The 288,358-nt window shown below is 39.1% G+C and overlaps 3 protein-coding genes across 6 annotated transcripts in view; 1 reads left to right on the top strand and 2 right to left on the bottom strand.

The window, feature by feature from the left end:
* The first annotated feature begins 73,223 nt into the window (after nt 1-73,223).
* Nucleotides 73,224-163,814, top strand: RAP1GDS1 (Rap1 GTPase-GDP dissociation stimulator 1). Of its 4 annotated transcripts, none has more exons than XM_064711036.1 (15): nt 73,224-73,468; nt 105,057-105,167; nt 120,277-120,399; nt 125,118-125,243; nt 137,849-137,995; nt 145,787-145,915; nt 148,221-148,346; nt 150,912-151,055; nt 151,318-151,449; nt 151,855-151,989; nt 153,572-153,697; nt 154,691-154,830; nt 157,548-157,674; nt 158,954-159,082; nt 163,152-163,814. In XM_064711036.1, exons 1-15 carry the CDS (start codon nt 73,465-73,467, stop codon nt 163,277-163,279), a joined length of 1,827 nt encoding a protein of 608 aa, XP_064567106.1. In that variant the 5' UTR covers nt 73,224-73,464; the 3' UTR covers nt 163,280-163,814. The 4 variants fall into 4 exon arrangements, with proteins under 4 accessions (XP_064567106.1, XP_064567107.1, XP_064567109.1 ...); XM_064711037.1 differs by having other exon boundaries at nt 73,226-73,468; nt 105,060-105,167; XM_064711039.1 differs by lacking the exon at nt 137,849-137,995 and having other exon boundaries at nt 73,230-73,468; nt 105,060-105,167.
* Nucleotides 163,815-166,977: 3,163 nt separating this feature from the next.
* On the bottom strand, nt 166,978-249,441 carry TSPAN5 (tetraspanin 5). Its single transcript, XM_064711040.1, has 8 exons — nt 248,871-249,441; nt 191,352-191,402; nt 180,259-180,405; nt 178,263-178,433; nt 176,314-176,439; nt 173,242-173,289; nt 172,993-173,109; nt 166,978-172,441 (listed from the first exon to the last, which is right to left on the bottom strand). The coding sequence occupies exons 1-8, from the start codon at nt 248,949-248,951 to the stop codon at nt 172,376-172,378; spliced, it is 807 nt and encodes a 268-aa protein (XP_064567110.1). The 5' UTR covers nt 248,952-249,441; the 3' UTR covers nt 166,978-172,375.
* A 27,387-nt stretch (nt 249,442-276,828) lies between these two features.
* The window catches only part of EIF4E (eukaryotic translation initiation factor 4E), a 20,040-nt gene continuing 8,510 nt past the window's right edge, over nt 276,829-288,358 (bottom strand). Inside the window, exons 2-7 of the mRNA XM_064711035.1 lie at nt 287,707-287,813; nt 286,037-286,132; nt 284,010-284,073; nt 282,037-282,150; nt 279,420-279,559; nt 276,829-277,563 (exon numbers count right to left, since the gene is read on the bottom strand). Coding sequence (XP_064567105.1) covers nt 277,449-277,563; nt 279,420-279,559; nt 282,037-282,150; nt 284,010-284,073; nt 286,037-286,132; nt 287,707-287,813 — 636 coding nt within the window. The 3' untranslated portion in view covers nt 276,829-277,448. The remainder of the gene's footprint in view (nt 277,564-279,419; nt 279,560-282,036; nt 282,151-284,009; nt 284,074-286,036; nt 286,133-287,706; nt 287,814-288,358) is intronic.

Raw genomic sequence — 288,358 nt, 5'->3', positions numbered from 1 at the left:
TTTTATGAAACCAAACCAGAATTAATGAGCTGATTAAAATTTAAAATGTACAGTCCTTCACACAATCTTTCCCATAGTCCTTCATGCTTCCAAAAATTAATGATAACTACATCACAGATGAGAGTCAGAGGGCTGTGCTGGGACAGAGTAGAAGAGAAAAGAACTGGAGATTAAGACAACATAGAAAAGTAAGGGAAATATAGTTAATCAATGTTATTTTATGTACTTATTTTGGTAAGGAAAACCTCTGGCTGGATTAATTTTACAGCTGAAGGTTCTGTAAAGACCCATTGGTTGTAAGAGACCTCCATGAACCATCTGTTCCAGTTCAGTCCCAAACTCAGCAAAATTATCAGAGCAATTAACACAGCACCTGCAGGACCTGAGACCATTCTGGAGATCTGGCTGAAAGCATAGGACAGAATTTTTAAGAAATAAGACTCTCAGCATCGAAATCCAGAGGACCAGGAGAGTTTTGAGACTGGCTGGAATACATGACCAAACTACTGCTGAGCAGGAATTATGCACTGAAATGTAAAATACATTATACAAGAAACTGGACTTCCTGTGCTTAGGAAGTAAGCAGTACTTCATTATTTTTTTAATTACCTAGATTGTGTTGTGTGGAAGTATGGAAGTTTATGTTACTTCCAGGCGTCTCTCCTGGTCAAGGTCTGAGGTGCAGAAGTTTCAGTTTAGTTTAAAATTTCATTATTTGCTAGAGAAGGAACATCTAATTTAAAACTATGTTGTCTGTATATATTTTATACACAGATAGTTTAAATATTCAACTAAATCACCCTCCTCTACAGCCAGTATTTTTATTCGTTTAACCAGCAACAGGAGTTCCCAAACTTGAAAGGACTGAGAAGATGAGAGCACTGTATAGACACTGTGCCTTGAGCCCAAGAAGAATTGAAGTCTCTCCCAGTGGCCTAACAATATACTGAGACTTCAAAAGAAACCACAAACTCTACCTCTAAAATAGTTTCAAAAAATGCAGCCACCATTCTTTGTGCTTTTTTCTATTATATTCTGCAACCTCACTGGGAACCAAAAAGTGTAAAAATAATTAAGTTTTAGAAAGTCCCCAGCAGCTGACCCTATATTGAACTCCCTTGAAACTGCATAGCTCCTCAAGCACTGTAATAAATTCATTTAGGATTCTTGATCCTAAATGCAAAGACAAAAAAAAAAGTAAAAATATTTTTAAATTATTCATATTTGGTTAAGAATGTTTTCTAAGTCTAAAATATTGCTTTGTCTTATATCTGTGGAAACCAATAGACAACAACATTGACACAAAAATAGAAAGCATCTATTTTTCTCCTGCTCATCGAGTAGAATTCAGAAAAGTCCATTCAAATCAATAAATTTTCACAGTAGGCTGCAAATCAAATCATTACTTCCTGCTCAGAATGCCTCAGAGTAGCTCCACACTGACAATCATAATGAATAGGGAATAAAGGCACAAAATTGCTGTTTAGCAATTCTCAGTTCCTAGGCTTGGTGACAAGGAACTGAAACACAGGGGCACCCTCCAGAGGAGGAGGAATTGTGTGCAATTGTGCCTCAGATGAGGAATGCAGAGCTGCTAATGTAGTTTATTAGATGCTATTTTAATCTCTCACACCATGAAACACAAGAAGATGGTGAAAGAATCCAATAGGAACTGCCACAACATCATGCTGATTTTCATTAAATTTGTTGAAAGGGGACTCAGCATGGAATTATTAAACAGCTTTCAAAAGCAAATGACTAAAATGGCTCATCTATTTATAGCCATTCTTCTCAATCACTTTTTTTTTTATGGTGACACCTGCTAGCTCCTGTCATATTTAAGGTTCTGTCAGGCTTTCCTCAAAACCACAATTTTTTTAGCTTTATACATTGGTGATAAAATAAACTATTTTCCTTTAAAATTAGCAATAAAGCTACTTAGGAATGGTTTTTAAAACAAAAGATAAAGACAGTAAGTCTTGTCCTCTGATATTTAAAGATCTAAAACTATTATCATGAACTCACAAGTTCCAAAATTATCTTTGGTTTTTAACGACTTAGAAACAAAATTGGTTTTTCAGTTGCAACTTCATAGAACAGGAGTTTATATATAAATCAAATACATCCTTAATACATACATACACGCATGTAAATAAGTATTTTTATATATATAAAACATAGAATAATGTGCTTCTTGAAAGTATTTATAAATAAAAATATTTCTTTTTCAGTGAACTTAATGGTAAAAAGGAAATCCAGGTATGTTTTTTATTATAAATGTCTCTGTGTGCATGTGCTTAAGTGATAGTGAAGGCACCAGTATTGGGGCTCTTACTGGAAAAGGAAATGCTGCTGTAGCAATTTAATATATGCAAAAAAGTCTGACTGACAAGTCAAAGCCTCACAACACCAAACACACTCCTATTGCTCTACTATCAGATCATCTGCAGTGTGAAAATAGTTTTGAAAATACTCAAGGTTTTACAAGCACCCAAAGTTTAAAGTCATATCACAAATTTCATCCTCTTGTGAGGACCTACAGTTGTCTTTTCCTTCAAAGCATTATTGACATAATTTAGAATGAGTTACTTTTATAGAGACTTTAATCTACAAAGTCAGATAAATCATCAACATTTTAGTCCCTTTTCTCTGACCTGCACATTCTAAATATGGCCTTGGCTCATAAAAAAAATTGACTTATCAGGTGGCCATACAGATCCATCTGAGCTTCTTCAGATCTTGGGACACATCACATTATAAATAAAAAAAAAACCTTGCAAAGGGAAGAAAAAAGATTCAGGAGAAACCCTGCTTTTACGGGAAGGGTGTTGAAGGTCCAAATCCCCAAGATCATTAAAAAACTGGCAGAGGATGGCAGAGGCTGGATGTATCTAAAGAGCAGACAACTAAAATAATTTTCAAAGCATGAAAGCATCCAAAGAATGACTCTAGAAAAAACAATTTATTTCTTAATTTCATGTTGGAAACATATCTGAATAGCCAGCATTGTTCATCTAATCTGCTGAAATGTGTTTCAGTAATTAAAAAAACATTACGAATTTGCTTGGTGCATCTTTGATCAGATTTGAATTGTGACTAGCAGGAGCAGCCACGGTGACTTTCTAGTCCTAACAGTACTCAGGGACCGGAGCCCAGCCTAAGTAAATCTGTGTCATTTCACTGCACTACCTAGACAACACTTTTGGTCACTGATAATCATCCCTCATTAAGCCTCTTGGCTTAATTCAACCTCTTAAAGCCATTTGAGCATGAATGTAACTTTATTCCTTCCAGACATTGTCATCTTTTGATATTTAGATACCAAAATTGGATGTCATTTCTGAGGCTTCAAGTTACAAATTACCAAAATGAGTTTTAAAACAGTAATAGCAGATATAAAACCATTGAAGGCCCCGCAAGCCCTTGCTGCAAAGCAGTTCATGAAGACACATCCCTCAAATTCAAATAATAAAGAATACATTTACAGCAAGTTTTAGGCAACCCATTGTTTATAAGATTTTTGAAAATAATTCAAGATTAGGCCTACTTGTTGAATTCATCGCAGCATGTAGTAACAAAGGAGGATTAATAAGTAACATATTTCCTTCAAGATGCACCTTGGAAACAACAAAAAATTTAGATTAGGCTTGTGAAAATACTAATTAGATTTGTATCTACAGAAGACAACAGAAATACATCAATTTACCCTCACTACAGACCTTGTTCATCTAAAAATAAATAAATAATAGGAATAAATTGATTAAATTCAAAAGCTGTGTGCAGCCACCTGGAACATATATTATACCTGAGTTTTTAAGATGTATTCTTTTGATTTAACAGCATCACCCCACTCAGGGCCAGCACCTTGCACTTGGCTTTAGGGAGCCTCAACCCATTGACACAGACTCATTCCTGGAGCTTCAGCCCAGCCCTGAACTAAACACTCACCCAGGTGGTCCCATGTTCACACAGGGACTAGGGAGGAATGCAGCAGGCTTGGAAGTGATACCAACAAGAGGCAGAAAGCATTCCACAGGGATTTGGAGCTTTCATCTTAATGAATATTTCACCAAGGATATGCTTTTTAAGAGTTTTCCTGTTTTTTATCTTCAAACCTATTTAAACTCTAAAAGCAAAACTGTTGAAGTAATGCTCTTGTGGTTGAAGAAGACAATAAAAGATTTTTAGAAAGAGGTAACATCACATCTTTTCCTAGAGCACATGCTACAATCAAGGGAAAAGATCGTCAAGAGAAAAAAGGAAATAAAAATAAGGAAAAGTTTTGTTAGTTCACACTGTAAACAAACTGAAAAATTCTACTTATTCAAAGTGAAGTAACTAAAGTAAATATTAGTTGATGCCATAAATTTGTTCTATAGAATAGAATATATATAGAATTCTAGCTCTATGCTGATCTGCTGTTGAGTGGCAATAAATGTCAATATATAAATGCCAGAAAGATCCAAGTGCTAGAATTTTGCTTGTTTGATCAAAATAATTTACCTGGACTCACCTGCATTTGCACTTATCCTTGGGCCAATTACAGCAAAGAGGTAACAACTTCTCTCAGACTGTCTTGCCTTATCCTACACTGCTTTTACCTTGGCAACATTATTTGTTAATTTTCTGTATGGGATCATACATAAATATTCATATAGATCATGCCTTACTTTGATAACTAGCAATTTAAAAGTTGGAGCTTTCCATTTATCATGTTCTCTGGAATTCTTTCCTTGTGCTAACAAAATGCACAAGTATTTCATGTGCTAATTCCAGAATAGGTGTTAAATGCAGAAATATATAAGTATGTCCCAGTGACATCCCAAATATGAGACCATGCAGGTAGGAACTGGATGGACTTTCTGTGGATGATGGCAGCACAAACAAGAACCCAAAAAGCCACAAAATTTATCATTATTATTATCAAAGGATGAACATAAGTGAAAACACACTAAAGATCATGTCTTGGTCAAATTACCTTATTTTATTGCAACTTATTGCCCTATATTTCATATTAAACATACACACTAGCTACAAATCCAGAAATATCTTCTCAGTCAGATTTCAAAAACACAATAATGAGCTTGTGTTGAGGGGAAATCTTTAAAGAACTGTGAGATGCCTACCTGAGCAGGAATGCAAATTCTTACTGCCACATACAGAGTTCAAAACTTTTCTCCATATTAAAAATATCTTTAACATTTTATGAATCAGTGCTATCATGAGCTTTGCATTTAAATGTGTTTAAATGGCAATTAATAGCAGGCAACTGCTGAGCTGAAATTGATTACTATGTCTTATTTCATGATAGTCTCAAATTTATCTGTACAACATAAGTTCTGTAAAGAATAAATTGACTTCCTAAACAGCAAGATGTGAGGAACTTAAACAGCTGGATGCAAGAGTCACATGCCAGAATCTCAATGTTATAACGTTAAAGCAGATTTTTTTTCAGAAAGATTAGCATGTGTTTAAGTACAGAAATTGATCATTATTTTTTCACTTCCTCTTCATGTACTCATATTCAGATCAAAAGCTTCTTTATAAAGGCAGAGAGCAAAATCAGATCTCAGGGCAAGTATTGTCCAAAACCAAAAATATCATGCCTGAACGTTTTAAAAACACTGAAAAGGGTTATTTAATTGATTATTAATGTTTTCTCACAGTCCATTTGTAAAGAATAATCCAAATTTTGACAGCTACCATAACCAGTAATGAACATTTATTCCTTATAGCCCTCAATGAGTCCATGCTGCCAGCACTTGGCTTCCCAGCTTGACATGGAAAAAAGATGCTTTCAAGCTAACAGTTGCCACACTCAGGATCACTGATATGAGCATAAAGCATGGCGTGGGGCTTTTTAGTGTCCTTATTATTACAATAATGAAGATGGCTTTTTTAAATTTTCTCTTGAACCTGATTACAACCACCTAAATAAATTCTAATTTTATCCAAAAATCCATCCAATTTTTTTGTACATTGTCCTGGGGTGACGTTATGATGCTTGTATATCCCCATTCATCTGTTCTGTGCCTTTAAGACCGGCACTGAAGAGTGGAAGTTTTGTTTGGGTTTTCTCTTATCAGGACACAGAGACAAGCCGTAGACAGAGCTGTTTTTTTTTTTACTTCCAGCTTTGGGCTTGCTGCTTTTGCTTGCTGCTTTTGCTTGCTCTCTTTTTCTGCTCTTGCTTCTGCTCTGCTTTCTGCCTCTGCTTATTAGCTAGTTCTAGCTAAACAGTCCACATTGCTTCCTGGACTGTTACTCCTCTCCTGTTCCTGTGACCATCTCGAACCTGCTCCGGACTGGGACCCGGGAACACCGAAGGTTTGGCTGCAGCAGCTGGCCCAGCGCCGGAGGGACTGAGAACAGAGCAACCACCCCCGAAAGAGACTTTCTGATTTTGCCATCTTTCTCAGAGCAGTGTCATCGGGTATTGATCATTTTGTGTGCTGGGGGGTGCGGGGCCAGTCAAATAAACAGGTTCTTTCCACCTCTCTCTGAAGAATTTTTTTCCCGAACCGGTTGGGGGGAGGGGCCGTGTGGGTTTCGCTTTCTGGAGGGGCCCTCCTTTGCAGATTCTTTAACAAATTTGCCCTAAACCAGTACATACATGCAAGAATAATTGGCCAGTAGAAAGCTGCTGTATTACACTTTCTTCAGAATTTTTTGTCAGATAATACAGAAGGTGTGGAATTTCTGACTTCAGTGCAGTGATTCCATCAGTTGCTATCTTTCAATTAATCAGCATGACACAAAACATTTTATGCTACTAAAGTTACCCTTTGAACAGCAGGTATATATGAGACTCATAAAGCTGGCATTCATGGCTGGCCATCAAGACAGTAGGTTAATTTTCTGAGGGCTGCAACATAAAGACAGCAAGGGTCTTTGGGGACACTCTTGATGGAATGTGTCAGCCACAATAAAGTGTATTTATTACTAAAATAATACAGAAGGTTAAAAAAAAAAACATGTTTCAATAAGGATTACCTGTTCAAGTAAAAAAAATTAAAAGCCACATTCCAAATCTGACAAGTTAACTTCTACACCTCATAAGTAAACTTTGTAAGACAAAATTTCTCTTAAACAAACTGAAAAGGACCTTGGACATGAATTAATTTCATACAAATACTCACATCCAGAGCTTGTCTTTTTTAATCCTTAATGCATATAAAAACTGCATTTTTGCAGAGGAAGACGAAATAAGAAGCAACCTTCTATACTTGCTATCCTAAAGTAAGATATAAAAAAAATTAAGCCACCAATAGCCCTAAGAACATTCTTTGTTGATGGAACACTGGCTGCCTGGGAGAACAGACAATCTTTGCATTGCAGGGTTAACACATCCAATTTCCCAGACAAAAACTGAGCACAGATTTTTCAAAAACCAACTTTGGAAAGTAATGGCAATATCGAAATACCATCATAGTAGCTACGTAAAAAGCACTCCTTTCCAGAAATACAATTTACTACAAAATGACAAAAATAAATGTAAAGCATTTAGAGGCATACAGATCTCCACCACCATATGGTATCACAGCATTAGATGAGCATAAAATAATAGCTACCTATTGTAAAGTTAATGGAGTAATTTATCTCATCAAATGAATTTTAAAATCCCACATGAAATCATGCAAAAATTTGCTACAGCTAAACACCTTAGTAAGCAGAAAATCTCCATTGCACTTGGCTTTAGTATTGTTTCAGTTTTTATACACCATGTGTTTTCAACGCACTGCAGTATCAAGAAATTACTAGAGTCATAAATGCTAGACAATGGAAATTTTTATTAACCCTACCTAACAAAAATTATTAACTTCTAACACCCAGTTTAAAGGTTTCAATGGGACTCTTTCCCTTGAAGCAGGCAGAGATACAGTTCTAATACAAAATAAGAGAGGTAGAGTAGATGATGGAGTTGAACTGCTTGCTCCCGTGACGGCGACGCGCGCTGCAGTGAGCCCAGAACACTCCCCAAGGCGCAGCACACCAGCCTGCTGGAGTACGTGCTCTCAAGGGAAAAGTGATGGCTAAGAAGAGCAGAAGAAAGAAGAAAATAAGTAACCTACACACATAATTCAGCCTGAACTAGAGATATTTCTTTCCTGGAATATCATTTTTTCAGAAATGGAGGGGAAGAAAACTGAGGAAAATGCGTGAAAGGAGTGGCCTGTCTTTTGCATTTCAGTCCCTGCTCCATGTTCAGGTGGTAAACACACCACTTTTAGCACATCCTGTGATGTAGGTCAGTTTAACGCTGTATTTACCCAGTTCCAGCCTCTGGGTCATACTTCAGTTAGGGCAGTTCTTTTCCATTCTAGCTCTACCTGCAGCTGCTTCAACTGCAGACATCTGTATTAAAATTCTCTGTGTGAATTGACATCTCCAAGCAAATTTTCCTCATCTGTACATCCTAAACTCCTGCCCATCTCCAACTTTGTTTTCTTTAAGTAGCTGGTATTTCATTCAACACCTCTAGTTTCTCTGCACTTGTGACCTCCAGAGGAAATCAGACAACTGCTTTTCCTTAGCAGGCACTCTCTTCTCTGACTTCCCTAATTTACTACAACAAATCTACAAATCTCTCTGGACCAGAGAGAAAAAGCACTCCTCCTTTGCACATTCCAGAAACAAGTCCAAGAGCACTATGTCATGCCATATATAGGGTATGATACCTCAACTATTCTTTATGTTATATCCATTTCAGCTACCAACAGACTAGTTGCCTAAAACAACTTTCTTTAACCACTGTGCTGCCTTTTCTTTTAATATTCACCCTTGGAATTTCAATCCTTACTACTAAGTTGGTAGAAAGTATGCACACATTAAATGCTTATAAAAATGAGCAAACATTTACACTGTGTATTGATGTGAAACATGCATTATAATTGCTGCTTTTCAAACTGGTACTTAAATAATTATAAATTTATTCAGTTAAATTAAATCAGTTAATAGGTTATGGGTGTTTTCTCATCTTAGGCCTAAGCGTTGTGCTGTGTGTTTTTCAATAAATAAATTGTTCTGTAAAAACAGGAAATAGACTGCAAATTCAATATGCGCTAAGAAAATGCTTAAACAGATGCAAAAAATGGGTTCTTTGTTACTGTGAATGTAAGAAACTTATTACTTTTCACAGTATAACAGGTGTCTTGAAGAAATGCAGACATCCGTTACCTATTTTGAAACAGAGATGTCATAGAAAAGACTGAGCTGGGTCTCTGTATTATGGATCTACAGTCTAAATTCACAATTTCAGTTAGCAACCTGGAATTCCACACAATAACTCACCAAGTCTTGGCTCTCCCACCAACTGGGGCGCATGGTGTGCACTAGTTTAAATACAGCTCAAAGTGGTTCTCTTAGTGATTCAATATGAGGGCTATAATTCTGACAACACATTTAAAATGTTCTAGCTTTTGAATAGAAGCCACTTAACTGCCTGGGCAAGATATGTTTACAGAAAGAACAGAGCTAGAAGCAATCCAGTTACTAAATCACTCAAAATGCTATATATTTTCGGTTCTCTCTGTATACAGTCCTTCAGCTTTTTACTCACATTCACAACTTGATAATGTAATAAAGTTCTAGTTACTAAATGCCTATTTCTAATACAGCTAGGATATTACTAATTTGAAAAAAAAAATTAGTAACAATGCTAAAAAGACTTAGTCTTTTCAGAATCGTACTTGATTCCATTTGGCACATTTCGCACTCAGAATGGTACAAGTCTTCCCATACAAGGACAAAAATACCAAACCAATGTTTGGTATTCTATTTCTCCATTAGTAACAAAGTAAAAATCCCAAATGGAAAAAAAGAAAAAAATTGAACCATCCTTTAGATTCCACTTAATTGTAGAGAATGCCATCAGCACATTCCTACACTTGTCTTTTCCATTTGTGATTAAATATAAAACTGCTACTTAAACCACATAGCTTTTTGGGGGTTTTTTGATCCCTCATTTTCTTCCTGTTTTTCAGTAACTCAAGTCCAATTTTTTTTCCAGACTTCTTTTTGTGTCTTTTCCTCCAGTCTCAATTCATCACCATCACCCCGTTTTAGCTTTCTCTGCTGTGTCTCTAAGACTGAGACTCATATCAAGCCTGTTTACACATCCAGAATATTTCCTCACCGGAGAAACTTCTCTCCTGCTGCTTTAAAACTCAAAGTCAGCCTTTGCTTCCCTTCTGATAATTTCTTTTGACTTGTTTTAGTCCCTCATTTATCTGCCACAGGATTTAGAGTACCTGATTAAATCAAGAAGCATGCTAAAATCAGAATTCTGCCAATCTATGTTTTATATTTTCATGGACTTTAACTATGCTAGTAATTCAGAGAATACTCTCTAGAGCACTTCAGTTTCTACTGTTACCTAATTAAATAAAGCTTTGCTAGCTTCATAAAGTCATATCCAGAAAGTAATTTTTCCACTGCCTTAAAAAAGTGTGTTGACAGTACTTTCAAATACTAATTATATTTGTTGTTAAATCATTCACTTTCCCAACTAACCTTGTTGAGGTTTCTAACTAAAGTAATTCTAAGATAAAGATACCAGAAATCTTACAAAAGAATTTCTCAAAAAGAGAAAACAAAGCTTCAAGACACTTCTGAGCAGAGGCAATCCCAACTTCAATTATCTGGATTTAGAGTTGTCTTTCTCTGGAAAAGATCTTAGTGTTAAAGAAAGGCTCTTTTAGGACTGATGCACACATTTGATTGGGACCAATCTAACCATATCCCTCACAGTTAGATCATTTGGATGTTCATTTCACAGTTCTCTGAAGGCAGATGTCCAGCACTGAGAGATGTGACTCCTCATTACAATGAAATAAAGTTTTCAGTGTTGATGAAAATATAAAGTTGTGTGTTAATAAAGTATTAATATCATGCAAAGTATTTATTTTTAGGGGACAATACACCAAGTGGATTTTATCACTCAGTTTATAGGGCCTTCTAAAAATAAAGAGATATGAAAACAATTTTTACCCAGGTAGAACAGCTTCTAAATGATTTTAGTGTTTACTAATGTTACTATCTAAAACATATGTAAAACTTCACTATTAATTCTCTTGCTCTTTTTCCATTTCCTCTAAGTTCTAGACTATCAAGACAGAGGATAGATTTGAGTTTGAAATTTTTTCTGGTTGTTTTCAAAGAAAAGGAATCATGGAGAATACTATAAAAGATGAGTGAGAAGCATGTTCCCTACCTCCTAGAAATATGAAGCATCAGCTACTTCTAAAATACAAAAATATGTAAATTTATGTAAATCAGCTACTAATAGAGCCTCATACTGTGTTATGCATACTTGACAGACATTTAGACACATAAATAACAAAGTTTATTCCTGTCATTGGAACAAAAAAAAACTTCATGGAGGTACAACTTCAAACACTTCTTGAAGAATTTATTTTACTTCTTTTCTAATTCAAGCAAATCATGTTAACCAATCTCAGTGCCTTTCAGGTGATGGAAATGGAAAGAGCAGGTAAAGGGCAGAACCAGCAGTACACTGTCCTGGTGTGTTGGTGGCCATAAAAGACTATATTTAATAAAGTACTCTCTATAAGTCCTGCAGACTATGAACAGCTTAATGGCAGCCTACCAGCAGTTTGCAAGATCACAGCTTCAGAGGGGATTAAACCTGCCAACTTCTTTTTATAGCTCCTACTTCATAGAGACTTTCTTCTCTTCCATGGTAGATTTCAATAACTGGATTAATTTTTAGTTTGCTGAAAGCATTGTTTAGACAACTGTCCCTTCTAAACTGTTCCAAAATGGACACAGAGAGAATAAGCACTCATGTTGCCATGGACGCAGGTGTACGTTATGCATTAGTCCCAAATCCATTCTCTTCCTAAAAGTTACCTCCAGTTCTAAGCTAGACTGGAATTATCTAACTCATTCTTGTCAAATAGATGCAAGTATGCCCCTGACACAACCAGGAGTTGTGATTGTTCCACAAGGCAAAATCATTCACAAAAAAAAAAAAAAAAAAATTTCATTGATGAAAGTTAGAAATAGAGTATTGACAAGCATTCACATACATATTGTGAAGTCCTGGCCCCAGGAGGGCTTCCTTGTGCTTTGCTTTACTACTAATCCTATTCATTTCAACGCCCCATGTGCTCAGTTGGTTCAGCATCCTGTTGCAGCCACAAAACTCACACCAAGTGCCCCTTTTGCTGGAGAAATGAGGTGATTTTACAGGCACAAAAGCCCTTCCTAATCTGACCATCCCGGAAAAATATTACTTTAATCACCTGAAGAAGCAGTCAAGCTCCAAAAGCATTTGTTCCCCTCTCCCATAACTCCTCACACATGTACCAACTTTATACCCACTGTCCTAACAAAAATAATTTCTCTCTTCCAATATGGTCTCATGTGTAATCCCAGAGGAGCATAACTACCACAATGCAGATGCAAGGCCCTGAAACACAAATCCTAAAACTTGAACACTCAATCCCTGCAGTTTACGCTATTTAGCTGAAAATGAGAAATAGCCCAAAGAGGAGTCATCCCTGCAGTTTACGCTATTTAGCTGAAAATGAGAAATAGCCCAAAGAGGTGTCATCCTCAAAGGCTACCAGCACATAGAATGTTAAATATTTTCATAATTATATAAGAATGTGTAATGTAGGAGAGCACCTGATTTTAGGAGGTTTTTCTAATAAAATATAAGTATCATGGCTGAAGGAGATGTTCTGAATTAAAAAGGAGATTTCAGGAATATTTTGATATAACACGAAGCACATTGCTTATATTATTTAAAGCACATTTGGTGGCATTTGCTCCATTGACATTTCAACAGCACAACAATAATAATTTCATAATTTCTTCTTGTACATGCACACTAATAATGACCGAGTGAAACAGCCCTCTAAAATATAATTGCTCATTCTTTGTGTATCCATCCCTCCACAAAAATGTAATAAAGAATAATGTATCAATGAGAAGGGCTAACACACACCCATATTTTGGCCTGTGTAACTATGTTCTTGTTCCATATTTGAATCAAATTAGATATAAATATTAAAATAACAACAATGGTGAATGAGCATGATTCTCTTAGGGCAGAAGAAGTACCAATTTTAATTTATATATCTTTTAAAAAATAGGCTATTCATCTTTGAGTATAGACAGAAGATTATTTGCTCTCGGCAACATAAACATGGCAATAGAATGTTTAAATGCTTAAAATTAATCATGTTTTTAAATGCTTCCCTTCAGTAGAAGATGATTTATAAAGTAACAGGTTGCAATATATTATAAAACTCTATGACACCTGATGCAAGCAGGGAAGAACATATTTTAAATGTAACATAATTTTGAAGTAGAATGGAGGTTGTGACAGAGAAAAAAGAGTATGCAGCAAAAACATAAAAGCAAGAAATCTTCTAAAAGCCTAAGAATGTGCAATTTCAAAAAGAGCAAGTAACATCTCTGATTCATCACCATACTTTTGTCATTTCTTCTCTAGCATTACACAGCTTCATAATTATAAGTTGTCCTTTAAAGTTCACAGAAAAGCCTAGATTTCACACCACCACATATTTTCACTGAGTAAAATATGTTTTACTTTAAGTGACAAGAAGTGTCAAAACTGATTGGTTCTGCCTTTAAACTCATCAATTTTACAAAACAGGAAAAATAAATTTGTGAACAAATGCGTAGGCATGTATTACTGAGTCAGTACCTAGCTCTCCTCTCATTGGTTAGCTGTCCTTTTTCACTAAGTACAAACAATTCTTAAAACCATGCTACTCATTTGGGAAAACAACCTTCCAAATTATCTCACACTTTTTTTTGTCTTTTTATATTCTTTCCGAAGACCTATTTCTAAAGCACTTTGATAATCAGCAGAATCAGGACTACGAAAATCTTGCTTCTCAAAAAAGGGCAAACATTAAAGAGATGAAGATCCAAATACTGCTGTCCTGACATCACCAAATGTACTTTTTATCCAAGCTTTCATTTTCAATACTCTAGGGATTCATCATTAGGATACCACCACAAAGGAACAATCAGACTGAGTGAACAATCACTGTTAAAGGTATTGGCAAAAAAAAATAGGGTTTTATATACATTTGTTTTAGAGAATCATTCAACCACTTGCCACTTGGTGTGAGAAACAAACTGGCCAGTAGAAGGTATAATTCATAGTCATGTACTCACTTAAGCAAAAACATGTTCTGTGACCATTCTCTAAAGCAGATCACACCTTTGCCACAGGCAATATCATTCACAGCACCCAAAGGCTTTACACGTGTCACAGAGTAAACTCCTTTTTTATTTCAATATTTACAGATATAATCACAAACCACAATTGGACTTTCACTTATTACAGTTTTTCAGTTTGCAGTTTGAGTCCCCTGTTTGAAAATTACTGCAAGACCAAGGTTCAGTGGAAAGTTCTAAGGCTGTGTATAGTTCAAAACACTCAAATTATATTGCTTGTAGCACAGACAGAAACATACCACAAAATTCTAACTGGAAATTTCTGCCTATGCAAGATTTGTATCAAAGACTGTTTTACTTTCGAGAAAACTAGGTCCAAACCTGTGACACATGGTAGTCTTTCAGAAGGACTCTGCTTGTTTTGTTAGAATATAAATTGAAGAACATAAATTAACAATAGATCTCGGTATCTGAGCAGCATATAAAAGGATTATTTTTCTAAACACCTCATGCTACATGATATTACCAAGTCCTGCCATTCCAAGTTGTATGTTGTGAGGTAATATATAGGGAAAAAATGGCACAGTATGGGTAGAATAAATTAATCCAAAATTTTTTCACATTTAACCATCAGCATCTGTCTTGCACGCTTGTCAAAGTATTGGCACATTAAGACATTCCTGAAAAGTTGCTGTTATCATCTCTACTTCTTGAGTTTACTGCGACCATAATATCCTTCTCAGAGGTGTTTCTCCTCATAAGAATGTACCTTTCTCATGAGAGGAAACAATCAATTTTCATTAAGTGCAGTTTTAGAGAAATGTTGGTTATTTAAATTACTTCTGATATGAATCTTATACCAACTCAACATTTTCCTAAATTAGTAGAGTATTGTATGTTTAATAATAAGAAAGATTTATCTTAGAATACAACACTGTAATGGGGGTTTTTGTGACCTGTGACTGGTGAATGATTGCCTGATTCATAGTACATTCTTTTCAGCTTACACAGCTACAGGGATTTTACTTTTGCAGAACTTCTTCATGCAAATACCACATAAATTACATTAACCTGACTTACTGTGGATTTTGCTTTTTGGGAAAAAAGCTGTCCTACGTGGTCAAAACACAGCCCATTTTTTAAAATCAAAAATCCTTAGATCAAGCAGGTAAACTATAAAGATATCATGGCTAAAGAAGATAAGAAAACAACTGTGGAATTGACCTGAGATAGTGAAGTGAAAAATCATGTATCTGGATTAAAAGAGTTTAAAAAGGCCCATCAGAGCAATACTAAATCATAATTGTTTTATGAATTGCATGAGTGCATAGGAAAAGTTTTTATATCTAGGAAAGATAACCTTCAACCAAATGTTGTGAATTTGACTAGCAGCAAAAGATGTTCTTACTAAGTTTTTGCTCAATCTAGTAAGATCTGTTTATGCTACATTAGGTTTTTTTACAAAGAATACAGAAAAAATGCTGTGTACAAGTTCATCACAATAGCAAGCAATAATTAACTTGGTTCTGAGTAATTCTGCTATAAAAAGATAGTAGAATTAATTTTGATGATTAAAATCAGTCATTCCCATGTTTACCCTTTCATTAAACTGCTATCACTCCAATACAAGCTGTCCTATTGAAGCATTTCTGATGCAAGAGAATATTTATATTAACATCACATTATTCTGGAGCCAAGAGGGAGTGGCAACATATCAGACAAACAAATTTAGGGCTATTTAAGCACACAATTACACTTTCTATCAGCTGTAGACTTTGTGAGAGTTCAGAAACCACTTTTATTCTATGCTGTATGACAAGTAAAATATGCAGAACTGCAAATTTTACTTGTGAGTCACACATAACTATGAACAGAATTAGAACCAGTGGTGGAAATAGATCAGAGTGACATAAATGCTTTAACTTGAATGATTTTTTTTTCCCTGACAAAAAGGATCATTTAATATTTTGAAAGTATAAAAATACAGAACTATTCCAACCATTAATTAAAAAATATTTATTTTGTCTATCAGAAAAATCGGTTTTATATTTATACCCTCTTGAATATAAAAATATGGACTGCTGCACATGGATATTAAAGTCATTCCCTTTTCATCCCTATTTGACTGAAGAAAGAGGAGCCCTAACAGATTAGCATACAGCTACATCCTAAGCAAGACAACATACGACCACCATTTTTGGCTTCTTTTACCTACAATATCCTGAGCTTCAGTCTATTTGTCAGTAACCATGTACAGGGAACACAAGCCATGGGAACACAAACCATGTACAAGTCCCTCTGAGGATCTGCATGGAAGGAAGGCTCTTGGGCAGGAAACAGCACAGAATTAAATTGAACAGAACCACTCTTTCCCTTAACTCAGTTTTCTGGTTCAGCATTCTTTATGTACATAATTTTAAACTACTCCAAGAAAATTACTTATTTTTGTTAGCTGAACCTTTATTTTTGTTTAAAGGTAAAGAAGGAAACAAAGAAAAAGCTTTTAGATCAAGATTAACACAGGGAGGTTACTTAGCGATTACCACCATGGACAAAGCAGACTCATCTTAGAGAAAGTAAACTTCACTTTTGAGAAACAAGAAAATGTTAAATCACTTTTCCCTCTCTGCATTTCCCAGGCTGAATTTCACTCTATCATTCCAGACTCCTCTACCCATCCCAATGTGACACAATGGGATGGGATTTGCAGTCAGTACACATTGGTTCTTTTGTCCTCCACTCCTTCCTCCTCACAGTTCTACTCCACTCCAGCTGCCCCACAGGCTGCAATACTTCCGAGAACTCCCTCCAGCATGGGATCTCCACTCCTTACAGTTCCTGTCAAGGAAAAGCTGCTTCAGCATGGATTCTGCATGGGCTGCATTCCTTCTGGAATCCAGGCTTGGATTCTCCACACACTGCAAAGGAAAAACATGCCCTGATGCCTGGAGCACCTCTTCCTTCTCTGCTGTTTCTCATTCTTTTTTATTTCCTCCTTCATGGATCTGATTTTTTGTTTTTTGCATTTTCCTAAATAGATTTCCACAGAGGTAGCAGCCTGGCTGATGGGCCCAGCTCTGTGTGTGGTGGGTCCATTGCAGGCTGACAAGGAGGTTGTGTCCAGCAGCGGACAGTCCCTGACCCCTTCATGAGGAGGACACACCTGCAGCCTCCCCCACCCTGCTGCCAAAACCTTGCCGCAAATATCTGACCCAATTAACAGAAATACAGGGGCATAAAATCTCCCTCAGGAGTTCAGCCCCTGGATAAAAATCAGCTGACAACCTGAGTAAGACAGAAGCATACCCTTAAAAATAATAGATGGGGTAGATAATGGAGATTAAAAATCAGAATGCAATAGAGGATATCAGTTATATGAAACTCTGAGTTCAGGTATGAGCTGGGAGACTTCAATAATTCCTGAGATTTCTTGGTAAAACTAATTATTTCAATCAAAGCTTTTCCATTGTCACATAGTTTAGAAAGTTGCTGCCAGAGAACTTACTCCTGACTATTAGTCTTGGACTTAGCAATGCTTAAAAAGCCATGCTGTGGTATAACAAAAAAAAATACAACAACCCTACAAAAAAAAAAAAAAATCAGCCATACCAAAAGAATAGCAACAAAATATCCTCAAAAAAAAAAATCCAAAACCACACAACAATGACAAGCTTTTATCAACTTTCTCAAAAACCTCTTTTGAGCTGTGGGTAGAAACCAGGAATGTAAATTTTCAGCCAAGCAATAATTTAAAAAATTCAAATTATATAAAAACTACAGTCACACATATCCAAATTTATTTATAGCTACAATACACTTTTTTCAAAGTTAAGCTGAAAGATACTGAAATGGAAACAACAAAGTCACCTTAGAATGTTAATGGATCATATCAGATATAAATGACAATTTTCAGGATAACAATTCACTTTATCAGTACAAACAAATTCAGTGTTTATAGGTTAAGGAGTCCATAGAGTATTACAGCAGGAAGGTGTGGACTCAACTAGATAGTATTTCCTGAAATGCTTGTTACAGGGAATATGAAACAGTTTTGTAAAAGCTAGACGAAAAATAAAGTGATCAAGGTAAAGATGGAATCATGACATCCAAAGCTATAAAAGCACATGCTGAGATTCAGGGGCAAAAAAAAAAAAAAAAAATCTGAGCAGCCATGGAGATTTTAATAGGTTATTTTTACTTTTAAGACATGACGTGTTTATTCTGGCAACTAAAGCGCCTATTTTTTACAGCTGTAGGTTTAACAGGAGGCAATCATTTAAAAAAGAACATCGCTCAAGATGTAAATTATTACAAATGTCACACTATATTTTGAAAATTACTTTTCCCTCATGTGTAAATACTACCTAATGTAAAAATCATGCTTCACTCTATGATGATGTAAATTCCCTTTTTCGTACATCAGTAGCATTTTGTTGTGCTATAACTTTTTAAAGTTTTCTATCCAAACTGATAGTTCCCAAAATGACATAACAGAATCAGAGTTTGAATTTTTGCTGTAAGACCTTCCAGATGTCAGTTTTAGTATTAATGGATTTTGCAATACTCTGAGCCTTTAATATTTTTCTGTACTAGGAAATGTAAATCAGCTCAAGACAATGTCTTTGCCACATAAAGCTGAAGAATTGCTGAAAAGAGTAAAAATGCAAATGTAGACAAAAGGAAACTAGCTTAAGCTTACTTCAACAAGTCTGTTGGAGCTCTGCTGGCAGCAAAAGTGTTTTTGAAGGGCTAAAGTACAATTAAATTAATTGTCCTTAATTATTAGGAAATATACCAAAACAAAATCCTGATCCAAAACCCCCCTGTGTGAACTACTACAGATACACACCACATCCATTCGTGCTGGCCAAAAGGAGATTCACTGTGCACGGGATGGAGGGAACCTGCACAGCAGCTGGGAGCATAAAACTTACAGGTGGATGGAGCAGCCTTTATCACCATCTATCTTTTTGTTGTTTTTCATTTACTGCCTGATACAGCAAAGCACAGAGCCTGAAAGGGACAGCAGTTTTATATTTAGAAGTCCCAACACTTTCTAGCTCCTGGATACTTCACTCCACACAGCACACACAAAGTTTTTTTGCAAATCCTTATCCCCTTACATTTATTTTACACACTGAATAGGGAAACCTCAAGATCAAAGTGTCTTTATGCAATGCATTTTCGAAAACTGAAAACAGGGGATTGTCCCAGAGCTTTCTCTCATTCCATCTATATTTCTCTTTGAATGAGGCAGATTATCACCGACTTTTTTCTAGGTACTATGCTAATATCTATAAACCAAATGCTTACAAATGCACTTTGGAAGTCTACGCTGTTGAATATTCAAGTGGTTTGTTCTGTCTGTGGTTAAGACACACATTATTACCAAATAAAGACAAAGTAGTCTAAATTTCATTAAGTAATTAAATTCTTTCTACTGAATCAATAAGGATTGGATGAATATTTAGATTGCCTGTATGAATTCCAAATTCTAAACATCTCAGCAGTTTCTCAGGACCTTAAAAAACATAACGTAAACTGTCAAACTTTACACTCTGCAAACTTCCCATGTTTTTGCCATTTTAATGTAAGTGAAACCATTGCAACACTAAAATTACACTTTTAGAGCTGAAAGTGTAACTTCTCTCAGCTATCTGCCCTGCCCAAAACCAATACAAGTCATGTCTATGTTCGTTGGAAGGTCACTCCAGCAGCTGGTAAGTACTAAAAAGAGATAATGCTTAAAATGGTCAAAACCTCCCTGCCTCTCAAGCCAGACAAAGTTTAGAAGTGACAAAATTTGCCATGTTAGCATTACATAATCCAAATTTTCCTCAGCCTTTGATATTCCATTTTTTTTAGATTCGTTGACACAAATTACAAGATAGCTGTAGATATCAAAAGCTTCTTCTATTAAGATTACTCCATACAAAAAAACAATATTTTCTTGAGAAATAACATCCAATAATATTATACAAGTATTACCTTGTACCAATGCTGTCTCCATTAAATTAATTTAATCTCCAGAAAGCTCAACTAACTTGCATATTCTAATTAATATCATGCTGAAAATAGTTAATGATGCTAAATTACAGCAATCTTTTTAAAAGGGTCAAATTTGTCGATCTGCATTTAAGCTATAAACATCAGGCATGAAAATGAATTGGTTTTGAAGTAACACTAATTCTGAAAGGTCCCACTTAAGAAAATTATTTCCTTCCACAATTTTTCTAATGTTTAATCAAGTCAACCAGCAGAGGACCAGAACTGAATTGCAGTGTTGTACCTCTCTTCCTATTGTTCTGAGCAGAACTCCCCATTTTGCTCCCTGGAGTTTCAGAGAAATTCCTGTCTCCCCACCAGGATCTGTGTAGGCACACAACAGAGTACAGTTTTAGAACTGTTAACATCAGCTTGCTTACTCACATCTTAGAGATATTTTTATTAACGTGTAACTTGATGCCATCATATATCTGTGCCCACAATATAACAATCTCACACCGCACAGATCAGCACCAGTAATTGCCAAGTACCAATTCTCATAATGAGCTAACATGCTGTAGAATTCATGAGTGCTAGTTCACATGCCTTCACTTCCAATAAATAGCTGTCTTAACAAGTCACTCCACTACCTGTTGAAATTCTAAAACATAACCCATTGGAAAAAAGATGAAGCAGCCATAATGAACAATCTGCAAAGCAGCACTATTTAAAATCTGTGTGTGTCAAATACAGATAGAGATACACAATATTTCTTCCATTTCTTAAACACTGAAAGGTAACTCTGCATTGGTACAGCAATTATGAAGCCACTGAAATGTATCTATCACTCCTCTATTCCCTAACTATGAATTGCCATTCTAAATATAAAAGAGTTCATGTTGTCAACACAGTAGTAAAACAGTGCCATTTTTTCCAGCAATATTAACACATTGTAACAGTCAGCTGTTTAATCATGATAAAATTTCAAGAGACTATATTCCTTTGCACATATTCAAAATTTAACAGCTGAATGAAAATTATTCATGTAATTTCTAACTATTATCAGGAAAGTTGGCTGTTAGAGGGGTAAAAAATGTATATTTTAATGATGGGAGAGAGAATCAGAGATGCACAAAGGATGGGCATAAGAATGAAAGATCTGATGGTAGTTATCAAAAAAAGAACAGAGGACAGAAGCACTGAAAATTAACATGACTAGGAGTCATTGAAAGATGGCACATTTTATGCTTGTAAAGGAGGTTAAAAACCTCTACAGCAAGCAGCAGAGCAATACTAGAAAGGAAATTAATCACCTGCATTTCAGAACACAGTAAAGAGGATGTGCCATATATAGCATGAAGTTCACACAGATCAAGGAAGATAAAAAGGAAATAAAGCAAAAGCACTTCACTCAATGAACACTATCTATTCTGTATACCCTAAGGCAAGATTCTCTGGAAAACAGTGTCATCATGTAATTAAAGATTGTATCAGCAGCTACACGTACTCCACAGCCGTACGGAGGTTACCTGCATCATCTTAAATCAGAGCCTCTCCCATCGCTTTAATGGCTTCTGCAAACAGCATAAATACATGCAAATATTCCAGATGGATGCTCAATGTCATCTTTACTGCTGGGTAATCAGAGATCATAAACACAAAGAACATGCTAACATAGGGTGCTATTGCTCCAAATCTGAAAGGATGAATAAATTTTAGCATTTGCCTTAAGTTACAGCAACAAGCTTCTGCCACATTTTTATTGAGTGTAACATACACATGAAATAAACTTCATAGAAAACAGCTACAGCAGCAAGACATGGCACTCCTCACAAGCAGCTATTAATGCTCCCTTGCATGCATCAAGAGGAATCAATCATCTGTTCTGCAAGAAGAAAGCGTATCTTTGTTTGGTGTCCAATTCATCTGTTATACATTAAACTTCAAATAACGTTTTTTTATTCTAATCTATTACTGATGACAACCTCACTAATGGTATTTTTCGCTAAATACATAGCATCTATTTTATTTTAAAGTCTATTCAACAAAAATGGTTTCTAGTTTCTAACCATACAAGATGATCACATGATTTTTATTTTTTTATATAAACAAAATAGTCAATTCTTATTCTTGCATGAAATTTAACAGTAGGACAATTTCACACCTTCCTAAAGGGAATGGTCCCTGTTACAACAGGCATCAAAAATACTTTTGCCTTTAAATTCTATTTTAAGTGCCACAAAAGAAAGCAGAAACTCACACACAACAACATGGGATCAACATTTTCTTACAGGAACAACTTTTTCACAAAAATTTGGTAAGAAATATTATTTACAATAGAATATTCTTTTAACACAAAAAAAAACTGTACAAAACCAGTATCTATTCTAAACTACAAAGAGAAACAATATACTTATTTCATACAGCAAACATCTGCCCACCAGAAAACAACTTATTACAAAAAGCCAAAAAACAAAAGTGCTGTGGTAAGAATTAAAGTCACTTTATGGCAGATATAATTAAGTGGAGGATAAGGTTTGTCCATTAGAAGAGAGCATGACACCTTGGGTATTTCTTGTGATGAAGAAACACTTTCTTAAAGTGAGAAAGGGGCCTTTCTTCACCAGTAAAGGTAGTTCCTGTTTCATTTGGGAGAGCATCCCAGGTGAAAAGCTAGCGGCATGATCAGGCTTTCCAGCTCTAATCAGTTTGCCTCACATTTAAGAGTGTTTTACTTAAACACGATGACGTAAGTAATCTTGTCCAAAAGACACTGAAGTGGAATGTCAATCATAATGCTGCTAACACTGAAAATCCATGTTTAACTGCTCCAAAATTTTGAAAGAAGGCAACCCATAGTAAATAACTGACAGAGAGTGTGGATTTTTTTCAAAGATGTCTTTAACCATGGTGTTACAACAGGATTTAAGCTCATGCAGTGTAAACAGCATGAAGCAATAAGCAAACAAGGCTTTTACTTTCCTCTCCTGGCAACAGGATTATGAATGTATTTTATCTTCAGCCTTAGCTCATAGAATTTCTTCCAAAAAAAAGAAAAAATCATAATTTAGTCTGTACAGAAAATACTCCAGTTCTTGAAAAAGAAAATGAGATGCTGAAATCACACCTGGAGTCCAAATGAAAATACTGATTAACAGTTCAGCATCACTGTATGTTATACTCCATAATATTTGTTAAGAAATGGTCATGAATAATTCACATCTCTGTTTTAGCCCTTTCATGTTCTCAAAGCTGGTATCAGATAGAATAAATAATAATACAAACAACTCCACAAAATATAAGCTGGCTTGTCTGAAAAAGAGCCCTAATGGTGCTAGACTTATCACAAATTACTTGCCCTGTTCCTATGAAGAAAACATACATGTGTCCTGTACTGGATGACTTTGTCTGTCCTCCAGGTATGCCCAGAGGGCAATGTAGGCTGTAATGACCCATCTGCTCACTACTGGCAAGTGGCAAACTTCTAATGAAGACAGATGTGGGTCACCCTGTACAAGAAGGCTGCAGGGTGCTAATGAATCCACCTAATGGTCACTACCTGCCTCTGCTGACTGATTGATGAGCAAAAGGGTTAAGCTTCAAAAGCACAGACAAGTATTTCAGGTAATCATTAGTCTTACTAGGATATCTCTGTCACACTGCCTAATACACACACATACTTACTTTAACGTTGTCTTCTCCTGTTCAAAAAAAAATCTTATTATTTTACTTTAGACAACATGAAGCAACCTGAAAAGCTCAGCAAAAGATCTCATAAAAGATTCACTGCTGTTATTACCCAGAGAAATAAAAATTTCCAATATTCATAGGAATTTATAAACATGACCTCTGACACTAACAGTAAAACCAAAAATCTTAAAAGGAAATTGCTACTAGTTGCAAAACCCTACACCTATTCATCCTTTCTAAACACTACAATCCAACAGTAGTATATGCAAAAACTTCTTACAGTCAACTCTGCTGACACAGACCTCAAGTTAAAGGATTTTTATTTTTTTTAATAACAGTTACTACAGAAGCAAGTGAGGATTTGACTCATTCTGTCAATTTCTACATGAAGGTTATGGCACCACAAAAGCCAGATACTTGTGACAAAATATGGCTGGAGATTCAACCATTCATCAATTCAAGCAGTGAGCAAATGCCAGGAAGAGTTACGATGGGGAAACTCCAGAGAGTGAAGTTCTCTAGAGATAAAGGAAAGGGGGGTGGGTGAAGGAAAAACCCCACCACCAAGACAAACAAAAAATGCACACCAGACCAAAATCAGCCTGTAGTGAAAAATGTTATGACTTTGAGCTAGTGTGGGGTGAAACCTGCAGAGCACATTGCCATCTGCCAGGATTCACCAGGATTTTGTTAATAACAGGCTGCAACAAAGCAAAGTCACAGCACTAACCACAAGTCCAGAGAAGGAATAAAATGATTCCTGGAGATAAAACCAGAAGTATTTTTATGTAAGAGCTTTTGGGAAGAAGCAGCTGTCTTACTTTCAGAATCAATTAATTTCTATTCAAAACACCACACAAAAGTCTACTCATTTAATTTTGTATGTAACCCTTCTAACAGTACATAGGAAGTACAAATTTACCAAGGGCTGCAAATCGCTCAGAAAGATGGAATGACTGAGAAAGATTTCTTACCAGCTATACCAGGTAATTGTATATTAAAATACAATCCCATAGTAACAGTAAACCAAATAATACACTGCATCACTAGCTGCTCTTATCAAAAGGCAGAAGACATCCTTACTAGAAAATAACATTTTATTTCTTGCCATGCCCATCTGCTGAACACTCTTTAATAGATCCAGTAACCCCATTAGACACCCACACTCTTAACTGTAAATTGAACACCAACATTCCAGCACTTTTATTTTACATGGCCCAATACATTCTTAAGAAGAGGGGAGATTGGCATTTTAGAAAAAAAATTATTTCAGAAGTAAAGAGTATTGTTACATCCTTATCCTAAGCTAAAAATAAAAGTCAAGTTATGGCTTGATAGGAGTCATGTAATGTTTAAAATTTCTACTAGGTTATGGCCTAGATAAAGTTTCAATAAACAAAAGCTAGCAGTGAACAACCTTTAACTCCCAGAATAAAAGCAAAAAACAGCCATTGCAAATTTTTTAACAGAATTGGACATAGTTGTAAATCTGATCTGTGTGTTGAACTTGTTTTTACATCCATATAAAACTAACGAGTTGGTGACACTCAAAAACTTACCTTGCATATAAGCAATGATTTCTAGTAAATATAAGGAAATTTATGCCTACTCTGTGAGGGTATAAATTACAGTTTTGCCTAATATATGCCAAGAGTGACTCCAGTGTAAGTTACCTTTTCAAACAGATTTAAATTCACAGATGATTTACTGTTGTTCCCAGAAGATAAATGATTAAGCAGCCTCAGAATTTTGCCTGAGGCAACAGAAATGCAACAGAAACTCTTCAAGATCCAGTAACTCCAATATACATGAACCTGAGAATTCTGCTTTGCGAGAAGCTACTAATGTTACACACAAGATAAAACTAATTCTATATGATGAATTCATTTATGATGAGTTATTTCACTGGTTTATCCTATGAAAGAAAACTAAAAGTAGTCAGATAAAAGGGGGAAAAAAAACATCAAAACAAAAGAAACCTCTGGGAGCAAGGGGCATCAAACATAGGTGCACTATCACAAAAACAGCAATTATGTATTCATGGTCTTATTCACAATTTCACAGGCTGATAAAAGCTACCACAGTGTATAAAAATACCCTTTAACATTTAAAAAGAAACCCAAGTGTTAATATCACCATAATAGCATGTGTGCAGAATATTCTGAGGAGAACTGCTGTGCTTGTTGCTTAGTTCACATGCCATATGAAGACCTGTCATTTATTAATAAGAAAAACTTGCAATTCCAGTAAAATCTGGCTGTTAGGTACACATTAACCTGTGGTCTATTTTTCTCCATTATATCCACTTTGTCAATTGTAATTATACATTTAAAGGAAAGTATACAATAGCTTTAAAAAGGTACAGTTGACACAGAGAAGACATTCCTACATGCTTGGAACACAGGAATGAAACTGCAACTGAACTGACAAATTTTTATTATATACCACCCACCTTTTCTCAAAGATTAAAAGAATCTCTTCTAAAACCTTTCAGAAATTTGAGTAAAAAAAAAAAAAAAATCCAGCCAAAATCTTCACTGAGAAAGGAAGTTGATTAAATTTACAAGTCTTCAATGAGAACTCTTTCAAAAGGTGCATGAATCTGTGCTAGGCCAAAGCTTTTCTCTTCCAATCCTGATTATAGATAAATTTAGAAATCACATTATTATTTTCTGCCTCTTTTCAGAAAACTTTTATAAAGGTGAAAATGACTTTTAGTAAGATTACTACTAAGAAGTTCCCCTTTATTCTTTACAGTAATGAATGCAGCTCATCCATTTTTTCTGTCTGGGAACCTTCTCTAAGTGTCTCATTACTCTCATAATTCTCCTCTAAACTGGCCCTGATTGGCCTCCACATTTTATAATTGAAATGTGCTAGAGGTGACACCACTACAGGTGAAGTTTACTCTTTGTAGCACAGCTCACAAGAATTATTCCACATTCACGGCAGCCAGACTTCTCCATACACATCCTAACACAGCATCTGGCCATTTTCCCTCTTTCACAACACCACAATTTTTACACACAGACAGTTGTTTGTGCTTAAACAACTATTTTGTAAAAACAAACGTTGCTTTTACGCACACTGTGGTTCTTGGGCATTTTTCAAGGTATTTGAAGCAAAACTACCCATAAGGTCATCTGTATTAAGGAAGAAATGAGAAACTGGCAGCATTTCTCAGAGCTGCACACATTTGTCTTTTTACTGTTTCAGTTTCACTACCAACTGAAATCTGCATCTCCAATCCTTTCTCTGAAATTATTCAGCAAAAGTTGTTTCAAGAAGTGTCTTTAAAAGCCTAATTTCCTTAAGATAAATTATCATACTGCTACTATCATAAATGAAAAGGAACCCAATTCTATGAACTTTTCACCACAAATTTGTATGGCATCTTTTTTTTTTTAAATATCCAGGTGAACATTGCACTTTTTTTTAGCTCAACTCCCCTTTTTTCTTTTCTACTGCTTAGTAGGGGAGCAGCCTATACATGTTTTTTAATTTATAAGCCATTTCATTAATTCCAAGGTGATAGTCCTTTATATTAAGCACATATTTAACAACACAAAAAATTGGCTATAAATACTTTAGGACCAACAAACTATTTACAGACTGATTTACAATAACAACTCTCATTGCATAATGATTAGTTTCTCGTAATGCAATGTAATTATACCTCAGAAAATGCCAACATAAGTTATCTCTTGAAGTTTGATTTAGATTCTCTGTGCGTGTACATATGTATAAATATTTATATATATAAACATTTTTTTTGCCAAACTCTACATGGAAATTCACTGGCATGGCCAGGTTGGATGCCTCTGTTCTCTCACCTCTTCAACATAGTTTTAGTGCATATATTTTTAAAGCTGCAAAATACAATAATGCACATGCATAAACCATTCTTTAAAAATTCAAAATCTTTTTAGTTCTTAAAAAAGCTTTTTTTTTCCATTGTAGATATGTTAGAGAAAGTATCTCTTGCCTGTTCTTTTTAAACAGACCTGCTTTTCAGGATGTAGTTGTGAGCACAGAGAGCTAGACAAAGTAAGAAAATGAATGGACATAAGTCACTGTAAGGTGTTCTTTACTTTGAAAGTATAATAAAGTCAGGCAAACACACTTTAAAAATAAGCAAAATGAAATTTGAAAGTCTGTCCATAGTTTGAGAGATTTTTTTCCAGCACTTTCAGCGGGACTGTTGTACCTCCCCAACTGTATTACTATATTTTTCATCTGCTTTACCTAAAAGATATAGTTTCTTACAGAATTTTATCTTTTTTTTCCTTAAGAAACTTTCAAGAGTAGGGGAACAGGGGAGAGCAGCAGTTCACCATGAAACAAAGTTATCCACTATTATCCAAAGTCATCGACAAAGTTACAGCTGGCAGAAATCACATTCTAAAATCAGGGAAATCCTGTAAACTGCACTTCCTCCTTTTGGTTTTTAGTCATTAAGATGCTTTTAGAAATCTATACACCAAAAAAATAAGGCGAAATTCTATATTGAGCATATGAAAAAAAATGCAGCACCTAAAATTCACTATACAGACATTACAGCAAAACTAAACACTGCAATCCCTGAAATCCTAATTCAAGCTCAGTTTAAAGAAAAAACAGCAAATCCAAATATTTTAAGACATCAAAACCTCAATAAGGTAATTTGGGAAATCCTTGACTTTTCCAGATGGGACACTGACAAATGGACAGTTACAGCGGCACATTTAAACATTTGTGAACCCAAATTAGAATGAACTGATGATTAAAACACTGCAGTTTGCAGCCTAGTCTTCAGAGGAAAAAATGAACATGATTTCAGGTTCAGGAGTCCATTCATCCTTTCTTGATAATTTTTAGCCTATTAGTCAGTCTTAACCAATTTTGACTAAGAACTTGCGGACTTGTTGACATTAATTCAAAGTTTTGAGAAAAGATAGACTGAAAAGATATTGCTCTGATTAATGGGCTGCACTGTAAGCTCAAATCTTAGCATAAATCTGTGGATCTGCAGCAAATTACTGTGAATGCCTTTAGAATACAAAAAGTCTACATTAGCATGCAGCCCTTCCTGGGCACCAGCAAATCCAATCCCAAAGCTCAGGGTTAAGTTTGGTTCCAAGAATCAAGTTTCCAGTTCCTGCCTTCAATCCCAGAGCACCAGGCTGAGTTCATCTAAGTGTTCCCATGACTATTTCCCACACACTCATTTGAACTGTGGGTCTCATTCCAGCTGAGGACAAAAAGCTGGTTTTTACCTGGGCAGTTGTGCTTTCCAGATCATGAAGAACTGAGAGTTCTTTAAGCTAATTACATCACCCTGTTCATCAGCTTCAATTACTGGGATGTACTCTTGGCTTTAATTCTCACTTAACATGTCTTTTCCTCAATTTTTTTATAAGATATTTGTATGCCTTAGCACATAACAGAAACCTGGAAAGAATATGGTAATCATTCATTTTGTGTCATTTGAAAACATAAGGCAACACTTATTCATCAATTCTTTATTGAACTTTAAAGCAAAATGGGGGAAAAAACCCACATTGTCTTCCTCTCCTAGCATGCAGCAACAGACACCTGTTATTTTTAATAAATTCCTGCCTACAAAGACCAGTTTTCCCCTCCCTCCCATATCTATCTAGTTTCCTATTTTCTTCTTCCTTAGTAAGAGGAGTTCTAGGCTCTCTCATCTCTCTGTGTATTCCTTTACATCATTACTTGTTTTTCTATTATGTCACAGGCAGATTTTCACACCCAAGAAAGACTGAACTTTACCAGGAGTTAAAGAATGCAGCATGAAAGAATTAAGAGAGTAAAATCTTGCACTTAAATCCCTTAGCATGGCACACATCTGATCACATGCCAAGGGAACAGCTGCCTCCCACCAGTGCAGTTCCCCCATTCATGTCACTGTTCAGCCCTTCAGTGCCTTTTTTTAGTGAGACAAGGAAAAATCCTCATTAATTATCACCTGAGAATATTCTAAATAAGAAACTGCGGTTCACATTGCATATTTGAAAGACATCCTTGTTATTTCAAGAGATCTCAGACAGCTTTTGCAAGTTTACACCCTATTAATAAAAGTATTTTCAGGATTCTCTGTATAGCAATACGATAATCTTAGTTATATTGATGCCTTGCAAAGGCTGACCTAGAACAGAGGCTGGACAGACTTAAAGAATGAAGTAGGTGTTTATTAAAAGGCCTCAATGGATACACCTTGGGCAGTGCAAGAGCCCAGCCAGGGCTACACCCACGATGAACCCAAAATGGTCACAAAATGGACGACTGATCACAAGGTCTCACACTTTTATAAGTTCTGGTCCATTTGCATATTGGAGTAAATTGTCCAATTACAGCTTTAGGTTATGAAGTCCCAACCTTCTTATTTTTCTCTCTTCAGTCACTGCTGTTTATGCTCTTGGGCCTGATATTTGGATCATTTGTCCTTGGTCCCCAGCTAGAGACAGAATAGTTTTGTCTACCTACTCTGTGAGGAGAGTTTACCATCCCCTAATATGAAGCTCAGAACTACACACTAAAGCAGCACAGAATCTGAAAAATATAAAAGCTAAAACCTGAAGCACCAATATTAGCCTTCAGTTGGCAAGGTTTGTGTGCCAGAAACAGTGATCTTTCCCGAGTTTTGCATCCACATACACAGGTTTTCAAAACTCGTAAGTCCATAGATAAAGTTAATTGAATGATAAGAATTTTATCCATGAGAAAAGTCATTATCAGGCTTTTCTCAAAACTCTCAACATTTCTGTCTTTTGCACTAGTATTAACTGTTATTGTTTAATGAAACCCTGTTAGTTACTTCTAGTGCTCAGCTTTCAAAAACAATGCTTGGTGTTCTATCACCTCTCACTGTAAGCTGGTATTATCTGTCCAGTTTACCTTACAACTCTTTACAGTCACACTAGGTAAAAGTAAAAAAACTAAATGTACAATGACAAGAAGTTTTAACCCCAAAACACATTTTGCTGACAACATGGAAAATTAATTCAAAAGAGATAATACAGGTGAATGTAGTGAAGTATTGGTATTTTTTAGTTTTTCTAACTGCAACCTCTAAAACCATAAATATATAAAGAAAATTTCATAACTAAGTAGTATTTTTACATAAGAAAAAGTACAGAGAAGCTAAAGCAGTTGCCTGTAGCTCAAGTCTTCTCCCTGCATGCATGCCTAAAGGCTCCAAAATTCTGCCAAGCAAGGTAAACCCTCTGAAATATTTCATTTGTAGAGTTAAAAACAAAGCAAAACAACAGCACAGGCCATTTATTTTGAATACATTTTTCATGTACATTTAGCAAACCTTGATGGATTCTGATAGGAGTCACGAGTCATTTGATTACAACTTTGACATATTCCAGAGGAGTGTGAAAACACAGAATCACACACTGCGAAGGGTTGGAAGGGGCCACAGTGGGTGGGTGACGTTGGGTCACCTGTTCCAACCTCCCTGCTCAAGCAGGGTCACCCCAGGGCACATTGCACAGGATTGCATCCAGACTGTTCTTGGACATCCTGGAAACTTCACAACTGCTCTGGACAAACTGTTCCAGCCTCACCATTTTTAAATATGAAAAGCTTATGCTCTTAAATTATTTCACAGGATTTATACCAAAGCAGGAAAGAAGAGAGGAAAAAAGCTTATGGATTTTCATTCTTAACCAGTTGGAGTTTTTTTCATTTTCAATATGAATTGCAGGGGTTTTTTCATCCTCTTATAAAAGCCTTACACCTGAAATCTGGGTATAAATTAGTTTTCAAATAGTAGAAAAAAGCTGAAGTGCCATTGCCACCTTTTCTTCCTGTAATTCTATTACAGTGGGATGAAGAGGTCATATTTTTTCTTGCCTCAATTTTTCTTGCTGTTGACTTTTTCATAATGCAGTGTAGCTTCCCTTTAGAAAGTTAAAGGAAAGATTTATGGGTCTTCATTTTTAAATGCTTATCTAAATACATTTAGTGGGAGCCTATTCTATTACAAACAGCTGCTCTGCAATAACTAATGAAAGCCAAGATTACTCACTGAAGGGAGGGGCCCCACAATATTGTTGTACAAATATGCAGTAAACCCAAAGAAGCAACACAAGCCTTGTTCCAAAAATGGCAAAATCATGTAGTTATTATCACAGGATGATTCTAACAACCACCCAATGGAGAAAAATAAAGCTTAAAGAAAAGAAAGCATGCAATTTTTCAGCTGTTACTCTAATTCATGTCAAACAAAGCTTTGAGTTATGATTCTCTAACTCTAAATATGAGATTTAGCTCTGTAATTAGCTAAAACAGGTCTAGCTACATCACATTTTTAAAATTCTCTTGGTAGAAGCAATTCTCTAGAGAGCACTTCTATCACCAATTTTAGGGGGGAAAATCTTCAAAGGAAATCACTTGAAATACTCAAGTAATTTTTATGACCACTTCAAATGACATTCAAATAAATCTGGCCAAGACACCGGAAAGGATTTAAACCATGACAGATGCTTGCACAGCAAATTAAGACCAACCAGCCTACAGATAATGCAAACTGAAGTTTATTTTTAAAATTTCTCTTTCCAACTTCTAATGAATTTAGAGCAGCCTGAAAACTTATGCCAAATCAGCTGCTTGGTGATTAAATATACAGATATAATTAATCCTTCTTTTTAATTTTATTCAAAAGTTCCACAGACCCAGTCCTCTGAAATCTTTGCTCAGGCAAACATCAAGATTTAATTAACATTACATTTTTAAAAGCCAAAGTACCATTTATAATAAACACAGGGTCATTGCTTACCTGCAAACACAACCAACACCAGGCAGCATATTGATAATTGTGCTGCTTAAACCAACCAGCAGAGTCAATGAATGAGATTCTACAGTCTTGTTTGCCCCAACTTTTTGCACTAACTTCCTTTTTTACTTTTAGTTTGGAAGTAGGACGAACAATCTGAGACTTTTTCTGTCATTGCTGCTTTTAAAAGGAATTTGAGCTGATCGTTTTTACTTGTAGGACACACAGAGGAGGAAGCAATGGTCATACACTCATTTTCTAGTTTCTTAATGACCAGTCACACAGCAGTAGAAATATCTATAGTCTGGAAATATCTAAGTCTATATCTTAACAAGCATCTCCACGGGAAGTTACAGACATAAATGAGATGCCTTCTTCTTAACACAAGGCTATGAGCTCAATAAGGAAAAATACTTCCTTACATCCTATCTAACAATGACCCATTTGGCAGTCAAGAGAAGGGCCTAAATTAAGGATTAGTTAAATAAGGATTAATTTTACGATTTGCTTTCCCCGCTTCTCTCAGGATCTTAAATCCAACCATCACTTTGACCTTCACATTCCTTAAGAATTTGTCGTTTTCCACCAGTAACAAGCCCAGCAGGAGATCCCTCCCAGCTCTGACTCACTCAGGGATCTGTTTGACTCTGTCCCACAGGGCTGAATGGAGAGCTGAGCTGATTGATATTCAGCAACACTCTCCTCAGAGCACATTCCAACATGCAAAAAGCTATCAAGTGTGGCAGAAGACCAACCTAGATGAGTCCAAAGCTCAACTGAGTTACTGAAAGATCATATTTTTCACAAGCTGTCAAGTATAAAGTAAATTGGCTTTCAGTAAAGGAAACCTTTAAAAATGTGTTCACTGCTCTGAAACCACAGCAAAATTATTAACTGTAAGGATTAGATTTCCAGTGAAATAAGGAGAAAAGTCTGCAGATATGAAAAGAAGGTCTTCATGAAGTATAAGAGCTCAGGAGCAGCAAATGAGCCTGACTGCTGCAAACCCAAAGGCTAAATACCAGAAGACAATCAACATATATCAGTACAACACAAATAAAACCAAAAAAATAAATTGATCCTAAAGAATAGATACCTACCTCTTGAATAAAAATATTTTAAAAAATAAATACTCTGGGTTATTGTTATTTATTAAGTTACATTATACTGCCCAGACCTGGCCCATCTTGAGGTTTAAACACACACATTTTTCCAGTTAAGTGGGTGAAATACATCCCTTGTATTTAAGAGCAGAATAAGTAACAGAGAGAAATAGGAAGGAAATACTTAATTTGTCGAAGAATTTTGCAGTTTCTCAGACATGTTTGGGCTATCTTGGCCATTTCTCAGCCATCTGCAAAGCACAGCTGAAATATATGATAGCTGCCAGCCAAAATTATTGTATAAATATCACTTGAATGCTTGCAGTGGATCTTATTTATAGAGCTGTTTGTTAGGGCATTTCTTTGCTAGTTATACCATAATTACAACATAAACCACACTGTAGTTTAATTTTATTCCCTTCTGAAGGTCCTTCAAGCAGGTTTTCCCCAATTTTCACACTCACATCTCTACCCTTAATCCATCCTCACTCTCCCTATTCTCTGCAAACAAATAACAGCTGTTAAGCTAATAATTCTCTAATACTTACAAATACATTTCACTAGCAGCATCATGATGTGTAATGCTGAAATCACAGAGAACAGTAACTTCACTTACCAGCTAAGAGGGCTTTGAGGATTTACAGCTACAGTGGCTGTCCAGCAGGGAAAGCAACTTGTGATTCCAGACAGCACACTTGACTTTAGAAACAAAAGTTTTTAAAAAACATTTTCTTATTTAATCAAGTTAGAGTTCTCATCTTAATTATTATTCAGAGCTGCTTCTTAAGACATACACAACATATCAAGGACAGCACAGATACCTCTCCCAGAGATACAGCGGTGATTGTCATGGAAAAGTCAGTACTGATTAACAATTTAGCTTCAAACTAGATGGATCAGAATGCATAAAGATGGCAAGAGCAACAAAATTCAGGGTACCACTGTCCACATCAAGCAGTCAGACCTCAGCACTGCAAATCTGCTCAATGAATGGACCACTCATTAGTCCAATTACACTTTCTGCACACATCCACACTGCAGCATTTCCAGCTGTCAACCCCACATCCAGCTGTGGTGCACTCAACAGATGTTATGGAAGTTGGAGCAGCAGAAACAGTTCCTTGTGTGAGGTATATAAAAAAAAAACGCACAAATTTTATGTTCATGTAGCATCATTTTGTTCTGGGGCGCTTGTGCCATGCTTTCCCCTCCCCAAGTGGGACCCTAAATTTCTGGTTTCCACATGAATAAATTCAATAGTAGTCATGGGTTGGAAATAGCTGAAGAAGATGCACTAAGCTGGATAGAACACATCTACTTTGAACTCATCACCAAGATCTGTGCAAATATTTCCCTTCCCCTCATTAAAAGCTTTCCAGCTCCATGTTAAACTCTACAGACACATTTGGAATTCAGCGGCCTGTAGATAGTGTCTTTAAACACCAGAAAACAGCTAGTTCAGTAAATTCAATATGTATCTAAAATTTCACTCACTAATTCTAAATACATCTAAACGATTCACAGCAAGTTCTACATGATTTCTAAGGAAATATGATACATTGACTACAGAGAGAACATTCTCAGTTGCATGCTGGGAATGACTGGCTATCAAAGAATATAATCTTTCTGGTGTTTTTCAGGAGGGGAACCAAAAACACTTTGCTATCAGTAACAGAATTTGCACTCAGGATCAGCATGTACATTTCTATAATTGAATAATTTTAGCATTGAAGTCAGCTCCTCTTCAGAAAAGTAGTTCAGTCCTATTTTTCCTTCATTATGCATAACTGACTACAGGATCCTGAAAATAACAGCTAGCTCCTTCCTCAGTTTAGATTCTTTTTTACTGATATGTAGCAACTCTTTCCAGTGTATGCGTTCTCACAACACGAAAAAAAAAAAAACCACAGGCTTACATATTGCTTTCTTAACATGTCACCTTTTGCTAGTAAGAAAAAAGGAAGTGAAAAATAAAACCAAAAATCATTTCCTTGCTTATACAATTCCTGCTCCTTCACCCTTTAAAGAAATTTAAGATAATCATTATTACAAAGGAAGCATGAGAGCTAAACTGAATTTTCAGAGTAAAAGGGTGACAGCACCATCAAGTGGTTCTGTAAGGCACTATTTATTACTGGTTTAATGCATGGAAGAACAAAAAATATTGTTGTTCAGCTACATAAAAAGGTTCTTTTTTAAAGTAGCTCTAATTGTGACAGATTAGATCCTGTAGAAATGTAATTTATTTTGAAGTCTATAATGAGGATAAGTGTATTGAATTTTTTATATGGTTAATTCTGTGGAATTACTTACATCTGATTACAAAACTAATAAAGGAAGAGCACAATATTATTATAAATGGAACAGAACCTTTCTCATGGCAGGAAAAGTCTTGTAACTACTTCTAACCACACTGGTGGGGGTCTCCAAGGGTTGGAGGGCCCTGATCTCCAGCACCTCTTCTATGAGCAGGTAAGATGTTGGGCAGAGCAGCCTCACATCAGTTTGACCTAATTGCTCTGGCAGCTAAACAAGTGAAATTAAACCAACCTGACTCCCACCCAGAGGGGCACCAGCTCTGAAAAAAGAGAATTCATTTGCGTCTCTAAAGGAATGAGATGAAATTACTAACAAACTGTAAAAATACACAGCCCTCCTATGGGGATTAAAATGTGCAGTTTTCCATTTTAGTATGAGATTTGCTTATAGACCAACTGCATCTGAACTTTCTGCTTCTCTCTTCTGGGGGGGGGGGGGGGCAGCACTTGAAAAGTAAATGAACTTTACATAGAACAAAAGTAGTATATTTAGAAATATATCTTAAATATATTAAACATATCTAATATCACAGTATTTGCTTCCATAATAATGAAAAGTATTTCCATAAGGTATAAAGCCTTCTGTGTTTTGCAAATCTAAATTTAAAGAGATTAGAAAGAAAAGCAGTCATTCTCTCATTTTATGCATATGCTGCTTTTTTGTATATGTACCCTATTACAGAGCAGTAAGCCTTACATGACTGAAAAAAGAATTGGAAATTATGAGCAATTTCAAACATCACAGCTGACTGCACTGAAGAATAAGAATTTTTCTTATTAAAAACTGAAATGCTGAATATCAGAAGCCATGTCTGCTTTTTAAATGCTAGTCACACTTTGTATTCTTAAGGAAACTTATTTGAAGCCCTTGCTAATTCAAATGAGCATGTTTCCAAATATAAATACTTTGAAAGAAAACCTTGCCATATAAATATAACATCCAGTCAGGTGACAGACATTTCTAGCCATGTTCTAACAACCACAGAAGAATGTTCAGCACATTCTCACTCCACATTTACTCTACTTACTTATAATTGAATATATTTTAAAAGGCATTTTTAACAGAAAGATATAACCATGATTTATATGCTTAAGTTTATGTGTAGAGTTGAGTGACTTAAAGTGAAATCTGAGCTTGCTACTCCCTTGGAAGCCATACAAATACATACATACACATGTACAATCCATTATTTAACATTTAAACATTCAAAAGCTCCTAGACACCTCACAATCTCTAGATTGAACAGTCCTGTATGATATTTTATTAGGCATGATGCAGAAACTGCAAGCAGTTCCAGAGTTCAGTAAGAAACAGGTTGCAGCAATTAAATCATGTGATTTCTCAATTACAGTTTTGCACACAATGATGACTCCATTAAAGTAAAATATTATGAGGTAGTAAGTCAGTTCTTGAAAGTAAAACAAAAAGTTTATTCTTAAAAGATCTTGCTTGAAATAAGATGGAAGTTTGATCACTTCTTTTTAAATGACACACGTTAAATCATATTTTCGCATACAAAAGAATGTTCTTAACAAGTAAAACATCATCCAATTTAAATGCATCAAATCAGAACACAAAATTTATGATAGAGGATTTTTTAAAGTAATGACATTTTTTTTCTGAAGTCATCCAAGTTCTTTCCCCCCTCCTTGAAGATAGATATGATGCAATATGAAAATGTGAAGAACTAATGATAGCTCCCTGCAAATAATGGTCATGAACTGGTAGTGATTATGTATGCATCTGGGTTAAGAGAACATGCAGCCTCAGCTTCCAGAAGGACAAACATGCCAAAACCCAGGAAAGTGGTAAGTTCAGTGATACTTTTAGTGATAAAACAATTAATGTACTCATTTGTGCAAAATTCTGTTTGATCTAAAATATTCAAGCTAGTCCAATGTAAATCCCTTGTAAAGGCACACACATCATTTAATTGTAACTATGATGCTCTAAGCATTTCTAAACCATGTAAATGTAATTTTACTAGAGACTCATAAGCAGTCACCTTCATTTTAAATTGCCAAGAAGAATTCACAAAGAATATCTTACTCTGTTCCATGACAGAGTGAAATACTAGCAGTGAAATACTAGGGGTGATACTGCATTGATACAGTACTACTGATGTTACTACCGGTACTAGGATATCTCAGTGAAATAAATTTGACCATGTTAAAGTGTAGCTTCTGAAACCATGAAATTCGGTATCCAAATATGTGTAAATTTATTTATATAAGTGAATTATGGCCAACAGAAGTGTGACAGAGATAAACTGCATTTCTAGTCATTGAAGCTACTCTGTTTTAAAGCACACTCTTGCAAATTCAAAAACAATTGAAGTGTTGTTTTAAAATCTTTGGTAAAAACAATATCAATTGCCTATTACTTAACTTAATAACCTGTACATTATTCAGGTAAAGTATCCTATCTGTAATGGAATTAAAAATCTTCCTAAAAATACAAAGACTGAAGAATATATTGATGCACTTTTAATAACTGTAAATCATCCAGCCCTTTTTGCCAAGAAGTGTTGACAATACCAACTTCAAGGTCATTGTCAACTTGGTAAGTCATTAGCAAATAAAATATGGTTTAATTGGAGCAAACTCAGCAAGGAGCTGCATTATTTTAAGTGAACCCTGCAATATAACTTGAAGAAGAATTACTAATCTCCACTCCCGTTGACAATGAAATGGATGTAGAAGGTGCTTTGTAACTTTTTTCTCTGACTTTCCCGTAATTAAATATGGAAATAGATTCTGTGAAGAATGAGAAGTCCCTGAGTGCATTAATTCAGGCACTAATGGACTGCCTTCCAGCGTTACAGCACACAGGTAGTTCCCAGCATGTTGCCAGCATTCACCAATGTATCAGTGTCAGACTCCAGCAGCACCTTTTAGTTTCAATACCCAACCTTGGAAAGCAGATTCAGGCTGATTTGAAACATGTTTTTTTTAAAAGGGTGTATTTTTCACAGTCTTAAATACTACCTGGAACTTTAGGTTTATTGGTGAAACAGCTGGAGTAAGATCCCATTGCCTGAAGATGTGTGCAGCTGTATTACTAATATACAGTGATTATATAGCCTTTACAGCCACCTCAACAATCTCTAGCATAACAATTGTCACTGGTTTGGGTTTTAATACTTTTTTAATAAAACACCAGGCAAAACAATCTCATTTGCATGTTGTTCATCTTTCCCAGCACAATATATCACAAACTCCCTAACACAATCAAACCATCAAGGGTTATAACACTCAAACTAAGGCAGTTCCTTTCATCACAGACCTTTTAATGCTGCTGCTTTGCTCACACATTCTATTTTCTCACATTATGCCACAGAATTATTCTCTCCAGCCCTCCTTCCAAACCATCTTCTATGGGCAAGCAGCCCTGAATCTGCAGAGCTCCCTCGTCCCAGCCTGATACATCAGTCCTTCCATTTTTTCAAAGCAACTGCCAGTCTTATCAAAGCACAGTAATATTCCCCTAACAGCAAGTGAAAACAAACAGCTGTTTTGTTGGGGTTTTTTTAAGCTAATCCTGTGATATTTATAGAGTGCATATGTTGTAATGCAAATGTTTTACCTATTTAAAAATAGGATTTTAGTTTGGTTTTTTTATGTATGGTTTTTATAAGGCTTTGCAGATATTTCTCTGTACCAGAGTGCCTATCTCAGTAACAAAATGCAAAATTTTTGCTCTTCCTTAGCATTGCATGCGGGCACCAATCCACGAAGGCACTTCTGTATGTCTGAAGCTTAAAATATGTAAGCAGTCCTAGGGCAGTCAAAAGCACCAGCTAACTATTTAACTATTAACATCTAAGTGCTTTGCTGGACTTAGGCCTATATTTGTTTGGCAGTAAAATCGTGCTTTGGGTATTTGTGACTTATCAAAAAATATGCATTCACAGTAAGAAAAAAGCAGCAACTTGGGGACACTTAGGTTTGAAGGCACAAAGAAGGAGCTCTGGCCTAAAAGCAATGGTTATGTAAAAGAAAAGTAAGGATTCAACCCAACATCACGTGCTGTCACTCTTTACTTCTCAGGGAAAAGAGAAGCCCAAAACAGCTGTTGCAAGTGCTATAAAAACACTTAACATAGTTTATGATCCACTTACAAGCTTATTTATTGCTTCTGCTTTTCATGTTGTTTCTTGTAGTCCTGTTATATTTTAACTGTGAAAATTCCTTAAATTATCAAAGTTTATTTGCTGCTTTTATTTAAACAAATTTATAGTAAACAAAAATAGAAAATAGGGCATTTTGCTTACAAGAAATCACTGCCAAAACCCCCAGAAAACAGAACTGATTTCAGGCTATTTTAAAGCTCTTTCCTTAGGGTCATAACACTTTTCTTCTGTGTGTCTTGATACACTTGATGGCTATTATTGCTCATAAGCAGTTTCACAAAAAGTATTACGTGAGTCCATTGATTCTGTAATAATTTTTAAGAAAAAGATGCATCTGCAGCATGTTTTCTGCTGATAAACATAACCTTGCAAACAAGTCCTTGAAAATAATGAAAAACTGTCCAATTCTAAGAGAAACAGGAAGATGGCAAGACTCAGGCATGGTTAGCTCTACCCACAATAGAATCAGAAACATATGAAGAAAAATAAAATATCTTATTAAAAGCAGCAGATACAGGACAAAAGGTTGAATAGAATCCAATGAATCATTTAAATGTTTTCCCTTCTACACTTAGTTATGCCTCTTTAAAGTAAAATTGTTAACTAGACCAGCATTTCTACCTGAAATCTGACTAAAACAGGGCAATGAATCTGAAATACCAAAAAAATTATAAAATACAGAAACAGAAAAAAGTGGAACAGGACAAGAAACACAGTCGAATCAAAACTGTGCTGTAAAATTTCTATAACTTATTCATGAGAAAGGGCAATGACTGCTGAGATAATCTACAGTAAGGACTTCATTTAGAAAAGTAGTGACCCACTTAAACACTTTGGTCTGGTTATGAGTCAGTTCCATAAATAGAAACTAATAATTAGAGTCTTGAAATATTGACCATCTTTTCCCATGAAGGTGTTCATTATTTCCCTAGAGAGACAGAAACAGAACTCCTCTTTGTCCTCAAAAGGCTTATTAAAAAAAAGACAAATATTTTAGATAAATTAAAATCCAAATCCTTAAAAACATTATTCTTTTTTTATCCTTTCACGCTGAATAACTATCTCAGAAGTAGCCAAACTTCTTTAAATACCATCTTTCTAGAAAATAAATTAACTGAAAGCTGTCATGGTGAAAGATCAAGACTGAGAACCCTTATAGTCTGTAGGACCATAGATCCAACACAAGTTTCATGCTTTTGCAGTTTTTTTCAAGCTCCACTGTCCCAGTGTTGGGCAGTGTTTCTTCTATAACAATAATAATTACAAAGCAATTTGTATTCATACAGAATTCTGCACCAAAGAGTTCTGAAATTATTGTGCACTCACATACACCACAATACAGAAGATAATATTCCAGTTCTTAGATTTTCAACAGCAATTGAATGGTCAACATTGCTGTATTAATTCTCATGCCGAGCTGCCTTTCAATAACATCAGTTAAATCTAAATTTCAAAAAAACTTTTCTGAATAAATTATGCAAAAGAAACACAGTTCTGAAATTAAAAAATTCAGTTGCATATTCTATGAGTTTACATTTCATGTCTCCCTTCACGTTTCATATCTCCTTTCCTAAGAGTTGAAACATACAGGTAGCTAAAATACCACCTGAAAGCAACCTGATCTAGAAATGGAATGCTTACTGCAGATTGAAATTCTCACATTCCCATCCATTTTCAGTATTCCATTGTTTTAACCCCCCCTTGGCAAGCTGTCCCAGCTGTGTCCCCTCCCAATCCCTTGTGCCCCACATCCTCCTCTCCAACAGTGACAAGTGACTCAGAAAAGACCTTGACACTGTGCAAGCTCTGCTCAGCAATAATGAGAATTTCTCTGATTATACAATTCCTTTTGCTTGATTAGTATTGAGAAAACACAATGCCTTGTGTGTGGGCAACAGCATCCACAAAAAACACAATTCCTAACACAAATATGGAAGAGAGTTCTGACTTTGGTCTCCACATGGCTCTGCTGCCCCCTACTGCATCTCTTGGAAGAATAATTACAGGGGGAAACAGTAAAAAGAAGGATTTAATTATTTTATTTATATATATATATATATATACACACATAAATATATATTATTTCATATATACTCTATATTTCACTGTATGCAATCATTGCTACTCAAGCATCCCCTAAGCATTTATGACAATCTACAACTGACGTGGCTACTTCAGAATCATCTGTAATAAGGAACAGTGAACAGCAGCTCTTGAGAGCCTTCAAAGGGACCCTTAATCCGTAATTTGAGCAGATGAGACAAAAACACTAAAGAACATGGTTTATTACAGTGATGTAAAAGTCTGTCTTAGAACAGAACTCAAGGGTTATAAGAGTTATATACCCAGAAGTTGGAGAATTTCAATCTGTCATGTCTCAGAATGGTTTTAAAGTACAGCTCCTATTCTGTGAAAGTTCTCTTAATATGAGAATGTCTTTTTTTCTCCAGTGTAGATTTCACAGCAGATTTACAGCATACCAGCTCTAAAAGTGATTTAACAATCTAAGAATTTTAAAACTTTGAAAATTAGCTTTTGCCACAGATTGATATAGACCTGCCAACCACTCTACCAGCAGGAGTCACACAGTCAAACCCCAATATCTTTTGGAAAAAGACATTAATATATCACTACCCTGACCTACAAGGATACACTTTAACTAACGATGAAAATGTCAAGAATTAGAAGGTGATAAAGGTTTTACAGGAAATAGGCTTCTGATTGTGGTATTGACAACTCCACAAACAGATTTCTTTGCAAGATGCTTTACATTTGGAACTTGTATTTTTACTATTAAGGTTTCCAAGCATTAGTGTAATGTCTGACACTTTTGAGAATAATAAGAATTACTATAATATATTAGCATCCTGAAAACTCAACAGAACTATCAAAGGTCATTACTTTATAAGTCATTACTTTCTTGAATTATTTAAACATTTTTTCATAGTTTGATTATTTTAGGAATGTCTATGATTCAACAGGTCTCACATATTGAAATCTTACAAAAAATGCTAGAACTTCAAGAGTTTTCTGCAACAGTCCTCCTGTAGCTTAGAAAGCAGCATCAAAAGTCAACGTACTTCATGACTTTATTACGGACATGAAACAAAATCTTTCACATACATATTTTTTATCTATTACTCCCTTTCTTATTAAGGGATTAAAGGGAGGAAAAAACCTCATTAATTAAGGAGCTTTTTTTTTCTTTTTCCATCGTAATTTAAGGCTGAGGAGAATTCAGGAAAAAAAAGACAATATCTTCATTGCTCATGGTATGCTTATCATAAGTTATGACTGATTCTATCAGTCTAGCACAAAATTTAATGCAAACAGCTTTATCACCTTTTCCCTCTTGGGAATGTGGATAGCAGTCAGCTTGTCTTAAATGATTGTACAGTAAGAAAATACATTAAATACACAACTATAACATGGATTTTTCATTTCACTTAGCTCCATGCTTTAGACAGTCTAATTCTTTCTGTAGTTGCATTTTTTTATGCATTTTACAGCTGTGAGCACTGCTATTACTTCAGAGTCATGCTATGCTCTTGTTCTGTAATGTTTACCCTACATATTAAAGTTCCAAAAGCTGAATTTACAATTTCTTCTTGCCAGAAAAACAATTATACATCTAAAATGGGTTCCACTTCAAGTTATATGCATCACTCTTCTTTGAGAGTAATAAGATGTACTGCCTGAGGCAAAAGAGCATCCCTGCTCATCTCCCAAGAAACACTGCTCCCATACATTTATCTTTGCTAGCAGCTAGGGGGAAAAAAGGAGTCAAAAAACCTCCACACAATGCTTAGAAGTACTCAAGAAAGCATGAGGAAGATCAGACTTCTGCACCATCCCTAGAGATTCTTAAAAGATGTGTAGATGTGGCACTTAGGAACGTGATTTAGTGGTGGACTTGGCAGTGTGGGGTTAGAGGTTGGACTCCATAACCTTAAAGGTCTTTTCCAACATAAATTATTCTTGTTTTCCAAGAACAGAACAGCAATTGCAGCACTTTGTGGTGCAAGGATGAAGGAGGGAAAAGAACTTAAAATGCATCTCTTTCCACAGATTGCACAAGAGTCACATTCTGCTCTGATTTTTTTCACCTGATCCCCACTTGACACTTCCCAGCCAAAATACTCACAAGTCCATGTGGCATCAGCTTGGGACCTTTTTATAAAGGTTTACCTTTCCTTTATAATTCTTTTTAATAGTCTACTTGCCTTTTTTTTTTTGACTGCTACTGCGCTTTGAGCTAACATTTGTTTAGAACAGCATTAAAATTTTAAGTTTTTGAGCAAAATTCATTTCAGCATCACTGGTTTTAATGCAGAAAATTAAGTTTGGATACCAAGTGCATTTATCTGCACTAAATCTCACACACCATTTTATCACTCCCTCATGCATTATCATGAAGTCTTTCTACAGTTCTTTGCAACTACATTTCATTTTTGCTCCTTTGAATAAAACAGTGCAGAGAAGAGACTTTACAACCTTGGTCATCCCCTTTTTCCAAATTACTTATGGGAATATTAAATATCAGTGAACTTAAAACAAATTCTTTGAGACTCCCTTACACAGTAAAGTCAGGAAGTTTTTTCATATTGTTTTCTATTTTGTTGACAATTACTAAACCTTGATACATAGAACTTTAATTTCTTTAAACTCATTTAATGACATCAAAGTCTCTCAAAATGTTTATAGAATAGATGAATTAAATCAAAATTACTTCTTGTTTCTGTCAGAAAAATCTTCCAAAATGTGTCATGCACATTTTCATCTCATCTGTTACTAACCAAGTTGTAATAATTTGCATACCATAGTTACTCAGTAGTTTCATAAGTGAGTTTCACTAAAACTATTAGGTTTATGTTAATAAGCCTATTACTATTTCACTAAAATAAACCTACTACTAATTCACTAAAACTATCAGGTTATGTCTAGTATGTTCTTTTATTGTTAATATTATTTTTTAAGAGATATGTGCAAAATAAAGTGGTAAAAACCTGTGTACCTTGGAAAGGCCTCTCAGCATCACTTGAATTCACTTCTCTTTCAGAGACAAGGATTTCACAAATGCACAACTTTTTCTTTAGAAATTGTTCTCTTGTTACTTCATTGGGCTACAAGGACATTTTTAGCTACAGCAAAATCTAACTTTAGATAAGTAGCAAAAAATCATTTAGGAAATACAACAGCTATCAAAAACAAATGCAAAACTGATTTTTAAACATCAGATAACATTCACCTTCAGGAGCTGCATTATAAGAATCTTACTACAGAAAAATAAAAGGAGAAACTAAGGGAAACCAGATACATGATATATATAATAATTGTAAGAAATGGTTCCTTCCTACATCCTTTCCGTTGTTGGCCAACTTATTTGAAAGAAAAGGATATTCTAATCAAATCTGTTATAAGAGTGCTGATGACTGTTGCCATCCTAAGTACAAGGTTCAAACTTTAAGTCTCCAACTTCCTACTATTGTTTACCCCTGAAGTTGCAAGGGAACTTAAAGAGGTCAAAACTAGAATCACTATCATCACATATGGTACCATAAGTAGAAAGTGTTAGATCAACAAAAGTACTGAGAATAATTTTAAGATTGAACCCATTTCCCTTTGAGTAAAGCAATGCCTAACTGAAAATTTATTTTCGGCTGAGATTTTGCTGTGCTCGTGTTACTGCCCGGGGTAATGCTGAGAACTGCTGCAGTAGTGTCAAGTTGTCACTTGATTTCTAAACAGCAGTCAAAATGAAAGAGACCAAGAAAAGACTATATCTTTATTATAATTATCACTATTCAACAAGGCTCAAAAGAGGCTAAACTATCACCTGGAATGATTATTGATCATGGTCAAAAGTTATTATTACATATGCTGTTTCCATCTTTGTTTCCTAACAAGTCTGAAGCGACAAATGCTGACCACATGGTATTTTCTGCTCCCACACCACAGAGGCTGAGCTACACAGAAACTTCCAGGCCTGCCCAGCCCTGAGTCCCAGGCTGCTGACAGCTGCCTCAGTGCTTGCTCTCAAAATGCAGTGCTCTACTCAGACATGCCCTGCTTGCAGCCCAGGAACAGCAGGGTGAGCTGGTTCTTTGCACAAGGTCTGCCATTAAAGAGTACAGATTATTTCCTAAGGACACCCGAAACCACATCCAGGGAGATCTTTTCAAGCCACAGGGAAATAAGGGAAGATAAACAAAGGAACACATTTTGTCCTTTGACGCTCAAACTCAGAGGGATTTCATTCTCCATAGAATTATTTTTCCTTACCATCAGACTGGAGGGGTTTTTTTGGGGCGGAAAAAAAAGGCAACATACAAATGTTAAAAATTTTCACTTCCCTTCATCGGTATTTAGAGGTTGAATTTCTTGCCAAAGTTTTCGACAACGGATTTGCAGAGAAGGCTGAAGAAGCAGCACACAGCCGCAGGAGAAGTACTACAGAGGTGGCTATAGATGGCGCATTCCCCCAGTTTTTCTCAGGCCAGGTGGGTAAACTGAATTCTGCCCACTCCACCAGCAAACATGATGCAGCAGAAAAGAAAACTTTGCCCTTTCCAGTGCCTCCAGGAATTAAAAAAAAAAAAAAAAAAAAAAAAAAAGGGATTTATAAATAGTATCTTCAGGCTACTGCAATTCCAAGAATAAACAAATCCATACTGCACCCACATGAAGAAATCACACTATCAACATCAGTTCCAGAATTACACACAGTAAGGATCACTCCAGAAAGCTGCTGCAAGGGGAATTCAATAATGAAACTCTTCCTAACTGATATTCTCCCCGTTAAGGTGATACATTCATGACTTTTATTCAGGTTACACATGTGAAGCTTTCACATTACATGGAGCTCTCACATGACAAATGTCTCAAACATGGATCAGAGTTCACTCAGTGTGGGCCTGTGACCCAGGACAGCCAATAACTGCATTCAGGGCATGGAAATCTCTGCTCCTCTAATCATTTCTGGAGAAGGCTTTGTGCAACAGGAATTGCAGGCTTCTGCTCCTCTTTTTATTTGAGTTGAGCAGACACATCTATCTGAGGCTGGAAAGAAACTGCTGTGATATAAAAATCTCATGAGGACAGTAAGCCAGTAAAAAGAGAAGCTGGTTTTTTGTCTCTGGTGAAAATTTTACACAATTCACACAGACATCCCCATAGAAAACCAGCTTCATGGCATGAAAATAGCAGATATGTTTGCCAATATATCAGATTAAAATATTAAATAAAAAAAAACTTGTACTTTGTCTGGTTTGCATGAGAAGCCCCAGGCTTCAAATTCAGTATCAGAGACAGAGCCATTAGACATGCAGGAAAGTTTCCTAGTTGGGTGTGTTTTATGAAACTAGCAGAAATACAACCAGGTAAATAAATACTCTTAATAATAACAATTTAAAAAATAAAGCACTAAATATATTTTTAAAGGGTGCCCAAGCAGTGTGAAAAGATGTTTCAGTAATGCTGCGTCACTATTTCTGATGCACCTAAGGTCATGCAGACTTTGAATTTAACCTACTCTGAATTGCACTACACAAAGATGCTGATTAAAGAATGTAGCAGTGGGAGATGAGTGCATTTAAAGTTAAAAAAAAAAAAAAACAAACCCAGGGAGTAGGGAGACAGGAAAAATGGCTCATTACTAAAAGAACAGTGATCAGGGAAGCTGAAGATCATCAAATCACTCTGAGAATAAATTCTAAGTGTTTTAAGACGCTGTAGATGAAATAGTCCAGATTTCTAATCCTGGGCCAGATGTTTTTTTATTGTTGGGAATATTCCCAAGAGATTATTCTCCTTACTCTAGCATTTCTTTCTACGTCCTGCTGCAAATTCAGCATCTGTTTCATTTTTTCAAGCTTGTCATGTGAAAATATCTAGCCACAGCTTTCCACAGGAATTCTTCCTGCAGCTCAGAGTCACTCTACTCACATTATCTTCTTCCAACATGGTGTGAGATTTTTTGATTCATTTTCTTTTCCTATTGCAACTGAAAGCAATGTTATCTATTGAGTTATTGAATGGATAAATTGCATGAATAACATTTGTCTGGAGAAAAGGAAATGCTGGTCTGGTTGAGGACAGGTCTGGTATAAAGATATACTTGTTCCAATTGTTTTCCCTAGTTCCCATACAGTCTTCTAATTTTTTCATGCAACTTTTCTATTTATCATTATTTATATATGTATATCTCAGTTGCATCCAAAACATCAAACTCAGGATTAAAGTCTCCATTCAGTTAAGTACAGTTCACACACATGAAAAATACAAAGACTTCTGCAGATGGAGAAATGCCAATGCCATCACCAGAACAATTTTTAAAATCAGCAAGTTGCTTTGATGAGAGCAGTCCCAGATTTGCAGTTCATACTGCCACAGTAAGTCAATGACAATTGCACAACATCTAAGAGATGCTGTGGAGGGTGTGAAAGGCCCCATGTTGTGTTACTTGCTGAAGCTGAGTATTAAATTCCTAGAGTGGGGGAAAAAGCTAAAGAAGTGGGGTTTGAGTTTTCATTGTTTGCTTGATTTAAAGGTTGTTTTCCCAATCAATGATTCGGTGAAAGAAAAAAATGTTATAAACAGAAAGCATTATATCGTTTTTCAGCTGTGGTTCAGGAGATGTTCTCAGCTTTCACACAATGCAATATAAACACGTTACATATTGTAATTCTCTCCAAAGGGGTGATTATTACATATAAAATGCTTTGGAGGTTGCCTTTGACTGCTCAGTATTTTCCAATGACACATGTAATATGTGCATCTATGTATCTATGCCCTTTGCATTGAACCATGCATGTCAAAAAGAATTGCAGGGGGTTGCCCTTATCACATGAGCATTGCTAGAAATAAAAATCTATTACTGTGTCCCATAAGGGGTACTGAACATTGATTCCTATTAGGAAGAAAAAAATATATGCTTATTGGTATCCAAGACTGTCACAAGCCCACCCTTCTCAGCTGAAGCTGCTTAAACAGTATCATCTACACAGCTGGTTCAATTTAGTACATTCTATTGTTTTCATTAGGAACCAGACACTGACAATACAGATTTGTCACCAGAGTAATCTCACATGTAAACTTTCCTTTGTTAATAAATTGGTGGCAATTTTTTTCACCTGATAGCTGAGAAACTTCTCTTTGAAGTTAAGTTCCATGGTCTTACAAAACAGATAAAATATATTTTGATGTTGGGGTTTAATAACCACTGTATCCAGGATGCTGGAATTTTTCTTTATTATGTTAGAAGCATAGTAATTCCAAAAGAAAAATAAAACTATTCTGGGAAATACAGCTACTAATGAGTTTTATTAGGTTGAGTAAGAACCACTAAAGTATAGCATGGAGGCTACACAAATATGATGTTGAAGACTTTAGGAAGGTTGAATAGTACAGGGAGGAGGGGGAAGTCAGTCTTGTCTCATTCATAATACCACAAGGTGAACAGCAAGCATGATGAAACCAGTGTACAATTTCAGACTCCTAACTATGAATGAGACCAGGCACCAGCAGTGACAAAAAGCAGGTCATGGGATCCAAAGCCACTCCTGATTCTGCTGCAGTCACAAGTCTCAGTAGAAGCCAGCTGCCCCTTGACAGCTGCTCAGCAGCTGCTGGGAACTGAGAGCACAGTGTTCCTGCTCCAGTTGCCAGTGAACAGCTGCCTGGCTTGGAAAAAAAGCAGCATCACCCACTGTCAGCAAGACAAACCAGCAGACTCGGCAGTTCTGGCCTTATTTTGCAGGGGCCAAAGCCATGTGGCTGCAGCCTCACAACAGCCCTGAACTAACTAGCCCTCCTAAAGTCTCAGTGTCAGCCTTAGCCCAGGACCATAGAGGCACTGACACCTCACTTCTGGCCGGCTTTAAGAGCAAGCTGTGCTTGCCCATGGCTGCCTGTAACATACCTTGTGGATGTACATGGTGCATGTTGCCCCAGGACACCCTTCATCACATTCCATCAAGAAATCAGTCAAGTAACTAGAGCATTTTGTTCATTAAACCTTCTGCTAAATGGGCATCCACAAAATCCAGGACTAAATAAGGTAAATAACTAACTAAATCTGTCTCCTTCTAAATCCTGAAGTTACCAAATTGAGCCTTTAGTAAATCCAAAGTAGGCCTTCTCCCAGTAACTTCCTACCACTGGAGAAACAGGAACCCGAGAGCAAGACAAGAGACAGAAGGAAAATGACTCAAGCTCCCAGCTCCTCAGTGTTCTGGGCACACAGAGCCATTGCTTCAGTGCCACCCAAGATCCCACCCACACCCAGAAGCAGCACGGATTGCTGAGCCTGAGCTTGGATGTTTGAGTTGCTGTTACATTCCCCAGCTGCAGGTTTGCCAGGCTGCAGCTTCCCTCAGCCTGTCTTCCACTCACACATTATGTGATCACTCACTCCACCTCTATAAATCGCCTCCAGTGCAAAATACCTGTGCTCAGCTCTCACATCACCCACACCCTAAAGCTGCAGGACACTGCGGATCCCCCACTTTCAAAGAAAAAATTGGATTTTATCTCAGAACTGAAGCAAGCTGAATTCAATCTTTTTCACCAAGCCAAAAGAGACCTTTGCACACACCTGCACAAATGCAAAAGAGACCAAGACTTTCCCCTATTAAAATACCATCAAACTCTACTTTACAGCACCACTAGAATTCATGTTTGGCTCTGTATGTGTCCTTGACAATTAGAGTGATATTTGTTCTCAATCCTACACTTATTATTCTATTTTGGGAGCTAAAAGGCTTCTCCCTTCTTGCTTGTCTCATCAGTGGCTTTATGCAGCCTGTGCCCTGTTTCCATGGTAACCACAAAGCCAGGTGGAATGCACAGATGCCATGTGGAAGTGCACTTCCAGAAGCAGGCAGCAAGGGGTCAAGGTGAAAGGACTACATGGATATATATTTCTCAAAGCCTTTAGAAGTTAGACCAACATGTCAGGGCTGAAGGGAAAAGGGAGGGTCCAAAGCTAAGCAAAAAGTGATTACAAGGGAAAAAAGAAGAAAAAAAAAATCAAAAACTAAGACCACAAATGTGAAAAACTAATTGGAGTATAAGGTGGAGAGCTGTGACCCATCTCCAGAAGTAACATTTGCATCAGCAAAAACCAATCTTTGTTCTTTGTTCCGCAAAGACAAGGACATAACTGAAATAGGACTCACACAATTGGGGTTTTGTTAGGTTCTTCCCCTCTACTTAGTGTTGGACACATTTTTATTTTCAAAAAAGCACCAGTTATTTTACAGAGAGGCTTTTACTGAAATCCCACTGCTAATCCCCTTTGGGATATTTGATAGTATGCCAGCTGTATTGTGAGCTCAGAGGCAAGCAATGTAGGCATTTTACACAGCAAGCACTATAGGCTCTACAGCTGCATTCCATAACTCCCCCCTAATACCCAAACAGCACTTTAGGAGACTCTTTTTGCTGTGCATGAGCCCCCCTCCACCTCATCTGTAAATGAGCTTCTCACTCCCATTGGTGAATGCACAGCACCATTTAGTAATTGAGCCCTTAAGTACGGGCAAAAGTTATATTAGAAATTACTTTTCTGGAAAGGTAACAGAAAAGAAAGTCAGCACAACTTGCCTGGTCACTGTGGACCAGGCTTGTGAGGCTCAAACATCTTTCAGTGTGCTCCAGCCAGCAGCCACATGCACATGTAATGGCAAAAGAGTCTGTTAGAGCTGGCAGCAAAGGAGAAACAGCATTAGGGTGAATCCAGTGGAACGGCAAAAGGCTGACTTTGTCCTTCTGAGCTCCTAGGTTTTGCCCTGCCTGCAATTATTTGCTTCCATCTTTTTCCTTCATCTGGAAAATAAAGTGTAAATCCTCCTTTTATCTTTCCGTTTAAGTCAGATCTCCCCCAAGCAAATCTCAGTTCAATATTAATAAATATGGAAATAAAAGTAATGTACTGTAGACCTAACAGAACATTTGCCAAATAACATATGCTGTTATTCCACCAATGTATGTACAAAAAATATGTCGAAAGGAGGACACACCATATTAACCCCTCTAAAAATGTAAATTCTTCAGGGAATAAAAGACTGTAACTGAAGTCTATATATGCTGCTAAAATACCTACTTTGTAAACAAAGATAAAGACACAGCAGAGGCACAGAATTTAAGATCCAGCCTACACACATGAAGGTTACTGTCAAGATGAGAAATCAGTATTTCTTTTGTTTTAAACACACTTCTATAGACAGTTCAAGTATAAAATCTGAGTAGTGACTGATAAGTCCAATCCGCACTTTACAGAAGTAAAGATCATTTCCGAAAAGCTAAGCAACATTGCACCCTTCTACTGTTATAATTGGGAAAAGATACTATGTAAGTATTTCCTCCAACATCAGATCAAACTTTTGCAAATATTTTCTGAATTATTGATGTTTTTACAAAATACAGATGTTTTGCTAGGTGGCTGACTTCATATGACAAAAGCTTTTCTGGATACTTCCAGTTTTGATCTCAAGTCCTACCTTCAGCAGTTGGATTTGTTTCAGTTGTTTAGTTTCTAGCAAAGTATAGGAATTCTCTTCAGAAACATATCCAACTTAGTTCCACTTTATTATATATATTGTTAAAACCCCAAACTTATAAAAACTTTTCAAATTCAAGCATAAAATAGAGCAATTTTAAACATGGGAAGTAGATGAGAATCCCAGTGATTAAATATGCATTGATATTTAGTTATTCTCTGTTCTCATTCCCTTTTTCTGCTTTCTGGTTGCCTTCTGTGCTAACTTACCATGGACAAGCCCAGCTGCAGCTACCCTGTCCTGGAGCCTGTTTTCTTCTTCTCAAACTAAGTTTCTATTCCTCTCACATAAGCATTCATGACAGAGGATCCCAGGCTAAGACTTTTGAGGTTTTAGCCATCTTATTCAATAATGTGGACTGTCTCTTCCACTTAGCTTTTAGGGAGGATGTCCATGCACTTGAATTCATCTTAAATGAACTCCACAATTGCTTTCTAGGGCCTTCTCCCACATAATGCAGTTTTCTCCCCGGCTTTGCAATCCTAGCTCACAACTAACTCAGTTAGCAAAGTACATTCTGCTTAGATTCACTGGGCCTTTTGCAAGGCCTCTGGAAATGGAAAGGTTGGTGTATTAACCATGCATGTTGTGTCACAATTCATGAAATGTTACTGTGTGCCCTAAAACCACAGAAGCTGACAGGCACCCTATCAGCAGTGTACAATGATATCAACCCAGAACTTGCATGGGCAGTTTTAGCTGCTGAATTATCTCAAGGGCCCAAGGGCTATTTTGGCCTTGACATTACACAGTGAATCAGGGAGTCCTCACACTCTGCAATACCTTCCTGCTTCCTCCTCCACATGGTTCCTTCCCTCTCCAAATCACCAGAACAGACCAAGCTTCCAGCACTTCCTGCTGCAAGCTACCATCTCATCAGAGAACAGAAAGCAGCCTTCAGCCTGCTCCCAAATGCAAACTGAACTCCAGAGAAGGTGCTTTGCTGGGTTGGCATGCATTCAGCAGAACAATTATGGAATGAAAGCTCATACATCTGGCTCTTTCCACACTTATTTCTTACCATGTGCTTAAGTGGCCCATTTCTTGGGGCTCTATCCTGTATCAAAGGCTTCACATATCAGGTGCTGTACAAAAGCCTACAGTCACCTTAGATCCACTGCTGTAACCAAGCTAATCAAGTCTTTTTAAAAACCTGATTAATAGGAAAGTCATAATCATGCACCTCAGCTGCCTGGTGAGAAACCAAAGGAAATCTGGGCAAGGTTTCAATCTTTGGCTCTTGGCCAACTCTGCAAGGTTCTTCAGTCTGTGTTTCAACACCCAACACCTGAATTAGCCAGGGCTTTTTTTATTTGCAAAGTTACACTATTTCTTTGCTACTCCCAGAAGCTGAGAGCAGACTGTGCAAGAGATTATGCTCTGCCACACTGTTGACAGTTGAGCATGTCATCAATAGAAACAGTAGTTAACAGATTCACATCCTTTTATTTCTCTGCTGACTTGAGGAAAGAGCCAGGATGGCTGATATTTCAATGCTTTTTTATATCTACTTAGAATTAAATATTTGTATATCAGAATCTCAAGTGCAGTGAAAAACACCTGAGGTAGTGTTACAATATTTTTGACTCCTTATGGCAGAATTTCCAACTGTTTTATAAGATACTCTTCTAGCCCAGATATTAGTCTGAAAGTCAGTGTTCTCTTTCTCAAGCAAGACCATATCACATCAGTATTCATACAGACAAAACACTCTTTAGTATTCTCACTAGCATTTGCTTTGTCTTACACTGGGGCTTTTCATCTTTAGCCTTAAATTCCAATGAACAAGAAATTGGCCTGCTACCAATTTACTCCAGAATGCCTCATGGGGTTTTCGCTAGGTAAGGAGCAAATATCATTTCATACCTTTAACAGTTCAAATGAAATTTCTTTTTTCTAGTTCTCAACTGTCTCTTGGCCAACAATGATGGATGTGTAGTTCTAAGGCACGTATTACAGACTTGTTTGAGCTTTGGATAATGAGGTTTCTTTTCCTGCGGGTAAACTCTGCAGCATCCTCAGAGGTGGGTCACTTCAGCTGTCTACCAAAACTCCTCTTTTCATCCATTACAGTAAAATAATCATCACAAGGATTTCTCTCTTTAAAGCTAAAGTCATTTAAACTGAGGCAATCCAATTTCTTGGCTCTGCCTTCTGTGCGTAGGATATTTTCCCAGCCTGCTCTTATTTTACACCCTTGCTTACCTAAGCCCTTTGGATGTTCAGCACATCTTATGCAGAAGGCAGTCCAAAATCTTTTTCTTTGTTTGCAAGCTAATTATTTCGTTCCTGCACTACTTACAGCATCTTATCTCAGCATTTTCCAAGCTGACCAGCAGCTTCCATGTCTCCTTCATTTCCTGGAAAACTTTCTGGGACATGACAGCCAGGTCACTGAGCACCTCATCAATCTGTCCTGCTCTTACAGACAGAGAACTCTTTGATTTGGCTTCCACATTCACTCAGACACTTTAAATTACAGGGTCAACAGAGTTTTTATCTCCCCTGACAAAGCATTGGAAATACCCCAGAAGAGACTGGGAAAGAATATTTGAATTCATTTTTCAAAATCTCTAGTTTTCTGGCTCATTTCGTGAATGCCTTTTAGCATTTTTTGTTTTGGGGGGTTTTTTGGGTGCCTTTAAGAGCTTTCAGCATCTCTAACACTTCTGTTTGGAAATACCGCCTTACTGGAAATACCACCTCGGTAACTTTCTTCCTGGAAACTCTTACTTTGACAGCAGAGCACCAAAATTTAGCTTTCATCTAATAGAGAAAATTATAGGGTCTCTTAGGTAACATTTTCATTGTTTCATATGTAATGGCCCTTACAAGTTACTAAAGAACAGGGACAGGGTTAGCAAGGCCCACTACTGTCCAAGTGGACAAGTCCATCTGCCTGTCCAAATACCTGCCTTCTGTCTGTCACTACCACAGCATCCGAGCAGCAGGCTGGCTGTGGAGGGCATCAGCATGCAGAGCCAGCAGCCCAAAGTTTCTGGGACACATCCACACCTTCTCTAGCTGCCAATTCCCTCTCTGCTGGTAGCTGGAGAACATGGAAGTCATTCCATAAGCTCTGCATCCTGCCTGGGCTGTGATGCTGCTGCTAAGGCACCTGTAGGGCTGCCTCCTGTCTGGCACAGAGCAGAGACTGCTCATCTGCAGGGCAGCATTCCTGTTTGGTGTCAGATAAATCTTAAAGCAGACAATAACAAAACCCCACATACCACAACCACAAAACATCAAACTAAGCATGTCCAGACAGAAAGAAGAACTGCACTAGTCTAAGAACCAGCTCTTGTCTGGATCAGCTCCACAAGGTACCAGACATTGGAAGGAACTCATTGAATTCTAATTGCTCATCATTCCTGTAACGCTACAAACTCCAAATCACTCAAAAACTGAGTACCTCACCCTCCTATGTTGACAAATTAAGAGATGTGTTGGCCAATCTATTGATTGATAAAAATCTATTTACAACAGTGCAGGTTATACTCCACTTTTAATACAGAGACCCCACTCTCCTGTAAAGCAAATTTAAATTTGCCTTTCCTGAACATGGATGATCATTGTTATGTAGAGATCCTAAATAAGATCTAACCACAAAGAGACAATTTACAGCTCGAATTTTTGTGCTGGAAACAGATCAAGACATCAGTGAGATGCTAAAGAGGAGGTATTATTAAGGATCTGTATATTTGACATCCTAAGAGGAGATAAAGCCCTGGATTAATGCACATGTCCCTCTTAACTGAAGTCTCTTAAGCCCCATGTTATCCATTGCAAAAGAAAAAAGCAGGTCCTTGGTTAGAGGCTAGACTTAAAGAAGTGCAAAACACAGCCCATATTTATTCCCTTGTTTCACTAAAGTAGGAAGACTGAAAAGACTGAAACAGCTGGTTTTGCCACTTCCTGCGTGTTTAACCTTTTGCTGCCCATGGATCAGGTTAATGCAAGTAGGCTCAGGAAGAACACCAAGTAACATTTTGAAATAATTTTTTTTTGTTGACGTTTATTTATACTTATGTTTCGTTTCTGGCTTGTCCACACAGATTTTCATGCTGCTTTAACTAAGGACCAGATGCAGCAAAAGAGATACAAAAACACACATACAGAAGGATTCTATCTATGCCAGGGCAACATCCAGTTCTAATGACTGTAATCAAAATTAATGTTGGCAGAAAATTAACACTGAACTAGTAAATACTAAACTGTACTTGGTACTGACACAACTGAACTGTTAGACAACCTTACAACCATTGCTCCTACTAAAATAGTCGATTTCAGCAATTACTGTCCAAGTATTATGAAAATTGCCTCCATTATCATCAGTACCAGAGTGCTTGATATCTTTTAGATCCCTTTCCTTATCAGTCCAAGATGCAGCAGTTGAAGCATTTCCTCAGTGTTGTCTGAGAGCTGTAATTAGGCTCAGCCCGTGCTTAAAACCTCATGCCCAGTCCATTTAATTTCCCTGACAACCTCTCATGAGGCACAAGCCCGTTTCTCTCACCAAGCTCATTAGTATCTATTCCCACTACACCAGGTAGATCTCAGACTTCCAGGGTCTTTTACTTAAAAAGCTATTTTATTGACAACTGTATACAAAGAAAAGGATTATTATGAATAAAAGATTAGAGGAAATCAGTGGCTATCCACCATTCAATAAAAGTATCAACAGCTATGCCAGCAAAACTTTGTAGTGCAAATCTGACCTAAATGACTACTTGAACTAAGTTTGAAAAAGAAAAATGGGTTTACATCCTAACATGCAACTGATATAGTTAAACAACACCTATTTTACTGACACATTGATGTCTGCATAAAGGTGATAGCTACTGCTAATTTATATGTTTAAAGCATCTCTTCCTTATAAAACACACTGATGAAATCCTGAGTGCAGAAGCAATTTTATATTTTAAGGGAAAAAAAACATATCTTTATTTCTAAACTCATAGCACACCACAATATTTGGATCTGCTCTTTAAAGTTTTGGATAAAATATAACTTAAATGAAGTAATTAGAAAGACAAGGATAAACACCCTTTCCCACAGCTACAGAACACTTAACATTTTCCAAGGATTAGTCATGCTTTGATAGTTATTCTGTCTCTGCCCAGAAAAATAACAGATTTTCTTCCACTAGATATACTTGCATCCCAATATATGTCCCTAGTAACACTAAGACTTTAGTGGGGTTTTCTAAATAAAAAAAATTCTCTGTATGTCTTAAAAGTACGGCATATAAGTGTTTGTTTGGTAGTATAAAATATACAGCTATGTCTTTGAATTGCAAAAAATCATCTCAAGGTGGAATGGTAAATTCAGATTCTGGAAGAGGTACTAATTCATATAGGAAGAAGAATGACTCATCTTTTGTGAAAAATTATCTCAATGTATTCAGCCAACACCAGCCTCATATCTGTCAGGCTTAGAGAATTTCTGGGAATCTAAAGAGCCTGACATTCCTGTCAGCTCCAACAATGTGTACCCTTAATCAAGATACGCACACGTACATTGATGAGACCTCATCCCTGTCAACTGATCTGAGGGTTTGCCTGCCAAGAGCAGCTATCCCAGAACTCACAAGGGTGTGAATGCAGGCTGACCACACCAGGAGCTTGCATTGAACTGGTATCCTGTGGTACCTCTTTCATCCTCTTTAACAAAGGACAAATATGAAAGCCATCAGTATTTTTCTGGTTTTTATTAACTTTAAGTCATATTTGATGTCTTATTTATGTCCAACCCTGGATTTAATAGGGTGCTATATGTGGTACATTGGGGAAAAACACAGCACATGCATAAAAAGGAAAAAATAATATGTTTAGATTAAGACTTAATAGATTCAGAACACCAAAAGAAGTGAGAACACAAATACATCTAATTGAAACCTATTACCTATGGTGTTAAAGACGCTTGCAGCGGTACAGAAATCTTATTAAAATGAAAGACTAAAGTTTTACTGGGGATTACATGCAAAACCTTTACCATATCTGTTTCTGAATATATAGAATAGCTCACAGGCTGTAAGTATTTTCAAGGAGGCCATCCTTAGAACAGCTTGATGACTAGCTTCCTGTATATCTTTTGCAACCATTTATTTTAGATTATTTCAAATACAAATCACGTACAGAAAAAAAAATAAAAAAACAATCCAGCAAAACCAGAACAATTCTTGTGCTTTCTGGAGTATTTCTTTTTCAATAAACTCTGAGAAGTGGAACATGAAAGATGGTAATTCTATAACTCAAATCTAGAGGCCTGGATTTTTTTCCTCCAAAGAAAATTGAAAGGAGACAGGGCATTGCATACATCCCTCCCAGTCTGGATACTTCTATCTGTGGTGCACGTTCACCCTAAAATAGAGACAGACAGCATAAAACGCCTGGAACGCAGTCTGTCTGCTCTTTTCCCTTCCTAATTATTTTCTTGCACTATCTGTGATGAGACAAGTGACAGTCTCAGTTTCAGTCTGGAATTTCACTTTAGAAAGCCCAAGCATGACAAGTTAATTCTGCTACAGAGAACATCTGCTGAAGGCTGTGCAAAGCCCTCAAAGATAACACATCTTTGATGTGTGCCTTGGCAGGGCAGCAGGCAGCACCCACACCTTGCTGCCAGAACACAGCCAAGACCACAAGAGCCCTACAACTGACCAAATACATATACAGACATTACTTTGGTAAGTTTTACAAGGCAAAAATTAGAATAATAGACACGGGCCATCCTTCTTATTTTAATTTAGCTCCCCACTACACAGTGAAATAGCATAAGCTCCCTACATATTTCAGGAGTTAAGAATAAGTTTTTTCCTCAGACTTGTTCATCACCATTTTGCTCATTTAACATGCCTTACAGAAATTTAAGCCTACATGATGAAAGATTATCACAGCTCCTGCCCAACTGAACGAAACTACTATAATTCAGCAACGGCACTGAAGGGTAGAGAGTAAGATTAACTATTATTTTCAACACCAAAACACAACTCCAAAGGCATAGTAGTCACAAAAAACCAAGATAGGCGTACCACAATGCATGTAGACACTTGTGTCATTATAATGTTCCTCTCACTTAGCAATTATAAGTTTCAGTCAGCAGTAACTCCATTTAAAGAACTGCTACAAGATCCAACAGCAAATCTATGCATTCAGCCCTCCCTGAGTACATTGGTTAAATCACTTACAATAATACAGACCATCAATACCTGAAGAATATTTTTTAAAAATTCTTATATATATAACCAAGCTTATTTCTGGTACATGGTTTAAGTTCAGAGTGGAGAAAGAGTGGGAAGAAAAAGAAAAGCTGGAACTAATGATTCTGAACAGCATGGCAGCCAAATAAATTGCCATCTTTTCCTCAATCTCAAGATAACACCCTCCCACCTACAAGGCAGAGACAAGTTCCTCTTAAATAGGACTCAAAGGACATGTGCAACCTCTGGCTGCAGAGCTTGGCAAATGTGAACAGAGTAAAATGTCAGAGGCAAGGATCTTGCAGTGGGGCAAGACAAAAGAGAAGGTAGGGGAACCTACAAGAGTTGATAAAGCTGATAGAAAAACAGTCTGTATTCCAGTAATAAATGTCAAGTTTAATTTATCCACTTCTAGTTTTCTCCTAAGATTCAAAAAAAAAAAAAAAAAAAATCAACAAGATGCCATGAATGCTAACAAAAACAAATAATAATATTAATAAAGCCTCTTCTTTAAGTCTTAATAAAGCCTCATCTTTTTAAAGACCAGTCATGGAGGCTTTAAACACTACAAGTTAGATTATTGCATTCAGGCTTCTCAAAGAATAAAAAGGGATTTTTTTTCCTTCTTGTCCAAAAGCACCATATAAATATAGCCTCAGTGTAAATAAAAGGCAACCTCTTCAAAATTACAATATAAGCCAGCATGAAAAAAAGCTTTAAAAGCAAACTCCATTTTCTTCTTAGGCACATAAATATCTTTTCAGATGATCTCCTTTGATTTGATTGGAATTGTATCTTCTGCACTGAAATAAGAACATTGGAAAGCATGGTTAATTATCTTTTGATTTTTCTATATTTTTATGGAGATGTCTTGTAAATCCAAAAATCATGGCTGAAAACATGGAAAAGATTAAAGATTCCATTCTCCTTCCAGACAAGACAAACCTGAGTCAGCAAAAATGCATGGAAAGTTACAGTAGGTTATAAGGACTCCACAAAGGGGTTATTTGAGCTTATTCTCTATACAGAAAACAATCCTTTTTCACATCACTGGCCAATTAAAGGAGTTCAAACAAACCTCTCATATCCTGGGGCAATGCAGATTTGCAAGTAAAAGAATAGTACTCAATCTTAGAAATCCAAAGTAGGAGATCAAAGGAAAACACATAACAATACCATAATGCAAATGAGTTTTTGCCTGGGAAATAAAAAGCTCTGCTAAAAAGTCCACGACAGCAGAATTCCTAGAGCTCAGAGTTCTATAAAGCCAGTTAGCAGGGTTTGACTCATCTTTTTGAGAACAAAAGCCTGACCCTGTGGAAAAGAGCTGGACTGTTGGAAAGGCAGTTTCAGCTCCCCAAAGTCTGAAGGTTTGGAAATGCTTAACTTCCAATAAAACATTATCTTTATTTTTATTATTATTTTTTGTTCATATTGAAGTGATTGTATCCTATCTGTGCTGCACAACAACAACAAAAAAAATCCATTAAAATAAACAACCTCAGGAACAGCAGAATTTTACAGTCAGAATAAAGACCTAGGGGTCCAAAAGCCTACAACGAGCCACAGTACCTTATTCCCTTATTTTAGACTCTGACAACCATCTTAATAAATAATGCTTCTTATTTGGTAGAGTATGATACCAGGAGAAAGTAGATGAAATATTCCATTGAAACTGTGAGGCAGAAGTTACAGTTATTGAAGGCTCCAGTTATTTATGTTTGTTCCCTCCTGTAAAATGACCCAAGGACTTTTTACTTGCAAGCCTTCCAATTTCTCAGTGTAATAAGCTATCGCTACGCTATTCACTGGTCATTGTTTGCTCTCACTTCCAGATCCTTTATGCAGATAAGCCGTTTGTGATGCTGAATTTTGATAGCCTTGGATCCCACAGGAGTCTCAGTATGAGCCCAGGTGGGCTCTAGGAGGCTCAGCTTGGACTTGGGTGAGCATTGATGCTCTCAGAACACACAGCTGCCTCCATTAAGGCTCAGGTCTCACTGTTGGTCCCAGAGGAGACACAGAGGTCACCTGGAGGCAGACAAGCACAAGGAAGAGAAGAGGCTTCCCTGCACAACACACAGCCCTACAGTCCCTGCAGAGGAGGTGAACTAGCAAAACCACAATGTATACAAGGCAGTACAAGGGGCCAGGTGGGCAGGAGAAAAAAGATGAGGTTGTCTCTGTACAACGAGGCAGGCAACAGCTCTCCAACTACACAATTTTAAGGATTTTGCAACAGAGGAGACTTCAGTGTTTTCAGACCTACATTGCCATTAATTTGCAGGTGAGACTTGACCATTTTATTTATTCATACTTCACTTGAATGTACTTGTGAATTACACATCCAAGTCCACTCTTTTCACAATATTACCATAACACACAGGTGTACCCACAGGCCCAGCTCCAGCTAATCCCTGAACTATTCCTGGCACATCAGCAAGCAGCAGTGACTATAATGAACGACAACAGCAAACACACGATAGCCTTATCTTTCTGGCAGGAGCTCTGAAAGCCCCAGAAACTCATCATCTCTAATGCAAACCCAAGAAAGGAGGGAAATATGTTTTCACTAAGCAGCAGTCTCACTGGGGCCTCCATGGATGATAACATTCACAGGAGCTTAGAAAACTTCCTCTAATGAAAGTCAGTAAAGACTCATACAGGACAAACGCATCCAAGTAAACATAGAAGCAAATGACCATTTTAACTACACTGGTTCATGACTTCTTTTTCCTGCTAATTTTTCATTTATTATCTAGGTTTGTTGAAAAATAACTTGCTTTAAGGGTTGTTAATTAAGAGCTCTTAAAGCTAATTTAAAATTTAAACCTTGGGTAGTTACCAGCTTTATACACAAAGAAAAAGGACATAAGCTCAAACATAACATCAAAAAAATCCAAAATCCAGTAATACAAAGCAGATATACAAATACAAAACATTACTTGAAACTCCTTCTTTCACTTAGTCATTATTGCAGTTCTTGCCATCAAGAAGTGCAGCTGTAATCAGCCCTGCAGCAAGAAGTTTAGGATTTCAAAGCTAATTTTTCAAAGGTCTCTCAGTTTGTTGTTGACAACAGTATTTTTGTTTCAACTCCTTTTAACTAGAGTTCTTCATAACTAAAAATACTAAGATATAGGTACATAGAGGGTTGTCTCTGAATGCAGACTAGGATCAAATAAGAGGGTTTTTTTTAATACCATATCAACAGGTAAACCACAGTACCATTTGAGGTGATTGGGAGCTCCTGGCCGTAACACAGAGGTAAGAAAGGTAATAGTGGATAGCATTGGGAAACTGCCATTTAAATTAAAGTGTTCTTTGTACAGCTAAAATAAAACACACCTCTTATAAAACTTTTGTTTTTAAGTCTCCTTCTTCATAAGCTCTCCCTCCCATCCCCTCCCTTGCAGCACCAGTGCCCCCCTCCCCCGTTGCTGATGGGCTCTGTCCTCTCCCAGGTGGCAGCTCGTGTGCTGCTGCAGCTCTCTCTCCTCAGCATGCCAAAAACCACTGAGAGTGCACCGAGTCAGCACTGCTGACTCCTACCTCCCCCTTCTCCCCTGAGGGAAACCCCTCCCAGCCACAATCTCCCCTGCCTGAAGATGAAGATGTGTGGTAATTACCTTTGCTGCAACTTCCACCCCCACCTGCAGTGTTCAGGATAATGTTTTCAGGCATGACAAGTACCTGCATGGTCTTGCAGTGTGTCACAATGCCTGACAGGCTAAGTTAACACCAGTGGTGGGAAAAATATGCTATCAGATACATAGCACTAAAATAGGGCAGCTTCAAATCAGCTCCAAGCTTCAAAATTAGAAAGCCTGATGAGTAAAACCAGCACATTAATACCTGTTATTAGGAAGAGGATGTATCTATCTAGAAGTTTTCAGAAATAAAGCTGTGACTGTGAAGACAAATGTACCTGTACAATACATAGCCTACAACTACACTGTTAAAGAGTCATGCTCAGCATTGCCTAGGAGTGGTCCCAAGCACACCCACACAGTTCCTGGAAAACAAGGTCCAAGTTTCTGCACATGGAGTCAGAACACAAATCTGTCACAGTCCCACATCTGTCCCACAATATTCTCCTCAGTAACGACAAGAGCAATGAAACTTTCTATTCTTACACCTTCTTATATTATATCCATTTTAAAGCTTCCACATGAGTAACCCGGACTTTGGTCTACAACACTGATGAAAATAATATTTAAATGATTTGACTAAATTATAATTTATTTCTTGTCTATTTTGTTTGGGTAGCTTGTCCAAGAGACAATGCAGCAATGAATGGAAATATTGAAGAGTCTCTGCATTTCTAATTGCACTGGCATTCACTTTTGCCTATAATCTGATCCTCTCAATGCTGCTATAGCCTGGATGTCTTCTAATTAGCAGCTTTCCCTACATGTCAGAACACTACTGCTGACCACAAATCCTTTTCCATCTTGCTTTGTGTCAGATTCTTTTAGTATCTCTATTGCATTCTTTTCTCCTGATGCACCAGATCAGCTTTCTCGCACAAATTGGAGTATAATAGATAATCTTGTTTCTTGATCTCAGGTCTAAGTTTACACTACAATTGTGAACTCTTCATGGTATGTCTTACTCTCTAGTCCCTTCATAGTCCAACTGCTGCATCAGCTGTCAAGCCACAGTCATATACTCGGAATCATCATCCATCAAGCCCAACCATCCTCACAGACCTTTCAAATATCATCTTAAAGATTCTAGACTAAGCAACACCTCTTTCACACTCATCAGCAATCCTGTTGCCCTCTATTATTTGTCAGCTTGTTGTATTGAAGTTTTCTTTTTTCCCAATACAAAAGTCTTATATACAACCCAAGGAACTTAGAGGCAACTGAACCTGCTCCCATAGGGATGATTTTTAACAATAAAAAAAGTTTTGTATTTCTACTCCCACTAGGGAAAGTAAGAATATTTTTTGACACAGGAATATTCTTATGTTTAGTTTTTAACATGGACCAAACCTTAGAAAAGCAAACAAGAAGTGATAAACCTGGCTCAGCAAAGTTGGTTTGGCACACTTGAAAAATTTGAGAGGTCCTATCACTACATATGGATATGTAGATTAATGCCCTATTTGAGGAAAGTCAAAGGACATTAGGGAAGGAGAAACTGATACCAACATTTTGAGATATAAAATCCTCTGTGGATGTAAAGCCCAAGAAATCCACAGAATTAAGCATCTAGATTTAACTTTTCAAACAGTAACAAAGTGAAGGGCTTCAACATCTTGAGCAGCTCTTCTGGGCATTAGAGTGTCTCAGAACTGCTCTTCTGAAATTCTCAGCCTCAGTGAGCAGGCAAGCTTGCTAAGCACTTGCTAAAATATTCAGAGGAGATAATGGCCTCACTGCTGGTGCTTAGGTGCAGATTTTCCCTAATTCTAGTTTTGGAAGACACGGTCTTTCTTCAGAAATGCTACAGCTTATTCTTAACACTGTAATGGTTGGGGTTTTATCGGTAATATCCTCGTTGGTACATAGATTTCAACATTAAAAAGCAAATTCAAAATTTGCAATCTGAGGCGCTTGCCCCACCCTTCATGGAGACCAGCATCTTCATTGCCTACAGCAGCACTTGACAGCTATAGCTCCATCATGCTCATTTTAGACATACACAGAGACATCCCTGCCTTTGCTGATACACATTAATCACTTTCGCAGCATAATGTGCTTTCCCACCCCAACTTCTTCAGCTGTATAGTCTAAGGAAAGTAAAAAAACAAAAAGAAAACACTTGAGAGCAAGCAGCTCAGACCAGAACTCAACATCTATCTGAAAATTCAGTCTTCTCAGATTTGTCCAACTGCACGATTTCAGCTAGAGATAGGCCAGATGTCATTGCAGGCTATGTTTCTTGCAGTGCCTCAAATACATTATGAATTTTGAGAGCTTTCCCAGGAAAAATAGCAACTCAAAAAGTTACACCGATCACCAGGTTGTATCCAGTTGCCTGGTGGTAAAGGGGGCTCTACCTCCAAGACCCAGAACAAACAAGATGTAACTAATTATTTACATTCTGGAATTCAGTCAGAGAAATATGATTTGTGGCAGCTTAAGGCATAGAAAAGAAAAAAAAAAAGCCCACAAAACCCAGAAAGGACAAGGCATGCAGCTGCAGCAAAATGCTGTCTTCAACAGGAATGTGAAGACTGTAACTTCTATGGGAAAATGACTAATTCTGTAGCATAGAAAAATGTAAGCCTAAGGATTTCGGCTGTGGTATTCCAAGTTATTATTTCAGGCTCCCACAGATGCAAAAAAACCTTTTTTTTTCCCTTCATATGCCATTCATACTTTTAAGATATCCCAGAAATAATTATATATGAACATATATTTGTGTGCATGTAGATAGACATTACATTAAATATTTGTGAAGATAGGTAGATAGATGCATATATTGAAAGTTAGTTTTTATGAAATTCAATGACATTTATGGCCAGTTTCACAGTTAAGGAACCACTGAATGTACAGGGTCCTTCACACATAAACATGCTAAATAATTTTTGCTACCTTAAGATACAGCCTTGAACTCCTATACTAAGGAACCAACAGCAAAATAAACTACAGAGTTTCTATTTTATCTGCCTCAACAGAGGACAGGCTTTAAAAGGACACAGTCCAGGCGGAAGAAGATTGGTAGTGCTAATCTGGAGAAAGGAAAATCCAAATTAACACTACCAATAATGTTGTGGGCAATAACAAGGCAAGTCACTGCCTCAGAGTTGTAAATTCCTCTGAAGAGACTCATCTGACAAATACACTACTCATTTCATAACTTCAATCAGAATTAAATCAGTCATCACTTGTGGCAAAATTATTTCCTGACAGGGACAAAGCAAATGGAGTCAAAATAAAGAAAGAGCACAAAGGAAGCCCAAGCTCACTGAATTGCAGTGCTGGAAAATGGCAGAAAGATTTAAATATAAAAGGCTATAAAAAAATCTCTGTAATGTCTTATTTAAATTCTGAAAGCTTTGTGATATTATTAAAGCACTGCAGTATTTCATCTGGCACTGAGGGATAGTGGGATTTTTCTTGGACTTTTGGGGGTTTTGGCTTTTTTGTTCTAGCAAAATACAGGCAGTTAAAAACAGATCACTTGCTACCCATCAATTGTTGAATGAGTGTGCTCACGACCACACAATCACAGACCAAGGTAACGCGCCTATACCACCTAGGAAGTATGAAGGTGGTATTTCAAACCAGGTTTTTGTAACTCTACTTTAACATGTGATTTTCCTTGTACTGCAAGCTTATGGTTTAGGCATCACTAAGGGTTGAACACAGCGGCATTACCTAACAACAGCTTTGCTATTATAATTATTATTGCTCAGGTAGAATTCAAATTATTTCCACTGGTATTATCATCTCTAAAGTAGCTTTCACAAATTAGAAGTTACTTACAGAACTTACTTTTAATTGCCTTAAATTAGAGAAATTAATGGAAGCAGAGAAACAAATAGGGCATAATTACCCTAACAGAGGAGTATTATTTGTGCCGTACTAAAAAATATTTAAGTATAAAATGCTTCATACTACTTAAATAAAACTCAGCATAGCAAACTCTGCTGCAGATGTATTCCCTCCACTAGATTAAGCCTAAAACCATTTATCTGCAAATGCAGAAGTACTAAAGGTACACAATTAAAAATAAAGAGCACTGTATAATTGCTTTGTACATCTAGCAACCCCCAAAGAGTCCTTTACATAAGAACAGGATTGTGTGTTAGCACTTACTCATAAAGAGCACTGCAAATCAATAAAAGGGATTTTTGTAATGCATCTCACACACCTCTGATTTGATAAGAAAAAATATTAAAATTAGGAGATGATTGCCTGTATAGGGAAGAATACACTTACAGAAAATTCTGAGATTTCTGCAGACAAACCTGATTTTTGGTGAATATTTTAACCCCTCTCATTTTATGGTATTTAACTCTGTTGAGGGACATTGAGCTCTCGGCAACCTTGAGGGGGAATATAAACTCTCCAGAACTCTTCATCCTTTTCAGCTTTTTGTCTCACAGCTGTCGTGAATAACTTCCTTGAGCACAGTGCCAGCAGAAGCCAATGGGCCAACAATTTAATCTGGACATTTCATAATCAGTCTGACTTGATTCACCTGAACCCTACTGAGATTTAGTCAGATCCAGCTATCTGCCATCACTGAGAAACAGCAACCACGTTCCCAAGACACCTGCACACCTGGATGCTAGTTAGGTGAGATTTACAGAGAGAAGTCCAGCTGGCAAACCACCTCCATAGTGAAGGGAAAGGCAAATATTGGCAAGGCCCCTTCCAATCTCACCTGGAGGCAAAGTCCTTCCCTGTGGGATCTCAGCACCTCAGGACTGAGGTGCCGAGCCACCGAGACCACCCTTGGGGGGCTCGGGAGTCCTGGAATGTTGCCAGAAGTGTCTGGTGGCTGGACTTTGATCCTACACAGGAGACGACACCTGTATGAGGATAGGAGGGTTTCACCGGGGTGAATGGTGAAGGGATTAGTTAATTAGAGGGTGAGACACAGGGTTTAGGATTTATGTACAGGGGGGTTTAGAGAAGTAAGATGGAGGAATTGGGGCGTGTCCTGTCCTTCTTCTTCTTCTTCTTCTCCTCCATCTTCTGCAGTGATGGTGGCACTTTGGGATTGGTCATTACTAAAAGTGCACCGGGCAATAAGGGTGAAAGGTATTGGGGAAAAATGATAAATATTGTATACGCAACTTTGGGTATAAAGATAGGTGACCGCCCCGGAGGGGGGACAGTGTGCTCATGGCTGGCTGCTGAGCAGACCTCTGTTGGGCCGAAAGAAAATCTTTTAGATAAACAATTAATAAACACAGAGACCGAAAGAAGAACTGAAGCCTCTTCTCGTCCTTTGATACGCGGGCTGCCCCAAGGCCACTCCGGGCCTTTCCAGGCCCTCTAAACAGCCGAAACCGGACACTTCCCAAGCCCAGATCTTGTGACTAGGTCGCTCAAAGAGACTTCAAACAGACACAATAATCTTAGAACAGTTTTCCCCTCCAGTTGCTCTCCTAGTTCTTCTTAATGTTTGTAGAAAAGGCCATAACAAATATAAAACTCTAACAAGATAACAAAATACAATACACTATCCACTTTAATTTGAGAGCAAGGAAGAAGAAAGTCCTTTTTGACTATGCAGGAAATTTTTTTCAGCTCTAAAGCATGAGTCAAACCTACACCTACTGTAACTTTGTGAGTTACAAATGGCATTATGCCATTTTTACTGTCCCTAATACACATGGAAACAAAGTCATTGAAAAAAAGCCCCAAATTTTTAGGCCAAAAAGGATTACTGCAGTCTTGCAGCATAACACACAGTACATACAACTCATATACAGATTTTTTTTTCTTCAGACAGATTTAAGCATTGGGTTTTTTTGAAAGCTTGGCATTAAAAAAACCAATTCATTTCTCAAATTTCATTTTCCAAGGCCAGCCACTCTTGTATTTAAACTGCACTTAGAGATTGAAAACATACCTGTCACAGCATCTGGTACAGGTGAGACAGCCACAATACACAGAGCATCACCATACAATTCCAGAACGCTTCAACCCATAGACAGCAACATCATACCCCTTCAGAAGGCTGTAAGCATCTGCCTTTCTTGTCCTTCAGCCCAGCCTTTTATACCCTCATTGTCCATGCACTGCCCCTGTGTGCCCTCTGTTCCCTTTGGTGATGGGTCAGTGCCCCTGGGCACTCCATGGCTCATTGCTGTCAGTGCTGCTCACCTGCTGCTCACAGCTGTGCCCATGGGGATGAGGCTGGGCACAGCCCCACCCCAATCACCACAAACTGTGTGTACCTACAGGTACCTTTTCCAAATTTCAACTTACCAGAAAGTCTTCATCATGAATACTTACACAGTAGATATGGGAACATGAACGAGTTATCATAGAAAAAAGTTAAGGTGTTCACTTCTCAATCAATAACTGCTCCTATCCCATGGACCATGTGAGGCAGTTTACCTTCAGGGAGAAGGTTGCCAACCAGTTGCCAGTACTTTGGGAGTACTCTTCCTTCCCTCTGCACACTTTTATTGTCTCCCTATTCACATACCACAGGAAGCTCTCATGAAGTATTTTGGCCTATTTTCCATATGCAAGCTTACAGATAGCCCTGCACCATTTTGACCTCTAGTTTTACAAGAACTGAGATTTCTCAGGATGACAGGATTCAAAAGGTTGCCTGTGTCTCTAACAGGAGTAAAGTGCTACCCACACTTTTGCTTTCTTTGCCCTTCATTACTGAACAAGCTGCGACAGCCCATTCCCGTCAGATGATGGGACTTCCACTAAATTACAGTAGCATATCATATTTCCTTATGTATTTGAGTATCCCAGCATGCTCCTGTTGCTCACGTAGCCTTCTGGCATCCATACAGAAGCAGTTTAAAATATATTCCTTACATGCACCCTTGTGCCAAGTTAAATGATATAATGTATGCAAGAAGATTTTCAAGGAGATGTGTTGAGAATTCGAAATTGATGCAAGATCTGAGAAAGAGCATTCATGAAGTGGTAAGCACTGGAAGGTCACTTGCTCAAAGAAAATTTTCCATTTCCTTGCAGGACATCAGACATAGTCAATGTTTGGGAGTGCAGAGAAAGCACTTATTAATAACTTCCTAATTTCTGTAGTATACAACTCAATTTTCACAGCTGTGTTAGAAGTACAGAAAGAAAAGCAGTTATAAGCTGTTCTAAAGGATATTTTTATGAACCAATTTGTCAGTCAGTTTTCCCCCCGCTGCTGAAATTAAACAATTTTTGAAATCCACAGAATACAATTGTACAGGTTCCTTCTCAATTTCTACTGCAAACCTCACCAGTAACAAAATACATAGTCTCTAGTTGCCTGTTTTTCTCAAAAACCTGGGTTTTAATTGATTTTTTTCTTCATGAATACATCAGGAGCATCCTAATTTCATTGTTTTTTATGATATGTTCTCACAGGTACCACTGGACCACACTTTACAGGTGCTGATCACTTAAAAAAAAATCAGCAAACTGATTTTGTGTCTTATCTTTTATACATATGTTATCTAAGCCTAAGGGCCCAAAACTCTTCTATATAGTCTTTTGGGGATGGACATTCCTCTCATGAGGATTCCTCTCCCTTTTGAACTATTCCATGTGTAATCATACATGCAGGATCTTGTATTCAACTATAAGAATGGCAGGACTTGGAGGTTTTTTTAACAACACTCCTTTTTTCCTGTTGTAATCTTGTACCTAATTAAGGGATTGACAAAAATCGAGTCATCAGCTTGTTTGGAGCTTTCTCTTTCTGTTCTAGAATTAATAAGTATTCAGTCAAAAGAACAAAAGGTCTCCCTAGTTTTGCATGGCTCTTTTCGAACCACTGAAACTAATTATAATCAAAGACATTTTATAGTCTCTTTCTGGCAGTTTTTGAACGCAGAATTCTTTATAAGTCACTGCCCTCAAAATCCTTTCCTGAAGCAGGCAATAGTCCTACCTTTCTGGGTCTTGCAAAGGTATACGTGTGCATTTTAGGTAGGACATGTAAGTAAACTAGAGAAACCTGAGCATTTTAGTGTTTCTCCAATTTAGCTTACATGGGATTTATCCCATATGAAATAATATGTGGAATATGTCTTCCATGACCCCTCAAAGACAGATCATTAAGAAGAGAATTTCACTGCCTTTTTCCCCAGACAAGTAGAGGAGACATTTGGGACACAGTTATAAAGCCAAAGCAAATTTATTGCTGAGTGAAAGAAATATGGAGGTAAAAACATAGGACAAAGATGAATTTCGAACAGGGTTTGAAAATAGAGGAAAGCAGAGAAAAAAAAATACAGCTTTTCACCACTTAAACTCATTTAAGAAACCTGTGTTTTTTTAAAGTACTGAACTAGATAAACCCTGCAGTTAAAAACCCAACATGTTCTGGTTTGAATGTCCTGCAGTCTCAGTGCAAGGAAAACAGTAACAAAACTGGTTGTGTTGTCCAGCTTTATAAAACATACTAATTTTCAGTATCAGTTGATCATAAATTTACGTATCTTCAGCATCAAGTTCTGCATACTGGGACAGTGGTTAACCATGCTGAAGTCAATTACAAAATTCCGCTATGTCCTAAGGAAAGAGGTGGTGAATCATAGGGCTGCAGCAAAGTAAATGGATAAACCCCAACATGTTCAGTCTGGACTCTGCAGAAAGACTGATGAATTATTCTTTGTTTGTCACATCACACTGCCCTTTTACAGGCATGAAAGCTCCTGGGACGTGTTCCAGAGAGGAAATCCCTGGCAGCTGCTGACTGCTGGTGAGAGGGACTACTGGTGTCAGTGAAGCCACTGTGGGGCATGATTCAACTAAAACTTTTTGTTTGCATCACTCATCAGAATTGTCCCTGGCCTATCCATTTCTACACAGCAAGCAAACCCCTATTTTCATGCTCTGTGGTCCTACTCTATTTAACCATACTTAAGGATTTACTCAGGTAAGATCTGAATAATGAATACATGACCATGAAAAGATTTGGAAAATGACACAAAAGCTACTCAATTCAACATCTCCTTTCCCCTCAAATGTTTTCCATGAAAATGCAATGAGAACTGTAACAGCAAACAGTTCTTTATTGTTCCTTATTTTACAGATACTGAACTCGAGGGCAGAAAGGAATAGGGACCAACGAAAAAGACATGCATTTTCTTCTTAAAAATGCCTTCCACACAGATCTACCTCGTGCCCTTCAGTTTTGGGTGTAAAACCTGGCATGTTGGTTCAGCAAAACGTGCAGCACTAGGACATCACCTACAGCTTCCTCTGTTGATTCTTTTCCTCATAAAAACCACCTCAAAAAAATCCCCTTATACATCCAGCGTAATCTCCTCCTTCTTGGAAAACGCTCCTCCTTTGAGTCCGTATCATTAAATATGAACTTTAAAACGGCGGCGAGCGCCGTGTTTAAACCACCCCACGTTCCTCGCGGACCGAGGAACCGTGCACAGCGACGGCGGTGCGGGGACGTGCGGGATGCACCCCGGCGCGCCCGCTCTCCCTCCATCCCCGGCAGCCGCCCCCGGGACCCGGCGGCAGCCCCACCCCAGCCCCTGTAACAAAGGAGGCCCGAGGGGCGGCAGCCGCCGCTGGGAGCGGTCCCGCCCCGCCGCCGCCTCCTCCCCAGCCGGGGGCGCTGCCGCGGGCCCCGCGCCGCCTCCTCTCTCCCTGCGCGGCTCCCGCCCTTCCCCGGCGGCAGCGGCGGCTCGGTGCGGGCGGGCTGTCGGGCGGGGTGTCTCCCGGCCGTGCCCGGATGTGCTGCCCTGACTCATAGCCCGCCGCACGCAGGCTCCGCGCCGCGCCTCGCTCCGCGCACACGCCTCCCGCGCCTCCCTCCGCGCCGGCGGAGAGGCGGCGGCTGCAGGAGCGGCAGCAGCAGCAGCAGGAGGCGGAGGAGGCCGCGGCGGCACCATGGGTAAGTCGCCCCAGCCCCGCGCTGTGCAGCCCCTGCCGCCGCCCCTCTGCCCCTGGAGGCCGCCGCCCTCTCGTCTCCGGCGGGCGGGAAGAGGCGGCCGGTGCAACTTTGCCATCGGCCGCGTCCCTCGCAGCGCCGGGGAGGAGGCTCGGGGCTCTGCCGAGCCCCCTCGGTTCCCCCGGCGCTGCCGCGGCCGCTGCCCGGCCCCTGCGGCGCAAAGTTTCCGCGGCTGCCGCTGCGCTGCCGCCGCCCGCCGGCTGCGCCCAGCCCGGGCAGCTCCGCACGGCACTCGCGGAGCCGGGGCTGCGTTCGGGGTTAGGGGAAAGAGCAACTCCCCGGGTGCCAAGGGGGGCTCAGAGCAAGGAGTTATGTAAGGCACCCCCAGGACGCTTTCCCAGTTACTGTTTGCGTAATGGAGATAAGTTGGGGTAGTACGTTGAGATTGTTTTATAATCTCTGCTCATTGTTTGAGGAAGACAAGGGTCCTCCTATTTCTCCGTCTTTTAGAGCGTGAATCGTGTCTAGAAATGCAGCCATGTTACCTCTCCCTTTTTTGTCTTAAGATTATAAATTAAGTAGTTTCACGCTGATTGACACTTGTATGGAGTGCCCAACAAATGCTACACGAGACCGGGAAGCACGGTATTTGGGTTTTCGTAACAGATCTGCTGGTGAATTTCTCTTGCCTTCTCCACCTCATTCTCTTGCACAAAGCTACATCGCTGCCGGTATGAAACAGCTACCATAAAACAGATTTTCCAGAAATCTGGCTGTATGTAGATCCTAGGGATGGGTAGGAAGTGCCCACGTTGAGCTGCCAAAGACCCAGCCAGTCTGCCAAACGTGATGGTGGGATCAGGATGCAGGTCCGTAGGGCGAGGAACTATGGTTCACAACCAGGCTAAGGAGGTGGCAGTTCCTGAACTCGGCTCGAGGATTTGACATCAGCACTTCCTGTGGCCTTAGATATATCAGTAGTTTCTTTGCAGATCACATGCATCTTTCACTTTTAACTAGAAGTTTCCATGGAAGGAAGCTGTTGCTCTGCCTCGGTTTTTCTGGTTGCGAAATGAGGTTAAATACTTATTTAACTCCTGTAAAGCAGTAGAAAATCTTTGGAGAATCACTCAAACTAGAAGCTGCCAGGGTCAGATGTGAGGTATAACTGTCAGATTTCATCAGAGATGGGTTAAACTCTAACAATGTAGTGAAGATCTCTTTTTCATGAGGGTTCAAAAGGCAAAATACCAAAATTTAGTTTGCCTATGCTTCTGGTCTCCGTTCACAAAGACTATTAGTCTCCTCATTCTGGTCAAAGTCTAGCTATTTTGGCTTTTGAAAATAGTGACTTCAGGGCACCAGCTAAAACCTGCTCAGAAAAGCTGGTGCAGGATGAGCACATCACTCCTTTTTGGAGGAAACTACACTTCAGTTGCAGGCACGTTTGTAAACAGCTTGAGAATCTGCTACTAAATCTTGCTGCAAAAGTAAGAGTAGTTATAATTATTTTCAGGAAGACTGAAATAACTTGGCTGTTATTTCAGCACCTGTCCATAACTGCCCAGAGAGATTGCTTGTGAAAACACTGAGGAAGGGTTTTTTGGGGCTTTTTCTATTCTTCACATATCAGGGTCTGATTCTACTGTCTCTAAAATCAAAGCAAGCTGTAAGTAGCCTCTGCAGCAGCTCTTGTGAGCAGCAAAGACTGAAATCAGTTTCGCCTTGGCTGACAACTGTAGTGACTTTAAATGTCTAAGATCTATGTTTAAGCTTACACAGTCAAAGCAGTAGATTCCCTCCTTCAGGTTATAACTTTCTTTTTGGTACACATAGCATAAAAGCTGAAAATCCTTCGAATTAAATCAAGGATGAATTTGTTCTTTCAATGGCTTTTATATCTTCCAGAAATCATTCTCAACAAACAAGTGCTTGTGGCAAAGAGTGCAGTGATATCTTATATTTAAACATATAGTCTTTTCAGTATGTGTGCAGGTTGGCATAGTATTAACTGGTTTCTATACTAAGCTATAACATGGAAGCCCAAGCAAATTTCAAGTCAAATCAAAATATTTCTGTAGTTTAAAATACTTGTTATGCATACATGGATCTGCCCTTTCTTTACTCTATAAGTCTTCTGCTATACTGTTTCCATGTGTGTGTTCCTCTGAAGACATTACCATGGCAGTTGTTTCCTCCGGGAGGTTGCTCTTTCCTCTCAGTAACATGGGCTCTTTCCAGAATTGTAACTTCTGTTTCTTGCATTTATAGTTTGTAAAGCTGTATCTGAGTAGAGTTTGAACACTATTCAACTTCTGACTTTGAGAGGTAGGTGGCCTTAAGTAGACCTGGCAGTGGAGAACTTATAATACTTTAAGTGACATGTGCACCACCACTACTTTATTTCTGTTGTTACTAAAACACAAGGCTTTTACTTTTCAGTTACTAATGTAACTGCAGTTCACCATGAACGATCCCTTTCCTCAGTCAATTCTTGGTTTTAACCTCAAAAAACACAACTGGTAAACTCATACAATCACACTGTATCCAAGAAAATCTTTCCAATTTAGAGCAGTGACCTATGGTGGTTATTGTAAGCAGGCTGCAATTATTACTCAGATGTAAATTAATGAAATGAAAATTAGGAACTCTGTTACAATTTAACCACTCAGCAGTGATCCATTGAGCCCAGAAGATTGAAAAACACCACATATGAGAGTTTGTATGCAGAATACAAGTACAGGATACAGCTGTTTTCATGTCACTTATCACTTTGTTTGAAGTGTCAGTTACAGTCTCTAATAGTGAAAGCTCATAAAAATATTCTTCCATTTTGAGAGCCCTGGTCTTGTTAGCAGGAAATGGAAGGCAGGCTCTGCTCAGACATAGGTGTTCACTTGGGCTACAAACTGCATAAGCAGCCTGCTGGGCTCACTAACAAAACATGTAAGATTCCCAGTCTATAATGTAGATGGATTTGTTTGTCCACTTAGTTATCAGAACAAAGATTTATATTACTGCTCTCCTCCCAGATATACTCGATTTTCCCTCCCCCTTTCCCTGAAGAATTAGCACGTGCAGCCAGCCTCGTGGTTGTGAAACACTACATTGAAACTGAACCACAGAGCAGGGTGTAACAAACCATTGCCTATCTTCAGGGTGATGGTTCATGAAATAGAGGAGGCAGGAGGATGTAAAGCTTGAGGTGTGGCTGTGTCCAGTATTGCTTTTGGGAAGATAGAGTAGACCAACCTGGTTTTGGTCAAAAAAATGTAATCAGTAGCTTCAGATGAGACAAATGAAAATTAATGGGAAAAAGTCTTCCACCTTGGGCTCTTTTGCTAGTTTTCTTTTATGAAATGTGAATCTGACAAGAGTTATGTCAATTGCACAAAAAGATAATTTGTACTTCTTTTAAAGTTTTTGCTAAAACAATGAGACTTCTTAACACCACCACCAGCATATTAGTTCTAGCCAGCCAGAAAACACCAGTTTAAGCAAGTTTAAAGGGTTGTTAGAATTCTTGAAAAAAAATGAGGCTGCTTTTGGTAAAAGTCTTCTCTTTACAACATAAACAGAGAAGAAGCTGCTTTTAGACTGCATCTCTTGCTTCAGTAAGAGCACACCTTGCAGTGTGCTTTTAAAGCAGCCAGAAAGGTTAGGTTACTTCTGACTGACCTTCCTCAATGAATAACTGTTGCTGTGATCAGGCCAATATTTGTGTTCTTCTGTTACTGTGTGAGACTGAAACCAACCAATTTTGTCTTTAGCTTTAGGTTAAAGGCTTCATTCACAAGTATGTTTCCTGAGAACAGAAGATTCAGAATTAGTTTCAGAAGCCTGTGAGGACCGCCTGGCTTTCTGTAGCATCAAACTGAAAGAGGAAAGGGCAGAAGAACAGCTGAAACCTGAAGGAAACAAAAGCCGTAATAATGGAAATGAGAAAGCTACAAAGACAAGAATAGAAGAGAACAGAAATCCCTTAAGGGAAATACATGAAGGGAGAGAAATACTAGAACTAAAGATGGATGAATAGAGCAACAGAGGACAGAAATAGGAGGAAGAAAGAAGGAAGTCTACTCTATGTCCTTCCCCACAATATAAAGACAACAGCTAGGATAATGTAAATAAAATCAGATAACTATTACTTTCTTGGCTTTTTTTTTTAATAGTACCAATTGTATGCTGCTGACAGTACTTGAGAAGAGCCATTATAGTTTTCCATCATTCTCAAGTAAAGCTGAATTACTTCTGGAAGTTCTCAAAATTTACTTATATATAAATAGGTAAAACAAAAAGAAGAGACCAGCATAAACAAGTATTTGTTCAAAAGAGAGTGAAAATAATGTCATTACTGTTTGACAGGAGAGAAGGCTATGGAGATTGTTCTGTGGCATCTGTCAAGGAGGTTGGTTATTATTCCTTCTTAACTCTGTCACAGGATGAAGTTCATGTTTTAGGATAACAAAGGGACATTAGATGGTGACCTAGTTACTTATGTAAGAGAAAACCCACTTTTCACTGCTGACTGGTCCACCTGGGTCTGTTCACATGCTGTGCTGGAGAAAATGAGCATTCCTGCTGCCTTGATACTGTCGAAGGCATTAAGTTTTAGATGCTAACTTGTTTCCAGATTAAAATAGATTAGGAACTACATCTAAGCTTCTGGAAATTAGGTGTCTTGAAATGTTAATATGTGTTCTCCAGCTAATGGAGAAGTTTTTCTAATGGCAGTGTGAATTTTAATTAGACAAGGAGCTTTTCCTACAAAGGGATTTTAAAAGTAGCAGCTTTCACTGCAAGGACAATCTCCCAGGGCCACTTTTTGTTAAATATGGTATAGAAAGTTTTTTCTATTTACAGATTTTATTATAATGGCAACCAAATGAAATTTGTTTTGGTAGAGTAGAATGGTAGTTAAAAGCTGTGTATTTCTGAATAACTTAAGGTTCCTTTTAATGCAGAAACAGCTGATGTGTATTAGAATTTATGTGTGCTCCAGATATGCCTAATAGAATTTGTAAACCCTCTGGAGCAAGTGGCTGTGGTTCAAGGAGCCTCAAAGCTGTGCACAGAGCCTGGCGACGTTTGTTCAGCCTGAGAACGGCACAGCTCTGGCTTAGGGAGCTTTGAAGTTGTGCAGAAACCCTGGTGATCTCATATGGTTCTTAAGCTATAGTTCAAGTAGATTACAAAGTTGGCAGATGCCCAGAAGAATTTGTCAAATCTATAAACCAGATAACTGCTGTTCATTTTATCTCCAGGTAGAGGACAGAATTTAATGCATGAAGCTTTGGGACTTGCAAATAATTACAGCATGCCTTAACTGTACCAGTGTAAGTGTGCACAGGCAAGGCATGTGTCTTAGAAATATCTCTGATTTGAAGCACTTCCAGATACAGCTCCACAAATTATGATAAGAAATGTCAGGGAAAAAATGTGTGTATGTCTGAAGTAGTTGAAGTTAAGAGTATGCATAAACTGACAGCATGGATGAATGTATAAAGTTGTGTTAAACTTGGCAGTTTAAAATAAATGCTTTCATGATTTCTATTTCTAGGTCAGACAAATGTATTATAAAAATTGCACTTACACATTTAAAAATCAGGGGAAATAAATTTTTTTTTAAATCACACTCTTGCAAAGGAAATATTTTTAGTGGTCTACTTCAACAGTAGGTCCCATTTCCTTCACATTTAACAGCTCGTACAAACTTACTGCCTCCTAGTTGTGTATCATAGGCACATCTGAGGCATTTATCAGTTCTGAGCTTTTATCAAAATACTGAGCTATTCACTGTGTTAGCAATAACTCAGCGAGGTTCATGGAAGTTAATCAGTGTTTGAATTCATCAGTCAGTTCCATTCACTGATACTTACCAGTCTGCTGGACACAATGGTTTTGAACACATATACAAAATTTATGTATAATTTAAAAATTTTGTTGACCCTTCCTATCAGTTGACTTCGGTTTGACAAGTCTTTTCAGTATCTGATTAAATCCAGTTAATCAAGTACTTAAATTCACATGGTTAATAGCAGCCTTTCAGTTTTCCTGTGTGTGCTCTGCAAATGTATTTGGGAGTAAGACTGGACAGGGAGATGGAGCCTGGGAAGACTGGGATTGAAGGAGGAAAGCAGCTAAGCATTATAGGATGGATGATGTGATGAGGATTAAACAAAACCCTTTAGAAATTTGTCAGGGCTGCCATTGAGCCTGTGGGAAACAGACCTGTGCTTGGGAGACCTGGGGAGGTGACAGCTCAGCATCTCATGGTAGTCTTGAGTCCTTATTTCCACTGTCAGCTGCCTGTACATTTATGGTCTTTGTGATGTACTAGCATGGAGCATCAAGGCACAAAACCTGAAGGTGAAAATCCTGTCCTTATTGCCTTCTTTATCTTTCAGTAATTGCCTTTACCTCTAGAATACATCTGTGCAGAAAGAACACCATGTACAACGGGGTACTCACCTTCCTCTCATCCTGTCTTCTGTACATTAGAGGATTACACTTGGAAGAGAGCTCTCATACTCAGCACTTGACAAACTCTGTTTTACCCCTTTTGCCCTTAATTATACCCAGGCTGGGAACTAAAATTGTATGATATGGATTAATTCTGTGAATGGGAACTGAAAATGCTGCCAGTCTAGATCTTTTACATAAATAGCAAAATCAGACAAACATGAACCTCTTCAAGTCTTGGTAATCTCTAGGGTGAGTGAAATGTTTGGCTGGGGAGCTCTGCCTATTGCTGAGGGTGCCTTGCTCTCCAGCAGCTGGGATCTCCTCTTGGGAGCATATTTAGAAATGTTTCCTGTGCTTGATGTGGGATATGACAGTCCAGTGACTTTAATTAGACTATTTTAATTTTCCTAGCGTTAAATGCAACCTTACAAGTACATGCCACTATTTACAGGACCAGTAGCTTACCTTTTCCTTGCTTTAGCCTTGCTAAGTTCATTCCCACATCCCTTTCCTGTGGAGAAATTCCATCTTGTTCACTGTCAATAGCACCCAGTACCCTGCAGGCAAAGCTTGAGTTCAGTACTGCCAAATAGCTGCTTTTGCTACATGAAGGCTTTGGAATGATTCCTTAAATCAAAATGCTCTTTTATCTTGACAGCAGGAACAAAGCATGTGAAGAGAAAAGGGTTTTAAAACCAAAGCAGGATTGTACACATCTTTCTTATCTAAATCTTCCCTGTCCACAGAATGTTTAACTTACCCCTCCTGGGCCTTTGGAGGAACTGACTGAAGTCAGTCTTCTGAGCCTGCTCTGTTGGTGATAGCATCTTCTGTATCTGACCACTTCCTTCTGCAGTCCTTCATGTGCGCTCTGGGCATCACTGGATCGCTGGCCATGGTAGAACTCTGTTGTTTAAATGCCTGAGACACCCTGCCTGAACTGCCTGAGCAAGTTAAGAGGAAATGCAGTGTGTGACCCTCAAGAGGAGTAGCAGCAACAGTGTAACAGTTATGAGGCACTTTCATACTTACTGCTCTCTCTTTTTTTCCTTCTCCCTCAAGTGACTGGGAGCCACAATTTTTCCTCCTTCCTCTTCCTTGCTTGTGTTGAATGATTTTAGGATCAGGGTGTTGTTCTGTGGGAGGAAGAAATGGACAACCAGAACAGAGAAGCAGTCTGTGAACACATTTGTTGTAAAAATGTCTGGTACAGTCAAATTAATTTAGAAATCCACTAATACACTATAAAAATACAAATTTGCTCTCATCCTGCAAAACTTGTCAGGCTTTCTTACCCGTTTCTCTGCAAAGCTCAGGGAGAACATATAGACATGCTGGCTCCTGCCATATGGAGTTACAGAAAAAGCAGGGAAGCATTGGTGATTGAGAGAAAGGAGGAAATTGTATGTAAGGAGATGCTGGCAGGAATCAAGCAGGTTTTGGGGGCAAGAGAGTTGGCTTTTTTTTTTTTTAAGCTTTTGCAATGAAAATCCCATCACCCATTTACAGCAAGATTTACATTTACAGGCTCAGTCAAATCAAAGATAGTAATCAATTTATGTGCAGTAGTGCCTGAAATACAGTGTACACTTTCCAGGCAGAGCCCACCTATCTCTATCTGATGTTACAATGTATTTATTCAGTTCTTTTCTAGTTTGCCTAATACTCTTTTGGTTCTCTTTGTACTCTCTTTTCACAGCTTTCCTATTCTTTCAGACTTCTTTATTTCATTGCCCAATTTTCAATATTGTCTGCTCCCAGTTAGCTATTCTTTTCCATCTTCCCTTCCATCTCACATTCTCTCCTCACCAGGTTCTTTCTTTATCAGTTAAACCCATGACAGCTTCTTTTACCATATACCCTTTTCACCGTCTTTGTTAGGGAAAGAATTGAAAAACTGGTGCTCAGCTTTGTAATTTCAAGACTTTTGAAGTGGTTTGGGTTTGTTTTTTGGTTTTTTTTGTTGTTTTTTTTTTTTAAATTTTCTTTGCTTTGGTTAAATATCAAGTTATTTACAACCAGCTTAAAATCATGCTTCAGTTCTGCCTAACGTACAATAGGTACATTATATAAAAGAATGTATCTTGTAGGAAAGAAATTGTACAGAATTGAGCCCAATTTGTGTAAATGCTATTTCTACAGCATTCTTGTACCCCCACAAAGCCCACACTGAGCACCACTGAAGTCATTGGGCTCCTGCTTTTTTCACTTGCCTGTGCTACAGCTTCAACTCTCCTGTTTTGGTGAAAGTATGTAAAGTGGCAGGGTCACTCCACCCTTTCATGGCATATTGGCTCCCCAGCTGATGCAGCCGGGGGAGGAATACAGACATTGGACTGATTCTGACCATCAGAAGCACTTTTTTCTAGGAACTTTCTGTTCCTAGAAATACTGCTATACTAATACATAGCCTCTGAAGGAACTTAATGAAGAAAGAGCTATATTTGATGATAGAGAAAACTATTTGGTAAACTTGATTTTTCTTTCAAATGGATGGAATTATGTAGTTTATATAATTTGTTATATCAAAGAAGAACCAATTTAATGTGGAGATCATCATGTTAGAACATCCTTCTGTAAAAGGAACAGTAAGCACAGTGCCCTAAGCTATTAATTTACATACAGTGACCTTTGTTCTATCTTGTAGCAACATAGAGAAAATTCTGCACTTCCAGAATGAAATTCACTTTGTAGCCATTAGGTGATGGCTTCTGATGTTTTCTGATATTCCCAGAAAATGTTAGGAATTTCTCCTTGCAAGACGTTATGCTTCTAATCACACATACATTAGTCTGGACACTTGCTTCTCCAAAGGCAAGAATGGTGGAAACAAACAAAAAGCAATTCAGTCGAATTTTTGGAATGCAGCTTCATCCCAGACATCATCTGAAGTGTCTGCTTACCTTTATGAAGGTCATAACGTCTCCCTCTACAAGGTATCACAGTTCTTTTTTCTGCTGTTGAGAACAAGGTAGAATTTGAGACTTCTCCCACAGTCTCTGGAAGAAACTGGCAGAGTTCTCTTGTGAACATAAAATTTGAGTTCAGTGCATGCTCCCAGCTCAAAACAGATGGCTGGAGAGAGAAATGCCCTAGATAATGCAGCACTTCAGTTAAGCAAGGGGTGGCTTGTTTTATGTTTTCTTTTTTTTCTTTAAATTTATATTAAACAGGCTTTAAAAAGCAACAGCTGTGCACTACTGGATTGGTTTTAGCCTACTTTTAGCTCTTCCACTTCTGAACAGTTTTTTGTATTTCAGTGATCACAACAGTGAGATATCTCTTGGAAGTGAGCATACCTAGCAACTACTTAAACTACATTATTTCTAAAATCAGAAGTTGTTATCAACAAAACAGCATCTTTGGCTGTACATAAAGAACTTCTGGATTTTTGAAAGCTGATCAATAGGCACATTTAAAAAATGGCTTCGTTTTGGCAGGTTTTTTGAAACACAAGGCTTTTCTGCTTGACCCTTTCTAATTTTTAAAAAATATGTAGATGAGCCTATTGGTTTTTTCCCATCACCAGAAGTTTATTTTTTACAATCTGAAATGAGCTGAGGAGCCTGCTTCCAGAGTAAGATAAGACTGTCTTTGGGCAGACTTGTAAATCTGAGACCAAGGAGTACGTGTCAAAATTGAAAACTCAGAAATTCTTGCAAGCCCCTGATTTTTAAATTTCTTTTAGCTCTGTGACTTTGGCAAAAGCAGCTTTATAACAAAAACACCTCTTCTGAGCTGGGTCACAATTTGGAATGAAAATATTTATGTTTTAACAATATTTGTTTTAACACTCACTTGTCAGCATCTCCAAGAACAACCAGAGTAGGGCTTTGATGTCCACTGTGGTGTTGTGTTTATGTAACAGATTCTGTACCACTCAGGCTTTGATCGTGTAGCACGTGTTGGTGTTGGATTTTGGTTAAGTTCTAACATTCCAAGGCTCTGTTCAAGTTTAGATGCCCAGTTTTGCTTGTTTAGGTGAGCATACTATTCTGCTCTGTGTTTGAGGAACTAATTTGTTCCCAGAATTCAGCATATCATCTGAATCTTTTCATTCTAGATGCTTCTGCTGCTTCATCTAATGTAATCTAAGGGTAATACAAAACCATCAGGCAAAAAAACCTGTGGTTGCTTTGACATGAAAGATCTGCATGCTCAACACAGCTTATCAAGAGGCATTGAGGCATTAATTTAATGAAAGTAAAACTTACATTCAGTACTGAGACATGACTTCTTTGAATTGAATACAGAAAACTCTATCAAATGACAGGTTTACATGTGTGATGTGGGCTTAAGTGACGCTGTATTGCAGTGCCTTACATGACCTGGTTGCAGAGCATTTAGAAAAGGTAATCTGTTGAAACCAGCTTTGCTGCTGAAACCTCAGTGTAGTCAGATTATAGCCTCACTTCCCCATTGCCCTGTATTATGTATTCAGACTGCAGATTTGATTTAAGATGGTATTTGGGCCCAAATTATAGCTTTTGTATTCTGCTTGAGCATTTATGACTATAGGATAATGGGTAATTAAGTGATGCATAATAAAACTATGTCCATAGTGCCTTCATATTTGAGATGACTTGTCAAAGTTTCATGTTTAAATACTCATCATGGTTTAATAGAATTAATGACTTTATGATCTACAGACAGAGGGTTTTGGGGGTTTTTTTGCAGTGACTCACATGTGTGAAAGCCAGAAAAAGTTGGAGCTATTTAGTACCCTGGAGAATTTGTGGCACAGGGGAATTAGTTGTATTCTCAAATGACAAGACAGTTCAGGGTATCATGTTGTCAGATAAAGATGAGAAAATCTGACTTCTCATCTATTAAAGAGAAAATGTAGACATGCCAGCAAAGAGTGACAAACAGTTGCTGAAAAGATAAGAGAACTCAGCTCTGTCTTAAAATAATTCCTTTGAAGAGGTATCTATAAGCATGAATTCATCTAAATAACCTTTTACTTGCAAGAGTGTTTAATTGTGCAAAAAAATGAAGCAGGTAAATAAAACCAAGCTTAAATTTAGCCCACTCAAATCTGTTTCTATAAAAAAGGGGGAAACAACAAGACCAAGAGAGTGGATTGTAAAAAGTTCTCTTCCTTTCTACTCCCATTCTCATGCAGGATTTAAAGTTAACATATTACATAAGGTGGTGATTGACCCAGATGGGGAAATAGAAATTAAGTGAAAACTAGATTTTTACCTTGAACTCTGAAATGTGAAAGTAAACAAGTAACATAACAAAGGCAGGCCATGCAAAAGAAATATTAGTTTGATACATGTGAAAACATTTGTTCCTAAAATGTGGTTTTCTAATGGGACATTCCATCATGAATAGAGATTTCAAGGTGCAACATGTGCCACAATGACAGCTATAGGTTAACTCAGCATTTTCAAAGGCTTATGTTCAGACCAAAATTCCTTATTCACTTCAAAATATAAAGTTTCTAGATATTATTTCATTATATATGCATCGCCTCCTAACAGTTAATAAGCTGTGAGGTTCCAACTGCTTGCTTTAATAGGAAAATTGAGAGTTAATATTCTTTTGCAGCTCTACTAGTAAACAGTTCACAAAATAGTCTCTGTGGTACTTGTGTTCCATTTGTGTCATGTATACTGTCATCTCACAAATTCTGTGGGAATTTTTTAAAACCTAAATTCACATTTTTAATGCATTCTTTTTCTCTTCAAAGATATAAATAATTAATACTCTTTCCTCAATATTGAAATATTGTAACAGAAATCAAGCCTCATTCAAACTCCTTTTATTTTGCCTTTATAACTGGAGACCCCAGTAAAAGGGAGTCTGTCTTCCCTGTTCTTCACAGTTATGCTCACACCATGGAACAATACGAAGGACTTACCAAGTCAAGCTAATTTTATATCACAGTCACCAAGTTGCTTTTTCCTAGTAGTAAGACTTAGCTTGCATGGTATTTCACAATCACAGTCTATCTTCATATATATGAGAGTTCAAGAAGTACCAAAACTGCATACACTGTTGAGTAAATATCATAACACATGAATCATAATAAAAATATCATTCTAAAATTAACATATTGTTTGCAAGTGAAATGAAATAATTTTAGGTGTAAAAGGAGTAATTTTTACTTGTGTTTGAGATCTTTTCTTCATGAGCCCCAAACTGCTACCTGTTTTGTAAAGTAAAAGAGTACTTAACCTGTTTGGAAAGAAAAGGAAAAGATTTATTAAATGAAAGTTAGATAGCCGGACTAGTCAGATGATGAATTTTCCAATCAGTGCTCTGCTAATTTTTAGAAGGACTAAGCTGTTACATTTGTGACACAACAAGACTTAGGCATACCTGCATATCCTACCTGGAGACACTGTGGTAGGCACAGTGAAAGTGTTTTGAGATGAAATTTGAAACAGGTTCATGGAATCATAGAACAAATACCTAACCACAACTTGGGAGAATTTTGAGGTGGTTGAACCAGGTCACCTATGATTTTGTGCAGCTACTGCTTGAAACCTCTGTAGTTTCTGTAACATCCCTTCAGGTAGTTCCAAGCTTCCCCCTTAGCCTCCTCTTTGCCAGACTACAGAGGCCCACAAGCTGTTACACATCATGAGTTGTGAGAACATGACCATTTTGATAGTTCTGCCCAGTTTTGCAGTGTCCTTGATCTGGGACATACAGACCCAGACATAGAATTGTGGGAGACACAAATCCCTGCAGGCGTCAAGCAGAGCCTCAATGTGCTGGTCATGCTCCAGATGTAACATGTAACAGTTTGCTTTGTTTACTTGGGAACATGCTGCTGCCTCATGTTTTACTTGGCATCCCTGTAACCCCTGGGTCTTTACAGCAGTGTGTTCCCAGCCTGCCCTGGTGCTTGGTGCTATAGCTGCAGAACTTGGCACTTACTTGTGTTGAACTTCAGGAGACTTCGTTGATCCAGTCCCCAGGTTTTTGGACAGTGCCTCTGGACTCCTCTTGGGTGTGCCAGTTGTTTCTCCAAATTCAGTGTTGTTTGCAAAGATTACAAATGTGTATCTGCCTTTAGGCTATAGGGGTTTCAAGCACAAACTGCATACTCAAAATCTGCTGTTCAGCCAGTCTGAATAGGGCTGGCAGATTTATGTTTGACTTCTTGATAGTATGCAAAGCAATGACGAGCCCTTCATAACTGTGACTCCAGGAAAATTAAAGTTTATTTATTATTTATAAAATACAAACCCTATTTATTTATTAAGCATAGTTAAAGTCTGTATACTTGAAAAATTATCTAGGAGTATTTGTCAGTTACTACAAGTAACTGTGCCTTGTACTGACCGCCGTTACAATTAAGCACAAGTTAATGCAAGTGGATAGAGGATGGCAAACCTTTGTCTGTACACACCCACCAGGCTTAATTCTGCAAAATCACACTGGGGATGAACATGGAATATAAAGATGTAGCCTAAATAGGATTTCAGCTCTTTCTGTGCTACATTACTTATTTAGCTGATGAGAAATGCATTCAGATTGACTTGCAGCAGCAGTTAATGGGAAACCAATGGTTCCAGATCTCCCAGCCATTCTCATGAAAGCCCTACTGAGCTCCCACCCTGTCTACATGTTGTTGATGTTATCTTTTTGGATTTTAGTACAGCTTTCAGTGCTTTTCTTTGATTCTATGACATGACCATGTTCTTTTCCAGATAAGCAGAGGAGAGTGCATACCTTGAGCCTTCTTTGACATGAAATATGATGATCTAGAACATGTACTTACAAGCTCTCTTGAGCCCCACACTTCAGTCATATCCACACTCTCTCTGTTGAGGCCATATCTGTATTAATTAGAGAGATAAAAGGCTCTACACAAATTACGTTCATTTATTCCAACACATTGTGCTTTTACTTGTGTAATATTACTAATGTACTTTTTTAGCTTTGGTAATAAATTTTTGGCAACCTGGAGGAAAAGGAAGCTTTTCCAAGATAGATAAATCTATCCTTGCAAAGTTACTTGGTAGCATCCTCCAGTTTTTATCCTTCTAGAGCACCTATGGTGTTGACTGTAGGACAATCAAAAGTTCTGCTCAATTAGATCAGAGGATAGTTCCTTTTGACAGAATCATTTAATACTTCTCTAGTGGGAAATAACTGGACTATTTTTCAAGAAGACTTGAAACTTCAGTCTAAAAGGGTGATGCTGACCAGATGTGTTTCCTGGGATATTTTAAATTTTTCAGCACTACTAGTTTTTAGTTCCCTCTCTCTGGACTTTCCTGTACCCTTTTCTATGGAGGAATCTGGCCCTGGTTACATGTGACAGTGCTGATGTGGAGTGGGGGAGTGCTTAGTTTGAGAAGGTCTGATGCCTAGATAAGAGGTAGAGGGAGCTAAGCGTGTCCTTGTGTTGAATTCATAACAGATTTGAAATTATCAGCAGTGACCAAACTACTATTTGTTGCGCCCAGCTGCTTGGTTCAAAGGGACCTGAAGAAGGAGAAAGACTTTATATCTTGTTCTTATAGCTGAATGATCAACTTTTCTGATAAATGCTGCTTTAAGGATCAATTGCTTACTGTATTAATTAATAACATTCAGTAACATTCTATATTATGCTTTTATGTGTTAATAAAATGGAAAGTAAGAATATTTCACCTGCTGATATTCTTTTAAATTTTTATTCTTATATGCAGCTTCTGGGAGTAAATAGGATATGGCCAGCAACAAAGCTGCTTTGCTCTGTGCCTGCTGATACAGAAACATCCTTTTCGTTTATTCATTTCATTAAAATGTCAGCATATCTGCAGTAGTTAAAATTGACAACAGCTTTGGGTTTGAGCGTATTCTACACGTTTACTCCATGAAATGTCTCTAAGCTTTACCCTGTAAAGTGTGACACCTTCTGAACTATGGTTTTCTCTACTTCCCCTTTCTTCCTCTTTCAAAGGAATTATAATAGCAACCAAAAAGATGCAGGAGAAAGAAAACCACAAAACTTACTGGGAGAGAGATTCTTTTCTCAACTGTGGTCCCTTTGTGGCTGGCACCTGTGGGAGTTATAGATGCTGAACAAGAGGAATTTCCTTGGTGTAAACACTCTAAACAGAGGGTATATAAAGGACTGTGCTGTTCCTTAATGTCGGTGCAAGATGCAAGTGGAGGATGGCCTAGGGCACATTGGTGATGTTATTCAGACTACTGACCTACCATTGCAAAGATTTTTAGTGCCTCTTGACTATTTACTGGTCCATAAATAAGTGCACTCAGTTATGCCAAAGGCTGCCACATCCTTGTGACATGCTGTCAGGAATTGCCTCAAAAATCATGCTGGGTTTTGACTTCTGTTGTTTGTGTCTTCCTTCTGAAGTATCCCTGCTTCTTTCCTTCCTATTGGCAAAAGGACTAGCAGCTGATCAGTAGCTCAGTCCTCCTAAGAGTCTGTATAAAATAAATGCCATGAATATCCTGGAATACTGTAGTGGCAGTTTCTCCATAGATGCCTGGTTAGGGGCAGACTGCATTTCACATATGCTCTGAATTTTAGGTGCTGGTTTCCAATGTGGCATTTAGAAACCTGAGCCAAGAGTTCTGGCTGTGTAAATAAAAAGTGCTTGGAGAGTCCAGAAGAGGATGAACTTCCAAGCTCAGCAGGAAATCACCCTTAATTAATATGCATGCCATTTTCTGATCAGCATGATTTCTGCCTTAAGCCCAGGGCTTGAAATTATTTCTTAGAGCTGGATGCCTGCATGTTTTCTAAGGAAGTTTGAAACCTTTTTCTTTTCAAATGTGAATGGAGGAAGAGGCACAAGTGGGTTACCAACTTTGCCTTCTTTGGGACAGGCACATCTTTATGCAAGGAAGAGCTCCAAAAGTCAAAGCTTTTTTTCTGCGTGAAATTAAAGCTGTACCCTCAAACTGACCAGGATATAAGACCCAATAGCGATGTGTGTTCCTACTGTGTTAGATAAGGCATATTTTTTAAAGGTGAAGGGTTTTAGTTCAGGCACTTTTTTGTGTGACTACTAATTTTTTTATGCAATGGCAATGACTGTTTAATATACAATTATAGAATTGGTAGGGTTGGAAGGGACATCAAAGGTCATCTAGTCCCAAGCCCTCTGCAATGGGCAGGGACACTTTTCACTAGAACAGGTTTCTCAAGCCCCATCCAATATAAAATATGTCTCAACAGAAGAAATGAAAGGTATTTCAGTCCTCACATGAAAAATACAAAAATTTGATTTGAGTATGTTTTGGAGAAATTTTATTAAATCCCTTCAGGTAGAGGATAGCATTTGGTTTATTTTCATGTTCACACTAATGGGCAAAAGGTACTTTCAAATTGTTGCCATGTGCTTTGTGTTGGATTCTTTCTCCCAAGAATTCCTCTGTTGCCTGTGTTTACAGGACACATTGGAAGCAGGGCCTAGAAGAGCCATACCCTCAGAGATACCAGTAAGAGTAATATATGAATTTGGTTAATAAGCTGCCTGAGAGAACTAAGAGAGTTCTGGATCTGGGTATAAGCCAAATGCATTGGTACTTAAAAGGAAAAGTAATATTTCTCCAGAATCTGGTGTCTGATAAGAGTCCATGGGAGGTAGGCTTCCTCCAGTCATCTCTGCATATAAACTTGATGCTTTTTTCTTCCCCTGTGATTTAAGGATCAGTCAAGATCTTCATGGTCAGCAAAGGAATAAACGTTTCTAAGAGTACAGTGGGCATTCTTCATTTGGGGACATAGCATGTGCAACTGTATCAAGTTGTCACAGATCCTTGCATCCCTTGTGAAATGTATCCCAAGGACTTGTTTGTACTTCCCATCTGCCCTTCATCCTTGAGACCTGCAGACTGTGTGCAGAACCTGACTCCTTTCAGTTTCTGTCAATATGACTCTTTACCTAGTCTGAGAGCTGGTTATTAAGCAGAGAAAGCAAAGCACTCCTCCACTTTGCACACAGTCAGACCCTGCTTGTGGGGGAAGCAAATTACTTGCAATTTTATCTAGTGAATGGCATTTTGCAGAAATTTTTCATCTTTAAAAGTTACATTTCTTTTTGAAAAGAAGTCTCGCTTGCCTTTTCTTATTAGGCCTCCTGTAAATATGTATCTCTAGGGAGCTTTTCACTTGTTTTTGGGATGTTGCCCAAACACAGTTGATTGAATGGGGGATTAATAGCTTAATTAAGAGTCCTGAGATTTAAGACATAGGAAGTAGCCCTCTCTTTCTGAGATTTTTTCCCCCTGATTTGTGCTGTCAGATTTTCTCTCTCCAAAAGTATATTTTCAGTGCATACCTATTGCATCATCTCGCTCATTCAAATACTCATCACAGTTTTTTGAAGCAATACTTGAGAACCGTAAGAATTGGATTGTGATTTATCCAGCTGTGCCCATGTACTGTAATGTGCTGCATCAGAACATCAGTTTGCTGCATTGTCACTCTTGTATGAATTTTACTAAATAAAGCTCTTAAAGGCTGGGCAGAGGTTAATGATCACTTATAACTACAGCAGCCATGCAGAATACTAGTGGGTTTTGTGAAAATTTTTGTTTCAAACAGGGTTATATTGAGCAGTTTGTGCACCATTTTAATTTTGCCATCAGATTCCATAGTTTTGTGTCAGTCTTACATGAAGACTCAATTGAATCCTTTTCCTTTAGAGAGGATCTGAGCTGATCCCATCACTGCAGTGTTTTTATTGATGCTCTACATCCTATGCATTCCGAGGTGTAAATAAATAACTGCATTAATAGGCAGCTATTTATCACTAGAGGGATTAACCACAGATGCCTGCTAATCTTAATAAGACCAGGTTTAAAGCTATGCATGATATATATAAAAGCAAGCTAAAAACTCTAGAGTACACTTTGGCCCTAAAAGCTTATAGACAAATCATGCTGACAATGTAGCCTTCAATTTGTGATATGTGGGCACCACAGTCTGCCTGCAAAGTGCATATTGTTGATTTCAGGCCATTTTAGTAATTTTTACTAAACTGCTAAATTGGACGATTAGTGCCATTTCACCAGCCGAGAAGCAGGGATTTCCAAAACTGACTTAATTTCCTCTTTATTCTTCACTGACATTAGAGAATACTAAAAGCCGTTTTCTCCAAGGCATGAGAAGTCTGTCACATATCTATTGGCCCTTCTGTGGTCAAAGGGAATTTCTTAGTTACAGGTCTTAACAGTTGTGTGTTTAGGTGGAAAGGTGCATTTTTATTTGCTAGTCTTTCTCTCGGATTTTCTCCTTGGGACAAAAATGCTTTGATGAAAGTACATTAGGTAGGATAATACAGGTAAACAAGTACTTACAATCATAAGAGTGTTTGATTGTAAGACATTTGTAAATAAAAAGGTTTAGAGGCACTTATTAGATTTGTAACTAATCTGTTTCTAAGAAACTTTCACCAAAAACCTAACAATAACAACACAAATGACAAGCCACTTCAGTTAGGAACTTACTTGTACACACTCATCAAATTCAAACAGTGTATTTTCAGGATTAAAAGCTTTCATGCATGGTTTGTAATTATCATGCAGCTTGTAATTAAAAGTAAGGACTTTTGGGGTGATTTTGGGGAAAAATAAATAAAACCAAATTAAACACAAATTTTGAAGTCCTCTGAGTACACCATAAATCACCATTAAGACTTTGCATCGAAGGAATATGTACCCTTTGGAACATCATTGTGAAGTCTCCCAGTCTGACAATGCAGAGGCTGCAATTCAGCCTTCTGCTGGAATAGAGAACTGGGGGAAAACAGTATGTTTCCATAAAAAGATAGCTGCGGGGATGAGTGTAGTAGATCAGCTGGTTTAGGATATGTATCTTGTCAAGAAGGAAAATGGAACTTGTATGAGTGTTGTTGCATAACAAAATGCCTTATGTCTTTTTAATTAGGAACTGCTAAGCTAACTTAATTGCTACCTTTTAAAATTTGTTTTATTTAATATTTATATTTCTATGTTAAATGTAAAAGAATATAATACAAAATGACCTTTATAATTGTATCAGGGTAAATGCTTACTTACTTTCCTTGTTGAGATTTCACTGAACTGTTGTGTGAGCCCCCAGGCTTTTCAATATCTGGTATCTGTTCTGTGTCAGACGTCAGAGAGGTTTCTCACAGAGCTGACATGCAAAGGGGACTCTTTCAGCACCAGACACCGGTAGCAGCTGCCACAGAGAAACTCAGGTTGATAGATGGACCAGGAGAAAATGGGTTGCTAGAGTGTTCTGATCAACCTTGAATTTAAAATAAGCTGCTTGAAAACCCAACAAACAAGACAGTTTCTTTGCCTGGAAAAGGACTGGGAAATTCAAGTTATTAACTTATAAAAATGTAAGATCTCAGACCAAGAATACAAAAGCAGATTCCATAAATTATTTATTTCAATTACAACTTCATTTAAGGTGCCAAGATACCTTTAAAAACATAGCACAAAACAAAAATATAGCACACAGAATATGTGTAGAAAGACCATTATATTCTGTTATTAGATCTATAATGGTCTTTCCTTAAATCTTCACAGCTTTTCCTAGGTTAGTCTATTTTCCACTGCTCAGATACATTTTATGTTCTGTAGTGGATTGCTCTTTGTTTCTAATCTATAGCTTTGAATATTGGAGTAGCTAGTTTTAATTAAATCCAAAGTAAAAAATTTAAAGAGAACATCAAAGCCAAGAACTTTCTACTCAGATCCTTTCCAGAACTTCATTTGGTTGAATTGCCCACAATTTAATTAAAACAACAGTAAAAATACTTTATGTTTTTACAGGTTTATTCTCTTTATTATCTCAGTGTATGTCAGGACCTTAGAATGTATGCAGAAGTGTAAGACTACTCAGTTATCCATCTATAAATAGTGACAGAATCAGACCCTTACCTGCATAATGAGTGCTTATCCTACAGAAATTTAAGATACAAATTGATTTTCTTAACTAACAGATTTTATACTTGATTCAGTTAAAAGAAGTTGAGGGATATGAATGAGGAGAAAGCGTTACTAAACCACTTCAAGTGAAATAGCATTCTTGTCTGACTGGATTTCTTGAATCCCAGACAGCTGATCCTCAAGCTGAGAGCCTGGTGAACCATTCAGTGTTGTTTCACCTGTCCTTTTTGGCTCAGTATCATGCAGAAGTGGATGACCAACATTACCCCTGCAAGACTTGTAACATATTGAATCCTCCTGATAATTTGGTCATTATAATGATTGTAGAAGGCAATAGACCAGACCAAGCAAATTCACTGTTACGTGTTAGTGATTTACACAGCCTCATCACATGGACTAACAGCTTCACACAAAAAATGAAGTCATTGATGGCATCAGCTAATTCAGTCTCCTGTTCCAAGCTGGGTAACTTTGAAGCTGGATCAGGTCACTCAGAAATTATATTTTTTTAAATGGGGGGCTGGGGCATTTTTGGCAAACCAATTTTGATTTTCCAATACAAATTTGAATATAAATTGCAGTGTGAAAATTTTTTTTCTGTATTAAATACACATCTTTTATCACACTGTCAAGAGACTAAATCTAGAACTGATTTTGGCACTAAAAGATATACAGAAAATATACACTGAGAATAGTCTCCATCTGCTACTGAAGTCTCTCTCGTTGCCCAGAGTGGTTCTTGGGATTTCTTTCCCTTTGAAGATTTTTGTCAGTGAACATTTCTTTAACTTGCTGTCTACTGAGACTTCAGCTCCCTTTCCCCTACTCCTATTCCGTTGTTTTTGAGCAGGTTGAGCAGATTCTTACTATGTTTGCAGTTTCAGAAAAGCCAGGCACCAAGTTTTCACTTTCGCTTTCTATTTGCCTAATAAGGAACTTGGAGCAGCAGTAGACTGAACAATCCTAAATGTTAGGAAAAAACGTATAACCCAAGCAACACCCCAAAGCAAAACCTCAGCAGTTTACTTTCAAGGTTAGTTTCAAGACTGCATACAAGCAAACTTGTTAGAACCTAGCCATCTGTATAGTATTAGGTGCATATTTGACAAAAAAAAAAAAAGGTAAATAAAAAAGCTGTCAAATGACTCTTGAACATTCAAACAGCTTAAAAGCTCTTTGTGTGGTAATGTTGGCACACTTCCTAAGTGACCAGATGGAATTTTATTAACAGCCAACAGGACAAGGGCTGAGATTTTGTTTCTTAACTTACTATTTTTGAAACGCTTGTAGAGGATGTGTCAGAAAACTTGATGTACTTTCATACTACGCAAAATTACACATATACCTTCCCTTAATGCAAAGATGAAGGCTGCCTCAGAGGTTGTCATTTCTGTAAGGTAGATAAGATAGTTAGGAGATGTATGGTAATTCAGGTATCACTATTTTTTGAATTTCAGAAAGGTGAATTTCAGAAATGTGTTTTTATATACACTATTAGTGGTCATATTAAAAGCAGAGCTTAGAAACAGGCTTTTTAATGAACAAACTTAAATAATGTATTTTATAAAAAAGATTGAAAAATACTTCAATATTAAAGAGACTTAATTTCTGATATCAGTAACCACTGGTAATAGTGATGTCAAAATTCCATTTAAGGATTCTGGCAAAAATTAAGACCATGCAAATTTATGTGACTCCTCCTTTTCTGGCATCATCATGGATTTATTTATTGTCAGTAAGAAATACCTGAAAGCGGAGAATCTCCATTGTCTCCAGTAAATGACAGGATGATGATTAGCCCAGGAAGCAGCTGAGGACCTGAGGTTGTTCAATCTGGAGAAAAGAATGGTAAAACAAGTCCCTGAAAGATGTTTGGTCTTGGCCTCTTCTCCCAGGTAACTGGGACAAGAGGAAATGACCTCAAATTGTGCTGAGGAGGCTCAGGTCAGATATTAGGAAAAATTTCTTCACTGAAAGGAAAAAGCTCCCCAGAGAAATGGTAAAGTCACCATCCCTGGACGTGTTCAAAAAATGGGTGGGTGTGGCACTTCTCAATATGTTTTAGTGTGCATGGTGGTGTTTAGTCAAAGGGTAGAGTCAATGATCTTGGAGGTCTTTTCCAGCCTTAAAGAGCCCATGATTCTATGACCTTCAAACCAGGCAGCCTAAAAGAAAATAAACAAAATCTCTAACACTCTGTGGACTCATGGTTCACCCTATTCCTTTCAGGTACTTCCTTACAATATTTAAGGTTTTCAGGGGAGTCATGATAGCTAGAAAACAGCTGTCTAGTCAGAGATTAGTATTTCATAGCATCTGACGGAAGAACACTGATGTGACATACAATTAGAGCTAGCACTACCAATTTTAAACCTAGGTATCTTACCCAGACAAAGTTCTCACTGTTGCTGGTGAAAGATGTGCCTGAGGGCTTTATACAGAATCAAATCCTGTATTTGTTCAGTAACTCAAGCTGGTATAAGGATAGTTATGACAGATATTGCACCGTGTACTTGCACAGTTGGTATGGACTTAATTGCAGAGGGTAGGCCAAAGACCAGAACTGGAGCTTGTTGAAGTCAAAGAGAATTTTTCTTAGTTCTGGAACTTTGTATCCTCAGCTTTGTATGACCTGGTTTTTATTTATTTGGTTGGTTGATTGGTTTGTTTTTAGGCTCAGTAAGAAAAAGTAATTTAACTTGTTTATCTAAAAAGCTAACAGTAGAGTAAGCTGGTTAAATTGATTAGGATTTGAAGTCTAAATTGTTGTCCTGCATTATAACATCTACAGAAGTCCACTCAGACTAACTTGTAGCATTCTATATGTGTTATTTTGTTGGTTAATAAGTCATATTTTGTATAGAACTTGGAAAAAGTACAGAGGATTGGCAACCTCGTTAAATTACGCCACAGAGAAATCAGTGTTCTAATATAGTAAGGGAAATAATTTAACAAAAAATTAAAAAGCTCTTTAGGAAAGTGTTTTCCTCTTATTTGTTTGTGTAATGTCTAGGCTGGCATTTGTAATCAGCTAACTTGAGTCACATTAGGAGCAAGACTTTTAGAGCAGTTACAGTCAGAAAAAGTTGGACACAGTAGTGTAGGCAAAGATCATCTCAAAGAAAAGATAAAGCTGAAAAAGCTTGATACATTTAGTTTTAAATGTGCTGTTTCTAGACTGTACTGTCTCAGTAGTTTAATTTTCTTCTGTTTTCTAGCACCTGTTCTTGCTGTCGTGACTTGACAAAGTGACTCTTGCTTGCTAGATTAAAAGTGCTTCAGGCAGAAATCATCTGGAGGAGCAGAAAAGGAAAAGAAAGAAAACAATAGAACAGAATAAACAACCTAAAATAAATTTAAAAAGAGCCAGTAGAGTGATGCAAACCCTGCTAGCTCCTTGTGTGTGTGCATAGACACATGCAGACATGCAGCTTGTCTCTTATATGATTATATGGAGCAGTATATTCCCTACAGCATTGTAGGGAATGATAGATTTGATTAGCATTAAGGTTACTCCCTTTTTTCCAAGATCCTGTTTCAGTCATTTACTGATCCTTCAGGAAGAGCTATATTCTGTTCCAACTGTCTGCTTTAGGCTGTCCATTTTAATTTGCTTGATGAGTTCTTGCATGAGCAAGAAACAGGTCTGGACTGCTGTCTGAAGTAACATTAGTCATTTAAGGTACTATTTTGGTCCTCTCGTTTTTCCCCCACTATTTTTTTTTTTTCATTTTGTGCATAGGGTGGGCAGTAATCTGGAATAATCTGGTGGAGGAGACCTTCCCTTGCCTTTTATGTTGCAGTACTTTGAAGCCATGTCATAAACTAAGGAGAGGTGGGCATTAGGGAGAAGCATTTACAGTTGAATGTTCCCACAAAGAGCAGGATCCCCTTCTGCCCCATGTGATACCTGACACTCTCTTCATACCTGCTCAGGATGTGTTGTGCTCTGCTTTATAGAAGTGCTGGATGTCATCTGTACCTGCATCTGAAGACTACTGCAGAATCCAGAGTGTGCAGGAATTCTGGAACCTGAAAACCCCACTTCCCACATAAATACTTTTAACCCTAAATTTGCAGTTCTCCCATTCACTTACACAGTGCATTTCTTCCCTCATACTTCATAAATACCTTCTGAAAGCTAGCACATTCATATCTTTGAAGCATGATGACATAATGTAATGATAGTAACTTTATAATTGCCAGTGAGAAAGGAAATAATCCTTCATCTTTTAGTAGTACCTGGTAAATAAAAGGAGAACTGCTTGCCAAGAAGGAGGATATGAAAAGACATTCAGCTGTCCTTTGACAGAACATTTGTCCTGAAAGAGAGAGGTGTCCCTTAGATAAAACAGTATTCTTCATGTGTACATCTTGGCATGCACTGTATTGTATGGTAAATATTTTACATGGTGAAATATATGTGGGTTGATTTAATTCTGGAACTTTGTGTGTTTAAAACCATTTTGATAATATGACTCAGTGAAGATGAGGCACGTGGAGAAAAAAAGCTATATGAAAATAAAATATGCAAATACAAATGCAATCTTGTCAATTAAATTGTAATTCTTTACAAATTGGTTGCCATCTTGATAGTTTTTTCAACTACTGCTAGTAATAGAGTATCAGAAAGGATCTTTCCATAAACTGAGAACAAAAATATTTGGAATAGTTACTTTTTTTATCATTAGCTGATTTTTAAATAAAATTTATCCACTACAGACCCCCTTTAACAAGCAGTTTTCTATTAAGTGAGAAAAATCTATTTCATTCTTCTCCTAGGACTGGTTTTAAGCAAAATATTTTAAGGCTTTATGTAAAGCAGTAGAGTTAAGTTGATTTCACTGAATTTTGTTCTGTTTCTTTAGATCTTAAAATAATTCCAGATCTGCAGTCTTTAATTATGAAATATAAAGATACCTAAATCTGTACCATGTTTTCCTAGGAAAGAGGAAAAAAAAATTCCAAGGTTCTGCAAAATCTTCTGAAATGTCATTCTTATAGCCTTTGAAAGTCATGATTTAAGTAATAGAGGCTCATTAATGTGCAGGAACCAATTACAGGTGCATATACCTTGGCATAGTGTAAATGTTTTTTATATAAGAATCTGTGGTTTATCTGTGGCTACAGTAAAAACAATACATGAAATTATTTTCAAAGTTACCAAATGTCCTACAAGGGGCGGGGGTGGGGGGGGGGGAAGCAAACAAAAAATTTGCATTGGCAGAAGATTCCAAGTGTACTGACTGCTGGTTGATGCCATTTGCTTTAGGTTTCTATCCTAATTTTGAATACAGGTTGACTAAGTAGTTGTTAGTGTGTATAGGCTGACCTGATAATTACAAAATCTAATTAGGTAGCTTAGTGCTCAGGTAGCAGTGAGTCATGGCATGTCAGTACTTTCAGGTAATAAAAATGAAGCCCCATGTCAGAAGAACAGATGCAGAAGCAAGAGGATAAATGAAAGAGTAACAAGTCTCTAAGACCAGATGGCATATATCTAAGATTCAGAAAGTGTTTAAGAATGAAGCAGCTGAACTGCTGTCAAAAATAGACACTCTCATTAAAATTAGTTACTATGCTAGAAAAGTAGAGCAAATGTACCTAAGTAAAAAACAGGTTGCAGAAGGAGCCCTGCAGTTAATGATCCATCATTATATGCCTGGAACTAGAAAATTTCTTGGGAAAAAAGCATTAACCTGCCTCAATGAGCATGGTAAGACAGAAACTAACAGGGCTTCTGTTTAAAAAAAAAAAAATCTTTCCTGATTAAGATGTTGGTCTTGTATGTCTGTACAGGCCTTCTGGCATTACTAATAAAAATCTATTCTTCACTGCTGCCCTCTGACAGAATATAGATACCTCCTGATTAGAAGCCAGATTTAAAAATTTTGTGGATGGGCTAGGAGCAGAGAGTTGTCTCTAATTATGGGTTTGGGCAGTTTGGCAGAAAATATTGTACACTTGAGAGTGCTTGAGGCCAGCTGCTACAAAGACAGAAGAGGATAGAGTATTTTTTGGCAATGGGCTGAATGTGAGAAAAAGATTCTTCTGTCCTCAATAAACTCTGTATTTGAAGTATTTTGCCTGTCGATGTGTACATTTGTATGGGACTAGGTATCCTCTGAAAAATTACTACAGGGATTGGGCTCAGTTTATATAGGTTCAAAAAGGACTCAAGCTGTACATTTCTGCCACCTTATTCAATGTCCTGGGAGCTAAAAGGTTCTCATGATTTTGCACCAGTCTTCCATTTTCTTTGGGAAAGTGGCATCTGGGGTCATTAAAGACCAAAACTGTGCTACAGATCTCACCAGCTGCTGGGATTTCTGCTGCCAGAAGTCATTCAGGCCAAATATATAAATGTCACCCAAACAGATTATGTATCTGATCTTTGTGTCAGGTTCTCAAATAATATCACATCAGAATACACTTTTCATCAAAACCTGTGGTGAGCCTGGGTTGGATTCCCCCTATGGTTTAGTTTGGACTGAAAGTCTGGTACTAAAGTTCAAGTCTATACATAAAATGAAGTAATTTCTGCAGTTTAGCCCATGTGCATGTATGTACTTACATTTTTAAGGGATTTATGTCGTTATAACAAAAGGAGACCCAGAAAATGGCACCATTCCTTCTGCTCAATTTTGATGTCTCATTGTTTCCTGAGAGGCAGTGGAACACTCAAAAGACTCTGATGTTAATACAGCCACCATCCCTGTAATAGCAGGAATGCTGGAACTTGTTTTTTTATCTGATCAGCATGTTTCAGTATGTCCAATTTCAATATCTATTAAATTTTGAATTCCTTATCTGTTAAGTTGCATGTACAATGCAATAGTCTCTTTAATAACAACACATTCACATCTATGAAGTGTCAATGAAAAGATATAGTCAATATTAATGATATGTTCAAAATCCTTATTTTGTAGAGAAAATATCTATACTGGATAAAATGTTATAAGATATATGAAAAACAAACAGTCCAGACAAAAGCTGATCATCTAAGTACTCAGCCAAGGCATTCTACGTACTTTATTAACATCAGTCTTGGAATAGGGTTTTTCCTGTGATTTGGGTGAAGACGCCATGGACTCAGAGCAAAATTGGCAACTTGGTTCTTACCCTCAGAAGCTGCATTACTAGAAAGACTATTGGGAACCTTTTCAAACTTTTTGCAGTCTAACCAGCACTCCTGAGGCCCTGACCCTAAACAAAGTTGATGAACTATCAAATTTTTACTAGATGAAGGAACAGATCTTTTGTATAAAACAAGTTAGTGACTGCAAACAGGAGTGAGTCACAGAAAAGCTCTTAGAAAAAAGAGTACAGTGAAATGAAATGGAATATTAAAACATTCACTAATGTTACTTTCTGACTAATTTTCCCTGTAGAAATGCCTGCAGAAGAGATAGCAAAAGGTTGCAAGAGATAGTAGTAATAGTGTGCTACCAAAAAGCAATGTGGGTAATCAAAGAATTTAAACTACCTCATTTTTTATGAGTGTTTGTGCCGGAGTAATTATTGGGGAAAACAAAATGTAACCGTAGATGGAATGGGCCAGACAGGTCTGACAGCTCTTGGCAGACTCCACTTGTTAACTTATCAGTTTGTTACATTAGGATACACAGGATTAAGGTGTGTGGGATTCAGAGCTATCTTGTCCAGATAAGATAACTTATTTTCTGAAAGCAATACAGTAAGTCAGATATGAGAGACTCCCTGTGCTTAGGATCATCAACAAAATAGTTGATACTTGTATTAAATGTCAGACTTCATGCCACACATATTCACAACATGATACCACATTGTTGATCAGATGTGCCACAGGGAACATTACTGGCCAATTCTTACCTCAGCCATCCTAACCTTGCACCCTTAGATCTTCCAAATGTGAGCTTCACACAACTTGCATGTTGACACAATGTACCAAATCACATTTCTCTGATACTCAGCCAAAATGATTCCTTATATTGCTTTTATTTGATGGGGTTTTATTGCTGACAGTCTGATCAGCCTATGCAGCAGCAAGGTTAATGGAAACAGCTTCTATAGAAGGAGAGGAGGACACAAAAGTAAGCAGGAGATGATCCAAAGAAAACAACAGGGATTTTGTACCGGAAAAGAAGCATTTGCAGCTTCTTCCCCAAACAATGGGTTTGGGGCAACAGTGAAACAGCAGGGGTGGGAAGCCTTGTGTGAATATATAGTGAGAGCCCTCTGGAACACTACAGCACTTCTCTCTGAATATCCCTGTCAGTGTAATTTCAGACTATGAGGGTTTGTTCTTTTCAGAACAACAAAAGAAAAAAAATTATAAGATAACAAAACCTCTGAATCTATTGAAGATTCTTGGGTTTCAAAAGTAACTCTCTTTGAAGGTATCAATTCAGTTTAGAAAGGAGATGGACTAGGACAGAAAGAACCAAAGTAAATAAATAAGTTCTTTCTTGAAGGATGGTTTCTTCCCTCTGTGCTCTTGGCCTTGTGGCATTGGGTCAAGAGATCTGTTGTCTCTGCAGTACTCCTATTATATTTTCTTCTTTTGTACAGAGTGATTAAGTGTCAAGCTGCAAGAAGTTAAGAGCTGTAGGCTTATTAGAAAATCGAGGATTATTGTAATTTTTTTAGAAGCACACTTTATGCATATGGTTTCTAAATTAATCTCTCATGTTATTTTAAAAATACAACATCCAAGTATACCTAGTGGAAGGGTAATTTGGCACGCAGTGCAACATTGCTTCATAAGATATTCACAAGGGCCCATTGATACTTGAAGTTTGTCTAAAATTGCTGTTAAATGTCCATGTATATTAGTGGGATGTGCACATGCTTGGTACCATGAAAAATTGATTTTCTTGTCCTAGGGAATGAAATATTTGGGTAGTCACAATTTAACAATTTTGCCCAAAATACATAATTTTGCATATCATCTGTAATTATGTAGTATTAAAATTGTGGACTTTCCCCAGAAAAACTTTACATGGCACTGAGCAGAAGGGAGTGGTAGGAAAATAGAATGGGCAGACTTCTAACTCTATTGCAGGTTCTGAAGTGGAATGGAGTGAAAGAAATAGCAAGAATTTGTATAAAACACTCATCTCTGCACAGAAAAAATTAAATAATAAGTGGGATCTTCTGATTTATTGAGTGCAAGTGAAGTAGAAGAGGCTGTAAGAGACAAATAAAATCTGGGTGTGGTCTCTGACAATAGTCTGCAAAATCTGGTGTGACAGTGAATTTCTTACCTTTGCATTTTCTTCTTCCCTAGATTATAGGAACCCTTGCTTTTCATATATATAGTAGATCGAGTCTTCTTATTGTAAATGTTGCTATAGCTTCAAAGTTAAGTGTGTGAATATCCAAGGAGATGAGATGCCCGTAAGGAAGGAAGAGAATTATTTTATGTGCTATGTTAGCAGAAAACTGAAGAGAAGAATATGAGAAGGAGGCAGGTGAAGAAGGTATGACAGGAGGTGGAGTGCACAATGTAAAATTGTAGTGCTGGGGCTGGTCATTGATAAGTTTTGGCTTTTGACAAATTCTAGATGTATATCCTGAATAATGAGTATAAGCAATGAGACTTTGCAGTGCATGTTCAACTTTACTGTTGGCTAAAGGTGATTCAAGAAAAGTGCTGTGGTAAGACTGCTAGAGAGTAATGTGTGTAAAAGGGGAAATTAAATTTAGGGTTTTTTTCCCAGTTAGCTTGTTCCAGAAGGTGGGAGCTCAGCATAGTGAGGAGGTGGTAGGGAGGAAGGTTTTTAAGATCTTGAGGAGCCACAACCAAGTGTGGTTGCATTAAGGAGTACTGACACTCCTGGCTATAGTATTGCTAAGAACGTGTTCATTATGAATAGACAAAATAACTGCCTGATCATACAAACATATAAGCAATTTCATATATAAAGACTGAGCACTTTAGAAAGTTAAGAATCTCACCTTTATCTCTATGGAATATTGAACTACAAAAGCATATGCAAATAAAAATTGGAATTGGAACAAAAGCCACAGCTTTGGCTGAGAATCAAAGCAGCTCCATCAGTGAGATTCCACCCTTTTCATGGGATGCCTGCTGTGTCTTCACTCTTTTCCTTTGCACCATCCCATACATAGGCGAGTGAAGAGGAGGCAGAGCACAGCAGGTGCCAGCTCACCTGTCAAGGAGGCTTCCTACGCTGGTGGGAAGCTCTAAGCAGCACTGGCTGCTAGTCAGGCTCAGAAAATACCAGTGATGCTCTGAAAAGAAACTGCACCTGTGGCTGGGTTGGGCTTGGGTCAAGGCTCTTGATCAGCCGCTGGGACGAAGAGACAGTGAGACACTATTCAACATTATTTGTTTTGAGTAACACTTTCTGCTTGCTGTCAGAGTTGGCATGGAAACTGAATCAGCAATCAGCACTCATTTTGACAAGAATAGTCCATTCAGAGTGAGTTTAGTCATCAGTGGGCTTACCAGAGGCTCAGGCTGCAGCTGCAGCCTTAAACCTTGCTCATGAAAGGATAGAACCCTCAAAATGGTAACAGTCATACAACCCAATCTTTACTGGGCAAATAGGTGTCTTTTGAGAATGATATAGTCTCATTTGCATTTGGGCGGTGGTGGGTTTTTTTAAAGAGGGAAGAGTTAATTATCTGAAATCCACAATAGAACTTTCTTATTTCGAGAAGATGCCATCTGTTTTTATGGATCAGTTGAGTTTAAAGAGATAACACAATTCCTATAAACAATGATGCTTGTAACATTGTGATGGAAAGTGGCATAATTCTTAAACGGCTCTAAGCTTAGCACTAGGCATCTGTGAATAGTCAAGATGGAAGCCTACACAGCATGCAGAAATTGGCATTTTCAATTACTTTGCCTCTACTGAGGAAGAAGATCAAGATATGCTTATTTCTGTTCTATTTCATTCCCACACACAAGAGGAGAAGCAAAGAAACAGCTGCTGGTTTTCTGTACCAGCGAGGCTGAGAAAATACTGATAGATAAATTGCTGTTCAGTGGTATTTCATAAAGTCATGTCACCTGCTGTGACATCCTGTTCTCAGATGCAAAGTGATAAATGTATATATAAATCTGAAAAGTTTCATTTCATCTATAACCTTTGCCTCCTGGCTTTTTGTATCCTCAGAATACAGACTGTGCATGTCTTCTTCATTGATACAGGAACTGTTTACACTAACTATTTACATTCAAGACTATAGTGCTGGTAACAAATTGATGAGGACACTGATTTCTTTTTCCTTTGTGTTTATCAAGCAGATAATTTAAGTGAAGCCCTGAAAAAGCTGAAGATAACATCCACTGACAGCACAGCAGATAGCTTGGAGGGATGCTTGGACTGTCTGCTTCAAGCTCTGGCACAAAACAGTAAGTTGTATGGGCCTTTCAAATTTTAAATCATATGAGATCAGTGAATTAAAATGTGGCAGAAAGACTGGCTAAAGCAGTAGGCTGCTAGATTGGCTCTATGGAGTTTTGGGAGTTTTTAACCCATACGTCTGTAATGTTCTGGTAGCAACGAAGACAGTGACAGGTAAATACCTGAATATTTGGAACACTGTAGTCCATTCCTTTCTAAGCAGAGCACTTACTTTTTTAATTGATCATTCAAGAAAAAAAAGAACAGAGTTGGAGAAATAAGCCTCATAAGATGGGGAAAAGGATAAGGGAGCTGCTTGCTAATTCTGGTTGAAAGAGCATAGTTTCCTATTTGTAATGGAGTTTCAATTAGCAGAACTAGCCTGGATATCCAAAGACAGTCCAAGTTTGATATGTAGTATGTAACAAAAATAACATCGGAATGGAACAAGATGTCATTTTCACCAAAAAATTTAGAATGCTTGTCCCCACTCCTAGTAGACAGAAAGGGAAGGTAATGAAGATGACACTTTATAAGACTCTTCTGAATTTAACTTTCTTAGTGCTTCAGATTGTGGCAGAAGAAAAATATGTGTACAATTTCAGATTCAAAAACTTTTCAGGATCAGTACAAGCCACAATTAAAACGTTTTATTTAAAAAAATTAGTTAGTCCTCTGGAAATATCAATACACTCAAAAGTACAAACTATTGATAAGTCTTGGTTTTTTTCATATGATGGTATTTTACAAATGAAAGCCTCTTGGATTAGTTGGTGTAAAATACTTTATGAGGATTTTCACAACTGAATATAAGCACCATCCAGATCAAGTAAAAAATGGATTATAACAGCATCTGCATTTAATAGTAGTCCATTTGTAATTCTCACTATTTTAGAAGGAGATTATCAGCCAGAAAGTAATAAAATCTTAAAGGTTTAGATCAGTCATTTTTTGAAGGTTCTGGATTTTTTTATAAGGTATATCCAATACTTGAATCCAACCTCCAATTGGATTTACTTCCACTACTTTTAAGCCTAATACTTAATAAGTACTAAAGAGAAGATCATATGAAAAGTGACAACTTACTCGTGTAAATAACAGAGTTTGCTGTTTTGTCTATGAAGGTCACATAGCTGTGTCAGAGAACAAGTGTGGCAGATGCAAAATAATTTTACTCATGTACATTTACTCTTCTGTCTCAGTCAAGGGTTTTGCTCTTCTTTCCAAAATCTTTTCTCTTCTAGATTTGCAGCTGCCAGATCAGATAAACAGGTTATTAGGATTTTGACCTCTCTTTTTGGGGTAGTTCTAGAAAATTTATTCTCTCCATAATTTCCCATGCTCTTGTGTATACGTCAGTGACATGAATACAGCCCTGCTGAGCTGCCCTATGATACACATCTCCATGTATTTGCATTTGCCCAAGATTGAGGGCAACTGAAATAATGCACTGAAAATTAGATGGGTCAGATAGGAGAGGTTTTTCAAGCAGCTTGCACCTGGTAATTTAGGAACTAGTTTATCAATTCTGTTTCAAGGGAACTGGACACTTCCATACCTAAGTTTTTCCAAGTCTCACTGGACAATGGGCTTTAGTTATCAAGGTTGTCTGATGATTTGGGGAACAGATTTCTGGCTTGAGATAATTTTATGAGAACAGCAGTACATTCAAAAGACTTCAGAGACTGAGGTAAATTGCCCATAATAGATTGATTCAACAAATAGACAGAGAATCAGCTTTCTAAATGCTTTCTCACAGCTCTCATCCATCCAATTAACATCTTAATATGGATTTGGCTGATTGATTTCTAATGATAGTCTATATTATCATATATACAATACCTAGTTATGAGAGACACGCTGTACCTCTGTGTCTGTGTATAAATTATTACTTAATAATAATGAGAAATCAAATTGTTTATATAAAAGTACATTAATTGTTATGCAGAAATCATTTAAATAATATTTTGCAAAGTTATTCTGCTCTTGTTTAGTATATTTCCATGTGTATGATTAAAATAATGAAATATACATTTATGGTTCAGTAAATTATCATATTAATGTGAGATAAACAAGCCATTCATGGAATAGGAGGTTTTTTTTAAGATATTTTTATAGAACTGTGATTTTGTTGGGAGTTCATGGTAGTATTGTTAATCACAGAAGTTAAAGTTTTATTCACTGCTTTAAAACTTGGAGATAAAAATATTATTTTATCTTATATAAAATTTAGTACATTACTAATATGCTAATGCAACCCAATCCCATCTACTGCCAGCCAAAATCAGTCATTAAACCCAATGATACTACAACAAATTGAGATTTTCAGTAAAGGACAACTTCAGTTTTGTATAGTGCATGTACACATGAATGTTTTAGTGACCTTTACACTATCTATTGGTATCTGCATGCATATGTTTGAGGCTGCTGCAGAATGTTAAATTCCCTAGTCTGTAAGAGTACAGTGAAAATTATAGTTCCATTTATTTTGCACACAATCTTTATGTTTTCATTATGCTAAAACATTACCTTCTTCTCATATTTTCTACTGTCTACTATCTATCATTAACTACTTCTAAAATTCTCTACTTTCTATAGAAAGAGAAAAAAAGTTATGATGAATTTAGTAACTTTTCATTTCTTTCTATGTAATCTGCTATGTTTTCTTTTGTTTTTCACTCTCATTTCCAAAACTGATCTGGTCATAATCCTAGGCAGGTGTAATGCCCTGGAACATGATACCTCCTGCCTAACTTTAGGAGCTATTCTGTCATTTGTCACAGCAGTCAAATTAAGGTGCACACACACACATATGCTATACTACAGAAGGGTGAGTCAGCTACTCAGCTGAATGTGATAACTGCTGGTAAATATTTGGCAAGCCAAATTCAAATTGTTTTAACGACAGTTTGTCTAGGAGAAACTTGCATAGCTCTTCACATCTGAGACCTGGGTCTGAAAATCCTGCACAGATGGTTTCCTCAGGAGACATTGTTTTGAAATACATATATTCCTATTTATGCAGATATTTTAGTTCTTGTCTGTCACCAGCACTTCTTTCTGAGGCCAGTCATATATGGTCTAGCTTGTGGCACTAGAGAAAACTGAGGGGGTTTTTTGAAGATGAAAGAATGAAAGAGGCAACAGTGACAGAAGAATGAGACATAAATATGCATTAGAAATGCTTTAGAATAATGACATACCTCATTTTGTGTGGAGTTCCTTCAGCATTCCCAGTGAAGTTAATTAGCATTTCTGGGGACTTTGAAGCCATAAAGTTTCAGTAACATAAATCAAGATTCACAGGTAAGGTAAGCGTTGCTTTCACCTCTGTGGATCTACCTCATTTGCATAAACTGAGATTCTGTCCACCTAACTTCTGAAAGAAAAACACAAATATTTGATCTCTGTCCCCCTGCAAGCACTCACCATCTGCTAAACTTCCCATAGTTCAGATTTTTAAGGAAAGCCTGAGGTACATGATCCATAAGCATTATTAGCAGCAAAAAACCAGAGCCAGCCATGCACTAAATGAATTACTGGCTTATATTCAATCAAGAGGTGAAAGTCATGTATTACATGTGTTTTCTTTTAACAACTATCCATTAAAACAAGTTACTCCATTGTCTGCTCCATATAATCTGTATTAGTTCTATACAGACATGGATTGATGTGTTATTGTCTAGAAAGAATTTTGCTGATCTAGAAGCAGACTATTTACAGTGACATGGAGTGTAGAATGGTCATAACAAAAAAAAAAGGCACAAACCTCCTTAAAAGTATGAGTAAGACATGCACTGAAGAAAATCAATTTGAAAGATCATATACTTACATTCTGGAATGAAGTAAGTAAAGTATGATTGTTTTATTCTCTATCTTGCACCCAAGGAAAATATGGGTATGTACTACTATTGGATATTGGGAACAATTGGTTAATTGTCTTATGTAAGGAATTACAGGAGAAAACAATACTGGCCATTGTATTGAGCCAGCATATACAAATTTATACTTGTTAAGAGCCATTTCACAAATATTATGCCTATCAAAAAAGTGCATTTATCCTAAGATCTCTAAATAAATGTCCACAAGAAAGGACTGCCTGAGAGAAGGAAAGCAAAAAGGAAATAGAGGTTTTCTTTTAAACTGCAGGCTCTCTGGGACATAATTATTGCAGTAACAACAAAAAAAAAGTTACTGCTAGTCCAGACATGCTGTGTTTCAGATACAAGAAGTTACAGCAGACATAAATAACCCAGTTTGGATAAATGAGAAATCTGAAAAATCTGCTGAGAATGTTATTTTTGGCTCTGCTGTACTCAGCATAAGAGGCTGAAAATGCCCACTAATCCCAGCTTTCAGCACCTGGCTCTGATGTAGCTGAAGTGGAAAGGCTGGCACATGAATTTGAAATATTTTTTTACATACACTTTTTAGAAGATTAAGAACATGAGTTTGCATGTTTGTGTGAAAAAATGGTTAAAGCAAAATCACAGCAATAAAGGTAAGCTTACATGAGAGGGCAAGGCCTGAGTTTTGAAAAGGATTTAGAAAGATTGGAAATATTTGAAATAATGCACTTTACCTTAAAGATGTGGCTGACTAACATGCCTTATTTTCTACTTGTTTAGCTTTGCTGATGCCTGGTAACTCAAGGAACCATCACATGACAAATGAAAATTTTTAATTCATGCTTGAAACTGGAAATCTCAGCATTTTTCAAAGGCTACTTCTAATGGCTTAGAAGCTATTTTTCTTCCCATAACACACATAGTTTCATAACAGTATTTTGCTTTGCCCTAGAATGTATATGCTCGAGCCATGCTTTCATTAGAATATACTGGCTGTGTTGTATCAGGGAAAATAACATTGTTACAAATTACGTGAGCAATTTTAGTAAGCTTTTGCCATCACTTCCTGCTGTTCCAGCCTGTAGGGACCATGGGCTTATCCCTCCTACCTAAAGCTTCTTGTTCAGGTTTTTTCTTGGGAGTCACCAGTGGGTTTTCTGAAATGGGTTTGTTCCTATTTGATGGCATCCCAGAGGAGGATGTGTTGGTATCTGGAGTGCTTAAGAAAATCTTGAATATCTGGAGACACAGCAGATTTCCCACATTTCTTTGGCAGTGGTGAATCTTCTCACTGAATGCCCTAAAACTTTGGTAGGCACCTACTATAACAGGTATCTAGTTTTCTCTCTTTAATTATTCTGGTGGATTTCCAGTTCTCATAACCATATGTTTACACAAAGGTTATATTTCAGTTGGAAATTAATTTTATTCTGTTCTTCATAGCTGTGGCTTCCATATGTTGTTGAATTTAGTTAATGCTTAGGCTTCCTATATTTGATGTTCGTTTTTCTGATCTTCAGTGACCACAGAAAATGGAACGGTTCCTCTGCTGGAGAAGAAAAATCACGAAGAATGAGAATTTTGTAATTCTGTAATTCAGAGCTCAACTAAAAAAAACCTGAAATTTTCAAATTTATTATTCTTGCTATTAATTTGTTGATATTAATATTTATTAATATTAATATGTATTAATATTAATAAATATCAATTAATTTTGTGTATTATATATTATTAATAATATATGTTGTTATTATTATTAATTAGTAACCTTTTATTTGTAAAAGAAAAAATCAAGATGTACCTATTTTTTATCTATTTACCTCTTTTTTTTGGACATTCTTGATAGTTCTGTGTACACACTCTATTTATTCATTGCAGAGTCAGGTAGGCAGCTGTCTGCTTAACTTGAACACTAAGTGCCATCTGATTTCAGTGAAGCCTTGTACCTCTTTAGTACACAGAGGATTAAGAAAGTCATTTCATCTTTTGTTTCCACAGCTCTCCACATTAGCAAGAAAATACTTATCTTCCTGCCCCAAACATAGAAAAAATTAAGTTGTAGAGCCTTTTGTCACAGCAGAGTTATTCTAAGGCACAAACAACTAAAATCACTTTCATTTTTTCCCATTGGCTAAACATCTTAAGCTTTCTCTGTTCCCTTTTGTGGAACAGAGCATGGAGAAAAAGCTCCACATTTCAGAGCATGCTCAAGCAAGCATATTCTTAAACATCAGCACACTAATCTTTCTCTGTTTTGGAGAAATTGTATGAACAGGATAAGAGTAAAATGATGCGACTGTTTCATGCAGATTGTGGCCAACAAACAATGCTTTCCTGATTGTGAATGCTTGCACACTATTAAAGCTTAAAACAATAACTGTCTATAGGCCTTATTCTGACCACAGTTGTTTTGTATAAATAAATAAAGAGCTTTGAGCATCCCTGCAGATTCAGCACACTTTACATGTAAGCTGTGACAAGGCAGTGCATAAGGACATCAAGAGAGCTTAGCACAACCAAGGGGGTAGGCAGTGCTACTAATTGGATTAGTGGCCTTAAAACAACTGATAACTAGTAGAATTACGTTCACTGACAAATAGCATTTCCCTGCTTTCTTATTCCTCTTTGATCTTTAGCATCTCCCTTTCTTCTTAGCAGCAGTCTCCCTTGCAGGAGGATTTTTGATCCTCCTCGGGTGTGCCTCCAGCGGTCCCTGGTATATGTCTCCCAGCTGTGATCTTGGAAGGAGAAGGAGGCCACCTGGTGCCTTAAGTTTTAGCTTCCATAATTTTCAGATTCTGTGCTGCCTTGGTTTGTAACTCTGAACTCCATGTTAAGTGTTGGTAAGTTGTCCTCACAGGGTAGGTAGACAGAAAAATCCTTTTTCAACCTGAGAACCAAGGACAACCATTGCAAGCCTCAAGCCCAAAAAGCATAAACAACAATGAATTGAAGAGAGTGAGCAAGGAGGATGGGACTTCATGACCTGAAGCTATAATTGGACAATTAACCCCAATATGCAAATGGACCAGAACTTATAAAAGTGTGGGACCTTGTGATCGGTCGTCCATTTTGCTTGACCATTTTGGGTCCATCTTGGGTGTAGCCCTGGCTGGGCTTTTGTACTGCCCAAGGTGTATCCTTTAAGGCCTTTTAATAAATGCCTACTTTATTCTTTAACTCTGTCCAGCCTCTGTTCTAGGTCAGCCTTTCTAGGCATCACACCCATGGATGTATACTCAGACCCAGCAGGCACAGACCTGCATGTTAGTCCTGACATGTAAATGTGTCAGCTTGAACATTCAAACAAACAACAGACATTTATGGTGTTATCCATGAAGAGGAAATATGCAGATGAAAGCTACAACATCCTCCTCCAATAAGATAAAAACTAAACAGTATCATTGCTAACTGTCTCCTGAAATTTATAGTTCTCTGCTGAGATTAAATTTAGGTACATGGTGTCCTTAGCCTATGACAAAGATTTTATAACTTTATTATTATTCCTGCTTTGTCTTGGAAACTACAAAAATATTAAGAGCAGCACTAAGGCATCATAGTACCTTGTAGGATTTGGTTTTTTACGGATTGAAGACATGAACTAGTGTCTGTTTAGCTACTACTAAACCTTGATTCAGCATCTTTGGAATTCAGTGGAGTGGGCATAATGCATTTAACATCTATTCAAACCAAGGGAGGGAGAGGGAGTAGAAATGAAAAAGGAAGAAATGAAACTAAATGGATGAGTAAGAGGGAATACAGTGGAACCTATGATTTTTATTCTAGTGCAAGAAGAGAAATGGCAGAAGGTGGAAACAGATATAAAGATAAAATTTTTGAAAAAAAAACAAAAAACCAAAACCAAGCTAAATGCATGTACCTGAGTGGCTGGTAGGAAGCAGTCAAACCAAAACCCCACATCTCAGACTAGGAAGAATTTCTAGTCTGCTTCTGACACAGATAATCTCTTCTAACAGAGGCAGGGGTTCAAATTTAATTGGGCTAGCTCAGCCAATCAAGCCATTAATCTTACCTGCAAAGATTTCTACTCAAATGCCCTGCTAAAAGTTGGGGATCCTGATGAATATTTTTAAGAGGGAGTTTTGACTTAAATACTGTGTTATAAAGTGTTCCTTCTTTTTGCAGAAGAATGTTTGTTGCATTATCTCATGGACTGTTGCTTTGTCATGATATTGTACACACATAATTGTACGCTCCAGAAATGTTTCCTCATTAAGAGCTGTATATAATATATTTTTACAGTATAAATACACTAAATCAAGGTGACTGCTTTTTATTGGACTGTCTCCCAGTAAACTGGCTTACCCTAATGATACTGAATGGTAGTCACTGCTGCTTAGTGGGATTATATTTTACATAAATTCCCCTTAATAGTGATGTATTTAGTTAGTGCCAGACAGTTAAATGTTTATCCAAGTGTTAAATTCCAAGTGCTATTCATTGAATACACAATGTGCCAAATAAAGATTAACTATTATATTTTTTTCTTTGCAGAAGGCATCAGTGAATAGCAGTTCCAGATAATAGAATTGACAGTTCTTTTTTTTTTTTTCAGTTGCCTCTGTATTGCATTGTCAAAAGGCAGGCCTTTTCTTTTGCTTCTGTATTGCATTTCAAAAATGCAAAGGAAAACGCCTACCTTTTACCAAAAAAATTATATTTAGAGATCATGTAATTCACAATTTCAGGTCTGCAGTTTCATTCTTAGCTTAGCTCCAGACCCTTATAACTTAAAAATGTGATCTTTTTAAGATTAGGTTTTCTTTAAACTACTCTGATAGCACAGCCCACTAAAAATACCAGCAGATTAAAAAATTCCTGTAGACATACTCTTTCAATAAGCAAAGAGTGGAATTTCACAGCAGGCATTTTAGCTCACTTAAGAGCACTCTTTAGAGTTTGCTTAAAAGGAACATGAAACATTTCCTGCATATAAAATGATCAGCTTTCAAATTTGATTTGATGTTAATAAACTAAATCAAATTTGGAGAAAGGATTTTCTTCCATAGGACCAGAATTTGTTATACATTTTGAAGAACTAAAGCATGAGAATACCCTTTACCCTGGGACCTCTAGTAAGTTCAGTCAGTACAAGCAAGAGAGGAGGCAGGGGAAAACGTCCGTGGAAGCCGAATACAAAACAAGAATATGTGAGTGTATGACATTTGTACAAAGACGCCAGACAACAAACTTGGCAGCTGAGGCACTGACATCAAACTCTTTCAGCAACCTTGCTACTGAAGTGGTTACATCCTGGAGAGGGTGAGTCAGAAAGGGGGAACAGCTCACATAAATCTACCAGCTACATGCCAGGGCTGGATACTGGATGCAGTTCAGGAACTCAGGGGTGCCAAGCTGCCTAACTTGAATATTCTGCCTTGTGCTGTGACCCGTTCATGGAAGTATATGTGCATTTCTCTTCATTGAAGGCAAAGATGTCATATACTTTTTACTTCATTGGTACCTGCAGTAGGCTATCCAATTGGTAGAATCTCATCCTGAAATTCACTTTTGTCCTTTGGATGTAGCTTTTGGAGAATTTAATCATCGGGACTCATGCAGTTAGTTGATTGATAAATCTGTCTCTCCATCTGTCCTTCCTTCCTTGTTAGAGCTGAGATTTTAATTACAAACATCTGTGTACTGTCTCTTTCTTCATTAAAAATAGGAAGTGAAGTTGCCCTGTAGCTGCTGACAGAGACAAAACAGAGCAAACACCATGATGGAAACATTTGTACAGCTAAGGGAGAATCCTCCCTCCTTGCCTAATAGGTGTCTAATTTCAAGGATAAGTGAACAGGCAGATTTTGGGGATTTCCCCATGTGAGGAGGAGCATGCCAAAAAGAAATCAAATGTCTTCAGTTATTTTTATACATAAATTATTATTATTATAATTATTGTTATTGTTATTGTTATTATTGGACTTCTTTTTCCCTATTTAAGTAACTCTTGATAATTGGAACAGACTCTTTGGTTAAGGTTTGTTAAGCAAAACCTCCTTATCAGTGGTGCATTCTTTGTTTCATGAGAGCATATAATTTGTTCTTCTGAGCTTCTTTACAACTCACTTTTTGTGCTTTTGTAGCCGGACCAAAATCTTCATTTAGTGGTATGAAAAATACAGTGGGAGGCTGTGGAGAGGGGGGACAATGTTTCTTGAGGGAGGCTGTATATGGAGAGAGCATCAATGCTTATGCTTGGTCACATGAACCTTCTTACTGTGGTGGTTAGGAGCATGTGCCAGATCAAAAGATATCCCTTGTTCCCTTCATTTTCTTCCCTTCTGCCTTCTGAAAGAGCAGATGGTTCCTTTCATGATATATGTGGTTCATCATTATTTATTCATGTGTTCATCTTTCTCTTTCTGATGAGAGTACATGTAGGAGGAACATTATCAAGCCAAGGTAAATTTTTGCAGTAGTTCCAGTAGGTTTATAAAACATCTTTGCAGCTAGAAAGATATGCATTTTTCAAAAGACTACATGGCAAACACAGATTGCTTAAAGAGGACCCTCACAAAGCTGTTTATTCATAATTCTGTGGTGTGAAGCTCCACAACATGGGAATTATTGCTGTGCTAACCACAACTGTAGGGTTACTAATAACAGTGTAACTTAGACTCATTGTTCATAGGGGGTAAGGAATGGTGAGCCTGCAGCTTTCTTCTGCTAGCAAGGCACTGCTGAGCGACATGCCTTGCCTTTCCCCTTTCTGCCTTTTATTTCAGTTGAAGGTGTACAAAATAATACAGAGAGGAGAGAAGAGTGAATAGAGAGAAGTGAAATTTCAGAGGAAAGAGAGCTGAGAGGGAAAAGAGTGTAGAATTTTAATTTGAAACATATTAGATTTTTTTTCCTATGATTTCTGCTACTTAATTAGTCTGATAGCCACGGTGCTCAGCTCTCCAGCTCTGATCTGTGGCATTAAAGATTTTCCTGCCCACACCCTTAACTATTCTGACTTCAGGCACTGCAAAAACTTACAAAAAGCAAGCATGTTGACATTTTATTCACTCAGCTGTGACATCAATAACATTTTGACACCACGTGATCTGACATACCGTTTGTATCAAGTAATACAAGGAGGCATCTAAAGCAGCAGGCTTAACCTTAGAGGGCTTTCCTCTCCAATTATGCTGTGTTAGACTGTGTGCAAAAGGGCTGCTTTTAATGCAGCATTATTACAGTTCTACAGTTTCTTTGCTTCAAGAGGGGACAGCTCTAGGTGTGGGCTGGTGTAAGCAGACTGAAAATCAGTCTTTAAAAAAAGCATTTGAAATCACAGATACATCACAGATAGCAAAAGGATTATGAGTGTGGCACCCTAATGTCAGGCTATCTACATTGCTTGGTTTTTTCCAGACATAAATTTAATGGATTTTAAAGGGGATGCAGATCTGCTAAAAAGGAATTTTGGCTGTGATTTCCTTTTTGGCCAGTATAGAAACACAAGAGGAGAATATGTGGTAGAGATTTGCCTAGGTCTTTCTTGCTCCTGTAGAATTTTTACATGCTCCAACTACAATTGAAATAGCAATTTAAAAGATGACAGCTGAAATAAGTTTTCAAAATAGTTTACCCTCTAATAATTTACTAGGAAGTCCAGAATGAAACTAGCATGCAGAAGATTTATATCCTTAATAAATAATACCTCTTTAGTGCATATACAGAGAGACAGGAAGCCAGGGAGGCTTTCTCCAGCCTCTGAAGAGAACAAATAAAGGCAAGAGTTGAGGGTTGCCTATGCTAAAGTCTCCAGCAGTTTCTAATTCTCAGCAAAACCTACCTTATTTCTCCTAGAGCCAGGCAGTGGTAGGGGTACCAGCCCTGTGGCAGCACTGATGTGTGGTCTCCCAGTCTCAGGTTCTGCAGAATCAAAAACAAGTGATGGTTTTTACAGTCATAGTGAAAATACTGCTACATAAATGTGACAATCTATTGTCCACTCGAAAGAATAACACCACACACACTTCCCTTCATTTTTGTTTCTGTGTCCCTGTATCTTTTATATAATTATACAGGACAGGTGTTACGTGAAGCTGAGCACAGAGTCACACACAGGACTGTTCACACATGTTTTGTAAGTGAAGCAATTGCCCCATTTGGGCACTATAAGAAATGCTTATACACCTACAGCTGTGCTGAAATCATCTTCAAGGCCTCCAGCTTGGTATTCTCTTCTACAGACATGCATTTTAACACTTGGTACCCGAACTGAGTGTACAGTTGACTCTGCAGACAAGCAAAGGGTGGTTGAAGATCTTTGTTTAGACTTCACAGGGCATCCCTGTGCATTATTTGCTTGTCAAGTCTTCCTCCTTTAAAAGAATATAAAAAATACTGAGCAAAGTTGCTATATTTAACAATGCAATTTTAGGTTTATAAATAAGGTGTCTTGTTCCAATTAAAATACCCTTCCTCGTTTAGGCATTTCAAAACTCAGAAAGATTGGTTGATTGTAACAAAAATATATCTGCTAATAACATGTGACTTGTGAAAATAATTTGTATATTATAGCACATCTTTTTTTTCCCAACTACTTTATTAGAACTTTAATATGATGAACACAAAATCCCTGGAAAAAAATGGATTTTTTTTTGCAGATACTAAACAGAGTAATGTACAGTAGGATGGAAGAGTAATTTTCCTGGCACATTCTCTTCAGATGCCTTATATGGAGGATCTACTATAAACTACTTGCAAAGATTTAGTGTCATACTGTCATCTCCCCATTTTGAAACTGAATTAATTTGTATATTACACCAAGTGTAAATTGCATGTGTTCTGCAGAGGAAGAGCAGTGCTTACTTAGACTTGGAGTAGACAAGCTGAAGCACCCTGTGGCATTTTTTACACCTAAGGCATTTCCTGGCAAAAATGCCTCAGAGAGCACTGTGGGCTGATAGTAGTAATTCTTCTGCCTGATGCCAGAGTAATGTGCTTTTCCTAAAAATAATGATGCTTGAGCACCCACCCGGGGTAGAGTAGAGGTGGGGTGTTCTGCACTCACTGCTGGTCTAATTAATCCATCTTCCCTCTTTTATGACTAGCAGAAGTTTGACATTGGTACTAACAAGAAACATTAGGATTTTGATTTGAAGGGATGAGTGAGTATGTGTAGGTGTGCCTCTTCTACTGCTTCAGAGTAGGAATAACTCACTGGTCAGTTTTCATCTGTATGATCCCAGGTAACTGATTTCCCAGTTTCTGAGAGGTCTGTCAGAGCTGTGCTTTTATGGTGGTCACTTGCTTTTCTTAATAAAATAAATCAGGGTGTATCTGCTGCACACAACTTGCCTGGAGAAGCATTTAATTTTATTTCCCCACTTCTTGCAGGATATATTTAGTTCTACTCATGTAATTTATTCTTTGCACAGTAATGAGTCCATCAAACTACAGACCAAGAAAATAGGACTGGATACTGTATATCTCAGAAGCATGACAGGAGAAAATGCATTAATGTCTCCTGCCTACTAATACACATTCACATATAGTCATATTTTGCATTTTGAATTCTGTACTTCAAGTTTTGAACTTAAGGGAGAGAGAAGCTCTTCCTTAACAGACATCTAAGATGTCTGGACTAGTCTTTAGTCCTGATATGATTTTTCCTAAATTTAGACTTTCATTTTGCATGCCTATATCCACTGGAAAATATTGCTACTAAGTATATGCTACATGTCAGAGTTTATAAAAGCTTTCAGATAAGCCATAAGCTCCTTTACATTTTATCTTCTGAGAGGTTTTTTTCAGGGTATTTCAAAAATTGCAGTTAACTGATTGCAAGCAGGTTAATAATAATTAGCACTTACATTACACGAGATGCTGAGATTACTCTTTACTGATGCCTAATCTGTTTGTATCAGATGTCATCACTGACATGCTGTAGCTGAGTGGTCCTAGCCAAACACCAACATCCCAAATTAGAATTATATACAGAAATGGGAGGCATAACTGCAGTTCAGACTACAAGTTCTCTGTTTTCAGTCTGTTTTCTGTCATGTAGACATAACCATCTCTCAACACTGAAGCATGTACATACTCTGTGCAAGCCACAAAACCCATGGGAGTCACCTCTGCCAGGCTTGTGCTGGCTTCTGTTCAGGGGCAGCTTGAGTGGATCTCTCCCAGTCTCAGAGGCAGCAGAGTGGTCCTGGGGCTGCCACTAATCAAATTCAATTGCAGTCCTGAGAGTGGGGAAAGGAAAGAAGAAGAGAAGAGGGAGGGTGGTATGTTATTATCAATTTACAGGTGAAGCACAGCCAAAGAGTGGTTGCAAACAGCATTTAGATGGATTTGTTTTACTTTGCAATAGTCATCAATTGGAGCATCTGTAAACTCTGAAGAATGCAAATAACTTCCCTTATAAATAGCTTAAGAAGTCATGCTGCTTTCTAAAATGATAGCTGCCATCTAGTTGTACTGTCACACTAATAGGCCATGTGTGACACTCAAATAGGCCATTTTTAAAAGCGTTAGCAAAATATGTCATAGCATCTAGTAGCTTGTCTTTAACTGCAGTTGAATAAAGTTATTTTTCAGTTTGTTACAGAGCATTGCTGTTGGCCAGCAATATTAGGTGGGCCCCTGTTAGGGAGCAGCTGCACAATTCCTCTTACTACATACAGAAGGGGGAAAGCTTTTGTTACAGATCTTTGATACCTACTACAGGAAATCAGTGTTTTTCCCTTTCCCTTCTACTGAGTGTATACTGGAGCCACTCAGTAACAGAGTAACATAGAAGATATTTTAATGAGTGTCAGAGGAGTCTAAAACCAGGATCATCTTAGCTCTCCCTCTTCTCCAGTTTCTGATTCCTACATTGCATTAAGCTGTACCCTAAACTGTGACAGCTTTCCCCATCATTCCTTGAACATTTCCAATAATTCATCTCTTCAAAGAGTCATTCCTTGACTTTTACATAATACCTTTACCTGCTGCATGTCATTTTATGACCTTTACTCTTACAGTCTCTCCAGTATTTTCCCCATGTAAGCATGAGTATGTATCTGTATATACTACATAGCAGTCACCTTGTAAATGTCAATTGATTAGAAATGGCAAAGTATTAAGTTCTATGAGTACGTCAGATAAAATAAGTATGGTAACTGAACTAACAGTTGGCTTCTTATATGGGAAATAATGGCTATCATAATAACTTTTGAGAAGACTTTCCTTCTGCTTTTCTTTCTGTTCTTCCCCAAAGCAATTTGATGTACAAGTCATTTTTGTGTGATGTGTTTTTCAGATGTGGAGACAAGTGAAAAAATCCAGAAAAGTGGAGTTCTTCAGGTGTTCGCGAGTCTGTTGACGCCACAATCTTCCTGCACAGCAAAAGTAGCTAACATCATAGCAGAAGTAGCCAGAAATGGTGAGGTTTTCTACAAGAACTTTTCTGCTGGAACATCTTCAGTTTTTCACCTCACTTGTCAGTATGTTTTACTTCATTTATGTTTTCATTTTATAGATTAGACACCTTTCATGTCCCTCCCTTTCACTCTTTTTGTTTTGTCTAATTTTTTTCTGTACTTTTTAATACAATCAGAACAGCAGTTGGCTGCTGGAATTTCTCTTTCATTCTGTTTAGTTTTTGAGACAGTAATGTAATTTATTGGACAGAAATAGCTGACCACTGATGAAATGCATTTCTATATGCAAAGCATGTAGAAAAAGAGACATGCACAATGTGTACAGCCAGTTGTGCATAGGGTTATAGCAGCAGCATCTATACAGGTGGTTAAAGGATAGTAGATAATTTCTTTGGTCTGAGATTTGTCCTAAAATTATAACCCTTATGAGTCTTTGCTACCATATTGAAACCAATTAGTCCTGCCTAAAGAGCATTATATGTGTTATATATGTCTTAAGTCCCAAATAAGAATCAGCTCCATTTTGGTATGTATTATATACATACACTATATAATACAACATCAGAGGTAATCAAAAAACTATTTAAATTTTTCTATAGACAGGATTGTCTTAAAGCTCACTCAATACCTGTGTATCTTGAGCCCAGAAGAATGGCCTCATACCTGCAAACAGACACTATGGGCAGAACCTGTGATGAGGGTAGAGGTCATTTGTGGCTGACTTTTCTCACTCCTGGACTTGCTGCTGTCACAGCTGAAGAGGCAGAGATTCCATTTTGGACTTTTTTTCACCATGGGCTAGAGAGAGAAAAGTAGAATGTTACTTAACTGCTGTCCTGGAAGCCTCATCCCTCTCCCTTTGTAAACTCTCATGTTGATGCCGCTTCAGGGAAACGGCTACATTTTTGTTGACTACTTTCACATTCCATTTCCACCTTTTCTGAGGAATCACAAACTACAGCTTCTTAGTGATACCCCATGGTGACCTCCACCCAATTTTAAGACAGAGTTATATATGGTTATTCAGAAACAACACAAATGAGAAAAGAAAAGAGATATGTTTAGTTTTTAAATGTTAAAATTATTTAGATAAAGAGGCAATAAAATATGTATACATAGAAATTTAAATTTAGAAATGTTTCAGAATGATAGAGATTTAGGCAAATATATCATGGGTTTTTTCTGTACTTGGTGAATTCATAATAAGTCTTTTTAGAACAACACTGTCAACCATATGTCCTCACAGTTGGTCCTTTTAGCTCCTACCCAAGAAGGGAAAAGTTAAGAATAAAATCAATGCTCACAATAGCTAAACTGATTACTATGTATTGTTTCTGCAAAGATTCCCTTACAGAGCATTTCAGCCAGTATCTGAAATGACACATGAAATGTCTGAATAGTTTCTTATGTGTCCTTTTCCCTGACAGCTTTTAAACTGATGAATTATGTACACTCTCAGAAAAGCTGGCACTTTACCTGGTTCATCATACAAAATAGCTTTTGTCTTTTCCTTAGAGTCATTAGCAGGTGTAACTGGGACCTCAGCCCAGATTAAAGTGAAGGTATTCAGAAATTATTTAAGCTCCCAGTGCTTTCAAGACTGAGATCATCTGGGTATTTCTCATTGGTTTTTAACTCTGTTGAAACAGTTGCTTTAATAGGATAGGAGGGAATACCTCATTTGAATTCTGTTGTTTTCTTTGTTTTATTGCATAAAACAAAGAGTTTAATGCTTATATTGTACCTGTTTTCAACAAACTTTAGGGCACTTTGAGAAATTTGTGTTCAATGGATAGTAGGCATTAAACCCATTTCCTGAGTGTTCATGTCATGCAGTACTGCCAGAACTTGGAGCAGAGACTGTGATTTTGGGTGTTACAGATACAGCAGCATCTTTTCCTTCCCCACTTCTTGTTTTCCTCTTACATTCCCATCATCTGATCATATGCATACCCATCTGATCACATCAAATCTCTCTACTTGCCTTGGCAGCTTTGTCGTGCTTCATCTTTTCACCCCTTCATGCTCTTGCTGCTTCACCTCCTCTGCTCACATGACTCTTCCTCCTCCCAGCTTGAGCTCATATTTGTTTCTTCTATTTTAAACACCCAAACATACAAAACTCCCTTTAGTCACTCATGTCTCTCCAGCTACAGCTATTTGCTTTTGAAATGTGAGCATCATGAAGGCTCAGATGAACTTGTTACATGGAGTTTCTCTCTCCACCATAGACCTTTTAAACCCTCTTCCAAGGTTTTTAGTCTTGTCTTCTTTGCCAGATGCAGGAATGAGAGAACATCATCTTCACAGTCTGTTATACTATGACACAATTACAGTTCAGTTTCAAAATCTTGTCCTTCTTTTGGTTTATGTTACTCTGTTCTCAGTGGTTCTTCTCTTAACTCCGTAAGCAATTCTTTGCTGTTTTCTTCCAAGGATCTGCTTCACTTCTCTCCCAGTTTAGTGGAAAGCTTTTAAAGACTCTGTTCTCAATTACTTTCTCATTCTTCTATTACTTCTGTGTAATATCAGCTGCAAAAGTAGGTGCAGTTACCACATTTGTTTCACAAATCTATTTTGATACATATGGCACCATTTCTTTTACTTCTTGCTCTTACATGACCTCGACAAATACAAATTTGCTCAGTGATTGACCAATGATTTTGTTGCTGTAAAAGCTTCCACTCACTCCAAATGGAGGGAGGGTGGAGGAGGGGTTTCTTACTCCTTTTCAGCATGTGAGGAAGAACCTAAACAAACAGCAGAACAGACTGAGACCTCTCAGTATTTTAGGAGAAAACAGGTTTCATTTCCTGATACAGACTAGGAAAAAAAAAAATCCACCTGACTTTGATGATAAAGACCAAATTTGTATCTGATATTTGTTTTGTTCATTACAATGGATACTACCACCATCTATCACACTATAGCATCTAGCCACAATTCTAAAATGTTACAGTACCTTGGGAAGGTGGGCTAATTGTGCTCACATCTATCTTTTCTTGGACCTGTGCAAGTGTACAGGTATTGCTGATTCTTCTTAACTGTGTGTTGATGTATCAGAGTCATATCATCACATGATCATTGCTTATCTCTGACAATTCTTTAGCTAAAATAACACTGCAGGATTAAATACAAAAGAGAGTAGATTTTGTAGCTACCAAAGCATCAAAGAACATTGTAATAGGTGCAACAAACAGAGTATTTGAGAAGATCTATTTGTACTTCAAGCATTGTATGAAATCTTTGAGTTATTGGCGTGAGGAATTCTGTTGAATCAGAATCAGAAAAATTTTCTCATCTGCTTTTAGGGGGATTGTACACCCTGGTCCATTCTGTCTCATAAGTGATTAAGTAACACAAAGGTTAACTGATTCTGAAAGATCCAATACTGTTTAGGATCAGGAAGAGATATATCTTGCCCCTCTACTCACCCTGGTGAGGCTGCATCCTGATTAGTGTCCTGTTTTGGGCTCCTCTGTGCAAGAGAGTAGTGGAGCTCCTGGAGCAGGTCAAGCAGAGGCTACAAGGGCGAGAGGAAACTGGAGCATCTGTTGCAAGGAAAGGCTGAGGGAGCTGGGTCTGTTCAGCCTTGAGAAGAGATGACAGAGAGGGGACCTTACCAATGTATGAGGAAAAACTTAGTTATTATATGAGTGACCAAGCACTGCAACAGATTGCCCAGAGGGGTTGTGGAGTCTCTTTCGCTGCAGATATCCAAGAACCATCTGGATGCAATCCTATGCCCTGTGGTCTGGAATCACCCTGCTTAAGCCGGAAGGTTAGACCAGATGAGCCATTGCAGTCCCTTCCAATCTTACCCACTCTGTGATTCTGATAATTTGCAGCTCAGAACAAATCAAAAATATATTGACCATTTGCCTTACAATACATCTCTAAAGGGTGCTCTTTAGTAAATTGTGAAATAACACTGGTGTTATCAGGTGGTTCCTTCTATAAACCACCTTTTTAAAATGTGCAGCACAGTCCCTGCCTGGCTGTATCCTGCACAACAGCCCTTTATGTCTCTGACATCAGGATAGTTCTCTATGACTTGCACAGATGTAAAATAATTCTTTGCTTCTCTGTGGTAAAGCAGGAAGGAAGGGCAGAGAGCTTCCCAGTGGATGGGTCCTCTACCTTTCCTCCCATGGTGGGTATCAGTTAGATTGTGGAAAGCTACAGGCTTTTGGGCTCACATAAACTCTTGTATTTCTCATTCTCTTCTCTGTTCTTTTCTTCACCTTCGAAATAAAAGCCTGTTACTGAGCTTTTTTTTTTAATATCTTGAAGCAAAAGCTTTTCTGGAATTCTAATTAAGGCAATAGAGAGTAAAAAATGCTGCTCTAGAATACTAGTTTTAAGTCATCTTTTGTGTTATTTAGAAATTCTAGTTTATGTTGAATTTGTTGTGAATTCACTGTTCTTTGCAGCACTTCTTTGTGATGCTAAAAATATGCTTAGTCTGATCTATGTTAAATTAATTTCCATGGAAGTCAATTAATGCCCTTAATTCCTTCTAAATTAGCAAATAATGGAAAGAATTAAGCCCAAATCCTGATTTGGGCTTATTCTCTAGAAACTTACATGACAATTTACACTGTTTGTCTGTGCACGTGTTTAAGGCACACAAAAGGCCCAGTTGCCAGGCCAGTGTCGCTGGAATTGATGGGATTGGGAATAGCTGGCCTGGCATTAAGAGGCTTTGCTTTATTTGCAGAATTCATGCGGAACCCCTGTGTGGATGCTGGGCTGATCCCTCCCTTGGTGCAGCTGTTAAACTGCAAAGACCAGGAAGTTTTGCTCCAAACAGGACGTGCCCTGGGCAATATATGCTACGATAGCCGTGAGTGTTGAAATCTGCTCTATTTTGTACTTGCTCTTGTTGAAGGGAGGGGAGTGTTTTGGTGTTCTGTGTATTGTGTGCTGCGGGGTTTCCTCTTTTCTTGGTTTTTATTTACCCCACGATTCTTCTGATTGGATGAGAATATTGAACATCACACTTGCATAATGCTTTTGTGACAGAAAGATTAAAACATGATTTCAATATTGTAATACAACTGGATATAAAATAGAAAGGTTTTCTGATCCTGGGTTTGTTTTTTTGGGGTTTTTTTCAAACATAATTAACTGGGTTTTTAAGGAGCAGATGCTGCATATGCAGAGGCACTGAACAGTTAATTTTTCCTCAGACAGAATGTGTTGGAATGGAATAGAGTCAGAATGGAATACTCATATTCTAACCAGTCTCAAATCTGTGCAGAGCTGCATATGTGGCTGAAATGATGCCTGAGTTATGTTGCTGATTCTCAAAATTCTTACATGGCCAATCAGTTGCTCGAGTATTACATATTTGTATTTTTGGTAGTCACGGGGGGGGGACGGACATTGGTTAGGCTTTTTAGCTTTTTATGGGCACAATAAATTTTTATAATGAGAAGCAATTGAGATTTGAAATGCAAGTGTGACTGCATGTGCTGATTACATGCATGGATGTGTCATCTGCAAAACCAAACCAGCAGTTGCAGTGTTTTGAAAATGCAACCTCATTATCCCTTACTTCAAAATTTTGAAAAAAAACTGTGCACAATAAATATGGTGCAGAAGCAGACACACCAGGAACATGTTGCACATGAAGGAATTATGGATGTCTGCAGATGGGAAGTGAGATGAAATTGTAAAATCATTTTTTTATCCTGAGAGTTAGTGACTTATTTTATATGGTGAGAATTTTTCTGCATACTATGTTTACCAAAAGTTCTGTTGTATGAGTACTGACTGTAACCTTTCTCTTTGTTATGTTTTTCATCTGAATTTGAAAATTTACATTTTATGTTGTTTTAAATTACCTTGCCTTTGAACTCAGGGAAGTTAATCATATATTAGCATTTCCAGTTACAGACAACTACTGCTTGAGGATGTTAATGTATAATTCTTTCATTTAGGCTTTTCTTTAAGGTGACCAATCAACTGAACAGCTGCTTCCCAATGGAAATTTCACAAAGAAGCTGTTAAGCTTCCTTTAACATAATTTATTTACTATATTCTGTTTCAGGATTATGTATGAAATCAAGGTCACTCTCAGGTGCACTGGCTTATTTCATATAAGTAAAATCTATGTAACTGTTCATGGTCGTTATTGTTGATCCCACATTTTTTCATGAAATACGATAATGGCACATAGAAATGGTTTTGTAGTGTGAGGTTTTGTGGACTGCTACTGGCTTTTACATTGCAGAATTTATCCTAATTAATCCTTTATTACTGGCAGGATAAATTTCTGCCAGTAATACAGAAAACTGTATTACTCACTTTGTGTTGTCCTTCTGTGGAGCAAAGCTAGCACTGATAAAATCTACAGGAGGCAGTGATGTGTTCTGTGTGCCATGTGTTGTCGTGTTCCTGTGGGAGGACAGTCACTACCTTCCCTGTGTATGTGAATAAAATTAATGAGTGAAGTGTAATAAAATGTGACAAGAATCAAGGTTAGCATATTGGATTTGAGTGGAAGAGACTATTTACAGTGCTTAGTTATCACATCCATCCTATCTGACGTCTGCTGTTAACTTAATGTGTAATTATTAAATATTTATGCATTCTATCCTAAATTCTTCTTTAGGATAAATACTTTCACTATGCTTATTACTAGAAAATATAATATATTTCAGTTTCTTACTATTGGTTTTCCCTAACAAGGAGTTATAAAGTTATAAAGTTACAAAGACAAGATGTGGAAGCTGGTAGTTCTTAATAAAAATGCAACATATTGATAGTATTTTTTTTTTCCCAATTGAGACAAAAGCATCTGTTACCCTTCTGGTAATTGTGATTTGTATAAGAACTTCAAATACATCAGTAACTAGATTTTTCCAATTACATGAACTTTTTTTTTCAGTGCTACTGGCCACGTTACTATAACATGCAGCAATGAGGAATGTCTCTATATCCTAAATCAATGTTAGGCTGAGCCTATGCAATAAAGTCCATAATGGATGGCTCATAGCAGTATTTCTTTGTATTGAAAGCCCAATTGTCCTGTATTTCGTCCCAGCAAGCATGGATCACTTTGTTTAGTGACAGCTTGTGCCAGAGTGAGTTAATCAGGTCTCTGTTTCTGAGAGAAGTTCGTGTGGTGCAGGATGAAAGTTGTGGGACAAACAGTTGCTTCTGCAGGGAAAGCCCCTTAAAACTGGGCTTGAAGAGGAGAAGGACTGCCTGAATTGTTTTTCGAAAGGAAAATAGCAGTGGTTCCTCAGTGTTCACAGATCCCAGAGCTGCTGCATGAAGGCAAGACTATTTCCTAAGTTCAGGAGTGGCTACTCCTAGAACACAGCTACCATGGAAAGGTAATTCATGACCAAGTCCCAGTGCTGAAAGAGATTTAGTACCTTCCATGAGTTAAAGGTGAATTACACCTGGACAAAGACCTCACTGAAAAGATTCATTTCCTCACAGAAAACATTATATGAAAACCTGTTGACTTACTCATAGATTTTCTTGTCTATTATGTTTGGGGTAGACCTGTTTTTGTCTGGGTGCTCACATGTGTTAGCCCTCAAAACCCTACTTAATTACCTATTTGAACATGGGAGAAAATACAGAGAATTAAATGCATTACATAAACAGTTAAAGAGGAAAAATAGGTCAAACTTTTACCAAGCAGCCTTGAGAGCATCCTATTTAAAGTATTTGTTTTGAAGAAATCTGTGTTATGTGAATCTCTGAACATCAAGAATACAAGCAAATATAATTGCAAAGCAGGGTAGAAGGAAGCTTTGTTAGTACTGATGAGGTTGTGGTCTCCCAGTCTTCCTCTTGTATGCAGAGATACAAGAAACAGTTGAGGCAGATAAAAATATTTTAAGTCAGAAGTAATGAATTGCAGACTGTCAGAAGCAACTGTATGCAGATTGTTCAGTCCAACCCTACAGTTTAAGAACAGATACATTACTGCATGTTCCTGTACAGCCTGTAATTGTTCTACACATTTTATCTAGTAAATGCCACATAAACCTCAGACCTCAAATTTTCATCAAAGCACAAAGTGCAAAGTAAAAAAATGGAGACGTGATCTCTGCTCCTTCCTGCTTTCTCCTGCATTGTATCTACAGCCAAGCAACAAGTACAGTTGCTTGTCCTTACAAATTCCCAGACAACAGAATCCTTGGCCTCATTCATGGGCAGAATTTTATCAGACCTATATTATTAGGTGCAAATTTCCTCGCCCATTCTTTCCTTTTAACCACCAGTTATATGGTTTTGCTTATAATCAAAGCTCAATTCTTAGGAATTGTCCAGACAGAGCATAACAGCTATCCTAGCTGCCTCACCACTCTTTATTCATGAGTCAAACTACAGGTACTTTTCTAGTGTCTGTCTGTCCATCCCCTCCTGTCATTCCTCCCTGTGCTGTTTCTTTAGGAAGTTTGCCCTTTAAGGGACATTACAGAGGTACAGATGTTATAAATAAGGGGTACCTCCCAAACTCTTCTACGTTCTCCCTGCACCTTGGCTCCACATGCAATGTAAAGATCTCATGTCCATTTTTTGAAAAGGTTATGTTCAATATGGTTCTTGCTGCAAAAAGATATGTGTTAAGACAGTGCAGAATGGCTAATTCTGCTGTAGATAAAGCAGAATTATTTGCTACCATCAGCTCTGGCCATTGGGGTATTAAGTTAAAGCAAAGCATTATCCAAATTGCACCTCATGATCATGTAATGAACACCCTGGTGATTAGTACACCCTTCAGCTCTCTCTGGTGGCTTTTTTCACAGTAGCCTGGGAAGAGTCTGGTGACTGCTCTCATGTGGCTGATCAAGTGCATGGGGGACAGGGAAACTGAGACTACAGTTTTCAAATAGTTTCTTGCAAGACCAACAAGACAATGTGAGAGAAAGACAAAACCTGTCTGTAGCCAGGTCTCTCTCCTACTCTGACACCCCCACACCAGTGCAGTTTGTCTAGGTGAAAGATCAGGCCAATCAAATAAGTTTTATGAAGAATTTTAGTAGATGATGATGCTATATGAAATTAGTAGTATTTTCTTAGCAAATAATAGCCTCACAATATTTTTTATCATGAAGTTTGCAATGCACATACTATCCTAATCTCAGTCATCTTTGCACAGGTAACTTGTTAAATACTTCAGTTCTGAAGTGATTGATAAACTATTTTTCTGTGTTTTTATATAGCACTGTGCACATGATAGAGGCTGCCATACTTATGCTATAAAAGTGATAATCTAAGAGGAAGTGAAAGGCTGGGATATTTAGAGCCTGATTCAGAAGCCATACAAACTAGAGGGAGGCATTCTGATTGACTTCAGTTGAGATTAGATTAAGCTTTTACCCATTAGAAAATATTTCCTTCTTGCTGTTTAGAGCATTCACATGTTCTGAAAACTAGCAAAGGAAATTAAACTCTCCATATATCTTGTAGTGGAATGAAAAATTTCCCATTCTGTCCTTCCATAATATACATATTAATGGTAGTGTTTAGAGACCTTGTGTAATCCAGAAATTACTTCTTTTTGTACCACAGCCTTGTTTCTTCATGAAACCGCCAGCTTGGGTACATGTTCTTAGCAACCATACTTGGTATGTAACCATCTTATACAGCTGGAAAGAAGCTAAAAATGCCAGCTCATTCTATATCTCCTCTGACAGCTGCTTATCTACCTTTCTTAGCAGGAGATTTATTGGGTCCTTTTCTCATTTCCAAGCCGTGTATTTCTTTGTTATCTATGCAGTGTTACTTGTATTGATGGCAAGCCTCCTAGCTGAATTTCAGCTACGTGACCTTTCACATAAAACCAGATCCCTCTTCATCTCAGCCCCAACTCCAGAACATGAACATTTTATCACATCTTATCAAAAAGATCTTATACATGCTATAAATTACATAACCTCAGCTGCCTATTTTATTAGAATCTACAGATCTCTTGCAGGCATCTGGTACAAAAGACTAAGTACAAAAATAAGAAACAGCTCAATTGTACAGTTGTGTTTTCTCAGGAGATGCGACTAATTTCAGATCTACAGGAGGAAATCAGACACTTTAAAGTAAAACATACTGGAAAGAAGTCAAATTCAGTTTTCTTCAAAAAATTGCATAACCTTTTTCATCACCATATGGAAAACCAGCAGAATCCTAGAACGCAACTGATATAGATAATAGTACACTACTGGCTAATCACTTTCATGAAGGTCACCCTGATTCATGCAGCTAGGCAGCATCTTAGCACAATTTTTCACTTATCATTGTACTGGATCCTACCAAATGCATATGCCACCTACTAAGATGTTTCCCAAGAAATACCAAGATATCAAGACCAGAGTCCTTAGATTGTTGCTTGAAAACTGAGTGTTTTGCTTGCAGAGAATTCAAAAATTCAAGGTTTTGACTGTAAAGTAATAGTGCTTTACCTTTAGCATTACCACAGCATTTTTACTTCAGAGGTCCTTGATTGTGCAGGTTTTTCTCCAAGGCTCTGCACACAAGTATTGCATCAGCTGGAAACTAGAGTGTATGTATGCCAACATATACTTCCTCAGTAATATAGAGTTCTTACTAGCAATTAATCATGAATGTTCTTAGGAAGCAGTTAAACAATATTATTCTAACTTCTTATTTTACAGCTGGCCTAAATGGAATCAGAATGATGAGGAAATCTTTCTAGATCATCAGAAAAAAAGACATTTGAGAGGTGATGCAAAACCTATGAGTTCTCAGGCTCGGCTCCTCCTAGGCTTCATGATTTGGGACAAGTAGCACTGACCCCACATCCAGGACTTGCCTTAGCTGTTTGTAGATCCCAGATCCACTTATTACTTTTTCAATTCTTGGAATAATTGTCCTTCTTTTTTTAGCAGGAAAAGAAAAGTACCCTAGTAGAATCCACAAATGTGCTTTATGGTTGATTCTTTTGCTTTTGTTTTACTTTTTCCTTCTTGGGCTTTTCCCAACCTATTCCAAATCCCCATGGGTTTCACACTTTCTGGGACAGCTCCTCTGGCTGCTTTGGTGGAGACCCACAGCTCAATTGGGCTCCTTTCAGTAGCAGCCAGCAGCACACCCCTGTTCTGCACCATGACTGTGACCATGCCATGCTCACTTCACACCCTTCCTTTTGGAGAGTTTGAAGCTGAGACAACATTGCACTGCAGGCCTGGGAGTAGGAATTCTAAATTAATTGTGGTGTGTGGGTCTATTCTGTTAATAGCAAGAGACTCTATAAATGCTTTTTTTCCAGTGTAGAAAAACTGCCTGCTGTTTTACTGTGTAATTGGGTTCCATGATTTATTTTGTGCTGTATGAAATACTAAGCTGGCTTCAGCTCTGACTTACTCTCATAAACCTAGAGTAATTTGTTTGACTGCAATGGAATTACTAAGGAGTTTCATAGAGTCGTAAAATCAACTCAAGAGTCTGCTGCAAGCATATTGTATATGAAAAGGAAGGCAAAGCTACATTCAGCTTTGAGGACCTTTACCTGACTTTAGTATATCTACATAGAACATTCTCTTCTTCTCTAAGTTGGCTTCTTTAATTTCAAACAGAATTTAGTAGCAGTAATTACTACATTTTAATTACACACTGAAGTATCCTTGGAATCCAGAGCAAATTACTTGCCAATACTGAGTGTAGTAGTGTTGTATGTCTTGTTGCTGATAAAAACATTTCTGCTGCTGTATTAGAATATCAGATCCACTAGTACCATTTGACTGGAAGTAAAGTATTGAAGTCTTGAGCAGTAAATTCATCACTGTTCTTTTGTCTGAAATAAGAAACAAATTATTTTTCTTGTATTAATATGACACAAGAGGAATATGACTAATAAGCAAATGTTAATGAAATTGAATTCTGGTCTTGGATCCAGCTTGTATTTGACTGCTATCTCAACACAGCATTAGGGAGATTTCAATACCTGCACACTTACCTTTCCCTTCAAATGTTCTGCCAAGCTCCTCACTCTGTAAACAAAAGAAATCATGAAAGAGATTAGGGCTTGATGGCACTGAGATCCTGTGGTCCACATATTGAACATATTATGAAGAGTCTACCAAAAATATCTCTAGATTTCTGTTTGGATACATTTAAAAATTGTATTTGATTGTTAGTATAAACTAATTGCATAAGAGGGCCAATACACTGCTGCATGAGTTGTCATCAGCCAAAAAAAATTGCTGGCAACAGTTTTATCCACAAAGATCAATTCTGCCTATTTTCAGTCCTCGAAGGTGCTGTATTAAAAGATAATGTTCTCCTAGTTTACTGTTTACATATTTATTATTTTAGCAATTATTCTAAAAGAATAGCTTATCAAACTGTACCTTCAATGCTTACCCTTAGGGCTAAGGATAGCTGCCAGCATTTTAAGATGTACTAACTACAGGACAATTCTGTTATCTGAAGCAAACATAACTAATTCAAGATTGTTTTTTTCTTTGTAAAGCAAAGCTTTTAAGATTACATTAATTGATTTTAACCAGTAATCAAATAAAACAAAACTGTATTTCTGGTAATCAGCAGTATAATTCCTAAAGGAATTAATAAAGGAAAGGGAAGTTGCAGTACAAGGCAGAGCAATCTCAAAAATTATCTTTCAAACTATTAAAACATGAATCTCAAAATACAATATTGCTGTGTAATGTCCCTCTTAGACATTGCACAGAAGACATGGAAAAAGCAGCAAACAATGGTAGTGTGGTATAATCACATGAAGCTTTCTTTCCTTGAAAAATAAAATTAATGACATGCTACTGTGTGTTGTGTAACAGGGTTGTGGTCTGTAGTCATGCAGTCAGAGACCTGACAGGGGCAGTGACCAACAAGCATACACAAACCGGACTGAGGATAAAAAGTAGAGTCAAGTGTTAAAACTGAATGACAGAATTGTGTGGAAAGTTTTAATCTTACAGTGTTCAGGCAGGGAAAGAAAAGGTAAAGTTCCAGTTTATCTAAGTGGCAGTGTTTTTCTAGTGTATATATAGATAATGTCATTTACACTAGCTCAGGGTTTGCCATTGCTTTTTGAATATTTCCTTTCTTTTTTTCCACATGTGACCAGGATTTTTTTCCCTTGGAGTTCCACTCTTGCAGTTTTTTCCTTACACATGTTTGTAATATCTGTCACATCATCATTTCCTTGCAGCAGCCAGTTTGCTATCAGACCATTATGGTTTCAAGTGAAAGAATAAGCAGCAGGAGCAAATGAGTGCCTCACCACAAAGGTCTTGCAGAGAGGACCTAATTAAAAAACAGGGGAAAATAAAAATAGAACACGTAGAAAGAACAGTCCCTCCCACCCCCCAACTCGGGCTAATGTAGATTAGTTCTTCTTTTTTTAATTAAGAAAAGCAAGAAAGAGTTATCTGTAAAGCACTGTCCAATCTAAGCAATATTTTGGTGAAAAAATGCAGGATTGTAGCTAAAAGCAATAACGATGACATAATTAAAATGGCAGTTTGTCACTTAAATGATTTGATCATTGCACAAGTAAAAAGAATTTTTAAATAAATACTGTATTTTTCCCGTGTCACCCAAATTTGCTGTCTTGGCAATTTGGTTTATACAAATCAGGGACCTTGATTGTGCTGATGATCTTTTCCTCCCTGACTTGCACCATTTTTACCAATGCAACTATTTAAACCAATATAATTGTGCAGAACATGAACTGGGGAAAGGATAATGCGGGTATCCAGTTGCAAGACAAAACTAGAACATTTCAAAGTATAAATCTGATACTTAAAGCCCAAAAGCTTCTTTTTAAGAAATGTCATCAAATTATTTTCTAGCTGATCATCTGAGAAATGGGTGTATTTTTTAAGCCTAAATATATTCTCATATCTCTTTCTATTATGGCACAACCTTTTTTCCTGACTTAGATTTTTTTTCTTGTTAACATCTTGTGACTTAATGATTTGTTTTAGGGCTTGGTGAATTAGGGAAAAAAACTCGAGGGAAAGTGATGCAAATGGCTTGGGAAAATTAAATTGAAACCACTCTAAATGCTGCATTGTACAGATTTAACAATCCCGTACATTAAAAAAGTTTTGTTGTTGACTTTGGGCACGGTTGAGCAACAGAAAGATTTGACAAAACTATTCATAGAGGGAATGTCAACAGTTACAGTAATTTGATAATCCACTTAAAACCCTTTTTTGTATAAAACTCCTTTGAGCAACTCAGGATAGAAAAAGGGACTGTACTAATTCTTAGAGACAGTTGTGTTGAATTGGGCTAGAGAATATTGTGAAGTAATAACTCATCCTGTAATAAATCTTACTGTACATTTTACAGGGAAACTAATCTGTCTGGTTTCTTAGGTTCTCATTCTGGCATCTTTAGACTGCATTATATGTACTTTAAAAAGCTATACAGCAGCTTTGCCCTTTGTGAGCTGCAGAGAAGCATTTTTAAGCAGAAATGTGAATGCTGTCATTAAACTGTTCAATCGCTGTTCTCTTAGGAATAGAAAATGTTTATTTAAAAAGGTCACAGGGAAAAAAATTCAACACAGCTTCTGGGAGGCTTGGAAGCACGTTAAGTGTGGGAGTTCATAGAGCTGCTGAACTGCAAGGTAATAGTTGGATTGAGAACAAGGCTCAGCAACATGCTGTGGGCTTGTTTTGACTGTAAATGATCGGGAGTTTGATGAGTATTCTTGTGCGCAAAATCTGTTCCTTAGCGACAGAGGACTAGTGAGAAGCGAGTTGGTGAAATGCACACGAAGCATTCTGAGTCAGGACTACACTTTGTGCTTGGGGATGCTGCAGTGTCACAGCAGTGCTGGCAGTGGGTAGGCAGGACCTTCAGGGTTTTCCTCCGACATCTGGCACAGGATTCTTTGTGGCCTTGCACTAATGAGCTGAGTTAATCCTCTGGGGCAAAGAAGGCAGCACCAGGAGATCCTAATTATAGCACTCACCCAGGTCTGTGCTTCACTCAGCTGCCTGGGGCAGAGGAGCAGCCATGCAGGGTGAGCTCCAGCATGGGAAAGAGGGAGAACAACACACTCAGTTATGGCATCTCCTTTACAAGTCTGCCAGCATATGCAGTCCTGTCAAAGGCTGGCTTTTACAGTCTGCCACGTTCTGAGGTTCATTTGTACCTAATTTTTTGAGTGTACCATAAGGCCAGACATTTCTTGGAGTGAGATTTTTTTCTGAATCTTCCTCCTTTACTTTTGCTGTCTGTACAGCAGAAGCTGGTGATCTGTTTACTTAACAAAAACATTGTGTGGATAAGAGTTTTGTCATGTATTTGAAGTGAGAGACTGTGCAGCAGTTTTTAACAAACCAGAGATATTTGAATTTAAAGGATACATTACTTAAATTTTTCATAAAATATCATCACACAGTAATTTTCAGTAGAGTTCTGCCAAATTCTGTCCAGGTAAGGAACTTAGCTTGTAACTATTTTTTTTTGTGTGTGTGTGTGTTTTAACACTTGTTTCCAAACACTCACCAAACTCTACCTTTCTATTATACTTTGCTTACATATTTTACATGTAGTTCATCAACATCAAGACACCAAGTTGAGCTTGAAATGTGATTCTTACCTGAATTTATCATCTTTGTTTGTTGATTTAAGTTGCATGATAGTAACTTGAAGACCACATTCAGTCCATGTGATCCAGAATCGGTGATTCAGTTTCATTTTGCATACCTGTTTTGATTCACAGAACAGATGAGTTAAATACAAAATCATGTATTTACATAAATTTTCTAGTAAAAAATACCAGAAGAGGATAAATAAAGCAGAATGCTTGAATATTCCAACCCAAATCTCTTTTTATTCTCTGCTGATTTGGTACATGTAAGCACTGAGTCTAAACACCTGACTATATTGTTTCACTGTATTTTCACGTAGGACTTCCTTTTGTTTCAGCATTACAGCTATGTTTGTTATGGCATCAAGGATATGAGAAATTTCTTTTCTGTTTGTCCTTTTTTTAATAGTTGCTACTTGACACAGAGTCCTACCTTGAATTTAACTGTTTAATAGATTATAATTTCTCCTTTTTCAAAATGAAGTAGACATGCCAGCAGCAAAACACATGTTTTTGACATCCTGATCCTGTCCAAGGAGCAAACAGTCATGGCAGTGAATTTATTCTGCAAAATTCTTTCTACTTTGCTAATAATTTAAGACCTGCCAAGAATTACCCTTCCTTCAGCTCCATTCAGCAAATTTTCTGAAGTCCCTACATGCAATACTTAGAATCCTGTTCTTTATATATAGTATAAGGGGTATAAAAAGTTCATGAATGGTATTAGCAAGAACTGGAAGATTTAGAAGTTTCTTTTTGCAGAGCAGTGGAACACTTTACAGTGGAAGATCATATTATAAATGTGCACAGCCTTGGGTTTCATGCTGAATATGTTGCAGAATGATGAAAACTTGGTGCTTGACTTGCACATATGATGGGGAGAGAGAGAGGAGGGATGGTAGAATGGGAATAACAAGGAGAAGAGGAGATTTGCTTTGGGGCCATGGAGAAATTGAGGAGAGGGCATTATTTTTTCTTATATTGCAAAACTTTAGAGAGTCCCTCCTCCTTCCCCCCCCACAAGGTTTTGTTTTCATTCAGATTTTCCAGCTGATTCCAGTGATAGCTTACATGGAAATCTCTCCTTTTGGAAGCCCTGGAATTTAGTTTATTGACTGTTGTCTATTGCTTATTGCTTACTGCTAGGGAAGGAAGCAGTATTGATGATTACTGTAATAGAAGGCCTATTTTTCCTTTATTCCTACACTGTTGTGTCAAATCTGATTTGTTGTATACGAAGAGTTCCATACAAAGATTCTGATGTGTTATTTACAATCCTTCAGAACATTGTGGTCTTTTATAGATGCAGAGTAAATTTTTCTTTTAGCCACACAAAAAGTATCTGATAGTGGTATTAAATTTCAGCTACAGAAGTGCAGAGAACATGCTGTGTGGCAGACTGAGTGCATGAACAATTGCCACTGGGAACTAGCACCTCTGTCTGCTTTGTCCATTTTATTCCTCTTTTTGTTTTTAAGTAATGCAAGCAATTTATTTTCTGTATTTCAATTTCTTGATCTGTGTAACAGCAAGAGTGATTTACCTGTATATGGACTAAGCTGTGTCAAGTGCTCAGAACCTCCCTCTGGCAAAACTCAGTGCATCTTCAGACTATTATTTATCAGCTCCAGCAGCTCTGCCTCAAACACTGAACTCCTCTACAAAGGTATTAGTGCCAGGTGCTTAATCCTTTTTGTTGTAGGTGTTTTAACTTTCCTAGCTCTGCTGCACTAAAAATTGGCCCTCAGGCATCTCTCTAGGTGAATTTGACAACACTGGTGGAATGACTTCACTCTGTTTAAAAGCTTCATTTTGTATGATTACTGTTACGTTCGGGATTCGATGGTGGGGATTGGTTTCATTTTTTTTTTTTAATGTAACTCTTTGTTTTACAGATGAGGGCAGGAACGCAGTTGACCATGCAGGTGGTGCACATATTGTAGTAGACCATTTAAGGTCACTGTGCAGTAAAACAGATCCAGCCAGTGAGAAGCTCTTGACTGTCTTTTGTGGCATGCTGATGAACTATAGCAATGAGAATGGTAAACAACACCGAAAGTTTGCTTTATGTCTACCAGGAGAACAACCCCAACAAAAAAAGATAAAAAGTTAAAATCATCTGTAGGTTTACATTGTGGATGCTTAACACTAAGTTATTCTGAAGAGATCAGGGACCTAATTCACATATACAATTTTCTGTTTCAGTAAAATTATGTTCTCAAAAATACTAGATATATTCCTGACACAATTCCATATAACATAAATTGTGTGAAGTTTTAAGATCAGCGTCTGGAATTTACTTCTTTATCTAAAAGCAATGCATAAAGATGCTTCACACAGATTTACAGAAGCTAATTAGAAGGCTACATTAAGTCCTCTCTCAAATAGTATCAACATCATAAGACTAATTTGTTGTAGATGTTCAGTGTTGTTAATTATTTAAGGGTGCACATGCCAAACAGTTCTCCTTGCGAAATGTATGTAAAACCATATGTTACACTGTTCTAAAGTAAATGGGAAATCATTTATTGGTCTGTTCAACACTGTTCCGTGTCTACAAATTATGTTTATGTTCATTATCCCATTAAGTGGAGATGTTTAGGGACTGGGACAAAAACCTGAGAGTATATTAAATGAGAAACCCTTGACCAATGAGAGTAACACAATAGCATTCTACATTAGTTGTACAAACTAGTACCTAGCTTGTTTCTGCACACAAGTGTTTTAATGTGCCAAAGTATATTTAAAGCATTCACACATTTTCAACTTTTCAAAATGAAAATAGAATACATTAGGAAGGCTACAGAGAGGCTGTTCTCCTGACTTGCAATGGCACAGATTACAAATACAGTTAATAATTATATTGTTTTACATTTCCTGAATTGCAGTGTTTCATCTTAGGAAGAAATATCTTCTTTATTATTTACTCACCATTTCCTGAAAGAAAGCACTTGCTGTAACTCACTTTCCAATCCTATGTCCCCAAAAGTTTTCTACTTTTCAGGATGGTCCATAGGCTTTATTGTATATATTTTTAATCTGCTTTATCATGTCTTCTAGCATAGTTTCCACATGTGTCTTCTGTGCCATCTCTCTGGAGATCTCAGCTCTTTGTGTTACTCATCCAGCTCCAAATATAACTGTTGTATGTGTCTCATCTCCTTCACTTGTTCTTACATTGGGTTTTTTCCTCCTCTTTTCTTTGTATTATGTAAGGATTCTTGTTTACAGTATTTCCTCCATCTTCTCTAAATAGCAGCTTTCTAGTTCCTTCATTTCATATAGTTTCCAGGAATTGTTTTGCTTGACCACTTTGCATGAGTATCACATTTATTATATTTCATCGTGTTAACTCAGTACTTTTCTTTGTTACAATATTTGGAGCAAATACCTATTCTCACCTCTAAGCTACCAGAATGCTCTGTATTAATTAAGACTAATGAGCATACAGTAGACTAGGTAGCTCAAGACAGATGAATCTAGAAGCAATGTGTACAGATACTGTTATCAGTTTTGCTTCAGTGACCAAGCTCCCAGTAGATCTTCTCAAGGAAAACTAATTATGAGATAAATCTCCCAAACAAGCAGCTTCTGAACAGCTTAACTGTTGGAGCACTGAATAAATGACTCATTCCATCTAGTAAGAGAGCTTATTCTGATGCAATCAATAAAGCAGTTGTGTGGTTCAGTGACAGCCAGGAGGATTCACTAGCTGCTCTCCTCTCTGCTAAAGGACATCTTTCATCTCACACTATTCACAGGAGCCACTGAAGCAGTGTCAGAAGTGAGAAATGCAGGAGTATTCCAAGCTCTTCGGTCAGGGTGCTCACCAGCCCCATGTTCTACCATCAGGGAGGAGTGCTGGCAGTTTACCAAACCTCCACCTTACTCCACACACTTGGTTGTCTCCATGAGGAAGGGTCCCTTTTGTAGGAACCCAGCTTATGTTTGGCCCAGCATTCATGGGTAGACTGCCTAAGATTTGTGTCCTCTAGATTTGTGTCCTTCAGCACCTTCATAAAATCTGACATCCTGATGTTAAATCATACAACTGCTGAGCCTTTCTTATTTTCACAAATTGTGAATTTGCTCGCTGACTGGGGCAACCATTAAATTAAACCCCAAATAATATGACAAATCAATATTAAAAAAAAAAAAAGTGATTTAGAGGACTAAATTTTTAGAAGAAAATTTAGCAACCATACCTGTAGCATGTGAATGCAGAATGAGGTAGTTGACCTCTCTTGCCAGTTTTAAGAGTCACGAGTACAATTGGACCGTAATTGTGAGCTGGTCTAAAAATACCACCTGTGGGCCACCACGAATTTTCAGGACAGCAGTCAGTGTCAACTAGGAGCCTGAGTCAACCACACACATCCATGCATTGCAGCAGCAGCTGAATAATATTCTGACTAAGTGCAGTTCTTTGCTAACCTGTTAAACATCAAAATGGAGATTGCCCTGACAGTTAATTGTAGTCACAACTTAAGGAATACCATTTTTGGGATTTACTTGCAAATGTTTGATCCCAGCTACTTACAAAGAAGATAAAACACTGCACTGGTTTTGCGGAAGGATGAGCAGTAAGGGATTGCAGCCTAGAGTCACAGATTTCTTTGTCCGTAGTTATGGAAACCAATTGGACAAAAATAAAAGAAAATATATTAGGGAAGGAGGAAGTGTTTCAGTCTTTGAAATAGCACTTCTGCATTCTCTTTTCATGTTTCTATAATCTTTTCCAGCTTGGCATGCTGTGTTAAAAAGTTACAGGTGGGGACTTGGAAGATTTCTTTAACTGCTCTTAATGACTTGCACTCTTTTAATTTGTACTAGCTATCCAGATAAGGACCATTACAGCACAGATAGTTGCATCTAATTATCTGTGAGCACCCTAATATTTTCTAATCATCAGCATTTTATGAGCAAAAGACTATATAAATTGCCTTAGTTGATTCCAAGCATTTTGCCATTCCCAGTCAGCTAATTGCCCTCTTTTTCCAATAGCTACTACTTCATTATTAGTAACTATCAACTGCTTTATTTTTTTAAACATGAGAGACTCAGTCTGGAGTACTTTAAGGGATTTATTACACATGAGTTTTACAAAAAAGGCAACAAAGGAGCAGCTACAAGACTTCCTTTTCCTAAACAGAGCAAATTAATGGAGCATTCTTCTATCTCATCCTGATTCTGGACACTCAGCTTGCAATTGTAACTCCAGTTATAACAGTGTTGTCTAAGCTTTAAAAATAGGAATCCTTTTACAAGGTTCTTGCGTCATCTACTTGTGTTCAGGAATGATTTTTGCTTCCTTGGTATCTTATCATTTCAATAGTAACTACAATTGTTAAGACAACAAACTCAAACTTTGGCAATTCTTGCAGTTCTTTTAAGCTTATAAAAAAGTGCTGATATTTAATTGCACTGCTAGAAATTAGAGGGTTTTTTTTCTGATGGCAAACATCCCTTTGCCTTCAGCCCAGGTTATCTCAACCCTCTTGTCATAATTTTGTTTTACTAGCCAAATTCAATCAGACACAAATAGCTCATCCCTGCTTTCAGTTATTAGTTTCTGTGTAGCCAATAATCTGCTTGAGAGCAAGAAGCAAAGCAGGCTTGGATAAAGAGGGGAAAACTAATAACTAATCTAATAAAACTAACAATCATATGCAAACACTCATGTAAAAGAGTTACAAATATGAATGGTTATTCTGCAGATCCCATAATCCTGTGAGGCAAGAGTTTTTGCAAGTAAATGGGATCAGTCCATAAGGTAACAAATTGTCTCTTGAGATCTCTAAAACAAACCAGGAAGTCTTTTTAAAGAAATGCAGAAATTATGGAAGAACTAGGCCAATTGGCTTATTAGATAGTCAAATTGGAGATCAGGAATTAACTGGATACCGTATGCTTGTGTGAAAGTATATGTACATTTACATATGTGAGCATATATATGTAGATAAAAATAATTACCTTTATAGATTGCTGCCTCATTTCATTTCATAGCAAACTTCAGTCTGTCGAGATTGTCTTTCCTTCAGCACCTTCGTAAAATGTGACATCCTGATGTTAAATCATACAACTGCTGAGGCCTTCTTATTCTCACAAAACTCTTAGCAACTGGAATGAATATTGGTGTCTGATGTGCACTGTTGACCATCTGCAGAAGCTATGTAAATATACAAGAAATGAAAGGGAGATTTATGGAACCATTATTATGGTCTGACAGCAATATTTCAGTAATGCTTCCTCCTAAGACTTACCTTTGCTAATTTTCATGCTTGTCATTTTGTTTCATTTACATCACAGCTAGAGATGCCTAGCATGCTCAAGACCTAAATATACTGAATTGCAAAGTAACCTAAAGTATGCAAAAACAGATAAAAAGTATGTTCCCTACCACAGTGAGATAATCAATAGAATCACTTTTATGTTCTGTCATGATTTAACATAGCTGTGGGGATTGCAAGCAGGTTTCTCTAGGGTATGAAATTATGCCATCAATTTGTACAAAACTAGTTTTCCTTCAGTTTTATAATCACAGTTATTGATGGGACACAAATGATGAGGTGTTTTCTGAAACTCTTTTCAAAATCATGAATTAGCCTAAATCAGCATTTTTAACTAAAATGTCCCCAATAAAGTTCTCAATTTGGGATATTCTCCTCAGATGTTACTCTTTGGAGTTTCCATGTGTGTCACCGAAGGACATGGAGCCATTGAAATTCAAGTTTTAGGTAGGTAATCTTTGTGCTGGCGCATGTATTGATTGCCTTTTATCTACCTGTATATGCATCTGTACAGCATCACTGTCAGTGCTTTTCACCCCAAAAGAACACACAGACACAGTGCAACACGTGATAGCAGTGTAAATTGTGGTTTTAAGTCATAAATTCAGGAGAGGAATTCAGTTTTTCATGCTTCCTGCTCTCTGTGCATAAAGTTCTGCTTAGGAAGTGGACAGAAGTGCTGTTTCATCCTGAAACACAGCGTTGCCTGGCATCATGGCTCACTTTAGTCCTGTATCAGGCAACTGATCGTAGGATGGATGCATGTTTCCCCAAAATGGTCTCCCGCTCTAGTGAGGCATTTACAATTTCTGCAGTGAAAGGCCAAGATACACAGTTAGTCCAAGTTACCTAGTCTGAGGTTTTCCTAGGGCAGAGAGAGAACTGCTGGCAGTTCCTCTAGCTGAGACTGAACCACTTGGATATTTTTAATTTATCTGAAATAAAAAGTGCTGTGGGTCTCCATACCAGTGAGATGCCTGATACTTTTCTCTTAAAATGCTTAATAGACTTTGCTAGAGAAAGAGCCTCCTGTTGGTGATAATGACAGATGTAAATGTCAGGTCCAGAATTTGTATGGCAAGCCCAGGCTTAAGTATAAACACTGCAAATAGCTGCTGGCAGCCTTTTATTTTCAAAAGTCTTGCTTCCTTTGTGACTCACAGGGTTGCCCTGTCTTTGTTAAAGGAGAAAATTTTAAGTTTTAAATTAACACTTACTGCTGTTAAGACAATGTTTACCTTATTGTCAATTCTTGTAATGCCATTCTTATCACTGTAGATATTTCCTGTACTCAGATGTCATCCTTCTATTCTGGGAAAATCAGACTGGTATGGAGTCTGATATACCTGACATTTGACCCAATACAATTATTCTTTTTTAGAATATGCTTTTTTCTTTCATTTTTTTAGTTTGGAAATTCTAGAGGTCCTTTAGCCAGTGCTCTCTTGAACAATGATATATCTTTCTATCTGACTCTTAAGATTCCTATTTCTTTTCAAAGATTATGTGGTTTCCCTCCATGCTTTTTATATATTTTATATTAAGAAAGAGACAGCAGAACTAAAAACCTGCTCAAAATGGAGAGTTTTTGCTTCTGATGTTGGAATGAAGTCCACAGAGATTGTCTCTTTATCCATTACAGCTGGATAAAGAGATTTTTAGAGTGACTAAAGGTATAGTCTAGTAACAAAACAATTTCTTTCCAAATAATTTTCTATGGCATTTGTGGTTTGTGTCTTTGTTCTCCTACTCTCCATGACGACCAGTTTTCCTCCAGAATTTTTAAGTGTTTACAGGGGACAATCACAAACCAAGGACAAAAACAGATTATTTACCAGTAACTTGAGTTCTCCTACACAACAATTTTCTCTGTAGAACCATTCCATCTCCCGCTCTCCCCAGGTTTCCTATTGAAAGACAGATTTTTCCAGTCAGTTTGGAATGAAGTAGGAGGGTGTAGTAGTGACTCACACATCTGCCAGAGGTAAAATGGCATTCAATGCATGCGCTAGTACAATTTGTACTTACCTGAAATTTGACAACTTCAACAGCTCTTTGGTGTCTGACATGGCGTTCTTATAAATTTCACTAAAGACCATGAATCTGTGGAAGAGGTAATCCCTCCCCCAAAAAAAGGAAATTCAGTTACTGGTAAGTAATACAGTTTTTTTAAAGATGTCAAGCCATAAGGATTCCTGCTTATCCCCAATAACCTATAATAACCATGCCATTTACTTACTTGGTACATCAAATTCATAATTATTATCTAAGTATTTTATACTGAATACAAATGAGCTAAACATTCTGGAAGCTTTCATAATTTTCATTATATGAAAATTTCAAGGAGTTTTTTGAGAACATGAGATGATTCTAAATTTGTTAAACTTCAGATGTCATATGGTTTTATCTCCCTGTAAAAATCTGCTTTTTTTATGGCTCTGATGTCACAGATATGAGAATTCCAACTGATTTCAGTTGCCTAGAATTAATTCCTTAACAAGAAAACCACACTAAAAAAAAACCCCAACAACCAAACAAATGAAAAAAACAAACAACAAAAAACCACCCCACCCCAGAACTCACCAGTAGGGCTTGACCAAAAGCTAAATTAAGTAATACAGTTCTCTTGACATCACTGGGCTTTGGATCCTTGTCTTTTGAGTCTGTAACATTTAAACATAGTTGAAGTGCTTTAGAAACAAAGGGAAAAAAGATGCTTAGGAAAATTACTAAACAACATCTGGTATGTTTATGTCTGCTTCATTCTATTCAACTGTGAAACAATGTTTTTCTTCTTTGCTATGTTATAGGTAAAATGTGTAAGAGGAAATACTGTTATAAATAATCTTTTAAACCAATCATGTTTCTGCCTAACCATCAGAGCATCTTTCTATTTGCAGACACCTAGGAGCAATACTTTTCTTACTTGTAAATACTATAAACTTTCATCCTGTGCAAGAAATTATCAGAATGGCTTCTAAGGACTTTTCTTAAACCTTCCATTTTTGTCTTTATTAAACTTTCTTTTTTCTCAAGCTCTTCATAATCTACATTGTGACTTCCTGTGTTTATGAAACTTTTCATGTTTATTTCAGTGCCAGTTTATATTCATTCTAATTTTAATTTTCCAGTTTTGATCTTTAATTTTAAAAAGAGTATATAGAAAAAGCTCTCAGATAAATCACTATTTCATTGATCTTGCTCAGGTCAATTTCAGTCAGCTAGTCTCAGTGAGCCCAGAATCAAACCTGACATTTATTAGGAACCTGATAACCACAAAATTGTCAGTAGCTGCATAATTCATTATACGCTATGAACAGATCAGGAAGGAGTATTTCTGGAAGTACACTCCATTGCCAGGGACAAGAATTATGAGTCCATATCTCAAATCTGAACCAAATCCTAGTCTGAAGAGTAGAGGAGACAGAAATTTTAATGCTGTTTAGCCTAGAAGTTGCTTTGTGTGAAAAATGCTTTTTTGGTTAAAAGAACAGTACTATGAAGAGAAATGCTAATTCACTGTTGTACTCTCTTTTTATTTAGATACCTTGCAGTCACAGCTTATCAATATGGGTGTTATTCCTACGTTAGTGAAATTGTTGGGCATTCATTGCCAAAATGCAGCTCTGACAGAAATGTGCCTTGTTGCATTTGGCAATTTAGCAGAACTCGGTAAGTCCACAAGACTAATCTCAAATTTACATCCAGTTTTCATAATGTTAAGTCTTAGTTAAAGACTAACAAAAGCTCATTCAAGTCCTTTTGGTACATTCAACAATAATAGACAAGTAATTTTTGCTTATTTTCTCTAGAATATATAGTTGTCTCTTTTTTTTCCCCTTTCAGTTACTGAAATTTATTTGGGTACTTAATTCCACCTTATGTTTTATGTTACTGCACTTCAGTTCAACTAAGCACATTCTAAATCATCTAAACAGTATTTCCATAGCACTGCTACTAAATGTGAATTATTTATTAATAATATAAATATTGTATCCCAGTGTAGCTCCACAAAGTTTTATCGAGATTAAATTTGGCTCATGAAAATCTCTGAATGAAATTGAGGCAGGCACAGTCATTAATCTGTACATACAGTATTATTTTAGGTACAGAATTTTAATATACTCTAGTCGAAATACCTCCATGTATAAATCATGAATAGATGTTAATTTTAGTTAGAACTCCATTTAAATTGAAGTTTGTGGCCCTGCTTTGATCTGATGTCTTTTCAAGCAGATCAGTTTTCATTGGAATTCAACCATGTGTAAATCAATGGGTTGTTAAGGCCTGTGTTTTATTAACGTTTGTGGTTTATGTTGTTCTTTTGCTAACATATTTGGAGAAATTCTAGTTTTATGAGTTGGGGTTTTTTTACACTGGAGTAAATAACACATAGCACTTACAATATCATCTAAGAACATTCAGCAGTTCAAAATATGAAAAATATGTATCTCTGAGTTTGTAGTACTTGGTGGCCTGAGTTCACAGATTTCAAGGCCAGAGAAAGTATCATGTTACCTAGTTTAGTTTGATCATACACATAATAAATTTATTTACAGGAGACAATTCTTCTTAACAAATCACAGCTGAAAAAGCCATCAAGGTAGCACAAACCAGAGGTGTGCAGGTTGGGCACTGTCTACTGTGTCTGCACAACAGAAATTATAAGAGTCATACACTGCAAGTTCTAGTGTTTAAATGCAACCAAAACCATAATGATATTAAATATGATAAATGGGAGACTCACTGAGAATTTTCTTCCCCTCTTTGGAAAGATCCAGCTCTCTCTTGTTGAGTAATGAGAACCATGGGAAAAACTTTACAGCAGCTGCTTCACTTCCAGTTCATACACATTGAAAAGGTGCTCATTCTTTAAGACTGGCACAAAATTAATTTACTTTGTAATACTTTATTCTCCCTTAAGCAGTAGTCAATCACATTGTAACTGTATTATTTTATTTTTGCCTTGTAACTTCAGGGAATTTTTTTGGTGAGGTTATCATTTTTCATCACTTACAAGACAACAGCATTGTAAGAATCCCTTGAAAAGCATTATATGACTCTAATTCTGTGTCAAAGCAGGGCACAAACCAGTGATGGATCTGCTAAAATACTGGAAAGATCAAAAATCCACAAAGAATATACTATGCAACCAGGCACAGTGAGAGAAAATGATGAGATGTGCACAAAAGTGTCCAGGACTGCATTCATGCTTTTCCTAAGTCCTTGGGGTCAGTTCTACAGTAAAGTAATCCCTAAGCATCTGTCAGAGCAATAGCAAAGGTGCTGGAAGGTTTCTGGCTACAGATGGCCCTCAGGAGGTGGCAACTGGAGAATGCAGAACACCAGCCCTGCCACCTGCATCCTTGTAATACTGCCAGTGAGGAGGAATGTGATACAGGCAATGGAATAAGAGATGCTTTTGTTGAATGTACATTTGAAGACCTGCTGGCTAATCTGATAGGAACCTCGCCCCTCTGTAAAACTGCTTTATGCTGTATCTGTGCAGTGTGAGATGGCCCAGCAACAGCCACACACAGATTTCAAAAGAAATGTCACCATCATGAGACCATGAAAATATTTAAGCATTTGGTGCAAATCTTCATCTCTCCCATAGAAAATGCAGTATATAACCTGCTCTTCTTTCTATTAAAACAAGATAAATCAAAGACTTCTTTTTGTACTATTACTGTTTCTATAGCTAGCTTATATTTTGGTGAGTAAAGCCAGACTAAACAGCCTTGAATCATATATTTATATATTTTTAACAGCCTTAACCATAACTATTTCAGGTCAGCACATTTAAAGTCTTAGACATTTATATTTTCATTTTGTGACAAGCATGAGTCTATTGCTCTTGTCTGTGAAGAGCAGTTAGTCATCTTGCTGAATAAACCTGGTAACAAAGAGAGAAAGTAGTTCTACCTTCTAATATGGTTTGTTTACTTTATACTGATTTTCTCCTTTTGCTTCACAGAGTCAAGTAAGGAGCAGTTTGCCTACACAAACATTGCTGAAGAGCTTGTGAAACTGTTCAAGAAGCAAATAGAGCATGATAAAAAAGAGATGATTTTTGAAGTTTTGGCCCCCCTGGCAGAAAATGGTGAGAATCTTTTTTTCTTACTCTATCTTTTACTCATTCTCTTATGTGTATTTTGTATTTCAGTATATCAGTGTGTTTTTCAGGCACTAAATGCAGAGTAATGGGCTGTCTCCTTCCAAAGCCACCACAGCTGATCCTTGTGATTGTAGTGTCATGAAAAGTGAATGGTCTTAATTGTTGAGCCAGCACATTGTTGATGCTAATTCCATCACTGATTCACTCTGTATACAATTATGTTACATTTTATTGCTCTTTGCCCACAGTGGGAATATCAAAAGCTGCTTTTTAGAGAGCTTCACAACATTTGTCTGCAAACATTGGCTCAAGTGTTCATAGACCATTGGAGCACCAGGACATCATTTCCTGGAATTGCAGAGCCTCTGGCAGTTCCATTTCCTATAACATTATTTTTGCTACGGGTATGTCAATTGCAGAGCTAAGGACTGGACACTCTGCCCTTACTGTTCATTGAGAGATCATATGAATTTAATTTGGGTGTTTGGTGGTGTATCTTACATAGCCCCAGGCAGCCCCTGGGAGTTTGACTCACTGCTCAGGACAGAGCAGGAATTGATGTGCACCCCTGATCACCCCTCCAGGATGTTCCTCCAGAGCAACAAGGGATCAGACGAAGGTTGCTTGTACAATGTATCATCTGCCCTTGATGGAAATAAAGAAATGAGTTAACAAGTGGAGATGGACTGATGTGGGAAGCAGTTCTGTGAAGGGAAGACATCACAGTATTTGATGACTCTCTAACCTCATTTTAACCACTTCAGTATTAAAGCTTTTTTTAATTTAATAGATTAAAAGATAGAATTGCAAACTCAGATTTATGTTTCATCCATTCTGTTGTGCATGCACACTCTGTGTGTGTCTGTTTTACAAAGTATAAGTCAGGCTGAACTTTCACTTCAATTTAAAAAGGTATTTTGACTTTTAAGTGGCATGGAAAATCAATTTCTTTTTCAGCTCTAAAAATGAACATCTTTTCCAAAATATACAATTTACTATATAATAACTTAAAATCTACTCTCAGGTAGTTCCATCCTCAGAATGACACAAAATAGGGTTGAACTTTTTGTGTGTTTGATATATGTCAGTTCAAATGCTTAATTTTTCTCAGAGTATGTTTTTTAGTTGCAATAAGACTTGAGAAATTCACTGCTGCTGACCCTGACTCAGATGCTCAGATGTTGAAAGGTAGTCAGAAAAACATTTCCACTGTGGATTCAAGGCATACATAAATGAGTTCACTTTGCTGGTACTGTTTAGGTGCTTTTCCTTGTAGATAATTAGCAATAGGTCAGAAAGGAAAAACATCTCAATTGAGTATTTGCAGAGAGTCTGGATTTTGGTGGTTGGGGTGTTTTAAGGTTTTTTTCTAATTTACTTGTTGACTTAGCATGCTGGTGTAGCAATTTCAATTTCAAATCACAGAACATCTGCAACCCTGTATTCTATAGCTAAGGGTATTCTCTGTTTTTTAAAGCACCTCAGTGCAAAAGAGCCTATTTAAAAAAAAAAAAAAAAATCCCAACTGGATATTTTGCATTTCCTTACAAAGTTCATGAGAAGGTCGGCTGCTCTTAAAGGAACAATGAATGTCACTCAGGCAAAAAGCCTAGTGACACCAGGAAACTGAGAGTCAGACACATCCTTCACCAGAGGTAGAACACACTTCCTCTCCCAAATGTGGTTTGTAAACTGTATGAAAAAATATTTCCAAAGCCCTAGCCTAAAAATATTTTAACTTGGGTTAACACCTTTTTGCAAAAATATCATTTCATGTAGAAAACAGAGAAATCCACTTCTTTTGCACACTTCTGCAGAGCTTTGTGACTATTTTTCAAAATCACCCTGCAAAAACTACCAGAATCACTTCCATGTATGAAGAGACCTCACATAGCATAAGACAGCCTGCCATTCCCTCTTAACAGAAAGGGAGTTTAGGCATGTAAAGAAGATTCCAAGGGAAATATCTGTTAAATATTTTGTTATTTTAGAAAAAAGAGAAAAAAATATTGTTCCTAGATTTTATGTCACTTGAAAAAAAAATATTACCTTCTCAAGCCTTGTTTTGAATAACAGCTAAGAAATTAGTTTGCCTCATCAGTTTCCAGAACAAACTTCTCTGCCAACCCAACCTTTTGGATTTGACCTTTCTGCACTCCTCCTGCAGCCCTTTCAACAAATGGCAGATATACTGTCTGTCTTTGGAAAGCATGAACACAGCACAGTCCTTATGAGTCTGCTGTGCCATGACTGAGGTGCCAGAAGTTTGCTGTAGAGAAATATCCTCATTTTTAGAAGTGAAGAGCTCCATACACCTTCAGCTTATGACTGTGCTCTAAAGGAAGTCCAGAGCCAGAGAGAGCCTGTTAGATGAATAATAACAGAAGTTGGCCATAAAAATTTCAAATAAAGAGCTCGTGGTTTTATGTACACAAGTTGTCAGTGAAAACACTGACATCACTGTTTCTTACAGCCTGTCCTGCATATGTGTGTAGGATAGATGCATTTAACATCCTGATTCTGACTCCTATTATCCATGCTATTTTCCAGATGTCATTAAACTCCAGCTGGTTGAAGCAGGTTTGGTGGAGTGCTTACTTGAGATTGTCCAGAAGACTGTGGACAGTGACAAAGAGGATGATATTGCAGAGCTTAAAACAGCTTCTGATCTTATGGTTCTATTATTGCTTGGAGGTAAGGATGGGCTGTCCCTATGTTCTGCAAAGCAACAGCAGATACCTGTACCACTGTTTGGCAGCTGAATTTCACTATTTATTAATTTTTTAAATAACCTAGATGACCTGCTGCACACCAGGCAAACATTTAACAGGTCAGATTTTGTCCCTCATTGCAGGATTGGATTAATTGTAGTGGAACCAGGAGAGCTTCACAAATATAAAGAGAAGTTTCTCTAACAAAACTTTGGCTTGCTGACTCTCTGTGCTTTTTACCCCAGATGAATCCATGCAAAAGTTATTTGAAGGAGGAAAAGGCAGTGTGTTCCAAAGAGTACTTTCATGGATTCCTTCCAATAGTCATCAGCTACAGCTTGCAGGAGCACTGGCTATTGCAAATTTTGCCAGAAATGGTAAGAACATGCCATAATAACTTAAGTAAATTTATGTGTGGCCCTCTATCATGCTTTGTCTGTAGAGCTGGAAACAAGAACTGTGTTGCAGTAAAGCTGCTGTTGAGTTACACGGCAACATCACTAGTTTTAAACTTTACAATCCTCAAAAGCATTAAACCTACTTTAAAAATATTATTTTGCATGTGTAGAGGGCTAAAGGGGATTTCTGCCTTCTTCTGATTTCTTCTATCACTCTTGTAAGTTTGTCATGAGCACTGTAATTCTAACATATGATGGTGGTCAAGTTCTCAACAATGAAAACTAAAAAGGAGCAAGGAAACAACCCTTCTATTCATAAGAAGCTGTTGTAAAAATCTTAGTAATAATCTTTGCTTCACAAATGACTTGTTACATCTCGCACAGACGGAAACTGCATCCATATGGTGGATAATGGCATAGTTCAAAAGCTGATGGATCTGCTAGACAGACATGTGGAGGATGGAAATGTAACTGTGCAGCACGCTGCACTGAGTGCTCTCAGGAACCTGGCTATTCCTGGTAAGCCTCTCTTTGCATTGCTAACCACCCAAAGGTGAAATTCTGTTCTCCCACTCTACCCCCTAGGGAATGTGGGTGGGAGCACTGACTGACAGTCCCAGAGGCAGGTCAGACTGTTGCTTTTCATTCTGGCCCATCACTGCTTTTGTGTCTGTTGCACAGCAGTTCAGAAAAGCAGTTCTGAATACATCACAGGCATAGTGACTGTCCCTTGCCACTTTGATCCCACAGTATCCCCCACCAAAGAAAGGGCAGCCTTGTAATTGGTGAGGAGCTGATGAGGCCTTGAATATGATTTCTCAACCTTTTTTGTCCAGAGCACTGCATATTTATTTTTCTTTGTGCTTTTTTTGCTTCATTTGCAATCGGTCTCACAGCTGAGGGTCCCCACCAGAGAACAGTGCCCACTTTGTTAAACACTGCATCTTACTTAAGACACTGAAAGTTGCTAAATTAGAGCTGGAGGTAGACCAACAGAATAGCCAGCCTATTGCAATTAGTTACTGTTTGTTGGCAGTAAGCTGAATGCTAATTTTGTCATTTTTAGTAACTTAATTTGTGTGAGTTTTGATTACCCAAGCATAAAGGTAGAGCATGCACACAAAACAGCAAAGCAAATCCATAACACTTGTGTATGGTTTCTTGTGCCAAGCCGAAAATAAGTCTTTCATTCACATAACCTTATTTTACTATTTTTGGTTTTGATAAATCCTAACTTTTAGAAATGATCATGCATACATAACTAAACCCACTGAGGTTTAGCAATATTCCATTTGCTTACCTTTCTCAGGTGAGTCATTCTTTTCACTTCCATCAGTCAGCTTCCCTGTAGCCTGTGCTGAAGGGTGTCTGCCAGAGACCTACATCACCATCCCTGTACATTGTTAAAAAGAAACAAGCAAGTAATAACTGACCTCAGTGATGAGCTCTGTGTCAAAACACTATTTCAAATACCTAAGAAGTATTTTTTCCAAGCACATGACTGGGCAAGGTTTGCACCTTAAATGCATTTCAGAGAGCTCTGTGAAAGTGGAGAACATAGACTAGTGGAAAGGATGAAAGACAGGTTGGAGAGGGGAAGAAGGCAACAAAAGACTACAGACTCCAGGCATGTCAGGCTAGAGAGTTATTTGTATGAAGTATTGGAACTAGGTAAGGGGTTATTCTGCTAATTGGATGCTTTACTTTGCTAATTAGTTCCTTTGCCTGTGAGAAATTGAAGAGTGTGGTTGGGGCTCAAAGATTCCTTCTATTTGGGAGTGCAAGTATTAGCCTGGGCTCCTGCCTGATGCATTTTGTGGAAGATACCTTTCCTACACCAAAGGGAGGAGTCTACCCCTTTGGTGGTGGTCAAGCTGAATACAGAAATTTAGATGTGCATTCTATGAAAAAGCACTTAATTTCACAGGAACTGTGATATTTTTCCACAACACCTTATCAGCAGCGCACACTGTTCCTATAGTCTGTGCTCACAACCTCTTTTTCAAACCATGTCTGAAAATTTGCTTCCAGTCCAGCTCTGAAATTAACTGCATCTTTCAGAAATGTTTTTGAGATCAATCCCTGTTCTTTATTCATGCAGTTGTAAATAAGGCTAAGATGCTATCAGCTGGCGTTGCAGAAGCTGTATTGAAATTTCTCAGATCGGAGATGCCCCCCGTTCAGTTCAAGCTGCTGGGAACATTAAGAATGTTAATAGATGCACAAGGTAAAAATAAACTGTTCTCTATGTTAAGTGATTCTCTTTGGTTCAGTCTGTGATACGCTGCCAAGATTCTTAAAAGAGAGAAGCGGAGCTTTTCTAAATTTCATTCCTGAAGTCATGGAATCAATTTAATACACATGCAAAAGGAGAGGAACATGGGTTGATTTTTTTTTTCAGAACTCCTAAACTGACTACCAGGGACCCTCCAAATAGGTGTCAAATGCTTATTTATTTTTGAACTTCTTTACACTGTCACATTACAAGTGTGTATTGAGGTGTGAGTGTTTTGAGCTACCACTCCTGTTTTGCTGTTCACTTACTGTATTCCCTGGCTGTACCTTGGTCCTTGGAACAGGATAATACTCTGTTAATTGATAGACTGCAATTCCGAAAAGAAAAAGCACCTTTTATTTACCAACTTGTTCCAGGATGAGGATTTATAAAATCAGAAATCTGCTAAAAACCAGAAATAGTTCATGAGGTAAATTAGCTGTGTATTTATTTTTGACACAGTCCTACAGATTTTTTCAAAAGATCCATTCTAGTTCTAGCAACACATTGGGTGCAAACTAGACTTTTTTTGAAGAAATTTACGTGACTTACAGTCTATCAAACCTGATCTAACTGATCACAGTGCTCCCTTCTGGCAGCAGTCCCTCCTGGTTTTTAATTCTTGAGCTGGCTCACAGCTCAGCTGGGGGTGTGATATCACCTGTATTTTCCCTACTCTTCATCAGTGCACAAGCTTCATTAACTGGACTGATAAGTTGTTTCAAAAACTGCATTATTAATGTTTTTCTGGATTTTTTAAAAATTTCTTTTCATTTTGACTGGCTTTACTTGCTTCATTGCCACCTAGACTTTTCCCACTGATAGTGCAGGCTAGTGAAGTTCTTCTAACTCTTTCAAGTTAGTAACTTTCAGCTTGTTTTTCTAGCACTTGCTTAAAAAATGTGACAACCTTTTTGTTGTGTTGTTGGCTCCGGCATCATGTAGCGGAAGCAGCTGAACAGCTGGGCAAAAACGTAAAACTGGTGGAACGCTTGGTGGAGTGGTGTGAAGCCAAGGATCATGCAGGTGTGATGGGAGAGTCCAACAGACTCCTTTCTGCACTTATACGACACAGCAAATCAAAAGTAAGTTAGTGGACAAAAAGGTCAACTTGTCAGAACCAAGAGTTACCTGTGCACTTCCTGTTGGTAACCAACCCTCCACCTTGCAATCCTTCTAGCAAGCCAGCTCGGGTATTCATGTGTTACATCTCCTCTGCCCAAGGCTTGACTCATTTTTATTTTAAATGTATCCTGCAGAAGTTCAGCATGCTGTATTCTCTGTGTTTTTATGATACTATATATGAAGAATCAGTGAACTCAGTTGTTAGGATCTTGCTATATATTTATATAAAACTGAGATCCAGAAATAGTCTGTCTCCCTGCTCTTCATACAGCATATTTCAAACTTTTAAGATTCTGATGGATCATAAGAAATGATAATTTATTCCAAATTCTAACAAAAACTTGCTTGTTTATGGAAAAAGGTACAACATTAGGAAAAATTCATCTGCCCCTCCCTTCACCTTCATATCAATCAAATATCTTTACCTAAGCAGTCGAAGTCCATCATTTTTGTCCAGCTGAGTACTAGACAAAGCAGCCTTATAAAGGACAAACACATCTCTGGAGACAGGCTATTTCAGGCTCAGACTTCCATCAGCATGTTCACTGATAAGAACACAGACTGCATTACTGAACTTAAATAGCAAGTGTGATTTGGAGAGCTCAGACTGTAACAGTGACCTCTTCATTCATCCACGGCATTTATGAAGTGAAAATTATAATAGAGGCCTGATGTGTATTGAGTGTCTCCAAGAACAAATCAACAGGCCTCACAGGGATTTAAATCTTTGCTGATTGCTAATATCACTGTCTCTGCCTAATACCCCTTCTCCATTGTATGTTCAGCCTCTAAAACTGATCAGGGTTCATTTTTCTGGTTCTCACTTCTTCTGCACCCCTCCCCAATGTCCCGAACATGTATGCATAGATGGCAAACACCACCACAGATGTGAGACTAATATTCCCTATAGGAGAGCAGAATTTAATTCTAAATATGGAGACAGTACTGATTACATCAAATAGATATTAAGGCAGAAATTAACAGCTTTATCACAGGTGAATTAATTTTTGTTGGGTGCATGTATTCACAGAGGAAATTTGACATGAAGAGGATAACAGAGCTCAGAGGGTGGAGTTTTTTAGGCTTTTGCTGCCCTCTAGGTTTGAATATGAGTACAGCTGTATGGCTCTTGCCAACATCAGGTTTGAATTTGGCTTTTAATTTTAAATGCTTTGGGGTAATATTTACAAAGGTAACAGTCAGTTTTAGTCATTGTACAAAACTGGAGTAGGTACCTGTGATTTCAACCACACTAGCACCAAACCTGATGGCTGTCATCTATTCAGTACTGCCTTTTAAAGGGTGAGGTTCACCTACAATATAAAAAATTCTCATGTCAAAGATGCTGATTGGTTCCTAAGCCTTATATACCCAAAATTCCACACCAATTTAAATAGAACGTAGCAGTTCCCAGATTATCTCAGTCTGAAAACTACTTTGGACTACTTTGGTTTTAGGTTTTTTGGGGTTTTTTTTGTTGAGATTGGGATTGAAGGTATTTAAATGGTATTTTGTATTTAGGTTTAGATGTTTATTTTTTAAATTTATGTTATAGTCTCACAGTAGTGAGACCATACATCTCACTATTTTGGCTGTGGCTAGTGTAAGAAAGGGGGATGTGGTTTAAATGGAAATTTAAGATATAGAGGAAAAATTTAAATTGTATTCTTGTTTCAAGAAATTGATGCTACTTCAAACCTTTGTGCACTCACAGGACAAATAAAAAATATAAACAACCAATCCACATTTCCTTGAACAATTTCCTTTCAGGGTGCCAAGTTACCTGATTTTCAGGCAAACAATTTACAACTGTTTTTGGGATATAAGATGGTGAAAACATGAGGTGCACAACCACTTGTGAAATTACAACTAATACCTGTAGAGTATTAGTCTACTATAATCTTTATCTTTTATCACATAAATTGGATCGACTTTTAGACTTGAAAACAGAATCCCAGCTGGGTATTTTTATCTATTTCAGACACCTTTAACTCAGTTAAATAACATTTTAAGTTCCTAGATACTGGGCAGCAGTACTACAGCAGTACAGTTCACTTTAACAGCATTCTTTAGAACAGAAACCAACACATTGGTGTCCCATACATACCTTTTCCTTACCTCCTTTGTATTTGAAGAAAAATTCCATAATACCACTGCTTGTTTTCCTGTTTTATGTCTAAACAGCTTTCCAAGTACACCATTTCTGTTACATAGTAAGGTGTCATATTTGTGATCTCACCTCTCTGAATATTTTGAAGAAACTCTGAAAATTCTTGGAGAGAAATGAAGCATTTAATAACTTTATTATAACTATGTTTGTGTGTTTCCTTACCTCAATCATATAGTTTGTTGGATACTTTGAACCCCTAATCATTTGATGATTGATGGCACAGCATGAGAACTTGAGTTACACCATATAACCTGGAAAAGAGTTCATTATGTGTGTCTTAACTTAGTTATGGGGTTACCTGCCTTGGTTTAACACATTGTATCTTACAATTGCAGAGCAGTAACAGGTGGCCTGCATATCTGTACATTGATGTATAAAGTGATTGTATGTGCACAAAGCCAACAAGTACCCTTACCCAAAGATAACACAGCATCCCTGACGGTTCTCTTATTTAATATAGTTTGTATGCAATGCAGAATTTTGTCATCTTTGCATTATTTATTTTAGGATGTAATTAGGACCATTGTACAGAGCGGTGGCATCAAGCATTTAGTAACCATGGCGACCAGCGAACACGTAATAATGCAAAACGAAGCTCTCGTTGCATTGGCATTGATAGCGGCTCTAGAGTTAGGTGAGTATCCCAGGAGTTCACTCCAACATTTCCTTTCCAGTCTGTGCCCAAGAGAAGCCATGGAGGGAGAATGCAGTGTAGAATAGCCTCCTCCTTCCACCCGCCTTTCAGTTTTTCCATTGTGCTTCATGCAGACACAGGCAAGCCATCATGTTATGCAGGAAACTGGAGAGTGCTGGTTATACGGGATCTGCTCCATCATTCTGGTAGGTGGTGGAGTGATCTAGAAAGGCCCTCCAGCTTAACTTTCTGATTTGGGGTTAAAACTCAGAAAGCAAACATACACCAGACTAGAGACTATATGACCTGACCACATTCCTACACTGGAATGTTAATCTGCTTTTGAGAGAGCTTTTTAAAGAAGAGTCCACTTACCTAATAATTAAAAACTAGAGAATACACGGGGGTGGTTAATGCCTCCAACGTGTCTCCATTAAATTACCCAGGATTAAGTGCAAGAATTGCCATATGTAGGCAGACATGATTACATGTCTTGACCTGCATTTGTAGTACCTCAGCTTTTGAAACAGGAAAGTAAATGCTCAACCGAAGTTTTGTTTATCCTGTTTACTTACTTATTAACTAAGGAACTAAACAAACAACCTTACATATTTTTGTTCTTGATTTCATCTCTTGCCATTGTGTACTACAGGAATGCTCTGTTCAACTTTTGAATCACTGCCAATACATCAAGGAATTGTTTTAAATAAAAGGAAAGATGTTCCTATTCACATGAATCATCTCTTTGTCTTGTCTTCAAGCATTTAAAGGTTGAGCCAAATTCAATACATGTATCTTAGAAAGCTACAGAGGCAGTAACTCAAACAGAGATCTTGAAAAGTTTTCCACAGGCTTTATAATGGATCCTGAGCTCCCTCTACCATGGAATTGAGAACTACACAATCTTTATTTACTCAGACAGAATTTCCAAAAGCAAACTGAGGCAATGGAAGTGTTGAAAGCTGAAATATTCCAGGTGTTGGCCTAAATGGCTAGGAAGCCTACGGCTTTTCCATCAGCTTACTGAACATTTAGACTGGATTTCATCATTAAACTCTGTGACTCTCCTTTCAAGCAGTTAGACAACTTCACATTTTTATAGCAAGAGCTGTGATGCTTGTCATCATACCATCAAATATGTACTTGAGTTTTACACCAATGAGTTACATACCACAGCCTTTCACTCTGGTGAGAGATCGTGTTTCAATAAAGGGATAACACATGGAAGCGTCAAAGCAAGTGGCACTTCCAGACTTACAAATTTTCACTTGTATTTCAGTCACTGCTGAAAAGGATCTTGAAAATGCTCAGCTTGTTCAGATTCTACACAGACTGCTCTCAGACGACAGGAGTGCTCCAGAAATAAAATATAACTCCATGGTGCTGATCTGTGCTCTTATAGGATCTGGTGAGTATTCAGGAGAGGCTGCTTCCCAGGATTTATGTACACAATACAGTTCTTTCCTACAGTGAACACAGATCATGTGCAAACACACTGTGAGTGGTTCTCTGTTCACAATGGATATAAACACACATAGCTCAGTTTACTATGACTCTGTAGTGTCTATCTATAGTGTCAAGGATGAAGCTGTTAACTCAGTTTTGGATATTAACTGCAAAAACTTGACCCTGGCTTCTGCAGGATGCAACTAGCTCAAACTTTTACAGGAAAGAAATGAAAGCATTTAAAATTGTACAAATATCAAGTTGTCATTGTAAATATGCAGATAACAAGAATTTCATTTTCATTTCTAGCTGCAAGTTCCCTGTAATTGATCTGTGATGGTGCTTTAGGAAGGATCCTTACATTTATGTCACTAGGAAAACTCCTTCCCTCAAACCTTCGCACGCTCAGCCCACCAGGCACTACATGCACTAACACATATCAGTGCTGGACACTGTAAACTCTTGTCCTTCTGAGCTCACCCTCTGCTACAGGTCAGGCTGTTTACAGGCTCTTCAAGTAGGCTGTGGTTTGATATTGCAACTTCCCATCTGTGTGTGGGCAAACAAACAAAAACCACAAAACGAAAAAGAGCAAGGTGTCATGGAGAAATGTCATTCAAGGTTTCAAGTTGCTACATTTCTTTCTTTCAATCTTTAAGAAAGATTGTATCTGTGGAGAGAGAACAAATTTCTTTCTATAAAGGTCTAGGCATTTACATTATTTAAGATGACAAAGAACTGGAATAATTACAGAAAGGTGGAAAGTCAGAGCCTGTCTGCACAACTTGGCAAGTGTGAAACATATGAAGGTTCTCTAGAGGTTAGTTTACAGCAATTCAATTAATAGATTAAAAATTACCACAGTTAAATGTGTGCTGTCTCTGTAAACAAACATGCTTTTTTATTTAAACAGATTTCACCACGCCTACTGCAAGTGTAATTTTGGAGACCTGTACATCCATGCAAGCGAATATTCTATTCCTGCCACTTTATAGGAACAAATACTCGGTTTTAGAGAGTATACACAGCTCAGTGGTCAGTGTGCAAAGATTGTGCTCAAAATTTGCTAACAAGCCTCAGCTCTCAGTAGGCACTCACTTTAATGCTAAGACATGTAAACTTAGTTGTTAGTCACAACCTTCTTGAGCCATTTCATGCTTGGGACTATCCATGCATTTTAGAGCAGAAGCCTTTTGCCAGAGGTTCACAGTCAGCCTCACTGTCTTGATCTTTATTTCCACTGCTTCAACTAAAATAATTATCTCAAGAAAATCTGCCTGACAGTTCCATTTTCCCTTCCTGAATCTTGTTACCTGCAAGACTGACAGAGTTATTGAAAGTCAAATACCTGTCTCCAGAGTACACAGCACTCTTATCTTAGGGGGGGGTATTTTAGGGTTATCTGAGTGGCAGAGCTCAGTCTGCCACTGCACTGTAAGCTTTGCCTAGGCATGAGGCTCCTTACCCTGCTCCCAGAGAACAGACAGCAGCATGTCACTGCATTATGCAGCTGAGAAGTTAAGGCCCACTATTTGACTGACCCAGTGTTCTGCCCTGATTCCTGATGAACAGACCTGTGTAAAAACAGTGAGGACACAAGAATAACGACTGAGCAACCTTGGTATTAACTTCGAAGATGAGGAGGTGGGGGTTTTACTATTTTAACCAAGGAGCTGATTGGTCTTTACAAGGGAAAATACTAACATGTACCTCTTACAGTTCTGTTGCCTCTAAACTGTTTTCATTACCATCTCCACATCATGAGCCACGTTTCCTTATTCTACTGTGAACAGACCTGTGTAGTTATTTTTAAGCTAAGTGACCACAGTATAGTTCAATAAAGGCTAGAAGCAGCTGCACTGGTTTATTGGTTTTGTTTAATTCTCCAGTGACTGCTGTTGTTACTCTGTTACTTTGTTATGGGGTATCTGGCATCACATTTAACCTGATGCTGCCAATATCTGTGTGTTCACAGAACAGGTCAAGTAGGAAGGGACCACAGTGGTCCAACCTCCCTGCTCAAGCAGAGCCGTCCTAGAGCACATGGCACAGGACTGCATCCAGAAAGTTCCAGTGAGGGAGACTCCAGAACCTCTCTGGGCAATCTGTTCTGGTGTTCAATCACCTGCACAGTGAAGCAGTTCTTCCTCATGTTCAGGTGAAACTAACTGTGCATCAGTTTCTGCCCATTGCCTCTTGTCCTATTGCTTGACATTCACTGAGCAGAACCTGCTTCTGTCCTCTTCACACCCTCCCTTTTAGATACTCATAGACACTGATGAGTTTCCTCCTCTGTCATCTCTTCTCAAGGCTGAACAGACCCAGCTGCCTCAGCCTTTCCTTCTGAGAGATGCTCCAGTCCCTTGGTCATCTTTGTCGCCCTCCACTGGACCCACTCCAGGAGCTCCATGTCTCTCGTACTCAGGAGCTCAGAACTGGACACAGCACTGCAGGTGGTGCTTTATCAGTACTGACAGAGGGTCCCCTTGACCTGCTGTCCATGTCCTTCCCAATGCACCCCAGGATACCAATGGCCTTAACGGCTACAAGGATACACTGCTGGCTCATGGACAGCTGTTCGTCTACCAGGACACCAAGGTCCTTCTCCATAGAGATGCTTTCCCCAGAGCAGCCCCCATCTTGTGCTGGTTCCTGGGGTTATTGTTCCCCAGGTGAAGAACTCTTTGTTGAACTTCAGATGATGTTAAGCAGTTAACAGATACCTATTTTTATAGGATTCTTTCCATCTGGAAGTTCCTTTTGCAACTGAGTGAATGGATAGGGGAAGAAAAATGAGGACAATGGAAAATGGATCATCCAAAGCAGAGCATTCTTAGCTAGCACAGTCTTCTGTAGGCAAGAGTCTCCACGAAACTGGATGTTACCAGCCATGGTAAAGCACAGTGCTTTAAATACCTTCTTAAACATGTTGATATCTCAGCAGAAAGCAGGAAGTGCATACATAGCATCAACCCCCCAACAGCTTCACTGACATCAGTCTGTACATACACATTCCCAGGTCCACAGCAGCATGACAGTGCCAGCTCTTACATGGCAGGGGTTAAACTGCATGAGAACTAAAAACACATGAACGAGAAAGTAGGTAGCAGTGGGAACAAATGCCACAGCTTGCTTAAAAAAAAAAAATAAAAATAGCACTGCATAAAGCATAGCTATCTGAAACAGATGGTAGGGTTTTCTCATGGGAAATTCAGAGATTAGGCCTCCAGCAACATGTAGAAAGCAAAATAATATGTATTTGTTGCTGAGTGGGATTTCACTAGAGAGGCATGTAACAAAACCAACCATTTTAGATCAAAACTGTGAGATGTTCAGAGTACAGGGCTTTGAGAAAACTTGTCAAATTTCTTACAATTTCTGCTCAATTTTATGAGTTGCTGCCAACCTCTCTTAAATAATACAACAAGTAAGTAGCACGCAATCCAGGATCAGAATCATCAGACAGTGTCTCCTAGTTTTGAGCAGAATATAAACACTGCATCCATATGCACAGCACTGGGCAACGCTCTGCGTGTTGTCGTTTGCATTAACTTCAGAGCTGAGCTGTAAAGGGACAGAAAACAGTGACCAGGTGGTGACACATCCATTAAGGACCCATCTCACACCCCCACACAACCAGTAAGAGTTGACACACACAAATGATGTAGTGAGCCTGTCGCAGCCAGCTCACTTCGTCAGGCTAGTTTAAAGAATGAACCAAAAAAGTGTTTTCACTAAAAATACTTCCTAAGCATCTGTTTTGAAAGGCAATCCAGGTGGATATTCTTAACTGCTATGCAGCAGCTTGATCATTCATCGTGCCCTGAAATCCATGGAGTCTGTGTGTGCTGGACGCCCTAAAAAGTTGTCTCTCCATCAACAAAAGCAATTCAAAAAAGTAAACAATAACCAGATTGTGTGTACACACAGCTGCGTGCTTGTGTGTACAGGATTTAGTAGAAAAGTTTCTCACAGTTTTCTTCTGCCTATCTCATACAAAGCACTGTTTCTTTTAATATTTCCTTTTCCAGAACCTCTCCAAAAGGAAGTGCAGAGCATGGCGTTTCTAGAAGTCATATCAAAACTCCGCAGCCATGAGAACAAAACTGTTGCCCAGCAGGCCTCGCTAACAGAGCAGAGACTTGCTGTAGAAAGCTGAGGAAGGTCTTGTTTCCAGTGCATCCCATCACAGATTTCACCTTTGTCCTCCGTCCTGCTCCGCTCCTGCTATGTTTTCCACTGTATCACTTGTGCATGCGTGTAACGTTCCCACACAAATTGATGAACTGCTGTAGGTACCTGTCCAAAAAGGTTTCTACAAATTCATAGGTGGTGTTAACATGAACCTGTCTCCACCCGTAACTGTTCTACTTGTATTCTTGTTGCTTGGGCCACATAGTAGAATGTGCATGTTGTAGTCCTATGATGATGTAGAAGTGGTACTACACAACTCTTTCCTCATGCCCCCTAACTGCATAAAAATGTACTACTAAATTAGGGACAACACGAGATGCAGCGGCTCCAGACTAGTGTGCTGACTATAGGATTAAGAAGTAAATCTAGCTCAATTTTTGGTGCTTTGGAGATTCAGGTTTGAATGCAATGTACTGCTGCTCATTCACTGGTCTTGCCTATTAATGTCAAACTCGTGGTACCTAGAGGTAACAAATAAAAATTTCAGTGCTCTCACTTTACCCTGTGGTTTGTCCTTTTTTCTAATCCCACACAGAAGCCACGACTGCACCACCGTGCACTGGTGAGTTCTTTTTGTCCCTGGCTCTGGCCCGACGCGATCACTGCCTTTCAGCTGAGCAGATACAAAGGAAGCTATTCCAACCACTTTCACTGTGTGTGCTCACACAGAGGCACTGTGTGGCATAACAATCATGCATTTTAGCAGCAATGCATGATACAATCCTTATCTTATACAGCCATGTGCGTACGAGTGTTCCTGGGCTTGCTTGGGATTGCTTCTTTGTTTACTGGGGGCTTTTTATAGATAGATTTTTAAAATAATATCTTGCAGCAGCTGCTCAGCAGAAGCCCATCAAGTGAGAAATGGAAGATGCAAGAGACTTCCTTTCTCTCCTTTCCTAGGTAAGGGAGATGGAAAACTGCCAGTCTGAGCATCTTATCTCACAGCTGCTCTTTTGTAGGTCTATAACATGCCAGCGAGCAAACCAGCAGACAGCACTTGGGCAAAACAAGGAGCCAGTTGGGATAGCGGTTTCCAACAAGCCAGCAGATGATATTTTGGACTGTGTGATACCATTGCCTAGCATGATCAAGCCCACCATGCATGAAGGTCACAAGATCTATAACATTTTAAAGTGAGTTCAGTACTCCCAGTGCTGAAGTGCCAGCCTCAGAAGTTTCAAGTTCCTTTTCTTACGAGCAGAGGCAGCAAACCCAAAGTCCAAGCACCTATGACATCCCATGCCAGGTAATTGCAAACCACTGCTTTTGGCCTTCACAAATTCACTCCCCAGCTCCATGAAACCACTGCTTATCCCTCAGATACTGTGATGGGAAGATGCCAGCCATGAGGGTAAAGGGATTTTTAATGTAAGCTGGGTGTGGAAAAAAACTTGCTTTCGACAGCCAACTTAAGGTCTCAGATTGTACCAAAACACAGCAGATGCTACAGGAGTTTTCACACTGCAGAGATTCCATATCCATTTAATCCAGGGCAAGAAACATTCAGAAAAATCCTCCAATACCAAACTGCACAACAGCAAAAAACCAAAACAACAAAACACATTCAAAAAGCAAATGCTAGTACTAGTGCAATAAAGCCACTGACAGAGTACAGAATTGTCAACACAAACCAGGAGCTTGTGACATCAGGCTCCAAATAACACAGAACCTCTGCACTGCTGCTGAACATAACCAGCATGTTTACAATCACAGCTCACAGGCCCTCACAAGCCCAAGTTCTCCCAGGCACAGAAACTCCATTGACTTAAACAGAATCCAAAATAATATTTGAAAGGCCAGTTATCAACAACGTGCCTGAGGCCAGTTAACAACAACCTGGTTCTTGAAAGAGACTGCTCCTTTTGACATTGGTATAAACTGCAAGTGCTCACACAAACTGGTTGTGATGTTGACAGAATTCCCATTTGGTTGTCTAATTGGAGCTGTGGTTAAGCATTAACTCTATTCTCACCACCAGATGTTTATCAGGAATACCACTGTCACAGCAAGCATAAACACAGGCCAATGGTGATACCCTACTTTCACACAGTTTCCTTGGATGGAATATCAAATGACTTAGATTTCTAGATAAAATCTGTGCTGAGCCTAGGAAGGAAAATCCACAAAAGGGCAAAGATGGGTGTATGTCACAGTAGGAGGAGGTAACTGAAGAGACTCTAGCCACACAAATGCTGTGCTGTCCTGAGGCATGCTGCAGTCTGCAGGTTACTTCTATGCAGTTGGTAAATCATTTATCCTCCGAGCACCTTTAAATAAGAAATGAGATCTAAGGACATTACTATCACATGCATGTCACTACTAACTGGACTGAAGTCAAGTGAAGGGAAAACGCTGACAGTAATTCTAATTGGATATTTACTACCTAGATTGCATCTAAGCAAACCTTGACATCTGCTGCTCAGACTGTTTCTATGACAGCAATGCCAGACGCGGGGCCTTGTCTTTGTCTTAGTGCCACCACAGCCAAGCCAGAACAATCAGAACAATCCCTATGGCCATACCATGGGCAGGCAGCACCTCCCTTGAGTGTCACGCTCTTTGGCATCTGTACAAACTTTTGTCCAGCATCTCACTGTTGGGAAGGTGAACACATCCACGTGTTTTTACATTTCAGTGTCCTTATTACAAGAAGCTTCACTCAGGGCAAGGCAGAAACTCCAACAATACCGGCCTTGCATCCAGAGCACCCATTGGAAAAGGTAATTTGTTTTAAAATGGTAAACAGCCTCAACTTCAGGAATCAGTGTACAAGTCTGTTAAGAGTTTGATAGATGGCAGGTAGCCACTCCTAGTCTCCCTCTCCATCATGAAAATGCTTAGCCAAGTTTGTCACATCTATCAGGCAATGCCCTTGGCTCTTCTTTTTTGTTAACTTTTGGTAATTCCTGTGTTTGTGTGTCAATCTGTCCCGAGTTTAGATGCTTGTTTTCCAAATCATTTCCATACATTCAGATAAATGTCATATGCCTGAAATATGCAAAAGGCATTAGACTTCAATCTGGACATGCTTTTAAACTGATCACAGTGCCATTTGTGTACAAAACCTAGAGGTTTTGAAATTCTATTAAAAATGTCTGTTTCCTCCTCTATCCAAAGTAGCACAAGACATCATTACCCATTTTTACCTGCACAATAATTTAAGCCACTTCTCACTACTTCTGTTTAAGGACATGCTGCACTTATTTAATCTTTTGAGAAGGAAGGTGGGAATTTCATTTGTCTTAGTCTTGCAAAGCATCAACTCCTGAACACACCAGTGTGACCAGAATAATTCTGGGGAGAGCACAGCCATTGCAGCCTGAGGAACATCAGCAACCTGTTGGAAAGAAGCAGAGCATGTTCATTAGGCAGAGACTTCAACAACAGCTGACAGGAAATAAGGGATCTCTTCATGCGGGGGCATGTTCTTCATGTCTTAGCTTATTATTCATCTAAGGGCAGCCACTGGAGGCATGAGCATGTTTTGTGATTTAATCAGAACACAGTATTCTACAATACTTGTGAGAGATGGGGATTTATTTCCCCTGTTAGTTTGGAGGAAAGAAGGTAGGGATCTTTTCCTGGAGGAACTTTCCATCAATGTATCTTTCTATTGTTTATATTTAGTGCTACATCAAGAGTGCATACACATTCACAACATCATATTTCACACAATTTTATTTATAAAATTGTAATTATCTAACAAATTGCATATAAAATGATTTACTTCAAGTAAATACAGAATACTGCACGACTATTAAAACTATTGTATTGTCCATCATAAGTGTATTAAAACATTCCTAAAAAATGCCTCTATTAAAAAACAAAAAACCCAAGAACACAAGTAGCATGACCAAGACCATTTTCAATAGCTTAAAATGAACTACCAGGAAGTTGCATTAACCTCCTAAGTAGACTCCAGTTACATCCATTGAGATCAGCATGTGATACAATACCACAGTCTAATGCTAAAGATGACAAGTAATACATTATGCACCTGATCTATGCTTTTCTCCTAGACTGAAGGGAACCAGTCTGAAATCAGAAAACTAAAGCTCAAGTCAAACTCTACTGGGCATGCAGTTCTGTTATAGCAATACTTTCAATCGGTAAATGTAGTTGGCTTTTACAATCAATTTTACAACTGATAAAAAAGGAACACAAGAGAATACATTCGTATAAAAAGGAATGATACACAAAGGGTAAATGTTGACACCTTGCTGTACACCTTCAGATGAACAAGAGAGAAAGATTCAGCTGGAACTAATGTGGAATATATGTATCAGAAATGGATCTGAGTCATAATCTCACATTCCAATCTTGCCAGAGCTCAAGGTCCATCTCTACTATGTACACATGTGAACATGAACGCACATACAGATGGAGCTTTCTATTAACACACTTATATTGCCAAAACACAAACGACAGCTAGCAGTGCTGCCTCGTGCACACTAGTAGTACTTCTTCGTATACTGCATGTTAAGGGAGACAGATTTTTTTATTTCTTTTTTTCAAGGGGCAAAATTTGGTAGCTAATGGATCAAGGTAGTATTATTTCATTTGTTTTAGACAGTTTCATCACTTGTTACAGGTATCTGGAAAAGATTCAGGGAAAAAAGAAAAATGGGAGGAACTGGAATATTCCGCAGTGCTTGACACCTTTTGAGGTCTAATCTTCTTCCACCAAAAAAAACTAATAAAAAACTAAGTAAGCCAAACTACAACCCCCAAAAAAAAACTTTTCTAAATTTTATCATCTCTTTTAAAGTAACAACAACTTTTGTTGTTTAATATTATTTAAATTTTATTGTTTAATAAACAGATTTTTTTCCATTTTTCTCTGAAAAAATATTTTCTCCGGAACCAATTAAAAAAGCCAATTAAATCTGCTTTTCTAAAAAAAAACCCTTTAAAAGTTCTCCCCCAAATTTACCCTAAACCAAAACAAATACATAGGTATTTGCAGAACTGCTATTTCAATGCACCCAAAAGACATACACAGCAAGAAGGGAAAAAGAATTGAAAATTCAGACAATAGTTTCTCTCTCTCGTAACCAACCATATTACCCAAGACCAATTTTAACAAGGGCATCTCTAAAGTAGTAAAAACACAGATTGACATCCAGGACAGTTCTTATAGCACCATGTTTAGTCCTGCCACAAGCGATGGCAACCTCCCATAACTGGTAGGAGGTGCTGCCACCGACTCTCCACGTTACAGTCAAATGCTGTTCTAACGCCAAGCAGCAAAGGGAAAAGGCAAGGGAGGCCCTGCCACTAACCAGGCCCCGAGGGGCTGGCCAGGGCTTCACTTTCCTCAGGGGCAGACACCAAACACGGGCAGCTGAGGTGCTCCTGCTGCTCCATCAGCATGAGGGACAGCCAAGACAACCACTTAGGACTCTCCTGATGGACACCTTTCCTCTCCATAATAAACATTTTCAGGGTGAAAAGCAGTCATGTGCAAGAAGCATTTAATCTGCATGCTACTATTTACATTCCAAACACTATTTACACACCAGAACTACAATGAGCATCTCTCACAAAGGGGAGAGAAGGAGGATTTCGGGACAGAGTACACTTGAGCAAGCACCCCCACAGCTTCAAACTCTACGGGGCACAATCAAAATTATGGATTTTAAGCAAAGAGATCCTACTGCTACCAAAATAGACACAAAAAGATGACTCACACATTTGTCCATTAGGCTATTAATCAAAAAAACCCCCAAACCCAAACAACAGAAAGGCCTGTGAATAGAGAGGGTATTTAGAAAGCAGAGGATCAAGGACTGTGAAGCCCTCTGGCAGGGCTCAATGAGATATCTGGAAATAGCTTTAAAGCCAGCGCTGCTGCTGAGCTACCAGAGTCCTTGTTAGCAATGCCACTACTCCACAGGAATCACCAAGCAAACAGGGCTGTTTCCCACTCCGTAAGCCTGACAATAAATTTCTGAAAAACTACTGCATGTTAAAGATAATTAGGCTGATCTCTGAACTCACTCACCACCACACCAGGCAGGAAACTGCCATGGAATCTGAGTGCCTACCAAATCTTATTGCTTTAGACACTGAGCCCACGTAGCCAGCAGTTGTGCTTTAGTTGCAGTTCACGTGACCTTTTCAAAGTTTTCTGGAAAAAAGTTTGCTTGTATTTGGCAGGCTCTGACAATAATACATTGATTTCCAAGGCCTCCTACAAGGTTTCACAACTGGACACCTAAGCTGCTGAGTAGCTGTTGTGGGACATTTCGAGGACACCTTACCTGATCTGTAGACAAAAAAATGTGGGATTTAAATGTGTAACAGACAGCTAAACAATCAGTGCACATCCATCAAACTGCAAAAATTAGTAAATAAGTATCTCTTGGGAACAAGGGAGCAAAAAGGATCAACAACCACAGCAATAAAGACGAGCTCTAGAAAAGGAAGTTATCTAGTGGTTTTTGTAAGAACAGTCATTCATTCTGGGATTCAGCAGAAGTGTTGCACATTTGTGTGTAGACGTGCAAGTTGTGAGAACAAGAATTGCTCAGCTTGGAGCATTTACCCTCCTATCAGTCTGACACTGCCAACTGCACAGCCAGCAGACTGGAACTCGGAGAACAGCGTGACAAGACAGAAGGCCAATACAGTACAACTGCAGAGATTCAAGTAGAAGAATGAAGCTATCTTCAGAAACTCAGAGCAGCAACAGTAGTATTCAAGATCAGTGGCAACAAGGAATGTTTCTAGGCTTTTTGTTTTCCCTCCAAACCAAAGCCCAGGATCACAATCAAGGCTCTTTGGTGGAGGGGTTATTTCCTCAACCCCACTTTGCTGATTCCTCCCTGCACCATTTCGTCTCAGTGCAGCAACACTGGTGCTGATGATCTGTCTGTCCTGCCACTATCAGGCAAAATGGTATGTCCCTCTGGGGGAAAACAACCAGTAACTCCCCAAATCGAGGAGTGGCTAAGAAAAACATAACACTGTGCTGAGGTGGAACCAACTTTATTAAGGACAATGAATTATAATTGCTTTGAAAGGCTTTAAAAATACTCTGAGTCATGGCTGGCCTTTAACAGCAGATACCAAGGGATATGGAGGCTGCCTGATTCAGAGCCAGTCAGTGGGAGTTAACCAGAAGAGGATGAGGTAATGCTCAAAGATGGGAGGACAACAGGTCTGCTGAGGCATCTGTGAAGCAGCGGCGTGCCCTTCACCAACCTTCAGAGGGGAGAAAAACCACGGCCAACTAAAGCACAGAAAGGCAAAATGTGCAAGGGTACGTATATTCATTTGTTTAAGTGTCACAGGACCAAAAAGGACCTTAACAAGTCACCAGATCAGCCTTCTATCTATCCCCCAAAACAGGGAAGCTTTGAAAGCAATGTGTTCCTCTCTCCTACTCCATATACCTTCTGGTTTAGGAAACTCAACTCAAAGATGTTACATCCTTACAAGGAGGTGCTACACATCCTTTGCCACTGTCTGACCAAAGCGGGACCACAGCTTTCAGGACTGGTATGGAGATACTGAGAAGGGTCATAAAACACACTAAATTTATACAAAGTGCAATAAACTACCCAAGCCATGTCAGGTCTTTAAGTTCACTATTATTAGTGAAGAAGAACAAATAAAAAACACTAAGCTGGATGGAGCCTGATTAAAGTTTTCTCCACTATTTGTGCTTTTTGCCACATTCTGCTTTCTTACGTCCAATTCAAAAGGGTCTGCCTTAGCGGATCCTAATAAATGCTTCTATTTTAAGATTTTTATTCTGTTGCTTCACAGAAAGAAGAAGAAAGCTCTTTGTTGCCTTTAGAGCAAGAAGAGGAGACATCTCCATAGTATGAATTTGTTCACTGGAGGTAAGCGTTTACTCTGACAAAAACTGTTCTCTCCAACTTCCAAGAGAATGGGAAATGATCTTCCCATAATCACATGCATTTATCAATAAATAAGTTTGGATTAGACTGTATTAAAACATATGCACATATTTAAAGCACTGGAGTGTCACAGATTCTTATTCCACAGCTCATGCAAGTAAAAAGAATTAAAGAAAAGAAAAAGAAAAAAAGAAAGACCAAAGTCGTAACTAGGAACAGACCAAAGAAACAAGCTTCGCATGAGTATGTCAAAGCATTAACATCAGTGAGATCCCTAAATACATTAGGTTACACTAAATTTCAGAGAAACAAAAGATTTTGCCATATCAGATACATAAGTTTTGAATTTTTTAAGTTAATATATAATCCATTATTTGAATATTATTCTTCACTTGGACCCAACATCCACACGGCTTTCATACACTTATACAGTTATAACCCATCCTTGCCTTAAGAGACTGATATCCAAAGGTATGGCAGCAACCCTTGTTGGTCAAATAGAAAACTCCTTCCCTTCATACAAGAGTGGAGAAGGAAGAAAGATTTTGACAAAATTAAGCAATTCTCCCTTCTGCTGATTCCAACCTCAAAGTACTAGAAGGAGATAGTTGGAAGCTTGCATAAAAATAATTTCCCTTGTTTTAAAAACAAATTTTTTTACTGTACAATAGATGCATAGAAAGTTACTTCCTGCTTCATGGGTTTAGGCCTGTAGCTATGTTTAGCTGTGAAAACAAGAAGATTGTTCCTTTACAGAGTGGTGAGGAGATAGACCATCTCAGGAATATTTGGCAGCTATCAAAGAGCTCATGACATGAAGAATAAACAGCATATCCACAGACTACAACAATGCAACTCTGTCTCACTGAATACACCAATTTAAAAAAGTGTCCACTTGTTACTCAAAATCAAGAATACAGTAGAGATTCACGGCTCAACAGCTTTCAAAGTGGTGGTTTAAAAGAAAAAAAAATTGTCAGTGAGCAGCAGATTTTCAATAGCCCACTCTTCTCTCCCCTATCCCGAAAAAACACAAGTTCACTGCAATATCAGGAACTTAAACTTGAAACTACTTGGGAGAGAAGGCTTCCCTGTCACCCATGTCCATACAGCTTGGTGTCGGAGTGACACACTGGAGGTTTCAGAGGGTTTCGGTTGTCCAGTGTCTTGTTGTGGTTACTTCAGCAGTTTTACCAGCTGGCTCTGACAGCCTCAATGTCACTAACCAAATTCTGGGCTAAGCATATCCCAAATATCTGGAAGAGATAACAGTTTATTCATTTAGAGCATTAGACAACTTTTCACACAGGCAAACTCCTTAGGTTATACAGAACTTAAATAAGAAAGAAACAACACAGGTAGAAACTAAATTAATAGTAAGTGTTGGAAGAAGAAAGAATATTGCAGAACTCCTGTAACCCCAGTATTTTTATGGTGGTACTGGTTTCTAGTTAATTAACAGGTCTAATCTTGTTTCAAAGCAACCCTAAAGGCTTTCTGCTGCTCATTCAAGCACCACTGGAAACAGTAGGTCTGTATAGGCTTGAAAGTCTCTACATAAGGTTTATCTAACAGAATGTTAGTATCAACCTGCTGAGAGCTGAAAAGAAAAAATTGCATCCCTGTAGATAAAAACTAAATATTCCTTAACACAAAGAAAGCCTCATACACTTCGTTCCCACTGCTAAAACCCACAAACAGGCAACTGACACTGCATTTCCCATTCTCCTACACAGCTTCCCCCCTCATATATGCACTTTATCTGTTATTCCTCTGTGGAACTCATTCCAGGGAACATGATGGTTACCTGCAGTAATGCTATCCCAATGAATATACCAGCAACTATGGTAAGGTTGTCCTGCAACCATTTCTCAAACTGAGGGACACAGCCTTTAGTGTAGATAACAATCTGCTGATCAACCTCCTGCCAAGGAGAAGAGGGAAGAAAACAGAGATAATTACATTCAACTACACTATCAGCAGAACAATCTCCAATTGCAATAGGGATTCAGGTCCTTAACATACCACATTAAGAAGAAGAAAAAAAAAAGCTTACTGGTTTTTGCCTTGCATCGTAGCCACACTGAGTATTAATAACATCTTCCTAGAGGAGAGAGAGAAGAGAAGCAATCAGTAAAATGTCTCCCAAACACCTTCTCCCAACTCCCTGGAGTTGGTGCTGTATGTAATAAGACAATCACCCAAACTTTGATGAGCATATTGCTTTAATTAAAAAAACCTCCTCCTTCACTCTGCACTATTAATTATTTGCAGCAAACAAGAGCATACATCAAAAAGAAATTTATCTCTCAAGTCAGCAAGCTGGGAAAACCAGCCGTCACCCGGATGAACTCCATGTTCCAGATACAAGCATTTAGTAAAGTAAAAGGACTATGGAACATCTATGGAAAGTGAAAGAACCTTCTGCTGAAAAGGTTTTGTCTGTCCTAAAAAATATGCCAAGAGTACTACTGTCATTTTCAGGGTTCAGTCTGTGCAGAATGAAGAGGTGACAAGGGCCATTTCTGTTGCAGAAGCTGCAAGTTCTTTCTGACAATGTCTCTAGAAATATGTACAGTTCCTTACCAAAAACCTGAAAGAAAAAATAACAGATGGAGTAATGTGTTCTTACTGATTGTTCTTTCTTATAGGAGCTTGATACCAATGGGAAAGGAGGGGTTCTTCCTACTCCCTTTCCTTTAGTACTCCCAAAGCTCAGGTAATAAAATAGGCTCTGGCAGATTTTCCCTAGTGAACAAATGCTTCCCATTGGCAGCTGAAGCTATATTTTTACTTTGTATAGTTATTTCATGGTAATAAAATGAAGCATGAAACTTTTGGCATCAGCCACAATGGCAGCAAAATATTAAGTTACTGACTTATTATATAATGACAGTGAGTAGAAGAAGGAGTACTCAAGAAAGTGAGAAAATCAGTCAATCTGAGCTAGGTGTACCAAACACCACAATTTAATCAAATAGTGGGAAGTGGGAAAGACAAGCACTGTCTTTGGATGGATTTTAAAAAGCAGCCATATGGAAAAAAACTATCTCCTATCAGCATGGAGAGCTCCTCTGTTTCCTCACTTTGTAGGATGTTCAACAGGTTGCATTCTGTCAGCTGCCAAAACTGGATTCCCTTAATGGATCTTCAAAATTCAAGCAACTTTTATTTCCTAACAAGATGAAAGCTTCATCTTGTTTCAGGACCTAAGTGAAAGTTTCAAGCCCTAAGTGCCACAGACTACAAGGATGTAAAAGCACCTAATTCTGAAAGAAGGATTTTAAGTTTTCTGCCTTGTACAAAATGCCTAGCTGCTTCATGATTAATGTCTTCTGCCTTTAACCTTGGAATTTGTTAACCAAAAGAAGGTACGAAAAATGCAACGGAAATAAGTTTTCTAGACTTGCCTACACAAGATTTTAGAACACTTCAACCTCCTTAACTACATCAAAATGAACTATAGTCAAAATTTGTTGCAAGAAACTTATTTTAGCCTGCCTTAAACTTACCACTTCCTTATCCAAGCTAAACTAAAAACAATCAGGCGTCCACATAACTGTTTGCATCAGTCCAACGCTGAAACCTAATTCTAAAAGGGACAAATTTGCTTTCTCACAGAATGAACCTATGTTTATCACTGCAATTGAACCAATCACAGCTTGGTTACAATTATTTTACTTGTATGCATGACTTCTAATGTTTGGAGTTTTTAAAGGCCATTAAGGTTGTTTCCTTACAGTGAATGAGATTTATCTTTAAATTTCTGGTTGCTGCATCACACCCTAACAAACTGCATAGCCATTTAAACAACTGAAAGAGAGAACTTCAGGATGGATTATGTATTTATAGGATTACCTTGTACTGCTGTCACTGGTTTGGTTTTATAACAACTATATTTTTAAAACTGGGTTGTGATGACCTCTGTGTGGGTGGGTGGGCAGACAGGCAAACAGCAGAGGGAATCCTAAGCATAAGGAAATGTTTGAGCCTAACCTACATTTTGTTTTAATATCCTGTTAAAACATTTTCAGCTATGTTTCTGAGAAAAATTCAAACTACTGTGAAGTCACATTCACTGCAGAGGAACCAGAACCAGCTTGTGCAAGTGGCAGTGCCTTATCAGGAGAGGGGGAGAGCAGCAGCAACTGGATGCCAGGAGCAGCAACTGCATTGCATTATTAGCAAGGCAGGAAGCACCTGAGGTGCCTTTTGGCAACTTGCCTAACTCCAGTCTGTGCTAGACTAATACATTCAAGGAACTGTAAGTCATTCCAGGTGAAGACAAAGCCACAGCTGAATTGCTAGATAATATAAGCACTCAAAGCCAGCTTCTTTCAAGCTATATAAAGTCAAATATATACAGTGCTAGGCACGTAACAGTTTCCATGCACACACCCATCCCTGTTAGTGAACTGATTCCCTACACCTCACCCTTCTTTATCATATCCATATTAGCAATGCATGGCTCCAACATTTTCCACTTGATCCAGAACTATAAATATTTTTAAAGACATGAAAATTTACCTAAAAACTGTTCCCACAAACAATTTCTGACCTTTCAAGTCTGATTTCAGGTGACTGTAGGACAGGCAGTAATTTTAAAGTTTAAAAAAAAGAGTATGTAAAGATAGCCATAGCCAACTGAAGATTCCAATGCAAACATGCCAGTTCCTCAGGGCACAGACTGTCATTCATTACCATACCTGGCACAAACTGGGTCAAACTGGCTAGAGCCTCGGGACACTGCATTAAATAATGAACAATACCTCCTTTAAAGTGTCTGATCTCAAGGGTTACTGTTCTGATGAATTTCAATTGAAAGCTCACATCCTTCAACTCATTAAGCGCTTCTCCTTTTTATACTTGCTAATATTAATATATATGTTCAGCCAAGCCCATGGTTCCCTCCTTCTAAAAATGAAGAGCTAAGTTATCTTATGAGTTTTGCTGACTGCAGAAAAGTTAGTGATTAAGCTGAACTGCAAGAACAAAAAAAAAAAAAAAAAATACAGGTTGGAAAAAAGTTAATAATCAGGCTCAGTTTCCAGAAACAAAAAGGAAAATCTTGAAGTGTTATTTATGATTGGAACAGCACACCCATCCTACCCCCTAGAGCGTCACTTACAGCAGGGTCTTTAGTACAGCAAGAGAATGGCACACCACAGCGCTCTCGGCTCGCGTTGGAATCTGTACAATTGAAGTAAATGTTAAGGTTCCAGTCATCAGCTCCAAAAGCCCCACAGCACTGCCACTAGAACAAAAAAAGAAGAGCTTCTTAAATTTCAGAATGAAAATCTCAGCATTAGCAACGTGCATGGCTGGTGCCAGTTTCCCCTCTAGCTTTCAAAATAAAATCTGAGACTCCCACTGCTTTCATGGAAACTGCCTTTTTTTTGTTTGGTTGGGGATTTTTGTCATTTTTTTTAAATATCACTCCAAATGGGTATATTGTTCCAAAGCTATCATCTGACTAAAGTTACAGTCACACCCTGCTATGCTGGTCTCTGGAGAGAAACCCATGGGTGAGCTGATAAGCCTACACAATGCCACAGAGTTGCACACGCCTACAAGCTCAGGCCCAAGGGACAGCAGAGCCAAGAGTACAATACTCTGCCCAGTCTAATGAGCCCTGGATTTCCAAAAAAACAAGTTCAAGGACTACACTGGAACTCCTTTTGCTAGTCTGGGGAAACTTTGCCTGGCTGTACATCAGTGTGAACACACTGTTCCCTGATCATCACACATTGCACAATGAACACCTTTAGTGAATCCTTCAGAGAGTAAATGTGCCAAAGGCAGGCATAGTCTGGCAAAACGTGTTGAACACACGAGGAACTGATGTGTTTTGCTGAACATACAAAGGATGGACTGGAGACCGGGGAAACACTGATGGCTTACAGCAAATAAGGAGCTAGACCAATGAACCAATCTATGTCAATTAAAAGGAAAAAAACAAAACCAAACACAACCACATTTTTAAAAGCATTGGAATAGCCATTCTCTCCTTCTAGATGTAGCAGTTCTCTTTGCAATACCTGACATGTTGTCTTTGTGCACCATCTCTATTGGGTGAAGAAGTAACTCGCTCTCACAACTCGTGCTGCCCCTGGCTTACTTGCTGAATGCTAATGCAGTTAGAAGAGAAAGCCTTGGCAAGTCATTGCAAATTTGGACTGTAGCCTTTGGCTGCATACAAGTGGACTACTACTTTCAGTTTGTGCTGACCTCTGACCTTCTTGCAAAAGATTCAAAACAGTGCAAGGACCCACATCCTCTTACCATTTTTCCCCCAGGCACAGAGAAACAAATCAAGCACTGAAACTATTTTAATTGTAGAGTGTACAAAAATTAGTAAGCATTAATTCAACCAACACTCAGCCACGTTAGCCACAAAGTGCCAGACTCAAAGAGGACTTCTTCAACACCGGCCAGAACTGAGTACTGGAGAGGGAAGGTACTGGTAGACCTTGTGTGCAAAAGTCAGTGCAAGAATTCTTTACACACATTGACAAATTACAGAGCTTAACCTGCACAAACAGGTGCACCACTGGTTTCACCTTTTTCTCCCAAGTGCAGATGTGGTATCACTTAGAGGTGTCCTACAAGAACTCTACAGGTGGTCCACTTCATTAGGCTAATTCCATTAAGTCTAATTCAGAAGAAATAAAATTGTAGTTTCATTTGGACCAACTAAATACCTCTGCCACTCTGCAGTGTTGCTAAAAACTACACCAACATTCATCTTAGGACCAAATGGAGCTTAGAAAGTGAGTAAATTCTTAAACAGATGTGATAGCTTCTATAATAAAATGTTTTAACTTTGACACACTAAGTCTTCAAGAAAAATCACTCCAACTCTCCATCTTGTTTTATGCAGTCATACATCAATAAAGCCACTTTACATAGATGCTGTGTGTTTGCAGTTCTGTAAAAGCAAATATAAATATATTCAAAGGCATTATATGCTGGAATATTTCTGTTGCTCCTTGAAGAAACAGAGCAGATGGAAAGTAAAGAATAAGAGCAGGTATTTCTTAAAATTAAGCTTTACAAAAAAATAACAGTCCAACTTACATATTCCTGTGTGAAGTCTATGAGGTTTTGTAAATCAATGTCATCTCGGTAGGCTCTGATGTTGTTGTTTATAAAGAAATACAGCTGGTCCTTTATCCAGTCTTTGAAAACAAATGCTAGAACACCAGCAGTGAGCTCCAAGAAGAAAATAATTCCAAGAAATACAGAGAACTATGAAGAAAATAAGAAAGGCTAAAATTATTTTTCTTTACGACCAGAACTTTCTCAAAGCCCTCAATTATATCTAGTGATAAGGCTTTATCTGTTTCAGTGCAAGCTCAAGCCGTTTTGGCACATAGGAAATTTTAAATTAAAACCACACCATTTTTATTGGAGCTGCAGAACAGAAACTTTAATTCTATTCTAAAAAATAACAAAAATGCTAACAAATGGTCAAACCTTGGACATTTCACTGAGATTTTCAAAGAGATCCAAGAGAATTCACTGTAAATTTCAAGACACAGCTAGTCACCATCACATGTAGGGCTCTTGAAAACCAGTCTTAAATTTCAACATAGGCATTTACATTTTAGAAGGCATAAACAACCAATATAAAATGTGCCAGTAAAATGCTTTCTACGTGACTTTTGCTTTAGATCCTTTCACTGGCAAAGCTTCGCCCAAGCAGACAAAGCAGAAATTGGTAACAGCAGAAATTAATTAATGACTAAGTCGGAGCGGAATGTCTATGAAATTACTCACATCCACATTAAAACTAAATGAGGCTGCTATGATTAATGCAAATGCAATGGATGCCAAAGGCATTACTAATGATCTGCCACTTTCCCTAAGCATTTCCACTGAGTCTACCCTGTTTTAAACCACACAGGGGTCCTGGTATACTGGAAGTCCATCCCCTGTGCAACTGTGCCTTTGAGTTTCACTTTAATATGCTCTCTGTGTGTGTTCAGATACATTTTTAATTTCTCCTGCAGCTGCTGTATGGGAAGCTATTTCTGGTACAGCAGATGGGTTCATTCTAGGCAAGCTAAGAGAAGCAAAGAAGAAGGAAAAAAAAGTGTTACAAGCTGCTTTATAAATGCCTCGAGAACTGTGACTCTCAATTGCCTCCTCCCCTTATACAACATGTCTGTGGGAGCCAAATGTGTCACTTGGAGGTAGTTATTTCACTGAAAGCTTTTTCATGTATATATTAACAGTTAATGGTTATGAAGACACAACTGTGTCCACAGGCAGTGCCCACCTCTGGAAAGGGGAGGGGTGGAGGAAAAAAATCTTTACTATGAATTTTCAATTTATCTAGAAGTGAACATGATACTGTTACCCTCATTTTCAAAAGTCACAGGAGGAAATCTTTCAAAATACAGAACCCAGCCACTTAGTTGAAGAAGTTCTGCATACTGAGGTTCCAGCAGCTCCTTCCCTAACCAACAATCCAGCCCAGAATTCAAGAAAACTTCCATTTTCTTTCTGCATCCTGGACACATTCTCCTCCCCTTCTCCTTCTCAGGCCCCAGTACTGAAAGCAATGAAACCTCCTCCAGTTAGCTGAAGAGCAGGGATGAGGGTATGGGCCAGACTGAGGATATTGTAACAGTCCTGTCTCCTCTGTACCATGAGGGGCCCTTGCACAGCAGAGGTCACATGGATCACATTCACTGCTGCATCTACATCCCTCTATTTCACAGGCAGCTTATTATGGACTCCAAGTTCAACACACAGATTCTCAGAAGAAATTTCTCTTTTTTTGTGACAGGGAAGCAAAATATTAGGCTACATCCATATGAAAATCAGTACTTCCATGTTATGATTTTTACCATCAACAGTTTGAGCTTTAAAACAATACAGCCAGTAAGCACCAGAGACTGAAGAGCTGTAACATGTTAAAAGCTAAGTGCTTTCCTGGTATTCTGACACTGGATAACACCTTCCTCTCCAAAATACATTTAAAATGCTTAACACAGTTAAATAGAACAGACAACATGGCATGCTACAGAAATGAGGAATGTCAATGTAAGTTGCAAAAGCTACTTACAAATTTGAGAAGAAAAGTGTTTTCTCGTAAAGCTCCAATGCATCCTGCGAATCCCAAAATGAACATAACTCCTCCTACCACTAGGAAGAGCCAAACAGGATCAAAGCCTCCCAGGTCAGTGATGGAGGAGATGTTGGACAGCACTCCCTGAGAAAGAGACAATGCCAAGGGATAAAAAGTACGTTCAGCTTTCTGTTGTACAAATTCTGACTGCATTTTTCTTCTTAAAAAGGAAGAAGACTACAGCAAAATAAATGTTCTGCAGTACAGCAAGAAAATACAATTAAGAAAATCTTTGTAACCCAAAAGAGATTAAGAAGTGCAATTATGTGGAATATTTCTGAATCAATATGTGAGTGAGTAACAAAATGTTCTTGAAGAATTCTCTGTGAGAAACCCACAGGGCATTTTCTGCTTATATAGCTATAAGGAGTCTGCCAGAAACTCAGAACAGATATTTGAACAAAACTTAACTCATTCTTATTACCCATGCTGAGACATATTTTATGTATCATACACATCATCTATGTAAACACACAGTAACATGTTATATAGAAAAAATGGTAAAAGTAATAAAACTACCTTGAATTTAGCATTTATTCTCAGTACTTACAGCAATTGTCAGAAATTACAAATGAGCTCCTAGGTTGCACTATCTTACAACAAAAGTTTTTCAACAAATTTTGACATGATACATAATCTGGCCAATTCAACTTCAGGCATCTACAGCGCCAAAACCTCACTCTAGAAATAAAGTATGGCTACTGACTAATTAGACAGCAGGAAGAATTTGAAAATATCAAAGTCTCTTAGTTGGATGAAAGACAATTTAAGAACTTGTCTTGAGACATGGTTTACATTAACTTAGAATAGACCTGTCATATGTTAGACCACATATGCTGTGTTTTAGATATGACAGTCAGCACAGTCTGCTTGTAATGCCATTTCTGCCTTGAAAGCAAAGCTTGGGTTGCGACACCAATTATCCTGAGGAACTATTTAAATTTTTTGAAGACATTTTAGGCAGAGTTTTGCTGATGTTGAACAGATGGGTCATATCAAGAAACAAGTAAAGTTTACCCTATTCCAGTGAGTTTGCACAGGAACAATTACAGTTTCCTAAAGCTTTTCAGCAGAAAAAAAAATGCTGAAGTTTCACTATTTCTTCATTCCCCTCCCCAGTGCTGTAGGTCAATGAAAAGCACACTGCTGTGGTTCCCCACAGAATCCCGAACTCAGGCTGAGTGCTTTGGACTACTGCTTCCCCTAACTCCTTGAGAAGCAGCAACAGAGATCTCTACATCTTCAGCTCCTTATTTGCCAAACTCCACAGTTCATCCTTTGTCTTATTCCTGCTCATACCCCTTTGTTTCTTTGAAATAGTCCCAACCCAGCAAGAGGATGCTACCATAACCTCACTTCCAGAAGTTTAAAGTAACATTGATAATGATGACTGTTCACAGCTGTGGCTTTAGATCTGTGACTTTATATATAAACACACACATACTCATTTTATATATATGCACATACATACTCGAAACACCTCAATTGTCATGTAACCAATATCTCTAACACATTACTCCATGTAGTCTGCAATCACTTTCATAGACTTCCCCAAGCAAAACCTGAGCAAGCAGTAAATATAGACAGTGCTCAAAGCTTTTAATTCTGCAGAAAAGGACAGAGTAAATAAAATATACATGTGAATTTCACCAATGCACACATCAAGGAGCCTTAGAAAAGGCCAAATCCCAAAGAAAAATCTGACTACAACCCAATTCTAAAATACCAACAATAATCCAACAGCATTTGCTAAGTATATTCTTTTCCCTCCTACTAGAGAAGGCTATTGCCAGAGAAAAAAAAATCACATTCATCACTTTCCTCCTACATCATATAGTACTAGCCTTACTGACATTCATTAAAAAAGCAAAAAAGAGATGTAAGGAACAAGGTAACACAACTCAGAGCCAGCACTGCTATCAAAGAGGAGCAGCTGGCCTGCCCCTTTTTATGGTACCATCTCAGTGAAGAGATGATACACACCAAGGTGAAATGAACACTTACCTACCATCAACACTTACATCAACTTGTGCAAAAGTTTTTCCACTATTTTTGTTTCATTACATTTGTTAGAGAAAAGAAATCCAAGCCACCTTTCTGGCTAAGAATAACAAGCAATATAAATAGGATAATCCAACAACACGCCTTTGGAAAAATTGAGGTCTTGTCCCTACACAAGTCAAGAAGCATGAGCTCTGCCTCAAGGGGAAAAACAATTACTAAAATTATTTCTTCACAAAGTTTTCAATTCCTTTCCTCTGTGCTTACATAGTTACCATAACATGAGAATAAATTCTGCCCTAAAGGAAGCACTACTACTCTTTTCTTTTAACATTAGTCAATTTTTGAATTAATGGACTGTGGTGTAGTAGAGTGAAAAAAACTAGTCACTGGAGAAAGAATGTTGCCTTTGTTATTACTTGTATTTACTTTTTAAAAAAGCCGAAAAATATGAAGATTTAAGTCTCTCTTCATAAAACACTGTGTCTTCCCTTAAAAACAAAGTAAACAAAATCAAATAAATCAACAAAAAAAATCAAAGCAAATTACTATGCAAAATCAACTTCTTTCCATATGAAAGTAGTCAAATTCAAACAAAAAGAAATACAAGTAAAATTCAGCTCACAATTGTGGACAACACTGTTTCAGAAGACAGTCATAATACAAAAGTGGTAGTGAGAAACACATTACTTTGCATTTTGTTACAATCACATTAAATTCAATGGCAATAATATTTATTGAGCCAGTTTTATGCTATTTTTCCACTTCTGCCCTACTTCCCTTTACTTGATTTTCTAGAACTGCCAGGCTCTTAGCCGCCTGTAATGCCACATGTTGGCTGGCCACTCCTCAGGGTAGCTGGGATCCAACACAAACTGCACAGATCAACACAGGCTTTATCTGCCATTGTTTGCTGTCCTTGGAAAGCACCTTTATGTGCATCTGTTGCTAGTCCACATATGGCAATCATAAGCCTAACTTGGATAAATCCCAAATAACACACTCTGACAATGCAAAGCACATACTGCTTAATTCGCATTCTACTCCAAATGCTCTCTGCACATGAACCTCAAGTTAGCAGTATTCTGTAGAGACATCTCAGGACCCACAATCTTCAGAGAGGTTTTGTCAATAAAACAATAGCTAGCAGTGGGAATGAGAAACACAGACAATGCCCTGTGATTGCAGTTCAATATAAGAAGTAGTCTGATAGAAGATTACTGCTTCCTGCTTAGAATACAATTTTACAGTTTTGTACTCTGGACTCTTACAAATAAGCTCTCTGAAGATGCAGCAGTGCAATACCCTGAAGAAAAGCATATTTTGCTTCAAGCAGCAGGGCAACAACTGGGAATAATATCTCACTTTATATTGTTAAGAAGATGTAACCGTACAGTCCTTTAAGCACACACACTTCCTATCCACTACAAGTTTCTATAATACCTACCACACCTCCTACCACAATATATTAGGGTTTTTTTGCTGCAACAGCTACTCCTGGGAAAAGTTTGACACAGATGTACAAACATCTGGTAGTGACCAGTTCTGTCTTCAGCCCATCTTTAGCAGAAGGAAACATTTCCAGAGGTGCTTGAGCAGAGGATCAGTAACTTCATATTCTAACACTGCACCCTCCACCACGTGCTCTGAATCCTCAGGCTGCACAGTCAGTCATGGAATATATGGTGACTGTCCCCTTCTCTCATGCAAACCACCTGTAAATATTTTAAAGTAAGGCTTTCTACAAATTTTTCCTCAGCAACATTGCTGCAGTTGCCCACTACAACCACGACTGTTAAATTGTTGCATGTACTCTGATACTTTAACATCTAAAAGGATGAGCAATTGTTTTCTCTAGATGCATTCCCATTTTGAAGTATGGTTATTTTTTAAATACACACACATCACTCGGTAGTTTAGGCCTGTGTATAATCTGTATTGGCAGGAAATGCTTTGTCTGTACAAAGCTACATACTCAAGTGATTTACTTCTCACTATGGTATCAACCCAGGGCTCTGCTGCAGTCCCACAAGGAGAGCCAGCAGGACATGTTCCCTGGCTGATCTCCAGCTCATCTGTTTGCTCTGTTCCTCCACCCTCCATAGCCTGTTGTACATTACAGTCCATGAGTGGCTATTTAATATTTTAATCCAATGCAAGCCAAAATTTATTTGGTGTACTGAAACAACAAAAGCATCGTCCATAGGTGAACTAAAATAAGCAACAGTAAAGTTGTGGAAAAGTTCCTTTATTTGTGAAATGTACTTCAATCATTAGGATACAATGATGCATGGATGGAACAGGAAAGTGACCCCACATTTCCACTCCACTCCAAATTCAGAAGTCAAATGAAATGGTTAGGACCTGGCTCTTTTCTTCACTACAAGGGTGCATTCCACCCACAGGGAAATGTGAGAACCAAGCCAGGCAGAACAAACTCCTGCAAAACTGGAGTCCTCCTCCTGGTATGTGAGCACAGGTAGAAAAAAAGCCTGAGAGATGCCTGACATGTTCTCAGCCATGTTTTCCTCATGGCCAGAGCCCTCCACACTACAGGCAGCATCCCGTTTATAGCTCAAGGGAGAACAAGGCAAAGGGAAAATGCTGGCCTTGAACCCAGGAGCTTGTGAATGCCCCTCCTGGTGTTACAGCTGCACAATAGTTTGCCTTTATCCCATCAGTAAAGAATAAGGAAGCAATAGTTCCATACAAAAGCAATAACGGTACACACCCCACCCCTTCTCCTTCTTGTACTCTAAGACCATCAGAACAGCTTGTAGCACTTTTCAGAGACAGACCCTTGACTTCAGCTCCTGCCTTCGGTGCACATCTACATTAATATTTCAGGTCATCCCCAGCAGTCCTTTTGAAGTGATCACACACAAGCTGTGCTTCAGCTCACACCTGGAACAATCTCAGAGCACACAGGCTGGATTACTTATAAATGAGGATGTGGATCTGGAACACAGCTCATGCTCCAAAACACTAGCAAGAATTCAGTCCACAAGAGCACACTAGAACTAGGTAGAAAAGAACTCAAACCTTTAAAAACCTGCAGTGTGCAAGCTGGATCTTCAGCACCACTTCCTCTCCTGCTGGTCCCCACTGCCTGCATTTAGCAGGAACAGCCCTCCCAGGCTGAGCCCAAAGCCAGACACACATCTTGGCTGCAGCAGGGCTGTCACACCTACACAATCTGATGTGCTCCTGGGTTCCTAAGGGAGTCACAAGTGCACTAACAAACCAGTGACATTTCCAGGACAGCTACTGCTGCAACAGGCACAGTCACAAACTGCAGGACAAGGGAGAATGGCTCCAACTGAAAGCACCACAGGCAGCAACAATTTTGAAAAGGTGATAATGAAAATTCAAGGCATAATGAGTTAGAGACAATTCAGGAGAATCATCAGCCTAAGAAACAAAGAGGTGATATAATGAGTGTATATGGAATTTGGCCCACAGGACGCATGTAAAAGAAGGAAACTCAACACTACAGGAGGATGGAAGAAATCCACTATTTCTTATTTTCCATTTCCTCCAAGATGGGAAAAAAAAACTTCTCTGCTGCAATATCTCATTACTGGGAGGACAAAACAAAAACAAACAAACAACAAACAAAAAAAAGCGTCCCACATCATAAATCCAAGAAATGCAGGAGAAATGCAGAAAAAGATACATCAATGCAAGATCTTATGAAACATCAATTTTTGCAAACAGAGGTTTTGCCTTTCCACAGGCTTGTCTGCAGGACTTAGTATCACTGGCAAACAGCAACATCTGGGAGGTGATAGTAAATACAAGTATTTTCAAATGCATGATTTTAAAACAGAAAAATGTCTCTGCTTTGTTAGTCATAAACTCCATGCAGCTCCTTCATGCTGCGCATCTGAATGAACACAGGGAACAGAACAATACTCATTGAAACATGCCAAATTAATTCTACTGCAGAATTTTGTCTCTGCAAGCAAGAAACTAGGTGGGGGATGTTTACAAATATTATTTCTTTGATTTTTGTTGGTTTTGTATTTCCCACAGCAAACAGTAATAGCAGCAGAACTTTATTTTTCAAGTGTCTAAGGGAGGAGAAGAACTAGTCTAACTTTCTTGTGCTGACACAGCAGAGTTCAAAAGGTGCATAACTGGCATAAATACATACAAGATACAGATTTTTAGACTTCTCAGGATTAATGACTATAAAGTGTTAGAACACTAGTAAATCATTGAAGAGCCTTCCTGTTTAGATTATACATCTTTATGTACTGAAATTTAAATGAAGTGTAACAGTGGATCTCCTCCTCTCTTCTCCAGTCCTATAAAACCCACACATAGCTCTGTCTCAGAGGCAAGATAAAGGCTTTGGGTATTCTTCAGCCTGCAAGAAACACAGGATATATGCAGTTTCCTTGCTGGCAATAATTTTTGGAAGAACTGTGTGATTTTGGAAGAATAACAATTATGGAGTGACTAGTGCAGCATTCCTTCCTGCTGTCAGCCACTCACTGGGACAATAAGAGAAGTGAGAATTTTTTTCTTGAAAACAACTTTAGTTTTCACTTCAGGGCAAGGAGAGACAGGTTTGATCTAACAAATTGTGATTGTTTCCATGTACAGAGTTTAGCTTGTCCAAGGACACCAAAGCAGACCTAAATTACCTTAGACAAGTAAAAGTCTATCTTAAAACTTCAGACCCAGATTTAGAGCTCCTGCTCACTAAGAACACTATGCTGGCACCCAGAGATACCAACACCAAACTGCACACAACTTGGCTTTTGAGCTGAAGCAACTTATTGTTATGCTGATTTAACTGGAAAACCTGAGAAGCCAAATTCATGTACATTGTCAGCTTCTTCCACTTCTCCCTCTTCGTTTCAGTCAGCTTCATACACAAATGACATTTAATCAACAAAATTTGAAATATTTCTTCCCTACTTCAGTTTGTCTTACTTTTGCTATCTCCTACTTAAGAGTTTACTCCAAAACCACAGTGCTTTCCTTGTCTCCATGGACAATCTTATAAGGTCTCAGAAGACATAACAGCAATTCATCACTTAGGCTCACTGCTCTGGAACACAAATCTCCAGCAGGTAGCCAGGAAGCTTATTTTTCCTAAGCTCCTACTGGTATCACACCACAAACAGCCTTAAGACCACAATATCTAATACACACAACCAAGGAGGGAAATCGACATTTTGTACAAGCTTGGTTTATTTTTAAAGAGTCACCAGAAGACATGACATGAAGTGGTTAAGAAAAACAATTAAATATAAACATTCTCCCCCGCTGCTGAGCAAAAGTTCTGTAAGTTGCTGAAGTTTCACACAGACTCTCTTATTGTATGCTAACAACGTTCATGTCACTGTTGCAGGGAGGAGGGGGGAATCGGCTGCCATGGATGAACGATTTAATGGTACAAGCCCAAGCCTGGCATGCCTGAAAACACTGCGGGACTGTGACCTATACAGGGCCACCATGTATAGATAGCTTTATTCATCCCCAGAGCTTATTGCCCCCACCCCACCCCCAGCTCTCTTTCAGGTTCATGGCTCAGAATGCTAATTGCCCAGCTTTTGTCTAGGGCTGGCTCACTGGCTGTCAAGCCAATTCTATTGCCTACTTGACAAATGAGCTCTTTTGCCTCCCTGCAAAGGCCTTAAGGAAGGCCACAAGACTGGATATTGTGCTTTTCTTTTTCACAAGAAAGTTTAAAGGGAAGAATTCAAGCCAACTTAGCAAAAAAAGAGAAACTAGGCACCAAGTCCACAAATCTGTCCCAATTTTTTTTTTAACCAGTGGCCAATAGGATTCCTGTGAAGTCTGGATTATTTTTTTACACCCTGCAGTTTTAATGTGACCTGGAACACTATCTTTTTACCTTTAAAAGATTCCGTGAAGCAACAAAAGTATATACAAGTTGATGGCCAGGCTATAAAACCACACAGCTGAATATAAAGCCACACAATTTAAAACCGAAGATAATCAAAATCCTCCCCACTAGCAAATGAAGTTTACAGTAGGAGTCCTGAAGACCTACTCTTGCAAAAACCCCTTACAAATTTACACATTACACAACAGCAGTGTCAAGTTCAAGTTTGATAAAGTCAAGTTCATTGGGACAGCAGCAAGTCTTCACAGAGTGGCTGAAGTCATCTGGTCACCTAGCTCTGACTGCATAGAACCATGTCCTGATTGCTTTGGAAAAATCTCCAAAGACAGAGACTTCATTCAAATCTTCTCTGGGCAAACTGTGCCAGTACTCCGTCATCCTCACATTATAAAAAAAAGGCGCTCCCTGATGTTCAGGGGAAACACCACTAGTGTTTTATTTTGTGCCCATTGCCTTTGTCACTGGGCACCACTGAAAACAGGCTGGCTCCATTCTCTTTGTGCTCTTTCTTCAGGTACTTCCAGACATTAAGATTCCCCCAGCCTACTCTTCCCTGGACTAAAGAGTCTTAGCTCTCTCAGCCTTTCCCTGCAGGAGAGAAACCCCCGTACCTTCATCATCTATTCAGCCCTTTGCTGAATTCTCCAGTATGTTGGCATCCCTCTTAGACTGGGGAGCCCAGTCCTGGCTTAGGTGTGGCCTCACCAGTGCTGAATAGAGGGGAAGAATTCTCTTTCCCAACTTGTTGGCAACACTCCTAGTACAGCCCAGGATACATTCGCCTTCTTTGTCACCAGGACACAGAGCTGGCTCATGTTTGACTTTGTGTACACCAGGTCCTTCTCTGACAAGCTGCTTTGTTGTCATAGGGTGTACCATTACAACAGCCCATAATGCCTAGGGGATATCCACCCTAGCCCCCAGCAAGCAGCCTAGCTAGAGAAGTGCTTTTCACTTATGTTACATATATCTCGAGCCCTGGGCTTCACCTCCTTGGCTTTCATCTTCAACTCCTCATCAGCAGTAAGAAACCTCTGTCTGGGATCTAACTGCTCTCCCCCCCACTAAATAACACAGGGCCTATGAATACCTGGAGCTTGATCCTGCTGACAGCAGCTTTTGGCCACTGTCGGTCCTCTAAAGACCTGAGTGAAAGAAAAGACTCAAATTGTTTGAAACAAGTCAATTTTTTCATAATTCTTCTACCAAACTCAAATTTGTCTGTGCTCAAGAGCTCCGCAGTTCAGCTATACCTATACAGCATTTTGATTGTTACAACTATGAACTGAAACAATCCATACTAAGCACTTCAGATGAAAACAGTTAAAGAAGGTGGGGAAACATGATCATTTTTCAAGGAAAAACCCATGCTTTAAACCAATAAACAGTATTTTATTTTACTTCGTAGTTTAGAAAGAAACCTAAAAAGCGTACTACATATGGAGCCTGAGTTAATGCATATTAAACTGTGGTGGTTTTATTTGCTTGTCTTAAAACAACATGGCATTTTCTCTCACTTTCAGAATCTGCCTAAAAATGGTTTAAGATTACTTGATCATTGATTGAGATATCCAAATCTCACATAACAACAAGAGCTTTGGCTTCTGGCTATTAGCAATTATGAATTGAATGCATTTTGCCTATGAAAGGGTACATACCTTCCCATACAGAAAATATGTAAACCCTAACAAACCAGAACACCTCCTAGCTGCTAAGACTGGCATACTTTAGACTTCAAACACTATAGTTGTTTTTCCTTTACCTGCTCATTCATTCTTAAGAGGAATCATTTGTGTTACCTAGTGTAATGATACAAAAATGTTCAAATCTCCTCTGTAAAGCCACTCTCTGGAACTTAGACACAGGTACAAGCTCTGAGAGTGTGTTCAGAGTATTAAATAGAACATGTTTTTACATCATTGCTGAATAAAAAAGTCACAGTACCTCTTTGTAAGCCTATCTGAGCTACCCAACATCAGTATCATATGGCATACATAGAAATGTACATATATGTGTGTATGTATGTATATGTGTATGTAAATATACATACACATGTATATAGGTGCACATAGTGTGCAGTAATTAATATCCCATTACTGTTTGTGACGATCTTCTTCCAAGGCACACACACATAGCAATTAGAATATAAGTTAACAACTCAAAATTTGTCCTGAATTTTTTAGATGCAGAACTCTGGAGCTTCCAAATCTGTTATTTGCTCTGCTGCAAGCACCAGTTTCTACGTCTTAGGTGAAGATCAATTTATAACGTACTCAATGTTTTCCATTAAAAGAAGAAAAACTTATTATGCAACTGAATAACACAGCATTGTTAGCAGCCAGGTTTTATTATTTTTAATCTTTTAAACAAAGGAGAAAAGGAAATAGGGACTTTAATTTCAGCTGTTGTCTTTTAGCAAGCCAAACTCTATATCCAGTAACCAAGACATACTGACTAGTTTTGTAAATTATGCCTTGACATTTTATCTTCTTCCCAATTTCTGCAGTAAGCAAACTAAAACTTAGGCTCTGGTTCAGAAATGTTTTCTCTTTCGCTGCCCCCTCACTCCACACACACACACTTCCCATTTCAAAGCTGATTTTAGAGTCTTGCAAGAAAGGGTGTTCTAGTGGCCAGTTTCATTTGCACAAGAAAAAACAACAGTTATTCTGCCTCAGGTTTGCATTGCTTTTTGGGGCTCATCTTGATTTTCCTGTTTTTGGGTTTGTTTTTTTAAGAGGAACAGCAGTTAATTGCTATGTTAATGCCAAGCCTAGCTAGGTATTTTTCAGGAAGCTGCCTTCTAAAACATGCAGGCTCTCCCTCCCTTGCAGGAACACACTGCCCACACTGCCCCAGCAGGGTGCTCTGGTGTCTGAGCTGCAGCCAGTGTGCAAGGATTGAAATCATTCGTTTATGGGCAAGTGTCAGCCACCATTTCTTGCCAAGGTATTCCTGGGAAAGATTGCAACCATGTTCCTCTAAGCGACCCAAGCTAAGGTTTTTGTTTGACAGAGAGGCTTGATTTTGTTCCCATAGAAACTGTGTGTGAACACAAAATATGCAGCATATTACTGTTTCAATATTTCATCAGAAAAAGAGAGATAAAGAGGAAAAACAAACTTTGGTGATTTATTCAACTTACCTTTTCATTCCATGCCCACAATCCAATCCCAAGAAATGCTATGCCAAGGAACTAAAGGAAAACAAAACAAAAAAAACAGAAATTAGAAATTTAGAAACCAGTGGTGGTTTTTGTCTGGTTTTTTTTTTTGTTTTTTTTTTTTTTTTTTTTTTTTTGAGGACACATATTGACTCATCCACTCTGTTGGATAATAATTTTATCAGGACTGAGGGGTGCTCAGTGAGAGTTTTACAATACATATCTGGTTTATTTTACAATTCAACTACTTTCAGTTGAAGAATTTAAAACTTGCAGAACTCAGGGATGTCCCACACAGGAACAGTAGGTGCAATAGGTGCCACTTTAGCAGTACTGAGCACACAAGGTTCTTTTTGAGTTTGTAGGACTCAAAGCAAACTCCACAGTCAAAAAACACTTTTGTTTGCTATTTTACTATTGCATCACCACTGCCTACACAAAGCAATTGCCCTCTCAGCACTCTCCCAGTGAGAAAGTGTTGAAAAAAAATTCTAAATACACATTTATGATCAGTTTTAGCAATGCTGTCCATATAAAATAACCCATCATTTCTGAGGGGAAAAAAAGAAAAATAATAATACTGGTTTGAAAGACCAAAAATTTTTAAAAGCCCCGCAGCTAATATTTGATAACTTTTCTGATACTGTTTCATAAGTGAAGATCCATTTCCTTTCTCCCCCATCCCCAGGGATTCAACAGCACCAAACTCAAGAGATGGTCCTTCCCCCATGATGAAAAAGGGAACAACCATCTTTGATTTTGTTACATCCGTGTTCTCCATTCGACTGAATAATTTAAAATGCATCATTTCCCTCCAAATCTACAGGGATTCCATACAAAAGCTACACTAATGATCAGTGAAACAAGCAAAACAGGCAGAATAAGCACTCCATCTCCCAACATCATTAGTGCATATTTGGCACAATACAGTATCAATCACGTAACATGTTTAAAAAACATTTAGTAGATGTATGAGCACATCTCTAAATGTCCATCTGCCCAACCTGCGTATCTCATTTTATAAGTGCCAACTAAAAAGAAAACTATTTTCACTATAGTTTCAGGGCATGCAATAGAATGCTGCTCAAACATAAAACTGATTTTCTTTGTCATTTCTCTACACTGCAGTGTACAAACTTATTCTGGCACATAAAGACCCTTTCCCTTAAGATCTGTGCAAACAATGAAGAATCCTAGTGATTTCTCTTTTGCAAACAGAACAAAAGTGCTTTTCTGTTGAAAAGTGGGAGGAGGCAGGAATACTAACTTTAAAACCTTTTTCAGAAGTGATTTCAACAGTTTCAAACAAAGACTCCTTCCTTACAAGCACTTTATTTGAGGGGGCAATTTTAGCTTTGTATTACAAAGATATCTGTAACTCATTATCAAGCAAATGCACTCACTACAATGCCCTGATTTGTAGCCCCTGCATTTCTGTAACTTTCTCCTCCAAGTGTGCTGTGCCAGCTACCCAAAGGACCACGCATACTGGGAACAAAACTTTTCCTTTTCAACTTGAAGAGTCACGACTGTAAATTTGAACAATACTAGAAGTCACCATTCTTCAAAGGAAACTGTTGCAGGCTTGGTTGCATATTAACAAAAGATAAATGGAATTTTTTCTTAGATAGAAAGCAGGACTGCTGGTCAAGAAAGTCTTATTTCAACAGCCTTAATTATTTATAAAGTACAAGATGTGGATTTGAGAAAGTCAGTACAGCTTCTTCTAATACACCACATAAAAGCTAAAAAAAGGTCATCTTACCTGTATCAAAACTGCCCTTTTTTATGGGTATAAAGCTTGCCAAAAGATTGTGTGTAATCTTCCTGACTGCAGTGATTATTTGAAACTTAAGATAAAGCTGTTCAAGTTTCCAAATCTCTCTCAGACAAATGCAGCCTTTTTTTGCAGTAACAGGCTCCTTTCCTTCTTTCTTACACAGCCAAAGGCACCACAGCTGAAGGAACAGGGCGGGCAGCAGGGGGAATTACATGTTATAAAAATCCTTAAGTTACATTTGGAAGTGGCAAATTGTAAAGAGGCAGCAAACATTATGTTTTGTGAACAGGTTAGTATTGTTTTGAACAGAACAAGCACGGAAAACTAGAAAGGAAGTATTTGATCAGTGCATATGAATGTAACTTTACATTCATACGTATCAGCTGCAGGTCTGGCCCAGCTTCACTGGATTAAATTTATATAAATTTAATCCAGTCACGTGTCCTGATCCTTCAGCAGAACTTGAGACCTAAGGGTAAGATTACCTCATGGGTTGCAAAAGGTGACTTAGAGTAAACAACACAGGTCTCAAGCCAGGCTGAGCTCACCCCAGTTACAGACTGGGCAATCAGACTGTACTGTGCTAAACTGAAACACCTAAAAAACAACACTGTCTGGTTTCTGCCAAGAGAACAGTTCTGTTCTCAGTTCTCTGAGTTTCCAAAACGATAAGAAATTACATGCTGCTCTGCACATCCTAACCCAGAAATGCTTTTTTGAGCAGATGAAGAACAAAAAGCAAGATCCATGAGGAGACAAAAGATTCAGAATGGAATCATGAATTCTATCACAGGATGCTGTGGAAATCAAAAGTATAATGGCATGCAGAAAAAAAATAGGTAATTAACAGATGGCCCATAGCTATTGAAATGTGATTCTGATGCAGCTTCTGGCTCAGAAAGTTTTTACACTGACACTCATTGGGAGATTGAAATCAGGAAAAGATTGCTGCATGCATGTTTTGTTGGTTAAATGCCTCTTGCCCTGGAGAAACTTTCCTTGCTCTCCTTGAGCCAAAACACAGAGGGAGGCAGACCACTCACCTACACCCCTACAGTCACACCCTAGGAAGGGCCCACCTTGGCACAAACACAGCTTGCTATGGGGCTAAAGCACACAGGAACACAGGGATGCTCTCTGTAACCCCACTGGCAGAAAACAGATGCTCATGAGAAGACTTACACCTCTCACCAGGATTAACTTTGGATTTTCTTGACCATTATGAAAGAAACTCATGCATAGCCTAAAATTATTTGGAAGAAATTCCAATAAGCAATAAAAAGGTGGAAGTTTACCTCATTATCAACAATTCATTTTACAGAGAAAAAGCCTCAGTTCTCCACAGACATCTAATAAGACCATCTGGTCTAACTATAAATGGTCACTGCTGCAGAGCATGCAAAATCTTGATTTCCTTTATTTCTTTCCTTTTTTATATAATAATTTTCAGGAGAATATTAAAACATTTCTCTGGAGCATTAGCCTTACAAAAAAACAGTTGCATAACAGTATTTTCCCAGCCATAAGTTTTCTATTCACAAATGAAACCCAAATGTTCTTATATTTCTTTTCTATAAAGATTAAATGTATTTAAAAGTAGAAGGTGTAGCCATAGTTGCATTGTTAGTGTGCTTGTGAAATGCACATGCTGTTTTCTGAACTGAATTGACCAGCATTTCAAGCCATACATACTTTATTCTTAGTCTTGCCTGCAAGGAGTAAAAATATTCTTTTTTTGGTAAGGATGCATCATCACACAGCACAGCACTGCATTTAAAGGCTATTGGGGCAAACAAAAAGGCCAGAAAACCTTTGAGAGGCACTTAATCATAGACTGCCCAGCCATTACTAAACATAGGGAATTTTTCACCTCAGCTGACATTCTTAAATAACTTGGCACCAGTTTTCAACTAAAAGGACGACAGCAGCAGCCAAGCAGTAAGAGGTTAATGTGCCACATGCATAAACCAGTGCACATTCAAGTGTGGTTACATTAAACACTTGTGAGAGGGGGAAGCCTTGTGCAGGCACCTCATTTCACCTTCCTTGTCACAACACAAACACACCAGCCAAAGCCTGCCAAAGCTGTCAGAGTTCAGAACCAGAGCTTTCAGGCTACAGCTTTTCTGGTTTATTGGGGTGGGGGGGGTTTGGCAGGGTGTTTAAGTCCTGTATTTTGGCAGTGTGAAAAACTCCCACTTGCCCTTCTTTGAGGAGCCACAAGAATTTTGTGCATGGTGTTAGTTAGCATGCAGACTAGCAGGATTCCTACGGCACTACAGCGTTCCTGTATGCTGCAGGTTATTCACTGAGCAAGGCCTCCTGCTGGGATTCCAGCAGCACAGCACAGAGCAGAAGGTGCAGTGCTTTACCAACAGCACAGTGGTGATCAGGACAACGTGAGGTAGAGCAGTTCACATCCTGAAATACAGTCAGGGAAACACACGGCTCCTGAGCTTTGTACATAGATAAAGCAGCGCTGACAAGTTCCTAGCTGAACTCTAAAACCCCAAATGGACAGTTTTTCCCAAAGAGCTTCCTCTGCAGCAGTCTGTGCTCAGACTCAATCAAAGTTATTTTAGCTGCAATACTCACTGCTTCTCTGAAGTATTTTATGCCAAATAAGTCCTTTTGCTTTTTAAGCCAGGGCAAAAAATGAGCTTAATGTATGTGTCAGTTTTTGTCTGTCAAAAAAGGATTTAGTTGTTGGTTTTGTCCCTTGTTTGCTTTTAAGTAGCTCTGACAGAGAAAGAGCACCAAAGTAGAAATCAAAGTTTCACACAGTTTTCTTCTCTCCTTCGTGCCACTGATGTGTATTCTGCTTAAAATATGTCACTTAGCATTGTCTCAAGCAGAACAGACAGGACATCCTCTCAACTCTACAGCTTTCACCTGGACCAGTATCACATGGAAGGGAAGTACCGTAAGTCTGCTCTTGTTTCTGTTTCCATATGCTCCAGTTTCAATGACTTTTCCATTCTCAACATAAATTGTTAAAGCATTTCATTTTCACGTGGCTAAAAAAGTGTGCTGATGAAAGGAGAGGCAAACTGCCCAAAGCACACCTATACATTTACACATCTATGCTGATGCTCTCTTCTAAAGCCCATTTCTTGTTTGCCTTGAGATTAGCAGCAAGAAAACTCCATGTACTACAGTCAGTGAGTGAAGGTGCTGATGAAGATGCTGCGTAGGTGACTAATTACCATTTTAGCTCATGGCAACATTCAGACAGAATACAGGATGTCAAACCCATTTCCATTTTATGTGCAGTCTCTAAAAAACATTACACTATATTTCACAGATAACTGTCTTGGTAAAATCTTTTCCTTCCTGACACAAAACCCACACATGTGGAATTAAAAAAAATTAAAAGATTTCCCAGTTTCCACACATTTTTCTCAGCTAAATCAGAGGCTTGATTGATTTTTATAGAATTATTCAAAGGAGTAAAACAGACCTGAGAACACAGTGAGAAAAGCTGTCTGCTCCATCTTGCAAGGATCCTTTGCATGATGTTTTCTAATGAAAAATTAAGCACACATGACCCCAGTTTCCAGAGCAAAACACTAGGACTCTTAATGTATGTTTTGTTTTCACCAGTATGGGGTTTTCCATCTCATGTGACTAAAACACAACATATATACACTCCCCCACTGCAGAGTCAATTGCCATCAGTTTCTTACTGTCTTTTCCAGTTCCTGAATTGTAAAAGCAAGAGTGCTTTTACAATTCAGGATCTGAAAGATCTGCTTTCTGTTACTGTTGCTCTACGTATTTATTTTATTGCTTTCTGGTGGTGCAATTGTATGCACTGCCAATCAGCTTGGAGCAAGAGTCCCTTAAGACTAAAGTCCCTCTCCTCTTGTCCACAGAACTTGATATTCTGGAAAACACAAAAAGGAGAATGAATTATGCCCCATTTCCCTTGCTCCAAATTTTGAACAACTCCTTCAAGCCTAGACAAAATAAATTTAACTCTTTTCAAATGCACACTGAGACTTTTCAAACGCAGGTCCTGATACCTAAAGAAAATACTTAATTTGGAGCAGATTTATTTTAAAGAATAAAAGATTTTAACATACCAGTCACTTAGTAAAATTCCTCAATAAAAGCTTTTGGGAATTTAACATTTTCGTTTCTAGCTCATTTCCTAAAACTAGTACCTTTTTTCCCCCCCTACAAAAATGAAAGACCATTAAGGTAAATACCCCATCACTACCACACAGAAACATTCATAAAGCCTAGAGTTGAAGTAAAAGGACATCTCCATTCACAGTCACTTTGGTACACTCATCTCACAGATTCCATCCTTTCTCTTCTTTTTACTCTCTACTGGAATTTGTTTCACCACACTCTCTCTTTGGGCTCTCCTTGAGCCCAAAAGACATGCAGAAAGACTGACAAATCCTGCTGTACACACCTTTCCAAAGATCTCTTTCCCTGCCTTTGCTTTTCAACTACAGTAAGTGCTACATGTCCTTCTGCTTTTCCTATCCAGCCTTGTTCTCATCAACACCATCCCATCTCTAGCTCTGCCACTCCAACATCCATGAATGAAGTCGTTTTCTATTTGCAAAACCTTCCAAAAATTATGTAAGTGGTGTTGTAGTAGCATATATAAACAGTAAGGGCTTAAAATACAAACACATGCAGGAGAAAAGGGTAAAATAAAATTAGATAATTGTGAAAAAACCTTAAACCTGAATTTGACATCCTCTATCATTACACTCATCATTTATCTTAGGCATCTTGACAATGCAAAGTCTTCTCATTCTGGCAAACAAGTGAGGTATAAGAAGAGGTATAAGGGCAAAGAAAGCATTTTTTACTTCAAGCCAGGGTGAAGGGAAAAGGTCTGGAAGCAGAACTGCAAATGGGTCATTTTCCAGGTCTGTTCTGCTGCCCAGGGTTAGCAGCATCCAGCCCCTGAGGGCAGCTAGGCCTCTTCTGTCTGTCTTCCTACTGCTGCTGTGCCAATTTTATTCATCCCAAAGCCCTGGACCTGAGCTTCAGACTATTGAGGTGCATCCCCACCATGAGTCTTCACATTCTTTTCCTGAAGCCGCTGTTCCACTAAAATTTTGAAAAGTAACACCACACCCATAAAAATCCAGGGAATACACTCAGTCTCATTAGGAAACGGATACACAAGTGCTCACTTATTCCAGCTGCAAGCATAAAGTTGTAACATCTATTCAGGCATTTGATACAGCAAACAGAAACAATCTGAGCTAGTCTTTTTCCCTAGTAACAAATGGGCAATTACATTGCCCGCACAATTGATTGAACAGCTGAGAACATCGAGAGTGCAGAGTCAGGAAACACAAACAGGTTGGCTTGTCAACGCAGCAGGATACTCTGAATGCTCAGCATTTCCTTTTGGGAAAGCAGTTGCAGCTCCTAGCTGTGCTTGTAGGCTGCAGAGAGGGAGTCCCAAAATCCTCTATTCCAGCTACACAAGCTGCCACATCCCAGGTTGTTTCACAGGAGATTCTTCCTCAGAGATTTCACAGGAAAATTCAAATGTCAGAGATTCATTCTCATGTGTTGGCTTTGCAGAGAAGCAAACACGTGGAGGATTAGGGAGGAATGAGAAGACTGAAGCAGTCTGGACAGAGAGGCAAGTGAACACCACTAGTTTTACAGAAAAACTCACAACAAACAATTTAACTTTGCTCTCTTTCTACTTAAAAAAAAGAAAAAAACAACCAGCACAAAAAGAGTGAGCATCAAGAAAATGGTGAACACACCCTCAAAATGCAAATACACACACAACTTTTGCTAGGAACTTTCTCAACAGCTTTATTGCCTCTTCCCTCCACCAAATTCTCATTCCTGGTTCTCTTTCCAGAGTCCTCCACAATAAAATGTTCAAAACCATTTGAAAGCTACTGGTACCACATATATGAAGAAATCATAGCTTGAAAAGGTAGGAAGTGAGTCAGTGCCACTTAACAACATGCCAAAAGCCAAGTTCCGGTGTCCAAAATCCTGGCCCTGATATGATGGGCTTGTATAGCTTATCACACTTCTCATCTGAGTCAGTTACAAATTCTCTAATGGCAAATGCCCCAATGTCTGGCATATGTTAATGCATGAAATAAATCAACTTACACCGAGTGTGGGGTGATGCAGGAGAGAAGCAGACACCAGAAGGGCTGTGGTGGTTTTATCAAGAGTTGACAGCCTACCAACACTTCACTTTACAAAGGTGCCCCAAGATGTACACAGGCCAGCAGTACTTTGTCAACATAAACAAAAGGAGAACCTCAAAAGCCAAACCCATGCACAACTTCATTTTTCAGAGAGATGTAGGGGGAAAAAAATAAAGCCAAATGCTAAATAGGCAGGTATCTACATTATTTTCTAATACCCATGCACAATTACTATCAGTAATCTGGACACACAAATTACAAGACATATGTTGCATAAATACTGACCAAAATTTTTCATCGCTTTGCACTTTGTAATCATTGCAAGAGAGGCAAATATCTTGAACAGAGTAGTATTTTTAGCCAATATCACCATTTCCTGAGTGTTACACTAACTGCCCAGAAGTAAAAAAATTCAGATTATGTATTAGAAATGGTTCTACAAACCTCTGAGTGCAGCTTCCAGAGACACTCAATGTCTGCTGACCAGAACTTTGAGAAACTTTTTTCCAGAAGTTAATTCAGCTCTGCATTTTGTCTTGCAGTGTTGCTTCTTACTAATTCTAGAGGTTACTGTACATAGATTAAATAAGTCTATTCACCAAATTAAGCTACATTTTTAATTATGTTGTCACTAATCCATGCTTTAGTATCTGTATTTATAGTATATCTTTCCAATTTCCAATAAAAGTAAAATATGCAGGGATTGGCATCAATTTGTCCTTTCTGCAATAGCACACTTCACAAGGGCAAAGTAAACAAAACTGTGATTTGAATTTCTTTTCAAACACAAGTGACATGGAACAAACCAGAGGCAACAAATGGTCACAGTGCCGTTTACCTGAGGGGTTTGTTCCCAGGCAAACGTTTCACACTTTGGCAGTGGAAAAAAGAAAAAAAAGGCAGCTATAAACCAGCTGCTTGTATAAATGAAACAGATTGCTGACCCTTTGTGTGGTTTGCAGACAACACCAAAAGCATCTCTATTGTTTGTCATTCTCAAATGAGGTGCTGGGGGCTTGACTGAACAAGCAAACAAAATCCTCTTCAAAATCTTCTTCAAAATCCTTCTGTTAAGATGCCCCTTCAGATCACAACAGTTTAAAAGCCTGGGGGGCCTTGCTGCTGACACCTTGGCTGGACTCCTGCTGAAGATACAAATACAATGCTATTACTGCAATTTAATTTGAGGGTTAAAAATGCATTGGAAAAACAGAACTACACTGGAAGATTTCCAGTTCCCTATGACAGAGCCTACTCTTCTCATATCATTTCAGCATAGCCAACAGTATGAGCAATATCACCTACATCATATAAAATGCTCATCTGCTTGCAAGTCCAAACTTTTATTCCCAATTTTACTGCCACTTTGAACTACATTATTTCTATAAACTACAGTTCCTGATGAATCCACCAGCTTACCTACTGTTTGCACAAACCTTCTCTGCTTTGCACAAACACTAACAGTTGATTGCTCCACCGACACCTAGCAGTAAAACAAGGACTAGAAAACGTCTTTAAGGGATCTGGAAATGTAATTGCAGTACATGCAGATGGCTCCCTCAGAGAAAAGCTATAAAAAGCAAGTGACTAAGACCCTTGTGCTGCAAAGCTGTGCTCTTGCAGTCAGTCTTTGCATACCACTTTTTGAAAACAACATCCCAACAAGAAAATCCCCAACAACTGTGCACAGAAGACTGGGTTTGGTTTGACTTTATGCACTCACCCATCACTCCAACTTAGTCCAGCAACTGCTACTCCTCGTAGGAAAAGTTTTTCTTTCTGCTCAGCCCCAGAAGTGTTTCAAGGCACCAAGTACATGAGCAACACAAAGCAGTTATTTAACTATAAAAATATAAATACTAGGTAGGTTTCCATGCCCAGCTGGACATTGTTATAAAAGTGAATAAAAGAAAGCATTTATTTTTTAGTATTGAGTGCCAGCAGTAAAACTCATTTTAAAACTTCAGCTGTTTCCCATGGAACAGTCACTCTGCACAGGCTCTCTGAAGGGACATCTGCAATCCACACTCTCAACTCCAGCCTTCCAGGCAAAACCCAGTACACTTGGCTTGATCAGCTAGAAGGGAACAAGACTTTCTAGAGCACTGCCATTAAGAATCCCACAGAATCCTGTTGGAATAGCAGTGTGTTGGGGCAAGCAGACCTCTGTCAGACTGAGGGGCTCAGAAAGCCTCCTGACCACTCCTGATACAAGATTTCTCAGCACCAATAAAACAGGCAAGGATAGAAAGAGATCAAGAAATGTATATTTTAACAAGCCTGGGATAGAAACCAGGGCAAAAGCACCAGCCATGACATTTCCTCAACTTTACTCAAAAGGCTTCATGTTCTAAAGAAGTACAACTCCACACTACAGATAATCCTATGTATTAGCTAACAGATAATTCTAATGATGCATTTATACAGCAAAGAAGGTGTATCTCAGCTGAGAATGGGGAAAATTAATTCCTGCTAAAAACACCGATGTCAAGAGGGTACCCTGGCAGAGGAAGGGTAAAAACTTGAGCATAAAGGAGAACATGCACTGCATCAAGCTGCCAAACCAATCTTGACAACTCTCTGCCTACACTGCAACTTTAATCCATGCTAGAAAAGAAACATTTTGCAACACAAAAGTGCAGGCACAACACTACATAAAAAAAAAAACTTATTTCCCTTATCTGAAAAATAATGCTTAAGTTTCACCCAAAGTTAATAGTTTCAGAATTTCACTTTTCAGCCACTAACTGACAAACACAAGCAACAGGAAAGGATCCAACTTGAAAGGCATGTTTTCCCAGAGAAGCGTTTGGAAAGGAAACCACTCTCAAGAAAGCTTCTCCTGGTTTTCAGCCTTGCTTTTGTTTAAGAGCAAGTATATTTGGAAGCTGATTCTAAATTTGAGAAGTAAATGCAAACAGAACAAAAAGTTCAACTGAGCATGAAAAAGCAGTATCAAACACATTTTTCCTGTTTTTCAATAATTCCATTTACTGATGCTCTTTGAAGCAACTGAAACTATTTGTATATTGGCAAAAACGCCCAGGAAAGTCCAGAATGCTCTGCCTGCCCTCTCTTCCATTTCAAAACACTTCAGCCTGGAAAATTTCCCCATTAACCTGTGCTGTTGTTCATCCACTACAAGGACATGAGAAACCTTTCAAAGCATGAATTGTTTTCCTTTAACTGTGTTTGCATACATTTAGATATTTCTGTATTTGAGCTGAAACATCAGGAAACACAAAGACACCTTTAAATCTGGGCCTTCCCTACTGCACAAACACTGCAATTAACCCTGCACTGGGCTACCCAGAGACAGGGTAAGAGAAGAGGTCTTCAACAACACACAGCTGTAACCACGACTGTGGAGCTGTCAGCAAGAATCCTTTCCAGCCACTCATGTCCCTTCCCTCACATGGTGAAGAAAGGTGACCACAAACAAATTGGAACAGCAGGAGGGTTGAACATATGGGACATACAGATGGAATGAAATCTAACAATCTAAACACAGTGTCATATACTTAAAGACTAAGAAAATAACTGCTATAAGCTGAAAATTTATTCACTGGAAACACAACAGAAGATAGCCTTGACATTGCATGCATCAATCTGTGAGCTAGCAAATTGATGGAATACAGAAAGAGAAAATACTTGACATTTAATACAACATTCTCAGAAAGAATGTAGCTGCTTTCTAAAGGTTTCCCTCACTTCCACCATCTCTGCAAAAGCGTAAAATGGCCAACACCACCAGTACAGCTGTAGCATAAATGTTTGTGGGCTCTTCTTTCAAGTGTCCCATTGCCACTGGCAGTGTCCAGCTGTAGGAGTTAAAGCACGTGGGTTACAGCTCCCACAGGAGTCCCCACCAACACTCACCAATTAAACTGGGTTCTCAGGATTTTTGTAAATGGACCTATAACACTTTGTATGTGGCTGGGCATGTCAGCATAAAACTGCACCTTCATGAACTACACTTCAACCTAAACAAAGCTAAGCAGCCCAGAGAGTGTAGACTTAAATGCAAACACACAAACAGAAGCATACAAGATTACAGCCCCTACCTCCTTAGACTGACAAGGTTTTTTTATTAAGGAACATGTTTTCAACATCTCCATCTGTGACTGCTGAACTCTTGGTCTCCCTAGTAAGTCACCAGGCTTCTGTCACACAAACAGCAAGTGAGAGGGTTTTCTAGGATCAGGCCTGTAATTGCTTTGCTCCCAAGTCACTCTCATTCATTCAGCCACTCAAGATTTAGCCCCTTCCTTCCCCTGAAAGCACAACACTGTTTCCAGCGTGGGGTGGGGTTCCTCAGTCCCATTTAGATGTGTCTGCATAACATCAGCACCTAATTCCACGACATTTGGTGCAGCTGACCCCCATTCACACGGCAGGCATGAAAGGAGCCCAGTGTAGTGCAACTGCGTTCCCGGCACGGCCGCGCTCCTCTGGCTGCCCTCACACGACCTCTGCTTGGGTTCTGTCGCTGCCAAATGGGCACAGCACACACAATTGCAGGGTGGTGTGTCACATCCTCTCTCTCTCGCACCAAATCGAGCAATTAGACTCTACAGCAGGCACCCTCAGGGCATTGAAAAGAGCGAGCAAGGGGAACAGAGTGCGTGAAGACAGAGACACCACGGATTGCTTTTTGTCTTTCCTCCACTTAATCCGGTAATTAGCACTACCAGCTCTTGCCTCCGGCAGAGCAGAAGGAAAAACCCTGTATGAGCTGAAATGATATGTCCCAAATTAAGCAATGGGGTTGCCGCCCTGCCTGCCATTACAGTCAATATATATGATTTTTATGTAGCAATGCAGGACAACAAATCCATCCGTCGCTTTCTACACTGTCAGTCAGTCTGGTCTGTCACCAACTTGGGGGAGCTCCTACTCCTGCCTCTCCTACACAATTCCTACAAGATACGGATGTTTGAGGCTGTGCTACAGGAACTTACCAGCCCCAATTTGTAACATGTACAAGCCCCTGCACTCTCAACCAGCATAATCACATTTCTGCACAAAGAGCTGCTAATCAGCCACGAGAGCGTGTGGAGGCTGGAGCCGCGAAAGAAGCAGCAGAAGGAGAAAGCCCACACTCCACAGCGTTCCAGTGACTAAGAGAGATTAGATTTGGCTGCTGGCTGAGCTGTCTGTCCCCATAAGACACTGCATCTATTATCTATCTAAAGGCATGAAACACAACTAATTTTTTAATTTAATGTTTGAAAAAATTACACTGTTTTAGTTCTCCAGGAAAAAGATGCACAACAATCAGGATATACAAACACACCAAATTGTGGCACAATTCCCTCTATTTCCCTTTTGACTTTAACAGTAGCCAAGACTAGAAGCTTTTGAAAAGGCTCTCCATAGTAATTGCTAATGTCCACAGTGCCTGACTTAAGAGAAACAATTTATTACAGTTACCTTGTTAAAACTGAGAAGTGGACCAAAAAAGCATAATGGGAAACCAGTAAACTCTCCTTAATTCTGTTGACATTAATTCACATCACAGAATTAGAAGGCTAAAAATAGTACCACTCTCTTTGAAGCCACCTGCTCCATCTCCTCTTAAAATGTATTTTTATTTTAGAAAGAAAAAATGTAATGAGCGTCCACCTGCTTTATCAGATTTTCTGTTCCTACAATTGCATGCAATCCGTGTTACTAACGAAATTGATTTACCTCTTCATTTGAGAATAGCTACCTGTATTTTTCTTTTCTCCCACAGTTGCTTTTTTTAAATGGTTATCCCCCTTGAAAAGTTAGGGCATCTTATAGATCACAGATTCCCTGGAGAAGAAAAATAAAGAGGTTTCACAAATACAGATTCTGTTCTTTTCATCAATTGAAGGATTCCCTCAATTCTCAGTTCCCAGTAAATATAAAACAACTTAATCCAGTTTGAGTCCCGATATTCATACATGCTTGTAAAGTACATCAATTTCTTTCTCAACAGATCTCACTAATCAATGTAACACAAACAGATCCTTCCTATTTCTGTCACAAAATCAGCAATAAATGGGAGCAAAACCAAAGACCCTAAGCTTTATTGATACTGTGTCCTACGCACAGGAGACTTCTTTGGCTACTTCCCATAAGACAGGAGTGAAAAGCCTGGAGGTTTGCACCAAAGCAAGGAGACAGCTACTCTGTGGGTCAATCTCCACTGACAGAAGCAGTGCAATTAAGAGCTCAGCTTAAGCCTGACTTATACTTTCTACTTAATTCACTCTTCCAAATCCCGTCAGCCAGGGCTTTCTGAGGAATGCAGCCCCCCAGGCCTGCAGGTGCACACGGGGAAGGCAGTAAGGCAGCTGCTAAAATCACCCCAAACACACCTATGTGTGTACTGGGCCCATGCAAGCGTTTACAGCCATGGACAAAAGATCTCTGCCACCATGCACGTCTTCCAGGGCAATGAGAGATACTAGTAAATGCATAATCAGAACTTTGATACATTCTTATAATAATAAAATTTTTCATATTGATCAGAATATTTTTTCTGGCTTTAAAAGACAAAATATGATCGGACACTAACAAAAATACTACCTGGATCTCAGACTCTTCTACCCTTTCCATTTTTTTCCTTTCTTTTCTTCAGAGTGTGTGGCTCTGAGCCTTTCCTAATAATTGTTCTGCAGTTCATCTTAGAAACTGAGATTTTTATTCCTGTGTTCAATGATGCTGAAAATTGCCCATGTGAAGAAATCCCCTTGGAATTACACCAAAACTCCTGCTATTCTCAGCACGTACAATGCACAGTATGCTGAGCTGCATGGTAAGCATCAAGGTAAGTCTTCATTTGCAAGAAAACTCACTTCATAATGAAAATTAACATACCACCCTGCCACAGCTTACAAAACAAAACTGAAAATTTAATAAAGAAACCCTGTAAAATACAATATCTGTCTGTAAAAGCTGAGAGGTGAGCTGTGCTCAATGATCTGCCTGGAGTCCTGCACGATATCTGCCAGTCCCAAAGCAGTATCTTGGCTGTGCTTCACTTTCAGAAATGTGCACTTCAGTAGTCTGAGCAAGTAATCAATGCAGCACGGTCCATCTCAGTATTTAGACATTTTTTTAAAATGTATCCTTACATGAAAACTTTCACTTGAGATTTTTTTTTAACCTGAATGTGCACCTTAGAAATTTCTTTGAGTCACTGTAAAAAGATAACAATCCAGTAACACTGACATCTTATCAAAAGTGATGTAATCTAACCAGTCCTTCATCTATCCCTGCTAGGCCTTCACAAAAAGGCACTGAGAAACACCTTCTAACTAAAATGCATCATTTTTATCAGTCAAATTGCAGACAGACATCTATTTTTAATACTTTGGCATAAGGCCATTGCTACTGATTTTGCATAGGAAAAAAACTCCCTATGGAAGTAAAATTTCTTTCACCCTGAGAGTTGTCATCACCTGTATTCTTCTACTGCAGAAGACCTGCCAAAAAACTGTTTACACAGAAACAACCTCACATCCCCATCACCTTTCCATCTACCCAAGAGCAAGAGCTTTGCTAGAAGCACGTGTATGAACAGCAGTTCTTACACAAGACTGATCTACTTTTCAGTGAGTCCTCTTTGAACAAGCTATGTGTCCTGCAGCACAGATAAATGCATTTCCATTGACCTTTCCTGCCAATTGTTCAATTCCATCCCACAAAAGCAAAGCTGCAACTTGGACAATAAGAAGGGTCAAGAAGTGTTTATTCAGTTAGGAAGGGGAATTCTCCACTCAGTTATTACTTGAGTGAATATTATATATTCTTACCTCAAATTACAAAATATAGGGCACAAAAAATTACAAAAACTAGGCACACTTCAGTGAAATGGTACAGTATGTTTTTTAAAAATCAAAGAGTAATTGGGAGCAATAGATTGAGATTGATACCATTGCATCAGGGATAAGGAAAAAATAAGCCAGCTCTGAGTTAGGGCAATGACCTCTTTTATCATATTTTAGGAGTCACAGAAAAGCACCTAGCGAGTGCAGTATTTCTCCTCAGAAATCTAACACCTAATATTTTATACATATTTCATTCTATACCATAGTTTTTATTCTATCACTGAAATTGGTAACTCTGACAAGCCTTTTTACAAACTTTCAATTAAGATTCTGATAAAACTTACATGAAAGACAAAACCACTAAGACAGAGAGTATAGCATCTAATTGATATGTTTGGCTGAATAAAGAACTAAAAGCAAGCCCCTTTTTTGTCGTTACATGTTCAATTTAACATTTAGAATGTTTTATGCAATATCCAATAGCTTTATCTATTTGTTTTAATTTGTAATGCTTTTCATTATTAAAATTTGATCTACCAAATTCAACTACCTGGGCATTAGGACAAGTAATTGTAAATGTATTTCCCTCCAAACTAAGAGCAATACAGGCAGTGGAACTGCAGCAAGTCTAAACAATATGAGAAGAATGAACTTCCAGCTATTATCAATTTCTTGGGTACATCCTCAGTAAGAGAATTGATTTACCACAAAGGAGCATGGTCAGTTCTGTTGTGATTATTCACTTTACATGGTCAATTACAGGCATCCAGGACTAAGGCTCAGCTTGTTTTTGAGAACTGTTTTTCTCAAACACTATTTTCAATTTGCACTGTGGTATGAAACACAGAAAAGGGCAACTGTACAAGGACAAGAGATTGCAGTGGAAATTGCAGAAGAGCTGAAGTAACTGTGGCCACCTGTACTTGCATTCTGCACCAAAGCCACTGCACTTCACACAGAACCCAGGAGCTCCTTCCAGCTCTTGTGTGCTTATATCACAGCCTACCTTGGGCCCAGAGCACAGGGCAGGGGTGAGCACACAGCTGTTTTCAGAGAAGGGCTCTGAAACGTCTCTGGTTTAGCTCCCACACCTTTAACTGGGAGAGGGCTGACAAGCAAAATTCATTTGGTCTTGGTGTATAGAAGAAGATTCTCTGTTTTCTGTTGAAGACCAGAGAGCTACAAACTGAGAGCTAATCAGCTTTACACGTGCAAAGACACATGGAGTTAAATGGGAACTTCTGTACAGTGCTTACACTGTATATAAAAAAAGCATGAGAGTTTACTACCACAAACAAATGCCCAGAACTACAACCATGCTGCTTAAATCCTCATTATGCCAAAGGAAATTGAAATAACTTTGGAAGACAAAATCACCAAAAAGAGGATTACAACATAACCTATGCCAAGTGTTGCATGCTTAGCAAAATTGAACATCAGCAGCAGTGCAACGTTACAGTTGCTGATAAAAAGCCTTGGGCCTGAACTACAAGGCACTACTCTTTAATTTTCACTAACCTTACAATTAAAATGACTTCAAAAACATTTATAGACCATACTTCTTTTTTAGCAGTAGTAACTAGAATGGGGACCTTTTATGAGCAATTCCTAAGGTCATGAACTTGTATTTACATAGCAGACTGTTTGCCCTGTAGTGTCAATAATCTGCTGATTAAAGGTCTCCCAAGTCCCACAGACACGATAGACCATGACAGCTTAATGACCTGCTTATTATAATCTGGTATAAGATACTTCTAGAAATTAACATTTTCTCATTCCAAACTAGTCTTGGAAGACGTTTAGAATGAAGTTTAGAAACCAGAGTGAGAGGCCTGAAGCTATAAATCAGACATTGAACTGAAAGAAGAGATGACAGCACCACCACCAGAGTTAATGAGCAGCCTGACCTGCAGCACACACGTTACAAGTTGATTATCAGGAGTGCCTGGGAAGTGGCTGCCCACAGAGAGCAGGGGCTGACCCAGCCATGAGACAGCAGCCACAGCACCCGAGTTCTCACCATGGTTTTGCCACTGACCTGCAGCAAGACCCTACACAGGTCACGTCCCTTCCATGCCTCAGTTTTCCCTGTCATCTTTTGTCTTGTCCAAATAGATTCAACTCTTCAGGACAAGGCCTGTCTCAAAGCTGGCCATTGAGCACAATGCTATCCCTGTTGGAGAAGCAGAAAACCTCAGTAGTTTCTCAGGCTCAGGGAGGGTAAAGTGTTGATGAAACATTGGTTTCTCATTGTTCAATTAAATGAGACTGAATCTGGGGGATTGTGACAGATTATTGCTGGTTCACTTCCACTTTAACATACTGAACACACAAAGAACACAGCATGTAAAAAAGCATTTAGCAAAGGTTTCATTTTAGCAACACTGCCAACACTCACTGGTTTTGGCCACACACTACTACAATGGGTTACAAATCCACTATTTGATACATTTAAAGTCTAAAGAAAGGGAAGGGAGGGAAAAGGGAGATAAATGTAGGTTTAAAGGAATGGCTGTATGGACATTTGATAAAAATATTTAGGAAAACCCCAGAGGAGACAAAACAGAAATGCAGAGACCCATTTTTTCTAGTGGCCTGTCCTGAATGCCAGTAGAAAAGAAATGTAAGAGCAGCTTTATCAATCATTCAGAAAGTTCTGACAAACTTTCATCAGCACCAGGATATTAAAGACTGTTTTGGTACCTGTTCGTCACAGCAGGCAGCTATATTTTAAAAGATGCAATTACCTTGTGTGACAAAGCCAAACACTTTTTTTTTTCCATTTAAAGCCTGAGAGTCAAAGGAAGAAAAGAAAAATAAAGCAAAGAACATAAAAAGCAGGATAGAGGTGGTTCATGCAACTTGTGCTGTCTACTTCATTTTCTCCTTGCCTATCCTAATTAAAGTGCATTTGGGATCAACATAATTAAGTCTAATAATGCCACAGAGGATATGGAGAGAGCAAGGGCACTAAGCTTGTTTGCTACAAGCTGCATGTCCTTGCCCTTGCCAGAATAATATGAAGTGCTGACCAGATTGAAACCTGTCCTTTGTGATATTTTTTGCCACTCCAGGACATCACAAATACAATTCAGGAAACACCAAGCTGGTAGTGGCCAAAATCACAGATGGACCCCAGGCAAGTCAATGAAAAGATACTAACAAAAACATGAAAACAGACAAAAAGGAAACCAAAACTGTGGTAACATTTCTCTCTGTGGCAGTACTAGCTACCTGCTATTCTCTCTGTTCCAAAATTCCTCATCTGCTCTGCGTATCCACCCAGTTCTCAGAAGAGGAGAAATTCCCCTGTGAAATGAAGCAGATTTCTTCCATTTCATTTGCACTGCAGATTGCATTCATTGCATTAGATTATTTTAAAAACAAACAGAAACCCTAAGAAACAAGAACAGAAATTTATTCCAACATGCCTGTAGGCAGCAACCAGTTTTAATCAGCTCCTCCAGAGAAACAAAAGAAACCAAACCACATAATAGCTGTCCCATGCACTGAAACATGACATAAGTTTACTGTTCAGTGACAAAATGTTCATTCTTTAATGTTCCCTGACCATGTTATTAGCAATGAAGACTGCAAAACAGATCTATCTAGTTTTCCATATGAATTACCAATTTTAAGTGATTACTACTAATTTAATGTAACCTCAACTTAATGCTAGCTCTGTAGTCCCAAAGGTGTTTAAAGGATATTTTCAAATTAGATTGTTGAAGGCTGAGTTGCTTCTGCCTTTTTTTTTTGTTGTTGTTGTTTTTGTTTATTTTTTGGTTTTGCCTATTTTTTTGTTGGGATAGGTTTTTTGTTTCATTGAGTAAGAAAAAACGTAAATTACACTTACAAATAGAAGGATTTCTAGGAGATTCATGTTTTCATCCAAAATGTTGACTCTGTTCATTCAAAGACTTGTATTTCTTCCCACAGACTGTCAGCAATGACAAGACAAACTAAACTGTACATCAAAACTGGCAGAGCAGTCAAAGTGAGTGAGCAGCACTCAGTTGGTGGCTGAGGTTAAACCACAACAGTGTATCAGAGACATGAAATAACACAGAATCAACAGCTTGGAAGCTTCACAAGGTAGCATTTCCTGAAATCATAGAACCAGTTCAAGGGTTTTACCACACTCTTGCACAAGTTCTTCCTTACAAAAGTTCTTTTGTGTTCTTCCTCACATCTAATTCAAACCCACCCCCCTCAGTTTGAAAATGTTACCCTTTGTTCTATCACAACAGGACCTCCTAAAATGTTTGTTCCTCTGGGCCCTCCTTAGGTACCGGAGGGTGCTGGAAGTTCTCCCCAGAGTCTGCCCCTTCCCCAGGCTGAGCAGTCCCAGCTCTCAGACTGCACAGCAGCTCCTTCCTCTGCTTCACATCCATGGTCTGCTCTGGACTCACTCCAACAGCTCTGCGTCCTTCCTGTGCTGAGGAACCCAGACCTGGATGCAGTACTCCAGGCCAGGTCTCATGAGAGCATCCTTTAAAATATTTTTAGGAATCAGTGGGAAAAGGATTTTAAGCTGCTGTTGCTGCTTTACAGTTGGCAGAATGGAAACACAGGATCCTGACGACCAGCTTTGTCATGTTTGCCATGTACCAAACAAACTTCTGCCAAGCCTGGCTCCACTTGGAAAAGCAACCAAGTAACCGTTAACTCAAATATTTACTAATCTCCAAAATTAATAATGACTCTGAAGCAAATCAAATAATGAATGGAAGTTTCTTTTCCTCCATTCAGAGAAGGACAAACAACTACAAAAACAAAATAATAGGCTGGCAATTGTCTCTGTATTCTTTAGAAATAAAACCTGACAAATGGTGTCCCTGCCCACGGCAGGGCTGTGGAACTAGATGATCTTTAAGGTTCCTTCCAACACAAACCATTCTGTGATTCTGTGTTGGGAAGACTATTATTATTTCATGCCACAAGACTGCACTTCCCCCATGCACTTGAAGTGCTCTTAATGACACCCACTTCATTTAGATCAAAAATGTTTCCCAGGGGACACTGACACTGCAGCTATGCATTGTGCTGTTGAATTTATTTTGATTAATGTCAACGTACAAAGTAAAAACCCTATTTTAACAGCAATATCCACCCACAAGTTCTCTGATGCCTGTTCTGGGCCCCATTACCTTCAACAAGACTAACTAGTCTTGAGCATTTTGAAGGAATTTGAATTAAAGGGTTCTTATTATCAAGTTTGGGTAAACAGTCCTAGTGCGTCTACGAGGACGAGACAGTGAGAATGGGAAGAATAGGCTGAGTAAGCAAATCATTACCAATATCTCCCCACCAAAATGGAAGGACATGACAAGTAATTTCCAGCTACCTGTCCTCTATCATTCAATATTTTTCTTACCAACAGGATAAAAGAAAATAGCACATTTAATAGGTCTTCCTCTAGCAGTCAGAATGAGACCTCATGTTTATTTTAACCAAGTCCAGAGATCTAGGCAGAATGAAACGTCCATTCAGCAGAGGCAACACACAAGGAGCTACTCAAAAGCTGACACAACCAAGTGCAGAAGTGCAGTGCAGAGAGCAGCATGGGGCAGCTCCTGACAGAAAAGGATCTAATACAGGATTATTCCAATGGCTGATGCTTGTTAATACTCTCAGTGCAAGTAAATTCTGCCCAGACTTCAAGATCCCAGCTATATATACACATATAGCATGTAGACTTCTCAGCACGATCCCCCACTTCCCATCCTTTCCCTCTCTCCAACAGCAACACCAAAGCACTGCTGTAATTCCCACAATAACTATGTGCTTCTCTGGCAAATCCAGTCACACATTACTTCCTTATTTAGTAGGCATCATTTAAAAAATTAAATATTAAAAATAGTAAGTGTTCTAAAGAGCTAAGGTAAATTCTAAGTTGAGTCAACAAGAAAAAGCCATTACACAAAAACCTCTACTCCATATAGGAGCTCAAAACTGAAGCCATATATCCTGCAAAACACAGACAGTAATCCTTATGTTCTATTTAGTCCCTGCAAAGCTTAGCTGGATATTACATCTAGTTTTAGGCACTTAACTTTTACAAAGACATAGATTGCTTATAGCACCTAAGAAAGCAAAGAAGTAACTGTTTGCTTAAAAAACCACAGCAGGCTTAGAATCTTTACTTACTACACAAAGGACAGCAAGCTGGTGATAGACTCCAACCACTGCATAGGGAAAAAGGAATAACCTGCACTCTCTGTTCACAACAGAGAAGTGTTAGCAGTAGGCTAATATCCAATCAAGGATGAGTCAGATGAGATATCAGGTAAAGCTCTAATAGGACAGTACAAGACATCAGCTTCTCTGGAAAGTCCCTGCTCTACTGCCTTCTCGAGCCAAAGCATTGAATACTTGAGCCTTCCCTGTATGATCCACTATGAAGCTGTCTCCCAATTCAACAACACACCTGTCTTTTCGAAGAACTTTCTTTTGCTACTGGGATACTGGTAGAGGCCCTTCTTAGCAATTTGTAATGTCCCAAGACAGTCCCCTGAACTGCAAGCAGGCTTTGCCCTGCTGGCTGGCACCCCTAGTGCCCAAGGATGTCAGCACACACCCCCTGCCTGTCTTTGCCCATGTTTCTTCTACGCTCTTTTTTTTACATTTGAATTCATTAAAACTCCTTGCTTAGCTCAACATCCCTTCTTCTGACATTCTTGGCACTCTGCACATTGGGATGTTCTCAACCTCTCAATAAACTTTCCTTAAAGACCTCAATCAAAACAAACTATTAGCAGTTTTCTGCTGTCAAGTATCATTAAGAGAAGCTGATTTGGCTTCAAATCTATTTTTTCATCTGAGATTCAAGAAACAGGTTACAAGGTTGTGTTAACATTTCCAGAAAGTCAAATACTGCAAAAACAAGAAAAACTTGTAAAAGCAAGATGTAACTAAAGCTAGTACAGACTAACCTACAAGCTCTCATTGTAATTATGCTGCCATGTCCCACGCCTTCAATGAATACATTCTTTGCTTTTGAGCTGAAAGCTTTTATTTCTAGGACAAGAACATGTTGAATGTACTGAAAGGTTTTGTGAGTGAAACAAAAATTGCAAACTGAGGAGACCAATGTAGACTCCAGATCTGGCAGTACACACGAAGGATAATAACCCTCTGTGCCTCAACACTCAGTGTTATTGTTTGAAGTGGTATCTTACAGGTCACTATAAAAGGCTTGATACATGCTGCAAATGATCACTTGGAGCCATGTGACAATCCTACCTTTCTTTATCCCTAGGTTGGAAAGGGAGCTAATTCACTCCTCCAAACCAGATCTCACTGAGCATGTAAGTGCCTCTGTCCCCCAGCTGTGACAGACAATACACCCACTTCAGAATCATGGGCAGGAAAGGCCTAAAATAGTTAAATGGACTTTCATGGTGCATAAATCACATACAAACTAACTGCTGCTTAGATGCTCTTTCTCATGAACCTTGTACCTTCCACACAATACCACAGTCTAGAAGACATAAAATATTAGTGCAGTTTGCCTTACAGCAGCACAGTTGTTTTTGGTTTTTTTTAAGATCTGACTTCTACTGTTAAAAAGAGGCAAAGAAGCTGCACCAATTGGAGAAATCGGAGAGAATGTTCTATGGCAAAATGCTGGCAACTGTCAAATTCATCATCATAATATGAACATCAAATTCTAACTCTTTAGCCATTCCTCCCAAAAGAATAAACTGAATATAGTCATTTTTAAGGACCACATAAGAAACACCAGTATTAGCAAATTAGAAATTTATTTGCAGCATTTCACTGCTTTATCCCTTAACCCCCTTCTTTTGCATGCAGTCCCCACTTCCATCAGCATGCTGGTTTTGCTGGGATGGAGTTAATTGTCTTCATAGTAGTCAGAATGGACTGTTTTGGATTTGTGCTGGATACAGTGTTGATAACACAGCAATGTTTTCATTCCCACTGAGCAGCACTTGCACAGTCAAGGCCTTTTCTACTTCCCATCGTGCCCCACCAGCATGGGATGTGCACATGGAGTTGGGAGAGGAAATAGCTGGGACAGCTGACCCTGACTTGCCCAAGGGATATGCCACACCAAATGACATGTTCAGTATAATGCAAATACATAATGTGAAAGAATATTTTAAAAGTTTTAAAGCAAAAACCATATTAGACCTGGAAAATAAGACCTTTAACTGTCCTGCAAGAGTCCTAACAACATCCAGACCAAGAAATCACTGGATTTCTCAGATGGATAATCATGAAAGTCTAACACCACAGAGTTACCAATATTCTAGCTGCTTGTTCAAGACAAATACAAGACAATGTCTGCTAAAGACATGGTCTTGTTTAATTTCTTGATTTGTCTGAGCCGTGGGCTGAATCCAATCTGAATATCTTCTGAAGACAGAGAGATGAATTAACCACATTACCAGCCAAACAAACAAGTCCATATTGAAACAAGAAACTTAGGAGAATGCTTCCCCCTAAAAATAAATAAAAGCAAAAAATTAAGACACTTTCTAGCTTATATTTTAACAAATTTGTATTTATTTATAGATTCTCGGGAAGTTGGTTGACCTTAGAAAGGGAGATTTTCCTTAATTTATTATTATTGGAACTAATTCAATTTGGTAACATACAAAGGTTAGCAAAGAGCCTCTACCCCCCCCCCCCCCCCCAAAACTCCCAAATATCTCCCCCATCTGTGCTTTCACAGATGAATGCCCAGTTTCCAGGACCCTTACCTGGATACAGCCCCAGCAAGCAGAAGCCTTTGCTCAGCTTCCAGGTCTCTGCTGGAGGACATTTGTTTCGGGCTGACACTGCTGTACAACAGCATGACAGTGAGCAGCACTGTGCACAGGGCACACAAGGCACGCTCATTTCCACAGCAGTGACCTGGCTGGCACAAGCAGCCTCTACTGCTGGGCAGTCCTGCACTGCTCTTGCTATGAGCAACTTCCAGTAACTTGCCCAAGTAGAATTGTCAAGGGCCAGACTTGCATCTACCACTAAGAATAAAGTGTGATGTCCCAAAGGAAACCCATGCTAGTACTTCTCCAGCTGAGAAACTGTAGCGGCATTTACTGAAGTACTTCTGCTGCTGTATATCCTATAATTAGTTCTTCCTCATCTGTTTTGATTGCTAAAGGTCCATGGCTAGCAAGGAAGCTAGCAAGGCTTCCTTTGGGGAAAGCAGGGACATAGCTTCGCACATGGAGGCCTTTAAATGAGAAGCACATTTCACAGACAAACCGGCCAGTGCTCAATCTATGCTTCTACTTTTGGCTGGCATTATTTAAAATGTTGTGCTAGCAGAATTCTGTCCTTCCTAAGTTTAACATCTCCCTAGCCTTGGCCAGCCTGCTTAGCATGACCTGTATCTGAATCCCTGCCCTGCACACTACCTTCGCCAGAAAAAGCAGAAATCAGCACAAACATGATACAGGCAATGAGCTAGAAAAGAGCTTTTCTCTGGCCCTTCCCCAAGATGATGCCAGTCAAGGAGTGACCTGTGGCTTACAAGGAGTTGGCAAATTGCCCTTGGGATACAGAAAGCAGATGGGCTATGAGCTACTGGATACTGAAAGGCTTACACTTAGAGAGGTAAGAAAGGACTTTGTTTGTTAAAGCCATTCCTTAAAATCCTCATCAAAAGGCAACTGTCTTTTGCTAGCAGGCAGTTCATCTTGATGTCAGATCAATCAGGGCCACTGGCGCTCCAAAGGCTGTTATGCTGATGCCTCAGAAGTAGCTGCCCAGCTCATACCCATTTCTAACAACTTTTTTCCAGCAATCTCCACAACTTCCCAGTCCACTCAAGAGTCATGCAACAAACATCCAAGACAACAGCTGAAGAAATGGGTATAAAATCTTGGATGAAAGTCAGCAGTTCCCAGAAAACAGATCCTAATTCTGTACTCCATTCCTCCAGGGCTGACTACAGGGGAACACGCAGTAACCAATTTCTTATGGGAATTTTAATCTCTTTGGACAGAGACTGGGAGGAGTAAAACACAGGGAGTCCATGAAGGCAAAGAAAAAAGCCCAAAAGAGACAGATGTAAGGGAGAGGTGACATTTTCAGATTTATTTCACTTGACTGGACAGAAGCGCACATCACTCGGGCCTTTTGTCAAAAACAAGGGAAGACTAGAAATGACAAGTGAACTAAAGAACAAATTCACCCAAGAGTTTGAGAGGGGCTAAACTAGATCCCTGTACTATTTATGTAACAGAAAAATACTGAAATGACTGGCTATTTATGAGTAATTATCACAGCTATTATAAAAAGATTTGTTAAGGGAATTTCGGCTGTTATATAATTATTCTATGGGACACCATCTGTCTTTAAGTCTTCATAAAATTAAACATATGTTGTTTTCACCAACTGCTGTAGTAGACTCACATTCTGATCCTGCTTACGTGCTGCAACATCTGACATCTATTCATATCACTGGGATATGTCAGAGCCAAACATCACACAGTGCTCTGCAGCTCCTTGGGAAAGCCAGGCCTCCTCCTCCCATGCTCAACTGATACCTTGAGGGCAACTCAAGGCTTGCACTAACTCATCATACATAGCTTAGCCTCCTGCTTTGCTGCACCTTTCCTTTGGTAACAGAGCTAGGACATGAATATTTCAGTTATTTCAGTTATTCTTAGCTTTTTTTATTTTTTCCTCCTCTTCCAGGTTCAGGAAGGGGACAACTCAGAACTTCAATTGCTCGAAGAGTTCCTGTCAATAAAACAGGGTCCTCTGCAGCAGGTTCATGCCCCATCTCTTCTGATAAGGTTTTTGGATAGGATCAAAGGTACATATTCATTCCTTCCTTCCAATAAATATTGCAGATGTGGGCCAAAGGGCTTTAGAATTATTACAGAGGAAGGAGATGGGGATACACATTTAGCCCATTACTTTCCCTATGGTCTTGACAAGAGGTCAGCAAAAGTTTGAAGAGTGGTGGTACAAAAATTGTCACATAGCAATGCCATCTTTCAGTCCACTGTAAGCCATGGTACAGGAACAAGACTTTGCAAAAGTCAATACATTCCTCCTCCTCCTCAAAAAGCAGTTCCAAGCAGTCACAAATTACGCTGGCTAGTCACAAATAAGCCTTGCTATTTTTAGATGGTCAGTATAACAAAAAATACCAAAAAACCCCAAACAAATAAAACCCAACAAACTCAAAGTAAGATGAAACAAAATTAGCTGCTGAATCAAGAAACTCCATGGAAGAGCCAGCAGAGCTCTCCAGGAGCAAGATTACATACAATATAAAACATGAAACAGAATCCTTTATCCATACCTGCAAAGGCTCTCAACTCAAGAGCCCTCAGAAACAACTATGCATCAAAACCTCAAGCAAACAGTGCTGCTGAAAACAAGTGAAAGTTTAAAGCAAAACTCATTCTACCAAATAAAGCCAGTCCTTTGCATCAAGTCTATGCTTCCATTTCATTTTTTCCCTTAAGTACAGAAGGGTTAATACCATTTGTCATAGCAAATAGGACAGTTACAACACAATTAGCTGAAGTGGGCTGCCTCTCTTTCCAAGTGCTCACAGACGGAGGAATAACCACAAGAATTGGACAACCTAAATAATCTGATTTCATTTTTTAAAAAATTATAGAATGACTGGCAATTACAAAAAAACTGTCACATACAAAATATCCTAATTAAAAATTGAACAAACTGTTGATTTGGCACTATACTTGAACCATTTACATGTTAGAACTGATAACAAGTCCTGAAAATTTAAGCCTCTTAGAGAAAATTGGCTACAAGGCTTTAAACAAAAGATGTGCAATGCACCAAAATTATCTAAATGAGAAAAAACAACAGTCAAAGACTGGAGCTTTTAGATAAGATTTACAAAAGGTATTCTGTATAGATCCACACGTGCTAGCCGCCACTGGGGAGAATTATTGTCACAAGTCACCAGCTTCAGGTCTGAGAGCCAGCACTTGGTGCAGCCACCCAGGCAGTGCTGACAAGCTTGTGGGCTCCATCCCCACATAGGCCATCCACTTCAGAGCAGGGCTCCATGATTCTTGTGGGTCCCTTCCAACTCACTAATTCTGTGATGAGTATTTTTAAAAGTAGCACTCCACCTGGCTGAGAATGAAGGACAGTGTGTGGCAACAGCCCTTGGGCCATTTTTGTCCAGCAGGAACAAAAGGAAAGGAGCAGGGCATAGCCCAAGGCCAGAGCAGGAGCTGCCAGGGCCCTGAGCCTGTCTCAGCTGGGTGAGCAAGGCCCCCTCAAGCCGCCTGCGGTGCTTTCCATCCAAGCCTGATCACCCAACACACCACAGACTGTGACTGGGGCACCGAGAGGCACAACAGGGCCCCCCCACACTTCCTGCTCACCCCAGCCAGTCCTGCAGTGCCAGCTACAGAGCTGGGGAGCAAACAGACCCACAGAGAGGCTCCTGTGCCCTCCCTGACTCCAGGCTGTGCAGGCTGCCAATCCCCCGGCATCAGCCCTGTTTAATCAGCCTGCCTGCAGCACTGGGACACTTGGCCCCAAGAGACCTTTTATTCCTAGCATTAGGCAGCATGGACTGGACCAACTGACCAACTTCCTATCAGAAAATCTACTCTGTTAAAAGATGTTTCTGGCAAAACTCCAATTCTTTCTGTCCCTCCAGATCCAAATAAGCTTGTAAGTGTTTGGCTTCACCACACAAATAGCAAGAAAAGTCAAACGCAAAAGTTGTGGAAGATGTTTTTAAAATCCTCCTCAGCCTCCTGCATTCTCTGGTTAGAGCTCTTTAAAATACCTAATGGCAAATTAACCAGGCAGGGCTTCATCATCCAAACTGATTATATATAAGTGTTTATGATTCCATCAGCAGTATTGAAGCTGGGGGGTGGGCTGTGGGAATAACTGCACATCCAGCAGTGCTCCACAGTGTTATATCTTAAGAACTTTGACATTTCAAATATTTCACAGTTCTGTAACCTAAGGGCTAAAATAATTCCACCTGCCATGATCTGCTCAGTTTCAAGGCAAAAACCCTCCACACACAAAAACCCAGAGACAAGATCATCTGCACACTGGCACACCTTTTTTCAAACACCCTTGCTAAGTTTCCCCATGCTCATCCCTTCCTGGAAATGAGTAATTTCTGAAGTATTTTAAATTAACCTCCCCTTGGGAAAGCCTATTTCCCTGCCTGCTGCCTCTCCCCAGCCAGTGCTGGCACAATACAGCAAAGCAGCTGCAAGCCTGAGGACTGCCAGCTCGGGGCAGCTCCACTCAAGGCAATAAGGAAATGGATGCTGCGTGACTTCTGCATTCACAGCTCCATCTCAGGGCTGATACACACACTCCAGCTTGATCAATAAGCACAGGACTAGGGCACAGCAATATTTCTAGTATATGAACTAAATCAGCTCAAGTAATTGAATACCAGGGAACAATACTTACATTCAGCAACAAACCCATTGTAAAAAAGATTATTTATCACTAGCTACTATAGATGTATTTTGATGAGCTTTTGTTTGTTGATCTTTAAATTGCTTTGTTTCCCTACAGATTACAGAAAGAAGGTAGAAAATAATTAGTTTGAAACACAAGCCAAGAAAAAATTATAGTGTTAAATCTCAGCTCTTGTGAAAGGTTTTAAAAGCATTCACCTAAATTTACTATTTTACTGTCACGTAAAATAGGCTTTCAATAGCATCAATGCCAATACATCTCACACAATAAAGCAAACTCAGAAGTAGAGCTGCTGGGAGAAAATGTTAAGATAAAGTCCCACTCCAGCTGATGAGAAAAACTCATTCACTGTAAAACCTTTTCATATGCAGGTAACTCTTCTGCTCTTGAATATTAAAAACAAGTTCCATCACATCACTCTTCCCAGCAGGGTTGCATCTTTCCCTGAGCTCTGCTGAAAGCCTGAGGAGCTAGGAGTGGCTAGTGAGGGCAACAGGAGTACACCTAACTATATCTGAAGAGAAACTCAAACTCATGGATCAGCTAATAGCAAAAGAACCTCTGCAACAAAAAGTTTTCCATCTGCTGTTTCAGGAGCATAGGGTAGCATTCCATTTAACTTCCTTGCAGGAGCAGCATATCCCCAGGAAAAGGGCAGGAATGCAGAGTTCTCAGCTAATTAAGGAAGCACTCAGGAGAATGAGTGAGCACAGATGAACACCAACCAGTCCAGGTTCGAAGTGCAGGAACACAAAGATCACCTGTCCCCAGCAGAAGGCTGGGGTGCCACCAAGAGCCAATAAAAGTGAAAGGGCAGCACAGCAGCCACACAACCTCTCCCTTGGCAATGTTCACGCACTTAGGTCATGATCATGGCTACATGTCAGTAAAGTCATCCACCCTGCAGCAAATTCAAAGCACCAATTCCTTCTTCCCTGCAATTCTGCTGAGGAGAATCTGATCTAAAAGCAAGAGAACCTTCCTGTCCTATCCCATGCAGTATGCATGCAATGGCCCCTGTGCAAGCAAAAGAAAAATCACACTCTAGTGAAATCCTAAAAAAGATACCCCAAAAATTTTGGGTCTAAATGACTCAAATCACACTCGCTATTCTGCAGGTTAATCACTCAACTCTGTTTCTAAGGTACAAGGTAAAAATGTCAGTTGCATTTCAAAAAAGGTCTCACCAGATTGCAAAACAATGCTGAAATGCAGGGGTTTACATGGCATAAGAACTGATGATATGCTGGAATGAAGCAAGGAATAAAATAAATCTCACTATATAACTACTTATATACAGCAATTTACTTGAGAGTGAACAATTATTATTTAGTCCTGCACTGAGCAACTTGTACTAAATTGAGAGGAAAAAAAAAAAGTGAGGACAAGCCTGAAATACAGGTAGCTAAAAAGCAACCAAGGCATAACAGATTTAATACTCCCATTACAAACAATCTTCAATAAACTTGTGATAACTGCTTGATGTTTGACATCTGCACACAAAAGCAATCCTTTTAAGTTCCTCCCACTTCAAATTCACTGCACCACTGCATTTAGCCTGCAATCAGAAAACTGACAATATCACAGAGAATCTCCACTACAACCTCTTACAGTTGATCCTGATTTCCTTTCCAGGAATATGTGGGCACACACTGATGTGCTTTCTGGCAGGGTTTGGTCTGTGCCTATGCAAGCAGCCTTTTATCCACAACAGCTCTTAAGCCTCACATCTTCTCTCCAATGCTCATTCCTCCTCCACCCAGGCACAGAGGTTGCTTCCTCCACAAGACACTCTTTTCTTTAGCTGTTCTCTAAACTGGAACCATGAATTATGTCATTTTCAAAAGAAAGAAAATAAGACATAACAATACATTTACAACCTATATTATCTCACCATTTGAGCTGAGAGAGCTGTCAAACCAACAGTGACACCAGCACAATTATCAGTGTCGCCTGCCAGCAGATGGAGAATCTGCCACCAAGACAGTCACTTCATATAGCACAGAGCTACAACTCACCCAATTTCTTCTGAAAGGATGCTCCTCAAAACAAACCAAGCATGATTAAGGGAGACAGGATTCTCTATTTTGCTCTGCAAGAAGTTACTGAATGTAACTGGAAGCATCACAAAAAAGCAGTATTATTACTATACAAAGATTTGGAACTTAAGAGTCCTAATGATCAAGTACTTTGAATTAAAACAGCAGATGTGTCATTTGCACCTCACTACTCTCTTGCTGATCTGTTCTGCAGCCACTAGAACATACTTGACAATGAACTGGATGGGAAACTTAAGCATTAATTTTGCACACACAGCACTTAGCAGAACTGAAGTTTTCATCAACATATGAGTGACCAGTGCTGAAGAAAACAAAATAGGACTCTGCTCTCGTGCGCTGGTTCCATCTTCTGCTTCTCCTATCATGACTGTGTCCTCCAACACCGTAGAAGGAACCCCAGTAAGAAAAGTGATCTTTCCAACAGAGCATTTGGTTTCCAAAACCTTAGGCAAAAGCTAACGTTAGCAGTGGTGAGTAATCTCAGCAGATTTAAGAAACTGTGTGATTATGTTCCAATATCTTTTCCTACATTTCTAAGTGTCCAGTTGGCTCCTTCACGGTCCTTGAGGTTGCAGGGTACAAACAGAGCTCAAGGAAGGAGCCCACAGAAGTCCATTTTGGTTCTCCTTATCAAGCTACACTTGGTAACAAACAGAAGGGAAAGCCCAGGGAAATCATCCTGCAGTACAACCAACAAGGCAGAATGATATTTGGAGTGACTGCTTCCTTATGCACACATCTACCCCAGATTTTCAAATTTGAATTTTTTTACTAAAAGGAAAAAAAAGGAAATTTCCTATGCTCATATCACTAAATAAAATGAAAAGCATAGTGAAACTAAAATAAATAATAACTTTCTATGAAGAGTGAAGCACTCTAATGCTGCATCAGTGTTACTTTGAATTTATACTGCACTGTGGAACAGTGGGATGATGCTAACATACAAGGACAACTCCTCTACAAGTTTTTGGCCTTCATTGTGAGAAGAGATTTGAATAACAATAATCAGATGCCCTAGTTATGTAATGAACTCTTAAAACATTTCCACATGTATTTTCTACAACACTTGAGATCTTGCCTAAGTGGCACATTAATTGCTCCACAGCAGAGCGTGCCTTTACTTTCCATTTGTGTACACTCAAATACTGCTTTACACAAGTACCTCAAACACACCACAGTTCAGAGGTTTTATACTTGCATGTAAGTGCTCCAAGAGCTGCAATAAATGTGCATTACATGTATTACCCAGAAAAACTACACTAAGTGAAACAAGAGAAGTATTAAAGATCCAACAGATGGGAACACTTAATGCAGAGACAAGTTCCAGCCCTATTTGCAATTGCCACTTTGTGCACCAGAACCTCCTTCCACCTTCTCTCAAAAAGGGACCAGAGGTAAGTACTGGGTTTGGGATGGGGAGGGGAGGGCATCCAGCACTTTTAAAGATAACAGCTTGTAACAGCCTTCACTAATGTACTCATGGGACAGGGACTCCTATGGTTAAATTAACATGGTATGCTGCAAAATTTGTCACGGTCACTGCTCACAGGCTTTAATCCCAGCTGAAATTACAAGATCTTCCCTCCTAGAAGCTTGGCCTCTCCATTTTGTGCAGTTTTAGCTGCTGCATCCATGACTGTTAATAAGTGAACAGTCAGGCACAGAGTTCTCCCTAAGACTCTCCCACCATAACTGGGGGAACAAAGCAAGCTAACCAGCAACCTCTCATGAAATCATTTATTCATTCACAGGCTGAGTATTTATCACACAAAGGGACAGTTCAGTTCCTACTTCCAGAGGTCTACAATGCCTAGATCTGTTTTTTTGTCTCCCTCTCTCTAGACATTGAGGTGAAAATTTACTTTAGATGCCTCAACTGTGTGAGAACTAGGGCTCTTTTATGTTTTGTGTTGAAATCTGAAATTGTTTGCCTATTACTGAGTCCATCTGTTCAGAAAGTCCTATTTTACACATACAAAGTCAGATAAGAAAATCAGCAGTTCCACTGGCACACAGCTCTTGCAGGAGGTCCAGAACACATCATGCACAGCTGCTTTCACGAGAACTTGAATCATGTACTTGGAGAGATTAATAAACAATACTTGTGTCTTCAGATTTGGGTTTACTTTGATCAAATTTACTGGGAACTAGTGAAGAGGTGCAGTGCCATAATGTACTCTCAAGTCAGAAAAACTGGCACTTGTAGAGTTCAAAGACTAGAACTTTCATTTAAAAGTAACAAAAAAAATCTGAAAAAACTTAGTAAAATCTTTTATTACTAACAGTCAGTTATCTTTTTGACCAAGCACAAACAGACACTCATGAAGCAGTTGATGTTGGTATTGAACATCCAAATGTCAGTCGCCTACCTTCTTTCCACTAGGCAAAACCACTGGATAAGCTACATGAGGACCACCTGTGGAGACAACCATCTGATCCATTTGCAGAATTTACCACACAATCTGAACTTCCCCCTAACCCCAAAAAGAGCTTTCTCATAAGAAAAATAATTTCTTTCCCTCTTCACAAAACATGCTCCATTGTAGGGATTGACCACAAAATATAGGGTAGATGTGGCACTTAGGACATGGTTTCACTCTGCTTCAAACTCCTTTCACCCCAGTTCTTGCATCAGTCTTACTTTAAAAACTTCAATTTTTAAATTACAAAACAAACAAAACCATCACACTTAAGCAGGGGCCTTCACTGCAGCTTCTTATTAAAGGATATTTAGCTTTTTGAAAGCTCTAACCCTTAGAGAATGCAAGAAGTGTGCATTATATCCCTACTACTGGCAAATATGGACAAAATTACCTGTTGAACCTCAAATCCTCTAGCACTTGCAAACAAGCCCACTCTCCAGCACATCCCCTTATTTTGCTCCCTTTCCTGGACAGCTCATGATCATACACTGCTCCTGTCAGGTACCTGTCCTTCCCTCAGCAAGGGGCTGAATAAAGGCAGCCCAAAATAAAGCCCTGGCGAGGAATTGCAGAGCTACATGGATTTCTCTCATCCTGCCACTATTCCCTTCTCCACATGCTGTGCACTAAGAGAAGAGAAAACTATCAGAGTAACAAGCAAAAGCCCTTGCAGCACACACCTCAGGCAGCAGTGCTGAGTGCATTGAGACTGGCACCACAGGCTACACGCTCAGTTCAGACAGTCTGCAAGCAGCAGAGAAGTCTCAGATTCCCAGAGATGCAGCTGTAAGTTACCTGCACCACTGAGCGCTGCTCCTTACCTGAGCTTTTGGAGTCAGCATAGAAAGACCAAAGGGGAACTGTGCAGCACTTCCGAAGCTAAGAACTCAGCTGTACTTGTCACACACTACCAAAAGCTCACAGATGCCTCCTTATTCTTTCTCCTCCAATGTGCCCAGTATTCTCACAACTCAACAACACTCTCCTAACCACGTGTTAGTTCATCAACCAATTCAAGCAGTGAGCCAGTTTTTGTTCACCACTTAGTAACATTCAGTATTACCAATCCTAACACCACTCCACCATCACAGCTCCAAATCCAACATTGCAACAACCATACCTATTTTTAAATGCTGCAACAATGAACATTGGGCTAAAATAAAAAAGTCAGCAGCAGAACAAACTTGAGACAATTTCTACATTTAACAGGTTTCCCAACCCTCTCTTCACCTACTCCAGTAACAAAATACTACTTCCTGAAGTCTATGCCAAATTCTGCATTACTGTTTCCATTCCAGATAATTCAAAATAAAACATTTTAGAAATATGCACCTGCAGCAAGGATGACAAGAACAACCATTTATTAGTTACTTATTTTGTTTTTTTTGGTGTGCCTTCATTCAGTTTCTTTTGGTATGCCTTCAATGGGAACATATACAGCACTTTTACTAGATAAGCCATTACAACAGAGATACTCCTACTGAGAAAAACACAAATATATCGAAGATTGCACAGCAGTCTGAAACACATCCTTGTGCTATTTTGGTTAATAAAGATGTATTTGAAAACTCCAGCTCTTTCCCCTTTAAAGCATTCCACCTACAAGAGAACAATGCTCAGACAGCAGTCTCCATACAATAGCTGTTCTCTAGTATACCAGGGCATTTGTTTCCTAGGAAACAACCAAAAAAAACCACCAACCCCACTAACAAAAAGTACCCAGTATGTTAAATATGCAAATAAAGTAGGTCAGTCACACCAGTCATATTTCACTCAATGGAGCAAAGAATCCACAACTCATTATATGCTGGAGTACAGGATTAGTTTTTCAGTAACTGCTCCAAACTAAATGATCACTTTTTCCACAGGGACTGCTGAAGTACAGTGCCTTTTAGGAAAAAAAGCAAGATTAGCAAGAAAGGACTTTACCTATAGCATGAACATACATGTTGTTTTAATGCCAAAATAAATATTCTTAATGCAGGCGTATTGTAACTAGCCAGCTCCCTGCACAGCCTACTCAATTCTGACCAAAGCACTGACAACAGCAAGCCACACCAAACCAAAGCCTATTGTTTCAGTCCTAAACCTTACCAAATCCTGGGCAACTTTTCACTGTGTGTCTATAGCCTATAAGAGAGACCCACCCAGAGTAATTGGCTTCTTAACACAGAAACCAGACCGAGCCTCACTGCTGTAGGAAGTAGAGGAAACAGAACAGAACAAACTACCCTTTTGAACAATACTTTTCAATGTCCTCAAGGTAAACAATCTATCAGCAGTTGTTTCCCAAGCTGGTATGAAAAAATGGAAGGTCCTGGGAAGATTAAGCAGGTCAGTGTCAAAAAAGAAAACAACCCAACAGCTGCATGCCTCATTCTTTCTTACTAATGTGTTTCTCACTGTTACACTTAAAATGACTTTCAATAACGTATGGGTCAGAACAAGAAGCACAGTTATTTATATTATTACAGTACCCATAGGAGTACGTAGGCCAGGACAGTCAAACCCAACCAAGTGTCAAAAAACTCCAAGTCTCATGATAAGCCTGTTTGAAAGCATTGCAAACACCCAGTGCAATACTAACAAATGAACAAAGTATCCTATGTTGTGAAAGGGCCAAGCAAGCATAAAAGCAGTCAGCTGAATCACACCAGTGCCAGGCCAATGAATTCCACACAGCAGCTCCACCCTCCCTCTCTGACACTGACCTTCTTCAGCTCCTATTAGACAGGCAGCTGTAATTAAAGGGCACTGGTTATAACTGAGGGTGGAAAGAACAAAGCCTGAAAAAAAGAAATCACCGCTGATGCCACTTATATTGCTTCTACAATCTTTGCAAATCACAGTGCAATAGCAGACAATTACAGTCTACCAAGTACTTCAGCTACTGCTCCCATTTGCTGATTTTCCTGCCTGCAGAAGAGAGCAGCACTAACATCAAAAGTGCCCTCATGAACTCTTCATGTCTGTTTTTTAGTTATGGGATTAAATAAGAAGCGTATGTAGATCTGTTTCTCAGTTCTCTTCCTCCCCTACCGAGGATAACACAAACACAAAGATATGCCAGAAGTTCAGGAAAAAATGCTATTTATTTAATCAGCCAGGAAAGGACAGGAGCAGCTTTACACAAAGATCGATTTTCTGAACCCACAAGCAAGTCATGTGACAGTGATTCACAAAAATGTATTCAAGGATGACACCAATTCACACCCAAAAAAAAAGTGAGCACCATCAGTTGGACAGCAACAGTAAAATTCCTGCAATAAACTTCATGTCCTTAGCAAACTTCTTGGGTAATCTCATCACACCCTGGACTCTTTGTACCAAAATATTCTTGAACTGAGCAGAATTAAGCAGACAAAGAACAAATCAATACACAGAATACTTCTCATTCTCCCCCTGTAAAAAGCTCACCGTCTAAGATAAAAAGGAGGAAAAACAAAAAAAAAAAAAAAAAGAGAAATGAAGAGTCATCCTGCAGTTACAGCAGCTCTCCAGAAGAGCAGCTACCAGAGCCCAGTTTACTCAATGCAAGCCCTGGCTGGCAGGTTCAGACCCACCACTGCCTGTAGCAGCCGGGGGGGAGTTACAGGGCAGAGCTACTGACAGCTGCAGAAGGGCTCTGCCCCGCGTGGGTGCCGCACAGCCCCTCGCTGTCCCTGTCCCACGCACCCTGCTCTGTGGGACATGCAAATACAGCATGCCAGCACTTCAGCTGCACCTGCTACTAGCATGGAACTCACTGAAGAAAAAGGACACACATTTTTCATCACCTGTGCATTTGGCTTTCGTTTAACAGTTCACTCACACAATGCTGTCCCCTTGCCCCACCACCACGGCAGCTTTCACTTGCCTAATCAGCATGAGAAAAGGAACAGAATGACAAAGTCCTAATACTTCCCTCCCTCCAAACCCATGAAGTCAACTGCAGAAATCAAGACATTTTATATGTAACACAACTATGGATAAAAAGGTTCTAAGCTTAGGCATGTTTTGTTTTTAGGCTTTCACAGCACGGAATATTATTAAGTATGACAAAACAGTATTCATGCTGTAACAATCATTGTTGCAGAGCCTTGCATTTAAAGCCAAAACATATCTACATTCAAAACAAACAATTGAGTCATTACACAAACCATGGAGAATCTCCACATCCATAATCCAGAGAGCAGTGGATGAAATGAGCAGAGGATCTGAACAAACTTGCATTGAGGACTAGCTGACAATTATACAAAAGGAAATAAAAAAGAGCAGGTTTTCATTTCTTACATGATTTTCAGGGACTGAAAATTAATCACTTAGTAAAATGCTTTTCTTAGGGCTGCCTTCCAATCCTAACAATGCCCTGAATCCAACACGGCAGAAGCTACAACACAAGAGGATGCAACTTTAACATGGCCATTCCAAGGAACGGCCCTCATGCTCAAGCACACTGAGCCAAAAAACATCTGCTATGTCAGACAAGCACAGGGCAAATACAAAACAGCTCCCTCACAAAAAAACTGAAAAACCTAGAGTTGGGTCAGGAATTCCACACAGCCAGTTCTGTGGCACAGTATTCCATGCCATCACTAAGTAGCCCCCTCTCCACCGTCTGGGGTTGAGACCCCCAGTATGAGCACTGTAAGCCACCAGGTTCCAGAACAACAAAAGCCCACTTGAGAAAACACTCGTGCTCACTGCTCTGCCCTCGGTCACACACACACAATGGCAGCACAATGGTTCTGCTGTTCCTAACACTCCCACTGACTTCATGGGGAGATGAGAACAGGAATTAGCCCTGGATCTTCAGCAGCCATGAAAAGCACACAAACAGTCCATCCCTTCCAGGCAGTATGAAAAGCAGAAAGACTTGAGCTTTTGGTGAAACCCACATCGCTGATTCTTTTCTGTGAACTGCTCCAGTGACACAAGTACATAAAACATTAAGAGTTACTGGATTGCTGCTTCTATTCAGCTCAGTGGCAAAAGACTGTGACTGAGACAAATGCAGAGGAAACTCTTGAGAAAAAGAAGAAAGTCAAGTGAAGATGATGTAGGAAGGTCTGATCTGCCATTGCACTGCCAGCCAAGAGTGGCCACAGGAGACCTTTGTATTTTAATTGATGCTCTCTCAGTCAGGCCGAGGAGCAGCAGCTGCTGCAGTCGGAGCAGAGAAGGCGCGGCTGTCAGCAGAGCAGACGGGAGGGCAGTCCTTATGCCTGCTACCCTGTGGAGAGAAGAAAGGGCAGGAAAAGAAAGGCTTCCCCAGCAGGGACCCCTCGCTGCAAAAACAGATTCTGGCTGGCAAGAGCAAAAGCTGTCCTCTTACACGAGATTCGGCAGTATTGGTATGGAGCAGAAGTGAAAAAACAGAACAAGGAAAAAGAGTTAAAATATATACATATACACACATGCAAGCATACCTGTGTGTATATATAAAAGTAAATGTGCTAACATACAGTGCCCACACTCGATTTTATTAATGCTAGAAAAATCCACTTTTCTAGCAATTACACTTCTGGAAGTAGAGCTAGCCTATAGCATTAAAGTCAAGTTGCAAGATGGGTTTATTTCTCATTCAGTAGAATCTACCACATGCAAGATCAAGGCACCAGGCAGAACACAGCTGTACAGTGAGCAACAAGGATGGGGCAGAGAGAGAACAACTCTTTGTTGCTGCCAAGAAAAAAGGAATTAATCCAAGTACTTCACAAAACCCCAAAACCACCCAGCCCCCCCAAATAAACACACAAAACCACACACCTAAAAACTTAAGAAAACCAAAACAACCAACCAAAGCAGTACACGTTTAAATGCTAAGCCTTGAAGTGTTCTGTTCCATTGTCCAACTTTTCATTGAAGTATTTCCAAAACAGATCCCCATGCAGCAAATAAAACATATCTCACGACGAACAACTGCCAAATTGTTTTCTCAGGGCTTTTCCTTTTTTTTTCAGCTTTCCTACAGCAACTAAACTAAGTTCTTTTCTTGGAAATCCAGTTCCCAAGGAGATCACATCATGGACCTGAGCTCTGGGAATAAGAATTTACAAAGGCATTCAGAAGCACTCCTTTATTATTTTTAAGTAAAACAAAAAGTCTTAGAACTCTGTAAGCTATTTTTTTTTTATTCTCAAGCCTAGTAAACTAGCTGAAATCTGAATCACCTAGCTTTAAAGGATCTGATCTTGCCATCAGGTTTATGTTGCCTCTCTCTTCATCAGCCAGTCAATACTAGCTGTCATCCACAACACAGTCCTCCCTCCTTCCCAAGACTACTATGCAAATAAATAAGAAAATATATTTCATTTATCAGATATCCAATGCTGTCGTATAAGATAATATGACTCTTATAAACTTGCCTTGATTAACAAGTTTTCTTGGCCTACAACACAACCTTGCAGATGTCCTACTTAGCACCAATGACTCCACTCTCCTACTGTGCCATAGATTTACCTTTTGCAACCTGTGCTCAGGTTCTACTCTCAGCATAACACTGATCTCTGCTTCACAGGCAGCCTAGGCAGCACAGCCCATAACCCACACATTTGCTTAGGAGCTTTCTTGGGGCCCAAATAAGAAAGGAACTTCACACCTTTTCCTCCAAAATAATAGCTAAGTGCTACATTTGACCTTTTATGTTACAATTACTGGAATCTTCCGAAATAGTAATCACAGGAAGGCATCATCTGTCTGCCTGAGAAACCCTTCAGATTCACCTGCCCATGACAGAATTCTAATTTTTTGTACACTATTTTGTTACTTAATATGAATGCACTGTAATCAATGGCAAAATTAAATAAGGATTCTGGGAGTTTAAGCTTGCATGCATTTTCCTTTTGTGAAACGCAGGAAAGAGAGGATGAAAAAGGACAGAGCTGCAAGGAATTGCAATCCTACATAAAAAACTGCCAACTGTATGTCTTACTGTTCTACATGGCCTGGGTTGAAAACGGTTATTTCATTGTAACTGGAGGAGCTGTGTGGAGATCCAACTAGGTCACCATCTGGAAACTTAAACTCCTCTTCCCAGCAGCAAGCTTTTTCATCTGTGACATCCAGCTGCAGTTGCCTTGCACTGGTACACTCACTTGACTTTACACGCCTCCTACATTTGTAATTCAACCACCCGAACCACTGAAAAGGAAGGTGTCCAAAATTTGTTTTTTAGTGGTATTATGTGGAAAAGCCAGGGGCATGGTACAGCAGGGAGCAGATAAAAGGTGTTTTAAACTACATTCTTCAGATGCAGAATTTTCATTGTGGTTTCCCAGAAGCTAAGCAGATGAACATGAAAGTTAATTGACTCCAGGCTGCAGAATGCTTTATGAGATGCCTGTTGGAACTCCACCTCTCCAAAGTAAGCCAGTACTAATGGAAAAAAGGTACTGGATGTCACTCACTTCAAAAAATTGGATATTCAACGATCAACCAGATAAATTCACAAAGAAAAAAATCATATAGTGATAGCAAGTACAAAGATATTAATTCTGGATCTGAAAGGCTGGGGATTCAGAGCATATTCCCTAAGATTTATCACTATGTACTTGCCTTGTCTCTTACACTTCTCACCGGCTCTCTGCCACTGGCCACTCTCTGAGGATATTTACCTGCAACAGACCTATTGCCTGGTCCAGCACAATCACAGGTATGGCCTGTTAGCTACATATCTGAAAAGGCTGAGGTCCTCCTTGGCAGTGACACCTTATTTTATTATTTTCTATATGAGGAAATGCTTCAACCAAGCATAACACTGGATGTCAGAGAAAAAAAACTAGAACACCTCAAAGCACATCAACAATAAAAGCTTCAAAACTTTCTGTCTAGCCCTGTGCAAGTTATCATTCTTGAGTCCTATCCAAATCCAAGAACATTCCCTTTTATTTTAAATGCAAAATACCCATATTAAGGGAACTGATTAATAGTGAATGTGTCTGGATTTAAAACAATGCTTTAATGCTATATATTTTCATTAAAGTAACAACTTCTTGAAAATTTCGGAGCTACATTTAATTAGCTCACAAAATTACTTCCAATACTAACCTTTGAAACTTAGAAGGATTTACTCCTTCTGCTTCCAGTTACTTTACTGATGATTATAATTTGTTAGGAACATTGCACAAACAACAAACACATAAACCTCACCCTACTCTCAGTGTGAACACTGACAATACCTTTTAAAATTTTGTAACATTTTACAGACCATGAAGTACAAACTGCTGGCATTATCTCAGGTTAAGCCAGAAAGAAAAATTTCACTAGACAGATTCATCCCAAAAGTTCAAGAAAAAAACCTCATCTTTATCACCCTTCAAAGCAAAGTACAGTAGAAACACCATTCCAGACAAACTCTTACTGGGTCATTCCAGGCCAGTATTAATGGTTTCGTTTCCATAACTTCTGCAGTAACTGTAGCTCTGCAGATTTCAACATTCCTTTCATACCTTAGGCTTTCCTAACTCAGCCTGGGGTTGATCAAAGGTATCAGACTTTGAAAACAATATGGAAATGACAATGTGTCCACAGACTTGAGTTAATTAATATGAAATATTCCCAAGGGACATTGCTCAGTGTATAGTAGACAGTTGTTTTCAGGTTGGGTCTGACCATAGAAATTACTAATTATGCCAAATACTAATTGCAGGATTGGTGTTTGACATGGGCACCACTCACAAAAAAACCCCACATGGCTTCAAGTCAAGGCAGGTGAAGCAGTCTGGTGTTTCAGTAGCAGAATGGCTGTCCCAGTTACCTCCTCCCTGAGGGAAGCTGCTCTCTTCCCATATCACTCTTCACCAGCCCCTGGTGAGCCCCTGAAGCCATTCCTTACACAGGCTTTAAGCTGCCTTAGCTGGCAAGGATACCATCTTCAAATGCCCTGTGGGACACAACCACCCAAACTCCAAGCTACCTTTGAACTGTATGGCACCCAGGCAGAAATTAAAGATTATTCAAAAATGTCCTTTTATCACATCTTTCACACCATACAAACACAGCCAAACATTTTAAAACAAACAAACAAACCTGTTCTAGGTAAATTGTTAATCCACACAAAGGTAACAGAAATCCAGATTACAGGATCTTTAAAGAAACTTTTTTTTTTCCCCACTTCTTTCCCATTAACACTTTGACTTGTTTAATAAGAACTGTAGATGCACTGATATATTGTTTCTTCACACACCACAGGGAAAAATAACAGCAAGATTCTTTCCCCTAGGGAACTCCATTACACTGAATCTGGTCAAAAGGCAAGGCTCAGCACTCTCCTCCAAAACCTTGGAGCAATTTTTGGCTCTGGAGGTTAACGTTTCACATAAAGGTATGTGACAATGTAGCAGACTAAGGATTCAGCGCAATTGCTCAAAATTCTTCATCTCACTTGGTGGTATGATGAATTTAAAATTAGGGACTGTTTACCTTGACCTTTTTTTTTCCCCTAAACCATCAGTAAGAATCAGTTTCACATTTCTTTAAAGCCTTCCACAAGGGCAAAAAGAAAGGTGACTCTTGTTTACTTTTAACGGTACTGAAACCATTGGTACTAGCACAAACTGTAACTACCCACTCACACTGCTTTACCACAAAGTGCTGAAACAATCCAATAGCAGGAAATAAATGCAATACTCATCAAGTTCTGCACTTAGTCTGTTTTTACGTTTTCTCTATCAATCACCAAAGCATAAACATTAGACCTGGATGTTCAATCCCCATTCAGCTGTAAATTGATTTTCAGGCATGATTTATATACACACCTTTAATGCTTTGTTTACAGAAATTCTTCAGTCCAACACACTAGCTTACTTGATAAGACAGCATTAGCAGGAACAGAACATATTTCATACAGAAGCCATTATCTTTAGCCTAAGCTGTTGTTAAAGTTCAGATGCCACTAATAAAATGTGGAGATTTCTTATGTGGCTGCTGGTAGAGCACGTCAGTAGTGGTGCTTTAGAGCTGGGCATCAGCAGTTCCCTGGGACACAGATGCATCACTAAGGTGCTCTTATTGTGTACATGTCTGGCAAAAGCAGGACTCGGTACTCAATGAAGTGCTAGGAATCACTGCTTTAAAAACATTACAGTAGTGACCAGCCTGGTAGCAAGGCCTGCAGAAAGCACTGTTTTCTGCACATATTTCAGCACATGTAAAGCTATTTCATACAAGCACACCACCACTCTGCAATTAGAGAGAACAGAGTCACAACCGTGTGCTGAGCATGATCTCTGTCCTTCATCAGCCAAGTTCTCTCTGCTCCCAGGACTGGAGTCTCCCAGAGCTGCTGCTGCTGCAGGGGAGTTACCAGGTAATGGATGGCCAGGAAAACCCTTACTCTGAAACACAAATGAGCAGGAATACTCCCTGTACGCTCGGCTGTTCTCTGCCAGAGTTTTTGGTTAGATCACTCTGTCACCCTTTTTGCCAGGTCCTAACTACTTAGGCAACTGAAGTAGTTGCTCCAGCTTCTTTGAATGACTTTTCAGTGTTTTGTTTGGGGAACCTCTTTGGGCTTTCTCACACATCCTCCCTTTTTTTGTTTGCTTTTTTTTAAAAAACCTACACTGTTTGAAAAGCAATTATGCAGCTGCCAACAAGTGATTCCCACTGAAGTCAACAGGATCTGCTCTTATGCAGAGTCGTAGTAAGTGCCCAGTCATTTACAGCACTGAAAGCTTTGTGCTCTATCTAATGCATGAAGGGCTAAGCAGGGGCTCATGCAAAATTAATAACACATCAGGAAGTGGGCGAGGGAGAGGGAAGGCACTGAATAATTGATCCACAGCTTGTTTTCTGTGAATTCTGAAACAACTTTATGGATATTTGTTTTGGTTTGCTTTTGTGTTTGCTTTTATTCAAGGTAGAAAGTTTTTGAACTAAAGTTCTACTAACAAAACCAAGTGAAACAGTGCCAAGAGTGGCCCTTTGATAACAATAACTGCAGAAAAGTATCTTCCCAGAAAGAAAGATGGAGATGGAAAAAAAAAAAACAAAGGCAGGCCTTTTTTCAGACAAAAAATTACTATCCTTTAACTTTTATAAGCTTACATTCTTAAACACCTTCTGCTTTATGAACAAATATAGGTATTGCATTCCTCCTTGCTCTGGGAAAAATTTCTCTTCTCACCATCATTTAATACATAAGTCCAATCACATCCCACAATGCAAAGTCCATCCTTCCATCTTATAAAGTCCTTCAAACTCCTCAAGCCAGGAGTCTAATACTGCTCACTTGAACAATTTTGACAACACAGCTACACCAAAAGTATTCTACCCTGCTCCATAAATATCATCTGCAGTCACTTTAAGGATACATTACAGTTGCAGATAGGAACAAGGCAGCCTTTTAGCACAAATGAAAATCTGATCCTAGTACACTACAAAGATTTAAATAGCAATACTCACTGGAGTTCTGATACATCACCAAAGATACAAAAAAGGAGTCCCACCAACTCTCAGCATAAAGTGCTTAGGACTTTATAGTATGTTTCTAACTCATACAGCAGCTCCAATGACCAGCCTATTTAAATTTCAGTCCTGTACTTCAGCCTCAAAACATCATTGAGACCCTGTGCTTCACCAGCACCAGGCCTTCCATGTGGTGCAAACAGGAGACACAGCACATCCCTAAATCCCTATGATCATGTCAGTCTCTAAAAGAGCCTCATCCATTCCACCTCGCTTGATTCTACGTGACTCAGTCCTGCAGCAATTCTTTATGAATTGTTACGAAATGTGAAATTCTTCACATCTGAGGCAGAACTGTGTGCACAGCTCTGATATTCACCAGACTTAGAGTTTGACACAGTCACTAAAGAAGGATTATCTCCCACAGGCATTGTTTGGGAGGTCTTGCACCAACATGAGGCTTGCTGTTTCACAAGGAGATGCTTGCACATTACCCTGAAAGGGGCACACATGTTTATGGAACAAAGGTCAAACAGGAACAAGAACCTTATAAAATGGTACAAAAACCAGCCAGTGCTGGGGTTTTACTTCTGCCCCCTTTCCTGCAGTCATATGACTGGACTCCAGTAAAAGAGTCTACAAACTATCTCTCCTCTTTCGCAGCGTGACAGTGGCTCCTGTGAGCTTCCTACTCCAGGTGTAAGAACATACAGAGATACACAGAGAGCCAGAGAAAGGGCTTCCTCAGAGAACGGAACAGAGAGAACAGCCTCTGCAAGCTGGAGTAGAGCACAAACTGAAAGGAGGGCAAAACCAACAAAAATAGGATATTTACAAGCAGCATGGTAAATTCTCTAGGCAGTAGTGAGCTGCTATTGACATAAAAACCACAAGTAAGTGGAGAACTTCATCACTGTCATTTAAAAGGCATGACATACAAAACAATATATGAAATACCACATGATAGAGAGCTCACTAGAAATCCTACACACAACCCTATTTCTGGGATAGGAAAGTTGAAGAAGAAAAGCTACTGCACCTCACAGCTGCCCTTTTCCCTCTGTCAGAGGTCAGCCCCACTGCAGGACAGCTGACAGGATCATGAATCTATGGGGCAGAGAAGAGTATTCAAAGCAAGCAACTAAAATGGTAAAATAGGAGTCACAACTCATTCACCTGCCACAGTGGCACAAACCCTTGGGTGTCAGTCTCATCAGGATTTCAACTGATTTTCTTTAACATGCAAAGTTATTAGCTGCATCCGCTTGGGAGCTGCTTCCTCTCCCACAGGTATGAGAGAGGTTTAGGAAAAATGTAGGAAAGCAGAAGCCAAGAAGGATATAAACCATGTAAATATGTAATGGCCTCACGTTCCCGAGTCAAACGCACACTTATCTGCATAAAAAAAGTTTCTGCAGAATAAAACATTGATTCAAATATCACCACAAACCTTCAGACTACCCAGGCAGTGGTTCTGCCTATCTTCAAAACAAAGAATACAAAAAGAAAGCAATGTTTTCAAACCACACCCAGCCCCACAGAGCTGAAGTGGGAACACTCCTTGTGACCATGCCAGAGCTCCCAGCAGGAGCAGAGCAGCAGAACACAGTCAGAGGAAGCAAAAGTCCTCCTCTGTATGCAACAGCAGTTAGATGGATTTCCAGCCTCCCCAAGTCCTGCTTTTAGGTACATAAATTAATAAACTTCTGCTCTAGCAAATCAGAATTATTTTTAAGTACTGTGTTATTTTGTGTATGTATTTATTATGTATTTATATGAGTGTGTGTATATATATGCATGCATAGTGTTATATATGTATATATGTAAAATAAATGCACTAAATGCATACAAACCCTTTGTATGTAACAAGCCACCAGAAAGGAACAAAGGAACACTACTTGGGAATGGATAATCATGACAAACTATCTCAGAGAGGTCATTTCCCATCTAGCAGGCCACTCCAACAAAGGTTTAGCACTATTAGAGGGAGTGGCACAGTGTTTGGAATAACCTTTATGGGAAGGAACAGAAATCAGAGAGGTAAATGATGCAACTGTTCATTTAAGTTCAAATGAAGTTCGCATTACAATAACCTTGGAAGACAATCACTGCTTTTTGTTTTTCTAACATCACTGGACAGTAACAGGAGTAAACAGATAACCACTACAACTCTCCCAAAACCAGTGAAGATCAAAGAGCACCAGAGGGGCAGCATCTGCATGACAGTGCTCACTGGAGTGAGCAACTCTTGCCCCAGCACCATGTCTTACGTCTCTGCGCACTCCAGACTCCAAACCACTTTACTTAGAGGTGAAACAGGCCATGCTTGTACAATCACTTTGCCTTGATCCATGCAGGGAAAGGAGAAGCCAGTCCTACCATCCTCCCACACTTCATCCTTGGAGCCAAGCAGCAAATCAATAGAAACTGACCCGAAGGGAAAGTTCTCAGCCAGATCTGGTAACTGACTGCTGCCAGCCCACTGAAGCTGCAGTGACACATTGGGCTCTGCAGCCCTGTGCCAGCCTCAGCTGTCTGCCGCCTCTGCTCTCATTTTGATACCACAATCTGCAAGGCCCCACATGGAAACCAACCCTGAACGGTTCCTACAACCAAAGTGGGAAGTGGCCCTGCAACAGAAACACGTCCTCCTGGGCATTCAGAGATGAAAAAAGAAATAGAGCTAGGCAGCAGTTCACATGCCCCCTTAATGGCCACAGAATGAAAAAGAAACAAGGGAATGCTTGTGATATCAAGAAATATTCATTAAAAACTGGACCTTCGTTATTTTTAATTGCAATCCTATTTATTTTATATCTGTAATTTTTTATAGTCTTCACAAGCCAGATGGATGAATTTTCATCAAGAAATTAATTGGATAATTTCTTGGAAAATAGGAATTTTAATTTTACAAGTCTTACCTCTTCATTTTTAATTATTTTAATTATAGATTTAATTAATGTTGGACTGACTGAATTCACACATATTCCTTTAGACATATACCCATGTGAACTGGCATTCAGGAAGACAATTTCTACAAAATGCTGTATTTTACAGGTAACAGGGAATCTTTCTGGTTTTAGATTTAAATGTCAAAAATTAAAATGAAAAAAATCTGAAACTCTTGCTCTGTGCACAGTACAACACTTCTCTGAGCTGAGAGGTGCCCGGGGTTACTTGGCAACCCTTGTCGTTACCTGTGGGGACCCACTGCTTTGAAATGTCACCACTGCCAAATTCTGTGCCCCAGTGTGAAGCACTCCAATCACACGGCACTGCAGAGACATCTTCCACAAGGTGACACAGTTAATTGAAGCCCAGCACTAAGCAACAAAACCCTTGCCAGTAGCTGGGAACCCTTTTCCTCAGTGTGTCTGCTCCTACACAGAACCCATGTACAGCACATGGAGGGAACTCCCTTCAAGCTTTTTAAATCACAAGATTTTTAAACCACAGCACACTGGAAAACAGAAGGTAGCAGAAGAGATGCAGTTCAGTGAGAGAGAAGCACACAGACCCAGCCTCACAAGGGTAAGTGTATGCCCTACATGGGTAAGCAAAGCAAAGGTATCCAACAGGGACAACCTGTGGTGCAGGCCTGGCCAAAATGCAGGCACCAGGTGGATCTGCTTGGGGTGACACCCCACACACAGCGCTGCTGCTCCCTTGCTTGGGGCACCAGAGCTCAACCGAGAGAACCTGCCTCCCAACACAGAGAAAGTCCTGACACAAACTAATGCTCCATGCCAGGTAAGATTAGCCCCTAAATCAACAAAAATAATTGTTATTTTATCCACCCAAGGGACTCTCATCAAGTGTAATCCACAAACACCAGGAAACACCCCACAGGCCGAGTTCCTGCCAGCATCCTTGCAGTACCACTTATTTCATACTCAGTGCCCTCTAAGAACAGCCTACCAGAGTAATGGCAGCAGACATACTCAGGTTATAACTCATCAATATCGTGTTGATCAAGTGAGCAAAACAGAAGCCTCTATGAACCAAAAACATTGTACATATCTAAAGATACCTAGTCTTCTTTTAATGCTTTTTTAAAATTCAATACCACAAAGAAGAACTAAACACTTTTAGAAATAATGTTACTTGCTTATTGAGGAGGAGAAAGAGAAGCCATTTAAGCAAAAGTTCCTATAATTCTTTGGTTGTTTTTCCCTGTAAGAAGTTTTGCTGTTGGGAAAACCAGGAGGCAACAGGTACAGAATAGATACATAAAGTGTTTTCATAATATTTCCTTGCTTTGCTGCAAAAGGAAAAAAGTTCTTCTGTCACCACACATCAGGAACGTTGCTTGAAATGGTTTTCAATATGACTTGATGTAACAGAGTCTTCAGTAGGAGCAGAGGGATTTTCAAGGCCTTGAAGAGGCATATTGATTTTTCCCAGTTCTGTGGAAAATTGACAGTTCATTCATAAGATCCTGTGTGTGTGATGAAATACTTATTATAAATGCTGTCCAGAGGAAAGTGACTGGAAAGCTGAAACATTAGCTGAAGGATCTGATGTAGAGACTGATGTGTATTAAGATAAATACTGCTACAGCCTCATTTAGTTTATAAAGCCATAGAAGTGGGATCTGACTGTTTTTAGCATCTCTGCGAGTCAGGCCATCTGGAGGTTATGTGAGATCACAGTGAGTCAGAGTTTGATACCAAATCAAGCACTCCTGACTGCAAGGCTCAGTGTGCCAGTGACATTTTTAAATGCCAGCATACGGAGAAGGCTGAAGTGCTCTAGATCTCTGTGTATGTTACAGAAGCAGCCACACCGAGCCCTGTGCCAACAGTGACATCCACCCACACCACCCCTTACACCTGCACAAAATACTGCTGAAATCAGGGAAAATCTGCATTCACAGAGAACCACATGTGAGAGACTGGAAGGACTGCAGCCCCAAAGTATTTTGGGTGCGTGTGTAGGAGAACAGGTAGGTCAGGCTTTGCTCTGAGAGGCAATGCCCTGCTCTGCACACACAGGTGCCCCTCTGGGCCTGTACCCCCGGCACACAGCGGTCACCACTGCCTGCCACACCACAGGCAGGGCCTCACACCCCAGCCCAGCCCCACAGGGACAGGTGGACAGGTGACCTCAAGTCCCACCTGGGAGAAGGGCCCAGGAAAGCCAAAGGGTACTAAACTGAAGCATGAGGCAAGCACAGGTCTTGACCCTATCTCCTCTTGGAATTTCTCTCAGCTGAACACAGCTGGAACTAGGAAAGGTAACCATACTTGTTCTTTTCTAGATCTTTTCTTTCTCTCTTCCTTCTTCCAACTCTCTCTTCTCAGAGTTTTGAGCAACCTAAAATCAGATGAGCTTGGGATTGCTAAGTTGAATGGGCTAAGTCAATGCTTTGTGAAGTGTCTAATGTTCAGTGAATGCTGCTCTAAAATTTTGCCAAAGCTCTCTGATTTCTCTGAAGTTGCCAATGAAGTTTTTTGTTGTTCTGACCTCTTGACAACATCTTGTCAGTATTTCTCCTGTGCATCTAACTCAAAGTATGTGAAAAACTGTAAACCCTTTCAGGAGTCTCACCCAGCAAGTGTTTTTTGGAGCTCTGCATCACAAGATAGGATATTGAGGCAGGAGCAGCAGCATAATCAAAAAAAAAAAAAAAAATAGGATGTTTCCCAAATTCATGTGGCAGTACAACAAAACAGAAACTGATCATTCTTTACTGATTTAAGGCCTAATGCATTGCTGGATTTTGCACCTTAAAACTGTCATGAAGTACAATTCAGTACATTCATTAAAAATTGGATACTTTTTTTTTTGTTTTAATTCTTTACTGCATTGTAACAATATTTTCTAATTTTTAATCAGAAACAGACAAATTGTACATGAGGATAAAGTCCCTATAAAATTCAAGCAACTGGAGAAGTCAGATATGAAAAAGTTTAGAACAGTACCATATTGGAAGATACTTTTATGGCTGATGTTGACAGTGACTTCTGGGTCATCTCTAACAGAGCTGGGTTACTTCATGAGCTGTTCAGCTCCTTGCTCTCCTGTCTGCACCAATAAAACTATTCCAGTCCTGCTGACAGGCTACCAGCCATGCATTTGAGAAGCATGCTGCGTACTTTGGGCAAAACAAGGCTCTCCTACAGAACTACAGTTAAAGACCAGAATTTCCTAACTGGTAGAATTAGGTCAAGTGATTTTTTGGGTCAAAATATTTTCTCTCACCTCCAGTTTTAACTGAAAGCAAAACATTATATTCTAAACACCCATAGCAAATCTTCACAGGTTATTGCATTTGGTTAATGGAATATGAACTGTTGAAGTATTCAGCCTGAGCACTTAACAACACATCAGCTTCTTGCTCCAAATTTATAACTTGTAGCAGCCCTGGTGCCAAAATCAGGTTATATTTCTTTTTCATCATAGACTTCAAAATGTCTATTTCTGGAACGGGACTCAAAAGAAAAGGAAATGATATTTCACTAACTGTAAGCTCAAGTTTCTCATCATCTACAAATCATTAACTTGCATCTTAGAGAGTCTGAGGAATAAAGAACAAATTAAACTTCACTAAGAAGTACATCAGGATTATTGTAATCTATAGAATTAGGTTTAAGAAAGCATTCTTAAGTAACAGATTACATACATACTTTCAAACTCCTGTCCACTGCAGAAGATAGAAAAGTTACTTACATTTTTCTTCTTACTACTTTCCACACAAAAACAACAAACAAACAAACTCCTGAACTCCACCAACCCCCTTCAAAAAACATTCTCTCCCAACATTTTCAATCTGAAAATTATCCTACATCAACTGCACCTTATATGTTACTTTTTTGTTTGTTTACAAGAACATGCCTTCTGGGTTCCCATCTGGAAAAGGAAAGCCTTTCTTCCCTAGAACAGCTCATGCCTTCCCTACACACCTATTGCATCTTACACTGCAGCTGAGTATGTACATACCTAATACACACACCAAAAAGTTCACAGTGCAAAGGCTGCCTCATCAGAATCAAGGTAGCACATCCACCTTCCAATTCAGTGTTGCAGAACATTAATTTATTGTCTTTATTATGGAAATATCATCCGCATGCAACAAGGGCAATGGGATTAGGACCAGTGCTAGCTTCTTTTCACACACACAAATATCCATAAGATGTTTCACTGGCACAAGTATTCTGTGGGTGTGCTCTGGGTGCCATTCACATGGATCAGCTCTTCTCTGACTGACACATTGAAAATTCAAAATTGACTCTTCATACTTTGAGATAGATGTGCCACCAGAAAAAATGTACTGTGACAATTCAATCAAGGTGAAAGACTGGCAAATATTTTACCAAATTCATCTTTTACTCAGAAGGAAAGTATATAAGCTGCATGTGATAGTTCCAATAATATGCACTTGAAGCTCATTGACATCAAACAGGAGAAGCCACACAATCACAATGGGTTTTCTCTAGTTCTAGTTATGCTTATTCGATCTTTTAGAAACTAAAAACATCAAATAACTTAAAACAGTAGCACATTTATAAACACCCAATTCTGGTAAAACAAGTATTTAGGAGAAAGGCATAGTTTCTCCCAAGTTCCTCAGCTATTTCTTTTTATATTACCAATGATACAGCCTACCACAAAGTTGTGAGGGAACACAAGGCAAGGAAAATTTTTATTCTACGACTGACCTCTACAGATCTGAAGCAAGTCCCCCAAAGACAGCAGTTACCAAATTTTTATATGCATTTGAAAGACTGAGGCTGCATCTGCTGAAAGAGACACTGAGGAATTCAAGAACGCCAACCTCACAATAATGCATCTATTTCATCAATATATACACCCCCGCCTCTCACTGTTACAAACCAGTGGAGGATTTGCCCAAAACAAGAATTATTCTGTTTCTGGCAAGACCACTGGTGGAATGTTTAGCTGTGCTTCATCTGTGCTATGAAGAAATGTAAAATAAAAAAGTCATTTGATCGTAAAAGGGGGAGGGGAGGGAAATGAACACAATGCTTCCACTTCCACTGCAAGGACATCTTCCCAATGCAAATTTTTAAAGATCAAATGCTACAGAATGCATTTCCAAGCTGCACAGAACAAGCTTCACATTGATTTGTTTGGAGTTTTTTTTAAACACTGTGGCAAGGGAAAAATTATAAAATCAAAACTTCCTTGTGCATATCTGAAAACCAGCTGACATCAGAGAATTATCCTCTCCCCCTCTGAAAAACAAACTACCAACAATGTATAGAATTTAATAAGCAATCTATCGGTTGTCCTTTAAAGGTCAGTGCACTTGTCCAATATTTTTCCTGTAATACACTTACATAACCTTATTTTCTTTCTGCTACCTTTCTGTGATTCAGAAGACTATCTAGATTCCCATATGGCTGCCATCAAATACAGCAGATGCCAAGCAAATTAAAACACAAGTTATGATTCGTAATATGCTGATGCATCATAATTGCAGCATAGCTCAAACTTGAGTGAATCACCAGCTAAAGTAAAAGTTTCTGAGGTGTCAGTGCTTTTTATACATCTTTCAATTAGACTAGGGTCAGCGGAATCAAGTGTGGATTGAAAGTTAAACCTTAACAATAGTATACATCCCATGGTTTCCATCAAGCATAAAAAAGCAGAGAGAACACCTAAAAACATCTCTTGGAACTAAAAGTCGGACTAAAACTGTCTGCCCAAAGTAAGGGGGAAAGAGAGGGAACTACTTCTTGCCTTTTGTGAAGCAGGGTGGCCTACTTTGACCTTTTGCACCATACCTTTGTTATCATTCTGAGTGGAAGCCGAAGGGGGAAGGAGGCATTGTTTGTTTGCCTGCTTGGAGGACAGGAAAGGTTTCTGTCACCTCATACTACAGCTTTATGTTCTACCGAGGCAAGAGCAGAAGGGCTCATGAGGAAGCAGCTGCCAGCCGGGAAAGGTGGCACATGGAGCACGTGGTGCTTTAGCACGGCAGTGGAGCCAGAGCACATGTGGGTGTTGGTGTGTGTGAGTGTGTCTGGGTGTGTGTGCGTGTGCGCGTGTGTGTGCGCATGTGTGCGTCTGGGTGTGTCTGTGTGTGTGTACATGCGTGCATGTGCGTACGTGTGTGTGCGTACGTGTGTGCGTGTGTGTGTACGTGCGTGTGCGTACGTGTGTGTATATGTGTGCGTGTGTATATGTGTGCATGTGACCGTGTGAGCTCCACGGGCAGCACGGCAAGGGAAACACTGCACCGCCTTCCAGCTTCAGATGTGGGTGCATCTGTGCCTGGCAGCTCTTTGTCCCTAAATCTCACTGCAGTGACTGCCCAATGAGCTTTCCTTTTCCTCACCAGCACAGCAGTCTCATAAAATAAACTCCTCTGAACAAACATTGCCAGAGTATTTACCAACTTTAACACTGAACTGCCACAAGAAATTCAGCCTGCAAATATATCTAGAACATTAATTATGCATAGACTCAGCAGATAATATTGTCTTTTACGACAGTATGAAACACATATTTAGGCAAGAATATGTCACCTGGGCTGGTGCAAGTCTGAGAACTACCTTCTGTCACCTTTAGTCACAACTACACACTTTTGGAGTGGAGTTGGCATTGGAGTGCAATTTTTCCATATTCATTATCCTCGTAATTCTGATGGGGTTTTTAAGGCATTAAATACCTAACCAACACAAAAGAAAAGAGACAAAAAGGTCTGGCCATTTATTTTGCCCCTATTCTGTGGTATTTAAAGCCTCAGATCTTTGTAATAACTTCAGTTTAAGTAGCAAGTACAATCATTCCCTGCATAATTTCAGCAGATCTATAATATTCTGCTATTCAAAGCACTGACAATTTTCTTGTCAAAATCATTACTCTTCCAACTCAGTTCTCTTTATTTTTAGTCCATTGTTTTTATGATGCAGAAAAGAGGTATTTTCTTTGTTTACATTAACATTTTTAAAGGTTGTGTTAAAACCACTATATAAGAACACTCAGATAGAAGGCCTAACAAGGTGTGCTCCCTGTTTGCAAGACGCTGGAAAGTGTCAGGGGTTAGGATGATGATCTCTTCACCATTTCAGTCTATTTACAATGGCTAAGTTAGTGGCTATTTTTGATTAGCACTTTCTGTAAACAGTCAACTGAATTTGCAATTTTCATTTACAGCTTTTCTGGCCCAGTCATTGAGGAGTTTGCTACTACTTCAGTAAAAATAATATTAACATGTATTCAACACGAATATCTGGCTATGCTTTCACTCCAAGTCACGAGAGATGTTGTAATAAATGCAGGCTCTCTCATAAAGAGATTACAATATTCTAAAGAAATGACTAAACTCTCAAAGTGCTTGGTCTTCATGAATTTCAAAAAGTTTTGCCAGGAACACAAATGAGACAATTAGCGTTTTGCAGAAGAGGAAATCTGCAAGCAAGGGTCTCACATCAAGCAAATGGCAGAGTGGGTGATATGCAATTCTATTTTTTCAGGCTCTCAGATCAGCATTCCAGCAGTAGAAAGCCTGTGGCCCATTCAGTACACAACACAGGCACACTTGCCATCATGCAGAAGCTACACTGCATCGGCCTCAGGAACACAGGAGTAAGAAAATCACTGGTTACAGAAAGCCTCAAACATAACCACTTCCCCACTTGCACCATCCAAACATTCACCTTCAGAGAATACAATGAAGGAAATTCCAGGATTTACAGCTTCTGAGACACTGACAGTGTCTGAAAGAGCAAGTTAACATGCTTCTATATATTCCACCATAATCTCCCTCTCTCAATCCAAGGACACAGCACCCAAGTGTTCCTCACATTACTTGCTCCCTGCTGAAAAATATCCGTGCTCACAGCAACATATGCCCAGCAGAATCAAAACAAAGAAACAGACAAGGGCAAAGAACCATGGCAAACTCAACCACCGAAACCTGAGCCAAGAGTACAACCACATCAGCTCTGTAGGGTAAAAATACCACAAAGCTCGCTACCGTTCATCTGCCGGGGTCGGTCTGGGGCCAAGTAAACACTGCCATAAAGCCACAGCCAGCTTCACTCTGGCTGCAAACCTTCTTGTTAAAGAGAAGTAATACAGCATGAAAGTGGACTTCACCAAAACTCCCATACTTTCAAAACATCTTCTTCAGATATGTTTATTTCCCAGCAACACAGACCTGAGGTCAGCTATGGATACCTGCTATCCATGTAATCACTGACCTCTGCTCTCCCCAAAGGGACAAACAGAAGCCCAGCACTGCCCAAAAGGTTTCTCTCCTCTGTTCTTCCCTACCTTCATCCATAACCTTCAAAGTGGTGCTGGGGCTTTTTCCCCCAATTCTCCTCTCTAGTCCAAACAAGCCCCTATACCAAATATGTATTCAACCTGCTTCCAAAGGCCCTCAAACACACATCCAAAAGCATATCTAGGTTTGATCCAGAACTGGACTCAATGATCCTGATGGGTCCTTCCAACTCAGTATGTTCTGTGAATCTGTCAGGCTGGATTTGTGCATGTTTCTCATTGCTCTGTGGAATACCTCATATAAAAATGGGAACTGTACATGCAAGAGCCTTCACCTGACTTTAACGTTCCATGCAGTGAGAAGACCTCACCACTCACACCTGTGTGAGAATGCTCACCTCCCCCCCAGTTATTAAATTTGGCATGAGCACCCAAAAACAGCCGCTTCGCTTTCAAATCCAACACACTGAGAAGATGCTGGAAGTACTGATACAGGCAGGTTACATTTCACTGTACAGTTCTGCCTACTCCACAGCCGGTGGGCAATGGTGCAACAAGATACTGTGCAGGCAGATCAAGCAGCGCAGCCAGGAATCCCAACAAATGCCCAAACAGGCCTCCTAGGGGCTTGCACTTTAGGTATTAGTGGAAATATCCTTTTCCCCTTCCTCCATCCTATTATTGCTGCTACTACTATGTGGTAACGGCTAATCATAATAAACCTGTACCATACACAACTTCAGCATTGTGAAATCATTAAACAGCACTGTGCAGAAAACCTGAGCTGTGATTCTTTCTATTATTTGCATCGAACAGGGATGGCAGCGTGAAAGCATGCAGATCAATTCGTTCTCCAGGCCTGGGTGCCTGGTTGCTCCCTTCCTCTCCCACCACAAAGCAGAGGTGGGGGAAGGAAGGAGGGAACACGAAAAAAAGGAAAAGACGGCGAGGTGGGAAGAAGGCACGAAATCCGCTTCGTACTAACAACAAAAGCAATTAGGAGGGCCGGAAGGGAAGAGAACCGGCACCCTGGGGAGGTGGAGGAATGCAGCACCACAACTTGCCCGGGGAATGAAGGGCTGACCGGGGCGGTCGGGTCGGAGGCGGCGGCAGCCCTGGCCCCGCAGCCTTGCCCCATCTAAAATGCCATCAGGCCGGGCTGTCACTCGTCCCTGCCGCTCCTGGCCGTGCCCAGCCCGCAGCGGCGGCAGCCGGGGATGAGGAGGAAGGAGAGGAAGACACGAAACCGGCCCCACTTACCCAGAAAATGACATTGAAGCCGAAGATGAAATATTTGATGCAACAACTGACTTCAGGCCCCTTGTAGTGCTTTCCGGACATCCTCTGCGCTCATGAAGACGCTTTGCTCGCAGCCAGGGTGAGAACCAGAGGGGGAGGGGGAGAATTAAAAAGGGAAAAAAAAAAAAAAACAACAACAACAAACAAAAAGGAGAAAGACTAGGAGGAGGGGTCTGGGAAGACTAGGAGGAGGGTGGGGGCAAGACTATGAGGAGGGGTCCGGGGCCGGCGCGGCGAGCAGAGCTCAGGGCCGGCTCCGCGCCGCGGGGAGATGCGGCAGGAGCGGCGCGGCGGCGGGTCGGCTCCGACTTGCCGGGCGCCGGGGACGGCCGAGCAGCTCCCACCTCCTCCTCCTCCTCCTCTTCTCCCGCATGGAGGAGGCCCCGGCTGCTCGCGGCGGGAGGCAGGACAGAGCGACAAGGAGCGGGGCGGCCGCCGGCAAAGGCGCCGCCGGGGCAGGATCGGCCCGGGCAGAGGCCAGAGCCGCGCGCCCCCTCAGCGCCAAGGGGCCGCCGCGCGCCCCGCCCCGCGGCGTGATTGGCAGCGCTCCCCGCCAATCCGGCCGCGCGAGGGCCGCCGGCGCTGGGGGCGGGGCGGGAGCGGCCCTGAGGCTCCGCCCGGGCCGGGCGTGCCAGGCTGAGGGGCTCCGGCCCCTCGCCCCTCCGGCCTCCCGTCCCTCCAGCCTCCCTTCTCTCCTTCCGTCCCTCCCGTCCGGCGGCCCGCCGTGGCACAGGCCGGGGAATGCAGAGACAGCGAGAACTGGCCCTGCCTGGCACAGAGAACAGCGCTCCACAGCGGGAGAGCTGCCAGGAGGGCAGCGCCGGTTCGAGGCTGGCTGCGGTAATGAGGAGGAGCGAGACCGTAATGGATAGCACCGTGCAGGTTGTTCTCAATGGGCGCCGTCAGATCGCCTCCCACATGATCTCGTATGCGCCACACGCGCAGGAACGCAGGAAGAACCATTTTACAATGATTGCTGGGGTTTCTATTTTAACATCCCCTGAGTTTATATTGAACCTGACAGCCACAAAGTTATGGGGCTTAGTTTTATTCATATGCTTTGGGATTCAGAGCGCACATAGTCTGGCATTAACAGCATGATTAACAGGTTTTCTGTGCTGAAGGATGTCGTCATTTCAATGGATCAAGTCTTCAAAGTTTCCTAGTCCATGTCTTAATGGAGAGGCTGGAGAGGAGGAGGCTCAGGGGTGACCTTATCACTCTCTACAGCTCCCAGAAAGCAGATTGTGCCAGGTGTGACAAGATGAGAGGAAATGGCCTCAAGCTGTGCCAGGGAAGGTTTAGGCTGGACATCAGAAGGAATTCCTTCACAGAAAGAGTTGTTAAACATTGGAATGGGCTGCCCAGGGAGGTGGTGGATTCACCACCCACGGAGGGATTGAGTAAAACAGTACAAACAAGTAGACCGGATGTGGCACTCAGTGCCACGGTCTGGTTGACAAGGTTGGGATTAGTGAAAGTTGGTCTCAGTCTTGGAGGTCTTCTCCAACCTAATTGAATCTGTGTTTGCGTTATTCTGCAAGTATTACTTTTGATTCAATAGATGGAAGATTTCTTTATAATAAAATACATTTCCCATCTCTACAGGATTACAAGGTAACACACTTCAGAAAACATGATACTGATCGAACGGAAGACAGTCTAAATTCAAGATCACATCATATCAGTTATGGGGCCTTGTGAGTCTTTTTTGAGAGCGAAGAGAAATATTTGTCTATTGCATCTGGTAGATGATGAGAAGAAAAAGCATCTGCTGAAAAGGATCCATGAAAATAAGTGATGTTTTTGGTAAATGAGAAATTAACACATCTATACACTTCAACCACGACTGTATAGTTTATCACATGAGTGTTATCCCTGTGTCTATTTTTAATACTGCCTTTGCAAGCCCATCCATGGGAAGAGGGTGGAAAAGGGTGAATAATTAGTAATGTATGTGTTCTGTACCAGTGGATAAAGGCACATCACCAGTTACAGTAAGGTATGGTAATAATGTATTATATTAAGGTGCTGTTTTTACAAGTGGCATCAAATATTGGTGCCAACTGTACAAACATTTATAATATCACTGTCATAACATGCTCCTAGCATCACGTGTTTGCATTTTAATTCTTCACAGGCAGGAGCAAAATATTGCAGAGTAACATTTATTATGATAAATTCAGTAACAATATCAGATGTTTTACCTATCAATCATTAATTCCCAATAACTCAAAAAGAAATGCAACCTACATCATTTATAGCACCATATTTACATGAGTTCACTTGTTTTCTCAATTGAGCACAGTATTATTAGCCAAGTGTCCTTTTAGAGTCAAAAGCATTTCATGTTGTCCCATCATCTGATCGGCTTAAGGATGTCTGGTTGTAAGGGTTAAATTGCTCACTTGAAGAGGGTATTGAACACAGAACCCTGCTCTTTTTAATTCACTTTGTGTGTAATAAGCAAGCAGATAGCAAAGGCAGCAGAACAGCTTTGGTGTAGGTAATTGATCTTTCAGAATGCTTGCTGGAGCAGAGCCTTCTACACCTGCAGCAGCCTCTCTACAAACACATTTTGCCTCCTGTCCTAAACAAACAGGGATTTAAAGAAGTCTCCATCCTTCAGCTCTGTGCCATCTCTTGTGGATTGCTTCTTACATGCTTTGAGCACCTAGGCCTGGAAGCTGGGCAGGATGGCTGTGACAGCACTTTAAATTCACTCTTAGTTACCAGTCAACACTGAATTCTGCTGTGATGTTTTGGCACAAAAGCCCTAAGGCGATACTAAGCAGGAGCAATATTACCTTTTCTTGCAGAAGGGCCAGACAGTTATTCAAATTCCATCAGTTCATAATTCATCTGCCAAGGCACAGGAGTACTAATGGGCGGTATTTCAATGACAAAGCTGGTTCTAGCAGCACAGTGCTTCATAACACCAGCAATGCTTTGATTTGCTGCTGACATTGAGATAAAGTCCCATCTGAATGACTAAATCTATTTCCCATCTCTAAGATGCAGATATAAATGGACTTCTTCTGACTAAAGACTGGCCAACTCTAATATTAAGAAGTGTGTCAAGTTTGAGAAGTTCATATCTTAAAAGAGGTATGGTTGCAGACTCTGAAATTCTTACTTCCCACCAAGTAAAGAGTCCTCAACCCAATTCCTGAAATCAATCATTTCTTAGATCCAGTACTTCTGTCTTTGTGTCAGCTCCTGTTTTTTTGATCTATGAATTCTTTTACATTTTTCAGGGAAAAAGAAATGCAAGCAGGAGTGACTCGAGAAAAAAACAGCAGAGCAGCACAGTGAAGGCTGTAGTTCCGTGAGTTATCCCATTGCCAATGTCACCTCATGCCACATGCGCTCAGATAAAGAGCTGTGGTGTAAGAAAAGTTCAGTGCCTGTGTCCATAAGTCTACTTACTTCCTAGACACTCCATTTTTGTGGGAATTCATAGGATAGCAGTCTTTTTCCATGGGGAAACCATAGAGCTTTCTGACAGACAAGATTCGTAGAGTCAGAGGTGTTATCTAAATAACATACTAGCTCATCATGCCATTTGTGTTCATTTTATAGTTTTGTAATCATAAAAACACTTTGTTTTCTGCTTAGCAAAAGTGTAAGCACTGATGAAGGGACATTCTTTAGGTTTAAAAGGAATTCTGAGATAAGAATTTCATAGAACTAGACTCAAGTAGTGATACAAGTTGTACTGGCCTTGGTGGAAGTACATGCTCTGCCCCAAATGTGAACATGATTTCACCTTCCCTCAAGACTAATAAGTGCAAGTACTGACTAATTACTGTTATGGGTAACACTGGGGAGTATTGAGCTGCTTTTTCATCTGAAACTTAGCTCTCAATACTGGATAATAATATCATCTCACAGGACCAGCCCAACATCATTATAATGTGATAACAGCAATGTTGTTTGGATGACTCACAAAGCATGAAGCGTGTCTATACATCTACAGGGTTAGAGGCCAGAAACTGCAGCTAAGGCTTACCAAATAACAGCCAGTAACCAGCTGCACCATGTCTGATTTTATTTCCTCAAGACAGTGTGTATCTGAGCCTTTATTTCTTTTTGTGTCAGGCACCTCGAGCTGCTGCATCTGCTCCCTGTGGGAGGAAGGGGTGGTGGCACATTTCCTGCCCACGGCTGTGCTGTGCGGGCAGGGGCAGAGGAGCGCCCGGGGCTGCGGCTGCGCTGCTTGGTGCAAACATCCTGGCACACAGCTCGGTCTCTGTAGAGGTGCTGTGCCTCAGCAAGCCCCTCTTCTGGAGTTTACACAGCTTTCTTATCAGGGATTAAGCCCTGACAAGTCTATACAACAGTGAAGCAGGAATAGTAGAACATACCTGGTCCATAGCTCGCTGGCATGCAGTGGCTGCAGGTGTGGTTCCAAGCACTCATACCATCAAACTGGCTCAAAGGGCATTCATTATGAGGGAGTTATTACAACCATTTTATGGGCATGACAGTGACAGGGTTTAATGAGATAAAACACATGCATTATTCTACAAAAAGAGACATGGATTTGCAGTCCTAAATTAGGGATAACTGCAATCAGTGTGGGTAGTCACCTCCCCTTCCATTACTGGTGCTATGGACCATGGTCCTTAAAATGGATATAAACTTAGACTCCAGTAAGTGCCAAATTTATCTTTTTCACTTTGTACTGCTAAAAGTACTGGACAAACTCCACAAATCTGGAAGCCTCTCACTTCCCAAGCATGGGCTATTGCTTGTGTATACCTGAAGGATCAGGTATAATTCTTGATGATGCTCTGCCCAAAAGGACAACTGGTGTTTATCCAGTAACAGAACACCATATGCTCTTCTTAAGGTCCATTAAGTTTTTCAAGGCCCTCTGACTTGCTTTCAGTCATTCTTTGTCATGTAATACAGGACACACTCAACTCAGAGGTTTAACTTACAGTGTTTGCTCTGTAATACCACTCAGGAGAGTGACTATTTCCTCTGAGTGTGTTTTTAGTGGTGATAAGATTTTCTGCAAATCCACCATTTTAAGTAATCTTTGAAAATGTTTCCTTTCAAAGGTTTCCTTTGCTTAGGCCTAAACCACCTGAGCTTCTCCCATCCTCCCTGTGAAGATTTTTGTTTCTCCTGGGGGCCTGGATCAGAGTTTACTGCAAGAACAATCCCTCAGGAATCAATCTGGCACCTCTTTCCAGGAACATCTGCAAACCTGTCAGAAGGTCAGGGAGTGCAAGCAGGTGGTGGGATGAGAGAGTGCACGACTGCAAATCTGGCTCTTGTAGGCTTCAAGTTGCTGCCAGATGGGTAGAAAGGGAGGCTAGAAGAGCAATTAATCTCAAAGCCCAGCTTCTAGAAGAGTTTGCCACCATGGCCTAGCCAATAATTGAACTAAAAGGCATGGAATACCTGTTTGGTCAGCTTGGTCAGGAGTTCAGCCCCCAGACCTCTGTGCAGGCAGGAGCTTAAATTGTCTTGCTGAGAACAGAGTGGAAAAAGCCAACCGTGCAAAAAAAAAAAAAATCTCATTTCAAATCCAAGTGACACTTTTTTTCATTGCTTTTTGATTCAAATGGCTGAAGAGATGCTGTGATCTGAAGGGACTCTGTCCCTGCCTTTGCAGCAGAGAGCTGATCCAAAACCCTCTGGGGAGAGCAATGAGGTGCACAAGGAAGTCAACACCTGCTGGAGGAGGGCCCAGCAGTGCAGCCTGGCTACAGGGAGCCACCTCCCACCCTCTGTCAGGAGCAGGCTTGCTCATCTGAGCTATGGAAAGAGCAGTGACAAAAATAATGTCATCTCTGCTGTGACATTGGTGTCTCCTGTCTGTCAGACTGCACAACAGGGCCTCTAACAGTTTATTAGGACTGTGCAAGTGAGCTGATAATCCCAAAGGAAGGTTGGTGATACATTTAAGCTGATTTCTTCACAATTTTGTGTCTGGTTCTTCAAACCCACCATCTCTATTCACATCCAGTGACAGCTCCCACGTAGCTGGATCAAAGATACCAGTTTCTTTTACCTTTGGTATTGACACCTCTGATTTCTCAGATGTTATGCAGAGCTGCCACAGCAAACACAGCACTTGTATCAGCACTGGTGAACAGGTATTTTACAGCAGTATTCTGTATAGCTTGTATCAGGGGACCTGTTTAGGAACAAGGTAAATAAAATAAGTTTATTTAAACATTCCCAAAAGGCATAAAATAGCACTACTAGAGTGATTACAAACCATGGCTTTTTGCTTCCCAGTGTCATAGGAGGAATACACAATACCTGTAATTATGCTACATCTGACATTCTGGGCTCAGTAACAACATTCTGCTTGTGACAGGATCAAGTAGGACTTTGTTTCTTGACTACTTCCAAATGTGAGGTTGCTCTTCATAAATAATCTGCACATGTTACGCTTCAGGCACCTGTAAAAAGGAAGCACTTCAAAAAATTTACAATTTACTTGTCTGCAAGTCCACTAAATGGAAATTTCCAAGCTCTTCTTACTCTCTTCTGTTGCATTAACAGAGCCAGAAAGCTTTCTGCAGATAAGAGCAGAACAGCTACTAATATTCTTGTTGAGTTGAACAATTACTTTTGAGGTCTGTTTATTCAGGGGCTCATCTCTGCTGAATGCTTCATTACCTGTGTTTCTCTGTGAGTCTTGATGGGTGGAGTTCATCTGAATTTCCTGCTCTGTCATCACACTAGTTAAACCATCAGCTGCCTTTTTTTTTTTTTTTTTTTTTTTTTTTTTTTTTTTTTTTTGCAGTCATAGGGCTTTAAGAAAATTGAACTGTGAGAGACTGCTACTTAGAAAAGAAAACCCACCCCAGAGCTATTTCTAGATTCATCTTCACCTTACTGTTTCATGTCTCATCATCTTTAGGCACATCTTTGGGCTCCCACAAAGGTGTTACAGTGCCCGAAGACTTCCAGGTTTGATATTTTAGATTATATTACCTTGGAAGCAGGGACAATAACTCACTCCCTGTTCCTCCAAGTGGCAAGTGCAACTGCCAGTGCTGTGACAGCAAAACAGCTAAAATAATTTTAATTTAAAAACCTACCTTTCTCTTGTTTTGAACTCAGGATACAAATACATCTATAGACACATGATGTGAACCAGTAAATACAAGTAACAGAACTGAAAATGTGAAGAGACTGATAAGGGAAAATAAAGTGGTATCTTCCAAAAACAGATTCTTTGCCTAGTCCTCTTGTCTGCTTTCAGGCAGGAGAAATCTTCCTTTTGAAGTGAGTCTTCTTGCTCTGTATAATGTGTCAGTCTGCAATCATCAGCAAAGTTGACATTTTTCATCCAGAGCTATTAATTTTTTGAAGATGTTGACTGTGGGCAAAATAATTTTTCTTAAAGGAAAGACATTTCTGCTCCAAATCACAGTGACATGTATGTCAGTGTCTAAAAGTTTTGCAGATTTTATATCACCAAATTCACCAGATCAAGGCACGTGGCAGTGACTATTCAGGACACTATGATGCTGTATTCCAGTCTGAGTGATGAACTGTTAAATGTGTCCCACTTAGGCATACACCTACGAAATAAGAGTCAGTGAAAATTGTATCATACATGGAATGGAAAAAAAACCCAAGAACAGGATCAGGAAGTGTTTCCTCTTTGTCTGGCAAAAAAGCTACCACAGCTTTTACAGTAAGTTTCAAAAGTTTGAAATATTCATCATGAAGGTAAATCTGCTAAAAGCATCAGCTGTTTCAAAATGTTAAGCTATAAAGTGGGTGGGCAGAGACCTTACAACGAGTCCACTGTTGAGGGCTAAGCTTGGTCACTGAGCTGGGAACAAAACAGAGCTGCACAAAAAGGAGGCCCAGCCATCTAGTGGCAAATGTCCCTGCTGTGCAGCCTGCTGCTGGCTGCCTTCCAGGGCATGCTGCATCTCAGGGCCAGTGTGCCCCAGACTGGGACAAAGGGACATTGCCCAGATCCCAGATTTTGATTGGTTCAGGACTGGGCAGCAGTGAGACATTTAGGGAGCAAGCCAAGGTACATAGACCCTGCAGCAAAACTGGGAGAAAGGGTGGCAGGAGCAGTGGCAGGTTTGGCTGGGCGGACAAGGCAGAGCCTGCACTCAGTCAGTTCTGCACTGTAAAGAGCATCTGTTTACAGGTGCCTCCTTACAGGGCTTGTTCTCTTTCAGAACACATCTTTGTCCTAACAAACTTATACTTGCTACCCTGCCTGCATCTGTACAGCAGCAGTCAGAGAAAACTTTGGGCATTTTTCCATAATCCCATAGCAGAGAACACATGTCCAGTGGATATGCACAACCGAATGATGCAATGCACTCGTGTCCCACTTCACACATGGAAAAGAAAGATTTAAGCCAAATTGTTCACATCTGAAACAAGAATGATGCAAGCAAACAACTACACGAAGAAAACCATATGCTGAGTCCAAGCTGGAATGAAACATTTACCCATTAATCTATTGAGAGTGAATGTTTTATATCTTCTATGTGGTTACAAAGTAATAGAAAAAACATAACCTTGGCAAAGCCAGAAGAGACATCAAAACAGTAAACCATTAAATACTTCAAGGAAAGTTTAAAAACCAAACAATTTGTATGCCTGAATACGTCTCAGAATTGAGCAATATGCCAAAGCTCCCATTGCAGAAGTGATCTCAATGCTTAGAAGACCAAGTCCTACAGGGGTCAGTTTGCAGCTTGCTTGGGCACTCAAAGTAGGTATCCAGTGGACTGGTGTAAGCAGTCTGGATATGAAATGATCATTGGTGAACTCATTTGACTGCTACTCAACACTTTTGAAATATCAAATTTTGTCCAAAGCCCTTTATTGGTTTACAGACACATGATGCTGCATTGCAGCTTGTAGTCAGCTTCCAAACACTGGCCAAAGTGCAGTCATGGTTATACCAGGTATGGCCAGGTGAATATGAATAACTCTGTGAAACTCCAAACAGTTAACTTTGTGCTCTGAGAATTTTTATAACTGAAACCAAAGCTTGGTTCCAAGTAGTTACCGCAACATGAACTGATTGTTGCAGAAACATTTGTTCTTTATCAGAAAACACAGTACTGGAGGGACCACAGAAGATAATGCTTCCCTTGAGGCAGGGGATAGCCAAAGTCAGCTGACAGCCACTAGTGTAGAAAAGAAATACAGCTGTGTCCTCCCAGAGTGGTATCAGCTACTATATCTCAAACCCTCACTTCTCTTTGTGAAAGGTTTCTGTTACTCACAGTGATAGCTAAAAAAAGCAGGGAGGAAACATCTGGTTACTACTTTGAAGTGGTTCTTGCCATTGATTTCCCAATGTAACTCTAGAAAACAGAGATGCAAATTCATCAGGCACGTTTTGACAAAGTTCTGTTCTAGGGAGTATTTGGCCATGGAAAGGATGAATCTCCCAATGAGCAACTGTGCTCAGTTTTCATTTGGCCTTTTTCAAACATGCTCTCTTACCTGGCTAACAGGAGAAATTACCTGCCTGGTGCCTGAAACATTGTTTTCCCCAGTGGGATGCCTCACAGCATCTGGCTTTACCACTTCCATTTCACTAATGGATCACACCTGATATTTGCATTGAATCCTACACCACAACACCTTCAGAGCTGTCTGAAAACACAGACTTTAGAAAGAAAATCAAGATAAAAATTGTACTTCTCACTTCTTTCTTTTACCCACCAGGAAGCTGAAGGAACAGATAATTTGTAATGGACGTTCTTAAAGATCTCAGTAAATCAGTGGCCAAGTTTGCTGTCTGTTCCTGCAGTCAGCAGTAAATAGGCTAAGGCAGAACACTGGACATGAGGATCCTGCTCTAAAATCTGACAGTCTGCTTTTCCTTTCTTTTTCTGGTGAAAAAGACCTCATCTTTGGGATGGAGTAGTACCCAAATCTGCATTCCTTTGCCATATGTTTTGGAGAGGCATTGAAACAGGGTTATTTTTTAAAGACTTGAAAGTGGAATTTAAAAGCTGCTGACTTAAGAAAAAGGGGTCAAGAAGGAGAGCAACAGAAAAGGGATCAATGTTTTTGGGCAGAAAACATGGAAACAGCACCTCCTTCAATTTGTAAAACACCCACTGGTGTCAGGTTGGGGTGGTTTGGCAATGAGTACACAATTTGGAGTTTTGGGGCTCTCTGCACTAGGGGCACTGTTGCTGTCTCACTTTCCACTGCTCTGCAGGTCGCCTGCTGCGCTCTGCAAACACTCTCCTCTCCTGTGGTTATTTTTGAAGCAGCTCCTTAAAACAGATGTCCTCATATGTGTCTCTTCTCTGCTACACAAATAACACTTTGCCTCATGCTTCTGTCATCCTTTTGAACTTAATTTAAAAAAAGGCAGGGGGGAAAAAGGGGGTTAAGAAGAATATCCTTTCCCATTGGTGATTTCTGTTGTAACTTCCATGGCACTGTCACTCTGAGGCACGTGAGTTGCTTTTGTGCCCTTCATAGAGCAGTCTACCAGGGTTTATTCCTTCTGGCCTTTTTCATTGCCTTTCAAAAGATTCTTCCCTCTTTAGGCCCTTTCCAACTCTCCCTCTTCTCTTTGTCTGACTTCTGGATGCACTGCAAACACCACAGGTCTCACAAAAACTTCCTCTTGGATAATACTACCGAAGAATCCACATGTACCAGTTACACTTAGTCCTCCTTGCACAGTCGTCCTGCAGCTACCAGTACCATTGCCTGGCACCCAGGCACACCTGCTTTGGGCACCTCAAACTTCTCCCTTGGAAGGACTCACTCTCCTTAAATACTTTATCCTTGATTCTCTTGGTATTTTTCCTAAGGAAGCAAGTAGAATGCGTGCAGCTTGAGATGCAATGATTAAAGGAGGTGCTAAATTGTGGAAAAGCATACAAAGTAAAATACCCTTGACAGAACATTTGGCCTAAATGTTATTTTCTGGTACCTTTTGTGCACACAGGCACTGACTGCCAGCCTTGCTCACTGAGTAGGCAGGAAGTATCCCTGGGGGTTTAAAGGGAACTGATCAATAAGGTCCTTTCCATGAGTGGAGGAAGCCAGCACAAGCCAGCAGAGGAATTGCGTAAGTCTATGAACTCTGAGCTCACATGTGAAATCCCAGCTCTGAGAAAATCAGTAAGAGTTTGGGGATTTTGGCTGAGGGTGGAGAGGTTTTACCACACAGCTTATTGGGCAATGTTTCTACCAAAGTGCAAAACTAAACTAATTTGCAGAGCCAGAGGCTTCAAACAAGAGAATAATATTGTCCCCTGTATCCAAGGTCCTATGTACAATCAGCAGTGACACTCCTGGAAGCTAAACCAGGGAATTATAGTTTAGAAAATGCAACTTCTCAGAGGCAGCCCTGGTGGTACAATGGCATTCTGAATAGCTGTTGTGACACTGTTGTTAACAAGGCCTCTGGAATGCCAAACAAGGTTTCAACAATTGTCAATCCCACCCAGCTTCGTTGGCTTCTTCCTAGGGGACTGCAAAATTATCAGGCTGTCCATTTCTACTCCTCCTCTTTGCCTGATGTCTGAGAGCAAGGGCCTTCAATCTCCAGTGCCTGCAGAAGCCTTGTTACTGGTGGCACAGGGATTATAAAGAGGCCATTGTGTAGGGACAGAGTTTAAACTGGATTCATAAGGTTCAGAACTTGTTTTTTCAGTTTGTGAGTTTTTCTTTTTTTTTCCAATCATAGCCTCTCTCTCAACAGCCATGCTCCCCCTAATGCTAGAGAAGGAAAACAGCCTTCTCCAATTCAGTGCTAAGAGGAGATGGAAAGATGCTTGACACACAGGCCTTGCACACCCTGTGGAGGTTTTTTAGCCTTAAGCCACATCTCCCAGCATGACTTGGCCAGCAGAAGAAACCGAAAATGGGAAGTGTTGCCTGCTAGGCACAGCTCTGTGCTATGCTGTGAACTCTTACACCTTTGCTGCTTCAGCACAGAAAATGGGTCACAGTTGTGATTTCAGGAGGAGGTCATTGGCCCAATTGCTCAATAGTGAGAAAGGGAAAACTTTAGCTGCCATCCTGCCAAGAAAAAAATCATGACCCAGCATGATGTGAGTCTGAAGATGGACACTGAAGTTGCATATGCTGTGTGGTTCCAGCTGAGTGGGCATGTTATCCACACCCAAACACTAAATCAAAACAAAGCAACTTAATTAGAGAAGATAAAGTAAAATCAAACATCCCCAGAGCCACAAAGCAGCCATGCTGGGGAACATGGAGGCTCCAGCCTCCTTATGCCAGCACATGAAGCACATTGGCAGGGATACAAACATGGCCTCACAGAGCTGGGAGGACACGCTCACAGAGGGTCAGGTCACCCAACAAGAACATGGGCACTTAATGATGGGAAATGGGGAACAGCTTTAAACTAAAGGAAGAGAGATTTAAATGAGATAGTAGGAAGAAACTCTTCACTGAGGGCTGCTGAGGCACTGGAACAGGCTGCAGGGCAGCTGTGGATGCCCCGTTCGAGGCCAGGCTGGATGGGACCACCCTGAAGTGGTGGGTGACATCCCTGCCCATGGACCTAGGAACACTCAGGGCAGCTGCAGTGCAGCATCTCCACCATAAACACTGAAGCTCTCAGCATGACAGGGAGAGAGCAAAGACAGAGAAGGCAGCAAAGGCCTCTAGGTGTCCTTCCCCACTGCAAGGGGCAGGGGTTTAAAATCCCCCATGTTCTGTTTCAGGTAGAACTCCAAGATTTCACTGCCAGCACAAAATAGGTGAGGGGAGGAGGTTCTCAAGGGGACAGCTTGAGGGTGGTGGACAGTAGGATAAGACACCTGCTGTTGCTGGCTCTCCACCAGCCCTAGGACATGCATTCCTATCACCACCAGGATAACACCTATCTCTCCCCCCCAAACAGAATTCACCTCTCTTTCCATACAGCCCCCTGGCAGGTGGGAAGATAGGCCAGGAAAACCCATCCAGGGTGGAAGTGGCACCATGCATCTGGCAATAGAAAGAGCTTGCTGCAGGTCACATCTTTCTTCACAGTGCCACAAAAGCCTGAGCCACCTCCTCCAGACACCTTCTGTACCCTACTATCACCAGCTGAGAGAAAAAAGACTAGTTTTGTTTTAGTTAATTTTAAACCAGTGAAAGCTGATTATTGCTTAGTAAGCCTAATCCATGCCTGCTCTCTAAACACGAAGGGAAAATATATATGTTTTCCTTTAAATAGCAAAGAAGAATAGACTAAGACAAGAATCTCTTCAGAAACTACAAATCAGAGGACTTGGTGAGAGCTGTCCAATTTTATTCTCTTCCTTTCTCTACCATTGCAACCAGGAGTTGAAATTCTGCTGGACTAAAGCTTCCAGCAGAGTGTGGTCAGCTCTGTGCTATCAACATCCTCATCCTGCAGGCTCACTCACACTTTGAAAAAATATTCCTCTATGTCAAAAGCAGTAAATTTCAAAAGCAGCAAATTTCACAGGCAGCAGCCAATGAAAAATCATGGAAACTTAGGTGCCTGTGACAGCTGGAACAAAGGTTTAGCAATACATGTCATGCTGTCTGCATCAAACCACAGGCAACAGATGTACTTTGACACCAAATCCTCCTTCTTCACATTTAGGTGTATTAACTGAGTAAGGGCTTCCTCCCACATACCTATTTTCCATCACCCTTAATGCAGGGCATTCTGCCACCCAGAGTGTAAAACGCAGTCACCTTTTCCTTCAGGTCACAGAGCAACTGCAGCCACGCTTGGAGCTCAGTAGCCTCCCAGCTGCCACCACTTGAGTCTCACAGCAGCTGAGGCTGATTTAAAGGCAGCAGACAGCAAAGTCACATCGAGAAAAGCCGATCCATTTCTGCTACAAAATTTACACGTGGAAAGGCAAGGGCAGGCAATAACACTCCACGGATCTCTAAAAGAATTTGGTGCAAGGTGCAGACTGCACCAAAATGAAAGCAATGCAGGAAGGCTGCTGAGTTGCCCATGTGCCCTGGGGACAGGGGAAAGTAGCAGCTTCATCTGCAACCCTCTGGCCACACAGTCAGAGAAAAAAGAGCAAGATCTGCACTCTCATTCCCCTTCTCTCTTTCTGCAGATGCAAATACTCAGATTTTCAGACTGCTTTTATGCCTTCCCATGCTCCATCACAGCAAATATTTGCAGGAGACAGTACTTCTTTTTGAGCCATCTCCTCCTTAAACCTGGATTCTCCCTCCACCCTCTTCTGCTTTGTAGTCTTTGCTTTTCTATTTGTATGGTTCACAGTAAGGATAAAGGTGTTTCTCTCTCCACCCTCCCCACAGGGGTGAAACCTGACAGATTTGACCTAAAGCCATCACTTTTCTATTGCTGTCATTGTAACAAACCCACTCTTATTTCTCAGGGTTTTCATCACAGATGCATACCAGATAAATTTACCTGTGCAGGGGTGAATGGCACTCCTAAAATACTTGAGTCCCTTAGAATTGAATCTACAGTACAATTTATAACTAGCAAAATGGCACCTGCATGTCCTCATAGGTCTATAATCCCTAGCTGAAAATCCTATATTAATCCTGCAAGGCTTAAAATCAATTTCAGATACAGACTGAACAGAGTTAACCAGCAGTTTCATGGATCCAGCTCTCATTCTAGGGGCAGACACTTTATCTGATACAGGCAAGATCTTTATGAGTAACCCTTTGATAAGCATCACCCAGACTGGGCTGGAAGGGGTTTGTAATTGTTTGGTTTGTTGCAAAGAGCCACGGAGAGTTTCTTGTGGGCCTGTGAGGCAAAGCAGGGAGTTTGATGAGAACAAAACAATGAGCATCTGGGGCTTGATGACATACACTGACAGCAGAAAAGCTGCAGCTGCAGGTGGGTGCCATCACCATTAACAATAGGTTATAAATGTTCATAAGCTTCAAAGTGCTTTTCTTCGTGAGCATGCTGGAGCAGGACTGCTCTGCTCCCCTGCAGATACCAGCATCTTCCTATCATCTCCAGTGCAGTTGCTTAATCCTTATCAGCAGAGCCCACAAATTGTTTACAGGGGAGCAGCCTGGTCAGGTTATCTGGCAGCCTTAAAGCTCTCTCCTTCTGACAAATACCACACATTCTGCTGTAGGAAGGGCTGGCCCTTACTTGGACCAGTAAAACAAGCATAGTGGTAAATAAATCTCAAGTCAGATCCAATTAATATATCCAAAGGGAAGCCTCCCAGTGTCAGGCACATAGGTGAGTTCGAAACCTGAACTTTGACAAAATAATAACTGACAGCAGCTGCAAACCAGAGCTGGAGGAGTCACGTGCACTTTAAAGTGGGTTTTGTCTTTGGTTGTGAGAAAAGGAGTGATCTTCATGTACATCATCCAAGGCAAGAAAACTAGTGCAAGGTAGGTGAGGGAGCAAGCCAGCCTTATTTTTAACAACCAACAAAATGAAACAACTGATTGGCATCATGCAGTGCTGAGACCAGTGTGACTCATACTGAAAGGACAAATTGTCCATGACAGGATGTGAACCATCACATACAAATAGCATCACCTTCTTCCCCAGCCAAATGCATGTCCATAAAGCCAGAGAACAGGAAGCACATCCTTGCCCCTGGCATAAACCCACCTGATGACAAAGAACATCTATCATTATGCAACTTTTTCATGCAGCCATTTTCTATGGCAGATATATGTTTGCCAAAGGACATCCTGTGGCAGATACCACAAATGACTGACTGGGGAAGAAAACACTTTTGTCTTATGATTCCACAAGATAAAAGTCCCTTTTCTATTGGTTTTCTATGTGCATGACTGAGTTTTAACTCGACTGGTTAGAAAAAGAAAGTAAGTTCATCCATTCACAGTTAACTCACATGTAAATAGGATTTCACAAATATTCCCACTGTCCCGTGGCAGCCTCCACTGCAAGAGGAATCACATCTAAGGAAAATTACAAAGTCACACTTTGAGCACCATCCTTGAAGTCAGTGAAAATTTCTTTACACCCCTAGTGCCATCTGACAGCAAAGGAAGTGTTCTGATTGCTTCAAGAAGATGTTCTGCACTGAGTCAAAAAGCCAAAGCTCTAATTACAGCACCAGAAACCTGAGCATCAGCAGCCACGTTCTTTCCCTGACTTCAGCTCGGAGGCTGGCACAGCAGGTTCAGCCAGAAGCAAACTGAGCACCAGCAGTGCCTGCAGGATTTCCTTGGTTTTACCTCAGTGCTCAGAGCTGCCCTGCTCCCCTTTGAACCTTGATGAAAGCTGCCCAGGCTGAGCTGTCAGCATGACTCAGCAGCAGCTCCGCACCCAGCGCGCTCTCACTCCTGTGCGGAGGGCACAGCTGCACCACTCATCTCCTCAGAAACTCTCTGTGAGATAACGGCACCAAACACGGCCCATGCATCACACCAAGGTCCATAACAAAAACAGTTACCTCAATTACATCTGAGGACTGAAAAAAATGCAAACTTCTTGTAGCTATAAATCTTACAATCTCCTCCCCCTCCATATTTTTTTCAAAGGAAAGTAAGTTATAGCTGGAATTCTCTATTATTTGAGCTTATCTTCAATCAGTTCTTGAAAGATTTGTATCCTCTTACTCTTGGACTGTAGAAAATATATCTTCAAGAAGTTATTATGTGGACTGGCTGATATTTTTGTAAGCTTAATAAATAAGATTTTCCTTATTAGCAAATTCCAGTAGAGATACATGAAAGTTAATTTTATGGAAGTTTATTAAACTTCCTTTACTTCTAAAACTTGTGTACAAATAACACCCTGTTAGTTTTAAGAGTATTTTTATCTTCAACTAAATTTGTCTGGAAAGGAGTTAAGTTTTTCAGGAGGCAACATGATGTATCAAATCTGATAAGACATTTCTTTGGCAGAGAAAAATCAACAGCTCTACACAGAACAGTTGTAGCAACTACATCAAGGTCAGGCTTTTACTCCTTTGCAGACACAGAATCTCTCAGCATGGAAACTCTGAAATTCAGAAATTTAGAAACCTGAAATGTAGGCTGCAGTAACAGGCCAAATTCCCTAAAAAGTAAAGTTAGTACCTAGAAGAATGAGGGTTTTATACATATTAGTATCTATCAGTAACAGTAGTTCCTTCCTTTTTGCAAGCTTCATCATGAATTAAGTATTCTAGAATAACCAAAGGAAGAAAAAAAAAAAACCACAAAAAACCTTCCTCTCGAGGAGACCCAAGTATTGCTCTTGTTAATTCATAATTCCACATTTCCACGTCAGCCTTTCTGTCACCAGGATAGACAGGATCTTAAAATGGGGACATAAAGAACAAGCAGAAGAGAAAATAAAGAAAAAAATAAATGAGATCCTCTCAAAACATCTCTCCCTTCAGCCGTTCTTCAAACAGCACTAAGTAGGATCTGCCTGACAGCATTTATTCCCTTGAAGGTCAGCTTTGAAAGAAAGAGCTACTGTAGCTACCTCAAAAGACCGTAAAGCTTTTTTTTTCAGTGGAGGAGGGAGCGTGAGCTCTGGAAGAAGGGAGCAGAAGAGACAGGCTGTGCTGCCCAGGGGATGCTCCCGTGGAAATACAGCTCTGCCAGCGCTGGGTCTGCTCTGCAGAGCCCAGGGAGGGGAGCGCAGGAAGCTCCCTGGGCCGCCAAGGATGAGTTTCCATGATGAGTCACCTCCCTCTCTGTGCCTCTCCTGCCTGACAGCGTTGAGCCACCAACAGTGACTTTCCGTGGCAAGATGCCTGAGCGAGGGGATCAGGCTGCCTTTGTTGTGGCTGTTTCATTTATCGAGTCACAGGGTCCTGAAGGCATCGTGGGCTGTTTGAAACCAGCAACACGCCAGGCCAGAAAAGGTTCCTTTGCGAACAGGCTCCGTGTGCACTTGGTTACTTTCAACTGAAGGGGGATTTCCAGCATCAGCAAAGTGAAAATCACACAGGACCCACAGACAGCTCTTCTGGATTTAGTGATTTAACTGTTATCAGGGTGCTTGCATTTGAAACAATCCTGATCAGTCCTCTTGATCAGCTGAGGCAGACTTGGAGAGGGCCACACAGTACTACTTTGGAAAAGTTGTGCTAATTCTGTTGTTTTTTTTTTTTTATTTGCAATCAGATTTTCTGCTTCTGTAATTTCATTCTTTTTATGGCATTTATGAGTCAATTGCAGGACTTTTATTTGCATTTTGGTTTGCATGGCCCTAGGTGGAAGATACTTAGTTGTTAACCAGGCTTCCAGTAGTCAGCAACAGAAACCCACAAAAATATACAAACTAAACTGCAAACAGAACTGGCAGAGACCACAATTTGGGGCAAAAAAAAAATGTATCTCCACCCTCTTTTGTTAAGTGGTAGTTCTGACATGTCTGCCACCAGGCTGAATTGAAAGGGGAGGCTCAACTGGAATTGTTCTGTGGAAAGCTACAATGACACAAATGGAAGTGCCTGCTCACAATGCATCGCTGTGCTGCAAATTCAACTGCTGTGTCAACTTCAAAAATCAGAATTATAAATTCCTTCAGAAAGGGACTCACCAAATTAATGGAGACAGATCAATCAGGACCTATTAAACACAGCAACCTTAGGTGCACAGTTATTTTGCCAAAAGTGGACAAGGTATCCCAAAGGAAAAAATCACACTATGGATCTTTCATTCCTCAAGCTGTTTCCTAATCATCTGTCACTGGCCACTGTAGGAAACAGGACACAAAGTTCAGTCAATATTTTAACCAAGTCAGTAGGACACCTTTGCTGTCAGCCTCAAGTTTAAAATAGGCATGGTTGGGAATACAGTATGTGCCAAAGGAAGGCAAACAGCAGAGCTCCTGGCTCCCAAGTGAGCCAGAAAAGTAGTTTCCTGTATGGAATGCTCCAAGTAATAAAGTATTGCTACGTAATGAAGTGTCATTCAGTAATGAAACTGCTGCATTTGTGGGAAATTTGGGGTTTTTAAACTGCCTCCAGAGAATAAACAAATCCTGGATTTTACCACATGGAGAGAAGTAAAGCATATCCCCTTCTACTGACATTTGAGTCTACAGAACACAAGTTCCTATCAGCCCAGTTCAATGTTATAGTTACATATAATTAATTCTTCCTACTTGTACCACAACTCATAATAATAGATAAGAATTAACATATATGTTACATTTTTATCCTCCTACACTGAAGGAAGAACAAGAGTCACATCAAACTGCACTTTGAAAACAACTACCAGCATTTTCAAAAACATCCACCATGGTTTATGAGTTACCTTTCTAATCCAGAGACCTGCCCTAACTATGGCATTTCCAGCTTTGGACTGTGGCAAGGCACATGAACAAATTCTGCAGCAGTTATTTTCCTCTTGAACATCTCATGCCACTAGATAAAAGAAATAAACTCTCTCAAGGGCTGCCTGCAAAAGCCAGCCCATGCCACAAGCCCCTGCAGCAGAAGCCCACTGATTTTCCACACATGTTAAGTCCTTCTTGCTGAGGCAGACAGGAACAGCTTTACAAGAAAGCACAGTGAAGGTGTTTCCAGGTGATCCTAAACATGGCAAACACAATCCCAGCTGCTGGGGAATGGCAAGGCACTGCTGCTTTGGTGTCTCTTTACTGGAGCTCCATTTGGGGTGGGCTGCCGACTGCTGTACTGCCAAATGTCTCCTTCCACGTGTGTTCACCACTTGAAGCTTTTTATAGAACCCTCTCATTGCTGCCTGAGGTCAGATGGCAGCTGGAGCCCTGCACCTGGAACATGTGCAAGTATTTGAGCCAGCACCCAATCATTTCAGCCAGGAAGGAAGTGGGAACAGGCCCAGCTGTCAAACCTTTCCAGAGCCTATCTGGACACAAAACACACACCTGGTGAAGCTCCCAAACACTCTGTGTCTGTGATCTGCAGCCTGCTGCAGGGAAATGTGTGGCCACATGCCCTCAGCAGAACAGCCTTGCACAAAACAGAGAAAAAAGGATGCCAAAAAGCCAGGAATGGCACTGGAGTCAGGGAGTTTGCAGCCTGGGTGGACTGGAGCTGTTCCTACCTGTGCCTCAGGAAACCATCTCCCTAAGGGAGCACATCATCTTGCTGGATCTTCCTAATATTGGCCTGTTCTGTGTCATTGAGGAGTTCCTTTTTCCAGGGCAAAATTCCTAAACCACATATTGCTTTCCCTGACTCTTCCTAGAGACTCCACAGCAAAATCTAGACCACGATAGATTGTCCCCATGTTGCTTAATAACAAAACAGAAAAGAAACTTAGCTGAAAGGGAAAAAAACCCAAACCAACCAAAAAAGTTTTTAAAGTTGTCAATGACTTTTTTCTCCATGGGTAACAATGTGGCAAGAATGGGACACACCAAATGCCACAGGGCTGAAGCTACTGGAAAACAAGAACTAGGTCCTCAGTTGTTCACTGAAATTTGGGGTAAAAAAACCCCAAACTACTAGGTCTTACTAGATGACTAAAACAAAATATTTAAGCAGCAGCTTACCTGTCTTGTTTGCCTTTCTACAAGGCCTCAAACTCAATTGAATTATTTTTCTGTAAAATATCACAGAGACAGAAGTCCCCCACATAGACATGGGGACCAGGATGGACTTTGGCACACTATCAGGAAGTGACAGAAACTTTTCTCTGCCTTTCTTCCTTTCATGTCACCCCAGAGCCTTCTGATAACACCTGAGCTGAACAGCAAACTCCATCCAGGGAGCAGAAGTCTTTCTTTCCTTGTCTGGTTGATGTTTACACAGAGACTCTGCTGCACAGAGCTGCAAGCTTTTCTCCCCCTTTTTATTTTCTGCAGTTAAAAGGCCTTTACAGTCAATTGTCCCAAGGGAACAATTCCAGACTACAAACTGGAAAATATGAACTGCCCTGTCCAACAAAACCATTTCAGAAACTCTGATTTCTGCCTGCTGTAGTAAGGGAGCAGCATGGGGTGAACTGGGAAGACCAAAACTGCTGCATTAAGAAAAGCAACCCACAGAACTGATACATGCACAGCAGTCCCCTCACAGAGCAGCTGCAAAGGAGGAATTAGAACACAGGACAAAACCTACAGATTTGAACAGCGTTGTGGGTTGACCACTTCAGATCCTGGAGAAGCTGTTTCAGTGCCCCAGGAGTTCAGTGGCTTTTGAGTAATTGTTTCAGTGTCCTCTGGCACATTCCTGTGAGGATGCTCCTCCACCTGCTGCTGGCCACCCCCTCTCCACTGATAAACTGATAGAATGCCTTTACTATCTGCTGTCTCCATTTTAGGGTTATGGCTCAGCTTTGGGAAAAAACTCCTCAAACCCACTCTCAATAAATGCATGAGGCAGCCAGGAATCTCTTCTCTCTTCTACTCCAAACAAACCAACCCAGCTGCAGCCAGCATGCAGGTGCATTAATCAGCATGGTGCTCCAGAACTGCTGGAAAATGTTAGCGCTCCAATAACACTGCTATATATATAAAGAATAGTTAATAGTATAGTAACAGTTACCACTGAGCAGAGCTCAGCAGTGCTGGGGAAATCTTCAGAAACTGTTATAAAATGGTAAAAATAAAACCTCTGAAAATTGACACAACACATGGAAGAAACCAGGATTTTAAGACAGAAGTATTCTCAAATGTATTTAAGACCTGTACAAACCTCCTTACAAAGTCTGGACCCAGCACTGCAAGACACAGCACTTGGCAACAGGACAGCCAGCAAATGATCTCACTGCAAACACCTCACACTGCCAAGGCATTTTATTCCCTTGCTGACACATGCCAATTCTGCTGCAAATTCCTTTAGGGGATAGGAAGGCAGACCTAAGCCATAGTTCAGGCTTATCTCTATTAAAACAAAGGCATAGCTACACTCCAGCATTTCCAAGAAGCTGATTCTCTGCTGTTCAAACCTAGAAAAGCTCCAAAATTAAAGGCAAACAGCAGGACCGAGTTGCCTTAAGGTAATTTAACTAGAGATGACCCCAAACCATAGTACTTCCAGTACAATTAAGTTGCAGCCTCAAGAGCACCAAAGAGGAAAGGTTGATTGGGTCGTATTCAATCCAGAATTAATCCCATTCTGGCAGAACACCTAGAGTTTCACATGAATACCCACCTAGAAATCCCACAGGGGGCAGGGTTAGTGCAACAACAGCAAGTGCACAGGACAGGAGGGCAGCTGGAGGAGATCGTGTCACAGAGCAGAAGTGAAAACCTCATGTCTCAGTCCCAGAGCTTACTGGGGGTAACTGAGAGCTCCCACAGCACAAGCTCAGAGAAGAGAAGCAGCTCCCAGCTGTTGAGGGCTGCCTCAGTGTCCCTTCAGCAGCGCCATCGGTCCTGCTGTGCAGGACAGCTGTGCACAGCTGTGCTGAGACAGCTGGACAGCACCGCCTCCACCGAGAAACAAGGGTCAAGGAAAAGCATCAAATCCTTTACAAAACCTAATTCTTCCCTTTGTTTTATTTTCACACAAATGTGAAAGAATCGTCTATTGCTTAAGAAGTCATCCATATCCAAACAATGGCTTTTTGCAGCACATTGCTCAGTTACTGCTGTGACAACCCCCACAAAACACTAGCAAAGCACCAGTTCAATGAAGACAAAAAGAAACATTCATGTGGCCTTGTCACCCTCACAAACTTTAAATAATACTAAGGGTTAGGGGCTACTCAGTGCTTGAATCTAGCTGCCAATTTTTTTCTCCCCAAATGACCTTTGAAAAACCCTCATGGCCTGAGGCAGAAAAATATAAAAAATAATCAAACTTTAGTTCTGCCCTTGATGCCCACCTTCCCCTGACCCCCCAGCTGGTGGATACAGGGAAGACACCTCTACCAATGAAGCAATAAATATTTAAGAGATCTTTCTAAGTTATTTTCTTTACCCAAACAATCTGGGATGCATCTGTCCCCCTGTGTCAGCCTACAAATTTCTCCCTCACTTTTAGGGAATGTACTGAAGGATGAAATTTCCAGCTCCAGGGAAACTTTGAAGCAGCATCTCCACCTCTGGACTTTGGTAGTCACCATTTCCTCACTGTGCAGCATCATTCCCACTTGAAACACACAATATGAACATGTACAGCCAAGTCAAACATCTACTCCTGTACCAGAAAACCCCTCTGGCACTCAAGTGCAAGGCTGTGCAGTGGTAGCACCTGCAGAGATTTTTTTCTGGTGCTGAAGGCCCTGGTGGACAGCCCAGGCAGACCAAAGCCTTCCTGCGACTTCCCGGCGCTGTCCCAGCTGTTTGATATCACTGCAGTGGCACCACAGGAGCTCCCACTGAGGGTTCAGCTGCACTTTCCTGCTGGTTGATCCACCACACCATGTTTACACCATTCCTTCCTACTGGAGAAGCTCTGGTAAACAAGGGAAGAGCAGTGATTTTGCAATCAGTGTTACAGTGTTGCAACCACCGCTGTTAACACCAGCTCCGTTTTGCACAAGGCTGATGTGTGGGTGAGCTGCAGGACACACGAGCTGCCACCAGGCTTCAAAGCAGTTCCACACTCAGGTATGTTTGAGATGCATTTCTCTACATCCCATAGAGAGTCAAGAAGCTGAGACATGAGTTCCTCAGAAACTTTATTTTCATTCAAACTACAGAAATAAAGTAGTACCTTCCAATTTCCCATTATACTTTCTGCGTATTTGTACGGCTCAGGGTGAGATGCACTAGGATAAACTACCCTGTACATATGGAGGAAGATAAGGCTCAAAAACTAGCTTTACTTCAAAGAATGCCAAACCTAACCTAGGAGGCTGGCTCCAACTCTTTGATAACAATAATAGGCACAACATAGGAAAAAAGATTGATCTAAACTACCTATTGTAAGCAAAATCCAATAATTCATTACAGATAGTCAAAGAAACCTTTTAGAAATAACAAAACAGTTTTCTACTTTGAAAAAATAGATGAGTAATTTTTGCTTTATATACGATATATTCACACACACTTTCAAGTATCATTTTCACTATTATCATACTTACATGGCTAGAGATAAAAAAATGAAATCCCATAAGCAGATTATTATGCCAAAGTCGTCACACACGGTCTTTATCTGGGTTTAGCAACACCTGGAATTCTCCATGGTATCACAGTGACTAAAAAAGCAGTGACTAGACTCAGTGTAATTTTTCCCTTTATTAAACATGTTTTAGTAAGGCTTGAAAAGCATCAGGATTTAGAAAAATGGAGACAAGAAAAGCATAGGCAGTCATAAACCCCACGCAGTCATAAGCCCCACAAATTCACAGCTAAGCTTGTCACACGCTCAGTACTAGCAGGGAATAAAAAAAAATAAATCTGAGTTGTTTGGTTTGCAGGCAAACTGATAACAACAGGCAGACTTCAGCTAGGATGTTTTTACATTTAAGGCATCACACAAAATAACAAGTTAATGCTGGGAAGCACAACAACCATCATGTGCACAGCCATAATTCACATTTAGCTCTGGACATCAGAACCTGCTTTATTTAAAAACAGAAAGGCTAGGAGGGAATCCCATAGTCTTTTGGGAAAGTGCCAGACAGCCACCAGGCAAGAGGAAGAGTGACCGTGGTTCTTATCACAGGGGAAGGAATTTAAGTGCTTATTAAAGGCTTTGCTGCAGTGCCAGAGCCAGACACCTGAAAACAAATTCTGGCAGAATACAAAACTCCTAAGAGCTAAAAGACAGAAAAATCTATTCAAGCAGCTGCAGTGGATGGGTGTCCCACAAAGACACCAAAAATGGCCAAGCCATTTGTTTAAGCCTTTGGGATTGACCAGCTCCTGGAGCTCTGCAGCGATGATGGAGAGGGGCAGCAGGTGCCTTCCACAGCGCTGGTTCCACACTGCTTGCTAATGCACTCTGCACTTCCACCCTCCAAAGAATTTAGATGGACAGGTATGAAATACCTCAAAATGAAATAATTATACCTATTTTCTTCCCAGTCATGTAATTTCCATTTGTCTGTTTCTTGCCCAATGGGAAAAGGCACAAAGTCTACAGTAAAAAAAGTTATTTTAGGACCTAAGTAGAAACTACTAGCAAAAAAAATTTGCAGAAACCACTGACTGTTTTCAAGAGGGCAAAGTCATCTAAAAGTTAAGTGCCAGGCAGCCTGACAGTTTTACTGTTTTAACTACCAAGCTTAACTGTCTGGTAAGTACAGGATTTCTCAAAAGCTAGTTTTAAAACTGTCAGGCCAAGACTGAAAAATTAAGCTTCTTGGAAACATGGGAGGTCACATATCACATGGAAGATGACACTTGACACTTCCAGAGACTAAAATGCAAAATTTTAGAGGGTTTTTTTTTTTTGCATTTAGTATGAGTCCCAGAATGGAGTCCAGAGTACTTTCTCCAAGCAATTTAGTAAGAAAGGATTCCATTAGGTAGGATGGAAGCTGTGAGCTCACTCCAAGCTTGGCTAAAAGCCACTACTCCAAGTTTCCAGAATTTGGGTAACACTGAAGTTCAGTTTCCTGAGCTAGAGACAACTCGACAGACAAGACAGTGACAGTGCAGCAGGACAAACAGAAGGGACAATGAAAAGCATTGCACAGTCCAAGACTTGATGTTATACCCAGAAGCTGACAATTCACACATATTCCTCATCTATTGCCCCATCTTCACAGGCTGTATTTTGGCACATTCTTACAGCTCTTCTAGCACAGCAATTTCTACTGTCTTTCCTTGCTCTGGTTTTGCACCACATAACCCCAACTTCCAAAAAGATGCTTTATAACATTACTCTGTAGTCTTCCCAGGCTTACTAAAACAACACACTGACAACAGCCTCCCCTTTAGCTGGGAGTTTAATGACACTGAATATTCTGCAGCAATAGGAGATACTTCAACATTTACTGCTTTGTCCTCTCCTGAGCCTGTGGCTGTTACAGCAATAGGCAAAATGGAGAGCTCTCCACTTTCTCCCTCAGCACACAAATACAAACTACACCATTATAATCAGAAGAACATTAGTATGCAGCACAAAGTGATTTGCAAGCTGAACAAAACAAGTTTTGTAGTTATTTGCTTCCTCTAAAAATGAATTAAAGGCATAGGCTGTATGTTTGATAAAGCAACCATGCCAGCTAATTTCCTCTCAAGTCTTCTAAAAATACAGCAGTTGTTATGTGAGCAGCAGAGAGCCTCACATCAACCTGCCTGCAGTTTTCATACTACAGTGCAAGTTAGCTGGCTGCTTCAATAGGTTCAGCCTCAAAAACCTGAGGCCATACCAAAAAAAACCCCTATCAATCACTTTTTTAGATGAACAAAATGCTGCTACCCTAAGTAATACTCTGGTCAGTCTTGGAGTGCAATGAACAAATCCAATACTATGTAGTTCTCACAACAGCACTCAGGTTAATGTCAATGCTCTTCACAAAAGGGCAGCACTAGCACCATTTACAGCGACACTCCTCTGCAGGAGCCTGGCTGCCGTGCTCCCAAATTACACACACGCAGTCAGCACTCGGGAGGCTGATTCATCTTCACGTTCCCATGCACACAAGCTTTACTGATGATTAGCTGAAGCTGCAAACAGGCATGGACTGCTCTATTCTACTATCAATGGACCTATTAAACAAACCTGACTTGCTCTCACACCTGCTGAACCAGGACAGGCAACCAGTTACAGGAGAATCCACAGAAACCAGCACACAAACAGCCTAGGCAGCTCTCTCCACATTCACAGATCTCCTGGCTGATGCCCAATACTGAAGGAATAGCATCTTTAGATAGAGATGTCTACTCAAAGTGTTTCTATTAAACAGTTGTAATAATGATCCAGACATTTTTGGCAGAGTCTGATATGCTCCTTATGACACATTTCTGAACAAATGTGCAAGAAAAGTGTTCAAGTCTATTTCAGCATGCAGACACTCGAGTGCCTTCATCAGGCAGATGCAACTGAAGCTTCACTGCCAGTGACTAAACTCGCTTTAATCAGTTATCACAAAGATCAAAACCCCAATAAGCGCCTGCCGTGACACTTAGCTGAAGAAAGCTCCACAGCCCCGGCAAGATCTTTAAGTACATCACACACTAAAAAAAAAAAAAAAAAAAAAGGCAAGAAATCAGTAATAAAGCACTGATTTTGCTGCATGCTTTAAGAGGTGGAAAGAACAAGCTTCTCATTTTATGCTCAAAATAAGTGAACTTGACCCTCAAATTCTCCTCCATCCTGTGAACTTCCAAGTAAACTAACAGCTCCCTGGAGTAACTTTCAAACAATGAAACAAAGCCTCAACTACTCAGACATATGTAATAGCAAGCTATCTAGATACTCATACTTTCATTTGTAGCCATGTCTCTGGGATGCTCTACTCGTTCTTTATGCATTATATCCTTAGAGCAGAATCACTCACTGAAGCACTTTTACTGTAGCTCCTATCTGAAACTCAGTGAACAGCTTTCTGTGTACCCTTAAAATTCTTGGTTGGGCATAAAACAGAAGTCAAAAGAGAAACAACACAAACCATGATCAAATTAGACCAACCACTAAGAAAGAACAGTAGCCACATTGATATAATTCCACTTTGATTTAGGGTGCTATCTAATAGGTTTATTAAAAGTTTCAACAGGCTATAGCTCCAGACTTTATCTTTCTTGGAAGACACTACAATAGAAGCCACAGTAGAGACTGCCTTGTCACAAGAGGTACAAATACTTGCTGTAGAGATGGAGAAATAAAAGGACAAATCTAGTTGTCTAAAAGACAATTCACTGTACACATTTTATTTACAGTTTTGTACACTGTCTTAGTATGAATGGGACCGCTTTTCTACTTGAGCCATTTTAACCAAAGCAAAATAACCTAAGTAATACAAAGTGTTAAAATACAGCATAAGATACAAAAACAGACATACTATTTCTAGTAAGGAATGTAAATTATGGTGTTACATTAAAAAAAAAAAAATCCACATTTATGTTCAGGAAATCACACAAAAAGATCACTGATTTGACTGAAATGCATAAATCTGTTGCAAAGCTCTGATGTTACAAAAAAACCAAAAAATTACCAAAGAATGCACAAAATTCACGTTTATTCCACCTTTGTCATACTCCCAGATTCTTCACCAAATGTTACATGAGCAAAAACAACTGAAATCAAAATATCACTAATGTTATCAAATAGGGAAAAGAAATAAATTAATCTAGCAGCCATCAGCAGAGGTTACAGCAAAGATGATGCTGTATAAAAAAATTGCTAGAAAACTGTATGCACCATACTCTTTTCCAAACCAGCAAAATCTTACTGCATACAATGCAAATGTAAAACAGAGTAATTTCCTGCAGGTACAGAAATGCAACTTCTTTTCTGAATACTGTAGATAAACAAATTACTTTTTTGCAATAGTAATGTTTCTACCAAGCTATTACAGAGTGGGCCAGAAACACACGTATGGATTTGGGGGGTGAAGTGTGCTAAAATTCCGATTGGTAACGGTTACTTCGGCCAAAATAGAAAAATTGAACATAGAAGTAGAAGACAAAGGCGAATGAGACTTCTCACAAATCTTAGCAACATTTAGATGGAAATCAAATTTAAATGTAGTCCACTCTGCTTTTGAAGAGGCTTTGGTTCAGCTCCCAATCTCGATTGCTTGACGCAGTCTCCTATGAAAGAATACTCAGAAGGTGTCGCCTTAAACAACAAACCTATTTTTAGTGGTGGAGCCGCTCTTAGTAGCTGTGTCTGCATGGGACTGATAACCAATCACTATCTTTGGAGGAAGTCCTAATCTTTCCTTGTATACTCTCCTGGAGAGGAAAAGAAATAAAACAATAGTTTAAGCAAAGTCCTTAAGAAGGAGTTAGTATCAGGACACCTGCTTTTAAGATCTTTGGACGCCATTAAAAAAAAAAAGAGTTGCCCATTTGGAAACAATTTCTCAGATATGAATAAATTACTTGAAATATGATTTTTCTAGTGTATTGCATCTAAATCCAAGTAAATTTTTTTTAAAATGAGTTACCACATAATAGGACAAGCTCTTCAAATAAATAAATTAATCGTAAGAGGCCTAAATAAATGCAAAATGGAGGGATTCTATACTGCATTCATGTGAGTATCATTAAACCAAAAAGCTGTATTTCCACATACAGAAACAGAACAGCTATGAAGAACTCATGGTTCACAAGTTCAAATCTACTGAGATGATAAAGCCATGATAAACAGCAATTCCCTGGAACAGTCAGCTCTAATCACCCCACACAGCGTGGCTGCAGAGAGTTGCTGTCTTTCCTTAAACTACTGACAGAAAGCAGACATCCCCAGACCTGGGCATGGGCACCTTAGCCCACAGAAGCTTTAAGAAAAACCACCTTGGACCTTACGTCTTCAGAGAAAGAAGCAGCAGTACCTGCCTTAGACACAAACACACCCACACACAGAGTGCTCCTTAGCACAGAGTGAGATCAAAGTCACTAATGGCCACTCCTGTCTGGAGTTAAGGTAACATGGGAGCAAGCAGGCAACATAACTTACCTTGGCACTTGTGTCAGTTTGCAAAAATCTTTCTCTAAAGGAGTCAACTCCTTAGTTAATGGTTATTAACATTCTAAAATGCTGTCTGATGCCTACTAGGTTTTACTGCAACATTGTGGTAGCAGAAGATGAATACCTTAGTTTTGCTTGTTTGTTATTAAACACTTATCACAGAAGCCTGGAAACATGACTGTATAATTAAATTGTTAGTAGGAGGCAGACACAGATTCCTAAAGGCCCAAAAAAAACCATGTATCAAAAGAGTCATCAGGTGGTGAAAAAAGTAAGCTGCTATGTCTGACGGTTCATGTTTGGCTTAAGACAGATGCACTAAGCCAGGAAAATAAGTATTTTCATGGGTTTGCATAAGGTAAATGGCCTACCATGACAAATTTAACAGCAAGTTATTCTGAAGTATCAGTACTACAGAAGCCAATAAATACTTGTGTAATTAGTAATTGTAACCACATAATTGTGTAAATAGTAACTGTGTAGTCAGGAATACTTGCTACACACTAGAGCACAACATGCATTTTCCATAGCACAGACTCAACGTGAGATAACTACTGCTGCTTAACTTAAAGACTACAGCATGCAAGTCAAATAACCCACAAATCATCAGCACTACTTTATCTGTACTAAAACAGAGGCAAAACATAGGATGTGCTGTAGTTTCACAGCACTTCACTGTACAGCTCCCCCCCAAATTTGTGTACATCCTTCTGTGCTTAAGACTTGCAGCACCTTTCATATCTTATTTGTAAGCATCACTTTCCTGGAAAAAAACTGTATCAATGCTCTACTCTTACTGACTACCCACCTTTACAAACTGGCAGGCTGGAACAGATTGCACATTACCTACAGCTGTTAATTACAATGCCTTGTTGTGAAATGAGAATTTTTGCCAAGATTTGTGCATGGGCATCTGTTAGTAACTACTCTGAACTGCAGCACTACCTCCACAGTAGTTTAGAAGCGAAGAACTGAAGACAATTTGGCACAGTTCCTTAGGCTTGGGATACAGCTTTGCACAGGCTCCACTTGCCTGAAATGCCTCCTCCCTCAAGCTAAGTGGCTTCACATGCTTGGTTCCACTCCACAGAGCCGAGGCAGCGAGCACGTTACTTACCCTATATGCGTAACAGCATCCCTGTTTTCACATTCAGTTGTCCATATTGCTATTTTATCACCCTTAGTTCTAACGTTGACAACAGCACCACACACATCATCGCTGTAGTCATCGAATGACTCCCCAATAAGGCACAGCAGCTGCGAAACAGAAAGCAGTTCAGAGTCAGAATCCTGTTCTGTAGGCAAGCACTCAGCGTACACAAGGACCGAGGAACACATTTTACTGCCTACAGCCACTTGCCACACAACAATCGTTTTCTATTTATTTCAGTGTCTTCTTCCAAGTATTTCAAGTTCCAAATATTACAAGTGAACACACTCTAGCAGGGCATCTTCCTTCTAGTCTGAATTTTCCATTCCTCCTCCTCCGCCACCTGCTGCAAGTTCTGACACAGCTGATCATTTCCACAGTGCTGCCTTCCACCCCATCTTCCCAATCCAAAATAGGAGAAGAATTAAGCACTCTATTCTTCTTTCTACAGGACACAAAACAGGTGGACCAATCTGAACTTTCAGGTGTTTCTATCCATTATCTAGAAAGAATCTGTCAAGGATTATTTGCACAACATCAGGTACATAAGGTTTCATTTCCATGCTGAAGTCTATCAATTTAGAGGTAAATCTCACTGCAGCCAGACAGTAAATGCCACCCAATGAAATGTTACTTCTGATCAACACAGGAAGCTTCAGCATTTCCATAAACTGTAAAGTGGGCATCAGTGATCCTGAACAGGGTTTAATACAATGCACCAATGCAGGTGCACAAGTAATACAAGATTCTTCCCCCCAGGTTTCTAGCAGTGAAGCTTGGAATTGGCCAGGAACATCAGACCTAGCAAGGTCACAGCTCCATGCAACATGCTAACTGTGAAAGTGGTATTTAAAATGTTCAGCTTGCAACTTGTAGAATAAGCAATCCTGATACTCAAAACTAATGGTTTCTTGTGCTTGAGACAGATTCACCTGGCTATGCTGAATTAAAAAAAAATACAATCTTTCTGCACACTGAATGTGCAAATGGGCACTCTTTTCCTTCACTTGCACAGTACATTAAATACACCGCAGTTATGTCAGTTTTGTGGTATCACTTATAACATCTGGAAATTCAACATGTTTGCAACTTCTCAAACAAAGCAGGTCTTCCAGTACCCATCAGACCCACAAGGGCTGGCTTACTCAAGGAAATGCAAAAAGGACAAAGTCTGCTAATGAATAAATCAGGTATAACTAAACGTGCTTTAAATGTTACACCAAACATTTGGTGTAACAGGCTGCACACACTCACTGAGTCATTCAAGCTATAAATAGCTGACATCAAACAACACACAAACATGCAAAATATCAACCAACTGTCTTAGTTCACATGCAAGCAAAGATGACTGCCATGCTCGATAAACACTCCTCAGGTACATTTTTCATGAGTGTTGCACAACAGGGAAAAAAAGTCTTCTCAAATGAAGTTTAGTTCACAGTTAAGATTATTATATTATAATAAAAATTTGTTCCAAAGGGGAGACTTTGATTTCTATTGCACAAAATTGGTTGTATATAATTACTGGAATTAGAAGTGACAGGGTTGTTTCAGGGCACTTATCACAGTCACCTGGGTATTTAGGCTCTGTGCCATGCTCACTGCTAAGCAAAAAGCAGAGCCCTCTGGCCTTCAGTTTGCACAGTCTATCTACATGTTTCCAAGCCATATGCCATGGCTACCAGCAGTCAGGACTCACACATGCATTAGGCCAAGCACATGCAGCAGGATGTTCATTTGCTCACATGCAGTCACACTGCCCAGTACTGTAATGCTCAATGCTTAAAATCACAACTACAATGACTACCAAGATCCTGAAATTCTGACATTTTGGACACCTCTGTTTTGATTCTGAAGGCCTTTTCTCCCTTTCAAAGGGGTGCAACACTCCTTGCCTCTCACAACAACAAGGCCAAAAGATGAGAGATTTGCCAAGACTGCTGTGCATTGTCCTGTCTGCAATCCATGTCCCTAAATCCTAGATCATGCTAGACTGTCTTAGGCTATTCTGAGTCAGTTCCTAGACAACACATTTTTCTGTAATACATTTACTGCAATCCACACTAGAATTTACCATTCAATTCTATTCCAAAGAGATAAGTGCAATGGAAAAAAGTATTTTTATGGTGTGGATATACAGGATGAATGTGCTATTACTGCCTATCCCAGCATTAAGATAAATACACAAAAAAGTAAATCTGAAAGTCCCTTGTTCAACAAAGCCAAAACCTGAAAACTATTCCATTTTTAAGAGTATTTGTAAAACAAATTGTTTTATCAACTGAACCAGCAAGTTGCACTCAAGACTGTATTTTCATAGTAGTTCAACAGTAATGTTCTGTACATTACATGGGAAAAGCTTAATCTGTCCTACAGAACTCTCCCTGTTACAAGGAAGCATTAAGACAGAATACACCCACATGAAGATCACTGTTGAAAAAATATGATTCAAATCCAGCCTGTCAATAAAACCCTACAGGACACTCTGCTGCCAAGCAGTGAGAGTAGCACAGCAGCCAAACATCAAATCAGTTAAATCTATTTTCACACAAACACAAGGCTCCTCAGCTCCACTGGTGCTTACTGTCTCTAGCCAGAAGCGATCAAGGTCACTTCGTCTCTGCTGCTTGTTTAGTGTAATTAGCCATCGGCCTCCTCGCTTGTTCTTCTCATCTTCCCACATGGGCTCAATCCCATCCTGCAAAGAAAGGCCACAAGTTAAAGCAGACTCCATCTCGTTTTCCTCAAGAGCCACCAAAAGGCTAGTGATAACTGGAACAGTTAGGAAAGAAAGAAGTGTACAGTTTAAGACACATACCAGAATGTCCTGAAATACTGTCTCACACCAATATCAAACTTCCAAAACAACAGGTGCACACTAGTGAATTTTTGGTTCCACAGAAGCATCACAGTCCCGGCAAAAGTCTTAGCTACATATTACATTTTAAAAAAATCCTGAGGCAACAAGCAAAGACAACCACCTGCTTTGCCCTGCATTAAACCAGAACACAGCTGCTAATTTTATCTGGAGTCCTTATTTTATGTCTTGCATTCAGTCCAAGATCAGCCAAGTGCTTCTTCACTCATGCATACAGATTATATCACTGAAACAGACACCTCTGGCAGTGTCTCTCAATGACTTCCTTCACATGCAAGATGAAAATAAGAATTTTTACTGTTGGAGAGAGAAGGAAAAAAAAAACAAAACAAGATACCCTTTCAAAGCAAGATCTGATTCACATTTTGCCCAGGGCCCTGCACTGAATTAAATTATTCTGTATGTGCTGATACAGCAAAGCAGGAGCTACTACTCCTGTATCAACCAGCTATGCTGCACTTCAGAAAGTCATTAAAAAAGTAATTGTCTGAACAGAGGAATTCTGTAAGAACTGCCCACCAAAACTTATGGCTGAAAACTAAGTGTTCAACATGCAGGATGGAATGGTGTCATCTCACTTTAAATATAACACCCTCACTGGCAGCTACAGAGCTTAAACCACTTCATCACCTTTAAGAGGACCTCTTAAGAGGTCACAACTGAAGGACAGCAGTAAGAGATTGCCTGGAAGCCTGAAGCAGTTGCCAATTCTATACCTGTTCCATGAAGTTACATAATTATTACTGCTTGATGACAAGCAAACAGAGCAGATACACACACTTAATTAAAACACAAATTCAGAATTGATGCAAAAAATACAAGCAATATCCATAGATACCCTAATCTCTGAAGGGCCTATAGCTTCTTAAAATTCTAGTAAGCTTTCTCTGTCACCTAGAATACCATTACCTTCCCAAACCCAAGCAGCAGCACCTCTCCACCACAAACAGAGCACACAGACTGCTGAGGAGCCCCAGGCTGCAGCTACATTTTATGAGCAAAGGAGGAACCAGGCACCAGCACTTCAGGGAGTACTGAGGTGCAGGAATCCAGAAAGGAAGCTGCATGATAGAAGCACTACCAAGAGTTAGGATTTAACTTAGATCCCCAGCTGAGATCTCTGCCCGAGCTGAGGCATGATTTCATGTACACTTTCCCCCATTCACTAGTATGGATACTTTCACAGAATGTTCTTATTGTCCATGTTGGGTGCACTCTTCTATTTCATGCTTAAGTAATACAGCATTTACCTGGTAGTATAGAAATTATTAGGAGTACTGTGGATGTGGCTAGCAGTACCCAGAATGAATATGGGGCAACATTGCTGCCCCCCACAGACATTTTAACTCATTTCACATCAAGTGACAGAGCTGGAAAACCTTTTATATTAGAAAAAATTACACTTAATTGTTTGCACAAACATCTCAAATGTAAAATGAAGACTAATACAGTCACAGATTAAAATCTAATGTCTAATGTGTGTTAAGCAAGTGTTTGCAATTTCAGACGTGATAACCTGATTTTCAGACAATGGGATTTCCTCAAAAAAATTAACAACTTTATGACATTCCCAACCATGTTCCTAAATGTCTTAAGTGAAATAACTGGACAGTGTCTTGCTTAGTCAGGAAACCATCCATCAACACCCTTCACTCAAGAAAAAATGTTAGCAAGCCTACCTTAAAGAGCGAGTAGTCACAGCCAGGCATTAAATTACTAGAGAGCTGGATATGGTTGTATAAACTATTGGAGGGGAAAAAAAAGCAGGATTAGAAACAAAGCATTGTTTTAAGGTACAAAATTCTTAAACGAATTTAAGACATGACTAAATAAAGCCCAAAAATTAAGGAGCAATAAAGTTATTTCAGAAGCAACCCTATTTCTTTAGTGTTTTTAACAATATAAAAGTATCAGTACTAAGATGTTCTAGACTTAAAGCAGCAAAAGGGAATATGAACCTCACAACTGCTTTTAAACTAATTTCCAATGCTTCTTTTAAACCTAGTTCTAAGGTTTAGAACTGAAGTCCAAAGTTATTAGGAGCATAACTCACTGAGCTTTCATGGCAAGAGGTTCTGTGTCCATGAGTATTTAATATATTCATGGAATAAGGAGAATTGTTTCTATTTCTAGGGCTACTCACACTGCTTAGAGTTTTCTAGGAGAAATGCTCAGCCTTGCTGTTTGATACAGTACCCTAGGTATGAATGCTGTAGGCCTGATAATTCAAATTACAGACTCAAAAGGCAAGAACAGATGATAGACAATAAAATGTATATTCAGAATTAAATTTACAACCGTGCAATTCAGAAAAACAATCAAAGGAGTACATAGTATCTCCTCCTCAAACATGGAAAAAAATGCCTTTTTTCATCCCTAACAGGTCAGACTTCAGAAAGAGGCCCGTACATTTTACAGCAACCTGTAGCCTAAGACCAACTAATATTGAGGCATAGTTCAGCATCAAGAAGAAAACTGATTACTATGATGTTCTAACAATGAGATATCACACAAAGGAATTTGTAACACCAGTTACAAATTTAACAGTTTGCCTCTTTCAAGTCTACCTTGACACCGAAATTTTCTCCCCAGAGCAACACACCTATTTCCCACTACAGCCACAAAGGAGGTGTAACTTAACTGCTGGTGGCTGATTTTACACCTTCACTGCAGACATCTGGATTACTTTTTAACCACCAAGACTATCCTGGTAATAGAAGCTCAAAAACTTATCCTTAACCAACTTGAGCAGTGAACTTCAAACAACTCAGCTGCCCATCACATACCCCACTGCTGTCAGCTGAGTGAATCACAGTTTGCAGTCATCCTCACTGCAGGAATGGGAAAGCTGGTTACAAGCCCAGAATCCCATTCCCTGTCAGGACTGCACCAACAAAGTTACTGAAAAGGCTGAAGCATTTTTCCTGCCTTTGCTAATGGGTCACTGATGGGTCCTATTGCTACATTCTGATCCCATCTCCCTCCATGGGGATCACATCCAAAAAAAGTATGCAAAAATGAGAACCCCATCACTCAGTGTAGCATGAAACACTAAGATCAAATACATAATGCTTTTTTGTTCACTCTCAGTGTTGCAGCACTTGCATTTTCTCCGTGTTTTAGCATTATGGCAGGCAAAAATCTTGATTGAAGCAAGTGTTTGGAAAGCACAGGCCCACCTTCAGGGTTTTTTATTGCTGTTGGAGCCTAACCACTTTCACAGACCTTCAACTTGGAATGAAGGTCATTTCTTCTGTAACCTCCAACAAATTTTTTTCAGGAATGCCATTAATCTGCATGAGTCTCAACTACCATGCTCCAGATTCAGGCACTCTTGAACATGCAACATGAGCCATTTAATCAAGGAGGGAAACATGGGGCCATGGAAGTGGCAATCAGTTGGCCACCAGAATTTACAGGTCCATGTTACTATGAGATAACTACTGCACAAATTAAATGTTCCACATGTCTGTTACACACACATGAATATAAGCAGTGTTGCAGTGCTTCAGCAAGACAATGCGCACGTAAAGGATGAAGAACTCCATTTGCATTTTCTTCAACAGACTTCATCTTCAATTTTGCAAGTATTTCAGATTACACTAAAGAATTTGCAGTTAATGGAGTACTTATGGGTTTTTTGACTTGGACATAAGCTGCCAACAAATCCCAAAATGATCGTGCAGATTGAAAAATCTTTACTTACGCCCAAAAATCCTCAACAGTATCAAACTTTGAGATAAGACGAAGATTTGCTTGCCAAGTTTTGCTCTTGTCATTTTTAAAAAACCAGAGTGCCCATCTAAAGGAGAACAAAATAAAAACATATAGAAATTAAAGTATATTAAAAATGTAATTATTTCTATTGTTATATTCAAACGAATTCAAAATCTTAATATATTATGAGCATGGAAGTCAGTTTGCTTTCATTACAAGAATTGCGTCAGACTTTATTAATCCATTAGGTAAATATTTTAAATAGCTTTGGAATTCTTTTAAGACTCTAAACTTCAGAATGTTTCTCCTTGCTGTCACTGCTAAACTGCAATCCCCTACCACAAACAACTGATAATGGTCTAAACCAACACCGATTCAAACTGGGCTCCCTGGCCAGTAATTTCCTTGTAAAGGTTACATAAGCAAATTAGATCACTCTAAAGCTATGTATGACATGAAAGCTTCCCAAGCATTCACATACTAGGAAAGCATAAATTTTAAAATGCAAGCTGCATTTTAAGCTTACTAATGGCAACCACCTCAAATGCCCACAAATTGATTGCTTCAAGTTTTAAAAGTAGCATATATAAAGACAAGATTGAATGAAAAAAATAATCTGAGTACAAATATCAAGACAAAATTGAACCTTTGACACAACAACGCTCTTTCTGAATCTAAAAAGCATCACTGCAGCAATTTAAAATGCTGGAAGAGGACACCTAATGAGGCATTTAATCAAACAGTTGGGTTTTTTTTCCACTCTGATCATTTCAGTAGTGTTGAAATAACTCAGGTTAGCACTAGGCTATATTTATCTTTTCTCAGCAGAGAGCTTTAAATCACTAGGTGTCAAATCTGTTGTTTTGAGACTCTTCCTGACATTTCAAACCTTGTAAAAGTTTACTCCATTCCAGTAATAGCCTCACTAACACTTGTAAGGAACTGTTAGCATCAATTTAGTCAAGGTGTTCAGAAGAAAGAGAAGGAATATGGAAGCCAAAAGACAAGGAAAGTGGGATACATGCAGCATAGCCCTACAGGGAAGCACTGTTTTCCATACTTGCTCCAAACTTAAACTGAGACTAAAGTATCACTTGGTAAAAGGTACCTGCCAACAATAAGTACTGAGCATTCCACAGTAACTCATCAGCTCACTTGGGAGAAAATGACTTCCAAGATGGTCTTTTTGAAGCTCTAAGAGGGCTTGAATTTCACTAACTTTGAAATATAATATTAACTGCAAGTTTTTACCACCAGCACCTTAATTTACCCAAGTACAAGGCAGAATGCAAGGTTTCCCAGTTCTAGTGGCAGCAGCTTCATCTCAGTGTCAGCCTCTTAAAATACACCAGACAAAATCAGCAAAAGCTCTGCCTGCCTCCAACTAAAAGCAAAGTCATGCTCTTTCAAAGTACCTGGCTGCATTTTGAAAACTTGCAAATGCTTTCAGCCTCTGTAACTGCACTACCTGAAGAAGACTCTGAATATTAACATCAGGATCAGATTCTCCTTACTCTGCAACCCCACTGCAAAAATCTTCAAAAAACCCCCTGAGAATTCCCAAAATATTGCTATAGAATATAAGGTCAACAAGAGCTGCAAAGCCACAGGCATTTTTCTATCCCTGGCAAAACTACAATCAGTTTCTGTACCATTTACCTGTTTTGTAGTGGATGTTTAATATACTGTTCAGGGCTGGCAACCTCCTGACTAGGTGCTGGCTCGGTTTTCTCCTCTTCTGCAGGTTGGGGGTTGGGAGTGGTTTCCTGTTTGAAGAAAGCAGGTATTAACACATTCCTTCTTTACTTTTATTGAAGTAATTTAGTTTTCTGAAGCTACTTTAGAAAGGGTGAAGCTAAGAGTTCCTATAATTTATCTTGATTGTGGGCCCACATCACATAATGGAAGCACAATTTGTATCCCTTTATTCTTCAACATCTGAACAGGTCCTACAATAAGCACTAACTTCAGAAATTTGCATTCTGCCGTTCAGTGATTTGCTTCCTATGTAATTTGTTTCCAAAATGGTTTACTATACATACTTGTCTAATTTTGAAATAGTTTTGAGAGCTCTTTTAGAAATACACAATCTATGTTATCTAGAATATGCACATCTAGAATAAATTCAGAGAATAACAACTTCAGAACGAAAATTATTTTTATCAGCTTCTGACAGAGCATCATTTGAAACAAGTGTACAGGCTCTGTTATTTAAAAAAATCTATTAATACAAGTAGAAGATAAAAACTAAAATTCTCAGATCTAAAATCAGCTACTGCAAGCAGCTAGAAGCCAAGCTAGTGCAGTTATC

This window comes from Zonotrichia leucophrys, chromosome 4, assembly GCF_028769735.1.
Source record: "Zonotrichia leucophrys gambelii isolate GWCS_2022_RI chromosome 4, RI_Zleu_2.0, whole genome shotgun sequence".
NCBI lineage: Eukaryota > Metazoa > Chordata > Aves > Passeriformes > Passerellidae > Zonotrichia > Zonotrichia leucophrys.
This window is presented reverse-complemented; position numbering and strand designations above follow the sequence as displayed.

Bases quoted from the DNA above. Each gene is read 5' to 3' on its own strand.
- TSPAN5 (XM_064711040.1), bottom strand. From the start codon at position 248,951: ATGTCCGGAAAGCACTACAAGGGGCCTGAAGTCAGTTGTTGCATCAAA. The intron at 173,290-176,313 runs GTAAGTGACGCT...TCTCTCCTCTAG, and splicing joins GCTGTACTAAAGACCCTGCT to GAAGATGTTATTAATACTCA. The intron at 172,442-172,992 runs GTAACCATCATG...TATCTCTTCCAG, and splicing joins TTGGGATAGCATTACTGCAG to ATATTTGGGATATGCTTAGC.
- RAP1GDS1 (XM_064711036.1), top strand. The intron at 120,400-125,117 runs GTGAGGTTTTCT...CTTTATTTGCAG, and splicing joins AGCAGAAGTAGCCAGAAATG to AATTCATGCGGAACCCCTGT. The intron at 151,056-151,317 runs GTAAGGATGGGC...TTTTTACCCCAG, and splicing joins GGTTCTATTATTGCTTGGAG to ATGAATCCATGCAAAAGTTA.